Genomic DNA, 288,358 nt, shown 5'->3' with positions numbered 1-288,358 from the left:
TTTCCAGAAAATTTGAAGTTTATTATACTTATCAGCAGGTAAAATGTCTTTCGCTGCAATTTTCATTTCTTCTTGTGATTTTCGATGTTTCATTGTTTCAAAAATATGTTATCTTCCTAATCCGGTTTCTATGGCTGAAAGAGGACATTTAAATACATGTAAAACACCATGAATTGACAACTTACTTGACATTGAATTAGGTGGTGTTGCTGAAGTTGAAGGTTCCATAATTAAATTCAACGAATTTATGAATTTGAAAACCAAGACACTGGAATGACACAACGTTCTAAATGAATACGAAAAGATGCGGAGGGCGACGACTGTTCTTTTTTTTTCTCATAAAGCAAAATGTGTGCTTTACTTTTGTATGCAAACGAGTACGAAGCAAAAGCAATCTTCAAACGGACTATTGTTAGCCGAAGTTTGATGGTATGAATTTGCTGTGAGTATTTGACACTTCAATCAGTTAAGCGAATTCCATGGTCATAAATTGAAAAGGGCTGAATGTTTTTAATATTGTTTTGCATTTGCAGAAAGTGATAAAGTTTAACATAATTAAAATTACTTGAAGATTTGTTTACTGTTTTCTTGTTTAACACTTATTTAATAACTTTTTATTGATAAATTATGTGATTTTTGCCCAAATTTATTTTTTATCCTTACGGATTGAGTACGATATCATAAATGTTCATTAAGGGGTATCATGGTTATGATTAAAATAAATCCTGGATGAAATTTCAACTTCAAAAATAAAAACTAAAAAAATCTGTTATCGCTTTTTTCACTAAAGTGACAATTTGCGCCGTTTTGCGCTACAGCGGACAGTATGCATTTGAAAGCTTACGTTTTTTCCTAAATTTTGAATGTAGTCACAACCGTGGCAAACTGCGGCAACTAAACTTTTTTTTTCTACAAAAAACACGTTTTTTTTAATTTTTTTAGTGTCCCGCCTACTATAACCAAATTTTACAATATCTTATGAAAAGGGTTTGTTTTGCACAAAATTTACAACAACTTTTCCTTTGACGTCAAAAAAATCCAAGCTATCATTAAGGCTACAGAGCGTTTCAAAGTAATGTCCTTTTTAAAAAAAAAAGACAAAAAATGTCAGTTCGCCAAGTTTTTAAAAGTCGTAAAAAATTCAGATTTCATGATATTACGCCCAAATTTTGGATTTAGACACTTGAATGTTATAGCAATAAAGGCTAACGAAAAAAAAAATTTTTTGGCTGATGGCCAGCGATTCCCCACTGTGGGACGAGGGGGTTTGTCAAAAGACCACGAAAGACCACACACAGGGGTGGGGGGGTTAATGAAATGACCACGTGGTCTTTTTTCCTGACTTATAATTTATTGTTGCCACTATGTCAAGAATGAAGCTTTTGCATTTTAGAAATATAGAATGTACTGAAAGTTTAATGATAAAAATGGAAAAAAATTAAGCATATTTTTGGCACTTGACAAATGAAAAGACCTCCTTGACAAATGAAAAGGGGGGGGAGGGGGGGTGTATAAAAAGTGATCAAAAGATGACCACGAGGTTTAGGAACGGCCCCTTATGGGATTTTCTTTGAGGCTCGATCAAGCCGAGAAAATGAAAATTCATTTTGTTCATCATTTGTCGAGCAGTTGGACAGGACGAGGTACGGAGTACTATGGGGCAACATGTACCCAGAAAAAACGCCAGTGTTACGTATGTCTTATGTATGTGCTATTAATGTTTTATGCTCGATGTCCTCACCGTATCTGAGCTCATCAAAGCAACGATTCCACGAAGACAACAGAAATATTACTAAATTTAATATATAACTAACTCGTTAGTTAATCAGTTGAATATCTCTCGGCTGCAATTTTTCTTCAACACTTTCAATTATACTTCCTCCCAAAACTCTGTATCAGTTGATTAAAACCAGTCAAATTGTATCGCAATTGTCTGAACTAACCGAAAAAAGGGAGACGAACCATAGCAGCCCAACTCCTCGTGTTTCATCGTAATAAAATCTCTCCCTGCGTAAAATCAACGCTGATTTTCAGATCGTATCGGTTCAAATCAGAACACTCTGCAGGCGTACGCGTGTATCAAATTAAATTATGCTTATTGCTGCACATGGTCATGAACGAGCTGCATAGTATGAAGCTAGAATCTGCTGGTCTGATGCGAACAACCACCACCACCATCAGTATCGTATTCTGTTTCTAGATTGCGACGTGATGTTGGAGAGACTGACAATGAATGGAACCCATTCAGCGTACTTCTACGATCATTAGTAATTGCGGTCGCCGCCGTACCTCCCATACCCTACTACTTTCAACAACTTTACGATCCGTATATTTTTTTTTCTTTTTCATTTCTAAATGAACGCGTGAACAATGTTATATAACGATGAATTAATTGAAAATGAGACCAAAAGTGATTGCATGATTCTTTCAAACCAGACGAGGGTGTGTGTGTGAATTATCCAAATTAACAATTATTCTTCATTAAAACGATTCAAATCACGATCAAAGCTTGTTAACTCTGTATGAAACCTTTGGGCTGCTTGCTTGTCTCTTACATTTGTTTTTATATGCCGTACCGTGCTGGATCGAAATCCGTACACCTAAGCACATGATAATCTTCGACGGTCAATATAAAATCAAGAAATCACATATTGCTTTAAACTGACATGTTTAGTTATAGGTCTACTTATATTTTATCACTATTTTCCAGCTAAATGATTAAAATCACTCCGAAACTCGAAAAAATCATGTTTAAATAGAACATGTTTTGAATCGAATTCCGTACACAGTTTTTTGTCTGAATCAAAACCCGTACACTTTTGAATCGAAATCCGCACACACGCGATATAGACTGGATCAAAGTCCATATAACAATAAATCAAACTCCGTATAGGTGAAGAAGTACAAAAATGAACATTTTTTATTTATAATTTATCTTTAAATTACCGAATAAGTATATTTTGAGGATCAACTGGCTTCTAAAGTTTCACACTGTTTTCTAATTTTTGATATCAGCTGAAATAGTGCAATTTTCGTAGCGTTTCGTAGTAACCGGAACGCCGGAACCTCTCGAAGCTTCCCGGTGCGACTTTCCCTTGCGCACCTTAGTCACAGCTCTTTTAAAATTGTTTGCCGTATATTTATACTTGTTTTCTTCCATTATATGCTTAAAACAAGAAGAAAGTTCAACAATATATGCATGATGCACACGCTGTACGGATTTCGATTTAAGCAAATAAAAAGAATCAAAATCCGTACGGCACAGTTTTTGTTGAATAAATACAACTTACACTATTTATTAGACAATATACAGCTCGAAAATGACAAAGACTTACCTTTTTCATCAATTTTAAAAAGATTCACAGAGTAAAACACTTATATCCCACTTGAAAATCGTTTTTATCTGAAGAACGTTTCCTTAGTAAATTCTCTAACGATACAACGAAATGACAACTAAAACCGATACACGATTGATTTTTAATTTTTGATATTTTTATTTCATGGCCTACTCGCGCATAGTTTAATTTAACAGAAGGCTAACAACTCAACGGATATGTACATGTAACTATCATATGAATTTTCACTTTTATAATGCTTAAAACTGAAGAAAAACATCAAGGTGTACGGATTTCGATACTGTACGGGTTTCGATCCAGCACGGTAGTATTGGGCGAGTCTAATCGATTTTTCTCTATAGAATCGTTTTTTTTACTAAATTGAAACCTTACGGCCGATCCTGGTGGATCGATTTTCCCTACTGATTTTGCCCAATATAAATATGCAAAGCTTGCAGCCGGCTGCCGTCAAACAATGTTGAGCTGCAACGTGCATTATGATTGCCAAATCGGATGGCTCGAGGTAGACTGTTCCATGTGACAAAGCAAAACTGGACGAATGTGTCAGAAAACTGATTTATGGGTTTTGCCGGATCTAGTCGTTGTACCTTTCGCAAGATGTTATTTATGATGACGATTACGGACAAGGAATAAAACTGATCTGAGCATTACACTGATGCTTGGGTGGAATTGTCGAACCAGCAATTTTATGCTCATAATGTTATGCTTATAAAAAAAGACGATGCGTGAAAAACGTATGATGCTCTCTACTGTAGTAACGGTTTATGATGATTTTTCCATTCTCTTGCGTTATCATTTTGAATTAGTAAATAATTGTTGAATAAAATCTTATTATTTATTAGACAAGAAAATTAAAAAGTCAAATTATTTTTTTTTTTTTGGCAAAAAAACCCCAATAACGGCTATTATTTGCAAAAGTTTTATCAATTGAACTAATATTTGTGTGTGGATATGTTGCTCACGGATTGACAAAAACTTTCTGTGCTTCCTTTTCAACGAATAAAATCGACAGCATTTAGAATACTCTAAGTAAGCTGCACTTAAATGGAACTTGAATGATACTGACGATGCAATTCATTGACTATTTGTTCAGTTTTATACTGAGAAGCAGGAGTTGACGTCATCCCTTGACCGGTCGAGGAATGCTCGTATATAAGCAATGTGAATCAGCTACGAACCCTGTTCTTAGCAAGGTATTAAAGGTCGAGTCAATAATATATCTTGAAGCGGCCTATGTACAGCGTATCCAACACGACTTCTGCAGATTTAAATTTGGCCCAACCCGCTCAGTGTTGCTGCCGTCGAGATGAAAAAACCAGTTTCACGCGCCCTTGAATGAACAACAGCCGCAGCCTCCGAAGATGTGAAACCAAAACACGTATTCCATCGATCATTATTCCATATTTATATGCATTTCATCTGTGTGCACTTATGTGTCACTCGCCTCACGAGTACACTTGTTGACCCATAGCGATCATCTTCGAGTATATTTGTTTGTCTTATTTCATGAGCTAACTTCTGGTGCCAACCACCTTTAAAGAATTGATCGTTTGCGTTGATATAACTAGGTTGAAGATGAAAAATGTCGTTTCGATTTGAATGTCTTATTTAACCGTTTCTATAGATGCTATGCAAATCTGCAATGAAACGATAAACGGCGCCGTGAAACGTCGGCGGTAAGACCCTACGACGACCAATACTTCCCACACGTTCGTGGTTTGTTGTACATACTTGAGCTTCTGAGTGGTTCTGAGAAGGCGAAATTCATTACTCACCGTTCGAGTTATGAAGCGATGTCTAAAGAGAATAGGTCAATCATTCGAAAGCTACACACGTACACATAGATTCGTGACGGGTGATTCACAGTTCAGTTCAATAATGGCTATATCACGTGTTTGCTATGTGCTAAGGCTACTGTCATACTGAGGCGTCAAATGAAGCGAAGCGTTGAGCGTTTGAGAAGCGGAATAAACAGAAGCGTTGGGTGAAGCTTCCTATGACATACTGGAGCGAGCGTCGCAAATGCATTGTGTTGTCATATTCCTAGATTCCAGTAGCGGTTTTGTTTGAAGGAAATATGAATTCGTCCAATGAAGATTTTTTTGCTTCTTCAAGCACGGAAAATTACGTTTTAGTAAACATAGAGATTTTTTCATGAAATAAAATAATATTACTGAAGTGAGTTGCGCTACAGACGTAGTAAAAAATATAAGAAATTATTCTGAATTTTAAACCCGTTGACCCCGAGCAACGTTCAACTAGTTTATAATATCTGTTAGGATTTCAATAACCCATGTGAGCACAGCTAGTTACTCAGCGGCTTGCATTTTCGCGACCAAAGAAGTTCAGCATGCTAAATTTCTGGCCATTCGAATCAAAACTCAACAATATCAATCAATAATATCAGTGCTATTTTCCCGACGACCTGAAAATTTTTCCCGATAGTATTCTCTATCCTACTTTTTTTCTTTTTTAAGATTTAAGACCAAAATAAAGCAAATATTAAGTACCTGGCGATATCAGGTTTAGTCTGAACATGGATTTACTGCACAACCCTCTTCTAAACATTTTAACATTTTCTAAACGAAAATGTATTTAATTTGCTTTTTTAAATTACCAAACCAAAACAAAGCAAATATAAAGCACCTGGCGATAAAAGATTTAGTCTGAATATGGTATTACCGCGTACATATACGCGCGTCAAAACACTACTCGTTCTGTTTCGCCGCCTCTATCGACGCGTCTTTGCCGCTCCAGTATGACCGGTTTAAGCGTTTCATATAGACGTTTGAAGAAGTAGCTCGGACGTTTTTGCGACGCTTCTTGCTTCGCTTCATTTGACGCCTCAGTATGTCAGTAGCCTAAGACTGTCAACAGCGTTTGCAGCATATAATCTATTGGTAAAAGAGAGAGACTCCCTCGAACCATTCGATGAGTTCCACTTTTCTGCTATCTACTATCTATCTATAAGCACCACAACGAAAAAATGCATCTGTGAGAGCGTCAACCGGCGAAAGTGTAATTCAACGTGTAAAATATTCGTGCAGGTTCAGCATTTTCCATCCATTAATGCGCAAACTTGACGGTCTGGGAAAATCTTCCTATGCACGTTGACGAGCTAAGAAACATTACACTTTTCGCCAGTCATTTAGTATTATAATTTCACTTTCTATCAAACTTAGCTCGCCTATGGTGTCTGAGTAACTTAGTAGCATCTCGTTAATACAAGATGCAATCAGGGTAAGAAACGGCTTAAGCAGTGATGCGCCTATTTTAATCATTCGAAGAAAACGGCTCTCAAATTCCTGAGTTTTCATCAATATCGACAATTCCAATGACTAGAACGAACAATCTGGTTCGTTCTAGTCATTGGAATTACGAATACATTAAATATTGTTAAATACAGAAAATCTTTGGATAAACATTTGTCGAGAAAAATCAACCATCAAGAGAAAAAGCAGCCATTTAGGCGCCATTCGGGTGCTGAAGAAAATTCCCTGCAAAAAAGATGCGCACCGCTCCGAGTGATTGGAATAGTGTCCCTCGATTGAGCTTGAGCTTGACGACCGCACATTTCGTAGTGGCTCCTCCGTGATGGATCTAAGCTAGTGAAGTTGCACAGAGTACCAGGTATCCCAAGTAACAATTTAAGTCGTATTGCATTCTTCTAGCGGTTTTCATGACCAATTTCCCAAATTTGCTGTTAAAACTAGAAATACTACCAGAACCTCCTGATAACCGCTTTAAGTTTGCTTTACAGTCAGGTGGCCCACCCTTGCCAAGCTTATTGAAGCAATTATAAGAATCGCAATAAAACTGCTTTAAAACCACATGGGAATAGTACCGCATACTATAAGCAGCAGGCATTACCTCTTTAAGAGCGCAATAAGTTTGGTTGCATTATTGCGCTCTGCTACTTGCCACAATAAGTCAAATTCAACTTCTCATTGCTTGACAGCAACCGTAATAAATTGATTTGTTGTGCCGTTCCTGCACAAACACCAGAACATCACGCTACTTCTTTTAATAAGGAAATCTCTCGTCGCGGGAGGAATGTTTCATCTGTGCTGGTTATCATCGTGCAATCGATTTTATTTGATGGTGATATTGTAGAAAGATAAGGAATAAAGAGGGGTTTTTGGTAGGTTTTGTAGCTCTCAAGCATATGCGCATGAAATTTTGTCGTGCATTTTGGGTACATAAGCGCTTAAAATTTATGCCTCATCAAAATAGTACGGGTTTACAAAAATGATTTCATTGTTAGCAAAAATGAATTTTATTGTTTCAGCTCAGTTTTTCAAAAAAAAAATCCAGCCGTGTTCTTTAACACAGAGATAGATCAAAATTAGCTTTGGATGTTCAATACATTTGTTAGTCAGACGACGATTCGATTTTCGTTTCAAGATCATAAAAAGTTTCAAAAATATCAATATGGCGCGGTTGGTAATTAGTTGGTATCAATCGTAGCCGCAATAAGCCTAGTTCAATGATATATATGTTGCAAGGTGCGGCAAAGGTTGGATGCCTGTATTATTAGAGAAAAATTAGAGAAAAATATAGTAAATCCCTGGGCCCTAGACAACTTTAGTAACTTATTTTTATGGAAAATCTGACATCACACCGACAATAATGAGAAATCAACGAGCTTTGATATAAATAGAGAGGTGCACGAAAAAAGCAACGATACATACTTAGTTTATTTGAATATTGAATATATTTCGAAATATATCAATAGTGTTTTGCCTCTACCTTATTTTTAAGGACGCATAATTTAACGACATAGGAAATTATTTTCAACCGAAACAAGACAAAACTGGCGATAAAGTTTAAAAAAAAACTACTACCGAACAGTACTAAGTACTAATACTGAGTTTGCCGTGTTACTTTATTAGATTTTTGGAGTTCTACGTCATCAATGTTCACAAATGCGCTGCAAGATGCTCTAGAGCATTGAACACACATCCTACGGAGACTGCGACAGAATTCTGCATCACACTAAACGAACTGAGCCGCTTTTGTCTCACCAGTATGTATATCATTGCCTGCACATACAGTTTGACAGGTTAAAACTGGGCACTTATTACAATTTTATGAGATATTTTTCATAGCCAACTAGTAGTTTTTTAGATTTCGAATGACCGCAATAAAACTGGTTTCTATGTTTAATGACAGCAAGCTGGAGTGGTATTATGGGGCAATAAATAGTAATAATAAAACCAATAATAAGGCAAAATCGCATTGACTCTTGCCGGTTTTATTGTAAGTTTTATTAGAGTTTTATTGACAGCTATCAGTGTACATTACGACTTGCTATTTTTGGCAACGGGTTAAACCGCCATAAAACCGTTGGTAATATTCGTTGCTGTGATAAAACCGTTAGAAAACCAAGTAACTATAGAGTTGTTACTTGGGATATAACAACTTGAGATTAGTTCACCATCTTCAATGTACAACAATTCAGTAGCTTTCGCTTTGTATAGTTCGATGACAGCGCCAGCCACGTCCTTACGGTCGTTAGGGTGAGGAAAAAGATTGGAAGGAAAGAGTTCATTCTTGTCAAACATCAGGAATCAGGAGGATCAAGAAAGAAGAAGTACTGACAGAGAAAAGGATAGTGAAAAAATTGACTTAACTATGTTTGTATTTTACTTACACATTTCGAGTATTTCGTCTCAATACACGGCCGGCTTCATAAGCTGCTTAAAATATGTTTCCTACCCTCGATAACTCTGGTAAATAAAGGATTTGCCCTAGAGCTCAAACTGGAAAAAATGAACGATTATAACTTTTTAACCATTCCTGTGAAAACTGTTACAATAGTAAACCATACAAATTTAAAATATTCCGTTTTGTGTTGTTTTAATTTTATCATTTCTCAATTCCACCGGCTTTTGTTTTCGATTTTGTTAGCATCTTTTTTTTTAATAACTAACTTTTCTACGGGGCTTGAAATATGCATAGTTACTAGTTTAAAAATAAAAACAAGTTACTTAAAAAAAATTACACAAATTTAGAGAAAAGCGAGTTTGAATTCACTAAAGTACGAGTTCTTAATTTTCTCTAAATCTGTGCATGTTTGAATAAATCTTTCCTCATCTTTGGATTCAGAATACGTTACTCTAAAAATGTAGAGCACGAAAATCGGAGAGCTAAGTTGAAACCTACCGGGGCAAACTGAGAAAATTAGGTTTCCATAAAAATATGTCCTTTGGTGAATTTAAACTCGTTTTTCTCAAAATCTTTGCATGCTAAAATAAATATTCAATCGCGTATGGATTCAAGAGACCTTATTTGAAAAATGAAGAGCTAAAAACTTGAAGGACGCTTATGTTATTTGAATTTTAATGATAATACGTCGTTTTGTGATTTTGTAACGAAATATTTTGGATTCTTAAAAATTCACTCTTACATACCACTTACTACCTGACATGATTTGATACATGGAGCAATTGATACGTATGAAAATTCGCAGCGTTTTCTCAACCTGTTTGAAAACCATACAGGCATATTTGCGTCTTACGAAACCGGGGAGGGGTCCTGAAGAATAGCACCTTAACCATAAGAGCAATTATTACCCTCAAATAATATTTCATGTTTTCCCAAATCGGCCATGGCAGTGCTGAGAACGACCATTTTCATAAAAAAAATCTGTCCCTGGTCTTTACGGGTTAATTGTCCTGTACACTATAACAGTTTACCGCTAAGTCTATGTATAATAAACGGACGATCTAATTCCCATAGCGAAATGTAGCATCAAGGCTTCACTTTGCTAGGTTTGGCATTGTATATTTTCAAAAAAGAAATATTGTTAATGAAAAGTTATGAATTACCGACCAATTTCTCACTAAAATGTCGGTAAAAACTTACAATTACAAAAAAAACTTCATTCCGCGTCGAACACTCGACAGAAACGGACGTGCAAAGTGGTCGTTCTATTACAATCCGGTCCGTGTGTACGAATAGCCAAACAAAAGAGTATATTATTCGCGCTAAAGGCCAACTAGATTGTGAGTTGTGTCGCTACGTTCTGTACCCGGCTCGCAACTTCTGCTGTATTGGTGCAAAATACCAGCTGCAGTTTTGATCTGTGCACAGTGAATAGATCTTTCTAATTCAAGGCCATCAGTTGACAGTCGAGTGGTGTCGCTGCGCTGAGTGATCTCACACCCGGCTCACTGCTGGTGGCTGTATTGGTGCTGCTGTACTGGTGCTGCTGGCTGCTTTGGGTGCAGCTTCGAACGATCGGACAACCACTGCTGGAAGGAAGAAGTAAATAGGTACGTGTTCTTGTCGGCGCTAGTGCGCTAGTGCGCTAAATTTAGCGCGATGGATATAGATCCCTCGCCTCCCGTGCCACCATCCCCGAACCCACCTGACCCTGACCCTTCTGTTACCCCCTCCCCTGTTCATTCTCCAGTCCCCCCTCGCCCCAGGCTTTACCCGGACGGATCTCAACAGGGCAGCTATACTGTTTGTTTTCGTCCAAAGGCAGGAGTGAATTCAAAGCGATTAAACATACTGCAAATTTTAAAGACCTGACGAAGGGGTACAAGGCCGTGACCGAAATTTCCAAGGTCCGACCTAACAAGCTCCGTGTCGTGGTCAGTGATCTGGCACAGGCCAATGCTATCGCTTGCTCTGAGCTCTTCACACGCGAGTATCGCGTTTACATACCCGCACGAGACGTGGAGATCGACGGTGTCATAACCGATTCGAGTCTGTCTGTCGAGTGTATCCTAAAAAGCGCAACCGGTTGCTTCAAAAATACCGAAACACAGGCGAAGATTTTGGATTGTGAGCAATTGCGGTCCATGTCTCTCGTCGGCGGTAAAAAAGTTTACACTCCGTCAGACTCGTTTCGCGTTACGTTTGCCGGATCTGCACTCCCTAGCCACGTCTCGATCGACCGGGTTCGTCTGCCTGTGCGATTGTATGTACCCCGTGTTATGAATTGCACCAATTGCAAGCAGTTAGGCCACACAGCCGCCTACTGCTGCAATAAGGCACGATGTAGCAAGTGTGGGGAGACTCATGCGGAAGATTCTTGCAGTGTTAATGCTGAAAAATGTATTCATTGTGGGGAAAACCAGCATGAGCTCTCCACATGCCCGGTGTACATGCAGCGCAGAGATAAAATCAAGCGGTCTGAGATGCTGAAGAAGACCGTGACCACTTCTACCATAACATCGAACCCCTTTGATCTGTTGTCCTCTGATGAAACCGATTCTGACGATTCATCAGCGGGAACATCTTATGCCAATCCTGGGGAGTCTAGGAAGAGGAAAAATGTTTCTTCTCCTAAACTTCCCCGTAAAGGTCCTAAGATTTCCCAAAGTGTAATGAAAAGTACGAACAAACCAAACAGTGCTGCGGAAAAACCGAAGCAAACTCCTCCTGGGCTTGCAAATTCAAAGTCCCAGAAGGAGTTCCCAGCACTGCCAGGAACATCTAAAACCCCAGTTGTTCCTTTTGCACATCCAGTTGATGAAACAAACTCTGGATTAGTGAAATTTTCTGACATTGTGGACTGGATTTTTGAAAATTTCAATGTACCCGATCCAATTAAAATTTTTCTTGCAGCATTCCTCCCAACAGTTAGATCATTTTTGAAGCAGTTGACTGCCCAATGGCCCCTCCTTGCAGCGATTGTATCCTTCGATGCCTAATTCAACTGCGTATATGAAGGATTCTATCTCTGTCTTACAGTGGAATTGTAGAAGTATTTTACCAAAAATTGATTCGTTTAAAATTTTGATAAATAAAAACAAATGCGATGCATTTTCCCTTTGTGAAACTTGGCTTACTTCAAATATTGATCTCAACTTCCATGATTTTAATATTATTCGCCTTGATCGAGACACCCCATATGGAGGAGTACTTTTAGGGATTAAAAAGTGCTATTCTTTCTATCGTATTACCCTCCCCTCGATTCCAGGCATCGAAGTTGTCGCATGTCAAATGACAATACAAGGAAAAGAGCTTTGTATTGCCTCAATATATATTCCTCCCAGAGCACAGGTTGGGCAACGGCTGCTCTTTGATTTAATAGAACTTCTTCCCTCGCCACGTTTGATTTTGGGAGACTTCAACTCTCATGGTGTGGCTTGGGGTTCCCCTTACAATGATAACCGCTCCTCTTTAATCTATAACCTTTGCGATGACTTCGACATGACTATTTTAAACAACGGTGAAATGACACGTATCCCGAAACCTGCAGCGCGCCCAAGCGCTTTGGATCTATCCTTATGTTCGACGTCGCTACGGTTGGATTGCACATGGAAGGTAATCCTCGATCCTCACGGTAGCGACCATCTGCCTATTCTTATTCCACTTACAAACGGGTCAACTCGCATGCGACCAATTGACATTCCATATGACCTCACACGGAATGTCGATTGGAAGTTATACGAGGAAATGATTTCTAAAGCGGTCGAGTCGATTCAACATCATCCGCCACTTGAAGAATACAACCTCCTCGCGGGCTTGATTCTCGACGCCGCGTTGCAAGCCCAAACGAAGAAATATCCCGGCGTAACGATCAAAGAACGGCCTCCCACTCCGTGGTGGGACCAAGAGTGCTCCGATGTCTACACGCAAAGATCCGACGCGTTTTTGGCCTTCCAGAAGGGAGGTATACCTGGCGACTATTTACGGTATTCGGAGCTTGATACCAAGCTTAAAAGTTTGGCTAAAGCAAAGAAACGCGGATATTGGCGTCGGTTCGTGAACGAGACGTCGAGGGAGACATCGATGAGCACTCTTTGGAACACAGCCCGAAGAATGCGGAATCGCGTAACGGTCAACGAAAGCGAGGAGTCTTCAAGTCGGTGGATATTTGATTTTGCCAGGAAAGTATGTCCGGACTCTGTTCCTGAGTAAAACATAGTTCGCGATGCGTCTCCGGGCCACGACGCGATAGAATCACCTTTTACGATGGCAGAATTTTCAGTTGCCCTCCTGTCCTGTAACAATAACGCGCCTGGGTTAGATAGAATCAAATTCAACTTGTTGAAGAATCTACCCGGCAATGCCAAGAGGCGCTTGTTGAACTTGTCCAATAAGTTCCTGGAGCAAAACATTGTACCGCAGGATTGGAGGCAAGTGAAGGTGATCGCCATCCAAAAACCAGGGAAACCAGCTTCTGATCACAACTCTTATAGGCCGATTGCAATGCTATCCTGTATCCGGAAATTGATGGAAAAAATGGTACTCCGTCGTTTAGACCATTGGGTCGAATCAAATGGTCTACTATCAGATACTCAATTTGGCTTCCGCCGTGCCAAAGGGACGAATGATTGTCTTGCGTTGCTTTCAACAGATATTCAGCTGGCGTATGCTCGCAAAGAACAAATGGCGTCTGCGTTCTTGGACATTAAGGGGGCTTTTGATTCCGTTTCTATTGACATTCTTTCGGGTAAACTTCACCGACAAGGATTTTCTCCAATTTGGAACAATTTTTTGCACAATTTGTTGTCCGAAAAGCACATGCATTTTACGCACGGCAATTTGGCAACTTTTCGCATTAGCTACATGGGTCTTCCCCAGGGCTCATGTTTAAGCCCCCTTCTTTACAACTTTTATGTAAATGACATCGACGAATGTCTGGCAAATTCATGCACGATAAGACAACTTACAGACGACAGTGTAATCTCTGTTACAGGAGCCAAAGCTGCCGATTTGCAAGGACCATTGCAAGATACCTTGGACAATTTGTCTGCTTGGGCTTTACAGCTAGGTATCGAATTCTTTCGGAGAAGACTGAGATAGTAGTTTTTTCTAGGAAGCATGAACCTGCACTGCTTCAAACAGAATTAATGGGTAAAACGATTTCTCAGGTTTTGGTACACAAATATCTTGGTGTCTGGTTCGACTCTAAAAGCGCCTGGGGTTGTCACGTGAGGTATCTGATGAAAAAATGTCAACAAAGAGTGAATTTTCTTCGTACAATAACCGGACAATGGAGGGGAGCCCACCCAGGAGACCTTATAAGGCTTTACCAAACAACGATACTGTCTGTTATTGAGTACGGGTGTTTCTGCTTCCGCTCCGCAGCAAACACACATTTGATCAAACTGGAGCGAATACAATATCGGTGTTTGCGTATCGCCTTGGGTTGCATGCAATCGACCCATACGATGAGTTTGGAGATCTTAGCTGGAGTACTACCATTGAAAAACCGCTTCTGGAGCCTGTCTTCTCGTATTCTAATCAAATGTGAGGTCTTGAACAGTCCCGTGATTGAAAATTTTGAAAGGTTAATCGAACTTAATTTCCAAACCCGTTTTATGACATTGTATTTCAATCACATGTCCCAAAATATTAACCCTTCTTCGAATATTCCAAATCATGTCGACTTATCAAATAATTCTGATTCTACTGTGTTTTTCGATACATCCATGATAGAAGAAACTCGTGGAATCCCGGATCATTTACGCGTGCAGCAGACCCCTAAAATTTTTTCCAATAAATATCGAAACATCAACTGCGACAATATGTACTACACTGACGGATCACTTCTTGATGGGTCCACTGGCTTCGGTATCTTCAATAACAATTTAACCGTCTCCCATAAGCTCGATAATCCTGCTTCTGTTTACGTCGCAGAATTAGCTGCAATTCAGTACACCCTAGGGATTATCGAAAAATGCCCACGGACCATTATTTCATCTTTACGGACAGTCTCAGTTCCATTGAGGCTCTCGATCGATGAAAGATGTTAAGCACTCTCCGTATTTCCTGGGGAAAATACGGGAACATCTGAGTGCTTTATCCGAAAAATCTACTCAGATTACCTTAGCGTGGGTCCCTTCTCACTGCTCGATACCGGGTAATGAGAAAGCGGACTCTTTGGCTAAGGTGGGCGCAACAAACGGTGATATTTATGAAAGACCAATTGCCTTTAATGAATTTTTCGCATTTGTACGTCAGAATACGATCATCAGTTGGCAAAATTCTTGGACCAAGGGGGAACTGGGAAGGTGGTTACATTCCATAATCCCCAAGGTATCGACGAACCCGTGGTTCAAGGGGTTGGATGTAGGTCGGGATTTCATTTGCGTGATGTCCCGGCTTATGTCCAATCACTATAGATTTGACGCGCATCTCCGTCGTGTTGGGCTCGGGGAGAGTGGTATCTGTGCCTGTGGTGAAGGTTATCACGACATAGAGCACGTTGTTTGCCCTATGCCCTGTACACCGTGACGCCAGTTCTAGATTAATAGCTTCCCTGCAGGCCGAAGGTAGGCAGCCGGCTGTTCCTGTTCGTGATGTCTTGGCGAGCCGTGACCTATCCTACATGTCCCTTATATACGTTTTCCTGAAATCCATCCACGCCCCAGTTTAGTCCTATCCCCTTCCGCCTACATCCAACCAAACGACAAGAACACGTTAAGACCCCGGATCCGGAAACAGCAATCAGACCCGCACGATACTCTCAAGGCCCGATGGAAACAACCCAATATGCCAGTCCGTAATATCTTGGCCCAGCAGCGGAACAAATTTAATATGCTGCTTACCTATGGCAATGAAAACCATCAAACAGCAAACCTGTGCTTTTAATGCAAAATATTCTAGCTTTAAGTTAGATTTAGTTTCAGCTCGTAGTCGGCAGCGAGGATAAAAAATTTGCTTTTAGTTATTAAGATACTTTAGAAAGTAAGCTACCAGATATAATTGGCGCCGTTAAACATTGAATTGTATTTGTGCCGTGTCAAATAACCTATAAATGAAAAAAAAAAAACTTAACGGTTGGGTTTTTTTATTATTTCAATAATGAATAAAAATTTTCATATGACCAAACGTTTTTAAATCACAATTTTCAAATACAGTTTATGCCAAAACACAACATAATTTCAGAGTTGTTATAGAAATCCTGATTTTGAAACCGCAAAATTCGCGCCACGGGGTTTGAAGATCCGCGCCGTGAAAACTACATCCGAGCCGAAAAAAACAATTAAAAATTATTGATTCAAGCAGGGGTTCTACAATCATCGTAGCGTGGGACTGTAAGCCTCAGAAGAGTTTCTCCTGCAAATATCATGTATCGATATATTTGTAAGAGCAAACTGGACATTTTTAGAGAATAAGTTTAAAAAAGTGGATTTTTCCATAAAAATCGTATGGAAACTGAACTTTGAAGATGACTTCAATTTTTTGTCCCACGCTAATGTATAGCTTATTTGTGTTGAGTCTGAAACGCAGGACATTTGAATTTTGTTTCGTCAACAACTTTTGAACATGAACTTCAGAAACTAAAGTTCATCGTAAGTCAAAACGCTTACTGCGCCAATGTTTATGAATAAAATTCTGAAAAATGTTACCAGAGATGCCAATGTTCCAATTCAAACTAGATTCTTCCAGTTTTTTTCGAGTAATCCAGTTAAACAGTTGAATCACAAAATCATCCAGTTTTTGTATATTTTGCCAGTTTTATCCAGATTTTTTGTCAGCTCAAGTTGCCATTATTTTCGTCTATTTCGAAAATAATTTTTTAAGTAAAAATTGTATCTTGATTCATCTTTAAAATTTCTTTAAGAGAGAGTAAATAAGGTTTTCACTCATTTTTTTCTTTCTATCCTATGCTCGCACGAACTCAGCCAAATTAATAGCAACATTATATGACATACAATTAAAAAAAAATAATAAAAACAATGTAGAAACAAAAGGGTCAATAATGGATAAAGCAAGTTTTTTAAAAATTTGTAAAATCTGTATTCGAATTGGGCTGACTTAGGGGTGAGATTATTAAATATTTTTGATTGTGACCTGGAGTGAGAATACTACATATTAAGTGCTTGGCACCTTGTCATATCTGTGTTATATAATCCCCATTTACGAAATTGACACCCGATTTAATAAAATTTAGAGAAAACCCATCTAAAGCAAAAACTTAAGTGAATAAATAAGCTTTGCCTAATCGAATTCTCACATGTTAGTTTTGTTTTTCTAATATTAGGGTTCCAGTTTTTTCCACTTTCATTTTCAACAGTATTCCAGTTTATTCCAAAATGAATAATTAACAATAACCCTGTCAGTGACACCACCGCTGCGTATGGCCATATTTCGCGTAACTGAAACTCATTTGAATTGACTGTTATTGAAATCCATGAAAAGAAATTGCGTAGCACGTCTGTTTGTCTGCGGTGATACCTTTGTTCGTGTTTGTACAAAAAAAAACCATTCGAGCACTGGTAAAATGAACACATTGACAAAATAATTGAAAATTGAACAAAATTGGGTATTTGCATTTTAAACAAATTTGAGATTTTTAAATAGAGAAGTTTTTGTTTTCGCCTCTCCTCTTTTTTAAATGTTCCGAAGAGTTTTAGACAGTGTAATTGTCTATCTAAGAACCTATTTTTTTTTAATCAGAGATGACCTTTTTTTAAATCACTTTTTGTTTCTAAAGTATTTTTTTTTTTCAATAATTTTACATGAAAACTCTGACAATTTCCCAGAAATAATCCCTTTAAAACTTGAGAAAAAAAATAGTCTTTTTCAAATGCTACTCCAACTGATATTTTGAAAAAATGAAGGAAGTATGCGAAATTGCCTTGCACCCACAAAGCTTTGAATTCTGAGAGGGTACTGCCAACTACTCAGTCGAATTGGTGCGAAATCCTTCAATATTTAATTCTAGGTTGCTGAAAGCAAGGTGGCAAAGCTTTCCGAAAAATCCGCGCCATGGAATAGTAAAAACGCGCCAAATCCATGAGAACGCAAAATTCGCAAAAAACGCAAAATCTGCGCCGACTGTAACAACCCTATAATTTTTATGTCTTTATCTAGATTAATGGACTCATTGGAGCGGTCCTCCATCAGTCTTTTGATGTCAGTGTTGTAGTGCTTACTGTTTTGTAGTCATTTGTTTCTAACTCTGCCTTTTTATTCAGAAGAAACAAGAAATAGTCGCTTGGAGCTAAGTCTGACAAATACCGGAGCATCGAAGCGAATTTCCTTCAATTTATCGATCGTATTGCGAGTTGAATGAGATAAAGCGTTGTCTTGGTGAAAGAGCACATTCCCTTAGTAGTTGTTCCGATTTCAGCTTCCATGTTTAACTGATCCATGTTTAAAGCAAAAAGGTGACACCGAACTGAGTGATGAAGAATGAAAGTTTACGTGTTTTCGCGACAGGAAAAACGAGGAGCTATTTTACAGCGGAATCCTCCACAGTTCTCATCTAACTAAATCGCATGCTACCATGAAGTTGAAAAAAAAAACTTTCTAAAATTCGTGCCTAGCACTTGGGTAACATATAAAACTATACTTAGTGGTAAATAATTCAAATTTAATATTTTTGAATAAAACTATTGCAAAATCAAATTCTTTTCATCATTGCAAAAAAAAATCTTACACAAATTTTAAGCGAGAAAATAAAACGTTTTCCAATGAAATGACGAAAATGTAAATGAAAAAATCTATTTTAACGGTGGTTTCACCTGTGGTTGCATTTACTCTTGGATTTTTCTTAGAAAACCTATGAATTCAGATTAACAAACTTTTTCCAGGAGTAACGCTTTGACAGAGTTTGGGACATTATTTTAGCTATCTTCAATAAGAAACAGACATTTGAAAATTTAATCTGAAATTAAATTTTTTGAGCGAGGTTACATTGTATGATTTCTATAATAATCTTTCTAAGTTACTATTTCAGCTTATTTTTTTCTAACAGCAGATTATATTTATTATTTGCTTAGATATCATTTTGATAGGATAAACAATTTTAAAGTTGTGTTTTTTTTTCTTCACCTATAAATTTGTGTTTTTTTCGAAAGCAAAAATCTCATTACGGAATACGCTAAAATAAATTATAATTTCGACATAAATTTATCTTTAACGGCAAGTTGAAGCTCGAATTTCGAACCAGCAATTGCCTAAGTATAACATATCAACATGTTATATAATTAAAAAAAAACATCAGCTCAGAAACGACCCATAGCATTATTGTAGTAAAAATAGAGAGAGATTTTATATGCCATAGCGTTTTCGTATGCAATCTATGACTTTCCATTCTGCCAGACTACGGGATCGATAATGATGGTGACGACATCGTTTCGTCTATTTTGCATAATTTTCGTCCGGTGTATTGTTTATGTCCAGAAATATGCTATCGTATTGCAACGAGAACTGACACCCACCGCAAAATACCGAGAATAGAACCACCTCGAGGCACGTTCGCTTCTAGGGTTTATATACAACCTCCAAACTGCAGAACAAAGCAAAATTGGCAAGATTTCGAAACTTGACCCCCTCATCGCCAGCAGCCACGGACGAATGGAAAAAATAGTTTCAGAACCAACCGAGTAACCACTCCTTGTTGTTTATGTTTAGCATACTTTTTTCTTCATTTTACTATACTCGTCGAGGTCGGTTTAACCATTACAACGCTTGGAAATGGTCAACACTGTGCTTTTCGCCGCAACGGCTTATGAAAGCCGGTTTATGAAAATGATTTTGAATGAAACCACAAAGGAAAACTCGTGAGCCATTCCATAAAACACTGCACGAGAGAGTTTAGCAAATTTAACAGACAACAGTATTGTCCCAGAGGCTCAACAGGGTTCCCCTGCTTACTGACTGTTTGTCATGTAGAGACTGTCAGTAGGTGCGATTTCAAATAAAAAAAAATATGAACTTAGACCAAAAAGACATGTAAAAGTCAAGCCATTCAATAAGTGTAAGTGTTTTGTAAAAACAACAGCTCGTCTTAGAGAGCGTTTTCGAATGTATGTTATCAAGCCATGTGCATACGCGCACAACTTTACGGTGACGAAAGCTTTAACCAACCATCACCGTAGAAAGCGTTACCACTCACCAGACGGGCCCTGCAAAAAAAATAGCGGTTTTGCTGTTTCCGATGTATTTACTATAAACAACCATCAGCTTGTGCAGAGTACACACAGCTTGCTAGTCTGGTATAGATCTACACTACAGCTCGAAGCCGACGGAAAATACACGACAAATGATATGCGCATATGGTAGCAACTTTTATTTATACGCCAACCCATAAGCGACCACTATCAGCGACCAGAAGTAGGATCACATAACATCCTATATCTCTGTGGGCGAGGTTTATTGGGCTGTCGGCGGGTTATTTGCAAACTGGAAAATGCGAACTGCATGCTTCAATGAATTTTTATTAAAGCGATTCTATTACCTACGCTATCGACAAACAAACTGGCTAAATTATTCGATTTGATATTGTTACTACGAATGACTTGTCAAATGTTCAAATATATGCAAAGAATGTAAATAATCAATATTCTCATGTATTTTCAAAAGGTCGTTAAAGTAACACTCAATCGTGATCGTTAACAGGTGATTAAACGCATTGCTTAAAAGATTAACGCGTTTAATCGACTTTCACAACAGTTATTATAATAATAGTATAAAGTTTTCACTCTCATGCAAGGTTTAGGTATCAACATCATTTCCTCAATTTAGTTTACAGCCTACTAATAACGATTCTGTCATCTCATATTTCGTTGAAATTGTGCATTTGTATTGTAAAACTTGCCGCCACATATATAAATTTTCTCCGCGAAATTATATTGAACTACCCTGAAAGCTAATTAGGGTTTGTAGCCAATAATAAGACTGAGGAAATTATTTTCGATTTTTTTTCTACAATAGAAAGCTTCAAAATTGAAAATATCAAAATGATAAATGATGTTCCTATATATGGATTAAAAATGACTTAATTATAATTGTTTTTACTACAAGGGAAACAAGCAATGAATAATCAGATGATAACAATGTGATTTTTCATCTAGCTAAAATAAAATAGTATTTTTTTGAGTTTTATTTCATACAAACTATGGCACTCTTGTATCAACGTGGTTGAATGGTACTATTGAACCGAAAATTTTAATGCTTACCCGCATTAGGCGTAGTTCTGGTTCAACTCAAGCCAAACCTTCCAATTCATAAGTACCCGTTAAGTCCATAGGCAGTTGGCAAAAGGACTAAAAAAGATTTCCTTTGTTTAGAATCATGTTACGCCGTTCATACATAGCGCACAAGAACAACGTGCATGGGAAAATGCTTCTGCTTGGAAAGCCGAAACCACTAGCTTAGCTCTTCCACGACGTAAAGAAAATACGACGCTGTGTGTTTCACGATCGTCAGATTGCAAACGGTTCAACTGTAAACACTTGAAGTATGCTACGACGCTAACATGATTTTTCCATCACTCAACAAGTGTTGAGATGATGCACAGAAAGAACTGCTTCTTCTGTTAGTTGATACCGAAAATGTTATGAAAACAAACTGGCAACTACTTGCCATAGTCGAGTTTTTATTTCTAAAGATAAAAAAGAAAGCTATTGATGCTTCATACCAAATGTTAATACTAAGAGTTGAATGCACCAGCTACACATTTATTAGTAACTAACTAACCCGGCAAACTTCGTTCCGCCCAATACTTTTAAACATTCTGAATTGATTCCACAGTTACATAAAAATCAGCTAATGCATGACGAATCTGATTTTGGATACTTTCAAACATTAAATGATTGGTTTTTTATTCATTCAAGCTCCGATGGGTTTTTCATAACATTATGATAAATCATTATAACAATAAGATCAATTGATTGCGCAATTTTAAATTTTGCTGTTGTCAAGTCCATAGTTACTTTAAAATTTTAACAAAATGTAAGCCCGAAACAGAACGGTTCTGATTAAAATAAGTGATTTTTTACGAGGTGATATCTCTTTAGTTACTGAATTTAAAACTGACACTGGATTCAGCAACCATCAGAGAAAAGCTCAGTTTTTTCTTTAGCACTCTTTCAGTTCATTCAAAAAAATTATTGGCAACTCTGCTTGCATCATTCACTTATAGTTCACGATCCCTTTTTTGCTTGAGATGAAAAAAGACTTTTTTTTCGTTTAAAAACCATTACTTTGTGAGTACTATTTTACCGTGCATGTTTGTCTATGAACGACAACACAATTTCATTTTGTATTGTGCCGTGTCGAATAACGCGAATTGATTGAAGAAGAGGAACTAAATATGGATGGTCTTTCAGAAATCAGCAATGATGCTGCATTTACTGCCTCGGCTATCTATGTCATTAATGTCGTCGATATGCGACTCCATCAGTTCAAGGATACGATTAATGATTAAGGGCGTTTTCTAGTTATCTTTTATAATCTACTGCTCCTCCTTCACAAATTTCTCAATTTTTAGTCGATGATAACCAATGAAACGTGATGTAATTGAAGGGAAGGGGGTCAAGGAAGTTGTGACAGTTTGTGACAGTTTTTGATAAGGAGGAGGGGGGAGTTATTTTTTTCCAAATTTTCGTGACATCATCAATGGATGGTCCCAAATACATATTTTGGGTGGTATTCAATCATTTTGGGCAGTTTTCCAAAAAACCAAAAGTCGTTATATTAGAATTAAAAATGGTGTCTGAAGTCGATTTTTGGCTTCTGTGCATCATAACGATTACGAAAATACATATATTGGATGGTATTCGGTCACTTTCGGCTGTTTTCCAGATGCCAGAAGTCGCCATCTTAAATTCCAAAATGGCACGTTGAGTTTATTTCTGGCCTCTGAGCGGCATTTTGGTTCGCCGCCTTCTTTCCAGAAACCAGAAGTCATCATGGATTTCAAAATGTGATGTGGAGTAAATTTCTGGCGTCTGGGCATTATTTTGGTTCCGGAAATATCGATATTGGGTGGTATTCGGCCATTTTTGGCTGTTTTCCAGAAACCAGAAGTTTCCATCTTAAATTAAAAAATGACGTCTGGAGTCGAATTTTGTCCCGAAAACCTTCACATGCCAAATTTGGTTCCATTTACTTGATTACTTCTTGAGTTGTGTTTCATTTGTATGGAATCCTTCCCTTTCAGAAGAGGGAGGGGTCTAGAACTATCCTAATTGCCTTTCTTGGCCACAAACACCCCTGCATAAAAATATACAAGCTGATTGGTTTAGTAGTTCTCAAGTCTATGTGTATCAGACAGACAGACAAAACTACATTTTTAAATTTTTAGATTATTATTATTGATGGTTTTGTTTGAATGGCCAAGGTCAATCTTATTACTTCTTACTTCTCTTACAAAAAATCAAAGGATGCTTGTACTATAACACCTTCAGAGCAACTCGACTACCATCGCAAACGCTAATGATTAACGTGATTTAAAAAGTTGAAAAAAAAACTTTTAGTTTTAATATTAATTGTAGCTCGTAGTCGGCCGCGAGAATGAAAAATGGTCGTTAGATATTAAGTTAGTTAGTAAGACACAGATGTGTACACTAAGGTCGCTTTTTCCGCGTTTTTTTTTCACGCGGGGTTTTTTTACGCGGCTTTTTTTACGCGGATTCCGGAATTTACGCGGTTTTTTTTTTACGCGGATTCCGGAATTTACGCGGCTTTTTTACGCGGATTCCGGAATTTACGCGGTTTTTTTACGCGGATTCCGGAATTTACGCGGTTTTTTTACGCGGCACGTATCCCCCGCGTAAAAAGCGACTTTAGTGTATTTGGTTCCGTAAACATTAGATTGTATTGTGCCGTATCAAATAAATATCTTGGAAAAAAATCGAAGGATGTTAAGTTCGAATTAATTTACATTTTATATTTTATTCTAAAAGCACAGTTTACAATATGCAAGTGAAGTAAAAATGCAAGTTTAACTTTTCGCGGAACATGTTGTAATTTCGTTCCCGCGCGAAACACAAAATAAAAAATAAGCTGTTCGACTATTAACACACAGATACGTCGTCTTTTCGCTGGCTGTTGTAATGTATGTAATCCCAAGTAAAAAGAGCGTTCCACTACCGTTCATTTCGATAAACCGAATCTTCCTAGTTCCAAGCGATGTGAAATTTTAGTAAGGCCGTTACAAAGTTTATTTTCATTTTATGTCCCCCCCCCCCCTTCAAAAATCTTGAATATTGGAAGGGGAAGAAAAAAAAGCTCAAACCGTTTTGTTCATTTCATTGGTCCGGCAGCATAAATGCTTAATTTAGCAACAAACAAGTCAGGTGACAGCGAGAGTGTCGTAGAAAGGCAAGCGAAATAAATAATAATAATAATAAAGTGTTATTCTTCAACAATTATTTGAGTGCAAGTTACAAACGTCATTACTTGCACACAAACTTTGAACAAAGATTTTTCTTTTTTTTTCGTCTCGGTGTTATTTATTTTTTGCCACCCCTTTTGCTAACTTTGATAACCCTGGACATAAAAAGAATTCGAAATTTGTATCAGCCTAATTTACATTTTTACAGCCCTGAATATATATTTTCTTAAAGCTCTGTTTTTTCTAAATGTTCAACATTTTTCAGATGTGAAATAGGTATAAGGGTAAAAAATGTATTATTTTTTTTATCTTTATTCAAAATAAATAAATTAAACCTTTTCAACTCATAATAACATTCTTTAATCCGATGGTGATAATAACTGACATTACTGTTTGAGAAATCAATATTTATCTTAACGGTCAGAAAATTCACACCACTGTAGTACAGTTAGAGAAACTGCATACTGAGTAATCCAGTCTACAAAATCTTTTGTAGCGGTCTGGATAACTAAAAACCATAGATCAGGTCCCTGTATAAACAAACAGCAAAGATCATTTAACGCCTACCTATATTTGAATTAATACAACGGCTTCACTTTCGTGATCACAGAAATTTTTCAAAAACTGCATATAAGCAAAAAACAAAAAATAAACAAACATCGATTTTTATTTACTTAAACTTTATTAACCAATCATCTTGATTTAAAATCCTTATTAAAAAATTCAGTTACATGTACAGTTTTGTTCGCTCACTTTTTGTTGGTTCGCAACAATGATCAATTTCGCATCCGATATTTTTTATCACGGACTCTGCTCGTACGAATTAAATAAATTAAAATTAAGTCTATCCGATTTACTTGTCTAAAATTATAGATCACTTTTTGCTGCTTTTTGTCATTTATGTTTCGGTATATTGTTTTGCCGTTACTGATTTTTTTTGTGTTTATATAGCATTTTTAAGACGCTGCCAATCAATCAACAGTCATTTATTATTATTTATAACTGCTGCCTGTTTTCTGGTAGATTCTTTAATAATATAATTTGATAGATGACCTACAATAGTTTCCTGTAAAAACCTGGCTCCCGGTCAAGTCGAGAATCTACCTACAATTTTATTCGCATGTTTACGAATACTTTGAAGGCTCCGTTTAAACTGTGCTTTATTGTTCAACAATTTATTTGAGGAGCACAATTTAGCAAACGAAACAGCACTAGTCAATCAAAATTACTTACTATTATTTTTGTTTAAAATCGTGAACTAAAAATATTAGCGTTCCTCACTGTTCGCTCTTAAGCATTGCTTTTATTCTGTCTTCTTATTTTAAAATAAATGTTTGATTTGCGTTTCCTTATATAAAAGACTTAATCGTTCTTATACAATCTTTTCCTAAATTGGAATAAGGCATCTAGTTTCCATCTTTCATACTGGTATCCAACTTCCTGTTGCTCTACACACGATTTTTGTTTCTACTTTCATGCTTGACAATGACTTCTTTTAATATATAACCTCCGGCACAGACAACTAAGTTGACGAATTTCTTTGTCGGGTTTTGTTCCGGTACGCATAATCGTACCCATTTCGAGAAGCCGGTTTTTTGTTGTTGTTGCGATTGAATTGTTTGACGACAATGACGACCTTAGAGGGCCTACGAAGAGGAGAGAGACCTACCAGGCACTTTAGTACGGCAACGCGCTGTTCATTGGAAGAGAGATTGGTGCGACAAGCCGACCGGTTTTCCAGATTTTATATTTTCCCATTCCATTATAATACATACACACATATCAGTCTAGACAGTTCGTGGCGTTTCGAAAATGCATCATCAATACTTTGTGGTACCGTTTACAGGCTTTTGTTTATCGAGAAAGAAGTTTTAAGGCAGTGATCTCGATATTTATGTACACAACATTTGCTCTTCTGGTTTGGTCGAAAAACGCTTTGGCCGAATGCTACAAATGCTGTACATATATGACAGAGAATGGTGCAATGGCTAAAGATATCGCAGTGTGCAGACCGAAAAATACTGCAAAGAATTGACAGTTGGAAGACTTCGTCTATTCGATTTTTTACCATTTAGCCATGTTCCGAATCTTGTATGGCCAAAGCGAAATTCGAGCTGCTGACTTACCCTACACCGCTTATAAAAATATACATATAAATCCGACAGTCATGTTTCTAAAATGAAAATGACCCGCGGGAATCGCCTAACAACTATAAAAAAGGAATGTCTAATGGGGGAATCGCTAGCCTATGGCTTTCTTTTGATAACTAACCGTTAAGCTTGCACGTACCAATATCTCCCCAACCAGTCACGTGTAACCGCTTTTTCTTATATTCATCGTCGATAACACGATGACTCATCCTATACTGTCTGAAAGCTACCAAACGTTCTTGCTATAAGTTTTGTCCGTCGTTATTTGGCTGTTCATAAATATCAAGATATATTCCAAAGTTTATTGTTACTTGTTTCGTTTCATAGACTTTACAGTAAACAAAGTTTTAAAGTTTATCAATACGGTACCTAATATTTGAAAAACTAGCCTTTGGCTCTCCATAACAGCTAAGCGAATACGTCTTAGGATGAGAACATTTTGAAACCGTAAACAACGCAAAAATTACTTCAGATTCTCCAGCCCTCGTCATCGTCTACATTCGAGTCTGTATCCGATGGCTCTTCGCCGTACATATCAGCCAACTTCCTAAACCGTGGTCCAAAATTAGACAGATAGTTAAACTTCAAATCACCTTCATCAGTACAGGAAGCTAAACTTGATAAAGAGCCAGAACTATTTCCATCTCCTTCATACGCATAATGGCGCACGTCGTCAATTGGATATGCATCTGCATCTTTATCACAAGCATCTTTTTTGTCCGCCAGAAAAGCACCAATATCGGGCACCTCGTTTGCCTCTTTCTGTCGCAGATCGTTTCCGTATGGTTTGTCCATATAGATAGGTGGCGCTCGTAGCACAGTCAAGTCATACTCTGCGTCACGTTCACCACCTCCTTCCTCCTCGTAATTTATGATTGTCTCTCGTATATCGTCCATATCCTTCTCGTGCCAACCATCCTGGTGCTTTTTGTGCACCACAACGGCCAGAAGTAAAATTAAAAGTACCGCTATACACACAATTATCGCGATCAGGAAGTTCGAATCGATACCAAAGGAAACTGCCACAGCCACCGACCGATGGCATCCAGGATCGTGGTTTTTGGCTAAACTTGGTGCCCCTAGGTTGTACGTTCGATCGTTTATCGTCAGATTTCGTATACAGCCGGTGAATCCTTTACTCTGTGGAACGTAGGTCCAGTTGAACATTGATCCTAGTGATTCGATGTTGACTGCAGCCCCTCCCAGCTGTAGTGGGGCGTTCACATTCAAGGATTCATTTGGACCCTTCGGAGCATCCAGGCTCATACATGTCGACAATTTGCAGTTGTCGACGATCATTTCTATTGTCTGTGGCTGCAATACTATTTCTACAGTAAAAGGCCTACCTTGGGGATAACGGTGCTTATGTGCAATCCTAATGGTACCCGTTCCGTAATCTAATAGCAATACAGGTAAACCTTTCACCAGCTCCAATGCCAAAAAGTCTTGAATTGGCAATAGCGGATTAAAATTCAATGGACCAATATACATCACTAAGCCATCTTCACGTTGTGGAGTTAGCTCTAGGCTAATTCTAGTCATGTTACATGGACTTACTGGTGGATACATTGCATATCCATGACCATAGAAACCAATAGCTATTTCTTCGCATCGTGGACCTTCATAACCCTCATGGCACTCACACTTGTCGTGGTACGGTGTTCCTCCATTCAAACATTCAATCGTTGCTGGTGGAGCATCACATACGCATTCCGCCTGTACAAATGCATTCACCCCAACAAATGAACTAGTGTTTGTGTACACCGCAATCGGTACGTTAGATTTATGCAGTACATTTTTGCAGGACAACTCACAACGGACCTTTTCCTCAATACACTCATCGATGCTCACCATCATCATCTTCATTCCCAGTTCTTCCTCCAGCATTCTCTGATGATATCCAATCAATCCGTTTAATCGCTCAGGCTCATAGTATGGGCTTCCATGCGCTGAAAATCTGACATCCAGCAGTGTTGCATTGTTGTCATGCTGTAGCACGGTGAATACGTCCACGTTATCCTTGCTTATATTCAACCTTTCTGCAATACTGGCTTGCAAACGATCTTTTGGAGTCAGCGACAAAGACGGACTGCGTGACACAAACTCTTCGGCAGTGATTCCGTAGAACCGAATTGATCCACTTTTATCAACTGCTTCTTCGGGAATTTCCTTCACCGTAACCGTCACCCTAGCTGATACCTGGTGACGTGGAAAGAAACTTGACTGCTCAGTTACCGTGAAGTGCAACTCGTACTCTCCGCCACGAGTGTTCTGAAGCATCGTAATCATTCCTGTATCCATGTTCAACTGAAAATGGTCCGGATTATAACCATCCTTCCACATAAACGTTTTATCGGGCAAATCCCAATCGTCCAAGTCATCCACGTATACTCGTCCAATATCCGCATTGGGAGATTCACCTTTATAGTTGTATACGAATATCCGACTTTCACCTTCCCTCATTTCGTTATCGTTAACATCACCAATCACCAGATGCAAAATGCTTATTTTACTTAGAGGGCGTGGCTCTCCACTGTCTGTTATTTGAATCGGAATGAAATATTCCTTCTGCTCTTCACGATCGAATCTTACCATTGCATACAGAACATCCATATCGATTCTGAACATTGAACGAATGCTCACATCGGCACTATCTGGGATCTCATATCTAAATGGTGGCCCATTCTGCGGTTCATCATAGTCATCCGCTGTTAATGTAACGATCCTTCCTGGTTCCTGATTTTCGTACCAAACCACTGGCATTTTGTTGGTCAGAAACGGTGGATTATCGTTGGTATCATTCAGTTTAATGTTTACCGTTGTTGTCGACTGACGACCACTACCGTCCTCATCCGTCGCTGAAATGATAACCTGCCAGGCCTTGTGTCCATTTGGAGGATCGCGATCTAGAGGAGCTTTCTGCCGAAGGCAGCCAGTATCATCGATTTCTAACAGTGGGCGCTGTTCAACCTTAACAATCGCAAACTTAATATGTTGTGGTGCAGATCGGTCCTTAATATCTGGATCCCACGCTTCAATCCTCTCGATACAACCGTCCATAATCTTCTCCTCTTCAATTTCTAGTACATAATCATTTTTGGCAAATTTTGGTAGATTGTCGTTTACATCTTCGACCTTGATGGAAACAGTAGCATTGTCGTCGTATGTTCCATCGAATGCTCGTACCTGAAGCGTATACTCAGTGATGTTTTCATAATCCAATTCATTATTAACCGAAATTGCTCCGGTCGTTTCGTCGATTTTGAACGCATTTCCAATGTTTCCAGAAACTATAGAATAGGTGATAAGTGAAGCCGTGTCTACATCTTGCGCTGTAACCACAATAACTACCGTATTCTTGTTGGCGTCTTCTGCTACATTTTCCGAGACGTAGTAATCTTTGGTGAACTTGGGCGGATGATCGTTTTTGTCCGATATCTTGATGATAAAAGTTTGCGATATACTGTTTGGCTTACCGTTATTATAGAGGGCCGAAGGAGAATTATCTTCCGCAATAATTTTCACATGGTAAGTGTCGGTTGCTTCACGATCGAACATTTGCAACGCAGTGATATTTCCCGTATGATGATCTATGTTGAAGTACTCTTCGTTGTCTGCTAGCCTAAATGAAACAATATTGTGTGCGGATGTCCCGTCCATGTCGAAAGCACGCACCTGCATGACGGGAGTACCGATAGGTTCGTTTTCCGGAATCCAGCCGGAGTTTACCTCGGTAAAATAGGGTATATTGTCGTTAACGTCGAGAACCTTTATCTTAACGATACTTTGCGCAATCAGATCGTGCGTGTTCTTTACACTCACTGTTAGTGTATACTCAGTAATTGTTTCGTAATCCAATGCCTTTCCCAGGAGGATAATGGCAGTGTCCTCTTTCTGCTCCAGCAGGAACGTATTCCGGCTATTTGTCTGCTCGGTTCTGCCAGTGATCAATTCGAAAATCACTTCTGGCTTGCCGTTAATATGGGAGTTTGCTCTCAACGTGGCGAGTGCAGCGCTATAGTTGCTGAAATTTTCTTCCAGCGAAATGGGCTGTTGCTGAGCTTCTGTAAAGTATGGTGGCAGTTTGTTGGATTCGATAACTGGGACCTTTACTTCAACTTCGGCGTCCTGAGGCATTTCTGGAACGTTGTTGTACGCACGCACGTAGATCTGATAGTATTGTCCTGGGCTTTTATCTACCGATTTGGCTAGTGAAACAATACCATTATTTTCATTAATTCTAAAGTAGCTGTAATCATTGTACTTTTTCAAAATTTCATATTTAATAATACTGTTATCCCCATCGTCCAAATCGGTCGCAGAAATTGTTGCCACTTTAGTACCAACCCTAGCATCTTTGGTGATTGGTTCATCGTATCTAGTTTTGTCGAAAACCGGTGGATTATCATTAATATCCTCAATCGTCACCTTGAACGTACAAACATCATCAAGGTTTGGTAAACCATCGTCTGTAGCACGGACAGTAATGTACACTTCCTTTTCGCGAATCGGTTCGTCTCGATCAAAGCGATGAATCGTCGTAATCTGGCCTGTATTCTTGTCAATTCTAAATTTTGATCGTTCACCAGGTGCCGTCACAAAACTGTACGAAATCGTCTGATGTTCGTCAGGATCGGTAGCGTTGACCTGAATTACATATGTTCCAGGATCGCGTTCCTCTTTCACCGACGGAGCGTAACCTTCACAGTTGACAAATAGAGGCTTTCGGTTGTCAACCGCTTTGAATGACCGAGATGAACCTTCCTGCGAACTAAACCCATATTCATTCAACCCATTGGAATCAGTTTCGTACGTATCGTCATATATACTTCGTCGGTCACGCCCTAACCGATTCAGACTGAACACTTCTCGATAATCGAATCGACTAAAACCGTTTTCAGAGTTACTCCTGTTTGCCTTATCAGCCCTTCTGAAGAAATTATTATCCGAGTGTGTCGAAAGCACAGACATCGCTAAATATACTAGTATCGTTATTCCTAACCTATTCATTTTGCGTTTAGTTACGTACTAAATCAGAACTATCACGTACTGTTATCAGTAGAAGTTATATCGGTGCTATCTGATGTTGCACGAATTAGAAGGAAAATGCCTACTCTCTTCAATTATGAAAACAGAGAATCACTAAAAATAGTCGACGATTCATCCATTCACTCGATGGTCTGTAGAAGTTTCATTCGTTGCTGCAACCATCGTTACAGGGGTAGCTGCCTTTATATATCATCGAAAGAGTTGTTGTTGAAAGGAACTTGGGTCTTATATGGTTTTTTCGATAAGAAACAAATTCATACTGTCACACAAGGTCCTAGAAAGCCTGCACACACGAATTCCGTATGTACACGACGTGTAGAAAGAGAAAAGAAAGAGGACACAATAAGTACATTGCGTAAGGCTTATCAGTTGTGTTTGTCAGTAGTGAGAGAGAAGGTAGGAATGTGATGTGTTTGTATATTTGCAATTGAAGGTGATAATAACGAGCATACAAATAAATGGCTGTGTACATACCTTCGTGTCCCAGATAACGACTGCCTTATCCGCAGCCGATTTGTCGCTTGGTATAAGTTAGTTGCCTTCTGCTGGAACTGGACGATAGTTTCGATGGTTGATATTATTGAATCACCTCAATAAATCAATACCTGCGGTATTAACAAGAGAGATAACTGTTACGGATGATCGATGGTATTGCGAGAGAAACGAGTTTAGTTTTCTTAGAACTATTTTTGCATATTTAAAAAAAGCTTTTTACATAACATTTTTGTATTTGTGTTTTTTGAGACAGCACTGGTTTTACCGTGTTATGAGTTTTATACTGTTTCATAAACGAATAGGTACTTGAATTTAAATATTAAAATTATTGTAACAAAAAATCGCATCTCAGTTGAAATTTTTTCCCTGACTGTTTTTCAGTTTTCCTGATATTCGTTGATTTAACTGACTACAAAATAAATTCTGATTTCTTCCCGATCGGACAATTTTTAATGTTTATGTAATCTTTTTTAGTTTTCATAAAAAAAAAAAGATTTAAAAAAATGACCTTTTTTAGATAGTAAATTTTTTATTTTTCTTTTAACCTTCTTCAAAATAAATATTATTTTTGGAGTGTTAACTTTTTCGAAAAGACAAAATTACTATCTTAAACTTTGCCGAAGACGTCACACCGAACAAATAAACCGTTTGGGCTCTAAAAATATTTTTCAATATCAAGTTATGTTTCAAAAATTAAACCAATGGCACAAAATGACATCTTTTGCTCATAAAAACGTCTTTACAAAGTTTCAGCCAAATCAAAAATGACAATGACAAATATTAAAACTGGAACATTTTTTGTGGAACTGCGCTGTTTGTTATACAAAATACGTTTTTGCGTTCGAGAGTGATCGCAAGTGAAAAGTTCGTGACAAACTTTCCTTTTCAATAATTCTTTAAATTATAGACATTTTGTATCAATATGTTCATTAAAGTGGGGCAAAGTGATTGATTTTCCAGAACCAACCTTTTTTGTTTCATTTTGGGCCCCAAACAATCCTAAACTTTCCGGAAGTTGATTGGTTTTGTCTCCTCTTGGCGCATTGCATTCAAATTTGTATGAAAATTTAATGCTTCACTAATGCACTGCACTGCGTTAAAGTAAAGTAATTTAGATGCTTGACAACTTTGCCGGAGACACTCAAGAACTAGGATGTCCCTCAAAATTTTATGACTGTTCAAAGTTGAGTATGACAAATTTAATGCCAAAAATCATGTTTTGCCAACACCTGCATCAGTAGGATTACCAATTAAAATATCCTGTCGTATCGAGTTTATACAATCAGCTGGATCAAGCCAACAAATGTAGGCCAATATTCTAGACGCAGATAGGATCTAAAACATTTTGCAGAGGTAACTTCAGATAAAAATCTGAATGGCGCTGGTACACTAATAGCACATCTGTTCAACTAAAAAACCAAAAACGAGACAAAATCTCTTTATTTTTTTAAGTATCGAAATCTAGCGGTGGAGAGAACGCATTTTACTACAGTGTGGAAAATTTTATTCTTCCGATAATTTGACGAACAATAATAAAACTAAGACATTAGAATAAGTTAGCTAACACAAATCATAGTTAATTGCAGTACTGATTTTAATTTCAAATTAACATTCGGCACTGTTAGAGACAAAAACAGGTTTCAAGGGGGGGAAATTCGTTTAAACGCACACCATTAAGAATCATCAACAGGCTCACCTGCAATATCGAAAACCTTGATGATCTGTCAGCTTAGTATTGTAGTAGTGTTAGTACGCGGAGCTCAAGTTGATGCTGGCTTTTTTGTTGATCTGAGGCTACGAAATGGCGAAAAAACCTTACTTGAGTGAGTCAGAGCAAAAAGTTGCTATGAAACTTAAAAAACTGGCATGAGTAACCGTGAAATTGCGAGGAGAGTAAATAGATCCGAAACAGTGATTCGAAATTTGCTCAAAAAAGGTGATAAATACGGTGTTAAGAAAAAAACTAAGGGGAATACCAAAATAAGTAATCGTGATAGAAACCGCATTTTGGAGCTGGCTGGCACTGGAAAGTTCAACTCGTCGGATATTAAGAAGGAACTTGGACTCCCGATTACCAATAAACTAATTGCACAGATACTGCGGGGATCTGGACATTTTAGGTATACAAAAAAGGTCAAGAAACCGAATCTAACGCAACGTCATATTCAGATGAGACTGGATTTTGCCAAAAGGTATATGACATGGCGAAATGAATGGGATACTGTGATATTTTCAGATGGAAAGAAATTCAATCTAGATGGCCCTGACTGTTGCGCGTACTATTGGCATGATTTGAGAAAGGAAACCGAGGTTAAACTGTGCCGAAACTTTGGAGGCGGAACACTCATGGTTTGGGGTGGTTTTTCGCTTCACGGAAAGACTCCGATTTGCACCATTTCTACCAGGATGAACTCGGAAATGTATGTGGAACTGCTGGATGACGTTCTGATTCCATTTATCGAGGATTATATGCCAGATATAGATTATATGCAAGATAATGCGGCAATTCATGTCAGCAAAAGAAGTATGGAATGGTTTGCGGAGCGGGAAATCAGAGTTTTGGACTGGCCAGCACGTAGCCCGGACTTAAACCCGATAGAGAACCTCTGGGGAATCCTCGCTCGACGTGTATACCGAGGTGGAAAGCAGTACGGAACAGTTAAGGAATTAGAAACCGCTGTGAGAGACGCCTGGGAGTCAATTTCTGTTGAAACGCTTAAAAATCTCGTAAATTCGATGCCGAACCGAATTTTCGAAACTATTCGTATGAACGGAAAGCAAACTAAATATTGAGTATTGGTTAATGTTTTAATGTAAATAAATTCTTTGTTATCATTGAAAAATAATGCGTGCGTTTAAACGAATTTCCCTGATTACAACTTATTTTTTTCTCTTACCCAGTCATATTAGAACTTATGATTAAAATCAATAGTGCAAGAAACTATGCTTTGGATAAGCCAACATATGCAACAGTGATAAATTTTAATAATGTACACTAACTCACCAGAACGGTAAAATATAAGACTGCGTTTAAACGAATTTTCCTCACTGTATATACCATTCATACTTGCTCGTGGTGAAGAATTATTTCTGTCTCTCTTGTTCTCATACAAAACCAAAAAGCGAAAAGACTGTGCGAACTCTCGCCGCGCTTTCGTCGAGAGAATTCTTTGTTCTCGGTACTGGTATGACGAGAGTGCTTTCTCATGATAATGGTACAGTAGCACTCGCACGTGCATCGTTTTTATGAACATTTCTTCAAAATGAATTGCATTGTTGCCCGAGTTGAAAACCGAATATCTTGACTAACGACAATCGTTTTTTTACATAGTACCTAATGTCGCAAGCAGTGCTGTGTATAGCGCGTCTGATATGCATTGCTCGCAATGTTAGGTTTAATAAACGGTACGAGAAAAAAAATTTGCCGTTAGTCGAGAAATTCGAATTCCAACTCCAACGAAAATATTTAAATAATTCAACTAACTGGTTAAAATGGTTTCAACAGTCGCGGGGTGTACGCTCTATGACAATTTGTTAATCAATGTCCCGTCGGGATCCGGTATATTTTTCCAAATCTGTATCATATTTCCAGTTCGCTTATTTTTCGCTTTCCCTACTGCACACATTGTCTGCTTAATGAACTTAAATGTTTGAATTGTTGAGAGATTCTCAGTTTAATTTTTTCTATTCATGTTGAGTGTGAATGGTTACTGAATTTCTGCTTAAAAAATCTCTTGTATGTGGTCCTGTCTTAGCTTGATTTTGATAGATTCAAGATCACATTTTTGTCTGGTCATTAAGGCAAATAAATAATAGATGTTTGTTGCATGCTCAAACTACCGGAGCGAACTGTTTCAACGATGCACTGTAAAATCAATGTAGGATGGAATAGCGAAAAACGAATGCGATAGCGTGGGCTAGGATTTGCAGCAGAGTTTTGTTCGAAGTTGCATATCTGTTCTGTGCTAATAGTATTGGCTGAAAAAACGATTTTCAGCATACTCAAGTTTGAACTGCTTTAACATTTTTCAGGGACATCCTACCTCTTTAGTGTCTTGGGTAAAGTTGTTGAGTATTGAAAAACCTACCTTTTAAAGTCATAAACCGTATGCCGTTATAAGGTCTCTAGATTGCCGTTCCAAACATTGTTGTCTCATTTTCTACACAAACCTTGTGCACGCTGGGACAATTATGCTTGGAACGGTAGTAGAATGGAAAATGCAAAAAAGGAGGTTAAGGTGACAGAACCCATACAAATTTTCATACAATGCGCCAAGAGGAGACAAAACCAATCAACTTCCAGTTAGTTATATTATATAAAGTGGGCAGAGTCTCTGCTTCGTTCACTGTGAATTCTGGAGCGCCTCAAGGAGGACACATTTTTTTCCTGTGTGGACTCATCACTGCGACCAGAGCTTAGATCTATTGTGATATTGCCCAGGTGTTTTCTGTACTCCGCATTTCATGTTATTGGCAGTATCACTATTGAAGTAAGTGATACGCTTATCATTCATATCCGTGCTTGTGTGTAAGTTTTACCTTTCCGTTTCTAGCTTACTACTCTACTATACCGAGCCCCTGTCCTTCCTAACAATATCGCCTGATTACAAATTCCTGGAGAGAACTTTCATACGTTACTCACACCAGTTTTATTATAACAGGGACTTAATTTTGTTAGAAGGAGAGTCAACAGAGGTACTGTAGAATTCAGATTGAAGGAAAGGTACTTGGTGGAAAACCTGAGAATAAGCCCATGCTAAAGTCTTTTGGCAACCAAATGGCCTGATTCTACTAAGATTCGAACCCACGGCCACCCGCTTACCAAGACGGACTCTGTACCCTTGTGGCTACGGAGCTCTAAGGAGGACACTTAGGACCACTGTTATTCGTACTCGTGATGAACAAGCTTTCATGCAAATTGACTAATGCCATGATTCTGATTTATGCTGATGATGTGAAAATTGAATTGAAAAACGATTGTCTTAAATTATAAATGGACATGCAAAATTTTGGACAATGCTGGTCAGTTATGACATTTTCTCGTGAAATATCTCCTATCGAGTTTAAATATCATTCTAATGGAACTAAGTTACCACGTAAAGAAAAACATCGGGACCTAGGCGATACATTTGACCCACACCTTCCGTTTACTAACCATATTGACAATGTAGTAACAGACAGCTTAAGATTGTTTTTTCTTGTGAGATGCTACGGACGTGATAGACCCTTATTCTTTATTAGCCATTTACAAAGCGTTAATGCGGAGCAAGCTGCCGCTTCATGAGATCATTTAATGAACTACAGCATATTGTTAACATCGACATGACGCCGGTCCAAAGCCTATATTTTCCAGAAGAAATAAATAAACTCTGATTCAGGATCGATTGGGGCCCCAAATGGAACAAAAATACTTAGTTCTGGGTTTGTGCTAACAAGTTTATTTTTTATTATGTAACGACGCCTCACTCTAATGTTTATGTCAGTGGAACCGGAAGCCGCCACTTTGAATTCAAACATGAGAGGAATATCATAGAAACATTTCTTGTGCTCTAAATTTCTCACATTCCAATTTTGGTTCGATGTACTCTAATAGTTCTCGAATTATGCAGAAATTGGTGTTGTGTTTGTACCGCCTAACTTTTCAGAGAAGGGAGGTATGCCAACCAATGTACCCAAAAACCTTTAAATGCCAAATTTGGCTCCATTAGCTTGAATAATTCCTAAGTTTTGCAGAAATTTGTGTTTTATTAGTATGGGAGCCCTCCCTTCTAGAACGACATATTTATTCTGCGCTTGTTGGGCTACCTGAAATAGCATGTGTGTTGGCTAAGTTCCCCGATATTCAGCATATTCCCAACACGCACGCCCAGTATAGCAGTGACAAACGACATAAAACTATGTGGACAGTAAAACACAAATTTTTATACAAACACTAGTAATTATGACTTTAAAAATTACATTTTCGTGAACTACAAATTAAGAGCTTTCGATTGATGTATATATCATCATTGTCCAAGTCATTTAAAGAAAAATCATGTTCAAAGATGGCTTGACTCAGTTTTTTTTTAAATTCCTCGAACCACTCAACCACAAATTACCACAAATTGGATTTCGAATTCACAAATTAACCACTTAATATTGGTGATAAAAGAATTAAAAAAAATTACTTTGTCAAGCCATCTTGATATATGCATTCAATATTTGCGAAAGTTCTGGGTGCATTATCAGGGTAGCGAAAAAGTTTTCAAAATTAAACTTCCCGATTTTCCCTGAAATATAACAATAATTTTCCTGATTTTTCAGCATTGAGCACAAAAAACTGCAACGCATACCAACGTAACATTAAAATTCTAATGAAAAAAGTTTTATCGGATATGAAAACAAACAGTAGAGGTCCCGCATTAACCTTTTATGATGGAAAAAATCAGTTTAAGTGCTGAAGTGTCATGTAATAAAAATCTCGCCTCGGTTGAAAATTGTTCCTTGATTTTTTATATGGCTTTCCCTGACATTTCCAGATCGAAAACTGGATTCCCTGACATTCCCTGATTTTGAAGGTTTTTCCAGGTTTTCGCCCCCCATGGACGATGAAACGTATGTGAAATTGGACTATAAAAACCGTCCCGGGCCCCAATATTTCACTGTACGCAATGGCAAGGATATCCCCGAAACGGAGAAAGCCGTTTTCACCGAAAAATTTGGCAAGAAGGTGTTGGTGTGGCAGGAAATTTGCGAGTGCGGCAAAATATCTAGCCCATACGTTCCATCGGAAGCAATAAAGAAGTACTTCAAGGAATGCCTCCAGAAGCGTTTAATGCCAATGATCAAGCAGCATGATGAACCCGTCATGTTTTGGCCTGATTTGGCATCATGTCTTTATACCAAAGACAAACTACCCGAAAAAATAACGTTAAAAAAAACCTTAAAAGTTTCTGTAATTGTATATAGTTATACCATAATTTAACTATGTTTTTCATTGTAAATACATCAATTTAACATTAAATATCATTGTCCAGAACAATAAAAAACATCGTTTTTGCCATTTTTACCATGAAAAGGGGGGTCGTTATGTATCTCAACAGCATTTTTTCAGGCATTTTTCCCATACATTTAGAAGTCACTGACAATGTTTTTCATGGTAAAATTGTCGGTGGTAGATTCAACAACAAAAAACGTTGTTAAAACATGGTAATGACAACAATCGTTTGCAAGCTTACCGTAAAAATACCGTGTTTTTATGGTTATAATAAAAAACATTGTCCGTTTACTGTTCTCACCGCAAAATACATCGTAAACTTTTTTTCGGGTAGGTTGGTACAGAAGAAAAAACATCTGTTACGTGCCGAAAAACATGAATCCGCCAAATTGCTCGGATGCACTGTCAATCGAGACTTTATGGGCTTTGAGCAAAGCAAAACTACGAAAATATAGAAAGAAAATACATAAAAGTGACAAGTCTCGCTTATGCTTAAATATTCTCAATATATTAAAGGTCAATGATGTGTAAGTCACGAACAATGATACAGCGTGCCAAATAAAACAATTATAATTCAATGAAACAATACTTTTTTATTATTTCAAAGGTGTGCCTATATCTGGAACAGTTTATACTTCTCCATTGCCAATCGTGAAAATTTTTTTGAGAACAATCTGTAGTTATTACATAACTTTTGTCAATTCTTCTACGGAAATGCTTAGAATCAATTTGGTTCTCGAAGGACTTCAACATGGCTTTATTCTTATGCTCTCCATTATATACCCTTTCTCTAAGCTGAATTCTACAGTACCTTCGTTGACTTTCTGCCTAACAAAAATAAGTCCCTCTTATAGTAAGCTGCGAATGCAAACTGCCCTAAACATTGTTTCCTCGTGGTGCGATAGGGAAGGTCTAAATGTAAATCCTTCAAAAACTACTATCGTTCCATTTACACGAAGGAAAAAAGTTATGTTAAATAATATAAGATTAAAAGGTGAGCTCTTGAAACTCTCAGACAACGTCAAATATCTCGGGGTACTCCTTGACAAAGAACTTAACTGGAATACACATCTAGAGCAAGTAATAGGCAAAGCCACAAATACTCTATGGATATGTAATAAAACTTTTGGTAAACAACGGGGGCTAAAACCGAAAATGATTCATTGGATTTATTTGGCTATTGTGAGACCCAGAATTACCTACGCTTCACTGGTCTGGTGGCCAAAAACAAAAGAAAGAGGTGCTCAAGATAAGTTGGAAAAACTTCAACGGCTAGCTACTCTCTCAATAACGGGTGCAATGAGAAGTACACCAACCAAGGCATTGGAAGCTTTACTCTTTATGCTTCCACTGTATCAGTTTATACAATTAGAAGAAGAGAAGAGTGCTTTAAGGATTAGAAGACTTTTAAAACTCTTTGAAGGTGACCTAACAGGTCATCTAAATATTCTAAAAACTATTCGTATCAATCCCCTAGTAACCAACAATGAAGACTGAATGGAAAAAAGATACAACTTTGAAAGAAGATATCAAATAGTTAAACCTGAGCGCGATGTTTGGGAACGCGGGGGTCCCGATCTTCGTCCGGGATCAATTGTTTTTTACACAGATGGTTCAAAAATGAACGATCGAGTGGGAGCAGGAGTAACAGGCCCAGGAGTAGATCTATCAATTCCGATGGGTCGATGGCCAACCGTTTTCCAAGCCGAAGTCCTAGCTATACTAGAATGTTCTGTTATATGCCTACGCAGGAAATACAGACACTCAAACATTTGCATCATATCCGACAGTTAAGCAGCTTTAAATGCTCTGAAGTCGGCAACATGCACATCAAAACTTGTTTGGGAGTGTTTTCAATCACTTCAAACACTGGGTTGCAATAATCAAGTAAATTTATATTGGGTTCCTGGTCACTGTGGAATCGATGGAAACGAAAAAGCCGATGAACTTGCAAGACTTGGATCGTCTCATCAGTTCATAGGACCAGAACCTTTCTGTGGTTTATCCGCTTCTTCACTTAAAATGGAGCTGAAAGCATGGGAAATTTCGAAGGTGGAGTCCAACTGGACGAATACTTCCATTAGTAGGCAGTCAAAGAGGTTTATCACACCGAACGGTCCTATGACTCGCAAAATACTGGAGCTTTCAAAGAAAGATCTAAGCACATATACTGGTCTAATAACAGGGCATTGTCCGAGCCGTTATCACTTGAAGCTTATGAAAAAACTTCAAGATGATACGTGTCGCTTATGTGGCATGGAAAAAGAAGACTCTGAACACCTGTTATGCCGATGTCCGGCAAATATTAATAAAAGACATAAGTTCTTCAATAGGGGGCTGTTAGAACCCTCTGAAATCTGGAGAACAACTCCCAGTACGGTTATTCGCATCATGCGAAGTGTAATATCAGACTGGACTAATGCTATTGGTCATATCAAGACGGCCACTTCCAATAGTGGTACGTTATACTGACTTTCAAATTAAAAAGCGCATATGTCACAAAAGATCAAAAAATTGGTCGCAGTGATAAAATACCCAACACGAAAAAAAAAATAATAAAGCTGGTCGGAGTAACGTATGATGGTTCTCTTCAAGGAATTGTAATTATGGCGATATTTGCAGGATAGAAAGAGGCTCGGTTTAGCAGAGCAGTAAGCTTGAAATGGAAGGATAGAACCTCGAACACAAACACGGATATAAATGGAAACATATCATTTACTTCAATAGTGATACTGCTAAAAAATATGGAGTGCAGTTTACAGGAAATACTCAGCAAAATCATAATAGACCAAATGTCTCTGGTCGCAGTGAAAACACAGAGAAAAAAAGTCATACGAAGATGAAATTTCAATATCAAGATGATGAATTAAAAAAAAAACGGAAATATTTCATGCACTACAAGGATTAGATGAGGAACACAGTCAGCATAGCATTTGGTTTACGACAAGTTAGTTCATTTTCTTAAACATTAAATGAATGGAAAATATATATTTTGATGTCTTTTTAGCATCCCAAGTATACTCTTTCCCATTTTTTTAGATATATTTGAAATATACTAACTTTGATTTACTAAAATGTACAGTAATGCCTTAGCCTATTTGTTTGAGTATAGCCGGGAAAATTGGCTCAAAGATTTTTTGTTTCCATTCTGCATTTCATCAATGCAAATATTGACTTCCTTAACCCTCTAGTGCCCATGTCAGCAAAATTGGTTTCTGTAAGTCAAAATCACGAAGCAAAAAATATTTACACTTATCATTTAGTTTTTAACCGTGTAAAATAGTTCACGTTCGAAGTATTAGCAGACAGATTACCACAAATGATCAAAACAATGGTCGCAGTTCGCAGCAGTTTGAATCTTACAAAAAATAGCAGATAGATCGATTTATATCACGATATCCAGGTACGCAACGCGCGTTTTTGAATAGATTAGGATATCTATCCAATTAAATCGTATCGTTATTTTTATAACAAACGAAAAAAAAAACACTTGCAAAGATGCAGGCGATTAGTCTTCTCTTGGTAGTAGCAAATATTTCTTCCTGTTCCGGAACTGAAAACTGAAAATTTTGAATGCAATTTTCATAATTTTCTGGTCAAGAACTGTGACGCAACACGTTCCGTCTAGAAGGGGTGTATTCACACATTTTTTAGTTCTCGTTCATTTTCGTATTCCAAAAATTACATACGCTGCCTGCTTTGCAAGAATTTCAAATATAGTCGTAAGACGAAAAAATGGAATTAGTGCGTGAAATAAAAAAATGTTTTTAAGACATAAAATGATTTTGGAAAAATCGACCATCTTAGATTTTTTCAAAGTAAGTTGTGTGGACAGACCATTTAGTTGCCTGAAAAATTTTCCGATTCTTTTTTTCATTTTCCCTAATCGAAAAATGAATTTCCTGACATTCTCTAATTTTCTAAAGCTTCGAGCTGGAAAATCAGGGAATAGATTGTGGAAACAATAAATCAAGCTCCACTAAAACCATAACGTTTTCAACACAATAAAAATTGAAAGAGCTTCAAATATATTATTATATAATCGGGACTTTTAAACGATTGATTTAAACGAAAATTAACAATTCGAAATGATCCTGACGTATTTAAAGCATTTTTAAAATGCAGGTAATGAATAATTAACTTACCTGAATGTTTTCCACAACATAAATCTTCTACAATAGAGGATCAAATCGAAGTATACACCAAAAATCGATGACCAAAACACATTGAATTAGATAATTACTGAAACTCGTTCTGCGCTCTGCGACACACCTTCCTTTGGTCGACCGGAAAGTAATTTCAGTTACCCACTTCCGGTTGGGTTCCAATTCAGGAACTATTATTTTTGTCGTTTTCTTATTACTTTTTTCTCTTCACTAAAGGCACTTGATTTCCACAGCCGATATAAAAGCATTATTTAGAGACCGTTATCACATTCTTCTCCGCTTGTCTTCACTAAACTGGCAAAGCACATTAGATTTTTTCCGATTTTTGCTGTATTGGATACACTACTGGGCTAAAAAAAACTATTCAGCTGTATTGGCGACCGTGGCACTTGCCCAATTATTATAGCATCAAGAACAAAAATGAATTATTCTGCCTTGGAACCACACTTATATAAACAAATTTAATGTTGCCGTACCATAACTATTGAACACGTGATTCATTCAGATAATTCATAAAAGGATATAAAAAGTGGCAGCACTCAGACGTTCTCAGCTCAAAAATTACACTGGTGTCGTATGTAACGGTTTCGGTCTTAAATGATGCTCACTTGATTTAGCAGCTAATCCTGATGAAGATAGATGAAAACAAAGACAAAATATTAATAATTAATTTTGTATAAATTGCGGCGCTATGATTGCTCTAAATGCATTTCATCTATTATTTTTAAAGTCCTCTTATAGTTTTCCTTGTTCTGCTAATTTAAAACAATCATAGCGCCGACACCTTAGGTTGTATTAAGCAATGAATTGTAACTATGTTACTTCATTTGACAAGTAAAACGCGTCTGGTCAAACAGCAAATGTAAAACTAAAACTAGACAAAACTTCCACATAAATCACATTGCTGACCATGAGTCTAAAAAACGTGAACATTTGTATATTTTTTGGACATCTTGTAAAACATCTTCAACGCTCTTTACTAACAAGATATCGGTATCAGCAGACACAAAGAAAGCAAACGCCAACCGATCTGTTGAAGTAATTGGTGTTGAAACTTTTTTCCTTGTTATACAATGAAATTACAGTAGCGACCAGCTTCTACATTTCGGCTAGTGCGCCTTTTCTTCTAAAAATGCAAAATCGAAAAAATATAGATGTCACATGTGTTAAATACAGGGTGTTAGGAAGCTCACTTAACCCTTTATAAGGCAGTGGCAACTATATTGCCACCAACAACATTTGTTTTTTGTTTTTTAAAGAGTTAAAAAGAGCGATAGAGGATTCAACTTGATAAAAAAAAACCTTCTACGCATATGGCCAACATTTAGCTACTGTATGGTTATTCACTTTTCAGTTTTCGGTTATGTTTGCCTTCAACGAGGTCTAGCACAAGAAGTGTGATAGCTAGTTCAATTCTGTTGGTTTCGTTGGAAAGCTGAGAAAACTTCATAATAGTGTCTTGAAAACGTAGATTTGGAGAGAAAAAGAAGCACTTAGAAAGGAACAAATGTGAAATCAAATGTTTTTTGAGAACTAAACTGCAATTTTCTTTCTAAATTGAGTAACAAACATTGGTTCTGTTGTTAACCAAATTAAACATTGAAGCCTACTCTACAAGTTGTTCTTTCATATCAAGCATCTAACTCTTTTAGTTTAGCTGCTATTTCACTTTGAAAGCAATAAGCTGCGCTTTCATTCAGTGTTGTGAGATTCACAATTTGCTGCTCCTGTTTACTTGGACGCGTCGTTGAATGAAAGGATTTTAAGTCAGCTCCCTAACACCCTGTATATCCAATAAGCGTTAAACACGCTTGAAATTCGTTCAATAGCAGGACAATTCATTCGAATACAATGTTTCACCATCATGTTCTTCATGTTCATTAGAAGCTCCACGTTTATTTTCAACTTAACATTCAGTTACTACCCATTCAACGCATTTTAAAAGTGAAGACGGAGTAACTACTTTTGCTGGGCCAGGAAAAAAGCATCGTCCTTAAGGATTGATAAATCGTTTGCTCGAAACCTGTCGACGCGTAGGGTGAATTCTATTTTGCTTTTAAAATTATTAGAACAATAAATTCTAGTGTCTGGTCATATAAATGAAGTTATAATCGCTCTTACGGTAGCACAAAATAAAAAAAGCACATAAAAATGTAGAATGTAAAAAATGTAACCAAAAAAAATATTTTTTTTTGGGATAAATACACAAAACTTTTTAAAAATTGAAAAATATGAGATAGAGAAAAAAAAGTAATTGACGAACGCCAGCCAGCGACCTCATTGAAAGTTTGTTGCTATCTTGGTTCAAGTCAGGAAGTTTACACCTCATACAACGAATGACCAAACCGCTTACATTATTCAGCGTATATTCCAAGTAAAACTGCAACCATCTGAACTCACTTTTATTGTTATTTGTTGCCTCGCATACGGGTGCTGAAGCAAGAAACCTCGCGTGAGTCACCACGCGAAGAATCGCCAAAGCTACCTTGTTTCTGCTTTCGTCTGTGTCTCGTTCCTGTTCTCTCTTTACGCCTCTGATGGGCCAGTTTTGCTGCATCCGCACTACGAATATGAGCCTTCGCAGCCTATGAATAGAGGCATGCACCGTCGTCACTGGTTGTCAGCGGTGGTACCAACTCAACAGTCGTCTGATTGGGTAGGAATGTCGCAAATCCACCACGTAGACTTCTCTCCAATACTAGCGCACGGGCGTTACCCAAAGTGGTACTCACTAGCACTTCACTCTACTCCAACTTCAAATGCCTTCATATCTCATGAACTTCAGCAGCGATCGAAGAAGCACAAAGAAAATTTTCATTTCAGAATTTCTTCTTTACACCTTCTTGTATAATAACTGCTTACTATTACCACAATGAATTTTTATTGTCATTCTTTTTGCTCTCTCTCCCTCTACCATTACCATTCACTTCCCATATAACGTTATCGGTCTGCCTTTTCAGACACCTTTATTACTCCTTGGTACATAACACTGATATTCCTCATACGATTCCTGATCTCTACGACTATTATGTTCTAATCTTCTTTCGACGCCGGAAAGGTTCAGGATTCTTTGTACAGATAAAATAAATTTTAGAAATATACCGAAAAACTTCCGAAAGCTGCATAGACCCGGTGTTTCACATTTACGTCTACTGTGTACGCGTGAGATCTATCTTCGAAAGCGGAAAAACATGTAACAGCAAAAACTCGCGTGTGTCTTCAACAGCGCGTTACCGACTCAACTGAAACTACCAATGTAAGTTCTCGTTGTCGACTCCTGTCGAGCAGAGTCAATGGAATGGAGTAATATTGAATGGTTGTTCTCAGTGTTGCCAAGTTGAAAGCTGAACTCTAAACTGAATATCGCTGCGCCCAGGCAACTTACAGTTTATTAAAATGATTATTTTTATAACAAAAATTTATACATATTAGACACTGGTTAATGAACTGGTTAAAACAAAAATTTATACATATTAGACACTGGTTAATGTTTTAACGTATCTTGTTGTGATGAAAACTTATGTATTCAAACTAAACGGCAATTTTTTTCAAGCAGTGTATCTGTTCCAATTTAGAATACATATGTGTTAAAAAAATGTAACAATATAAGAGAAGTATAAAGGTGGATTTAACTAAGATTTTTCAACTGTTTAAAAACTTATCTGCAAATGAAGTCTGCAAAGTATTTCACGTACAATTATATTTTTTTTCCTTGGCAAAACGAACGATTTCACTGTACACTGAATAATCGGCTGCGAAGTCTGTGTAAAATAAACAGAAGGTCGAGTTCCGAATGAGAATGTAACACCAAGGCTTTGATTTGCTTTACCATAATATTCATTTTATTATTTCACACAACTGTTAAAAGCATATTTTGCAGTGTCATAGAAGCGTATTGTACAAAAATGGTATTCAATAAAAGTTCTCTATTTCGTACCGCCTCTTTTCAACCGTAAATATGTTTCATCTGACTTTCAGACCATAGCCCACAATTGAAATATTTCATTGTTGTAATAGCTTGAAAATAAGTTACTTCTTTCAGTTTCATTAGCGAACATATATACTGACCGACAATTGTACACCGCAAAATGTAACAATACAGGTCGGACTCGATTATCCGGAGACTCGACTATCCAGGATTCGATTATACGGAATTTTAGACTCGATTATCCGGATTATTTTTTTGCTGTTTGTTTTAAATATTTATTTTGAAATTTTATCTTTACTATCGCTTTCAGCACATTTGTAACCATTTCTGTCCTTTTTGGCATATTTAATTCCTGGTTACGCAACTGCATCATTTAAGTAACATAACGAAAGAAAATAATTATTTTAAAAAATAATTAAAAATATTTATATTAAAATGATTTAAATTGGCAAATGTCACTAACAATAATAGCCTTGCTCGGAGCATTAAACGAAGTGACCCATAATTATAATACAGGCCGGACTCGATTATCAGGTTTCTCGAAAAATTTTTCACTCCAGATAATCGAATCACCAATTTTTTCTTACAAACGAACGTAAAATAATTATTTTCTTTCGTTATATCAGGGGCCATCCACACACCACGTGGACAGATTTTTAACGATTTTGACCACCCCCCCCCCTCCCCCTTCGTGGACAACTGCCCATATAAATTCTAAAAAAATTGTATGGACCGTGGACATTACCCAACCCGATACACCCCCCCCAAAGCTGTCCAAGTGGTATGTGGATGGCCCCTTACTTGAATGATGCAGTGGCGTAGCCAAAAATAATTTCTGTGCAAAATAGGGGTAAATTCTCGAGAAGCAAAGAAAAATAATTTGACACTGATTGGTTTCACTTAAGTCGGACTTGTCCCAAACACGCTAGAAAGGACAGAAATGGTTACACATGTGCTAAAAGGGATAGTAAAGGAAAAATTTCAAAATAAATTTTTAAAACAACAACAAAAGTTACTCCGGATAATCAAGTATAAAATCCCGGATAATCGAATCCTGGATAGGCGAGTCACCGAATAATAGAGTCCGACCTGTGCTAAAATCGGTAATTCGAAAAATCTAATGAAAATTGTATATTCAGAATAGCTTTAATATAAGGGTATTCCGATTTTGAAGTTGTACATTGTATTAAATTCAATGATATAAAGGAGCATGAATAACCCATTCAGAAATTATATTTAAATATAATACATACTCTATTTGCATTTTATTTCGAAAATATAATTAAACTAGAAGCGCAAAACAACTTTTATTACAAGCAACATAAAGTAAATCAACAATGAAACATTTTTATTCTACACAGGAAATGGTTTTGAAAAATAATATTGAAAATGCTGAGAAATGGTATTCAGCAGAGCATATTTACTTAGCCGCTTCGTATTACCTGTGATTGCACAATACTATTTATGTTATTTTTATAGCACATATTTATTATAAAGTACAGAAATGACTAATTAATTAAAATTGGCTTCACTGGCAATCCGGCTTTTTATTTTAAAAACAACAAATGCAAATGTATACTCACACTTATATGCAACTGGTGACTAAACTGGTAGCTGTATATTCTACTGCTGCGAGTAGCATTTGATTTAAATGCTTTCACACTAGTGTAGATTACCAAAACAAAACCACTTTTGCCCGACTATGCTCTCCAAGCATTGCTACACTCAACGGAACCTACGATATGCACCTTACTCACAACTCACGAGTTCCCAGTGGCACTCATAAAATCGCTGTCGTCTCTTTCTTGACAAACCGAAACTGAGCTGGGCTAAGCCGATTCCGAGTCACGCATAAAAAGAAGAATCACAACTAAAAGAAAATAAATTCCACACCTTGTTTTCACTGAAAAATCATTGTTTTCTTTTGATATTCGTTTAGAAAACACTTCAATAAGCTTAAAAACTACACTATGTTGAATATGTAGCAACTTTAAGGTGAATTTAGGGCACTTTTCACTTAAAAATTATGTTTTAAATCAGCGGTGCAAGGGCAGCGTACGACAAAAAGAGAACGGTTTTCCGAAATACAACCAAAGAATGAATCGATCTGGGTTCGTCGACAATCTCGCATTCATTCGTGTGTTCGGTTTGATGCTATCTAAACTTGTTGCAGGTAAAACAAATACCTTGCTACATGGAACGCACACAATTTCAAATACGAAGGCGCTGCTTTCGAATGTCCGACACACCTTTGCGTTCAATTTGATTAAACTTGTATGAAAGAATTTGCATAATAGTAGCAGTACTCGCAAAACACGTTCTGCATGATTTATACCAGATTAACTTTTTACCTCTGACTGAAAAAAAAGGTTGTAGCAAGTTTAACTATAAATGGGGTTCAAATTAACTACAGACCACCGACGATTTTGAACCGAACGCGTAGAACTTTCATTTTAACTATGCCTGTAGTATTTCTCACGAAAACAGTAACCGAGGGCTACGCAGTCGTTTTGACTGTTCTACTGTCAAAATAACTATTATTCAAAGCCCTATTTGTTGTTATTTTGACAGCGTTGGTTTAGTTATTTTAACAATGAGTTTGTTAAAACAAAAACCGCGTTATGGTGTTGTTTAATACGTTTAACATTCAGAAAAAAGAAGTGATTATGCAAAGGCTAATCGCTCCAACTTCGCTCAAACATTAAACAAGCCCAAATATTTGTAACCATTGTTTAATGCATCAGCGAAATCAGAAAACCAGTGGTATGTGGATGGCCCCTTATGTATGAAAACAACGAACAATAACATTTATTTCTTCACTTTAATCAAATTACTTAAATACTTAACCTTATTAGGCCAGCATCATACTTCGAGACGAGTTCAGCTGAAAGAATTGTGTAGTCGTACATAAATCAAATACATTTCATACCGATTAGTATAGCGTATATTGCAGGATTCAATCCCCAAGAATCGACGTATGTCTAATATATGTGCTACAAATCACACAATTTCAAATCAAAGTAGTTTATTTACAATTTAATCGTTATATGAAAATACTTAGACTGTTACAAATTGTATGTTCACTTTATGCAACTACCCCACGTAAATTCGTAAATTCAAGCCGTTTTCTTCAAAATTAGTCATCAAGTTGTAATAACGTAATAATAATATTTAATATTCATTTGCATGCAAGTTACAAACGCTTCTTTTTTTCTTCTAAGTGTTATTTATTTTTAGCTTCAACCAACCAGGGAAGTATAAACGCCAAATATCCATCGACCAAATTCTGACTATCTTTAATAACCTTGAACATAAAAACAATTCAAAATTTATATTGGCCTTTGTTTAAAATTCATGGGCAATGAAAGGACATTCAGTAGTTTTAGCCTATATGTATATGTCATATTTAAATATTTCTGATTACTTCGATCAAAATTACGATTAATCGGACAAGTCTAGAAGTTTTCGGATTCTACATCCTGGTTCTATAATCTTTTGCGACATGTATGACACAAAATTATGGGCAACAAGGGTTACGCGCATACAGTGTGTGTCACTCATTTTCAATCGTCGTACTAGATTACAAAGTGCACTGTACACTAGGGTATAGTCTCTGAAGGCAGACGTGGTGAGCTAGCTCGTCAGTCACCACTCTAGTAAGCAAAACTTGCACGACAGAAGCATTAAAAGTACGGAAACAGTGAATTCGTGGTTTCCTTGCTCGGTTGCTGTTCCTTTGATAAATCAGTCTGATTTCTGTGCTGAGTGCGTATGTGTTTTTCGATTCGTTCAAGTGCGTGCAGTTGAAAATATTTAAGTTTTTCCGGTTTCGTATTACTGTTGACTATTGAATAGCTTAATAATACGTTTCCAAAAATAAGTCTCTATCTTCGACTCTGATAGCAGACGTTTAACATAGAGCTGACATGCCAATTTTGGTCAATCCAAAATTGATACTCGAAGAAGATTGAATAAATAGAAAATTCAGGGCGGTGGAAAGATAGCAAAATTACTCATCGCTATCAAGTAAGTAAACGAAGTACTAGAGCGGGTGAGGAGACGTCGCTAAAAATTCATTTAATCCGTGAGTTACCACCATATACCTAGCAGTGTTGCCAGTGCCACGTTATTCACACGCATTTGAGTTTAATAATTTCTAACAGTTGAACCTCAGCATTTCTCACATTTCCATTTCGGCAACAGATCCCGCATAATCAATAACCATAAAACGTGCCTAACAACTAGCTCGAGATATAGTACCAATTGTATTGGGTATTGTTAAACCGTATGGATTATCATCCGTTTATGCTTATGCGGGACGGTGCTAGTGTTACGTCAATGACTGTTGTTATAATTTTATTGGAAATTTGTTCATAGTGTTATGTCTATCCGTCTGTAATAAATTTCCGTATTGGAACTCGAACTGTTTATTATACACGCAGACTTCGCAGCCAACTGTTAGTGTACAGTACAATTGCGGGGCTAGTGCTACGATCCTACTGACACTAACAGTCTCTTCCGAGCCGAGATTCGAACATTCGACGACTGGGTTGTTTGGCCAGCATCGTACCTCGAGGCCAATTAGGAGGCTCATAACAATAAAAAATTGAAGTTGTAACTAAAATTATGGAACTTCGAAAAACTCGGCAACTTGTGTTAATGCACCACAGTTAGTACCCACAAATATTATTTAATTAGGATTTGATTTATCATCGCGATGATCCATTTGTGATCTATTTAATTTATTTCTTGGTACTGAGGTGTTTTTGCTAGTTAAGCTGGATTTTCCAATAGTATGCACATTTGAGGTCGATATTGATTTGTTAGTTTGCCTACCGTCTTAAAAGTGACTTCAAACTTTCGGCATTTGATAGAGCTTTCCGACGATTTTTTGTTTCTCAAGTTGGCTTGTTTTTGAATAATGAAGTTTTGAACTTATTTTTATCTCATCTTACTTTTTTCGGGCTAACACAAATTATCTCAGTTTACTGTGTAACTAACCGTACCCACCATTCTAAATATAACCGATCTACTGTTTCAATAAAACATGCGATGAGTTGAATAGCAGAAATAAAAATGTACCGCTGTTCCAGCTTATTTACTGTGTTTCAAACTAGACGCATTTCTTTTTATTTTAAGATAAAATTGTACCATTTTCATAAAACGGTTTATTTTTTCTTTTCTAGTATACTGGGAGCGCTGATTCGTTTCGAGTGAACACATCATCAAACTTCAAGTTCGTTGTTAAGAAAAGAATCCAACGAAGAAATTCGTATGTACAAGTGTCAAAACGAAAAGAAAAAAGTGCTGGTCTGGTAGTTACACAGTGAGTGTTGTGAGATAACATAAAAGGAAATAGTTGTAGAAAATTTCCTGAAAGAAGTGCATTTTTAGTTTTTGCCATAGTTAATTCATTTATTGTGTACGACAAGTTATACAGCAAACCATAAAAACGAACACACCACAGCAGCAATCGACACAAATCGGAGCACAACACATCACAAGAAAATGGCAGATGTGGATGATGTGATAAGTGACCAGGAGAAGATTCGTATAGTAAATGATTTCATCCTGCATGCGCCTCCGGGTGAGTTCAACGAAGTGTTCAACGACGTTCGCGAGCTGCTGAATGATGACCGGCTTTTAAAAGACGGTGCTAGTGCAGCATGTGCCCAGTACAACAAAGACCAGCTTACTCCTATAATTCTGGAGGGCTCGGAGCTTGCCGTGTTAGTCACAGAGTTCAACGATCTGGGTGAGTGCTAGTTTAGTATACTTCACCCCATAAGCCAGCAGCAAGTGTTAGAAGACAAAATGTAGCGGAGCATGAAAACAATGCTTGATTCGTCTCGAATCACGGAGATAGTACCTACTTTATTTATAGAATCCTTTCTGTTCTGTTTCCACTACTATCTATTGTCGAATACCTACCAGTTGTTTTTGAAAAGCAAAAAAGAGGAACGTGTTTATTTTAGTAAAACTTACCTTGAACGCGCTCTAAAATACATAGAACAATAAGTTGGTCATTGATTTACTTGAATTATGTATAAGTTACCAGTACTGTGTAAGCAATCATGCTCTGATGTTTCATATTTACCAATGTCGTACGATATGGAGTAGACTTTTCTGGTTGATTTTGTGAGTCATAGAAGGTTGAGAGGGTAATGTGAGTTTATAAGTAGCCAGGGTAATAACAAGGCTGCTAGAGTTGTGGTGTTTGAAGGATTACTATACTTATATTTTTTACTTTTTATGTACCTAATAACTAAAATACTTGTTGAACTCAAAGTGTATGTCTATTATCTAAAGACAATTGCAATTCACCAGCGATATGTTTGCAAAAAAGAAATCCAAATACCACCTGCGGCATTCAAACGTTATTGTGCAATCAAAATATTTTATTGCCATTTGTTAAACTATAGGGAAAATGTTGGTTGACTATCCAGTTTAAATACCTAGTAAAGTTACTGCAAAGAATAAACAAAAAAGAACTACTTATTCAGCATAATGATTGGAAATGCACCTTCATCATTTCGGATAGCAGCATGCCGTCCAATCAAAAGGTGCCTGGTACAGTAACATTTATTCGTACAAACAGGGTTATCGCCTTATATGGTATGGTATCGCGCAGAAGCGTCTCCTCTATTCCTCTGTTGTGAAAACACAAGATGCATTTCAGTCATGTGTATGCAATAAATTGATAAATTTAAAGAAACAGAGACAGACAGGAAATAAATATCAGCTGCTACGTCGAACGCGACGCAGTGTATGGTTTTTGAGCGGTATCTGGAACCAAGCGAGCTTCGCAACTGATAACAAAACAAAGCGATCACGTTGTAATGCGGGTTTCTGAACTGCTTCGAATTCGGAAACACCTTAATCAGTGCAAAGTTTGTCATCGCGCTGGACTAAAAAGGTATATTTTGATACTGTAGAAATTGTGTCCCAGGCTGTCATATATGCAAACCATTACCAACTGGAAATCTAAATATATAGCTGCTGTATACATCCACCCTATGATGGATTAGAGATGGTTTTTGCACTTGATTAGATTGCAGAATGATTCCATAAATTTGTTCGAAATACATACACAGCTAATGCACCTGTAAATATGTTAAAAAGTCTGCATGATCAAACCTTTTATTTGATTTACAGAAAATATCAACCTATATTTGAATCATAATTATTTATATTTGAATCATTAATTTATTTCCACTCCATTTTTTACAAGTAAAAAGCAAGATGTGAAAAATCGAAGTCGTTTTTTTTTTTCTTTGTGCGTATTTCAGAATTTGAGTGCTTTTTCAGACAGATTCTGAAATTTACCAGTCTCTGCTTTTTTGTTGATTTGTTCAACTGGGATCGTTCATATTTTAATTTCGATTTTTGAGTTTTTCATGTAATTTTTACACCACATAAAGTGAAGCCTGTCTGATACAGCTATGAGAACAATTATTTATTTCTCAGCTATACTGCCGCTCCAAGCATAACTGCCCCAGCGTCCATAAGGTTTGCACAGAATATGGGACAGTTATGCTTGGAGCGGCAGTATAGGCATATTTAAAGCTTACCGTTACTATCAAAATCGAAATACTTTTGGTGGTTTATCATTGCTGCAAATGCGCTGAATGTGAAAACAACGAAGTAAATGTCTTCTGGTTGCTTTGTAAGTAGGTAACTGCTTGCTAACTGAATGCTCTTTAACTGAGCTGCTTATTAACTGGGCATTCGCTAGGTGTAGTCCAGTTAAGCAAATAAACTTAAAAAAGTCAGCGTTTTGAATTTTGTTGTCAAAACTCAGACTTCCAACTTGAATGTAATGATCATATCCTGTTTAAGTAATAAGAAATTTAAAAAGAAATAGCTGTAGAAATATACCCGTAGGAGCTTTTTAAATCGACAATGCATCGAAACCCCACTCGGTGTTTATTTACATTTGAAATATCAGCTCTGTTAGCGAGCGCGTTATTTAACTTAGCACACTTAGCGAATTGTTACTGTATTGTGTAAGCACGTTATTGACATAACGGAAAATGTGTTTGAGCGCACATTCCGAGAACTAATTTGAATGACTTTAAAAATCAAAAGAACAGTTTCGGATTCAATGTGTTTTTTTTTTCAATCACAGCTTATTGAAGTAAGCAAGCATTAGAAACTGGGTATGCTGCCACATACCGAGTTCACAGAGTGTGACTCATCATTCGCTAACCACAATGCCGCGAAATGAAATGGCACAATGCTCACAATTATCATTTTCTGCTATCAGCTTTCGTTTTTCATGATAAAAAATGAGTGATAAACACAAACGATTATTATATGTCTATCGCTCTTTTCAGGTGGTGGCCGGTTCTTCGACCCACGGACGAAACAAAGCTTCAAGTTTGATCATCTTCGCAAGGAAGCGTCGGATCTACAGAACCATGACGGTGATCACATTTCGGAGCAGTGGCGCGCGATGCTCGATATCGAATCGCTAACGTACAGTGCAAACCATTATCGTAACGGATCATGTTCGACCTTCGGCCGCACCAGTAATGGACAGATCACATTGAACGTGTGCATTGAAGACCATCAATTCCAACCGAAAAACTTCTGGAACGGGCGGTGGCGTTCCGTGTGGTCCATTAGCTTCCCAGTAACCGGAGGCGGAACAGCTGAACTAAAAGGGATGCTCAAACTGCAAGTGCACTACTACGAGGACGGCAACGTGCAGTTGGTTTCCTCGAAGGACTGCCGTGAAGCGGTTGTCATTACGAACGAAGCTGCCACCGCCAAGGAGATCATACGACTGATTGAGGAAAACGAGCACGATTACCAAACGGCAATTTCGGAAAACTATCAAACGATGTCGGACACAACATTTAAGGCGCTGCGGAGACAGCTCCCCGTTACTAGAACAAAAATCGATTGGAGCAAAATAGTATCGTACAGTATCGGGAAGGAACTGAAAACACAGTAATCGATCCGTTTCGATTTATTATGCGAAAGCGCTTAATATGAAACATGGATGCGCTTAACATGAAATAAAATAAAAACAAAACATACGCAACACACAGGGCTTAGGCGATCGTGTTCCGCGCTAAAGGTCTAGCAAAACTAGTGAGCACACAAGTGTCGCTGCGCGGCGCAAAATCAACCTGCAGAAAATTGTAACAAATTCAACAATTATTTCCAAACAGTTATTCGAACCAGCAGCATCGTTTTTTTTACAATAAACGTACGCAAGCAAGAACAACAAAATCAAACAATGTCACTCACTTAAAATTATACGGAAACTTGCACTTAGTTAGGCCCGGTTGGCATAAGTGTTCGTTTGATTAGAGTATATGATCAACTATTGAAACTTCGTTTTTAAAATTTTACGTTTGCATTTGTCCTACCTCGATTCTAGGTGACGGAAGAGATTATGTTTCCGGGCAGTCTCATTTTATTGTTCACTTAAAACCGCTCTTATGCCTCCTATCGAAGAAAAATCAATTCCTCGATTGTCCTACACGAAACGCATTCTTGATAGAATCGACTTTGATTTGAATTGCTGGAAATTTTCTTATGCCAAACGGGAATGCCCCAAACACACCTATATGACAACTAAAGCCAATTTATCTCCGAAATGCAAGACAACGGGGAAGAATATTGCTGTAAATGCATCGCTATAGGGATAGAAAAGAAAGTTAATCTAGTGAACAGATAAAAAAAATTCCGAAATCAATTATAGAACGAACAAGAAATTTAACACTAACATATTACTACAGACACCTAGGACGAGAAAAACTCGATTAATCGGCGTTTTACCCGATGCAAAGACCTTTTTTTATTAGATACAAAGTTTCACGTTCACGCGGCTCATCGGCGCGCAAGTGTATACAATTGAGTATATGAATCGATTAGGAGCTGCAGGAATGCTGCTGCAGAGTAACATAGTTTATAAAAATAGCAACGGCATAAAAAATCGCCAGAGGTGGTAGTCAGCATGCAATTTGATTAGGCGACAGTTAATGCGCTCAATAGTTTAATGTTGTAGTTTACAACCCTCTACAGTGACAACGCACCCGTCCTTTGAAAACCCATAGTTTGGTTTTATTTCTTCTCTCCTGTCGAGGTAATACTGCTTCTCTTAGTACATCCGAACAGCATCGGTGCTGAATTTAAAAGATGCTCGACTAGTAACCCGGTTAGCGACAGACAACATAAATTTAACTCAAAGTATATGTTGTAAATGGGATTGTATTCAAATGTACAAGTTTTAAAGTCATTAAAGGTTGCAACATTATGAATTAAAAGATTTTCTTTCATACAGTCGAAATTCATCGTATTGAATATAATTATATTTGTCAAAATGTGTTGCGTTTGTTTCAAATCATGGTAAATTTTCAAATACTTACGGTTCTTGAATTCCTCTCTAATTTGTTCGTATTTGTTAAAACATCAGACAAAAACATAATTTCTTAAACGAACTGAACAGCGATCGAATGTTATGAAATTTTACCGATTGTTATGGCAATTTCGTGTATTCATGGACAACAAATAATGTTTAACGTCAATCATATTTTTCATTCATAGTATGTTCCTGTAGAATCCCTCTGGGTGTGGTAAAAAAGTGGTGCATTGAAGCATGCAGCAATCGTCACTCCCGAAGTCAGACGTAATTCAGAACAAAAAAGGTGGTTAGAGATAGTGCCACCCACTGCGCAACAAAAAGTAGCTATGTTAACCAGAAACGAGAACATTTCATTCTAACTAAAGAATAAAATATAAGCTAGAATTCCAACCCCTTCTGAAAGCTAATCGCGTACAACACAGACATAGTCTTATAATTGGCAAACAAAGCGAACAAAAAACACGAATCGATAAATCACCGCTAAAATAAGAGCAAAAAATTTCAGACAAACATTTACACTGACAAACGCTGCTGTAAGGACAATGTTAAGGTGAAGCAGATGAATAGTGAACAGTAGAATGAAAAAAGTAACACAATACATGCATGAACCGTTGAGTAATTATGAGGTAATAAAAACTTGAAAACAAGGTAAGAAGAAACAAAATAACTATATTAAATTGAAAAAAAAATAAAAGTAATGTATATTTAATTATTATTACATATATATGAAAATTAAATAAAAATTCATATAAAAACGTGCAACGGCCAGAGGAATGGCAATTTCGTAGTATCCGAACGCGACTTATTCATTGATCATATTGTTCTCGCTCTCTCAATTCTCATTCAACTAAACTTACATTGATTTTTTTTTTTAAATCAGTCAAACGGTTGAATAGCCAGCACTAATTTCTTCGTGTCCCGATTGAAATATATGTTCTTTTTATTAATTGTCGTTTATATTTGGTTTTTCTGAATGAAAGGACAAATTGATGATTTGGTATCTTATCGTATCATATACAAAACTAAACCTAACTAATTCGTAATAATGGGGTTTTGTTCAAAAAAGGTATCCACAGTGTGGTGATCTGAAACCGCAGTTTTAGATGAAATGAGGACAACTTGTTCCAGCATTTTCCTCACAAACATGTTTCTCAAACGAAAGTTTTAGCGAAAACTTTGTGGAACAGAAAGAGTTAGACCTGTTGGTTGCTCGAACGACATGCAAATGTTTGTGAGAAGTAAAATTGCGCTGTTCTCATCCGTTCCCATTTTCAGACAACAAGTAGATGATGAATTGTTCAGCGATTTTGGTTGGAGTCACTTTGCTTCCTTGTGAATCCGTTTGACCGCTGATTTCTACCACTATGATAGTGTACTTCAACATTATCGCCGTGTATCAAATATTCCATGAACAGTTTGATTCAAGTAAACCTGACAGTGCTATTCTCATTTTCGAATGAGATAAATAAAAGAACATTCCAACGTTCGAATTGATCCGAACGAAAATATTGATGTAGATTTTCTAGGCTTTAAAATGAAAACAAATGGTTGCAGGGTGTCCTTAGGACTGTACTTTGAAGAGCTCACTCCAGGATACAGTAATTCGCATTAAAGTAAGTATACTCTAACAGTAATCGACGATTGTTTCGTTTTTCGTCATACAATATACAGAAGGCACATTAGTATGTAGATAATTGAAAAAAAGGGTGGTTCGACGTTGTGGTGCTAACAAACAATTCCTGTAAAATGGTCGAAATCAACTCTATTTCTATTTGAGGCATCCAGCTAAATACATATGTAAAATTATTTAAATATTTTCACTTGGCTATGTGATCTATTCTGATTTCCGAATCACCAATCGTCGACCTGGTTCCTTGTCTAGTTCCAGCTCAGCTCTCGTTATACTCCATTCATTATCCTTATGTTCTGCCCAAAAATAGTATTTTCCGCGCTTCTTGGTTCCTTTTACCGGAACAGCAAACCCATCAATCTTACCATTGCCGTACTTTTTGCTCTCCTCGCCAAAATCAAATCCCAAATCTTTGATTGGTTCGCCTAGCAATTGAATTGCTCCTGAAACAGTTATTTATTCTTAGTACGTTGTATGTTAAATCATTTAAGTACTTACCAGGATGTCCTCGTAGTAGTTTCAGAGACTCTCTGTAGTAGACCTGAGTCCGGACTCGATCTTCCATTTTTGTTTTCATAAACAATGCAGCTGTAATTCCACCTACGCCAATGTAGGCGGCAGTTTTAACTAGAGTTCTCATTGAAACCATTATGTTTTTTTTTTATTCCATGCAAAATACTATTGAATAAACCTACAAGAAATAATTGTGCATGCTTTGTTTACTAAATGGCTTGGTTATCAATGAGTTCATTTCGCAAGAATGAACACCCGATGATGCTTCAAGTATATAGAGAGAGCTATTGAGAGTGTTACAACAGAAAAGAGAACATAAAATTGACAGCTCCAAATGTTCGAGCATGTGATTTTCGTATAGATTTCGAGAGACTTCAATCAAAAAAACTAGTAAACAAATAAGAATTCGTTAGATTATATTTGTATTAAAATTAAGTATCAAACTTTTGTTCAAACTATGAACTCACTATTGCAATCTAGTTTAACCACTTTACTGCGAAGATGCTGCTTCATACAAACTTCCGCAGTTAGAAATTATGCAACCCCGAAACCGGGAGGAGGTAAATTGTTCAACAAGGCAAACAAAATAAATAGAAGCTAAATCATGCCATTTTGCCTTACAGCGCTCGGATCGAAGAAAAAGAAACTAGGAAAGCTCGGACCGGTGGTAGAGAAAAAAGTTATACCTGTGGAAACGGATGCTGCTAAACTTGTGAATTATGTATGTGGAAGCAATTGGCTGAAAACAGGTGAGGACGTGAAGCTTAAACCAGATTCAGAGTATCCCGATTGGCTGTGGAACCTGCATGTTGGTAAACCACTGACTCTTGAAGAGTTAGATCCGGACACTAAAGCGTACTGGAGAAAGCTGCGTCGAATGGCCATACAAAGGAACAATAAACTGTCCAAGCTGAAAAAGTTTTAGTGCTGCTTTATAGATAAATAAACTAACTTCATGTTTTTTTTTTGAAGAAATGGAGACAGATTATGTACAGTATGCTTTCAGTTTGCAGGTATGTTCCATTAGCAGCTATTTTGTAGACCTATGAACGAGTACATAGGTTTCGAACAATTTAACAGTGGTTTACTACCAAAAGCTGAAATACGGAAGACTGAAATCACGAAAGGTTGTAAACTACGTAAGGCTGAAAAACACGAAGGCTGAATCGCGAAAAGCGGCTCGATTGTCTGAGATGTACACCCTTATTCTTGTTTACGGCCGTATCGCTTTCGTACGAAAGCAGCAGCGGCGTACGAATGCGATACGAACACATACGAATCCGATTCGTTCTAACCAATTCGAGCTTTCGAACATCGTTGCTTTCGTACGAACGTGCCATTCTTGTTTACGTACGTATGCGTATCCGTATTCTTTTTGCTCTCGTTCGCAAACGTCAGTCAAAAGTTGCGAATCGCTGTACGAATCGCCGGCGCCGGTAGTTTTTTCTCGTTTTTCTGCTGTTTTGTGCAAGTTTTATTTTTTGAAAAATCGAATAAGCCGAAGAAAATTTGTTTTGTGAAGTGTGTGCAACATTTGCGGTAATCGATTTCTAAAAATTTTCCAGTTTTGGGAACGGAATACCGCCAGTCGAAAGTTGCGGATGGCTGTACGAATCGCCGTCGCCACGGGTTTTTCTCGTTTTGTGTTTTTGAAAAATCATTTGGCTGAAGAAAATTTCTAGCTATGCGAAATGTGTGCAACATTTTCAAGAAAAACATATGTGACATGGATTTTTAAAACAGTTTCCAGTTTTGCAAACGGAGCAGCAACGTTAGTCAAAAATTGTGGATCGCTATACGAATCTTTTTACAAATCGCCGGCGCCGGTAGGTTTTTCTCTTTTTTTTTTTGCTGTTTTGTGTTAGTTAACTGGAAAAATCGAATGAGCCGAAGAAAATTTATTTAGTGGATTGTTTAATAAATAAACGTTATCGATTTTCTAAAATTCATTTTGGTAACGGAACGGAACATCAAAGTCAGTCGAAAGTTGCGAATCGCTGCGAGAATCGCCAGCGCCGGTAGTTTTTCCTCGTTGTTTCGCTGCTTGGTGTTGGTTCTTTGAAAAAAATTGAATAAGTTGAAGAAAATTTGTTGTTTCGTGAAGTGTGTGCAACATCCAGAAAAACATCCAGGATTTGTGACAATCGATTTTTGAAATCTTCAGTTTCAGAAACGGAGCACCGTTAGTCGAAAGTTGCGGAAACGAATGTACGAATCGCCGTCGTCGCGGGTTTGTTTCTCGTTTTCCTGCTGTTTTGTGTAAGGTTTTTTTTTTTGAAAAATGGCCGAAGAAAATTTCTAGTTTAGCGAAGTTTGTGTAACATTTTCAAGAAAAACATTTGTGACAATGGATTTTTTAAAATCTAAATGAATCGCTATACGTATCTCTCTACAAATCGACGGCGCCGGTACTTTTTTCTTGTTTTTTGCAAGTTGCAAATGTTTGTACAAATCGCTGTCGCCGCGGGATGCTTTGGTGGTTTTGTGTGAAAAAATCGAATAAGTTGGACATTATTGTTCTAGTGAAATGTTCAGTGCTAAGAAACAATGCGGTAATTAATTTAAAAAATGTTGGAAATTGAGCACAGCCGATAGAAATTGATTGAGGTTTGCCGTTAGTTCTGGGAGAATGGCGATAAAAAATTTATAAGTCGCTACCATAAATGTACTAATTATCAATAATCTGCCGAAAATTTGGATCGTCGGGAACAGCAAAAAGTCAACCACCAAGTAGATTCTGATTGGCGCAGATAGTTGACTGGGTAACGGGATATAGGATAATCAATTTAACATTACTTAAGTGATATAGATGCCGATGTGTATACTAGGTAATTAGTTCGATTAAAAGTGTTGGAAACTAATAATGTTTAATTTTATTGATATGCAGGAATAATCGATCAGGAGCTACTGGAAATTACTTAAAGTCAAATCGAATCACGATTCTCCTTCCGACAAATATTTATACTTGCTATGAGAGATAACTTTGCTGGGTAAGCTGTTTTTAACGGTTTTAAATTAAGGTTTTTTTTGTTTATTACATTATTAGCATAACTGTTTCATGTTCTTGTTTTCGTAGGAGACTAAGAATACAACAAAGGAACCAATTCCCTCGGATGCTTCACAAAACCGCGTGCTACAATTCAGAGAGCTGGTTCCGTTTAGTGTTGATCAAAATACAAATGCCGTATAATTTAATTTAATTTTATCAATAATAATAATGAATTAATTTTAATTATTTTCATAATCGATTGTCATATATATCTAGTTATGGTTCTGACGTGAAGCACTTTGGTTTATCTTCCGGGAGCGTAAATTATTTAATAAAGGTGATTGACATTAGATCGCAATCGCAAGTTCGAGTTTTTTCCCAGCAATAATTTTTTTTTAACAACAAGTTTAACGAAAGTATTCATATTTGTGATCGAAAAACTAGAAAAAAAGCCTATTTAGATCTATAAAGATAAAAAATCAATCAACTGGTTCCAGAGGCGTCGCGTGGTTGATTTCGTCACATGTGCACCGAACATTTATTTAAGTTCTTTTTCCTTAAATGAAAGAAGCAAATCAAACCTAAGTGATTGATGCTTTGAATTAAAGGGTGTCGCTAGTATGCTTACTTGTTTTTATAGGTTATTATATTTCGATAATTGCATATGCTCGGATATTAGGGAATAGTGTAGCTGTGCAGTGCACAGGTGGACCCGACGCCATTAATTGGTTAAAAAATTATGGATGTTTGAAAATAAAATACTGCGAATAAAGCCGTTTTTATTGGGCACCCTATTATTAGGTTTAATTAAATATTCACGATGTCAGCATTGCAAATTGTTTCTCTCAAAAAGCCCTAGAAGTCGTTCAAAGATAGTTTTAATGTAACAATTTAAATAAAAGCAGTAAGAGCGAAAAATTAGTTTTTTGAATTTAAATCAGTTATTTTCAAAGATAGAGAAACCCTTTCTTTTAAGTTGTTAATAATTAAAGCAGCTATAAAATCGTAGAACAACTTGTTCTACTAACCATAAAGATAAAAAAGCTAGATAGGATATCCGTTCTTTTATCGACAGGTTTTATCTATTAGCGTCAGGGGGGGTAAATGATGTCCTAGAGCGTCAGTTTCTTGCATGATGGCTCATCAAAATGCAGAACGTCTTTCTGCAAAAGGTAAGTTCTCTATGACTTCGTTAACCCCCCCGTTAACCTGACGACAATAGAGCCGATACCCTACTTATCATTATTTTTGATCATTTTTCAATAAGCGCTTTATCATAAGTACCGTGGAATGGGGTGAAATTGATCAGTGGGATGAAATTGATCAGTGGGGTGAAATTGATCACCTGAAAATTCGGAATAAAAATTCTAATCACACGTTACTAATCTTACAACACTAGGCAATGTTTACGTGTCATAAAATGTAACTTTTGAAAAATCCACATACCTGTCAAAGTTAACTCTTGCATGCCCAGTGCAGTTTCACAAATTTTCGAAAAATTCTTCTAACTCAGTCAAAACTCAATAAAATTTAATCAAACAAGTTTCCAAATATCAAAAATAGTATTGAATTTACTTTAAGTAATCTAAATTAAGGGTTAATTACGTTAAATTTGGAGAAGTGAGTAAAGTTTGATAAAAGTTCAAAATATATTTTTCAACAATGATTATTTCATACCATCAAAGTAATATCACAGATAACAGACATCCAAGCTAGAACAAAAAACTCCAGAAATCGTGTGTAAGATTTCAAATTCTTACTCGTTTGGAATGCTAACGACATCTTCCTGCAACTTGCGACTTTAACCACTTTAGTGATGGCTGCGCTGGTTTACGGTCAAAGCTGCCAGACGCATGAAAATTCTTACAGATTATACAGTCGCTGTTTATGCAACGATATAACATAGATTTTGTGAGGTTTATGTATTTATTTTTTCAAACCAACACTAAAACAAACAAATTTATCGCAAATATACAGAGGGATTGAATAAATAAGTCGATAATGTACACATTACGACTGCTCAAAATTTCTACATTTAAAAACGGCAACCATTCTCATTGCGATAATATCGATAAAAGCTGGAAAACTATCGATTTTATCGAATCATTGACTACTAAGTGTTCTTAGCGCCACCATACTGCGTATTGCGACATGCCAAAAAACCGTTACGTCTTTTTACACATGAAGCAAAGTTAGCTTGGATATCTGTTATCTGTGGTAATATGGATGAATTCGCAGAAAATTATAAAGATTTTCATTTCAGAGCTAGTTTTTGAACTTTTGCAACAAACCAAATTGAAATCGATCTAACGGTGATCAAATGAGCGCAAGTTTAGCAAACTGCAGCTTAGGAACCACAATGAATAATTTTTAACCTGAAATATCGTTATTTTCGTTTCCAAACTAACTGTGGTTGATATTTTCCAGTTCAGGAATCATCATATATCATGAACATATAGAAAAAAAGCACATTTCCAATAGAATGTATGGATTTTGCGGGTGAATTTCACCCCGATTTATCTCATAGTACCTCATAGAATTCTCGAATTTATTTCATGAAGTAGACGATGGAAATTTCACCAATAGCCATAGAGGATTTCGGGAGCACATAACAGTACTTGTTTTAAATATATACTACTAGCTGACCCGGCAAACTTCGTCTCACCCTTTTTTGTGTTCAATTTAATGGTGCTTATTACGGGAGTCACTTCACGGTGAAACCAGAGTGAAGTGAACAAAATCCTATTACGGGACTCACGTAAGTGCGAAAAACGTCGCAAAGTGACATCTGCCGCGGAATCCGGGTTATTATGAGTGTCATAGCACCAATAATTCTAAACATTTCAAAGCCATTGATTCCTTGCGATTTGTTTATGGGGCCGCAAATAGGAGGGGAGGGGGTGTGTGCAATTTTCTTACGTTATCTTACAAGGGAGGGAGGGGGGTAAATTGATTATCTTACGTAAGAAAAATATTGTTAATGCTGCTGTTCAAATAACCATATTCATGAAGGTGTGGACAGTGAAATTCCTAAAAAGGACTATTAACTCGAATAAGGACCGAAGGGGAAACGAAGTATTGTACTTGCTTCAGGATGATAAAACTAAAGTTAAAATCTAAATCTGCTGGCAGTAATATCTTACTAGGGGGGAGGGGAGTATCAAAAAATCTTACAATGTCTTACGAGGGAGGGAGGGGGGTTGAGAAAGTGAAAAAAAATGCTTACGTAATTATTGAACGGCCCCTATAGTCCTCTCACAATAGATCTACGATTCTGGTCGCAGTGAGGAAGTCCATACAGGAAATAATAATAGTCTGCAGATGCACGACGAATCAGCCATAGGATATGATCAAAGTCGAACGACAAATCGTTTGAATTGGTTGGTTTCATCGGAATGACAACGTCCTAGACTTTTGGCTTTTGTACATCACCTTTATTTTGATTAGGGTAAGGAACGGCTTAAGCAGTAGCGCCTATTTTAATCAGTCGAAGAAAACTGGCCTCAAACTCCTGCATTTTGATCAATATCGACAATTTCAATAATGGAAACGAAAACTTTGATTGTCTAGCTGCCTTACGAATATAAGTAATACCGTTAATCACAAAGTAATCTGTGAACGATTGCAATTGAAACAAATCAACCTATATTGCAGCCATTCAGGAGCCACTTCAGGTGCTGAAAAAAAACACCTGCAAAACAGATGGAAACTGCTTAAAATAGGTTCGGGGTGATTGGAATAGTGACCCTTGATTCGTAACTTTGATTCACGATTGTCAAAGTTTGCTAACTTAGTTGCACAATCTGAAAACAAGTTCTGATAGAGAAAACGATAGCGAACAGATTGATTTACTACTGTTTGAGTTTCACCCAACACATTTCGAGTATTTCGTCTGAATACACAGGCGGTTCCTAAAGCTGCTCAAAATATGTTCCCTACCCTATATCCATATTGGTCATTTTCTTTTTTTTTTGGTCGTCGGTCATTTTTATCTGTTCTTGCATCAACCTGATTCCGGAAATACCCATATTGCGTGGTATTCAGTTATTTTCGTTGTTTTCCAGAAACTGCGAGTGGTCATCTTCGAATTCAAAATGGTGTTCAGGGTCAATGCTTGGCTTCTATGCATCATCTCAATTACGTAAATATCCATATTGAGAAGTGTTCGTTCATTTTTGGCAGTTTCCCAGTAGTTGCCATCTTACAATTCTAAATGGTGTCTGAGGTCAATTTTTAGCTCCCTGCATCATTCTGGTTCCGGAGATACTCATATTGGATGGAAATCGACCATTTTTGGCTGTTTTCCAGAAACCGGAAGTTGCCATCTTACAATTCAAACTGTGTCTGAGATCGATTTGTGGCTTCAGTGCATCATCACGATTCCGAAAATACCCATATTGGGTGGTATTAGGTCATTTTCCGCTGTTTTCCAGACACCGGAAGTCGCCATCTTAGAATTTAAAATGTCTGAGGTCGATTTGTGGCTTCAGTGCATCATCACGATTCCGAAAATACCCATATTGGGTGGTATTAGGGCATTTTCCGCTGTTTTCCAGACACCGGAAGTCTCCATCTTAGAATTCAAAATGTCTGAGGTCGATTTTTGGCTTCAGTTCATCATTACGATTCCGTAAATACCACTGCTCTAGCCAATGAAATTTCTAACTCTTCAAGTTTCAAAGATCTACGAGTTTTTATAAAATTTGTCTGAATTTCACGTTTTATTGTGATAATTTTATGAGTTCACGCGAAATAATTTCTTACAATTTTTTTCTCGATAGAAATTGAATTATTACGTAGTTTTCTTCCGAGTACAAAAGTTTTTGAAGCACTTAAGTGAAAATATTACACAAAATTTGTTAGCAGGTATTAGCAAACCATGATTTTTTTTAAAAATTGTCCATCAAAAAATCTTTATTTTTTCAAATTTTGATAAATGTGTTTTTTTTTTGTGTTTTTGTGATACTTCAGTCTGAATATATTCATGGGTTTCATGTAAAAATACAATTGCTATGTATTTATTACATGGAATACACGGACCAGTATTCTGAAACTCTATCCAACGTATTTGCAGTCTTCAGCAAAGTTTCTCAGTGTAATAAGAACACACGCTAGAGCTTTTCAGTTTTCGACAGTTTTAGATCAGAAAATTTTATGTAACTTCGCAGAAGAATATATATATATATATATATATATATATATATATATATATATATATATATTCTTCTGCGAAGTTACATAAAATTTTCTGATCTAAAACTGTCGAAAACTGAAAAGCTCTAGCGTGTGTTCTTATTACACTGAGAAACTTTGCTGAAGACTGCAAATACGTTGGATAGAGTTTCAGAATACTGGTCCGTGTATTCCATGTAATAAATACATAGCAATTGTATTTTTACATGAAACCTATGAATATATTCAGACTGAAGTATCACAAAAACACAAAAAAAAACACATTTATCAAAATTTGAAAAAATAAAGATTTTTTGATGGACAATTTTTAAAAAAAATTATGGTTTGCTAATACCTGCTAACAAATTTTGTGTAATATTTTCACTTTTGTACTCGGAAGAAAACTACGTAATAATTCAATTTCTACCGAGAAAAAAATTGTAAGAAATTATTTCGCGTGAACTCATAAAATTATCACAATAAAACGTGAAATTCAGACAAATTTTATAAAAACTCGTAGATCTTTGAAACTTGAAGAGTTAGAAATTTCATTGGCTAGAGCAGTGGTATTTACGGAATCGTAATGATGAACTGAAGCCAAAAATCGACCTCAGACATTTTGAATTCTAAGATGGAGACTTCCGGTGTCTGGAAAACAGCGGAAAATGCCCTAATACCACCCAATATGGGTATTTTCGGAATCGTGATGATGCACTGAAGCCACAAATCGACCTCAGACATTTTAAATTCTAAGATGGCGACTTCCGGTGTCTGGAAAACAGCGGAAAATGACCTAATACCACCCAATATGGGTATTTTCGGAATCGTGATGATGCACTGAAGCCACAAATCGATCTCAGACACAGTTTGAATTGTAAGATGGCAACTTCCGGTTTCTGGAAAACAGCCAAAAATGGTCGATTTCCATCCAATATGAGTATCTCCGGAACCAGAATGATGCAGGGAGCTAAAAATTGACCTCAGACACCATTTAGAATTGTAAGATGGCAACTACTGGGAAACTGCCAAAAATGAACGAACACTTCTCAATATGGATATTTACGTAATTGAGATGATGCATAGAAGCCAAGCATTGACCCTGAACACCATTTTGAATTCGAAGATGACCACTCGCAGTTTCTGGAAAACAACGAAAATAACTGAATACCACGCAATATGGGTATTTCCGGAATCAGGTTGATGCAAGAACAGATAAAAATGACCGACGACCAAAAAAAAAAAAGAAAATGACCAATATGGATATAGGGTAGGGAACATATTTTAAGCAGCTTTAGGAACCGCCTGTGTATTCAGACGAAATACTCGAAATGTGTTGGGTGAAACTCAAACAGTAGTAAATCAATCTGTTCGCTATCGTTTTCTCTATCAGAACTTGTTTTCAGATTGTGAAACTAAGTTAGCAAACTTTGACAATCGTGAATCAAAGTTACGAATCAAGGGTCACTATTCCAATCACCCCGAACCTATTTTAAGCAGTTTCCATCTGTTTTGCAGGTGTTTTTTTTCAGCACCTGAAGTGGCTCCTGAATGGCTGCAATATAGGTTGATTTGTTTCAATTGCAATCGTTCACAGATTACTTTGTGATTAACGGTATTACTTATATTCGTAAGGCAGCTAGACAATCAAAGTTTTCGTTTCCATCATTGAAATTGTCGATATTGATCAAAATGCAGGAGTTTGAGGCCAGTTTTCTTCGACTGATTAAAATAGGCGCTACTGCTTAAGCCGTTCCTTACCCTAATCAAAATAAAGGTGATGTACAAAAGCCAAAAGTCTAGGACGTTGTCATTCCGATGAAACCAACCAATTCAAACGATTTGTCGTTCGACTTTGATCATATCCTATGGCTGATTCGTCGTGCATCTGCAGACTATTATTATTTCCTGTATGGACTTCCTCACTGCGACCAGAATCGTAGATCTATTGTGAGAGGACTATAGGGGCCGTTCAATAATTACGTAAGCATTTTTTTTCACTTTCTCAACCCCCCTCCCTCCCTCGTAAGACATTGTAAGATTTTTTGATACTCCCCTCCCCCCTAGTAAGATATTACTGCCAGCAGATTTAGATTTTAACTTTAGTTTTATCATCCTGAAGCAAGTACAATACTTCGTTTCCCCTTCGGTCCTTATTCGAGTTAATAGTCCTTTTAAGGAATTTCACTGTCCACACCTTCATGAATATGGTTATTTGAACAGCAGCATTAACAATATTTTTCTTACGTAAGATAATCAATTTACCCCCCTCCCTCCCTTGTAAGATAACGTAAGAAAATTGCACACACCCCCTCCCCTCCTATTTGCGGCCCCATAAACAAATCGCAAGGAATCAATGGCTTTGAAATGTTTAGAATTATTGGTGCTATGACACTCATAATAACCCGGATTCCGCGGCAGATGTCACTTTGCGACGTTCTTCGCACTTACGTGAGTCCCGTAATAGGATTTTGTTCACTTCACTCTGGTTTCACCGTGAAGTGACTCCCGTAATAAGCACCATTAAATTGAACACAAAAAAGGGCGAGACGAAGTTTGCCGGGTCAGCTAGTAGTATATATTTAAAACAAGTACTGTTATGTGCTCCCGAAATCCTCTATGGCTATTGGTGAAATTTCCATCGTCTACTTCATGAAATAAATTCGAGAATTCTATGAGGTACTATGAGATAAATCGGGGTGAAATTCACCCGCAAAATCCATACATTCTATTGGAAATGTGCTTTTTTTCTATATGTTCATGATATATGATGATTCCTGAACTGGAAAATATATGTTTTTCAAAAAAAAATCAAAGAGAGTATTTTAAGGTGTTTCTTTGCATGCAGAAAATCATCTTCAAAAATGCTTCGAACATATGTAATTTTTTGAGTAATATGTCAAATTTAGCAATAAGATACGTGTTATTTTTTCTCAAATGTCTTTCATGAACATTAACAAACATTTTAATGAAAAAAGGATCTCATGTCATCGCTTTGAATTTTGGTTTAGAGGTAAATTTAGCACAAAAAGTCACAATTTTGCATGTTTTACGTAGTTTTGTGAATAATATCTCAAATTTTAGTAATAAGCTATTAATTATTTTTCCTCAAATGTCTTTACTGAACATTAACAAACATTTTAATGAAAAAAGAATCTCATGTCATCGCTTCGATTTCGAATTTTGATTTTGAGGTAAATTCGGTAATTTTGCATGTGTAGTTTTGTGAATAATATCTCAAGTTTTAGTAATCAGATACTAATTATTTTTCCTCGAATGTCTTTCCTGAACGTAACAAACATTTTAATGAAAAAAGAATCACATGTCATCGCTTTAAATTTCGATTTAGAGGCAAATTCAGCTTGAAAAGTCATATTTTTGCATGTTTCACGTAGTTTTGTGAATAATATCTTAAATTGTAGTAATCAGATATTAATTATTTTTCTCCAAATGTCTTTCCTGAACATCAGCGAACATTTTCCGGTTAAAAAATCCTTACGTCACCGCTTCTTTTTCTGATATCGAACGATTTTAAATGATGATGATTACTGTACACCACAGATACGGAGGGAATAATATCAATAAGATCAAGCGTTACGGAATTCCATTTTTATATAGTAGATATATATATATATATATATATATATATATATATATATATATATATATATATATATATATATATATATATATATATATATATATATATATATATATATATATATATATATATATATATATATATATATATATATATATATATATATATATATATATATATATATATATATATATATATATATATATATATATATATATATATATATATATATATATATATATATATATATATATATATCTGGCAGAGCTGTATGCCACCACGGGTCGGTATTTTGCGATTACCGTAGGCCACGGAAGTGCTAACTGCAAGAACGCAGTCCCGGACCATCAGCGAGAGCTAGCCTAGGTTGTGGTGAGACTCAGGCATTGGGCCGCCGAATTCTCACAAAAGCCACATTATCCGGAAGCAGCTCTGACGGAGCTAATAGTGCCGCTCCCACCACCCAAATGCACTAATTCGCCCATTGGGATTGATGCCAGTAAGTTCCCAATTACGGTAACTGGTCGCAACGCCATATGATAAGAGTCGGATTTCGTTTTCGTACCACGATTCTGGGCTGGCACCTGCGCCGAGCTCCCTTAGTAAGGTCGTGTGACAACGGCTTGAAACGGCGAGACAACAACCGGTGCAGGGGTCTCCGTCCCGTAAAACCTGGCAGGCCTTCCAGTACGTTCCAAATTCATTGTCCGGTGGGAACCGGGCAGGAGTGGGATCAGATGTCCTTTCCTGACTTGCGCCGGTCGGGGGTGTCATAGTTGCTCATAAGGCGCTATGGCAGCCGCCCCTAGCCATGGCCTCACTGCTTCGGCATAGACTACCATGGGACCAGATAGGCGACCACTCCAGTATGGATAAGGATAGCGGCTGGAAGGGGGACCCACTTAACAAAAATGAACAATGAAAATAATGAAGATCAACAATTGGGCGCAGATGGGTTGAAAAACCCGTTTGCACGAGGAGGCATCCAGAGGTCTCCGCCGAGAAAGGCGGAGATGGATGCAGTAAAGGACGCCTGCGAAGACGGCAAAGGCAGTACGCCTACCGGATCGACGCAAGACATCGCAGTGGCTGGTCCACTGTTGATAAAGGCGGTCGGAAGACAGCGAGACACGCTACCGAAGGTAGTAGCGATGTCGGAGCAGCTCGATGCCATAATCGAGTTTGCGAAAAGTCGCACCAACACGACGAAGTACCTGAAGCAGGCTCTCTACATGCTTCGGTCCTCCGTCGATGCTGCGAAGAAGGAGCACGCCGAGCTCAAGGCAAGAGCGGTGGCGGCAGAGAAGAATGCAACGGAGGTGACCGGAAGGGCGACGAAGTCGGTCCAAACGGACACCTGCATGTTTGCAGCGGTTTGCGCCTCCGGGTCAGCCGCAAAAAGAGCAAGGCAGTCTCCGGGGGAAGCCCCCGAGAACAGCAAGAAACGGTTGGTTGTGCTAAGCCCGCGAGATAGCACACCAACGGCCTCCAAGTCCGCCGAAAAGTCTGCCGAAGTGGCAGCTACGGGAAACCCTTGGGTTACCGTGGGAGGAAGGAAGCGCCAAAAAGACAGCAAGCGCAACGACGAGAAGACGACAAATCGTCCAAAAATGGGAAAGAAGGCGCGAAGCAGGGGCGACGCCCTCATACTCAAGACGGAGGGGTCCAAGTACTCCGAAGTCTTGAAGAAAATGAGAGGCGAAACCCAGCTCAAGGATCTGGGAGCGGATGTGCGGACCATCCGTCGTTCTCGCACCGGCGAGATGATCCTTGAGCTCCGTAAGGATGCTAAAAACAAGGGCGCTGCCTACAAGACGGTAGCCGAGCAGGTCCTCGGGAAAGATGTGCAAATTCGGGCACTCACCTCAGAGGTGACTCTCCAGCTCAAAAACCTGGATGAAATCACCGAGAGGTGCGATATTGCACAGGCCCTCAAGGAGAAGTGCGGAGTGGAAGTAGCCACTGAGGTAATTCGCCTCTGAAAGGGTCCAGCGGGGACCCAGGTGGCCACTTTCCGGCTTGCATCGGCCGATGCAACTCTGGCCCTGAAGACAGCCAAACTTAAGGTTGGCTGGTCAGTATGTCCCCTGAGCATACTCCAGCAGCCGGACGTTTGCTTCAGGTGTTTCGAGGGAGGACACAAGTCCTGGACCTGCAAGGGGCCCGATAGGAGCCAGTTATGTAGGCGTTGTGGTGGTGCTGGCCATAAAGCTAAAGACTGCGGGGAGCCTCCCAAGTGCTTGGTATGTATTGGAAAACGGGACGCCAAGCACTTTATGGGAGGCCCACGGTGCCCAGCCGGCAAGGCGGCCACGAAACCACGGGCGTGAGGGTGACACAATTGAACCTGAACCATTGCTGTGCGGCACAGCAGCTGCTATACCAAGCAGCGTCTGAGTCGCGGTCGGACATCGCAATCGTATCGGACCCCTACTGCATTCCTCCCGGAAACGGTAATTGGGTTGCAGATAAGTCCAGTACGGCGGCCATATGCACGACCAGCAAGTTCCCGGTTCAGGAGGTTGTGTCAACCTCAAATGAAGGATACGCGGTTGCCAAGGTGGACGGAGTGTTCTACTGCAGTTGTTATGCTCCGCCGCGTTGGTCTATCGAAAGGTTCACCCAGATGGTCGATTTGTTATCTATGGAGCTGACGGGACTAACACCCTTAGTAGTGGCGGGCGACTTCAACGCTTGGGCTGTTGAGTGGGGAAGCCGCCGCACGAACCGGAGGGGTCAGATCTTGTTGGAAGCTTTGGCAAAGCTCAACCTAGATCTGGCCAACGTTGGAACCAAGTGTACATTCAGCAGAAATGGTGCGGAGTCGATCATCGACGTGACGTTCTCCAGCCCAGGACTGATCGTGAACTGGAGGGTAGACGATGGCTACACCTATAGTGACCACCAGTCGGTCTGCTATAGCGTAGTCCAGAACGTGAGGCGGCAGGCGACGGGTAGAGCCAGTACTCCGACCGTCCGCGGGTGGAAGACATCGCATTTCGATGCCGAGGTATTTGCAGAAGCAATGAGAAGAGAGCGCGAGGGGGGCAGTTGGCTCCGCCCGAGTGCTGACCAATTAGTTGCCACATTATCGCGGGCGTGCGACGCCACCATGCCTAGGACCCGCCAACCTAGGAATGGTAAGTCACCGGTATACTGGTGGACCGACGCGATAGCGGACCTCCGTAGCGCGTGCCTCCGTGCAAGACGGATGTTGCAACGTGCACGTACCGATGCACAGAGGGTAGAGCGCCGTGTAGTATTCGGATCTGCAAGATCGGCGCTTAAAAGTGCGATAAAGGCGAGTAAAAGGGCCTGCTTCGATAGGCTATGCGCGAGTGCCAATACGAATCCGTGGGGCAACGCCTACAGAGTCGTAATGGCGAAGACCAAAGGCGTGTTGGCGCCTGCAGAGCGATCACCAGCGATGCTGGAGCGTATCATCGAGGGACTCTTTCCACGACACGAGCCAAATCCTTGGCCTCCGGTTGCTGAGTCTCACGTCCGACGTTCCAGTATCTCAGACACAGACCAGGGATGGTCGGCCAACCTGCCGGGCATCCAATCCGTGAGAGACGGCAGCCGTGCAGAGGTTGTGGAGGAGGTAAGGGTTACGAATGAGGAACTCATCGTGATCGCCAACTCCCTAAAGGTGAGCAAGGCACCGGGACCGGATGGAATCCCGAACTTGGCCATCAGGACGGCCATGAAAGTGGCCCCCGATCTATTTCGAGCAGTCATGCAGAAGTGCCTGGATAACTGCCTCTTTCCGGACAGGTGGAAGCGACAGAGATTGGTGCTGTTGCCGAAGGCTGGGAAACCGCCAGGGGACCCATCGGCATACAGACCTATCTGTCTACTGGACACTACGGGCAAGGTGCTTGAGAGGATTATCCTCAACAGACTGGTGAAGTACACAGAGGGTGTAAACGGTCTGGCAAGTAACCAGTTCGGCTTCCGGAAAGGTAGATCCACGCTGGATGCTATTCTCTCTGTCACCAAGACGGCAGAGGTAGCACTCCAGCGTAAGAGTTGGGGCATTCGCTATTGCGCAATCGTCACGCTTGACGTGAAGAATGCATTCAATAGCGCCAGTTGGGACTCCATAGCGCTCGCGCTTAGGAGCATCCACGTACCGGTGTCGTTGTACAAGATTTTGGAAAATTATTTCCAGAATCGGGTACTAGTTTACAACACGGAGGAGGGTCAGAAGTGCGTCCCAATCACCGCAGGGATACCGCAAGGTTCCATCCTGGGCCCGGTGTTGTGGAATGTCATGTATGACGGGGTGTTGAAACTAAAGTTCCCTGTAGGGGTTGTGATCGTCGGTGTCGAAGACGACATCACGCTAGAGGTCTACGGCGAGTCGATCGAAGAGGTCGAGTTGACGGCCGCGCACTGCATACGCAAGGTCGAAGACTGGATGCACTCTAGGAAACTGGAGTTAGCGCACCATAAAACGGAGGTTACGGTTGTGAACAACAGCAAATTAGAGCAACAGGCGGTGGTCAGAGTCGGTGACTGCACCATTACCTCAAGGCGTTCCTTGAAGCTCTTGGGGGTTATGGTTGACGATAAGCTCACATTTAAGAGTCACGTCGACTATGCCTGTAAGAGGGCTTCAACGGCCGCTGCAGGACTATCTCGAATGATGTCTAATAGCTCAGCGGTATATGGCAGCAAGCGTAAACTTCTTGCCAGCGTGGTTTCGTCCATACTTAGGTATGGTGGGCCAGCGTGGTCCAAAGCGTTAGGTACCAACAGTCATCGTTGAAAACTGGAAAGTACCTACAGGCTCATGTGCCTGAGGGTTGTGAGCGCGTACCGTACAGTGTCATACGACGCAATCTGCGTTCTGTCCGGCATGATGCCTATCAGCATAGCCATTAAGGCGGACGTAGAATGCTTCGATCAACGTGACACAAGGGGTATACGAGGCACCAGAATCGACTTATTCCGGACGTATCCGGATGGGTCGGGAGGCGCCATGGAGAAGTTAACTTCCACTTGGCACAGATTCTGTCAGGTCATGGTTGCTTCAGGCAGTATCTACACAGATTCGGGCATGCGGGGTCCCCCATGTGTCCCGAGTGCGCGGATGTGGAAGAAACTGCTGAGCATGTCTTCTTCGTGTGCCCTCGTTTTGTGCATGCGCGGAGCGACATGATGGTAGTGAGCGGGCCAGACACCACTCCGGACAACCTAGTTCGGAGGATGTGTAAAGACCCAAACATTTGGAGGGCGGTTTGTACAGCCGCCTCTCAAATAGTTTTAGAATTGCAAAACAGGCGACAGGTTGACCACCGACACGCCAGTGTTAGCTAACGGCCAGTCTCCAGGTTAGTTAGCTAAGTTAGCAAAGAGATCTATAGAACCAAGAGGGTGCACAGAGCACAAAAGCCGCTCCCCGAAGCAATACCTAGCGGTGGTCCCGGGGAGTATTATGGGCTGGAGACTGGAGGGGTTTTAGTGGGTCCGATCACTGATTCAAACCAACCCCACACTCCCTGAGGTTGGTCACCTCAGGGGTTTGGATGCAAATTTCCCCTCCACCTGAAAAAAAAAAAAAAAAAAAAAATATATATATATATATATATATATATATATATATATATATATATATATATATATATATATATATATATATATATATATATATATATATATATATATATATATATATATATATATATATATATATATATATATATATATATATATATATATATATATATATATATATATATGTATATATATGTGATTATTGAGCTAAACTAAGTTCGAAACATACCACAAAAGATCAATACAATGGTCGCAAATCCTACGAAAAAAAAGGTCGAAACGCTCAAAACTACATGCACACTAGCGCTGCGTTGCAGCTAAATTTCGCACTATACTGTCCGCCAATTACAAGCCTCTGACCTTCTGAGCAACTTTGCTGAAGACCACAACTCTCTGGGTTTCCGGAATCAAGAGATAGCGTTACATTAATCTTCCCATATCAAGTGATGCTAAACTTTTCGGGGTGTTGCAATATTCAAACTGGATGTTGCAATACGCAGTAAAGCGATTCTAAACTTATGACGGGTAGTGTATATAAGGTACAAGCTAGAGTAATTTTTCTAACCTTACGAAAGCATGCATGCATGTTTAGCTCAAGATGGTTTAGTGCTACCTTCAAAACTCAAACCTTTTTAATATTTATATTTTTGTATACAAAAATCGGCATCAAATAGTTTTGAAAGGCTGCTTACATACTATTACATACGAAAGTTTGTGCCTTCAATTGAAAGTCCTAAGATATTTATTTCATCGTATGGAACTGCCACTTGCGTAAAAGTGCGTAATTTGGAGAGGGCTCACGTGAAGGTATCACCAAAAATATCGAAATATGTCAAATAACTTTTTTATTTTAGGTGATTAAAAATAACAATGCTTAGCATAGACATGCATTTTTGGATGGCTTAAAACTTTGTAGAAGGTTTAAAAAATAAAAGAGAAATCTAAGAAAAAAGTTATAACGGCAAAGTGTCTAGTTTTGATATCAACTAAAAGTTTGTCGAAGACACCACTCGTCTATCTCAATCTGATGAAAAAGTAAATTCTCTATCTCACTTTTGAGTGGATTGATCACTCATCTTTCTAGAACGAAATATGCATTTTTGAATACATTGAAACTTATCCGAACATACATTATGGCTATAATCAACATTTATATTGCTATTCAATTAATCGCATGAAAACGGCAAAATAAAACACTGTGCGATGTGACGAGAGAAATGTTAAAATCATTAAGCATCCTGTGTTTCAACAAAATGTCCCGTCTAGAAATACATCCAACGAAACGTGTCCCACGCCTTTGAAATGCCCCGCGGTTTCAACAGAATTGAACCACCTATGTCATATTTTTTCACTGCGACACTGTGATTCTTAGACTATCATTCTACAATCATTCTACTCATTTATCTGCCTCTTCACATCTATAACAGTTAAATCAAAGAAACGTAGGTACTAATATTACGCTGTCGAAACTTGATCTTTCTGTTTGTTGGACACAGACTTTGCGGCCAATTATTAGTATACAGAACAATTGCGGAACTAACGCTCCGATTTTATTATAACTATAATAAATACTGTTCCTTAATCAAATCAATCAGCCGCACTAAAATACGACTATTCCTCGGTCACATAGTCGATCAGGTTGTTCATTTTTCGACAACAAAAATTGTCGATGTGTACAACAAAAATTTAATCCACCTCCGGACAGGTAGCAGGAATTTAATTCAAAAATAAGATCTCAGAATAGTAGGCGAAGCATTATTTATTTTTCATTATCTGTCACTCACAGAGGGTCTGACAAAAATTCCTGCATGGTATTAACAATTCACCTTTATAGGGAAGTGCCCTACTTAGTCCTGGCCGATCGCTAGGATTTAACAATAGTACTAAACTGGCACGACACAGGGCGGCCTAACGCAAGTCCCGTCGCTGCTGTTTGCCATTGATGATGTTCTTCAAGATACGTTGCTCAGTGTCGGCTGGTTCTGAAATTTAACACACAAAAAACTCTTAGAAAAAGTGGTCCACAAATTCGCGAGAAAAAGACACAACGTTCACACACACACGCGTTTTGGCTAGTGGGTGTAGTTAATTAAATATCAGTTGTTAATTTTCTTTAGAATCAAACTTACCTGATGCTTAGGCCGCTTGTAGGCCAGGCTAATTTTCTTATCGGCGAGCGTCTTTTTGTGGACCAATTTATAACAATGGAACGAGCGCAAGTTGGTCGTGCTGTGTGACTCCTATAAAAAGTAGTTTTTTTGAGAATGAAGAAAAACTATTCTGCAACAAAAGAACACTTACTGTGAAATTACTCTGTCGTAGCACTATCCATATCTGTCGGCTCACACCTGTTCGCCCTTTCACTTATTACAATATTCACCAAAATTTAGCAAAATAAACTGCTCAAGTATGCTGTCCAAGTCGTTCAAAAAACGTAAACAGTCAAGTTTTAATGCATTATGCAGGCCCATGACCCGCTTATTGTTTTTGCATCGGAGTTTGTAAATTTGGTTCCAATTGCATATTTCGCCAAACAAATTCTATTTATAAAAGGAAAATTTTAAGTAACCGCGATAGTCTTGTGTTGTAGGCATACGTTAACTATAAATGTTTCTCAAAAAAGACCATTTTATTATGCAAATTATAATAAAAACATATTTCATTTTCATTCATAAAAAAAACTGTTTGCCGTCAGGAGCCTCGCTCAATCGGCTTGACACACTTGACATTTCTCTCCTGACATTTAAACTTTTTTAACCCTTAAGTCTAGACATCAACCGTTTTTGCATAGACATCCACCTTTTTCGTATACGTATCGCATTCGTATGCGATACGAATGGATTCGTATGGTCTTTGTACGTAAACAAGAATGGCATTTTCGAACTCATTCGAATCCAAACTTTCGTACGAATGTTGGATACGAACGTAAACAAGAATGAAGGTGGTATACTGCCGCTCCAAGCAAAACTGTCCTAGCGTCCATAAGGTTTGCATAGAATATGGGACAGTTATGCTTGGAGCAGGCAGTATAATACTGTAAACTAGCGGATCACCCCTACGAGTCAGCAGACCTGGAAAAACGAACGAACCTATACAGAGGTGATTTCTGCGGGGAAGTTACGTGCGTATAGATTCAGGTGTTGCCGAAAATTATTTTTCCATTCAAACCACAGACTAAAAAAACAACACGTCGAACAAATTTTCAATAAAAACATCGTTTGGATGGTTCCAGTACTTTACGTTAGTAACACTAGCACCATCTGCTGTCGTGCTCACGCTGCGTCATGTATTTCGACATCAGCGCCAGCGTTACAGCATGTGTCAAATGAGGAACTACAAAATATGTGAGATTGCATGACAGCGCCCCAGACGACTTTTTCGCGCGATGACTGTTATTCGATTGAAAATTTAAAATGAACGTATTTTGTGGCGATGGAGCTAGGTTCTAGTGTTACGTCTGTTAGTCTGTGCTCAAACCTTATGAAGATTCATGTGTCCGAAGTTTTCAACGATTTTGATTCAAATCACAAGTTTCAGCCTTTTGTAGTTTTAGCCTTTTGAGCATTCAGCCTTTCGTATATGATACTTTTCAGCCTTTCGTTACTAACCTATCTACCAGTTACAGACACATTTACTTATGTCGATTTTCTTCAATCTGAGTATCTGTGTGTGGAGAGAAACACATGGTAGTTTATTTTAACTATGGAATCATGGGAAGCATTACAGTGACTAGTTCAATAATTCGGTGTAAATGAAGATCAGTTGCTATTGATTTAGCAGCAACTTAGCAAGGAAGTTCCTTTCAAAGTTTTTAGTTATTATTTATAACAAATAATCAACAATACATTGTAATGATGCTTTGTATGTCTTTAGAAGAAAATCCGTTACGCTGACCAATCTTTCCAGCAAATTTTACCTGTAAAGCAAGGAAAGTAATATGATGTTAAAATATAACTAAGTAAATAAATTGAACATAATAAAATCACTCACTACCTTTGGCACAATCGTTGGATTCCCATTCCAGCTAAACGCCGTCGATGAGTAATGCATAACGCTGCCCAAGTCGTACGGTATACCATGAGTTGTGGTTCTGTCCTGAAGCTCTTTTCGGAAATTACCCACCGAATCAGGTTTTATGTTTTTCACATTAACCGCCACATAATTGTCCCTATCGTGGCGAGTGTGTTCGTGGAAGAATCCCAAAACGTGCATCAATTCGTGCAGAATTGTGCCCGTTCGACGAATACAGACATTACGTTGAAGGTTGAGAATTTGTTTGCCGCCCGCCCGCCCAACGGTGGACCAGCAGCCACTTGTGGAACCTTCTATTGCAATGTAATCTTGTTGTGTGGATCTTGGAGCGAATCGTATGCAGGTCTTTTTATGAAAGATTTGGAAAGCATTGCGAATTCTCTGCAGCTCAGAGAGACCTGTAAACAGTGGAAATAAATCAGTGAGAGATTATTTTTTATTCAACTTCAACTTGATGAAAAAAAACTAGTGTAGGCTGGTTTGATCCCGCATTGCAATAATTAAACTATTTTCATAAAAAAAAATAAAACGTATACAATGAAAATTTCTAAATTAAAGTTTTGACCTTGAGTTTAAAAGCATTGACGATCGCACGTTTCGTAGTTCCCTACAAACAGTTTTGTTGTATAACAACTTGTTGAGTTTTAGTTCAGCCGGAATCTGCGTAATAGCAGCTTAACAAGCTATAAATCAACAAAACTGTTTGATGGGTTGACTCTGTAATCTTGTGGTCCCCCAAGAATATGATTCGAAGTTTTGAGTATTAGTAGGAAACGACAAAATAGTAGGAGCACACACTAACAGACATAACACGTCGAACAAATTTTCAATAAAATCATCGTTTGGATGATTCCAGTACTTTACGTTAGTAACACTAGCACCATCTGCTGTCGTGTTTGTACTGCGTCATGTATTTCGACATCAGCGCCAGCGTTACTGCATGTGTCAAATGAGGAACTACAAAATATGTATGGGATTGCATGACAGCGCCCCAGACGATGTTTTCGCGCGATGGCTGTTATTCGATTGAAAATTTGAAATGAACGTTTTTTGTGGCGATGGAGCTAGGTTCCAGTGTTACTTCTGTTAGTCTGTGGTAGGAGGTTGTATCAAGACACGACCGCATAAATGACGCAGAACTACGTAAACTATTAACAAATGCATTGAGTGTTTCATTACCCTAGTAATACAACTGGTTTTATCAAAGTTTTATAGCGCTTTTTTGGCTGTATTGACCGCTATAAAACTTTGATAAAACCAATATTTTTACTTGGGGAATGAGTTATAATGTCTACTAATGAAGGGTTGTGAATTTCGTGAACCGGATTCAGCAGTTAGCAGAACGTGCCGAGTTAAAAACCATACACAGCACACACGCACAAATCATACCATATCATAGAAACACACATCATACCATATCATACAGATACACACACATCATACCATACCATATCATACAGACACACACATATCATACCATATCATACACACACACATCATACCATACACACATCATACCATATCATATACACACAGCAAGCAAGCGACCAATCAGAGCCAGCAAGCGACCAATCAGAGGACGTTATTTTTATTTTAACAAGGCTTGGCAATTTTCAATAGTGCAATAGTTCGTAGATTCAAACAAGATTTTTCTGCATTTGGTCAGATGCGTGTACAATTTTCCAATCGATTGCTGCGAGAATGAAGAAAATCGGTTGAAAACCAACCGACCTATAAGCATTTGAAAAGGGACAAATTTCGTCCCAGTTTTTCAGTTTGCATCCCTGTGTGGTAGGCTAAAGTAAAACGTAGTTCTACGTCAAAAAAATCCCGTGCTATTTTTCCCCTCTCCCCTAATTGTCTACTAGCATTATTACAAGTAATATTACGATTGAGAGCACTCACTCGACGCTCTCCTCTATTAGGACGTTGCCGGCGCTGTTATTGGTGTACAAAAGTCGGGTCATTGAGTGATGCACAATGAGAAGGAACGACCACTCCCAGTCATTCTTTCATGTGATTCATTGTGCATTCATTCTTAAGTGGCTCGAACCCGTCACGAAGTAGCAACAATTTGTATGTACAGTCAGAACTAAGCTAAATTACGCTTTGTTACTACATTCTCATTTATACCGATCTCCTTCCTCCTATCAGTATCGCTGATTAGTAATAAGAATTTACCTCTTTATTATACTTATTTGGTCAACAGAAAAGGTACATTGTACTGTTTTTTCGGGTGCTGTCCGGGACAGAAAAATGATTGGATAGCTATTATTTTTATTTTAAATATCCAAGAAAACTTTAAATTTTAAAATTTCCAATTCTCATTCAACGTTTTTGAGTCTATGCACACATTATGAGTACGTTGCACATACTAAAACCTCATTTTGACTACTTTTATTAAGAAATTCCGAGTTGTGCAGCAAAGGCACTTCTACTCATATTACTCTGCAATTTTTGAAACGGGATTTCGGGGATGAAACATAGGTATCAGTATTTAGCATGGTTTGCCATCAAAAATTCAAAAATACAAAATTTAAATTGTGCCAGTGTTGCACGAAACCGATGATATCAGGTTTGGAACAGCAAACTACCCAGTTAGAAAACCTTAACAAAGGCGGTTAATTCGACTTTACAGGAAAAAATTGAAGCCGATTCAATCAATCAGCATGAACAGATTTTTGTAATCTCCAACTTGATGCAACACACAACAGCGAGCAAAGAAAATCGCTTGATGTTCCAAGCCGCAACACGATACGGGTAATAACACTGCGTGTGTGAGAACAACATTGGCGTTTTCCCGCAGGAAAACTCCAAAATTAGACGCGAAATGTGAAATCTTTCGTCTAAAGAATATGAGAGAATGTGGTGAAATTTAGCAAAAAGGCGAACCCTATTTCATAGCACTATTCGGCTATAACAGAGTATTTCTGGCAAAATTAGTTACATTCTTTAGGCGGAAAGTTAACCGGACGGACAATCCAACATTGACAGTGACGTAGCGGGTTGTGGCAGTAGCCGCAGCGGAATGCGTCAGTATCAGCTGGTTTTCTGAATTTGCTTTCGGTTTAAGGGGTTATATACCTTTTTGGTCGAGAAAAATGAAGGAAGTTTGAATTTATTTTTAAGTGCATAACACCATTTTTATTGCCTCAAAGTGGTATGTTTCTGAATGTACAGTTTATCATCAACAAAAAAATACGTTTAATTTTGAGATATACAAATTATTACTAAAGTAATGGCCGTTTCCCGGAAGCGCTTTTTTCGCAGAGGCTTGCGGTGATCCTGATAGAGACTCAGCGGGTCAACTGAATTCAAAAAACTCATATTATTTCATTAGTTTAGAGGTGTGCCGTGTCCTTGAACGATCACTTTTATGAGTATTTTGTTTTCAGTGCAAACAGGAACGTTTTTCTCAAATGCACGTTTTGAGCGTTAAAAATTGAATTAAAATTTTTTTTTTTTGCGGCAAAATGTAACTGTATGTTTCAAAAAGCGATCGTTCAAGGACCGGCGAATTTAATAACGAACATTTAAAAAAAGATGAAGGAAATCGGTTCAGTTGTTTTCCCGCAATCAGGATCACGGCAAAGTCATTTTTCGAAAAACACTATTCAGACATAATCGCGTTTAAAATTTCAAGTTTAGCTTATGCGGCCGTAGCGAGGCGTGTTGCAAATCGCTCTAACTTTTTCCCTATTGCTCAAATCTTTATGAAAATTTGTAAAAATGTTCTCAAGATGTTGTAGTTCAAGATAATGTAATAAAAATACACTAATGTAATGAAAATACACTTGCTTTTCACTTCACAGCACAAAATCAAGTGTCTTACACTTCGGTTTGCCATGTAATGCATACCAAAATCAATCTTTTTACACACAGTTTAATGGTAGAACGCGTCAAAAGCCAAAACACGTCAAAATACCGTGGATTCCATTAAAAATCGATATGGATCGACCTGTTAAAACGATTGGGTTGGTTTATTGGTATTCATGTGTAAAGAGCATTTGGTATGAGCGTGTGATTTTTTTTTCAGTGTATAGCCATAGAGACATTACACTGGTCGACAAAAGCGAAAAAAAGTTGCCCCAAAGCTCAAACTGGAAAAATGATAGATTATAGCTTATCAACCATTCCTGTAAATGCAGAAGTGTGTCAAAAGACCGCAGAGTAATTGCTCGCCGAATTCGTCGCTTAAACGTTTGCTAACGGGAAAACCCAAGACTTTGAAAAGGTTATCTATGGGATACCAAAATTCACAGGAATGGTCAAAAGCAATAATCTTTTATTTTTTCCAGTTTGAGCTCTAGGGAAAAACCTCTGTTCTCTTATGTATTCCATCATTATGTGATAGATAGTTTTACGTCTAATACCAAAAAATAATATTAAAGATGGTATTCTTTAAATCACCGAAAATTTTGAAAACAATCACTTTCTATGTATAAGTACTCACTGAAATCATTACTAATCTCGTAGGGAATCGTCGCCTTCAACCACTTTTTACTTTTGAATTTCACTGCATTCTTCGGAACAAACGGTTGATAAATGTCGCCTTCCACGAAGCTGCCCATTTCCTCGGGATTGGAATCTTCTCGCTCGAAGCCGTCTGGCTGCTGATTAACAGATTTCATGCTACTACCATTTCTAAATGTGTAAATCCCTTCACCAAGTGATGACAAATCGAACACCATTGACTCTTCCTCAACTGTGTTTATGGAAGCTCCTAAACAAACGACTATCAATAGTCCGAATTGTATCGGGAGCTGCACTCGTACCACTGCTAAGCGTAACATCTTTTTCATAGAAACTTTGGCCCAGGTTTGATGTCATCGTAGGGAATTGATCAAATAAAGTACATCTAGTTTCACCCACTTCCTGCAGAAACCATACATTGCGGTAGGTATTTGGGGCTGAAGCGATAAAAAAAGGTTCAATTAATTAAGTTTGATTACATAGCGGCCTGTTCAGGTGGAAGATGTAGGCCAATGTTAAGGTGATGCAATATTGATAGCGTGTTTTTTTCGGCTGCGTACCTTCACTCAGCACCTTCAAATATGTGTGTACGAGATAAACATGAACATATTGTGTTTTATGCTCTAACTATAAATTACATTTAGTCGGGTTTCTTGGGTGCTCTGGAATATATCTTATGCCTACATGCCCTTATTCAATCTTACGGGAGTTCTTAGATTACATTAATGCAATTTGTGCAAAAAAATTTGGTATTGAAAAAGCTCAGTCATTTTTGTAAAAAGCAAACATTATAATGATGGTTGATGCAATAAATTATATAGTGTATCGGTTCTATTATCGTCAGGTTTTACCTTTTATCGTCCGGGGGGTGAATGATGTCCTAGAGCAATAATTTCTTGCATGATGGTTCTTCACAATGCAGAGCATTTTCCTGCAAAATATTAGTTACATTAACCCCCCGGAAGGTAATTGGACAAACCTGACGTTAATAGAGCTGATACCCTATGTACGTTAGGTTTAAAGAAATTTCCAGAAACTGAAAGCGGTTCAGTTGAAAAGTAGGACCTTCACCGTTTTTTCGGCAGAGCGACGAGGGGCAAAAGTTCACGAATCCAGCCTACTAGGAGAATAGAATTTGTTTTCTTCACCAAAACTAGATTTTTCAAAAACATTATTCTTTTCCAAAGGACAAGCATTGAATTTCACTTGTCGTAGTTATATAAAGCATATTCATCAACAAGGGTCCTTTACTTTTATATAAAAATGCTTTAAATGTAATCCTCTCTGTAGACAGAACGAACTTCATGAACTTTTTGTTTTATTCAATAGAGATGCTGCGAAAACAGTTAGGTGTGAATCTTTACCCCACATTACTCTGTAGAGAGTGTAGGTTATTGTTCTCGCATATTCAGCACGTCGTTCGAATGATAAATATTTTACCGGGAGGATAACTTTGCTTGTTCTCGTCGCGGTTAGTATTCCCTCGGCTCCAAAAATGACAAGACAGCTTCAGTTTCTGAACGCATTCAACTACTTGCTGGTATGTAACGTTCGTTTCGATGGGATTCGGAACGAGGTTGTTTTGGTCGGAAAACAAGGCAATTCAATTGTAGTCCTCATATTATTATGTGCTATAGTATACTTTGTGATAAAGTTGGAACAAATCACCAGCATGGGCGTCGAAAGTGTTACCTCGATCACACGCTATACCATCACGTTCATTACAATTTTTATCATCAAAATTGAAGATCTGTTTCGTCGAAAGTCTCAGCTAAACCTGTGCCAACTCATGAAAGTCTACACTATACATGTAGATAAAGGTTTTTCGCAAAATAAAAAGGTCGGAGAACAAACTACGCTGTTGCTGATCAAGTTGCAGATCGTTTTGATCCTAGTACTAGACTGGATGCTCAACGGTTACTATATTTATGAATACTGGAATGATCCATCGATGACATATATAATTGTCCTGTTATTCGAAGAATACGTCCAAGCAAATTTGGTTTTTACCCAGTTTTTTGCATACTTTTTGAGCACAGAATTCCAACGACTGAAGTTACAAATCGGAAATCAAGAGATACAGAAACTACTGGGAAGCGCAGAAAAATTGGAGCAGATTAAACGAGTCCTCTCAGATGTCTTCGGAAGTAGACTGCTGTTGTTTCTATTTCAACTGCTGGTTAACGTATCCTGCTGCTGCTACGAGCTTATGGCTGTATTCAAGCAGCAACACCTGTCGGGTGCATTAATAGGCGAGTTGAGTTACGTGATGTTCAAAATCTTGACCTGTAATGCCCTGGTGCTGTTCGGGACAGCGTACAGTTTTGATCGTGTAGATGTAGAGGTACGCATTAAATATGTTTATGTAGTTTTTTTGCACATTTTTCTAACAAAACGTTTATTTGACTCGGCACAGTACATATAATGTTTAACGGAGCCAACTGAAACTTATTTCTAGGGTATCTTATAAACTAAAGGCAATTTATCCTCGCTGCCGACTATGAGCTAAATTTAAACCTAGATCTAAAACTAGTAAGTTTTTTTTATCGATGGTTTAATTTGTTAGCATTGTTAGATGGGCACTTTGGTGCTTTTCAAGCTATAAATCAGCATCGTGTATGTCATGTTCCGCTGAGCCAGGATATCATGAACCGGGACACAGGGTTGTATTTCTTGGAAAGTCCAAAGGAAGGGATCACGGAATTCAGCACACACCGAAACTACGTGTATACCCCAATCCACCAACGGACTACTGTCCGTGAGCCTTTATGTGCCACGACCTGGGAAGAAATCTTCTGACGAGCGAGTGTGAGGTTATAGAAATGTGGAAACATCTCAATTGCGATGTTATAGCAAACGGCAATAAATCTATCAGAAGACGACAGGTTTTCAGCACCAAGTCTCCACAAGACTGAGGAAGAAATCGGCAGGTTGAAAAACAACAAAGCCGCTGGCAGTGACCAATTGCCAAGCAAGTTCCTAAAACAAAGTGGTGAAGCATTGGCTAGAGCGCTGCACTGGGTGTCAGGATCTGATAGGGTGAGACGTTACCGGAGGAATGGATGGAAGGAATTGTGTGTCTTATTTACAAAAAAGGTGACAAGCTGGATTGTAGCAACTATTGCGCAACAACACTGCTAAGCGCTGCCTACAAGGTACTCTCCCGGCTTCTATGCCGCCGTCTATCACCTATCACAGAGGAATTCGTGAGCAATACCAGGCGGGATTCATGGGGACCCACGCCACCACAGACCAGATCTTTGCAATGCGGCAAGTACTACAGAAATGCCGCGAGTACAACGTAACCACGCACCATCCATTCATCGATTTCAGAGCGGCATATGACACAATCGAACGAGATCAGCTATGGCAAATTATGCACGAACACGGTTTCCCGGACAAAATACGCGATTGGTCAGAGCGACGATGGATAGTGATGTGTACAGTGCGAGTTTCGGGGACGCTTTCGAGTGTTTTCGCATCTCGAAGAAGGTTGTGGCAGGGTGATGGGTTTTCATGTCTGCTTTTTACCATTGCCATGTCCGGCAGGTCACTTGGGTTTGCCGACAACATTGACATTATGGCACGCAACTTTGAGACGTCAACGGAAACGTGCAGTAATCTTAAGGCAGAGGCCAAGCGGGTCGGAGCTGCAGCAGTATTGCTAGTAAAATTCAATGGTGAGCCGTTCGTCAGATATTCAATCAGTCTGGGAATATTTTTTTATCTGGGAATATTTTTTTTTCTCAAGCGAGGTAGCGCCTTGCGGTCTTCAGAAGAGTTTTTCCCAGGAAAATTTTCTACAAATATCATGTGTCGATATATTTTTAGGAGCCAACTGGGAATTTCTAGAGAACAAGTTTTGAAAATGTGGATTTTCCCATATAAAATCGTATGGAAACTTTAAAAATCGGGCGCAAATCGAGTGTTTCACCGATCGATCTGAAAAGTTACACAGTTGTTATAGGACCCATAAGGAACACGAAAAGTGCATGGGAGCAAAAAAAACACACCATCGCTTTTTTCCCATATAACCGTGTCCCAGTCTAGTGGGCATGTCGTAAGGATGTCGGACGGAGCCCATTCAAGTAGTTCTGAATAACGACCCAATAGGAATGCGGCATCGTGGCGCGCAACGTGCACGGTGAATCGACCAAGTGGAAGGACATCTCCGAAGTCTACGCAGTCTGCAAGAGTGGCGACGAGCAGCCATGGATCAAGTACAATGGCGTCGTCTCTTAGATGCAGCAAAGGCCTTCGTCTGATTGGTAAGGTAAGGTAAATATAACCGTTTGTTGCGAATCATGCTACTCCACAACCATCGACTCCTATGTCGGGGTTGGGATTCGAACCCAGGCTACCAGATAGCGTGGTTGGTGGAGATGTTACCAACTAGAACTACGCTAGGCACCCTGTATATCAAACGCATTGTTGCAGCTGATGTTTTCTGCACGTACGCACTGGTGTACTTGAAAGAATCCTGGAAAACGATATCCTTTATTTTTTATATTGAAAATTATCTTCATACATTTTTATATCAATGGATACTGACGCAAACTACTTTCCTGGTGAAACATCCCTCAGAATTTCACCACAATGTTACGCCAACAAGCTCAATCCATTGCAGCTTGTCTCCAGTTTCTTGAGCGACAGATACGCCCAAGACGGCAGACTCATCGCGAGATTGGGTATAATAAGCTTGCCGAAATTAACCTCAGTAAAAGTAAATACGAGTTAAACCACTTGATACAGACCTAGGCGAACAAGAAGGCAAAATGATCTTGGTTCGGGGACAACGTGAAATAATGTCGAAGATCTCTCCTCCGGGAAGAACGGTGGACGAAGGTAGATGGACGAGAGTTCCGATCGGTAGATTTTGTCTTACGAACGGTGACGATGGTGGTGAAGGTAGCGTATAAGGAAGGACCGTTTGTAGTTCCTCCACAAAATGAATTAAAGATGTCCAAAGCACAATATAGAAATGGTTATCGGAAACGAAAACATTCGCGTTGAATGATATTTTGTGGCAAAAACAGAGAAATGAAGGCAGTTTAAAACAAAAATGTCAGCGAATAATTTCAATTAACCGACCTTATTATTGATACATAAGACTTGATAAACTAAAAGAACATTTCTTGTTGAAAATATTCATTGTTTCTGTATTTATAATGCGTTAATGTACAACACATATTCCCCGCCGATTTCCGGAAACGCAAATAGCAAAACCTTAACGGCGAAGTCAACTCTCACAATAATCAGGTATATTATGGTCATCGATATGTCCATATCATTGATTCGGATCACCATTTTGTAATAGGAATGATTGAAATCCACCCAACAGCTCTTTTTAATACACTTCTCATAACACGTCATGTAACTAAAGTAAGACGTAGTTCAACGTTAAAAAAGCGACAGAAGTCTGCACAGATCCCAGTACCACAAGGATAGTTACATGCGTCATACTTAATTGAATGCAGTATATCCTTTGTACTGCATGTCTATGTTGTCAATCAAGTGTACATACTTTGTTGTTACCGCTGGATAATACTGTCTCACAATGTATAACAATTATTGCCGTAAAAACGACAAAACATCTACACAACTCTTATGAGAAAGCTTGGGTAGTTTGAGTCTTCTAGAATCTAGTTTGTGAAGTTTGTTCCTACAAGTAATGCCAGATCTAAGTTTAGTTAATTTATTCAATTCACTGTTAATAACATGTGTTTGCGTCGAAACGATACAAAACTGCCCTCGCGTATATTACAAAAAACAGCTAGTGAACTTTTTATTGCCGTTAAGTGTAGCCCTCGTTACAAGCGGAGCAGGAATTTTATTAACTGCTAACAATCCACAATACTTCGTACAGAACGTTATCAACTTGAGTAGTGTCCTTCGGTACGGCACTGTAACGTTAATACATTTCGTCAGCAGCTGTCTATACTTATTAAACCGTACTAATGTTCACGCCTTGGTAGAAACAATTATTAATTTTGACGTGGATTATACCTCCCAGCTGGACACGTGGCACGCCGTGGAAAAAGTGCAATTGGTGCGGCCGTTGCTTGTTTTCGTCTTCTTAATTCGTCTGCTAATTTTATTTAATTATGCAACAATGTTTTGTTTGTTTTCTTATGGAATCCACGCCATGGTGATGTTAATTGGATCAGAGCTCATTGAGTTATATTTTGATCTACATAAATTATTCGTACTCTTTTTCGTTGAGCTCATCACTGTTCGATATAGGATGTTACAGAATCAAACTCTGGGGATGCTTAATTACCAAAGATTGTTAGTATTACTTAAGCTGAACGATAAATTAACTGTGTCAAAAGAAGTGCTTTCCGAAACTTTCGGAGTTTTTGTTCTACTTTCAACTCTAAGTGTGTTTGTAAGTAGTGTTGTTATATCCTATAGTACCCTATGGATGATCCAGGAGGGGATCTCCACAATACTTATTCTACTAGCTTCCATCGCTTTACCCTTGAACGCGGTATTGTTTTTCGGGTTGACCTACTCGTTTGATAGGTTGATTTTACAGGTCAGTCGATAATTGTCAGGTTGTATTACCTTGTAAATGAAAAGATTGTATCAGGCATATATGTTTAAATTATAATTTAATTCATTTTTAGGAAGAGGAGTTGCGGAATAAACTAAAAACACTCCAGTATAACGCGTGTGAAGATCAATCGGAAAAATATTCGGTATTCTTGAATTAAACTAACTACTAAATTTACTATATGACTAACTATATTCCAGAACTTTCTGGATATTGTCAACTTAAAGCTGATAACAGACTCGCCTAAAATAACTGCTTGTGGATTATTTACGATAAACTTGAAAGTCTTTTGTAATGTACAGGTTTCAGACATTTTGAAATATTCTTACAGTTAACTTAATGACTTTTTCAGATTTTTACAGCCATTGTAACCTACATCATGATCCTCTTCCAATTTCGGGATTTGGAAAAGCACTAATTGAGTTTTCGCTGTGAAACTATTCTTACATTGACAAATGGAATTTTAAATAATGTTTCAACAATCGAAAATAAGTATTCGTTTTCTCGGAGACCAAACATTGATCTCACACTACTTCAGGCTGACAAGATACCTTAAATGTAATGTGACGCATCATCAACGGTGAAAAAAGACGAGCTATAATAAAAAATAGAAATGTATTGAACACTTACCGCTATAGAAACATAGAAATATCTCATGTTTCCCACTTGACTTACAGCGTATTATTAATTACTGAATAATGATTTTCTTTCGGATTTCGCTCCAAAACCTGCGCAGTTTTTCGATATCACATACTTAACGGAACGAATGAGTTTTATCATTCGAAAGTGAATTTGACCATAATATGCGATGCGATGCGATCATTGGCGCGTGAACCATACGTCGGAAGTGGCAAAAAATACTTCGCCATCTCGAGTGTCTGTTCATCAAGATGGTGCGGCTCAGAACAGCGTCTGATTTCCATGTTAGGAGCGGCTGATCAACGCCGATGGTCCCCCAGCGATACAGATGGTGGGGAAGGCCCAACAAGCCGCTCCGGGAAACAAGATGTTACAAATAACGCAAGCGATAACACGAATCGGAACAATCCGCATGGACCTAGGCAATGAAATAAGAACTACGATTGGAAACTCGGGACATTGAACTGAAAATCGCTTCACTATCTGAGGTGTGACAGAATAATCTACGATTAGCTATATTCACGCAACTTGGAACTCGTAAAGGTGCTGGAAGATAATTGGACATGACAAAAGGTATGTAAAAGCGGGCACCGTGCGGCTTCTTTTTACCAGAGTTGTAGCACCGCCAGCGAGCTGGGAACCAGCCTCAGAGTACTGGGCAAGATGCACCAACGCGTGATGGGCTGGCAGCCGATCAATGCAAGAATGTGCAAGTCGAGGATAAAGGGCCGGTTTTTCAACTACAGCATTATCAACGAATCACAAACCACATTAAGAGAGACGCGAAGGTGAGAAACCCGTTCAGCTGAAGCAGGTAATCGGGCTAGACAGCCTGCACGCCGTGTCTCATGATAATGGCCATCGATGCGTAAATTCTGCAGCTTAACGTGGTATGGTAGTCCGAAATGGGGACGGGACACGAGGCATATGGACGCTAGGCATATGAATGTTAGGCATAGTATGCTAGGCATACAGACACGAGGCATAATGGATGTGAGGCATAATGGATACGAGGCATACTGCCAAAAGGCAGAACGGACGCGAGACCGAATGGACGTGAGGCCGAATGGACGCGAGGCCGAATGGACGCGAGGCCGAATGGACGCGAGGCCGAATGGACGCGAGGCCGAATGGTCGCAAGGCCGAACGGACGCAAGGCCGAATGGACGCGAGGGCGAATACGATGTTGTATGATCGCATGAGATCCAATTATGTAGTTCAGGTGTTATTGAGCAAGATCGCGCCAAATCACCGAAGATCGAATATTGACCATTTTTGATTTAAATGAAACTTTGCACACGTATTTGGCTTAGCAAACTGAGCATTTTCCTCAGATGGAGCGATTTTTTACAGCCATGAGTTACATTCTAAAAATGCGTATGCCTTTTGGCATAGGTTTTATTCGAAGCATTGTAGCCCAGAAACCGTTGGTTGTATAGAAAAACTCTCTGAGAATGAGTTGTAGGGAATTGAAAATGCACCATAAAAAAATATACACTGTACAAAAAAATTTTTTTGACCAAACCATACGTTCATTGGAATGCTTCATCAATAATATACAATTCATTCTTTGACAACAAAACGATTGGGCGAACGGTTCTCAAGAAAAGCGTTAAATGTTCTAAGTGATATAAATATATATAAGAATCAAATATTTGTTTACGAGTTTTATTATCTTAGGAACATATTTTTTTATGACATAGATACTTTACAGAACTAGTTTCACCTTATATTTTATATACATCATAAGTTTGTTCGAATGTTTTATAAAAATGTTTTATAAAATAATATGTTTGTCGTGCAACACTACCTACTTGTTTTTTTTTTTTAAAGCCCAAAAACTAAAAACACCCTCTAGCACTCCCCCCTATACACCTACAGACAATCCCCACCCCACTCCCAACCACTCCAATAATAATAAAAATGGATAATTTACCGCATTTATCACCATCATTATCAGAATCGATTCCGGATGTCCAAAATAGGCCTTCGGAGAGATGCCTCGCGTTGCAGTGGAACCTCCGTGGTCTACGCGCTAACAAGTGTGAGTTAAAGCAACTCATTGCGGACTATCAACCTACTGTAATAGCCATCCAAGAAACTATGGTCAACGCCGAAACTATACCCGCAGATTTCATTGGGAAGGATTACACACTACTGGTTGAAAGCGGCCCCAGCCATACGTGGACCAATGGGGTTGGCCTGGCAATCCGCGAAGGGATCCCTTACGAAAGACTCCAGATCCAGACCACCTTGCAGGCGATAGCGATTCACATGCAGATACCCACAGCTGTTACGGTGGTTTCAATCTATCTTCCGCCTAACTCAGGACACATCGGTGACCAACTGGCAGAGCTCCTCGAGCAGCTGCCTGAACCAGCTCTGGTACTAGGGGACTTCAACGCACATCACCCTGCATGGGGATCCTGTCGTGCAGACACCCTCGGTCGGTTTATTGCCGAAAAAGCTCTAATGAGAAAACTCGTGATCTTAAACGATGGTTCTCCTACTCGCTTGAACCTTGCTAATGGCTCCATGTCATCGATCGATCTGTCACTCTGTTCGGACTTACTCGCCCCGAAACTAGTCTGGAAAGTCCTACCCGACACGCACAACAGTGATCACTTCCCTATCGGAATATTTTTCCCCGGGTGGTCACAGTCTGCAAAGGCTAGGCAAAAATGGCTCTACGATCGTGCAGACTGGAGCCAGTTCGAACGGCTAACCTCAGCTTCAATCCGACCCGGCGCTTTGCTCGATTTGGACACCTTCGTAGAGCGGATACTGTCGGCAGCAAAAGCAAGCATTTCACAGACAAGCGGAAAGACGGGTCCCAAGGCGGTACCATGGTGGTGCCCGGAGGTTAAAATCGCTATCAAACTTCGAAGGAAAACTCTGCGAGCCCTACGGCGGCTTACTGACGACGAACCGAAAAAACTTGAGGCCCTGCATGCGTTCCAGCAAGCTCGAGCAACCGCAAAAAAGGCTGTCCGGGACGCCAAAAGACAATCATGGGAAACCTTCGTGGCCAAGATCTCTCCTACAAGTTCGACGACGGAATTGTGGCAGTGCATCAATACACTGGGTGGCAAACGCCGCCATAACACTAAAGCTATTCGAGGCCCATCAGGTCCAACTGACGATCCTGCAGAAGTTGCTGAAATACTGGCTCACCACTACAACGAAAGGTCAGCAACCTTCAGCTACCCAAAAACATTTCAAATAGCAAAGGCAAAAGCTGAGCGCAGTTTCTCCAACCCTGCGACCGGTGTTTATAAGGAATACAACGCGGATTTTACCCTCAGTGAACTCATCTGGGCGCTCGATAAAGGGAGAAGTCTCTCCACAGGCCCCGACTCAGTCGGGTACCCAATGCTAAGACGGCTTCCTTTGTCAGTAAAAACTGCACTTTTGGAGCTGTTCAACCGGATCTGGCACAACGGTGTTTTCCCGAGCAGTTGGCGGACTGGTATCGTCATCCCAATACCCAAGCCAAACTCAACCGAAACTGGACCGGTGGCCTTTCGACCCATTACACTCATAAGCTGCATATCCAAGGTCTTCGAAAGGATGATTAATAGGAGACTAACTACGGAACTGGAAGCCAATGGACGACTCGACAGACGACAACATGCCTTTCGATCCGGCCACGGGACTGACACGCATTTCGCGAACCTAGAAAGGTACCTACCAGACAAAGACGAACACTGTTTGATCGCGTCGCTGGATATTTCCAAGGCGTACGACACTACCTGGAGGCATGGCATTCTGAGGACTTTGAAGAAATGGCGTGTATTAGGACGGCTATTCAACATACTGGCCAGCTTCTTATCGAATCGTACGTTTCAAGTAGCGGTAGCAGGGCAACTATCACAGATACATACACAAGAGAACGGAGTCCCGCAAGGCTCTGTTTTATCCGTCACTCTATTCCTCGTGGCAATGCAACCGGTTTTTCAAGCTGTTTCTAATGGAGTCCAGATTCTTCTCTACGCTGATGACATCTTGCTGGTTGTGACTGGCTCTAAAAAACAAAGGCTAGGTCGGAAACTACAAACTGCAGTCAACGCGGTCGTCAAATGGGCAAAAAGCATCGGCTTCGCAATATCGCCGATCAAATCAACCATCTTTTATGGGAGCCCCAATCTTCGCCGACAACCAAAGAAAGACATAACTATTGACCGCATCCCTGTTCCAAAAACAAACCAGCTCAAAATCTTGGGAGTTATATTAGATCGAACTTTCAGCTTTATAGCCCACTGCAGGCTGACCGTTAAAAATTGCGCCACCAGACTACGAATTTTGACCATCGTTGGAGCAAGACTACCTCGAGGTGCCCGTCGCTCACTTCTGCAAGTAGGATCGGCGATTATCACATCACGCTTACTCTATGGAATGGGAATAACTAGCAGAGGAGACTCGACCGTGAAACTATTAACACCAACATACAACCGGATGATCAGACTCGCTTCCGGAGCCTTCGTCACTAGCCCTACACTCGCTATAATGGCCGAAGCCGGAGTACTGCCTTTCGACCTGCTTGTTTTACAACTTTTAGCACGACTAACAATCCGGCTGCAAGAAAAAAACTGCGACGCTTCTAACCTCCCAGTGGTCCGCAGAACTCGAGATCTTTTCACTAGAAAGACCAATTCGACCATTCCCAACACCTGCCGACGGCCAAGATCAACAGACCGTGAATGGAATGCACCGAAACCGCTTATAATATGGGACGTGAAGCAACAAATCAGAGCTGGTGACCCTCCAGATAAGGTTCGCCCCGTAGTACATGAAGTAATTGAGCGACGCTTACACGGGTACACCCTGCTCTATACCGACGGGTCCAAAGGCGACGAAACAGTTGGGTCAGGCTTGTTCGGGATAGGCATTTCAAAATCGGAAGCACTACCACAACACTGTAGCGTTTTCTCTGCGGAGGCTCACGCTATTAACATGGCACTTAAGTTCCGGCACTCAACCCCAATAGCCATCCTAACAGATTCTGCTAGCTGCCTATCTGCTCTCGAATCCGGTAAATCTAGTCATCCCTGGATCCAAAACATCGAGAAGGCCATACGGAACAGAAACGTCCAATTCTGCTGGATTCCTGGCCACACCGGTATCCAAGAAAATGACATGGCTGACCATCTGGCGAAACAAGCCAGAAATAACAACCCACAGGAAGCCCCCATACCAGCCATGGATGCAGTAAGGGAAATCAAACACACCATACGACAGCAATGGGACCTCATTTGGCACGCATCACGGGACATAAAACTACGCGAGATTAAACACACCACCAACCCATGGAACGACAGCAAAAATGCAGCAGACCAACGGGTGCTAACACGACTCACAATCGGACACACTAGGCTTACTCATGGGTTCCTGATCCAAAAAGCTGATCCACCTGAATGCGAATGTTGTGGAACCACTGGACGTTCGGCACATCTTGCTGGACTGCAGAAAATATCAAGACGCACGGATAAATGCCAACATCGATGCATCGAGTCTTCAAACAGTTCTCAAGAACAACACAGATGATGAAAACAAAGTTATAACGTATCTCAAAGAATCCAATCTGTACAACCAGTTATAATATTATATCTTCAGACACGAATGCACACAATATGTGTAAAGTGTCTTTAATAAAATTTAAAAAAAAAAATACCTACTTGTTTACTAATAATAACTGTTTGTAAAGTACGCAACCAATAACTACTGGGTCACCTATAATATCTGTTTTCGTATATAAATACGATTGAACTACTCCAGATGTGTTAGTAACAGTTTGCATTTTGTGAAGATGAATAAAGTGAAAATGGAATACACCAAGCCCAAATGCTGTAAACCCTTTCCTGATCATCGGTGCTCATCAAGCTCACGCAAATTAAACGAAAACGTTATTGCAAAATTAAAAATATTGAACAGTCAAGCTCATTTTGATACGTCTTTATCAATTTGTGATTCGTGTAGTTATTGGAATGATAGTCAAGTCACCATTCATCCCTTCGTTGTTTACTATCCAGAATCTGGAACACTTAAGAATATCAGCTTCATCATAATATCGGAAGTACTCCATCATGATACTGTTGCGGTTCAGGTGTTCATTTCCAAATTAATGAGTTTTTTGAAAACAACAATAGAGTTGAAAAAAGCGATATTAATGTCTGATGGAGCTGCCTCACAATATAAAAATAGAAAAAACTTTGCAAAAAAATATAACGTCGATGCAGAGTGGCATTTTTTGCAACTTCTCATGGTAAAGGCCCATGCGATGCAATTGGTGGCATATTAAAACGAATGGCAGGAAATGCAAGTTCAGCTAAAGAACATGAACATCCCATTACAAGCGCAAAAGAATTGTATGATTGTAATAAAAATTCATCAAAAATGTCATTTAGTTTGGTATCATATGAAGAATATGAACAAGGAGTAACAGAATGGAGCAATATTTTCAAAAAATCTATAATAATAGCTGCCACACAAAAGTATTACTCTTTTGTTCCGACTTCAGAAAATAAGATACAAACGAAGCTGTTTTCAAAAGATGACGAATCATTTACTTATGATGTATATAAAATATAAGGTGAAACTAGTTCTGTAAAGTATCTATGTCATAAAAAAATATGTTCCTAAGATAATAAAACTCGAAAATAAATATTTGATTCTTATATATATATTTATATCACTTAGAACATTTAACTCTTTTCTTGAGAACCGTTCGCCCAATCGTTTTGTTGTCAAAGAATGAATTGTATATTTTTGATGAAGCACTCCAATGAATGTATGGTTTTTGCTGGAGAACCATGGACAAATTAAGAGAAACGTGTATTTTCCTAAATAATTATAATTTTTCGAGCTTAAATTAGAAATAACTCGAAAACCAATGCCTTTAGAATGTTTACTACCAAGAGCTTTTTGATTCAAAATGACTCTCTGCATCTTTTAAAATCGTCAGAATACAAATATTTTGAAAAATGTTTGAATTAGAATTTTTATAAAAAAATTAATCTACCATAAAAAAAATATTTTTCATTTCTCCATCCTGGACTTTTTTTTAAAAGTTGCATATTAACGTCAAGTTTCTTTAAAAAAAATTAAACAAAAAATTCAACTCTTTTTTTTTAAATTGAAATTTAATATTTATTTTTAATTTTTTTTGGTCAAAAAAATTTTTTTTTGTACATTGTATATTTTTTTATGATACATTTTTAATTCCCTGCAACTCATTCTCAGACAGTTTTTTCTATACAACCAACGGTTTCTGGGCTACAATGCTTCGAATAAAACCTATGCCAAAAGGCATACGCCCTTTTAGAATGTAACTCATGGGTGTAAAAAATCTCTCCCCCTTTGAAAAATGCTCAGTTTGCTAAGCCAAATACGTGTGCAAAGTTTCATTCAAATCAAAAATGGTCGATTAAATTTTCGCGTATTTCCAGGCGATTTGAAATGATTTTGCTCTATTATATTCCTAAAATGTTTAAGCTGGGTATAATACTTTTCTTGAAATCATGCGGCGAAGACGCACAATCGAGGGCAAGGAAACCACGGCGGCACTAAGCCGCCGTGGTTTCCGCATTCCGAGCCGGCCGCCGACCCGCCGTCGGAAGCGGCGGCCTCTCGCACCCAAACGACTGATCTACTGGTTTTCTAGGTCTACTCAAACAGAGTTGTCTTCCCTTAGTTAAGTCCGAACGAGCGGTAGCGAGTAAGGACAGCATTCGCTCGAACAGCGAGTCGGCCGAAGGCCGCGAGTGTATTGCTTTCAAATGACACTTTGAAGTGAAATACATGTTATTGAATGCTGTGATGATGATGACGATAATAACATCACTTCCCCTTGGTCTTGTGTCCTTTCGGCCTTGTATCCATTCGGCCTCGCGTCCATTCGGCCTCGCGTCCGTTCGGCCTTGCGTCCATTCGGCCTCGCGTCCATTCGGCCTCGCGTCCATTCGGCCTCGCGTCCATTCGGCCTCGCGTCCATTCGGCCTCGCGTCCATTCGGCCTCGCGTCCATTCGGCCTCGCGTCCATCCGGCCTCGCGTCCATATGCCTCGTATCCATATGCCTGCCGTCCATTATGCCTAGCGTACTATGCCTCGCGTCCGTATGCCTCGCGTCTGTATGCTTAACGGGGTGTCATCGTCCGAAATACCTTCTTACCCCGCGAAGATATTCACAAAGCCACCCGACCAACAGACAGAGAATCAAATCGACCACGTTCTAATTGACGGCAGGTTCTTTTGAGACGTCATCAACGTTCTCACCTACCGAAGATTCGGTACACTACCTAGTAGCTGTGATGCGCCCAAAACTCTCGACGGTGTATAATACCCACCGAAATCGAACGCTGAGACCAAATATTGGGCAACTGCAGGACGCCGGGGGTGCACAGGAATACGCGCAGCGGCTAAAGGCAGCGCTACCCACAGAATTCGCATTCGATCCGCCATAGGTAGCATTACTGTATCGCTACTAGATACAAGGACTACGGATTATAAAAACGACTGGTATGATGGCGAATGCAAAGAGTTAGTCGACGAAAAGAACGCAGCACGGGCGAGAATGCTGCAACATCGTACGACTGCGAGAGCGAACCGACGAGCACAGAACAGCCAAAACTCAGTTCTCCAAAGGAAAAAGCGCTAACAAGAGGACCGACATTGTGTAGCGATGGAAAAGCTGTACAAAGCTAACGACACTCGTAAGTTTTATGGGATGCTGAATAGCTCCCGCAAAGACTCTGTGCCGCCAGCCGATATGCGCAGGAGCTTAGATAGCAACTTCCTCAAGGACGAGTGTGAGGTGATCAAAGGAGGGAAGCAGCACTAATGCATTTTGCCTATATACTTACAATGTGCTCTTTGAAATAATTTTTTATCACCTTTTTGCTAGATTCTGCGTTTCCACTGGTATACACCATATGCACTACGTAAAAATAGACCTGCGAAGCAATTTTTTTACAGCATGCGTTTCATTTAGCGTATAATTTGAAAATGGGCTATACTGGTAAACTTGTTAAAATTGTATAAACATCCACCATTTATTTCGACGAAAATTTTACACTTCGGTCGAAATACAGCGTTTGGTCGTAAAAAAAAAACATAAGAAATAACTACAATCTTAGACAAACACAAGTAAAGAAACAGAAAAGTAAATTAGGACATTTTTCACAATTGATTATGAAAAGAACGAAGCGTTCCTTCATTGATATACATAACTTGTTTATTTTCAATATAATATAATCTGCCATTCAGTTACGCACTGATTTTTTCTTAATTGTTTTTCAGTTGACGGAGCTGGTTTTTACGCCATCTACCTAGACTGTGTTGAATCATTTGTATTTGTCCATGGGAACAAAACATACACCCTTCATTTCCTTTGATACCTTCTTTGTTTTCTTGTCAATAATTTTTCACTTAAAACTTTCGCGGTCCTGACTACCTCTTGCTCTAATTAACACAGGTTTTTTTTTTTCATTACAAAATTGCTCAACAAAATAGTTGAAGGAAACGCAAAAAACTATAAATAATAATTTTGTGTTTTTCGGCCCGAACCGGTTCGAAAATCTAGTTACCGGAGGACATTGCTGTTCGACTTAAATAAGACAGAAACATGCAATAACTGCCAACTGGTTAGGAATAGATGCATGGGCGCGCATTTTTTTATCCTACATTTGCATTTCCAAATCATGTACATGATCAACTTAACTAGGATTATACTCCACCTCTGAATGAGACCACAACATTGGATGCATATATTAATTTGTATGAAAAAAAATGGAGTTTCTCTCGAAGATTGCTTAGTATTTTTTTCCTAAACTGTGTTGGTGCTTCAGTTCTCGCCAGCGATGTTCAAATTTTGTTAGTTTAGTTCTATATACATAATATTGCTCAAATAATTTTAGGTTAATCAAGATTATTCTTTTTTTATTAGTAAATGTATGTAAGGTTAGTATCGTTTCAAACTAGATTTTGGCTATAAGTAGAACAATCAAAATTTGAACATCGCTTGTACATCTCTTTGCTCTGTGATTGGAATCAATTTCCCAACTATAATTTTTTGAAGATGGTTGCATTTACGTAAACTGTGTTATATGTAAAAAAAGAGGTGATTTATTTCGATTGTTGTTGTTGGTGATCTGATTTTTTAGCTAGACATCCACTTCGCCGGACATGGTGTAGAAAAAAACAACACCCACTTTTGCTTTGAGCAAAGCGAACACTAGATATGAGAACGAAATTAAACGCAACTAATAATGGAAAACACTACGAAAAGACCTCTTAACCATGACGATAAACGACATGATAGTAAATATTGAAGCCTCAGTGCATATTATTTAGTAGCTGATCTTACTACTTACGGACAAGGTGCTTTAGAGGTTCATTCCATGAGAGGTTCTTCGAGTTGTTTTTGTTGTTGTTTAGATTCACGTGGAGCCGCTTCTGGTCTTACTGCCGCAATTGGACTCTGCTCTGGCGTAGGAAGAGCATCCACTGGATTCGAGATAATTTCTTCTACAGGAGCTACTGCTGCTGGAGGATTGCTGGTGCTGGTTGTATTGTTGGCATTAAAACTCAAATCATTTGCATCGAACAAAGATGATGTCTCCTCATCTGTTGTATGCGAGATGGATGCCGCCCCATCTCCAGCTTCCCGATGCAAATGTTGCTGTGTCTGAGGCAGTGTTTCTTCCTCCGTGGTATCCGTGACGGGTAACTCATTCGTTTTTAACGCAGACCTACTATCGTCACCATTTGCAGATGCATCATCGATGCGCTGTCGAACGGCTGGCTTTGGGCGCATATCTAGAAATATTATCAACGGGTTTGACATTATTAAACACACATTTGCTTGTAGGCTATTATACAAATATTAGATAAAGGCATTTTGCTCACCAGATTGCGAACTGTCTTCGGTAAATAATCCCATTATAGGATTGTTTTCATCAGTATTTTTCTCACCATTGCTGCTGAAATCTTCGCTCAGTGGCTCTTTATGTATAACGGGCCCCTGGCCGACTAAATGATGCGGTATGTGTGGATTCGTAGCGTTTGCTTGTGGTTGAAGTTGACCACTTGCGCCGATCTGGGTTCCGGGCTGATCTTGAGCAGCAGCGATTGCAGCCGTTTGCGATGGTGTAAGCGATTTACGTGTTTTATCTGCTTTGCGCCATAGCGTAATTTCCTGCTGTTTGAAGTATCGTCGATCTTCGGTGTCAATCAGTACCAAGTTGAGGAAGTAACGCACTGAAAACTTTTTGTTTATTTCACGCATCGTAAGTGTCAGATCATATCCGGCTAGGAATACACGGATCGGTATACTTTCGCCTTTCACCGGAGAACCATCCATGATTTCGTACTTCGCTATGATTTCGTTCTCGGTGAAAATGTTCGGACCTGTAAAAATGTTAATTAGGTAAAATTAAACTGATTTTGATGTTTAAACGAAATCGCACAGCTAATCAGTAAAGAGTTTTTGTTTGCTTGAAAGAAATACATTATAACGATATTCGATCCCACAAGAACAAAAAAATTTAGAATAAACATATCAATAATTTACGCTCACCTGATCCTGTTTGTTCTCTTTTTATGATAGCGATCTCCATATGCTTTATCTTAATGCGAACTAACAGAAAATATATTTTACCGACTATAACATCACGTAGATGATATCTAGCACAAGAAAAGAAAAGCATTTAGTATCAGCGTTATCAGTTCCTTCTTGTATACACCACTTACTTGCTTTTGTTATATTCGAACTCTATGTGGAGACAATCTTCGATGCCTACTTCCATTTTTATCGGACTGTTAGTATCCGGGTAGCTAGACAGTGTATGCACTGCAATGTCAACCTCTCGAATTATATCAGTCAATCGACGAACAATCGTCACTCGAAGGAAATACCTACACCGTAAAAATAAATGGTGAATTTATTTTCTACTTTTTATTCGAGAAAGATTACCTTAGACGAACATTGGTGCCAACATATACTTCATAAGGTTTCTCCACATTGGCAAATTCAAATGGATATGAGGTGTTCTGAATGAGATCCCCCGGTCGAGCTAGCTCACGAACCAGACTGAGAAAATCATGATGATTTCCGCGGTCGTAGTACAGCTCTATTTGACCTGTAAATTTAAAAATTGAAGGTACATTATTGCCCAACATGAGAGTAATAGCATGTAAAAATCACTCTCCACTAACAAAATCTTCTCCAAATACTCACCGATCAATTCCACCTTGATACCCTGATGTTCCAATTTACCACCCGGCTTCTTTAGTGTTATGTTCACCTTACCGCTGACTGTTTCTCCATCGTAGTACAACAAATATTTCTCCTTCTTACCATCCTCAGTTTTGATGTCGGCATACTGTCTGTTCTCCGCTCCGTCGAAAACAATATCAATGTCTGCCGATTGACCGAAACGCAGGAAATTCTAGTAAATGAAAAAAAGTGTTGTGAGTTAGAGCACTTCTCACTAAAATATGAATTGATTTTTATTGTTGGATTACGGGTCACGTTTGATTGGAACAAAAAAAAATCTATATAAAGTTTATCAGCGAATATATCAAGAATCGAAAACTGAACTTTCCCTCACACATTCACCTCACCACATTGTTTTTAGGATATGCAGTTTTTGAAAAAAAATACTGCTTTGATTGAGTTTATGAACGCCGAATGAAATCAAATAAATCATAAAACTTAACGTCTGGTCGACGCAATACCGTATGTGTAAACCTTTACATTATTAAAAACATTCTTATTCACAAAATGCAGCCTTTATTTTTTTTTATTTAAATAATTCAAACACTCCAGTAAATTCTCATAATGTTCTTTGATAAATGTTTTTTCTTCTAAAGGCAATGAAAATTATCACACGCGCATTCTAGAAAACCGATACCTTGACCTTGGCAGCGGATGAAACTAATAAAAAAGAGTAACTAATCACAAGTGATAACTTTGCACTTTCACTTTAAAAAAGATTGAAACATTCAAAAACCGTTTTGGACTATGAATAAATTAGAATGTAAACGATTTTTCCCATTCCTGGTATAAAAGTATTCATTCGAAATTTTCACAGTGACCAGCTCCGGGCATAACAATAATTTAACAAAAAAGCTTTTTTGCAAGTCACGGACTGCAGTTTTCCTACAAAACTTTTATAACTAGTTAAAACCCTCGGTTATGTTTCAACATCTAGTTTCGAATATCATCGACGAAGGTATGATTTCCTTTCCGTGTTTCCAGAAGCCAATGACGATTGTTAGGTTAATATCTATATCGATCTGGGATATACGATATAATATTATTTGGAAATTCACATGAATTAAATTTCTACCAAAATCGAAATTGGCAATTACAAATTGGCAATTATTTTGAAAAATAATATATTTGCTAGCGTCTCAATTCTTAAACCAATAACATTTGGTTTTGAATAAAAACAAACCTTACTATAAGTATCCACATAATTTACTTTGAAGATTTAACTAGCAAATGCAGTTTACTGACATTTGATACTCTGTGTTGATTTGTATATGTGTTGCATTCTAATGTTTTCTCAGCAGGTTAGGTACTTTTCTTGAATTTAGAAATCATTAAACATGTTGATTACAATAAATTTGATATATGACAACTAAAAACTAAACTAGTTTCAATGCAACTTACCATTTTCGCTACTACTGCGGATGCACTGCAATTAGGTTAACAAAACTGTGACGTTCCAATCCACTCCGACCTATTATGTTTACTTCGAGGCGTTTGTAGTAGTTGTACGTGTTATCAGAAACCAAATCAGCTTCAATCTCGAGAATTTTTGATTCACAATCTCAATAAAACAGTGATTGTGTAATTTCACGCAATCCACTAAATACCCGTTCACCAGTTTATGTTCGCCTGCCTGAAGTTGCAAATCGATCTCAGGCTAAAACCGAGAAGGGTGTTAGTGGATGAGGACAGCAAGCGGAAGAAGCACTATTTTATCGCATGCATATGGGTGGAAATTTTTATGTAATTTATACGGCGAAATTACAAGCATCGAATGGGTTTATCGACAATCACTAAGCTTGGATAACGAGAAGTTCGCTTAAAAATGTAACCTTCGCTCTCTAGTCATCACCAATAAACGATACACAATGTCAACGAAACATCAACCACTTTGCAGTTTTAGCTTATTATTCCACTCTGACGATTATCGGAATACCTAATTCACTTGCGGAACGAACTCAGATTGGGTCCAATGAACAGCAGCATTAGTGAAACCACGTCATTATGACCATTACAGGAGTAATAATGTTATATAAGAAAACCAACTGCAACCTGAATTTACCGCGTCGTTGGTGCAATGATTTTTGAGTAAAAATAATTACTGAAACTCCGACGCGAAACTATTTTATTGATAAGCGAAAATTAAATCACGAACGTCCCTTGCACTTTTTGATTAACTTGATGAGCAGACGTCAGTTTCGTTCAAATTGGCTCTTATGACACTTCTACATTCCAGTGTAACACTAGCTGAACCACACTGAACGAAGAGAACTGGTATAGCCGAAACATGTGGTATAATGTTTTGCGTCGGTATCCCTACAAAAATTCCCCATGATTTTGAGTTATTTTAATGAAAAATAAAGATACATACCAGATTTCTAGGAAATCTGCGCAAATATGTATATAGGGTAAGGAACGGCTTAAGCAGTGGCGCCTATTTTAATCAGTCGAAGAAAACAGGCCTCAAACTCCTGAATTTTGATCAGTATCGACAATTTCAATGATGGAAACGAAAACTTCGATTGTCTAGCTGTCTTACGAATATAAGAAATACCGTGAATCACAAAGAAATCTGTGCACAAACAATATTCGAAACAAATCGACCTATATTGCAGCCATTCAGAAGCCACTCCGGGCGCCGAAAAAAAAACGCCTGCAAAACAGATGGGAACTGCTTCAAATAGGTTCGGGGTGATTGGAATAGTGTCCCTTGATTGGAAATTTTAATTGATTTTTGTTGAAGTGTGCTAACTTAGTTTCACGATCTGAAAACAAGTTCTGACAGATAAAAAGATAGACAACAGATTGATATACTTTTGTTTGAATTTCACCCAACACATTTCGAGTATTTCGTCTCAATACACAGACGGTTCCTAAAGCTGCTTAGAATATGTTCCCTACCCTATGTATACTCGAGTAATAATCTCCCAGATTTTCGATAAATTCAGCTTTCAACTAGTAGCAGATATTTTTCAGAAACATTTGGCACCTCTGATGCGAAATTAAAATTTCGTTGAGCCCATGTCTTCATGCGCCATAATGATAATGGCTAGGGGCTAGACAACTATATTTTCAAGAGAAATATTTCGGTAATATTATACGATATTGGTGGATATATTTTGATATTTATCGTTTATCTGTCACATTCATATCACTCCGACAGACTCCGACAGTGATATTCTGTCAGGGAGTTGTGATATTGGTAGAGGGTTGCCTGAAAATGCAACGATAAATACTTTGTAATACCGAATATTGGAAATATTTCGCAATATATCAATAGTGCCTTGCCATTAGGGTAATGGCTTTTAGTGGCAGTCTTCCGAATTGTTTTGAAAGAGAATATACCGTTTCAGCATATCTGGAATACTTCGTGATAAGGGCGAATCTGTAAACAAATAGAGATTATATCGGAAACGTATGAAGTGAGCTACTACCTACCTTCAAATTTCGCGAAAATAATGTATCTCTTTTCTAACTATTAAAAAGTTCGATGTTTGTTAAGGACGAAATCTACTTTGGAACCATTCAAATATTACATAACGCGGAATTCGGCAATTTTCAATACCCACCCACCCCCATGTAACGCAATTTTACATGTTTGCCACATGCAATATAACGCTCCGCTGAATACCCCCCCACCCCCTAGAGCGTTATGTATTTTTTGAATGATCCCTTTATATCAAAACGAAATAGAATGAGGAATACGCCCTTTTTGTTGTTTGCGTTAGTGAAAGGGGAAACTTGACTTCATCGTGATGAACGGGCGGAATCAAAATTGGCAACAAAATAAACAAGAGCGTATTCCGATACAATAACGTAAACACGGCGTATAGTAAAGGACGATACTGTCGAGCAGATGAAAACAAGACGCAAAGTTAAGGGCGATACTGTCGAACAGATTTAAAAAGGTGCATAGTAAATGGCGAAACAACAAATTTTCGAAAATGCAATGTTAAGCGACTGAAATTCACGTTTTATGTGTAACATGAACGAAGTTAGAGCAATTTTATTTCTATCAGCATATTTGGATGACAAATATATTGTTGAATCGTTAATTAGGATTTAAATTTGTAAGTGAAAATTTTGTTTGCCTTTTTTGAGTTTTGTTGTCACTGTAAGTTTCGCCCTAATAACGAAGTAGTCCGGAATATTAAGAACGCTTAGTAAAATGCATGAGTTAGTACAATCGCTTACTAATATTAGCAGTGATAGAAAGGTTCATATAGATATTCGCAACTACGAAGTTGAAAAAGATCTTAAAAGCTGATGTGTGTGATGACAAAAACAAAAATATTTCCTTCTTTCTTTTTTGTATGCAAAAACCAAACAAATATCAGCACCTTAGTAGTCCCAAATAGTGCAACTTTTATTCATCGTGTCAAGACTATCCAACATTTAACGCGTCATGCATTTTATCAGAACAAACATAAGAAACTTTCGAAACAAAAAATCTGGTTTGAAACTAATATCATAGATGTACATTAGCAATATTACAGATATCTGCATCCGCATGAAAATTGACATCCGCATCCGCATCATGTATCACGAGATATCATGCGGATGATGAAACGAATTGTTTTATAAAACTTTGTTGCAAAACTTTTCCTTAGTGTATTTGCTGCCCTTTGCACTGGGATGCGATTTGTCATGTGGCCTAAGCGAAATAAAACACCTGAGATGTTACGGATATCCGCATGATGGCTAAAAAATCACATCCGTAACATCTTTGATGTACGGGTTCTCAATATAACAACAGTGCAAATAGAATATGCTACCTACTATAGGCTGACCAGATTTTCTCTGGATAAAAACGGGACAAATGGGTTCAAAAAAACGGGACACATGATAAAATAGATTTTTGAAAATTCTTACCAACCAAAGCATGCAAACAATTAAACATTGCTTTGATGCACTTACCCGATCCTGAATTTGTCCTGAATTTGTGTGATTTTTTGCAAAGAGTTCCTGAAATTTGTCACATGATGATCGAGATTTCGACTATAGTAAAAAGGGCCCATGTGCCATATGTAAACAAGCCGAATTTTCTCGCTTTCTGATTTCTACAAGCGTAATCTATCCTTATAAATAGGATATGTTGACTGAAGATTTTTTTTTAATCGAACAATCATATTTGTATGGGTAAACTAGGCAAAAAAACGTGAAATTGTGGCTTTTTTACATATGGCTCATGAGCTTTTTTCACATATTTGGCGAGAAATCTCATTCTAAAGCCTGTATTACACTCTTTGTCTAATGGTCAAATATTTGACCTTCTGACATAATGGCCAAGTTCATTTGACATCATGGTTGTTGATTGTCCGTGTTTGCCCCATGTGAAAATTGGAGAGTGACAAACAATTATATTTGACCAAATTTTTATCTGTCAAAAAGTGACAAATATTTGACGCTTGGTCAAAAAGTGTATTAGAGCCTTAAGATAGAAAGAATAGAATAATATAAATTTGCAACTAATATACAACTAATGGGTTCTAGTTTGGATGATTGTTCTTTATGCTTACATACAAATTTGAATAACATACAATGTAGTGAATCGTAAATTGTATCCAATAAATTTGAGTGTAAACATAATGCTCTTACATTAGATGGTGTTGTGATTTTATACGCGTTGCGAAGAATGAATTGGGTTGTTTAGCTATTCACGGATTTCCGATTTTTATATATCATCTGAAAGAGTGTAATTTTCTGAGCAACACGTGATTTATTAAAACTTTATATCATTATCCTTCTATTTTTAAATGAAGAATAAAAATTCGCTCAAAATCGCTACAATGACAGTTGGTATATGGGCGAACTGTCATTGTAGCGATTCGGGCAGATTTCGAGCACTTTTAAATCGTGATTTAAAAAGCGAAGGACAACAATAGGATTTTTTTTAATCACGTTTCACTTAGAAAATGCAGCGCTTTCAGATGATACAAAAAGCTGATATAGCTAAAAAACCCTTTTAACGAAATATAGTGTTTTTCTTTTGACCTTTCCCCTTTTGTTAGTTAACGCTAGCTTTATGCTTTTCATCTGGCTGCCCTGTTATTGGATGTTTGGCTTTGACGTTTGTTCTTTAACGAAGTTTCGCTGATGTTGTTTTTCTGGCGTTTCTCTTTTTACTTTCCTGTTTAAATTTTTCTCTCCGCAATTCAGCATTTAGCAATCTAAGCCCCCGGCTGTAATCGAGATAGAGCAACGAAGCAGTATTCGTTTATCATTTCAACGAAAGTCCGTGTATCGTTGCTCAACCAGCTCCGTTTGTAAAGCACGGGACAGCTAAAGTATGTATCGCATTAGTAATTATTAACTTTAAGGCTTGCAGTGTACCAGTATTCCGGTTAAGTTTGGCAAAGTGAAGATAAAATGATATTAAATTGTGCATCTGTATAAAATCTTGGATTTTATATAGTTTTTTTCTCTGAAGAATCTCCTGTGCATCTCAATTTGTGAATAAAAAGCAAACAGCGGATGTAAGCCAAAAAGGCGTCAATAAAATAGATAAGTGCTTTCAAAAAAAGGTATTGTGATTTTTCTTTTCGATTATGTTATACGATAGACGACGCCCGAATTTTGTTATACAGTTGTGAATGAAGAGCGAATTGATGCTGATAAATAGATTTAATATTGTTAACTACCTGTTAATTACCTGTTCTTATCTCAAACAACTCCCTAAATTGCTTTTGGTTAGTCCAGCTATTTGAAATTTTTGTAGTTTTTTTACAAAGCAAGTGTTATATTATTTGATGGAATCGAAGGATGTTAGTAAGCAAGTATTATGCCAAGTAATATCCTTTGGTTTCATGAATTGATAATTTTTGGCAAATATACGTAGGTGGAAAGGCATCATGTAATGATTTTGGCAATTGGAAAGTAGAAGAGAAAGTTGGAATCGCAGTTAGATGCGTCATCAAATATGTCCCGCAGGCTAGGGAGACACAAACGAACATTTAATCGTGGTCACAATGTTCCATATAAACCATGACAAGTTCGGGTAGTCATACCATGTTTCGATTATTTTGAGATAAACTATGGACATCTACCATACATCTATCCTTTTCCCACTCTCTTCTTCACACAAATGCATACACGCACGCGTGTCACACACATGCACGCACGTACACACTAACACATACACACATGCTCGCACGTACACACTAACACACACACATGCACGCACGTACCCACCCACTCGCTCACTCACAAAGACCCAAATGGACGAATTAAGTTAAATGGTATATTCGACAAGGTCGTCCGAATCTTGGGCCGATTGAACTCAGACTTTCCCATTTCAGGGAATAAAGACAAGCATAGCTTGAACAAAATGCCATGGGAAGATTATAGTTTTTTGACCATTTCTGAAAATTTTTGGTGCCTTAAGTAAATGCAAAAGTTTGTCAAAAGGCCGCAAAGTTCTCGCCGGGATCGTTTGCTTACGGAAAAACTCAGTAAAATCTCTAAAAAAGTTCATTCACATGAAAAAAATATAATCTCTCTTTTTTCCAGTTTGGGCTCTATGGCAAAACCTGTGTTTACCAGTGTAATAGTTGCATATAAATAATCTCCCATTGGAAAAAAAACAGTAAGAAATACTACAAGGTATACAGCCCTAGGGTTGTATGAAATGGTGACGTGGGACTAAACACTGTAATTAGGGATTTTTTTGTTCCAAAATGTACAGAATCCGCAGACAGAATCAATGTGTTTGCTCGGTGACTTACGTACTTTTATTTTCAGCCTTAGAAAATATATTCAACAACACTCGAAAAAATATCGTTTATACATATTTGGCGATATGCCTGTAGAATTTTTTGTGCATTTGACAAAGGTGTTCTTGTTGAAGAAGCACCAAGAATTTGTCGTAATGCGATAATGATTATCGAACATAAAATATAATAAATATAACTTATAACCGTTGCAAAAATGTACAACTCTTGTTAAGTAATTTATGGTAATCATATTAATGAGATAATCTGTCAATCACCATCAGCAGCATCATTGCAGTTTTTCCTCGATTGCACACGAATAGAAATGTACAAACAGAAGTGTACCGCTGCAATACGAATAGTACCGCGCGTTGTAGTACGTATGGAAGTGACCTGCTGCTTTCTGCTCCATTGGTACTGTTGCTTATACCAGCATGTTTTCTTTCAAGACATCAGTTTTTATTACGTTCTGACAGCAGGTTTAGGAATTGTTCAAGTACGGGGATTGTTTCAAACTTTTCGGAAAACTTTTACCTTCGAGACATCACATTAGTCTAAGCTCATGGAAGCAAAAATAAATTGACCTATTGGGACGGGGAGACTGTCAATTTTTTTTTCGATAATGCAGAGAATATCACAGGGAACGGTTGGTGTCCATTCACGTCGTCTGTGCTAGGAATGCTTGCATGTAACCAATCATTGTTCGCGTAAATTTGTTGTTGAAACTTTCTATCAATTTTACCGCTTAGCAATGAAATTAGAGTGATAACTAGCATATTACAAAATTGTTATACATTTTATTTATCCAACAACATATTGGTTATTGTTATCCATCATGTGGTTATACTGTTATTATCGTTTGAAATTTGACGCAACATTAGCCAGTTTCATTTCCAGTTTTACAGAATGCATCTCAGTATAGTAAACAAAGGCGTAGTCCCACGTCAAAAAACGAAATTGCAAAAGAGAGGTTTTTTAGTTACCTTAGTTACCTTAATCCGTGAGACAAGCATTTAAACAATCAATTGATATAGATATCGTTCGACGATCAAAGCTTGAATTATGATAGTAGCATTAATTCTCAATGTCCGGAACTTATCAGTTCCTAAGGATCGAGTGAAAGTTCACACCAATGAACTTCAAATTCAACCTATTTCAGTCCCCAGAGATGGCGATCGCATTTTTTTAACGAGTACACAAAAAGCTCAATAACTTAATCAGCAGTTTGAGGGTGTTCATAATTTCAAACTGAACTTAGTGAGCCCTTTTCAGAGTACGATCTGATCGTCACTCAAGAATTTTTTTCTAAAGAGATACTAGAGACAAACTTGAATCAAGTACATTTTTTTACACAGTGCAACAATTTTTTTGCCTTGGCTTCTATGTATGATTTTGATGTGAAAATAAATTCCCCTGAGTTTGAACATATTCCAACTTAAGGTGTAACAATGGCGCCATTTTGATTTTTTTAGAAATAAGAAATTTTCGATGTTTTTGATGCCATTTTGTTTTGAGACCAAATATCAAAATTCTAAGAGTTTGTCCACATATTAGCAGCTTCTTACTATCTTTAAAAAACAGATCTTAAATCAGACAAAAACTGAGCCCAAAACGGATATTACATTAAACCGGTTCCAGAAAAGGTAATTTAACGTCGAGAAGAACCTATTTTAGTATTGTAGGGGAATTGGGGCAAAATCGACATGTTACTGACATTTTACGTGGATCAGACACCTACCAATCGATTCCTGAGACTTTGTTTACTCATTATAAGACATAATTTGACTACCAACTTTTGATATTACGCGCATTACTATTAATGCTCAGACATACTCGATATTATTTTGCTTTGTGAAATATACTGAAACAATGCCAAAACCGGTTTCGTAGAATCACCGTTCTGAGCTCAGTTTTTGTCCGCTTTAAGATCTGTTTTTTTTTTAAAAGATGGGTAAGAAGATGCTAATATGTGGACAAACTCTTAGAATTTTGATATTTGGTCTTAAAACAAAATGGCGTCGAAAAATCACCGAAAATTTCCGAATTTTAAAAAAATCAAAATGGCGCCATTGTTGCACCTTAGGTTGGAATATGTTCAAACTCGGGGAAATTTGGTTTTGCATCAAAATACACAAAAAAATTATATATTGAAACCAAGGCAGAAAAAATAGTCAATTTTTGTTGCACTCTGTTATCAAGAACATGGAGAATATGGAAGCACCAGGGATGGAGTTTTTTATATTTTCGTCGAAAGATTTCTCGAAAACTCTTTGAATTTCATAGTGAGAATTTTAACCAGATGCTTTGAGTTGGCATATATTTGTACAAAATAAAAATCGCCAAAGTCACTCCAATTTCAGTTTGTGCGAGTGTTGCGCCATCAATACCCAAATTTCGGATTTAGATAGGGATACCGTCCTGATTTAGCAGGACATGTCTTGATTTCAAGACCTTTTTTGAGCGTTCTGATTTATTTTTCATATTTTAAGATTTGTGGTGATTTTTTTAAGACATTCAGTTTCGAAGTGTAACAAAATGCAGAATCTATGACAAATGCTACTTATTCGATTCCGGTATACAACGCTCACTGTGAACAATTTTTGTTTTTGGTTGAATTTTATTGGAGTGACGAGAGAAAACGGTTAATTGCCATGCATAATAAGTCCGTCCCATTTGCATTTTTACCAAAACATAATTTTTTAAGGAAAAATGAAAGCTAATGAAATATATAGTTTCGTAACAATAGATGAACTCGACTCGACAACTTTGTACTGGAGAACTTTAAAAATAAAAATTCAAACTTACTGCATTCCACAAGAAGCAATGGTACAAAATTATTGAAGCACATTTTTCTGGGCTTGCTAATTCATATAATGGGACGTACTTGCATAACGGCAGTCTAGACGTTGACACCGTTAAAGATCTGGCAACTGTTAAGTTTGACTTGAAACTGTTTACTTGTACTACATTTTCAAAATATCTACTACCCAAAAACAATTATTAGTTCAACTGACATTCGCTCAATAGTAGCTTCATAAGCTTTACATCAACAAAATTGTTTGTTCGGTAATACTTAATAGTTCATAATTATTTGTCAAAAATCGTTCGAGAAATAAAAAAGTCAAATAAATTAATGAGTATTTTAGTGCATACGCAAATGTGTATATGGAAACATTATTTTTAAGTGCATGTCACATATAACGTATTTGTTTTAACCTCGTAGCTGAGAAATGGGGTGGGTCAAATTTGCGTCGAAAAAAGTGTCCTGATTCGCAACTCCGAACAGATGGTATCCCTAGATTTAGATCAATGGTTGCCCAGTACTTGGAAGCCTAGAGATCGTTATGTTCCCGCTTTATGCGCCTTTTTATGGTATTTGATGTTTTCTGTGCAATTTTAGTTGATTTTGATTAACTTATAGGCAACAATCGGGTTTTTAAAATATTCTATAAGCTGTGCTTTCCTCAGAAAGCAAATCAACAATCTTGTTATTCTAAACTTTTTATTGGAACTTTGATTAATATGTTCGTAGCATACATGGAAACCTGCGATTTTCTTTCCATCTGCACTACATATACTGGATTACTGGCTAAACATCAGATTCAAAGGTTACAAAAACGTGTTCGTGAGGCATATGATTTAAGAATAATACCAGGCTTTTTACATAGAAGAAGGGCATGTACCAAAACGTACGATAATACCTATTTTCACCCATTTGAGAGACTTGGTATGAATAACACTGAAACACTAACAGCAGAAAGTAGCCCAGACAGGTGCTACCATATAGCGAAAATTCGCGAAAACCTTGAACTAATTTATATCATTACCAGTAGATGTTTTTATGTATGGAAAAACTGCTTCTCTTGATAATAACTAGATGCCTGTCATACAAGGAAACACACGATGGAAAATGCTCGCTTCTTTGATGGCCTTGAGTTTTTTTTTGTTTCTATTCTGATCTAGGATGTCCGAGGCATTGTGTACTAAATAATTGCGGATGGCGCCTGCTGTGTGCTACAGGTTTCTCGTGCCATTTCTTAGTATATAACCATTTCAAATATATCTAGCATTAAGCAAATGTATGACTAATACGTTTACATGTACAGCACAAAACAAACTTCCACAGTCTTGATAGAATTCAAACATACTTTTGAACTGATTGATTTTTTTACATCTTCTGTTGCAATCAAATATATATAGACGAGACATAAAATGCAACGGTGAAACTTACACGGTAGTTCATATTTATAAACCATATGGGAAAAGAATAAAATATGTAGATGCTTTCAATTGTGCTCTTTATTTAATACTAAATAAACGAACACCTGTTCGATTGTTTCCATCTTTCCAATGAAGAAAAATGCGAAAGTGCAAGTAACACGTTTTGATATTCTGGTATCGTGAAAAGGTACTGCACTGCATTGAATTGTTAATAGACTTTTTTTTTCGATGGCAACTGAAGAAAAGCTCCTCTCAGTATCGTCATACCTGATACTATTAGTAGGTGCAGGTAACAAAGCAATATGGTGTTTGTGAAGAATGTTTTGTTTATTTCCAGTAGAACTGAGAATTCATTGTGACGAAGAAAGGTTTAGTAGGGTTTACATGACCAAGTACATAATTGTTACCAGTACGATTGGTTAATATCAGCGAGATCACTTTTTTAGTTAGATTCCCGTGTGTGTCAAGGTGATTTGATACTCTATTCGTATTTTTCCACTTTATTAGAACATTTTGAGTGCATAATTGTATCATCTCACAGAAATAAAATCAATGTGCTATATCGTTTTGCTACGATGGCAAATAATGCAATATTATTGCATAGTTTTTAAAATCTCCTTCTCTAATTGATCTGTATCAAGCCTAACTACCTTATTAAAAAATATTGCGTGGTTTTAAACAATAATTACGGAGTTGCGGTACTATGTTTTCAAAAATAAAAAGTAATATTTGTTGTTGAACTTGTTATTGTATATGAGTCCCGAATTGTGTAATAGCGATATATAACTATTTATAACTTTCAACTCTACCTTATTTCTAGATATCAATAACCAAATTGTTGCATAATCATCCTTCCGAAGTTTCTGTAACGTGATGCCGATACATGGGTGATATATGTAAACAGGCTGTCGAATCGAATCTCTGAGTGTCGAATATCATTCTTGTGAACCACGAATGAATGGTTTCGCCGGTTGACGGATGGAAAAGCGAAACCCATGCGGTCTACGCAGTGTATTATTAAAGTGAAATAAAGTTAAGCTTTAAGTAATAATAAGTGTACACAGAGCAGAGTAATGTCAACCGTAAAGTAAAATAGTGAAAAATACCCCGTCTACGTCTAACATCACACCTGAAGGCAAGACGGCGTTTGAAGGAAATGATCTTCCATTGCATCCCACAGCAAATTATCTTCAACAGTTGTATTCGAAACCTACAGTATCATTCGTAGAAAACAGCACTGTATGTAAATTGCGCTTTTTCAGGTAAGTGTCGTTTTCGTTGTTATATTGTGTAATAGCAGCTTCCACTCTAATAATTTTTTTGCTCACGTCAAATTCAGATTTTAAAATTGACAAAATGATAATATGTTACCAAAGCATTAGCAGTAGTGACTTTACCATAAACGTTTATGTCTATGTAAGAGTGCTGCTCGGTAATAAAAACGGCATTTCTTTTAATAGCTTTTGAGCTATGCTTACACCTGTTACAGGTACTTCGCCACAGCGCCATTAAGCATACGCAACAACGTTTTAGCAACTAACTTAGCATTTTAGCTGAAAGTTTCACTAAACCTAGATGGTGTCCTTGACTGTGCCGACCAAACAAACGTGAACGTCAATCAGATTCGCGTCGCAATCGTCGGCCATAATTAGGAAAGCAGAATGGCAGCGGTGGAACGATAAGGGAACCCCATTCGAGTATAGTGCTAATTGATTGCTAGTACAATTCGCTGCTAACCACGTCAACCGTGACGGTGTTACGGTGGTTTGTTTGTAATTTTTATCAACCACACGTGGTCGTGGAACTGCGTGCCTAGCGTCCACTTAGCAGACAGTTAGTCATGAATTATCGTCTGTTAAGCGATTATTCGTCTTCGCTCGAGATATGAGCACAATTTGTCCTGCAATGATTCTGTATTTGATTGGTACCGTTTATCGTTTGAAACGTGCTGTCGTGAAGGAAAACAATCGAAACCTGGTTTGGCACCTACCACAAACAGATGGACAAATCTGTACAGAAGCAATATTCAGCCTAGGTTTCGTCACTTGTTTTTAAAGATGACACTGAAGTATGAAGAAGTTCAAAAATCAAAAAGAAGGCATTGGAAAACATTACGTTGCGGTGGATGATTATTTGAATTTTTGGCTTAAATGATGGCGCAGTACGCCAAGTTAATATTTTAATGGTTCAACAACTTTTCACTTTCATGGTAAGAATATTTTCAGAGGTGTTAATGTTTTTTTATTGCAAAGTACATCGAAACTAATTAATTTATTTTGATTTGTACTGTTACTTGTTAAATTATTAATAAATAACAGAGTGTATATACAGTATATTGTATATCTATAACACAGGAATGTTCATCCAAATTGCCAGATTCATTTGTTGGTTTAATTGTCAATAAAAAAAGCTAATCAAATTACAGGTAGTCAATAAATCATTTTTATCGATTCGCTCAAGCTTTGATAATTTTTCGCTAGGTAAAAATTCAGGATATTTCATCAACTTTTGTAAGTCTAAACCTCCTTCTAATTCCAATTTCGGGCGCTAATTTTTAACATTTTCAGTCTTTATTTCATTAAGAAAAACTACATATGTCGAATCTGAGTGAATTAAAAAGAGATTTAGATAACTTGTTAAATTTTACGTGTTACATCCAGTTCCCAATTGATGTGAACAAAAAAAATCCAGTTCCTATTAACTATTATCAAAATAAATTGTAAGATCCTTACCTGTGTTGTGTTGGTAATAATGTTGTGGAACTTTAAGTTCAAGCCTCTTTCTGTTTGTAGTGTGCTTGTAGTGTCTGCCTTACTAACAACATTAAGCACTTCTCTGCAGCATGGAAAATCTAAATTAATGAGATATATACATTGCTTGGGAGAGACTGTTAGTGTCAATAGGACGTACCGCTAGCCCTGCTTTGGTTCTGAATACTAATAACTGGCTACGAAGTCTGTATCTAATAAATAGAAGGGTTAAGTTCCGACAGTGGAATGTTGGTACATAAAGGCTTTGCTATAATATAACATTTTTATTGACACATCTCCAAGTTTTGAGTGCAAAAATAAATCATTTTGTTCCAAATTTTTAATAGGGTCTATTTACAAAAAAAAAACAATTACCGGAATCTGGAAATACGGAAATGTACACTAAAACAGAATATTTTCGATGAAAATTCAAAAATCGTTAATGTTCCAATTTCTTAGGTATATCTTTTAAGTGTTTTATTCTTTCATTATCAAATTTTCTCATGTTAGCTTAAATTTTCTATGATTTTGATTTTTAATGTTTGTTTTAGAATTTCGTATTTACGAAAAAATGACTCTGCCAGAACCGCAATTTTAGTACCTTCATTCCAATGAAACGCACCAGTTTTCCCAGAAAATCTCGACTACTTTGTGATAAGGTCGTATGTCTAAACGTAAACAAAACGAGTGAGAATTATATCCCTAGTACTTCACAAGCACAAATCATCTGTCACTCGTTTTTTATTTACGTTTAAACATACGACCTTACTTTGTGATAAGAAATTAATTTTTTTTTCCGAAACTGAAAAAAGTTTTTTTCAGAACGTACTTGGCCATTTGTGGTTTGGTTGTTCGTTAATCGATTATTCTAAGGTAATTTGTATTTCTGATAGATCAAACTATCGAGCAAAAATCTTTTTTCAGTTTTTCTGTGTTTCAGATAATTATTTCATAAAATTCTGGCGAAATAAAATGCGCTGAACCCGTAAATTAACACATTCCGAATTTACGCGAGTTGTGATTTATTTCTCACTAGTTGAACGTTCCCGGCGATGCTCGGGATCAAAAGTTTCAAATTTAGGATTAATTTTTTTTAATTCATTGCATTATTAGCACAACTCACTTCAAAAATATTTTACATCTTATACGTCCAACATCACTTTAAGTACTTTAACATTCTGAGAACAGAACGTAAATACCCATATTGGATTGCATTTTGTGATTTGGGGATGTTTTACAGAAACTGGAAGTCGCATTTCGGATTTCAAAATGACGTATGGAGTTCGAAAGTTTCGGAAGTATTGAAATGGTTGGTCAAATACCACTGTAGATTATTTTCCTGAAACCAGAAGTCGTTATGTTGGAAAATGTTATGTGAGGTCATCCCAGTTCCGAATATATCACACTCGGGTGATAACCGGATATTCGGCAATCGAATCGAGAAAGAAATCAAAGTAAGAAGAATTTAGCGTGACCATTCATGCTTAGTTCTCCTCTATAATCATATCTAAAGAGATAACATGTGAATTTTTATAACGAAAATGTTTGTTGGTGTCCAAGGAACACGTCTGAGAAGAAGTTAGAAGAAGTTTTGATCCACATAACTACGTAGAAATTAAAAAAAAAAGATTAAACCAATGAAATGCGGCCTTTCCTCCAGCCAAATGTCCCAAGATCTAGTTTTGGTAAAAGTAAAAAAGTACACTAAAGTCGCTTCTTACGCGGGGGATACGTGCCGCGTAAATTCCGGAATCCGCGTAAAAAAAGCCGCGTAAAAAAAACGCGTAAAAAGCGACCTTAGTGTATTTCGAATACCCTAATGTGTTACTATTCACAAAACTACGAAAACATCAGAAATGTAATTTTTTTCTGCTCGACTCGCACCGAATTTAAACATAAATTCTTCTGCAGGAAAATATTTGCAGATGTTGAAGGCACAACGAACATTTGATTGAAAAAAAAAATTACAGGCGAATTGAGCTCATGCTCAAAAAGTCACGTATTATATGTATAATATATATAAATTTTAAAAAGAGTATTTTAATGTGTTTTTCTGTATGCTGAAAATCATCTACAAACATACGTAGTTTTCAAAGTAATATCTCAACTTTAGCAATAAAATACCTATTATTATTCCTCAAATGTCTTTCCCGAACATTAACAAACATTTCAATGAAGAACAATTACATATCATAGCTTTGAATTTCGATTCAGAGGAAAATTGAGTTCAGATATTAATGATTTTGCTTGTTTAACGTAGTGTTGTGAATAATATCTCAATTTTCAGTACTCAAAAATCTGTTATTTTTCCTCAAAAGTCTTTCCTGAACATAAACAAACATTTTAATGGAAAAAAATCATATATCATAGCTTTGAATTAAGATTTAGAGACAAATTGAGCCAAAATATTCATGATATTGCATGTTTTACTTAGTTTTGTGAATAATATCTCTTTTTTCAGTTATCAGATAACTATTTTTTATCTCGAATGTCATTCCTGAATATCAACGAACATTGTATTGAAAAAAAAAAACACGTGTCATCGCTTTTAATTCTGATTTAGAGACAAATTGAACCTAAAAAAATATGGTTTTGCATTTTTCATGTGGTTTTGTGGAAAACATTTAAATTTTAAATAATCAGATAGGGTATCGGACGTCTTCGTCAGTGGTTTTCTTCGGCCCCCTTTTGCATAAGATTGCTGCAGAAAAACTGCCGAAGAAAAACACTGACGAAGACGTTCGATACCCTATGTTTCCTAAACACAACGAACATTTTATTATAGTAAAAATCACAGATCACTGCTTCGAGTTTTGATTTAGAGGCAAATTCAGCATAAAAGTCATGATTTTGCATGTTTCACGTAGTTTTGTGAATGATATCTCGAGTTTTAGTAATCAGATACCTGTTATTTTTTCTCAAATGTCGTTCTTAAACATCAACGAACATTTTAATGAAAAACCGAATCACATGTCATCGCTTTGAATTTTGATTTGGAGACGAATTAAGTATAGAAAGTCATAATTTTGCATGTTTTACTTAGTTTTGTGAATAATATCTCCAATTTTAGTGATCAGATACTAATTATTTTTCCTCAAATGTCTTTACTGAACATTAACAAACATTTTAGTGGAAAAAGAATCATTTGTCACCGCTTTGAATTTTGATTAAGAGGCAAATTTAGCACAGAAAGTCATAATTTTGCATGTTTTACGCAATTTCGTGAATAATATCTCAAGTTTTAGTAATTAGATACCTATTATTTTTTCTCAAATGTCTTTCTTAAACATCAACAAACATTTTAATGAAAAAAGAATCACCTGTCATCGCTTTGAGTTTTGATTTGGAGACGAATTAAGTACAAAAAGTCACAATTTTGCATGTTTTACTTAGTTTTGTGAATAATATCTCAAGTTTTAGTGATCAGATACTAATTATTTTTTCTCAAATGTCTTTACTGAACATTAACAAACATTTTAGTGAAAAAAAAAACCATATGTCATCGCTTTGAATTTTGATTTAGAGGCAAATTTAGCACAGAAAGTCATAGTTTTGCATGTTTTACGTAGTTTTGTGAATAATATCTCAAGTTTTAGTAAATAGATACCTATTATTTTTTCTCAAATGTCTTTCCTGAACATCAGCGAACATTTCCATGTTAAAAAACCTACATGTCACCGCTTATTATTTTTATATTAGAACGATTCAAAATGATGATGATTACTGTACACCTCAGAGACTGAGGGAATAATATCAATAAGATCAAGCGTTACGGAATTCCATTTTTATATAGTAGAAGATATATTTTATTATATGAAGCATGGGCACTAGGGTGGGGAATCGTTATATGAAAAAAACGAAACATGACAGCAGAAAGCCAGAACCAAGTTTTTTTTTGTTCTATTTGGAGCCCCAAACAATCCTAAATTTATCGGAAGTCGATTGGTTTAGTCTCCGCTTGGCGCATTGCATTTCAAATTTATATGGAGATTTGTATGGAAAAACCAACGTTTTTGCATTTTCCATTCTAAAGAGCTCAAAGTGGCTCAAACCATAGGTTTCATGACTTCAAATGGTAGGGTTTTTGGTGCCTAACAACTTGGCCGAAGACATCAAAGAGCTAGGGTGTCCCAAAAAAATACTGGAGCTGTTCAAAGTTGAGTATGTCGAAATTTATGTTGCCAATCATTTTTTCTGCCAACACTGCCAGTGTACCGACGTTAGTCAGATTCCCATCAGAAGTAACCTCTGAAACACGTTGTAGATTCTACCTACGCCTAGAATATTGACCTGAATTTCTTTGTTTGATCCAGATGAGTGTATAAATTCATTACGACAGGTTATTTCTGATGGGAATCCTACTGGCGCCGGTTTTTTTGATAATGTTGGCAGAAAACAAGATTTTCTGCTTTTAAGTCGACATACTCAATTTTGAACAATTTTAGCTCTTCTTAGGGACATCCTAGCTCTTCAGTGCCTTCTGCAAAGTTGTTAGGCATTTAAAATACTATACTATGTAATAACGAGTGCATTATTAGATCATTATTTAGCTCTCTAGAAAGGTAAATGCAAAAAAGTAGGTTTTCCCATATAAATTCTCATACAAATTTGAAATGCAATGCGCCAAGCGGAGACAAAACCAATCGACTTCCGGTGAGTTTAGGGTTGTTTCCCCACCCTAATGGTCACACACATCGCAAAACACACTTCAGTTATTTTTTGCCATAGTTGCTTGTTCCTATAGAAATCTCATAGATTCCTATGTCATGGTCGCTGGCATGCTGATAAAAAAATTCTTTCGCGAGAACGCAGAAATAGCAAATTAGCGACTCATGAAACACGAAAAAATAAAATTCTTCTGCATTAATGAAAAATATGGTTTATCGTCTCAGTCAGGAAATAAATTGGATGCATGATCTTCAATATAGTCAATTAGATTGATTAGAGCATAAATAATAGCGATAAATGCAACAAACTCTATTGTTTGATTGAAACAGCCACACCCCCAATTGTGCAGTCGTTTGAGTGTGTACTACGTCAGTCAGTACAATTGTTTTTCTTCCTCCTTTCTATTTCGAAGAATCATTGTTGCAGTTAGATTGTTTCTCGTTCTAACACTTTATTGCACTGGTTGTGACAACTGACAAGTAGCTTGATTTGAAATATGACAGATGGTTTCCTGTCGTACGCCAGACAGTGGATACACGGGCGCAAGCAGCAAAGAAAGAAGCAAAAATATAGGGGAACAGCGGGCGTATATTGAACTTTAAACATTTTGGTTTTAGCGAACAACCTCACTATACTTATTTTTTGTGAATTTGTAGGGAATTTAACATCATCAAAAAAATGAAACCACAACTGAGTGAGAGATTTAAATCGACATGAAGTAAATCGCATCAATATTTTGTTCAAAGCAGAATTTAGAACTTTCGAAGAGTGGTTTGTTAAATTATTAAAAGCTTTATGGTAATAATTATAGTTTGTTCGTCTTACCCCCTTTTCCATACGAGTTTATTTCGCGTATGGTTGCGCTTTTCTATAAATATCCAATTAAAAAAGCGAGCTGTAATTGGTTCACATATGAGAATCTTTATTCACAACTGTGTCTACCGGAAAGGGGAGTGAAAAGGATGGGTATGTGAGATACATTTGTTTGTTCGTGTTCTTTAACACGTCCGAATCAATTTACGCGACAACCTAAATAAGTAGTGAGACATGTCGTTAATTGACCCGCGAGTTCAAGTTGGAAATCACTGCAGAATAGCAATTTACTTTAAGAGGACAAGCTATCGCAGAGCAATATTAAACTAACTGAATTTGTAACTCAATGATAACGAAAAACTTCTCATAGCCTTTTGCGATAGTTATTTCAGGTATATTATAATTAGTTGTTGTAACTAATAATATGTTACACTTTTTTAAATTGATTAGCAATTAGGGTACAATTCCCTAATTGCTAATCAATTTGATCGCGATTTTCAAAAATGTAGCTATACTTGCAATTTTAATCACTCATTCATGAACTTTGCTAACCACTATATGTTCGAGTTATTTCTGCAGGACATCACAATTTTTTGTTTTTGTGAATAACATCGTTGCACAAGCTTTGCAATTGTTCGGCGTCTCAACAAGTTTGCTCAGCTTTACTAGTAGGGGAAGGGGTGATAAAATGGACACCCTAAGCCATTTCCCAATTTCCTCCACAGTTTAACACTACAACTATGAGTCGATAGCGCACATTGAATGAGTCACTAATAGTTGATTTAAAAAATAAGAAGAAATACTAAAATATAGTATTTTTCGTAGTTTTCATGAGCATTTTCGATAGTTGTTTTTTAGGGGTGAAATGGACACGTGTGGGTAAAATGAACATAGGGAGGGGGCGTGAACATTAATTATCCCTTTGCGGATAGTAAAATGTTGTTCCATAGCACGTGACACACTTATGCATTCATCAACAGTTCAATTTTCACTGTTTGTCGTAGAATCAATAACAATATATGACTGAGAAATGGCGGAAGCTTTTTTACGGACATTCCGCATTCAACGGTACGTTTAGCCGCGGTCATCTGTTCATCGGTCCGAGTTTACCTTTGCGTTCCTCTGATATAAACACGAAGCATCTAGATTTTTCAATGGAAATTAACACAATTTTTTCACCATCACCATGGGCTGTCCATTTTACCCGCACATACATATTATTGAAAATACCTAAATATTTCGAAAAAATCATTTAAACAATTACGAACCTTTGATGATTTCTGCTGGTTAGTAGTCTGAGTACAGAAATTTGCAGAAAAACCTTTATAAAATACTGTTTTACACTAGAAAACCCTTATTTTCTGTAGGCCAAAAAAGACATCACCACCATGAATGTACACGTGTTTTTTGTTTATTATTTTGACTGTTTCATGTCGCATACTTTGTCTCAAATAGCTTCTGGTGCCTCTAAGATAAGGTGCCAAAGAAGTTTGTAATATTTTTCAACGTAATAGTCAAGATTTAAACGGGTGTCCATTCTACCACTCCTGTTCATTTTACCCACAATTCCCCTAAAGATTCACTACATCAAGACAAATTAAACGGAAGTATCGAATATGTTCATTACTGCTTTAGTTATAGCTGAATATTGTAGCGATTAGAACAACTGTTATTTTGATGAAATGTATGGTTAAAACACTATTATAGTGAGCAAATGAGTTACTAAGACTCTCTCAAAAAGAAATAACACATTTCAAATGGGAGAAAATCGATACAAGTAATTCGTGAATTTTTCAACTCTGAAAGGCAATTATTATAATAGAAAGCCTGATAACATATTATAATAGTTTTTCAAAATTAAGTATACTGTTTCTGGAATTTTGACATAACTCCATATTACTGGAGAACATTGTGGGTAAAACTTTTGAGCCCATGGTTTCACGCTGGTAGCTTGCCTTGGGGTTCTCTTTGGTTGCTTCTTATACATCAATACAATTGATAATGGCATTTTTGTCAACTTTTTCAATGATAAACTCGGAACAGAGCATCAGTTGTGTGCACTCCACGTACGGATAACGATGCCACTGGTGGCAAGAAGCAACGAAAGTTCTGCCGAAGAATCTCCCGCTAATTGCAAAGCATGCCGTGGGCATGATGACTCCCAGATGGTCCAGTGCGACGCGTGTGACGATTGGTACCATTTTGAATGCCAGGACGTCGAAACCATGATTGGCTCTGCCCAGCCTGCCGAGCCAAGAACAAGCAATCGACAAAAGTTATTTACACAACCGTACCGCCCGTAAGTACAGGTGTCACCCCAACCACCAGTCAGGGGCGCACTACAACCGCGTTACCGGTGAGTAGTTCTTCCGAGCTAGTAACGAGTTCTTTCGTCATGACAACAACGATGTTACCGCAAAATACAACCTGCCCTACACTTGGGCAAAATATGCCAATGCCTTCTCACTCTCAAATGCCATCCCACTCTTCCATGCATTTCCCGTCGTTCATGTCACCCTATCAACCACTGCATGTTAATTGCGTAATGCCGCCGTTACAGTCGAATTGTCTGTCAAATCCGCTAGTTTCATTATCAGGGATAAATAAGTATGGTATGTGCTGCACAGTGCCGTCAAGTGCCGCAAAGCAGATTCCATTCGTACCCAGTACTGTTCCATTCGTTCCGCCGAAGTCCGTATCATTTGTATCAACCACTGCCTACAGCGGAGGACCGCAAACACAGCTGCCAGAGTCGGTGCAATCAAACCATCTTCCAAATAACCAGCAACGAGTTTTGGAGGATAACTTGAGCCAGCATTCCGGAGCTAGTTCCAGGAGGTCCGTTGAGCAGAGACAGTTGAAGTTGGAGCTGCAGATCTTGGACGAAGAGCGGAAACTTAAGGAAGCGGAAGAAGCAACTCAACGGTAAAACTTACGACACGACACGAGCTGATGAAGGAAATAGTTAATGATTTTTCGGAGATAGACGGGGAGGAGGATCGCTCGGATTCCAGAATTGCCGACTGGTTGACCGGAGCGGCCATTACAGATTCGCGAGGCGCACCTGTACACAGTACACCTGATGTTCATCGGGAACCAAACTCGTCTAGAAATCATATTCGGGATCCTCAAGCAGCAACTCACCAACCAGTTCCTCTTTCACACATGGTGTCAGAAAGCAGGCAACCGCATTTAAGCCAGCAACGAGGCAACTAAGGGCCTGGACTCCATCCGACACACACAAATTTCAGAGGTAAATGAAGATGTGAACAACTTGACGCGAAATCAGGTCGCCGCTCGCCAGGCTGTTTCACGGGAACTTCCGTTATTCAGCGGTACTCCGGAAGAATGGCCGTTATTCTTCTCAACGTTCACAACGACGACCAACCTGTGTGGCTACACACCGGAGGAAAACCTGATTCGGCTGCAGAAATGCCTGAAAGGGAAGGCGTACGAGACAGTTAAGTGCAGACTTATGCATCCATCGAACGTCCCAGGAATTATTTCTACCTTGAAGATGCTGTTTGGAAATCCTGAAGTTATTGTCCAGAATTTGATAACCAAGATCCACTCGACGCCGGCTCCGAAGGCTGATCAGTTGGATACGATCATCGAATTCTCTCTCGCCGTGCAGAACCTGTGTGCGGTAATCGAAGCTTGCCAGCTGGAAGAATATTCCTACAACGTTGCACTGTTACACGAATTGGTGAATAAACTTCCTGCGACATTCAAGGTAGAATGGGCAAGACACCGTCGCAGTTTGCCACGAATACACCTCGCAGCCTTTTCGGAATGGTTATACGATCTAGCGGAAAAAGTCTGCTCGATTGCCAGTCTGCAATTCAGCGAAACCAAACTGGCACGAAGCAGCAAAAAGAACTCTGCTTTCCTTAATGCTCACAGCCAAGAAACATCCAACGATCCAGTAGGCAAACCACGCCAACATGTGACTGGACAATTTGTCGTTGCAGCCAAACGTGTGTTGCAGCCAAACGCTCCAGGAAAGAATTCTGCCACAGTTGCTCAAAACACGTCGGTTCGCGAGTGCAACACTCATCACAAGTCGGCCAGCAAAGGGTTATTTCGGGTTGCTCCAGTCGTCATCCATGGTCCGAGTAAGTCTATCAAGACCTTCGCTTTCCTCGACGATGGATCATCACTGACCCTAGTGGACTACTCGCTGGTGCAGGAATTAAAGGGAAAACCCGAACCTTTGTGCCTCAAGTGGACCGCTAACAAGCGACGGATGGAGAATGATTCTCTGAAGTTGGATCTCGAGATTTCCGGAACAGGAGAAATCCAGAAGAAGTATCGCCTTGCAGGAGCCCATACCGTCGCCAGTCTCGATCTTTTCCACCAGACGGTTGACATGCAAAAGTTGAATGAGCAGTATCCTCACCTGCAGGGTATCCCGATCGAGTCCTACAAGAAGGTACAGCCCCGACTCTTAATCGGAAACGATAACGCAAATCTCACACCCCCACTCAAGGGAAAGGAAGGGAAAATGCACGAGCCAATAGCAACGAAGACACGTCTAGGTTGGATTGTTCATGGAGGTGGGAAAACTGTAGATGCTGTTGTGAGTCACCACCGCCATAGTGTTCAACCGTGCCCATGCAGCGAGCGGTCCGATGAGATGTTGCAGCAAGCCGTTCGTGACTACTTTTCATTGGACAGTTTAGGGATCTACAAGCCGGAAAAGCTTCTAGTGTCATTTGAAAAGAAGCGCGCGCAAGAAATTCTGCAGTCAGTTGTCCAGACAATCAGTGGTCGGTACGAGGTTAGTCTCTTGTGGAAATTCAACGAAGTTCGCTTCCCAAACAGCAAACCTACACTGCCGTGAGATGACATTGTGACGTAGATCCAAGTGATCAGTTTTTCAGTACGGCCCAAAAACGAAAGAATTCTTCGTCACTTTTGTATGGAAATGTGTGCCAACGTCACTTTGTTTTTTTGATTTTTTGCAACGTACGAATAAGTAACAACGAAAAGGAAGATACCAAAAGATAGGTCTTCGAATAATGAACAAATTGGCATGAAAAACTCATATTCGAGAAAGTGGCACTTACGTCACTTTGTCATCTCACGGCAGTACAGCATTGCGTCGTTTCCACTGCTTGGAGGCGAGAATGAAGAAGCAGCCAAAGCTAGCAGAAGTTTTGCGGGCAAAAATTGAAGACTATCGGCGAAAAGGGTACATCAGGAAGCTTTCCCAAGAAGAGCTGCGCACTTCCAATGAGCGGGTATGGTATCTTCCGCTATTCCCAGTGTTCAACCCGAATAAACAAGGGAAAGTGAGAATCGTGTGGGACGCGGCAGCTAAAACCAACGGTATATCCCTTAACTCGATGCTCATGACAGGACCAGACTTACTTACTCCTCTCGATTACGTACTCTATCGGTTCCGGGAATTCCGGGTGGGGCTCAGTGGTGACGTGAAGGAGATGTACTTGCAGGTACTAATGACCAAGAAAGATCAGCATTGCCTTAGAGTACTGTGGAGCGACGGATCTTCAAATGAACCAGACGTTTACGTGACGCAAGTGATGCCGTTCGGTACTAGTTGTTCACCAAGCTGTGCGCAGTTTGTGAAAAACATGAATACGCGCAAATTCGAAGCCAAATTTCCTGCAGCCGCCCAAGCCATCATCAAACAGCATTATGTGGATGATATGCTGGTAAGCGTCGAGACAGAACAGGAAGCTATCCAGCTTGCCAAAGATGTGGAATTCGTGCATGGGCAAGCTGGATTTGACATGCGAAACTGGATTTCCAATTCGCCGAGCGTAGTGGAGGCGATGAAGGAAGAGAAAACCGTCGAGAAGAGCTTGAACCTCGCAGTAGAGCTGGGAACAGAGAAGGTTCTGGGCATGTGGTGGTGCACGCTTACCGATACGTTCACCTACAAGCTCTCGTCAAAGCACGATCGGCAGTCATTGGAGGCAGATAGAATCATGCATCGTTCGCTGTCGTTCAAGGTTCATCAGCGGTTCTTCTGGACTGACTCTCGCGACGTGTTGTGTTGGATTCGGTCAGATCATCGGCGGTATTCGCAATTCGTTGCATTCCGCATCAGCGAAATTCTGGAAACAACAGAGGCAGCAGATTGGGGACACAAGCGGTCGAAAGAAAATGTCGCGGATGACGCTACGAAATGGCAGAGAGTGCCAGACCTAACCGAGAACAGTAGATGGTTCAAGGGACCCAGCTTCTTATAGGAACTACACAGCAGCTGGTCATCCAACCCGTATCTAGAGGAAACTACCGACGAAGAACTAGGAGCGAATCTCTTCTTCCACCAGGCAGAACCTGCTCCAGTGATAAACGTTCAAGGTTATTCATCATGGAAGCGCTTGTTGCGCGCAACCGCTACGGCATTGAGGGCCGCAAACAACATTCAGCGTAATGCGGATAGCAAGGAACACATTACTGGACCATTGTCCGCTGAGGAACTTCAAGAAGCCACTGTCTACCTGTATCGACTGGCTCAAGCGGAGACCTTTCCGGATGAGATAGGAGTGCTCAGCGCAGGACCCAGAAAGAAGGCATTGCCAAAATCAAGTACAATCTACACATTCAACCCGTTCCTGGATGAGCAGAAGGTACTACGGATGCATGGCAGAATCAGTGCTTGCGAATACGCTTCGATGGATGCAAAAAATCCTATTATCCTTCCAAAAGATCACCACGTTACGTGGCTGATTGTTCAGGATCGTCACGAACGCTATCACCATCAAAATCACTCAACTGTCGTAAACGAGTTGCGGCAAACCTTCCGTATTCCAAAAACTAGGCGACTGTTCCAGCGGGTCAGAACGAATTGTCAGGAGTGCAAAATCAAAAGAGCTGCTCCACGTCCGCCTCCGATGGGCGATCTTCCTGCGGCAAGGCTGGCGGCTTTCACTAGACCATTCTCGTTCATTGGCATCGATTATTTCGGGCCTATGTTAGTGGTGATAGGCCGTCGAACTGAAAAGCGGTGGGGGGTGCTAATAACATGCTTGACTATACGGGTGGTACATATAGAAATCGCACATTCGCTCGACGCGAATTCGTGCATTATGGCATCGAGAAATTTCATGGCACGGCGGGGCGTACCAATACAAATCTTTTCCGATCGTGGTACCAACTTCACAGCGGCGAGCAAAGAGGTAAAGGCGGCACAGAATGAACTCGAGGCGGCACTCAAGGCGATGGATCAAGCGAAGGTCATTCGAGAAATCACCAGTCCAGAGACGGAATGGACATTCCTTTCTTCGGCGTCCCCTCATATGGGAGGAGCCTGAGAAAGGCTGATACAATCGGTGAAGAAAAATTTGGCGGCGATGAAGCCAGGGCGGAATCCAACGGATGAAACTCTGCGCAACATGTTGATCGAGCTGGAAAATGTCATCAACTCCCGTCCATTAACCTATGTGCCCGTAGACGATCCAGAGGCTCCAGTACTCACACCCAACCACTTCTTGTTGGGCCCTTCAAGTGGTCTCAAGCCGGCCACGATCCTGGACGACAGCGCTTTGGTGCTTCGACGGTCCTGGTGTGCATCACAGGTCGAAGCGAACATCTTTTGGCGACGTTGGCTGCGTGACTACCTGCCAGACATCACCAAGAGAACGAAATGGTTCGGCGACGTCAAACCAATTGAGGTTAACGATATTGTGGTGGTTGTAGATCCAGGACTGCAAAGGAATTGTTGGCCCAAGGGACGGATTATCTCCGTCAACAAAAGTAAGGATGGACAGATAAGGTCGGCAGCGGTACAGACCCAGGCGAGTATTTACGAGTGGCCAGTGACGAAGCTTGCTGTTTTGGAGGTTCGACGCAATGAGGAGGTAAGCCAGGGACCTGGCGTACCTGGGGGGGGGGGAGTGTTACGACCCCTCGGTCGGCGCATCTCACCTTGCATCTTAGTTGCTTTGGATTCAGCAGCGGTGGGGAGAACTGTCATCGCGCCTTGCTCTCGGCGGTTTACGTTTGTCATCCTTCATTTTGGCAGTGTCATGCAGATTGGAACATTCTAGAATTGTACGGTGGCTATTGAACAAATTGCTCGGAATATTAAATATATTATATATTGAATCATTAGTCTTAAATAAATTTTTTGCTCAAATTATTAGTGCTAAACTTAGATTAACGCTAAAGCTGAAGTGTTAAACGATACGTGGTAACGAGTGTTGCTTAAACCCTAGGAAATCAACTTTTATAAATTTATTAAAGGTAACCTAAAAGCTGGAGGATAAAGGAGAGAAAATCAGGGACCTCGTGCTAGGACAGGAACAATTAAGAAGGATATTTCAAAGGATAGAGGGAAAAGGAAAACTAAACGTAAGTTACGAGCCTGTAGTGTATAAATTAAGCACACTTTAACTCTAAATTATACCTTTGTAGGAATTATTTAATTTCTGTTAAAAATACAGTTTTGGGTAGTCGGAAACCGTTCCTTTTTCTTCGCCTGCTCGTTGGCCTATCGCCAACAATTTATGATAACTATATATTGTTATTGTCGTTTAAACCCACTTGTGCTACTTAATTTAATTTCTTACTGCTACATACATGGACAGAATTATTTGTAGATCTATTTCTAAAGAACGAGTTTGGTACTAGAGTAGACTTGCAACTTGCCGAAATTATCGAACAGGAACCGGCGTCTCAAATGACAGGGAAACCAGTAGCTATTAGTAATACATAAAAGCATATGTATACCTCGTGTCTTCTAACAGTAACCACATTCAGCACACATTTCCATAATTGAGTTCTACTGACCTCAGCTAAGCTTCAATTGTTTTGCTGTGATGATCCCACACCATCATACTCTCATTTATTTCCATTTTTAATCGTTGGCTAACCCGCACCTGGTGACCGTTTGGTTTCATCTGTCTCTGACAGTGCTATAAGTGTCATTTTTCACAATAACTATGCACCTGGTATAGCTCATCAAATATGCAGTTTGGATACAGCAATGGTGTTTAGTGTACCTACAAAACGGAGTCGGGAGTGGTTATTGTTTGTCATCCAATTTAGTAAATGGGAACGAATCGAACGTTCGGACACTGTTGGTTTGCTGTTAATTTAATTTATTATTATCTTGATGCAATATAATACAACCGCTTGTAGCCTAACTAGCATGAGCAAAAAAAAAACTAAAATAAGAAAACGTCCGTTGAGGCATTTTTGTTAAGGTTATTTGACATATCATACAATATTTTGAAAATCTTCATAATTGAAAGTGCTCTTACAAACAGAGTTCGAAAATTTCGCTTTCCTTTTTCGGAATACGCCTGAACTAACAGTAAATGTTCATTCCTTTCTCTTTTTTTCAGTGCAACTGAACTGAATCCACTTGCCCTCACCCGAATTTAACGTTTTACGGAGTTTTACGTTAGTTACAAACAAACCCCCAAACGGTCTACTGGCTTGTGTCAAACGGTCTACTGGCTTGTGTCATTTTTCGTCGTGCTTAGCCGCTCATGACGGATTTCATCCCAAATCGTCTCAAGGATTGGCAGCACCTTCTCCGAATTGGTTGAACCTTTTTGGGTGTGAAGACATCACCTAATTAAGCATCTCTGCATACTTACTTTTTCCAAAATTAGTCTAGACTGTCTTCTGAAAAGGGCGAAACTTTTTTTGCCGATTTTTTGTAAATCAATATAATTCAAAAACGGTAAATTCTACAAAAAGTGTTCTATAAGTAACTTTTAGGAAATTGTCTGAATTATCATAGAAAAATATGGAAAAAATTATATATCAAGTCCTACACTAAAAAACCAATTTAATGACAAAACATCGATTTAAAAAAATGGTCATCTCCGAATTGGCTAAAAAAATTTTTGGTGAAAGACAACATTGTTGGCTACATTTCGATCATACATTGCAACTTGAGCATTTTTAAGGAAAAAAAGTTATTCTCTAAAATAAAAAATTAAAACGCAAACTAAAACTAAGGTATATTATTTTTCAATTTTAAACAACCTGATAGAATGAAATACTTGTTATGTTTTTATTATTTTAGTTTTAAACAATTTAAAACAAGTAAAACTCAATGCCTAATTTCAATATATTATGTGTATGCATGTACCTAAAGTTCATAGTATTACAGATGTGAATGCTTCTCACACCTTATGAACCTACCTGATAAATTTACCTATGAAAATGGTGTTAATGTGAAAGAAAAAATCGATTTTTTTACTTTATAATTCAAATGTTTTATTTTCAAACATAATCACTCAGCATCTATTTCTTACCACTACTAAATACAGTAAATATTTTTGGGTCATCTTCTGAACTAGAATATCCTTTAACTGCTATTTGATTTTTACTTAAAAGTACAAAACTATGAAATTTCTGTGGTTTTACTTGACTGAATAGTTCTTCTAGTTCCTCTGACATTTTTGTGTACTGTTCTTTGCATATGTAGCAGAATTTTCATTTAGTTATACATTTGTCTGTTTGTTGAACTGCCCAGTCGTAAAGTTCTCTTGGAGATTTAATAGTATTTCCGTAATCTCGGGCAAGACTTTGGCTCTCTTTGCCATTCGTTTCAGAGTACCTCCGATTGCGTCACAGGGACCTTTCCCATGTGATGTTGCGAAAAAGTGCCACTCTACTTCTAATTTATGCCTTAATATGAAATCACAACAGATACAATAGGTAAAAAATACGTACGTAGAATAAACATATATTCTGCAGGTAGAATAAACATGTATTGTAGCAGGCATAACATCAGCAGCAGCTGTCTCGGGAGAAAATTACCTACCGCGTTTGGGTTACCTATGTTCTACAGCGGCCACGTGCTTCACGCAGGATTTTGCTTCCAGAGTCAAAAACAACACTAAAACACTGGTTCTACTATTACCTAATTTATTGACATTACACATTTACACAACATAACAAGTATTTCACTCTATCAAGGTGTTTTACACTAAAAAAATAATATACCTTGGTTTTAGTTTGCATTTTCATTTTTTATTTTAGAGAATAACTTTTTTTCCTTAAATATGCTCAAGTTGTGATGTATGAACGAAATGTAGCCAACAATGTTGTCTTTCACCATAAAAATTTTTAGCCAATTCGGAGATGACCATTTTTTTTAAATCGATGTTTTGTGTTTAAATTGCATTTTTTTTCAGTGTAGGACTTGATATATAATTTTTTTCATATTTTTTATGAAAATTCAGACAATTTCCTAAAAGTTACTTATAGAACACTTTTCTGTAGAATTTACCGTTTTTGAATTATATTGATTTACAAAAAATCGGCAAAAAAAGTTTCGCCCTTTTCAGAAGACAGTCTAGACAAATTTTGGAAAAAGTAAGTATGCAGAGATGCTTAATTAGGTGATGTCTTCACACCCAAAAAGTTTCAACCAATTCGGAGAGGGTGCTGCCAACCGCGGGTTCATTTGGCGCGAAATCCGTCTACGTAACGTAACAAAACACCTAGCACTTTTGTTTTGCGGGCTATAGCAACCACGGTAACGTGGCTAATTTGGGATTGATTTACCGTCCCTCTGACACCGAACGGGCTGATTCTACTAAGATTCGAACTAATAACCAATGGCTGACTGTAATCTTGAGGCTACGAGTTTCCTTTCTGAGAGGCAGTTGCTCTATGAGTCCGAAATCAAAACATGTGCGATACGTGCAAATTTTTAGATGCAGTACACAAGTAGTTAGTATATTCAAACTGGATTGCATATTTCAAATTTCAAACAAACTTACTGATTAAACTATTGTAAAACACTTTATTTATTTTAATTCTATTTACGTGTACATTTTTCCGTATTTAGAATACGAACTAGTGTTTTTTTGGTAAAAATAAGTAATTATTTTTTGGTAAAAAAATAGTAATTACTCTCGTTCACTGGAATACTGATATAGTAATGAAGCTAGATATCTGGTACTCCTTTGATCGTGAATTGTATGACTGTTTTTTTTTTTTTTTTTTTTTGAAGACGTAATAGTGTAGTTGATCACGATCAAAAAACGTTATAATTACTTATCTAATTCAGAAATTGCGAGTGTAAATTAAGGATATTAGTAGTAAATAAATAGTGCTGCCGGGGACAAATAACCCTGTAGTTCGAAAATTATGCTTAACTGTAATCAATATGAACGAAAAGTTATCGTTTTTATTCTCTCGGAAATGGTCTAATATATTACAGAACTACTCTCTCTTGAAATTTTTAGTTCTTCAGTGGGATTTTTTTACGAGGAGAAAAAGAAACCTTTTCTATTGATAAAATGAGACGTTCTTATAATTAAATTTGCCAGAGTAACATCTTTGAGGGCGCTCTAGGAAATTGTAATTGGCGATGATATTGTCAGGTGAAAAGGAGGCTTTGTATAGAAGCGCAGTGAGCTTGACATAGAAGTAGAAACTAGTAACAATAGTCTACTAATTTCTTGAAAAGGCTCTCTTAAAGTACACCTCTTTGAGAACATCTTCCTGGCCGCGTGAACTAATCTTTGAAAATGACTATTTCGATGTGGTATAACCTGAGTGATTTCCTTCATCTTCATCAATGTTGAAAAAAAATGTAAGCGCTCAATGATTTTTTGGAAAAAAGAAAAGTTTTGGGTTTTATGATTTCGGTTGTTCTGTTGATATCCGGATATCCGGATTCCGGATCACGGGTAGATAAACAAATACCTTTTGGATATCTGGATACGGATAATTGAAAAGTCAGATATCCGGATATTCAAAATTTTGTGTTGTCTTTTGAATAATACGCAACGTGAGAAATGTTCTTTTTTTACAACCTCCACCTTCTAGTGCCCAAATTAATTTCTAAATGGACTTCGTTTCTAGAACTACGACTTTAACGTTCTGCGGTGGTGTAACGGGAACACATCTAACCGGAGATTGGAAGTTGTGGGTTCGAGTCCCACCTGCTGAACTATATTTTTCGTTGTTTCTACAATCATATTTTCAGTTAGTTTAATTTTCTATCTTCATTACTACATTTACTTCTTAAATTAAAATTAAATGGACTTCGATAAAATCATTATAAACCATTATAAACACTTTTTAAGTATTTATTAAAGCTTTTCGGAACTTCGACTGAAGCCCGCCAAATGGCGGCATTGGGCACTAGAGGGTTAAGTTTGATTAAACTATCTGAACATACAGAATCCGGATTTTGGATATTTGTCGAATATTCAATCAAAGAATAATCAAAGACTTTTGTCTTTGAAAACTGTGCTATCAGATGATCACAACTTTAAAATAACAAAAAAGGACATTGTATCTAAAAAAATCTTTGTTTTTTTCTAACTGCAGTTGAATTGTTTCTGCATAGTAACTAGTTGCTGGATTTGTTAATCATTATTGATTTATAAATATATTTTGGTTGCGATCGAAAGTTCTACATAAAGTAGGTATAAAATAAATGTCAACGGGAGGAATGTTGAAATACTTATACAGTAAGTTATAAACATTCACAACTTTTTGTTCTTCTATTTTTTGTCACATGCAACCATCATCATTTTAGTTCAACGGCTTAGTTGCAGGTAGTTGTTCATCCTGATGGCCCTCCTAGATATTCACAGGCTGCAAACTAGTTCTCATTATCACACTTGCAATCTTGCGGGTGCTGTCAATGATTCCTATCGCGCCGGCAAGCTGTCTAGACAGCTGCAATTTTCTGGTCTCATCCATTCAATCCAGTTTAGTTCAGACAGTAATTGCAGAACTATTGTTGAACGGCAAATAATACACATGCAGTGTATGCATACTATCACGAGATACTAAGGAAACCCGCACGGAGGTCTTCGTTACGTCATCATTCGATACTTTGAACGAACATTGCGTATTTAGATGTCTGTGCAAAAGCTAACAATTTCAATAAAAGGAGAGATATAATACCATAGTCTTTACGACGTTAGTAATAAACGGAAGGCCTTATGTTATGTTTTCTACTTATTCACTATTTACTTTTATCAAGATAAAAGCACTTGAATTTTTGTCGACTTTATTGATCAGCTAAATTAAATAATGAAAACGGAAAAGTTTTCCATTAAATTCTTTCACGCATATTACCTGGCCTCAAATGCACTGAGGATGATTATAGGTAGACATTAATCGTATCAGCTGTTAACGTTTGTGTGTAACGGTTAAAAAAGTATCGAATTTACTCACATACCCAGTAGATCCAGTAGGAAAGATCAAACTGTGAGTCAACATGAACAAATTCTAAAAAATTAAAGCAGAAAATTGCCACTGACTCAGAGTGGGTTGGAAAATGAAAAGAAATCAAGCAACCATAATAGTGCTCGTATAAAACCTTCCCAGTAATCTCATGCTGTTCTCGCAGTTCCTGATGACGCACGAATGCACGGCAGGGAATCTTTCTAAGCTCCGGGTGGTCTTCCCTGTAGTTCATTGACGCATAATAAGGGGCCATCCACATACCACGTGGACAGCTTTGGGGGGGGGGGGGGGGGGGTTGGCTAATGTCCACGGTCCATACAATTTTTTCAGAATTTATATGGACAGTTGTCCACGGAGGGGGAGGGGGGGGTCAAAATCGTTAAAAATCTGTCCACGTGGTATGTGGATGGCCCCTAATATATGAACGCAAGGAGACTTCCTGTCTTTTTTCATTTTGACTTCAGCCGGGGTGACTGAGCCTTTTCTACTAAATATAATGTATTTGGTATAGAATAATATGTACTCGACTGATTTTTTTTAATTTGATTGTATTGAAAAATATATTTTCGGTTGAAGGTTGAAGTAGGTTAAAAATAAAACAATAGAGTTTCAGATTAGCCAAACAGCCTTGAAGCTACTGGAACAAAGCCAGGCCGTTGTTCAGACAAAAATATTACTTTGAGCAACCACAGCTTAGTTCAAACAGAGGCCAGACATGCTCTGCATTGTAAGTAGCTATTTTCAACAGTAAACACAACATAAACTCTAGATAAACAAGCCCTGGTAGGAGAGCAGACGAAATGTGTTGTACTTCTCAATTGTACATAACGTTATGTGTCATATCGTATGCATGTTTACTGTACGATGTTACCCCTTGGCTTAGTGTACATTTACTAGATTGTGAAGTGAGTAACACTACAAAAAATGGGCCCTTGAGCTCGACAATCTCGTCAACTTATTCACTGTTCTGAAATTAGTATGACAAATGCAGATAGCTGATAACAAACTACTTTTAGTAGTGCAAATAGTAACTACTAGAAGTTAGGCCTATTTTCGCGAACGAGTTTTTTTTTACCAATGAATACCCTATTTCCGTCCCTTTACGTTTCTTCGTTAAGAAAGTAAGTTGAAATATTCTACTAGTAACTCATCAAATCCTATTAATTTTTTAGAATAATTTATATCTTTTTTGTCAACGAATTTGCAATGTGTGGTTCAATTCACTACGGTTTTTTACGCGGGGATGCGTTCCGTATTTGTATGGGACCGCGTAAAAAAGGACTTTTTGAGTTGAAACTAAAACGAAAAAACCGTCCTTAGATGTTTGAACCTTGTTTTATGATTATAGTGGTTAAACTTAAGACCAAAATTCAATATTTTAAAATGTGATTGAAATAAGGTCGATATATTGATGTTTAAAAAATATTGGGAAGCATGGTTGAAACGAGGTTGTAAAAATCAGATGACGTAATCAAACCGGAAATGATATGAAGAAAAGCTACAAAACGATCGTCGTGTAAAATTGCATGAGATATTATAGACTAGGGTGGCAGCGAAAAGGTTCATGTCAAATTTCGAAAACCGAACATGTACATTTTGTTCATTGGCCCAAAAAAATCATCTGTGCAAAATTTCAGCTCAATCGGACATAATTCGGGGGTGCCTCAAAGCGCTCAAAGTTGTGATTTTTCGACCATCGAAAATCTACCAAGGGGAAGCGTACCAGTTATGGCGATATCTCATATTATGGCATAGACTAGTTATGGCCTATAAAGTTTAAATGAAGTGGTGCCATAACTAGTACCATTGCGCTAATGGCTCACCTACCCTACATGAAATTGGGAAAATCGAAACTTTTTTTTTCGATGCCAAATGACTTAAAACTGCCGAAAATCGACCTTCTGGGACTTACCCGTTTTCTGGGCAACCGAAGGCCTAATATGGAATATTTTAGAACTGGCTTCTGAATTGATTCACAGCTCGATGAAATTGTTTTAATGTTCACTAGGTATTTTGAATTTGATTTTCATTAGGGTGGTTCATTTATTTCTTACAAGGGTGGTGTCCGATTAAGCTGAAATTTTGCACAGGGTGTTTTTCGGGTTGGTGAACGTTTTGTATAGGTTTTTTTTTTATTTTCTGGTCACTTTTCTTCATACGATGATTGGCACCCTAGCAATCATAGTATATAGGAAATTTATGTCATTAATTATTATTTATTCAATGTAATGTCTAGTCTGTAATTTGCCTGTTTTCAATTTTGTGGAACTCATGTACAAACCTTCAAGATTCGTATTTTCTGTTTATTCAGATTTGTTATACGATTTTTGTTTTCAATAAAAAAAATTTGATCTAGGAAAAGTCATTTATCGTTTCTATGATTTTTCTAGGCGGCATACAGTTGACACCACCCTTACATTGGTTTTATTCTGAGCATTCTGAATGAGCTGACCTTATAACAATGAATCACCAACAATTATACTTTTAATGTCCTTAAGTGCAATACAAGTGAACCTACTTATTAAAAGCGTCCAATCGCCGAAGGCAATTTAATAAGGGTACCTTACAGATTATCATTTCAAGGATTTATATGGATCATCAATGCAACTTACTCAGGGTGATCCTAGCAGATGTACTTATAATACCAAATGGCTGGATGAGCCTGCACTAGTGTTTCTATTCAAACTAGCTGTTATATGCCAACACCCAGGGTATGTAAATGAACATGTAATTACAGATTATGACTCGTTATAGTGCTTTCTACTTGAAACGTGTGACATATTGCTGTTTTGTTTACGTATAGCAATATACAAAGCAATATAATGAAGTCCGCAAAGCATCGAACTAGGACGAAAAAATTATTTACTACCTATGACTTTATGAGTGCTGAACTAATGAAAATGCACCTTGGAGGCAAAATTTGCATTTCTCAATTCCCAAAATGTTAGATCCTTGTTGTCAAACTCTCACATAAGGGCACACAGAATACTAATTGCGTCTAGCTCCAACCGGTTTTGAAAAGTCGCCTGGATGGACGCTGAAGTGTACTTTAAAGTATTGCTAGCCTCGCAAACCTTTTGTTCGTTTACGAACCTTTCATGAATTTTCAATCCGGTGTGAGCCACCCTTCTCCAACAAGTGCGCTTATCTTGAATTGAGCGGAAACAACCCATGTAAAACGGAAAGTCTAGGAGCAATTTGTTGTGTTGTAAGTTAAAATTGTTTAAAAAAAAGTTGACAATCTAGCGATTTTGAACCTTTTGAACATACAATTCGGCAGGCTGGCTCTTATCATTTTTTCGTCTATACAATTATGCAAAAAAATATAATATGCAAACAAACTGAGAGTTTCAATCCACATCGATTCATACTCCCATCGGATTTTTTGCCGAATAATTCGAATATTGTCGATTTATATACTAGAATATCTCAAAACAGATGTTCTAGTAACATGCCCTAAAAAACGTGAAGCAAGTTTGTCAATAAACGATTAAACTTTAATAATATGTAAACGATGTACAAAAAATCCTTTTATTGATCGTTTTATTGTTTTCTCTTCATTTCGCTATTCCGCGCTATACCCTTCATATATTTTGCACTGATATATTTTTAAACACATTAGGAGTAAGTTTGCCTTGTAGGGCCGGTCGGTCTACATCAATCCTGCTCCTCGCAGCGTATTCCAATGTATATTGTCTCGTGCACTTCCTTCTGGTGCATTCCGATGACGTCGGTCTCGATATAGCCCGCAGATAGGTGGTTTTGAATGAACTACCTCATAGCTATATATCGTATACTTCTTTTCGCACAGGAGATACTGGGGTCGGGGTGTAATTAAAACGATTTTTTGGTATGAGGCGTCGTCTGACGATTCATTAGAGCATTTGTCATATGGATATAGATTTTGTATTACTATTAGATAAATATGTGGAAATATTTTGAAATTTTACAATAAAAGTGATATAATAATAATAATAATAATAATAATAATAATAAGTAGACAAGACCGCTACCAGTGTTTGATTGGATTTATTTTCCCAGGAAAGTTTCAAAATTATGTCAAAAATACTTGTGATTGTTTTAAAATTTTGTGCCCCAGAACATCGTTTTTCAACATTTTGTGTTAAATAGTTATTACTGAAAAAATAAATTCTTCTTCATAAAAATATTTGCATAAACTAGAACTGAGGATGCACCAGCTGTGAAAGTATCATCAAATTCGATGCATTATTTCTAGAGATATGCATATTTTTTAAAATTATTGACTCAAATTTGAAATGTCAATAACAACTTGAAAACTTACTCAAATTGAAAAAAAAGGGTAGGTAATCAAGCTCTCGGGTAAAACTTTTGATGTTTTTGATTATTATTTCAAAAAATAGATATCGCGATTTTTGGTGATCCGTTTCACAAATACTATATCAGTTAAAATTGGGAAAAAAAGTTACAATTTTCATAATTTTTTTTTTATCTGAGCCAAAATTATTTATTTAATTTATGGATGTCTTCAGCAAAGTTGTAGATAGTATTTTTGTTTTCCCAGAAAAAAAATTTTCTTCTTGAAAAAAGTTAAAAAAAAAAAAAAAATAAATATATATATATATATATATATATATATATATATATATATATATATATATATATATATATATATATATATATATATATATATATATATATATATATATATATATATATATATATTAACTAAAGAACTCACTTTTAAAGATCTGATTTTTGTTGAACTTGGTAAGATAAAAAGTAAAATAATTAATAGCTATTAGCTATAATATTTTCAAAGAGAAAACTATTTTTTCCAATTTTTTTACAGTGTATTTTTTTTATAGAAAGACAAAATTTTTGTTTATATTATTAGCCGAAGATACTATACCAGGAGTTCTGCGAAGCTTGATTGATTGATGATTATGATCGTCTCCAATCGCCCCAAAACACCCGTCGGTCGGGTTTCCACAACACATCTAACTACGGGGTCTACCACGGAGTCACCGATCCTACCCTCGAAGACTTCAAGTGTTCGCCGTCCGGCCTCCTCCATTGAACAACACTTATGGCCGTTACCACCGTGAGAATCAGCGTCCTGTAGAGCGCAAATTTCGTGCGGGCATGCATGCTGCTGAATCTCAGTAGGTTACGTGACCCTAAAAGATCCTGATTGCGGCTGCTATCAGTCGCTTCACTTTGCGGATAACATCGTTGTCACATGTCACAGCAGTACCAAGGTACACAAGTTCATCGACTGCTATATAGATACGCCCATCTATCATAATCTTAGTACCAAAACTCGAAGAACTTACACACTCTCTACTAGTCAACATGTACTCTCTTTTGAGCGGGGGCATAGCGTGGTTGGTAACGTCTCCGCCAACCACGCTCGACGCCTGGGTTCGAATCCCACCGCCGACATAGGTGTCGATGGTTGTGAGGTGGCGTGATCCACTCACAACCAACCCAACTGGTCTAGATTCAATCCTAGCCGACACCGGGAGATTTTCTGAGGCGAAAAATCTCTGGGATCACGCCTTCCATCGCATGAGGAAGTAAAGCCGTTGGCGCCGGTCCGTTAATCAACGGGTCGTGAGTTAGGGTCCTGGGTGGAGTCGCCTCCCCGGGCGTCGGTGATTGGCACAACAACAGTGGCGGAAATAGACCGACGGTAAATAAGCCAGAATAAAAAAAATGTACTCTATTTTAAAATAGATCATGGTAATTTCAAATTCGCTGCTCGCCCCTTAAAAGGCACGAATGCCTTTTCCACTGCTCTGTAATGGAAACCTAGAAAAATGTCCAATGGCAAGAGGTTTTCTAGTGGTATTAAAATCGAATTTCGTATTTTGCTCATTGACCAACAAAGCAGCTATCAAACGCCTTCTATACATTCTATACATTCTTATTCTAACTTTCTAGTACCTACTTTCACTAAATGCAATCTATTTTTTTAAAACATAACTCCATCGTGCCTTACTACTATTCGTCCATGAGCCCGGGATGTTAATTTCGACAACAGCTCAAAACCAGGACGAGAGTCGTGTGGTCAAAAGCCGATGCGCACAATACTCATTAGAGTGGATCAAGGTTACAAAAGTAGGATTTCTCATACTAATCTTCAACGTGTGTTTTACACTTGCTTTACGCGGGGATCAAAGGACTCCGCGCGCGCGATTCATTTACGCTACACCTGACAAGCAACTGCTCACTCCTATTCATTCTGCACGGGGAAAACGAATCGTTTACACTTCAGCAAAAGAGAAAGCCGAAGTTTTACACCTAAAACCGAAGTTTTACTCCGCAAAGCCGAACGATGGCACGATTGACATTACACATTTACACAACATAACAAGTATTTCACTCTATCAAGGTGTTTTACACTAAAAAAATAATGTACCTTGGTTTTAGTTTGCATTTTCATTTTTTATTTTAGAGAATAACTTTTTTTCCTTAAATATGCTCAAGTTGTGATGTATGAACGAAATGTAGCCAACAATGTTGTCTTTCACCATAAAAATTTTTAGCCAATTCGGAGATGACCATTTTTTTTAAATCGATGTTTTGTGTTTAAATTGCATTTTTTTTTTCAGTGTAGGACTTGATATATAATTTTTTTCATATTTTTTATGAAAATTCAGACAATTTCCTAAAAGTTACTCATAGAACACTTTTCTGTAGAATTTACCGTTTTTGAATTATATTGATTTACAAAAAATCGGCAAAAAAAGTTTCGCCCTTTTCAGAAGACAGTCTAGACAAATTTTGGAAAAAGTAAGTATGCAGAGATGCTTAATTAGGTGATGTCTTCACACCCAAAAAGTTTCAACCAATTCGGAGAGGGTGCTGCCAACCGCGGGTTCATTTGGCGCGAAATCCGTCTACGTAACGTAACAAAACACCTAGCACTTTTGTTTTGCGGGCTATAGCAACCACGGTAACGTGGCTAATTTGGGATTGATTTACCGTCCCTCTGACACCGAACGGGCTGATTCTACTAAGATTCGAACTAATAACCAATGGCTGACTGTAATCTTGAGGCTACGAGTTTCCTTTCTGAGAGGCAGTTGCTCTATGAGTCCGAAATCAAAACATGTGCGATACGTGCAAATTTTTAGATGCAGTACACAAGTAGTTAGTATATTCAAACTGGATTGCATATTTCAAATTTCAAACAAACTTACTGATTAAACTATTGTAAAACACTTTATTTATTTTAATTCTATTTACGTGTACATTTTTCCGTATTTAGAATACGAACTAGTGTTTTTTTGGTAAAAATAAGTAATTATTTTTTGGTAAAAAAATAGTAATTACTCTCGTTCACTGGAATACTGATATAGTAATGAAGCTAGATATCTGGTACTCCTTTGATCGTAAATTGTATGACTGTTTTTTTTTTTTTTTTTTTGAAGACGTAATAGTGTAGTTGATCACGATCAAAAAACGTTATAATTACTTATCTAATTCAGAAATTGCGAGTGTAAATTAAGGATATTAGTAGTACATAAATAGTGCTGCCGGGGACAAATAACCCTGTAGTTCGAAAATTATGCTTAACTGTAATCAATATGAACGAAAAGTTATCGTTTTTATTCTCTCGGAAATGGTCTAATATATTACAGAACTACTCTCTCTTGAAATTTTTAGTTCTTCAGTGGGATTTTTTTACGAGGAGAAAAAGAAACCTTTTCTATTGATAAAATGAGACGTTCTTATAATTAAATTTGCCAGAGTAACATCTTTGAGGGCGCTCTAGGAAATTGTAATTGGCGATGATATTGTCAGGTGAAAAGGAGGCTTTGTATAGAAGCGCAGTGAGCTTGACATAGAAGTAGGAACTAGTAACAATAGTCTACTAATTTCTTGAAAAGGCTCTCTTAAAGTACACCTCTTTGAGAACATCTTCCTGGCCGCGTGAACTAATCTTTGAAAATGACTATTTCGATGTGGTATAACCTGAGTGATTTCCTTCATCTTCATCAATGTTGAAAAAAAAATGTAAGCGCTCAATGATTTTTTGGAAAAAAGAAAAGTTTTGGGTTTTATGATTTCGGTTGTTCTGTTGATATCCGGATATCCGGATTCCGGATCACGGGTAGATAAACAAATACCTTTTGGATATCTGGATACGGATAATTGAAAAGTCAGATATCCGGATATTCAAAATTTTGTGTTGTCTTTTGAATAATACGCAACGTGAGAAATGTTCTTTTTTTACAACCTCCACCTTCTAGTGCCCAAATTAATTTCTAAATGGACTTCGATTCTAGAACTACGACTTTAACGTTCTGCAGTGGTGTAACGGGAACACATCTGACCGGAGATTGGAAGTTGTGGGTTCGAGTCCCACCTGCTGAACTATATTTTTCGTTGTTTCTACAATCATATTTTCAGTTAGTTTAATTTTCTATCTTCATTACTACATTTACTCCTTAAATTAAAATTAAATGGACTTCGATAAAATCATTATAAACCATTATAAACACTTTTTAAGTATTTATTAAAGCTCGGAACTTCGACTGAAGCCCGCCAAATGGCGGCATTGGGCACTAGAGGGTTAAGTTTGATTAAACTATCTGAACATACAGAATCCGGATTTTGGATATTTGTCGAATATTCAATCAAAGAATAATCAAAGACTTTTGTCTTTGAAAACTGTGCTATCAGATGATCACAACTTTAAAATAACAAAAAAGGACATTGTATCTAAAAAAATCTTTGTTTTTTTCTAACTGCAGTTGAATTGTTTCTGCATAGTAACTAGTTGCTGGTTTTGTTAATCATTATTGATTTATAAATATATTTTGGTTGCGATCGAAAGTTCTACATAAAGTAGGTATATAATAAATGTCAACGGGAGGAATGTTAAAATACTTATACAGTAAGTTATAAACATTCACAACTTTTTGTTCTTCTATTTTTTGTCACATGCAACCATCATCATTTTAGTTCAACGGCTTAGTTGCAGGTAGTTGTTCATCCTGATGGCCCTCCTAGATATTCACAGGCTGCAAACTAGTTCTCATTATCACACTTGCAATCTTGCGGGTGCTGTCAATGATTCCTATCGCGCCGGCAAGCTGTCTAGACAGCTGCAATTTTCTGGTCTCATCCATTCAATCCAGTTTAGTTCAGACAGTAATTGCAGAACTATTGTTGAACGGCAAATAATACACATGCAGTGTATGCATACTATCACGAGATACTAAGGAAACCCGCACGGAGGTCTTCGTTACGTCATCATTCGATACTTTGAACGAACATTGCGTATTTAGATGTCTGTGCAAAAGCTAACAATTTCAATAAAAGGAGAGATATAATACCACAGTCTTTACGACGTTAGTAATAAACGGAAGGCCTTATGTTATGTTTTCTACTTATTCACTATTTACTTTTATCAAGATAAAAGCACTTGAATTTTTGTCGACTTTATTGATCAGCTAAATTAAATAATGAAAACGGAAAAGTTTTCCATTAAATTCTTTCACGCATATTACCTGGCCTCAAATGCACTGAGGATGATTATAGGTAGACATTAATCGTATCAGCTGTTAACGTTTGTGTGTAACGGTTAAAAAAGTATCGAATTTACTCACATACCCAGTAGATCCAGTAGGAAAGATCAAACTGTGAGTCAACATGAACAAATTCTAAAAAATTAAAGCTGAAAATTGCCACTGACTCAGAGTGGGTTGGAAAATGAAAAGAAATCAAGCAACCATAATAGTGCTCGTATAAAACCTTCCCAGTAATCTCATGCTGTTCTCGCAGTTCCTGATGACGCACGAATGCACGGCAGGGAATCTTTCTAAGCTCCGGGTGGTCTTCCCTGTAGTTCATTGACGCATAATAAGGGGCCATCCACATACCACGTGGACAGCTTTGGGGGGGGGGGGTTGGCTAATGTCCACGGTCCATACAATTTTTTCAGAATTTATATGGACAGTTGTCCACGGAGGGGGAGGGGGGGGGTCAAAATCGTTAAAAATCTGTCCACGTGGTATGTGGATGGCCCCTAATATATGAACGCAAGGAGACTTCCTGTCTTTTTTCATTTTGACTTCAGCCGGGGTGACTGAGCCTTTTCTACTAAATATAATGAATTTGATATAGAATAATATGTACTCGACTGATTTTTTTTAATTTGATTGTATTGAAAAATATATTTTCGGTTGAAGGTTGAAGTAGGTTAAAAATAAAACAATAGAGTTTCAGATTAGCCAAACAGCCTTGAAGCTACTGGAACAAAGCCAGGCCGTTGTTCAGACAAAAATATTACTTTGAGCAACCACAGCTTAGTTCAAACAGAGGCCAGACATGCTCTGCATTGTAAGTAGCTATTTTCAACAGTAAACACAACATAAACTCTAGATAAACAAGCCCTGGTAGGAGAGCAGACGAAATGTGTTGTACTTCTCAATTGTACATAACGTTATGTGTCATATCGTATGCATGTTTACTGTACGATGTTACCCCTTGGCTTAGTGTACAATTACTAGATTGTGAAGTGAGTAACACTACAAAAAATGGGCCCTTGAGCTCGACAATCTCGTCAACTTATTCACTGTTCTGAAATTAGTATGACAAATGCAGATAGCTGATAACAAACTACTTTTAGTAGTGCAAATAGTAACTACTAGAAGTTAGGCCTATTTTCGCGAACGAGTTTTTTTTACCAATGAATACCCTATTTCCGTCCCTTTACGTTTCTTCGTTAAGAAAGTAAGTTGAAATATTCTACTAATTTTACGCGGGGATGCGTTCCGTATTTGTATGGGACCGCGTAAAAAAGGACTTTTTGAGTTGAAACTAAAACGAAAAAACCGTCCTTAGATGTTTGAACCTTGTTTTATGATTATAGTGGTTAAACTTAAGACCAAAATTCAATATTTTAAAATGTGATTGAAATAAGGTCGATATATTGATGTTTAAAAAATATTGGGAAGCATGGTTGAAACGAGGTTGTAAAAATCAGATGACGTAATCAAACCGGAAATGATATGAAGAAAAGCTACAAAACGATCGTCGTGTAAAATTGCATGAGATATTATAGACTAGGGTGGCAGCGAAAAGGTTCATGTCAAATTTCGAAAACCGAACATGTACATTTTGTTCATTGGCCCAAAAAAATCATCTGTGCAAAATTTCAGCTCAATCGGACATAATTCGGGGGTGCCTCAAAGCGCTCAAAGTTGTGATTTTTCGACCATCGAAAATCTACCAAGGGGAAGCATACCAGTTATGGCGATATCTCATATTATGGCATAGACTAGTTATGGCCTATAAAGTTTAAATGAAGTGGTGCCATAACTAGTACCATTGCGCTAATGGCTCACCTACCCTACATGAAATTGGGAAAATCGAAACTTTTTTTTCGATGCCAAATGACTTAAAACTGCCGAAAATCGACCTTCTGGGACTTACCCGTTTTCTGGGCAACCGAAGGCCTAATATGGAATATTTTAGAACTGGCTTCTGAATTGATTCACAGCTCGATGAAATTGTTTTAATGTTCACTAGGTATTTTGAATTTGATTTTCATTAGGGTAGTTCATTTATTTCTTACAAGGGTGGTGTCCGATTAAGCTGAAATTTTGCACAGGGTGTTTTTCGGGTTGGTGAACGTTTTGTATAGGTTTTTTTTTATTTTCTGGTCACTTTTCTTCATACGATGATTGGCACCCTAGCAATCATAGTATATAGGAAATTTATGTCATTAATTATTATTTATTCAATGTAATGTCTAGTCTGTAATTTGCCTGTTTTCAATTTTGTGGAACTCATGTACAAACCTTCAAGATTCGTATTTTCTGTTTATTCAGATTTGTTATACGATTTTTGTTTTCAATAAAAAAAATTTGATCTAGGAAAAGTCATTTATCGTTTCTATGATTTTTCTAGGCGGCATACAGTTGACACCACCCTTATATTGGTTTTATTCTGAGCATTCTGAATGAGCTGACCTTATAACAATGAATCACCAACAATTATACTTTTAATGTCCTTAAGTGCAATACAAGTGAACCTACTTATTAAAAGCGTCCAATCGCCGAAGGCAATTTAATAAGGGTACCTTACAGATTATCATTTCAAGGATTTATATGGATCATCAATGCAACTTACTCAGGGTGATCCTAGCAGATGTACTTATAATACCAAATGGCTGGATGAGCCTGCACTAGTGTTTTTATTCAAACTAGCTGTTATATGCCAACACCCAGGGGATGTAAATGAACATGTAATTACAGATTATGACTCGTTATAGTGCTTTCTACTTGAAACGTGTGACATATTGCTGTTTTGTTTACGTATAGCAATATACAAAGCAATATAATGAAGTCCGCAAAGCATCGAACTAGGACGAAAAAATTATTTACTACCTATGACTTTATGAGTGCTGAACTAATGAAAATGCACCTTGGAGGCAAAATTTGCATTTCTCAATTCCCAAAATGTTAGATCCTTGTTGTCAAACTCTCACATAAGGGCACACAGAATACTAATTGCGTCTAGCTCCAACCGGTTTTGAAAAGTCGCCTGGATGGACGCTGAAGTGTACTTTAAAGTATTGCTAGCCTCGCAAACCTTTTGTTCGTTTACGAACCTTTCATGAATTTTCAATCCGGTGTGAGCCACCCTTCTCCAACAAGTGCGCTTATCTTGAATTGAGCGGAAACAACCCATGTAAAACGGAAAGTCTAGGAGTAATTTGTTGTGCTGTAAGTTAAAATTGTTTAAAAAAAAGTTGACAATCTAGCGATTTTGAACCTTTTGAACATACAATTCGGCAGGCTGGCTCTTATCATTTTTTCGTCTATACAATTATGCAAAAAAATATAATATGCAAACAAACTGAGAGTTTCAATCCACATCGATTCATACTCCCATCGGATTTTTTGCCGAATAATTCGAATATTGTCGATTTATATACTAGAATATCTCAAAACAGATGTTCTAGTAACATGCCCTAAAAAACGTGAAGCAAGTTTGTCAATAAACGATTAAACTTTAATAATATGTAAACGATGTACAAAAAATCCTTTTATTGATCGTTTTATTGTTTTCTCTTCATTTCGCTATTCCGCGCTATACCCTTCATATATTTTGCACTGATATATTTTTAAACACATTAGGAGTAAGTTTGCCTTGTAGGGCCGGTCGGTCTACATCAATCCTGCTCCTCGCAGCGTATTCCAATGTATATTGTCTCGTGCACTTCCTTCTGGTGCATTCCGATGACGTCGGTCTCGATATAGCCCGCAGATAGGTGGTTTTGAATGAACTACCTCATAGCTATATATCGTATACTTCTTTTCGCACAGGAGATACTGGGGTCGGGGTGTAATTAAAACGATTTTTTGGTATGAGGCGTCGTCTGACGATTCATTAGAGCATTTGTCATATGGATATAGATTTTGTATTACTATTAGATAAATATGTGGAAATATTTTGAAATTTTACAATAAAAGTGATATAATAATAATAATAATAATAATAATAATAATAATAATAATAATAATAATAAGTAGACAAGACCGCTACCAGTGTTTGATTGGATTTATTTTCCCAGGAAAGTTTCAAAATTATGTCAAAAATACTTGTGATTGTTTTAAAATTTTTAAGTGCCCCAGAACATCGTTTTTCAACATTTTGTGTTAAATAGTTATTACTGAAAAAATAAATTCTTCTTCATAAAAATATTTGCATAAACTGGAACTGCGGATGCACCAGCTGTGAAAGTATCATCAAATTCGATGCATTATTTCTAGAGATATGCATATTTTTTAAAATTATTGACTCAAATTTGAAATGTCAATAACAACTTGAAAACTTACTCAAATTAAAAAAAAAGGGTAGGTAATCAAGCTCTCAGGTAAAACTTTTGATGTTTTTGATTATTATTTCAAAAAATAGATATCGCGATTTTTGGTGATCCGTTTCACAAATACTATATCAGTTAAAATTGGGAAAAAAAGTTACAATTTTCATAATTTTTTTTTTATCTGAGCCAAAATTATTTATTTAATTTATGGATGTCTTCAGCAAAGTTGTAGATAGTATTTTTGTTTTCCCAGAAAAAAAATTTTCTTCTTGAAAAAAGTTAAAAATATATATATATATATATATATATATATATATATATATATATATATATATATTAACTAAAGAACTCACTTTTAAAGATCTGATTTTTGTTGAACTTGGTAAGATAAAAAGTAAAATAATTAATAGCTATTAGCTATAATATTTTCAAAGAGAAAACTATTTTTTTCAATTCAATTTTTTTACAGTGTATTTTTTTTATAGAAAGACAAAATTTTTGTTTATATTATTAGCCGAAGATACTATACCAGGAGTTCTGCGAAGCTTGATTGATTGATGATTATGATCGTCTCCAATCGCCCCAAAACACCCGTCGGTCGGGTTTCCACAACACATCTAACTACGGGGTCTACCACGGAGTCACCGATCCTACCCTCGAAGACTTCAAGTGTTCGCCGTCCGGCCTCCTCCATTGAACAACACTTATGGCCGTTTCCACCGTGAGAATCAGCGTCCTGTAGAGCGCAAATTTCGTGCGGGCATGCATGCTGCTGAATCTCAGTAGGTTACGTGACCGTAAAAGATCCTGATTGCGGCTGCTATCAGTCGCTTCACTTTGCGGATAACATCGTTGTCACATGTCACAGCAGTACCAAGGTACACAAGTTCATCGACTGCTATATAGATACGCCCATCTATCATAATCTTAGTACCAAAACTCGAAGAACTTACACACTCTCTACTAGTCAACATGTACTCTCTTTTGAGCGGGGGCATAGCGTGGTTGGTAACGTCTCCGCCAACCACGCTCGACGCCTGGGTTCGAATCCCACCGCCGACATAGGTGTCGATGGTTGTGAGGTGGCGTGATCCACTCACAACCAACCCAACTGGTCTAGATTCAATCCTAGCCGACACCGGGAGATTTTCTGAGGCGAAAAATCTCTGGGATCACGCCTTCCATCGCATGAGGAAGTAAAGCCGTTGGCGCCGGTCCGTTAATCAACGGGTCGTGAGTTAGGGTCCTGGGTGGAGTCGCCTCCCCGGGCGTCGGTGATTGGCACAACAACAGTGGCGGAAATAGACCGACGGTAAATAAGCCAGAATAAAAAAAATGTACTCTATTTTAAAATAGATCATGGTAATTTCAAATTCGCTGCTCGCCCCTTAAAAGGCACGAATGCCTTTTCCACTGCTCTGTAATGGAAACCTAGAAAAATGTCCAATGGCAAGAGGTTTTCTAGTGGTATTAAAATCGAATTTCGTATTTTGCTCATTGACCAACAAAGCAGCTATCAAACGCCTTCTATACATTCTATACATTCTTATTCTAACTTTCTAGTACCTACTTTCACTAAATGCAATCTATTTTTTTAAAACATAACTCCATCGTGCCTTACTACTATTCGTCCATGAGCCCGGGATGTTAATTTCGACAACAGCTCAAAACCAGGACGAGAGTCGTGTGGTCAAAAGCCGATGCGCACAATACTCATTAGAGTGGATCAAGGTTACAAAAGTAGGATTTCTCATACTAATCTTCAACGTGTGTTTTACACTTGCTTTACGCGGGGATCAAAGGACTCCGCGCGCGCGATTCATTTACGCTACACCTGACAAGCAACTGCTCACTCCTATTCATTCTGCACGGGGAAAACGAATCGTTTACACTTCAGCAAAAGAGAAAGCCGAAGTTTTACACCTAAAACCGAAGTTTTACTCCGCAAAGCCGAACGATGGCACGCGGCGTCCGTCATATCATTGCCATGGCTAGTGTGATTGATTTTCAAAGCCAAGGTAATTTTTCCCAGCATTCCAATGAATATTTCAAGTATTTTACTGGGGACGGGACACGAGGCATATGGTCGCTAGGCATATGGATGTTAGGCATAGTATGCCAGGCATACAGACGCGAGGCATAATGGATGTGAGGCATAATGGATACGAGGCATACTGCCAAAAGGCATAACGGACGCGAGGCCGAATGGACACAAGGCCGAATGAACGCGAGGCCGAATGGACGCGAGGCCGAATGGACGCAAGGCCGAATGGACGCAAGGCCGAATGGACGCGAGGCCGAATGGACGCAAGGCCGAATGCGATGTTGTACGAACGCATGAGATCCAATTATGTAGTTCAGGTGTTATTATATTCCTAAAAGATATAAGTTGAATGTAATACTTTTCTTGAAATCATGCGGCGAAGACGCATAATCGAGGGCAAGGAAACGAGACGGCACTAATAATAACATATTCCGCATCACTTCTCCTTGGTCTTGTGTCCTTTCGGCCTTGTATGCATTCGGCCTCGCGACCATTCGGCCTCGCGTCCATTCGGCCTCGCGTCCATTCGGCCTTGCGTCCATTCGGCCTCGCGTCCATTCGGCCTCGCGTCCATTCGGCCTCGCGTCCATTCGGCCTCGGAATCGTTTTAACCTGGTTGCCCGGCGTCCTTGCGTCCTGTCCGGCCCATCTGTAAACTTCAACCAGCTGCAGCCCGTGGTTCATGCATCTACGCCATTCTCCATCTTCAGTCTGTATTCCACCGTAGATGGTTCGCAGCACCTTCCGTTCGAAAATTCCCAGGGCGCTAAGGTTCTCTGAGAGCAGTGTTGTCGTCTCTAGCCCGTATAGGACCACCGGTGTAAGTAGTGTTTTGTACAGCTTCAGCTTCGTACGACGGCCCACTCGAGTGGATCTTAGCGTCTTACGAAGTGCAAAGTGACTGATAGACAGTCGACAGTTTTAAGCGCATACAAACCGCTACTAACTAGTGGTCCGAGTCAATGTCCGCACTTCGATGAGCACACGGTAAATTTGGTTTGTTGTTCGTTGATCAGGTGATTTCCAAGTGGCTTTGTGGATGTTCTTGCGGGGGAAGAATGTACTTTGAAATACCAATCCTCGGGAAGCTGCAAAGTTTACTTTGGCCGTGGTTCGTCTCGGTGTGCGACCTTGAGCGTTCATATCCCCGATGACGATCTTGATGTCCTGCTGCAAGCAGCTGTCGTAGAAGTCCATCAGCTGTGCGTAGAAAGCTTCCTTTTCAACATTGGGTCAACCTTCATGCGGGCAGTGCACATTGATGATGGAGTAGTTGTAGAACCGGCCTTTAATTTCGCCTGCCACTAGAACACACGACTTTGTAGCCTGCCGAACACAATAAAGCCGGTATTCCGCTCATTTGTTGTGTTGCCGCTCTGGAAATAATGGGTTCTGCGGCCACACATCCTCCGTACATTTTCTCCTTTCTTGCATAGTTCCTGCAGCACTACGATGCCGAAGTAAAGGGGTTCCGAAGCGATCTACAGTTCCATGTTCCAAACTTCCAATCGTTATCCTCCTATTGTCGCCTAGGCCGTTGCCGATTGTTCCGATCCGTTTCTTCTTCTTGACTTCTATTCGTAGTGAAGTGTTTTTTGCTATGACGCCTTACAAGGGTGGCGATGGCTAGTCTCGTGACGGGGCTGCCGTCTTGTGTGTAGCTGACGAGACACCGCATTTCTTACTTCAGCCGCTCCTCTGGAGTGCAGACGCTGTTTGGGCTCCTGGTTTTACTTCAGGACCGGGTTTTTGGGCTAAGACGCTTATGGCGGCGTCGACTCACCTCTTTTTTCTGGAGGTTGTTTCGCTATCCACAACCTGCAACCAGTGTTGCTGATTATCGCTTCAATACATTCAAATACGTTGTCTGCAATCAGCAGTACTCAGTACAGGTGCCATGGTGAGTGACTTATGTATCAGCAGTTTTTTTTCTCTTCGCACCATCTTCGATCCAGACTCGATCAAATCAATAGGAGTGGAAGACAGAGGGTTTTTTTCGTGGTAATATCATCAGTCAGAATATTCAGATGATTCGCATCATTCACTTCTTTTGCATCGTTCGCACCAGTCGTACGATTCGCATCAGTCATATTCTTCGGGTCTTTTTTTCTGGGTGAACCGAAGCGATTAGCTTTCTTTAGCCAACACTGCTATGTAGTTCTAGTTTTTAAAAATAAAGAGTCTAGCAGTGATGAGCCGCGGCGCGAAAAAAAAAAGTTGGAGGATACTGTGGAGGAAAAGGTTGAAGCCACAGAGGCAATAAAATATCGGTGCCTTGCCGATGTTTTCAGTTTTGTTAAATTCATTTTAAATTTCAGAAAACTATAATCAGTTGACTCCAAGAAACAAAAATATAAAAACTTACAATGAAAGAATGTAATTTTTTTCTTTCTCTAACATCTCAAACAAAACGTGCGAACATCTAAGCTAACTCCTAAAACTATACCCCGCAAAATTTAATCTGTCAAGAATACATTTCTTCTCAGATGTATCGAACACCCTATCCGATTAACAGAGAATTCGCTTGCCCACCCTATGCGGCGACGTGTCTTGTACGCATCTATTCTCACTAGCGAACCTATACATTAGAGAAATGACAAGACACTCACCGTTAAGGCAACTGTCAACATCAAAACGGATAACGGCAATGCAAAATGATACAACTCGCCCGTTTTGATGTTGACAGTTGCCTTAACGGTGAGTGTCTCGGCGTCTCTCTGGTGTATAGGCTGACTAATTCTCACCAAAACCAACGGTTTTTTTTTTCAATATGCTTTGTAAACGTCATTGGTCTTTCCCGACGCTTCGTTTGCTTTGTCAGATTCGTTCGCTTCGTTCTGCTGTAAGTCGAATTGCTGATGAGTAACTTTTTTCGGGTGGTCGAATATGGTAACTCAGTGTGGTACAATAGCAGGAGAAGAACAGCACATTGAGCACTGTTATTCGCACTTGATGATGTGAGAAGCGTCTTGAGCTCTGTGATCATTACGACACTCACATTGAACCCTGTGAGCATCACTACGACCCGCGGATTCTGTCAGCCTTCCCGATCTATTTCTGGGCGAAGCTCTCTTTTAAACTAAAATTATTGCCGTAGCACCAAAATTTTCGAATCGACGAGAAAAACTTCCTCAATTTTCTCATCGAATGAAAAATGCCGATGCTCTGCCAAATATTTTGGCTTGGAAAAGTCCTCATGCTCAGGAGTTAATCTCATAGTGTGATTACAGACAAACAGACGTGCCTCTTCGTACAGAAATCCTAAAAAATCTTCGTCCTTATTCGAAACGTTACACTAATGCGCCACCATTTTGGCTTATTGCAAAAACATCATATCCAGAAGACTGGCATCTCTGGATTGATCCCATACAAATGGCAAGCGTCAAATCAAACAGCGCACTCCTTTCATTAAAGGTGGAAATTTGCTATCAAAATGCTGGTAATTATATCGCTGCGAAGACAGAGTGTGCGTAGGTGGGTAACCCAGCCTGTGCGTTCGGTTTGCATTCGCATCGCCAGCACACACACTAGCATGCGTTAGTTCTACTTTTACTCAAAAGACTGCGCTGCCAAAAGTGTCGCTCACTCTCAGGCAAAGTTCCCAGTCTTCTTGATATGATGTATTTGCTTATTGCCTACTAACTTATTTTCGTAAAACGGTTTTTGTCTTTGCTAATGGGTGTGCAGTGCACGCTTGCTTGAATCAACACAAGCGGCATTACTGATGGTTTTTGTCTTTGATAATGAATGTGCACGCTTCCTTATAGCGACACTAGCGGCATTATTGCCCACTAAGCTAAATTTCAAAGTTATCGTTATTTTTCTGGTCGATGAAATCGTCATCGTGTGGCACGTCTGTATGTCTGTGGTTTGATTATCCCAATAATGTCCTGCGCCGAGTGTCTAATAATGATACAAATATTTCAAGTCTCTAAAATTAAAAAAAATGTTTTTTTTTTCAAAAAATTATAACTTCTTTAGTTTTTATTCCAGCAAGCTCGAACAAACATCAATATTTAGCAAAAAACGTGCAGTTTTTTTTTAAAACTTTTCTGTTTTTCTGAGACATTTAATTCATAATTATTTTTTGACTATTTTTCAAGAAGAATTCCTAATTCTTACGGTGTATATTTCCTAAATGATCGAACAACCATCAGTCTTTAGGTAACCTTCTAAAGTTTTCATAGAAATATTTGTAATCATCGATACCTGTTTTTAAAAGTCCTTTTCAATAATGAATAATAATCAGAGCGGGGGCCTAGTGTGGTTGGTAACGTCTCCGCCAACCACGCTCGACGCCTGGGTTCGAATCCCACCGCCGACATAGGTGTCGATGGTTGTGAGGTGGCGTGATCCACTCACAACCAACCCAACTGGTCTAGATTCAATCCTAGCCGACACCGGGAGATTTTCTGAGGCGAAAAATCTCTGGGATCACGCCTTCCATCGCATGAGGAAGTAAAGCCGTTGGCGCCGGTCCGTTAATAAACGGGTCGTGACTTAGGGTCCTGGGTGTGGAGACGCCTCCCTGGGCGTCGGTGATTGGCCACAACAGTGGCGGAACTAGACCGACGGAAACTAAGCGAGAATAAAAAAAAAAATGAATAACAATCAAAAAAAAAAACTGATAACAAAGAATGACATCTGCAGCCCATTGAAACATCTGTGCAAAGTTTCAGTCAGATCAAAAATAATCGAATAAAATCGTTGCTCTCTGTTTCTTGGAATTGGTATGTTATGTTGCATTTTGAATGTTATTTATGTACATATTCATGATGTGATTATCAGAACATGTTGCCATCCATTGACAATCGATTTCATTCTACCTAGTTAAATCGATATCTTGCAGTGGAAAACAAACTTGCATTCTGACTAGACGATATTCTGTGTACCACGTGTATCTACATGCCCCTACATCCTTTATTCAGCTGTACAAGGCCAGAATGAAACTTTTGCTGCAAACAGTGTTGTACACATGTGAGCATATAGACGTAGTGCCAAACTGCTGCCAAAACAAGTCAACTGAAATCATATTGGGGTTGACATCAAACATCGTACAGAGGAAAGTCCTGAAAAACATTGCTTCTCCAGCAGGTACGAGCAGCAGGACTAGTTGGCGCCAACCGATACTGTAATTATTCCAACAGTTTGCCTTTTATTATGTAAAATTGCTGAAGGTTCAAAGGCACCTTGTATCCTGAAATGTTGTTATCGAACCCCTTATATTTTATTATTGGACTTTGTTCACTACTATTGTTGTCAAGTATTAATAATTTTTAACTTAATATAATTTTCAGCCGTCGTTCGTCTGGGTGAAGCAAATTGTCGTTTCACACTTTAAAATTCATCCAATCAATATTTGCATTTTCGACAAAACTCGTAGTGGTTAAATCGCGTTAATATTTCCTTGGAAAAATCTAAAATGCAGAGTTTTGCAATCGAGACATAATGTTTGATTGAGTTATGGCATATATGGCAAAAATCACACATGGTTTGTATTACACAGATGCAATCGACAATCGCGCCAACCCATTAGATACTGCTAGTAACAGTTTTGCATTTCGCAAGCCTTCAAAGCCCCCACCTTCCAGCCATCATTCGTGCGAATCTAAAAATGTGTTCGGTTGGCAAGCTGTTCGCAAATCGTTTGAAGGTGCTTGATTATAAATATGTAGTACATATGTAACACGTGCTGAAAACAAAACCTATGGAACCAGTACACGTTAGAGTTTTTTCTTGCGTGAGAAGGATAGAAAACTGTTATGAATTTTCATCCAAGTTAAGAAAGGAGTTGGAAAATGAACTTTAATAGCCTCCTGTTTTCTTTCATACTTTGACACTTTGCTACGTAACAGGCTGAACGAAATTATTTTCAATAGGTACTTGTTGAATTGGTTAATAACAAAAAATAAAAAAAAACATTACCAATAAAAAATATAACCAAAAATGTTAAAGTGTAACAATGTCTAGGATTTAATTTTTCCGTGTGAGCAAAGTACGTCGAATGACTTATGCTCGAGTATCGGGCATTTTTGATTTGAATGAAACTTTGCACACGTGTTTGGCTTAGCAAACTGGATATTTTTTAAAGTGCTATGTTTTAATGTAGAAAGTTGATTTTTTATTTTATTCAAAGAGACTTGAAGTTAAATCGGAACATTTGATAAAAAGTCCAGGATGGAGAAATGAAATACATTTTTCAATGAAAACTCAAGTTTGTGTTTCAAAAACTTAAGTTTCTATAAAAGAAAAATGTTTTTAATTTCCACCGTCCATACAAAGTTTTTAGAATTTTAGAGGCGGTTATCCACAGAGGAGGGATCACCTCGTCAGAAATCTGTTTCGTGGAATGTAATTGGCCCCTTTGAAAAGTTTTCGTTCTGCATGAAAACACGCTTTTTTGGTGAGCTATCTGTCTTTCTCCAGCAACAAACATAGATTTATTGAAATATACTATCGATATACCCCAATTCATTCTTTGACATCAAAAAGATTCGATGAATGATTCAGAAGTTATGGTTATCGGATAATTATTTTCGTGGATTGAATAGTTCAAAGGACTATAACGTAGTCGTCTTCATCCCTCGAATTCCCTTCTTTCTACATTCCTCAAATCAGTTGAGCACGAGTTTTTTCTAAACGTACATACTCAACCGCATCTGCGAATACTTTTATGTAGGCAATTCTGGCTCAACAAAACATTTGGATCGAGTTTTCGCAATTCATCTGCACAACTTTTTGTAATATCGATACCGAAGCAATTAATAATTGTTTTACTTAGTCATCACTGTTGATTATAAAATTTTTCAAAATATAAACAAAAGAACTAATGAGCTAACTTGTTTTTGTTATTTAAAACAACAACAACTTAATAGCATAGGCATTTTAAGACGCCATAATTTGAGGTGCACGCTACCACCCGCTTGCACGAAACTATTATCACCTGCAATGCTTACCTAGAAGCCCTGCATACATATAGCCTCCTGAAACGACGAAGTGCCATTTTCTAATTTTGTTCTCTGGATTGTATCACATAAATCCAACATTAACAAATAAATTGGTCGATAATGTGTTGTTTTACCCTAGTAGTTGCAGTGAACGACGTAGTTCGGATTTGCATACTATAGCATTCTTTTTTTATCGAACACGTCAAATGCGAATTCTTTTATGCTAATCGACACAGGCTCGCCGTTGTCTTCATCATTGTGGTGCAATGCTGAGTCAGATTAAAATTTATCGTTTTCAGACTAATAGAAAAAGTCTCCTTCTGTAGTGCTGTGATAATATTTGATACGAAACCTACTGACTATTATTCGAATGTTCAGTCCATCACTAGAGAGATGAACGTGTAGCATGTTATTAATAATGACGAACTAAGAGATATCAAGCATTCCCACGATTGTATTTTAATCGGAGTTTTTTTTTCTCCCGCTTGCAGATTTCAGCACCATGCGAGAGCAACGCTATCTCTAGAACCAGGTACTTTTCCCTTCCGTGATAACGCATGTCCGGTGTGCTGCTGGTCATGTTCGAGCGTCGCCCACTTTTCGGAGCTCTGATTGGGCTGACGCTGATTGTGACAGTATGGCATATGTCGTTCCAAGAAGCTACCAGTGGGACCAGCAGCAGCAGCAGTTTCGGGTCATCGTACCGAGAATCGACGAACATAATGCCACCGTACATGCCAGCATCTTCACTGGCATTGTCTACACCAACTCATTTCTCACCGGCTCTGCAACAGCCGAGCCTAGATGGAGGTGTGTCGGCTGGGATGGACGAGGCGGACGGTGGCGTACTTGCAGGAGGTAGTTCGATGGTAAATCAGAGTTTTTTCCCTTTGTTGCTCTCATCGATATTAGTCAATCCATTAGAAATGTTGCCAAAAGATGATTATAACAATTTGATAGATATAAAGGATTTTAAATTCATCATCAACTTTAACAACTGTAGCGCAGAGAGCGGCCGAATCCACCATGAAAGCGTGGGAACTGATAGAATTAAGATGGTTGATGAACGACGATCACCATTAGTATTAGTTTTAGTTCATTCAGCACCAACCAATTGGTATAAGCGCAATACAATTCGTGATACTTGGGGACAGCATGATCCACGAGCGAAGCTCATATTCTTGATTGGAGCGGTAAATTCAAGCGTGCTCCAGCGACGTATAAAACAGGAAAACCGTTTGTACGACGACATTGTACAAGGCAATTTTATCGATGCCTATCGAAATATGACATATAAACACGTGATGGCTCTAAAATGGTTCACATATCACTGCCCGGAAGCTAAATATGTTTTGAAAGCTGATGATGATGTCTTTGTTAACACCCCTGTATTATACGACGTGCTGGAGTCAGCGTCTCAACGACGGAGGCTGTTGTTCTGTCAGGAAATAAGTAAGGCACCGGTTAAACGCACCCATCGCTCCAAGTGGTATGTCAGTGTACCAGAGTATCGATACAAATATTACCCGAACCATTGCCCTGGTTACTCGATTATCTACACACCAGACGTGGCTTTTGAGCTGTACCGAGAAGCACAGCAGCAGCCTTATTTCTGGATCGATGACGTTCATCTCACTGGAACCATTGCGAGACGAATTAATGTTACCATCACACCAACTGGCAGAATGCTACTAAACCAAAACCAGAAAGATGCAATTCTGGACAAAAGGCTGAATGCAACGGATCAGTTGTTTTTCTTCACCACACCGGACTTGCGTGAAGATGAGATCCGAAGGTTATGGAAGGCGGTAACGTTCTCAAAAAACGGTAGATAGTAGAAACCGTCACGAGTCACTATGAACCAAAATGGAACGAAAGAGAAAAGTATGTGAGGTCAATTTCATTTGCAATCTCCAGAGTTACACTTTATTACTTCAAACCTCAAACCGTAGCTTGGAATTTCATCAATTAGATACGTTGAACACACACTCAAAATGAAACATTGACCACGTTAGAGTAGAAGCAACTATGATTTCTAAATCTCTTTAGGTGTTGCTGTTTTTTTGTTGATCTATTCTTGAAAAAATAAAATCCAAATCATCTGGGCTTATTCCGTTCCAACTGATTTGTGAGCGGCAGCATCAGTAGACTACCCAAACGTTGAGTATAATTGCTTGCTTTTTTGTTGGTACTGGTAATGTGTGCTTACTAACTAATAAAATCGAGCAAATCCAATACTTTCTAACTCATTTGATGCATTTAACAACGGAGAATGAACGTCGGTCGTAGTTTTGTAAACCAAAAAAATTCTGCAAATATCCTTAAATTCCGAGCAAATTTGTATTTATTATCCACCGCGGTTTATTTTGAAAACAAATCGTCGCAAATGATACAATTGTAATGGTAAAAAATCAGACCCTCCATTTGACATTTCTATCAGAAGCAATCTGATCAAAATTGCTATTGTGATCTGGGTAAAACTGTATCGTAACGTTTGCGGTAAAAAAATTGACTTTTTTCAGATGGTGATGAAAAAAAAACTAAGACAGATAATTGAGTTGGATAAATTTCTCATTAATGGTAATTATATTATCTTATTTGCAAAAAAAAATCTACGCCCTTGCGAGCGGCCTTCCGGCAATTAACCGGAACATTCGCCATGGTGGACGAAAACATCTTTCTTCGTTTTTTTTATTAATTCCTCCTCTGTTTTCCCGACAAAATTGTTGGAATAAATCTTGCGCTTCAAGTTTGCTCAGAAATTCTCGATGGGACGCAGGTGGGGGACGTTGGGCGGATTCGCCGACTTCGGTACCACATCGATATTTAGCCGCTCCATATCCTCCAACGATCGCTTCGAGTAGTGGGCCCGTGGGCCGACGCCAAATCTGGCCAGAACACTGTGTCTTCGCCCTTATGGTATTTCTTGATGAACGACGCAACTTCTGGAAGGCACTTCGTACTATAAATTTACCCGTTCACGGCCAGCCCGGAAAGAAGAGCGGTTTTGACATCCCCTTCTCGCTGATTGTCAGCCACAGCAGCACCTTCTTGGGGAACTTGGTCTGTGAAATAAATTTCACCTCGGAGCTTACTTCCAGTCGTTGCCATCCAGGGTGATAGGTCTCGTCGTCCATCACCACTGCCACATCGCGATTCGCCGGGAAAATCGACTTGACCATCTTATTCAACCGCTGTCGCTGCGTCATTGCCTGCAGCTCCGAGACCGGTGAACGGGACTGCCGCTTCCTGACATGTATGTCCATGGTATCCAGATACTTTTTCACTGTTTTACCGCATGCACCAACCTCCCGGCCAAGTGCACGCAGCGATTTAGCCACATTTCCATCGATCTCCCTCTCCAGTATCCTTTGAAGCTTCTTGTCGCTCAGGGTCGTTGGCCGTCCGGAACCGGGCTTGCTTTCGATGCTCTGATCGTTGTCCAATAGTGTCCAGATGTTTGTAGATGCCGGAACGGGCATACCCGGCGTCCACAAAGTGCCGCACTTCTGAACAGAGTAGCTTCACTTTTTTCGCCATCACAGTTAGAGTTTGACTGATAGAGCTGTCAATTTTTTTTTTGCTAACTCATGGGTTACTATGATTGATGATGCATGAGTAGTTTCGTCAGTGCGATTAAAGGTAAACCCATGAAAAATCGACAATTTTCATCCATTGTGTACCGCAAACGTTATGACAACATATAGAATTCAAAATATAAATCCTCGAAGTGCGGGATAGAGGTCCCTAATTCTACTTGCCAAGCTTTTTATTCTCCAGAAACATGAACCAAAAACCGAAATACTTGTTAATGCAATAACTCACGAAATATTGTTCGATGGTTACCATTGAACTCGTTCGACTCTTTTTACATGGAATTCAATTTACGTGACTTCTAACATTTGCTTTGTGTTTCATTCAACGTTGCTTACTCCACGTGAACTCAATATTAATAAACTGAATTGAGTTATTCCATATTGAAATTGTAAAATTTTTTGATAGCTCAGACACCTATTCAATACGATCAAATATACAATATAGCAAGCTAACAAAGTCCAGTTTGCCCGTATGATATATGGGCACAAGTGAATCAGTTTAGGCCCGTCTTAATTGAACCAACGATATTTATAGTCCGTTTGCTAATTAACGCACAAGTATACAAGCACCCTATCGAATCTTTGTTTATATTATTTTTGCATTGAGAGAGTTAAATATTTATATGTAAAACCAATATCGTATATTGCCTTTCCAACACCTTCGACTGATGATGATGCTGCTACCATGTTAAAAATGTGAATCTCATTGTGCTGATGTAAATATTTGTTTGCTCAAATGGTTAAGGTTTACGTTTGATTCCTGTTAGGCACGTATCTTTCCCGAATCAGTGTAATAGGTACAACATTAAATGTTGAGCGATCATTTTTAAATAATAGATGAGGCGCTACTTGTGATGAGTTCGTTTATAACAGTCGCGAATCGATTACATTAAGAAGAAAGCAGACATCACAGACAATATATTTTCGTACTCAACGATAATTCAATACATTCAAACATCATTTAATTCAATCGCAAATACGTAAAGAATGACTCCCAAAAACACAATCTCAACTCAAATAAAAATTGTATAAAAACATTCCCGCTGATGTGTTGGTTTATCTATTATATACAACTTGATGCCAAACTTCACAAAAATGTATATAACATGACATTGAACATGACACATGTTACAACTTTACTGCCGTTCCAAGCATAATTGTCCCATGTTCTACACAAACCTAATGCACGCTGGGACAACTATGCTTGGAACGGCAGTTTACTACTTTGTTAAATATATCTCATCGCGCTGTTTCTGAATATATATAAGTAATTCAAAATTTTGGTTAGCTTTTTACATTTCTTTCACATTGGCTTTTTATGAATTTTATAAAATCGAATCAATTTCGCTACAAAATCGGTACAATCATAATTGAAAAATCAAAAATAAATTTCAAACATTTAATCGTGGTGTTCAATTATTTTACTTTAGTTGACTAACGAAACAGAAGCAAAAGTTGCCTTAAGGTGATTCAAAAAAAGTTTCAATCCTAAAAAAAAAAACATTTTCTTTCAAGACATCATCTTTAGATAATTTTTTACAGCAAAACAGTCAACTGATTGAAATGGTTAAAGCCTCATTAATAGAAATAAATAATTAAATAATAACTGATTGAGACAGAAGATGGACACAAACTTTCCAAACTAAGTTCGTCTTCATGACATCAAACTCGCCTAAGCTCGTAAAAGCAAACATTAACCCTGTTGGGACGAGAATGTTCTATCGATGTTTATGTTTTGTTTCATCTAGGAGGTTTGGGTCTACTCGAGGCGTGTGTGCATAGCGTGCTTGCTCATTCATGATTGGTTGATAATATGCGAACATAAGAGCTTGAAATAAAAAAAAAAACTCTGCAGTGTTATCTCATACAGAGAAAAATCGTATTAAGTTAAAAAATAAATTACAATCGTTGCCATCTATGTAAGAGTTAATGGAGCGCGTGGTAGAAATGCATGAAATGTCAAAAAGTTTTTTTAAGCATATTAAAAAATGGGTTGAAAGACATTCAAAAGGTTATTTGCATTAGTTACAACCGCAAAATTTGTGAACAATTAATAAAATGTTTATCATACCGAACCGAACTACTTTTGCTTGCTGTTTCGTTATCTTGGCGACTAGCCTTTGATTTAGCGTATCAACATTTTCCCGAATTATTATACAAACTCGACCATCATGACTATCATTTTTGTCTGTAGCATTTCTCTTCGTAAAGTAATCGATTGCCTGTTTGAAAGAACTTTTATGTAGTACTCGTATATCAGCTACTAGCTGCTGAAGCTGTATCAATCAGTTCCATTTTGTTCAAGCAAACAACAAAAATGGCCATAAAACAACAATTGTTTTTAATGTGCCAATACTTTGATACGAAAAACATCACAATTTAGATATCAATTGTTTATGAAAAATACGATCTAATGTTATTAATATCTGATTGAAGTATTAGATAAAACAAACTACTTCTAGTACCTACCTATTATTTATCTGAAGAAATGGAAAACATAGTTATAACAGATATATATTATTGGCAGATTTGTGAACTTCCAATAAAACCGCATAAGAAAATCAATATCTAACCGGTACACTCGTCAATCATTCACCTTCTCTTTTTCACAAAACCCTAATGAATAAAAGAAATCATTCTCAACACATTAAACGCAAGTCATGTTAAAACTTTTTTTTGTGTGTGAAAAACAGGTTCAGCGCAAAAATGTCGATACCTTTCATTCTTAAAAGTCAAATAGAAGTAAATCCAAAAGGTGATATTTTCAAATCCGATATTACACATCACACAAATGAATTAATTTTATTAGCGTTTGCATTGAATCTACTTAAAATAAAATTTCAAACAATTACAAACCAAGAATCTCACAGTCAGTCTAGCACAAATAGAGAATCAAAAGTTTTAAATATACTAAACTCGAAGAAACCCACAACAAATGGTAAACCGATATAACGACGTAAAAGAAGAATCTGAGGGAATTAACAAAAATATTTATTAGAAACACAGAATTGAGAACAACAAATGAGATTTATTACCTAGTTACAACAAGCAGAGCAACTCAACTGTATATTTATAATAGTTAAGAAAGAAACAAAACAAATAGAAACAAAAAACGAGATGTTCGTTTAAACCAACTTTCGTCGGTAACTTAAATAGTGTATCAGCTCCTAGAAGTCAATAGGTATTTAGAACGCGCACGTGTGAGTGCACGAGAGCGTCAAAGGAATTGACATTCTAACGAAAAGTTGATCTGAAAATTGTTGCAGGCTGTATGTAGTTCATACGGATAAAATAACCTTAGACAAAATTGTACCTACCAACTACCACAAATAAAAAATGAGAATCTCATAATCAAAAAAAAAAAAATGAACCTACAAAATGTCCACAGTGAAGAATTGATATAGCAAATAGGCTAGTAGGACTGTTCAATTTTCAACGATATCCGATAAATGATGCAATATATCCATGAAGTACAGGAAGTAAAACCCACACTGAGAAGCATGTTGAGGTTTCTAACCCGATCTAAACCGATCTGAGTGATGCGTGAGTTACAACAAAGAAGAGAAATATAGCAGAAGTTGTATGGAATGTTCTATTGTACTTATTTTTATTTATCATCCGAAAGAAAAAAAACAACAAATATCAATAACAAGTTTGCTTGACCTAAAAGAATGGATGAGGGTTTCGTCAGTTTACAAAATATATATTTTCTATATTATACGTCTGAACGAGACCCTGCACTATATGTAATCGAATCATATATAATCGAGTCAATATATAATCGAGTCTGTATATAATCGAGTCCGACCTGTATATATATATATATTTTTTTTTCGCAGTAGAACTCATTGTTTCCTACCATGTACGAGGCTTTGAAGTTTGTGATAAAAACTTACTGAAACTGTCATATACCCTGAAACTGTCATCTGCCTTATTTTTAGTTTACCGATTATCGACGGCAATCAGTTCTGGTAATAAAAATAACTTCATTGTAAAATCACTCGCTTCTAAGAAGCTATAACAGTGTATCAAACATAGTGCTTATTTGTTGTTGGTGTACCACAAGTGGAGCTCCTGACACAGCTTCACGAATTTATCTGTATCTTGAGCAGTGACGGTTTCCGCAATGTTTTTGGAAAGGTTCAGCATATCCTGTACGCACATTGGTGTAGTAGCGTTGAACCGCTGTGATGTAACCATTTGGTCACTGGCGCCTGGCAGCTTCTTATTCAGGAACTGTCTATAACGCTCGAACGGCAGTCGCCACTCGTTGTTAGGGGTGAAGTCAACTCGTTTCACCGGAGTTCCTACGTGAGGTGAAACAACCGATTCGCTGAATGAAAATTTGTTTCCATAGTAATTGAAGAAACCGGCGACGCATTTGCGCAGATCCGATTCGCATTCTGTTAGTTTTAGTTCGGGCGGTTTTTTCGGGTTGAAGCTGATATTCCAGTCTGTAAGAGGTAAAGTGTTTTGTATTTTTTTTTATCGGGGATGGGATGTTGGCAATGGTTTGATTATTTACTAATATTTAATCAAAATTTATAGTGTGACATCAACACGAGGTGTATTGTATTTGATTCAAACTTTATCAAGGAATAACTTGCTTTCGCTTATGTTGTTTAGTATAGAATAAAATTGACAGCTATTTTAATTTTGCTGGACATGACCATCCTTAAGCCTAAATTGAAAAGAACCTAAAAATATCATTATGATTTTTGTTTATTATTCCTATCAAATAGCCTTATATAAAATAGGATCGAAACTAGATTCACCCATTATTTCCAACAAATTTCCAAAATTACCTTTTCAATATTTTGATATACTTAACATTGTCTCATCAAATGAACGTTTTCCAATCCATTTGTTCTAATTTTTGTCCAGAGTACTTTAAATTTATGCAATTTTTCTATGGCATTTATCTACTATTTTTGACCATGTTTAGAGATTCACATTCTGACAGCACTGTTATTTACATTTTTTTCAACTGTCGGCCTTCCGTGAAAGACCAGCATCGTTTTCACTGTTTTACAACTAGATTTATTAATTACCAATATATCGTTACCAATATCATACCAATATATTCTGCAAAGTTTTCTAAAGATTAAATGCTTTCCAAGCAATTAGGCCGATACAAATTTTATTTTAATTTTATGTCACCCCCTTCTCTCAGCCTTATTGTTAAAAAAATTAATTGCAATGAGTAACTCGTCTCATTTGAAATACATACGCGGCCGAGTCGAACCGACACAGGTATACAGGGCCCTAAAAATTCTATCAATCATCGACGTTCATTTTTAGGGTTGTGGATAGAGGATGCTCATTGTTTTGTTTGCTAACAAGCTGCTAAGCTTTCAGAAAATGTCGAAATGTGGCTCATCAAACTTCAACTAATGAGCCATAAAGGGTTACTTCAAAACTGTTTAAGGATGATTGCAATCCGAAGTTATTATTAAATATAGACCAATAAGTAATCGATCCTAATGTAACTAGCTACATACCACGTAGAGTTTATAGAAGAAAAGTAAATTCCAACTCCGAAATTGTGACGTAAATTCAACCCCGTTTATATAGCAGCAGTTGTCCGCAAATTATCAACAATTATGACAGAGTTTACTTACCTTCATCTATCTGCTCCTCTGGCAGCTGTAGTTGGGTGACCGTTGGAAGAAAGTTTTCGGTCTGTAGATAAAACACAACTAGCAAGACTACCAAATGTTGATGGAAAGACAGTTTTAACATCCTGGATAGTTCGTTCAGAAAATAGCACATTTTCTGGAAGATTGGAAACGTCCGCACATAATAACGAATGATCTGTGTGTTGCAACAATAAATTCCGCTTGTGAATGAAATTTGACAGCAGACACTTTCGCAATGATTCTTCACGTAAATGCACGAATGGATACCGTCGTTTGTTGTGTTCACAATCGACCATTCTTCGGGATTGTCGACGAAAAACTCCTTTAATTTGTTCAATAGCGATTCAACCCTGCTAAGAGTTTTTATTTTGTTTCCTGGAATAAAATAGAAATAAATTATAAATCTCAAATTTTTGTTTCGAACCCCAACCTCTAAGAACTACGTGCAGTCAATGGGCGAACTATTTTTTTTATATATTCACCATATCAAAATTCCCCTGCCAACGACTGAACGAGACCTTAGACGAGAAAACAATAAAAATTGCATACCGTCGTCTACACATATATTTAGCGGATCCTCCTCATAGCCAACGCCACTCACTTTGGAGCCAAACAAACTTACTGTAACATTAGAACTTGTTTCTTTAAGTGCTGATTTGATGTCCGAGAGTATAAGGGTAGTTTTTTCGAATTCGCTGAGGATATTGCCGATTTTGATCAATGAACCTAGGCTGGGGTCTTGTAGAAACTGTTTTAAATGTTCAGAACGAACTAGGTCTTCGTTATTTTGTTCATGCAATGGTGGAAGCAACGGGGAAGTCTCCGTTCGATTCCGTTGAGTTGGCGGCTGTTTCTGATGGTTTTGAGGAGGAATAATTGGAGGGGGTTTACTGGGATCATATAATAGTTGCTGTATTCCGGACTGGTTTCGGTAAACAGTATTATTAGGCGGAACCGAAATAGTCGGTAAATGGGTTGGACATATTGGAACCCCTTGCTGAAGAGGATTTGTTTGGAAGTTTTGCTGATTGTTCAAATTCATCGATGGAAACGCATTAGACGGTAGCGAAAACACATTCCTGGGGGGCACGTCAGGCAGGGGATTACTAAGATCCTGAAACGCTTGCACCGGTTTTGTCTGAAAAACAGAAAATGGGATTCAAATACATCCAATATTGATACAGATTTAAGAAAAGTTGCAACATAAAATGTAGTAACAAAAACTTTCGAAAGCTGACGCTTGTTGTTTTTAAAAACCTAAAATTATTTTGTCGCGTTTAGCACTTACATAAACTTTTTCCCTGTACTTGTAGCCAATATCCCAGATATTGTACGTCATCAGTAAACTTTTAGAGGATTGAATTGATTCAACACATTTAGCCGACGATATAAAACAATCAATTTGCGACAAAAGCTCGTTGACTCCATGTGCAATCATGAAAGTTGGTTTTAAACCAAGCGCCTGAAGCGCTCGTAGATATTTATCGGTTATGTGCCAGAATGATTTAGTCAAAAAATGAAAACCGATTACATCTCCCAAAGTTGATTCAGGCAGGCGATTGTTGGTAATTCTGGTTTTTGCGTGCCCTATATATTCACGGTAGCCGGCACTGGCTTTCGTTTGAAAACGGCTTAGTCTCGAATTTTTTTTATGATACGAATTCATTATGTGCAATAATAATTGCTCGCCGTTGATCGTATACCAAGGACAAAAAGTACATTTAATTATTAAGCTAATGTCATTTATATTGTTATCCGTTTCATTGGACTCTTGAAATGCCTTGAAATTGCTAATTTCTTCCAATTGATTTATTAAGTCTTCCAGTTGCTCAATCATGGTCCGATCTAGAACGGCGGTGGTGCTTAACCGGCGAATGAAATTTGCGTATGCCGATAGTTGAAAATTGTATTCACTGATGTAAAGACTCCACTGTTGTGAAGATGGTTTGATTATTTTTTAAGATATAATGCGTATATTTGTATTACCTTCTTAACTCGTTTCTCATTAGTAACCATGTTGAAATGATTAGGTATTTGGTTGCTCTACAAAAAAGCTAAAAAACAAATTTTAATAAATTTTAAACATGTACCTAGTTATTGTCTGCGCGAAATCGACAAAACCTGCAAATCTAAACCAAAGTGAATTCACACACACTCAATTCTCACCAACAAAATAAAATATTTCAGTGAAATGAAATGTTTCGTTATATAATTCAACACTGTGCAGCGCACTCAAATTAGCGGCCGGAATTGGAAACATAAAAAAGAATATACACAAAACCATCCCTGTGACATCGCACCATGTTGCAAGGGCTAACATATCAACGTACGTGTAAAGGAGATCGCATATAACTGCCACTTTTCATACACATTTATCTGACAGTTGAAAGCGGGCACAAATGAGTTTGAACCCAGGACATGAGTTCATTGTCATTCGCTGTTATTCGGTATAGGGATGTCAATAGCTCGCACAAAACTAGGATTTTTGCGGGTTTTACGTGTTTTTCAACGAGGCATTTACGCTTATATAGGAATTTGCGCAGTTTCTACGCGGATTTCACGCTTTCAATTTTCAAATCGTTTATTCAGAATGTCAATTGTAAATCCGATTTCTAATTTCCAATCCTATTCCCGAATATTCAATAATTTTAATTCACTCTAATCTTATAATTTTTCGTAAATTTCATTTCGATCTACAGGTGGAATTAACACTGCTTTCAATTTTTTTTCGAGAGTTTTTAACACACATCATAAAAACGTTTTAGAAGGGATTTTTTTCCATTATGAGCTACAACAAGGTCAACTAAGTGTTATAGGCGAGCTATTGGAGCTATTGACATCCCTATACCTACACTGTAAAAAAAATCACGTCGAAGTGAAGTGATTTGCTGTTGAATTCGCACTACTTGCCGAACATTTCAAAGTGAAATAAAAATCCTTCGAAACTTGTTGATGCAAATCACTTGGTTTTCTGTTGTTATGTTCATCTTTTTTGATGTGCTTATGTTTGAGAAACGGAATGTTGGTCATTTGGATATTCTCAGTTAATCACAATAAATTCAAAAGGTTCCTGTTTATTTTAGATTTTTCCATTTTTTTTATTGTAGGTTTTCAATTTGATTTACAAATTGACCTATGTCGCGGTGTCGCTGCATTCGATTTGAAAAGAGTTGTTTTATTATTATTTCAATATCAAAGATTCGATAAAACTTACTTCCAAACAAATTTTCAATCCCTGGGGAAAATGTGCTGCTTGAGCCTTTCGCTACAGTCACTATTTTTGTTTCGTTTTATTTTTTTGACGTTCGTCAATTGGAGTTGCAGCTGTAATACAATTGATTTGAACACTGGTGCAAATACAAGAGATATTCATTATAAAATGATAATGATTTCCATTGAACAGTTTTCAACGCAAGATCATTTCATTGGAAAGTGTTAATCATTGTGAAATCAACACTAACTTACTTCAATTTGCAGTGTGACATGACGAATCGAGTCAAGTGCAAAAACACTCGAAGTAATCGTGGCATTTAATTAACAGAGATACAGAGAGAGAGAGAGAGAGAGAGAGAGAGAGATGAGCGATGAAAAAAACGCTAATTTGGCAACTAGGTTTCACATGTAAGGGTGCTGTTGGATCATAGGAGTCAATATATTACAAATTAATCACAGCAACAATTGCTTTGGAATATACATAGACTAACTGTTACTTTCGATTCATTCTAAGCTTGACTTTCAATAAAAAATCACATATTTTGTTATATCTGAAAGTTAAAGACACAACAGAAATTTGGCGACGAGGATTCTAGAACCAGAACCAATGGCAGAACTACAGCAAGCAATTCTTCAAATGGCCGAGCTCCTTCAGAAGCTAGCAACACGAAACAAACGCTTGAGTCCTGGCTACCAACAACAGCGAATTTTCGTTCGAAGCAGAAAATGGGATCACATCCGACATCCGATTTCACGCTTTCAATTTTCAAATCGTTTATTCAGAATGTCAATTGTAAATCCGATTTCTAATTTCCAATCCTATTCCCGAATATTCAATAATTTTAATTCACTCTAATCTTATAATTTTTCGTAAATTTCATTTCGATCTACAGGTGGAATTAACACTGCTTTCAATTTTTTTTCGAGAGTATTTAACACACATCATAAAAACGTTTTAGAAGGGATTTTTTTCCATTATGAGCTACAACAAGGTCAACTAAGTGTTATAGGCGAGCTATTGGAGCTATTGACATCCCTATACCTACACTGTAAAAAAAATCACGTCGAAGTGAAGTGATTTGCTGTTGAATTCGCACTACTTGCCGAACATTTCAAAGTGAAATAAAAATCCTTAGAAACTTGTTGATGCAAATCACTTGGTTTTCTGTTGTTATGTTCATCTTTTTTGATGTGCTTATGTTTGAGAAACGGAATGTTGGTCATTTGGATATTCTCAGTTAATCACAATAAATTCAAAAGGTTCCTGTTTATTTTAGATTTTTCCATTTTTTTTTATTCTAGGTTTTCAATTTGATTTACAAATTGACCTATGTCGCGGTGTCGCTGCATTCGATTTGAAAAGAGTTGTTTTATTATTATTTCAATATCAAAGATTCGATAAAACTTACTTCCAAACAAATTTTCAATCCCTGGGGAAAATGTGCTGCTTGAGCCTTTCGCTACCGTCACTATTTTTGTTTCGTTTTATTTTTTTGACGTTCGTCAATTGGAGTTGCAGCTGTAATACAATTGATTTGAACACTGGTGCAAATACAAGAGATATTCATTATAAAATGATAATGATTTCCATTGAACAGTTTTCAACGCAAGATCATTTCATTGGAAAGTGTTAATCATTGTGAAATCAACACTAACTTACTTCAATTTGCAGTGTGACATGACGAATCGAGTCAAGTGCAAAAACACTCGAAGTAATCGTGGCATTTAATTAACAGAGATACAGAGAGAGAGAGAGAGAGAGAGAGAGAGAGAGAGATGAGCGATGAAAAAAACGCTAATTTGGCAACTAGGTTTCAAATGTAAGGGTGCTGTTGGATCATAGGAGTCAATATATTACAAATTAATCACAGCAACAATTGCTTTGGAATATACATAGACTAACTGTTACTTTCGATTCATTCTAAGCTTGACTTTCAATAAAAAATCACATATTTTGTTATATCTGAAAGTTAAAGACACAACAGAAATATGGCGACGAGGATTCTAGAACCAGAACCAATGGCAGAACTACAGCAAGCAATTCTTCAAATGGCCGAGCTCCTTCAGAAGCTAGCAACACGAAACAAACGCTTGAGTCCTGGCTACCAACAACAGCGAATTTTCGTTCGAAGCAGAAAATGGGATCACATCCGACATCCGATTTCACGCTTTCAATTTTCAAATCGTTTATTCAGAATGTCAATTGTAAATCCGATTTCTAATTTCCAATCCTATTCCCGAATATTCAATAATTTTAATTCACTCTAATCTTATAATTTTTCGTAAATTTCATTTCGATCTACAGGTGGAATTAACACTGCTTTCAATTTTTTTTCGAGAGTATTTAACACACATCATAAAAACGTTTTAGAAGGGATTTTTTTCCATTATGAGCTACAACAAGGTCAACTAAGTGTTATAGGCGAGCTATTGGAGCTATTGACATCCCTATACCTACACTGTAAAAAAAATCACGTCGAAGTGAAGTGATTTGCTGTTGAATTCGCACTACTTGCCGAACATTTCAAAGTGAAATAAAAATCCTTCGAAACTTGTTGATGCAAATCACTTGATTTTCTGTTGTTATGTTCATCTTTTTTGATGTGCTTATGTTTGAGATACGGAATGTTGGTCATTTGGATATTCTCAGTTAATCACAATAAATTCAAAAGGTTCCTGTTTATTTTAGATTTTTCCATTTTTTTTTATTCTAGGTTTTCAATTTGATTTACAAATTGACCTATGTCGCGGTGTCGCTGCATTCGATTTGAAAAGAGTTGTTTTATTATTATTTCAATATCAAAGATTCGATAAAACTTACTTCCAAACAAATTTTCAATCCCTGGGGAAAATGTGCTGCTTGAGCCTTTCGCTACCGTCACTATTTTTGTTTCGTTTTATTTTTTTTGACGTTCGTCAATTGGAGTTGCAGCTGTAATACAATTGATTTGAACACTGGTGCAAATACAAGAGATATTCATTATAAAATGATAATGATTTCCATTGAACAGTTTTCAACGCAAGATCATTTCATTGGAAAGTGTTAATCATTGTGAAATCAACACTAACTTACTTCAATTTGCATTGTGACATGACGAATCGAGTCAAGTGCAAAAACACTCGAAGTAATCGTGGCATTTAATTAACAGAGATACAGAGAGAGAGAGAGAGATGAGCGATGAAAAAAACGCCAATTTGGCAACTAGGTTTCACATGTAAGGGTGCTGTTGGATCATAGGAGTCAATATATTACAAATTAATCACAGCAACAATTGCTTTGGAATATACATAGACTAACTGTTACTTCCGATTCATTCTAAGCTTGACTTTCAATAAAAAATCACATATTTTGTTATATCTGAAAGTTAAAGACACAACAGAAATTTGGCGACGAGGATTCTAGAACCAGAACCAATGGCAGAACGACAGCAAGCAATTCTTCAAATGGCCGAGCTCCTTCAGAAGCTAGCAACACGAAACAAACGCTTGAGTCCTGGCTACCAACAACAGCGAATTTTCGTTCGAAGCAGAAAATGGGATCACATCCGACAAGTGGAATGGCCGATATGCGGATCTCTTCAATTCAGACGCCAAGAACCTAGAAGATACTGCCAAAGTTCGTTTGCTGTTGAGAAAGTTGGATACCCCATCACACAGTCGGTATGTCAACTATATCCTGCCGAGGCTACCCAAAGATGTTAATTTTGCCGATACCGTTGAAACACTCAAGAAAATTTTCGGAGAACAATCCTCTATTTTCAACAAGCGATATCAGTGTCTGCAGCTGGTGAAATCAGAAGCAGAAGACATCATTAGCTACGGAGGAAAAGTTAACCGTGCTTGCGAAGATTTCGATTTCAAGAACGTCAAAATCGATCAATTCAAATGTCTGGTATTTGTTTGCGGACTGAAGGCTCATTGCTACGCGGACATTCGGGCCAGACTGCTCCCCGGATTGAAGGTGAAACTGCAGAAGCTCCCGTGTCCCTTCAAAATCTGATAGATGATTATCAACGACTCGTCAATTTCAAGGCCGACACTTTTTTGATTGGGCGCTAGCCAAGCTCAAAACCAACGGTACATGCAGTACAAGAAAAACAGGGAAAATTCCGTCAGCAACAGTCTTCGAAATCGGATAATAAACTACCTCACACCTTGTTGGCAATGCGGCCAGATGCACTACGTTCGGGATTGCACATTTTCAAATCATTTATGCAAACAGTGTAATCGTATTGGGCATAAGGAATGATACTGTGGCTGTTTTTCCAAACCGAAACCAACTCAAGTTTAAGGGGAAAAGAAAAGGAAATCATACAAATCAAGCAAAGCAGAATCCCGAGGTATATATATCGTGTATCACATCGCTCAGCACTCCAGCAAGCGGAAGTTCGTGCCAACATTCATCAACGGTATAGCGACTAAACTGCAATTGGATACCGCAAGTGATATCACGGTAATTTCGGAGCGAACCTGGAATATTTTGGGTAAACTTGAAATCAAAAATACAACGGTTGAAGCGATCAATGCAGCAGGCAAGCTACTCAAATTGCTTGGTGAATTCCAGTGTGAAGTCAGCATCAACGCTAAAACTTGTCAAGGAAGATGCTTTGTTACTACAGCTCCGAACCTCAACTTAATGGGCATTGACTGGATCGAACATTTTGGTTTATGGTCAATTCCTATCGATTCCATATGCAATCAGTTACAAACCAAAACGGTCGACAAACAAATATCTGATTTTCGAGCAGACATTTTCAACGATACACGAGGACACTGTAAGAAAATGAAGGTGAAGGTTATTTGTTCAAAAAGACCAGTTCCTTTCAACACAATACCATTGGTAAATGCTGAACTTACATGGTTGCAATCATTAGGCATCATTGAACCAATCGATTTTTCGGAATGGGCTGCGCCAATCGTTGCTGCACGCAAGCCTAATGGGAAAGTTCGCATCTGTGCATATTATTCCACGGGACTCAATGATACATTAGAACCAAATCATTATCCGCTTAATAGCAGCACCATCTTCAGCGTCATTGATCTCGAAGTTGATGATGGATCGAAACAACTGCTTACTATCAATACGCATCGTGGTTTGTTTCGATTCAATCGCCTTGCTCCTGGGGTAAAACCAGCGCCAGGTGCATTCCAGCGCCTAGTGGATGGAATGATTGCAAACATACCCGGTGTCAGATCTTTCATTGACGATGTCATCGTGTTTGGAAGAGATACGAATTCGCATGCAGCATCACTCAATCAACTTTTTCTTCGACTAAAGGAGTATGGATTCCATGTTGAAGCTGAAAAATGCCATTTTTTAAAATCACAACTATGTTACCTGGGACACATCGTGGACAATCAAGGTATTCGTCCAGATCCAGAGAAAGTATAGAACATCGCAGCAATTCCACCTGCTGCTCCACATGCTTCAAGGACGCTTACACCCGCAGAATGTAACTATGGACAACCTGAAAAGGAGGCACTCGCGCTAGTCTATGCTGTGACGAAATTTCATAAATATTTATTGGGACGTCATTTTACGCTGTTGACTGACCACAAGCCATTACTCTCTATTTTCGGATCCAAGAAAGGCATTCCAATACACACTGCAAACCGATTACATCGCTGGGCATTGACAATGTTAAATTACGATTTTGACATCCAGTACATACCAACAAACGAATTCGGTTGTGCAGATCTGTTGTCCCGACTGATTGATCGAACCAAACAACCGGAGGAAGAATTTGTGATAGCAGCACTGAATCTAGAAGAAGATCTAACAAGTATTCTTTCTGACGTGGCAGAGAAGGTTCCGGTGTCATTCGCAGCATTGCGCAAGGCTACATTAACAAACTCAACTCTACAAACTATTGCTAAACACATCCGTGATGGCTGGCCAGCTTGTTCTAAGGATCTTTCCACTGCGATTCAACCTTACTACAACAGACGTGAAACGCTTAGTCTAATCGATGGGTGTGTAATGTTCGGCGACAGAGTTATCGTTCCAGAAGTTTTTCGACAAAGAATCTTGCAACAATTTCATCGAGGTCATCCAGGAATGGTCCGAATGAAGGCTATAGCACGAAGCTTTGTATATTGGCCGGGCATCGATTGATCAAATTGAAGATTATGTCAAACATTGCGCAGCATGTTCAACTGCAGGTAAAACTCCTACCAAGGTGCCACTGGAATCATGGCCAATTCCCGATAAACCCTGGTCTAGGATTCATATCGATGACGCTGGACCGGTGGATGGAGTCTACTTTTTAGTAATAGTCGACCTCTACTCTAAATGGCCTGAGGTGCACGTAACCAAATCAACAACGACAAAAGCCACACTCAAGCTGCTCAATCATTCATTTGCAACATTCGGCGTGCCGGAAACAATCGTGTCAAAAAACGGCACCCAGTATGCAAACCAAGAATTTCGAATCTTCTGCTCCAGCCAGGGTATTTGTCATATTCGTATCGCTCCTTATCATCCACAATCCAACGGCTTAGCGGAGAGATTTGTGGATACGTTGAAGAGAAGTCTACGAAAAATTCGTTCGGGAGGAAAAGGACCCGAGAACCAACCTTGTACTCTACTATGAAATTTGTATCTTTGAATAAGGTCTGACACAACCCTTTCAAAGCGCTCTCTAAGTTTTTTAGAAATACCAGCATAAGAAACTAATTTAAGATCTTCTGATGAAGGATACAGAAGCTTAAGTTCTTCATATACAGCAGGCGTCAGTAATGCCATTAACTTGGAACAAATAGTCAAGCCACAGACAAACAGACATGCTACTTGAAGACGGTTTCATCGACTAGAAAAATAACGATAATTTTAAATTTTGCTTAGTGGGCAATAATGCCGCTAGTGTCGCTATAAGCAATCGTGCCTTTTCATGATCAAAGACGAAAACCATCAGTAATGCCGCTTGTGTTGATTTAAGCAAGCGTGCACACCCATTAGCAAAGACAAAAACCGTTTTACGAAGGTGCTTATTACGGGAGTCACTTCACGGTGAAATCAGAGTGAAGTGAACAAAATCCTATTACGGGACTCACGTAAGTGAAAAAACGTCGCGAAGTGACATCTGCCGTGGAATCTGGGTTATTATGAGTGTCATATCAGTGAAGTAAGAACGGAAAAAGCGACGTTTCGCGTGGAATTATTTCACGACCATTTTGAACGGTGAAATGATTCCACGAAGTTGCCATAAGTCTTAAAGTTGATTGATTTGTGATCTAATGGTAAATATTGGATTTATTCTTCAGTAACGAAGCGAATCAGAGTTTGATCCGTGCCTTAAAGCGGTCATTTTCGATACCGAAAAAAACATTATTTTGATGCCGAATGTCTTAGAAATGCAGAACACGTCAAGATCTGGTGTTATCTAAAAAAACGGGAAAAAACGACTTTCTGGGACTTAGACATTTTTGAGCTGGGAAACAATTTCATTTCACTTGTTCTATTCCCATTTTCACTTCACTGTCAATCTCACTCCACGGAGGTGATTTTTGTCACCTCACTTGAGGTGGAATCGGGAATAGGTCTAAAAAAGTGAAGTGAGCGTGAGAGTGAAATATATTTCACCGTGAAGTGACTCCCGTAATAAGCACCGAAAACAAGTTAGTAGGCAATAAGCTCACATGGTGGCGCATGAGTAAGGACGAAGATTTTTCAGCATTTTTCTTCGAAGAGGCACGTCTGTTTGTCTGTGGTCAAGCCTTTCAGCATAATTTAAAAAAGATGTACCAACTACATAAGGCTTTATTGTTCCGATTAAAACGGTGCCATTATGGCGGGAATTTTCGCCACTATAAGCCATTATCTAATAAAACCAGAATGCAATTTGGAGTATAATAAAAAGAATGAAAAGCTTACCAGATAAATCCGTTCCTCACCAACACCGCCTAACGGTGTGAAACAAAATATCTTCATCGCACAATCCGTCAGATTCGACCGGACACGCTGACTCGATGCTCAATCCTGCTGTTTTTAATTCAATTTTAATAAATCGTCTCAAGGAGCACTTCCGCTCGACTTGCAAAACTTGGCAAATAAAATGCCCGATATTTCCAACAATCTAGATATCTCACGTCAACGCCAACTAGTACACCTTTTTTTCCAACCGTGTAAATTGATGCTAAAGGAAAAATGTATATAAAAGAAAAATTAGCAAAACATAAAAAATGTCAGAATAATTTGTTTGAAATAAAACAAATGAATTTCTTTTATTTTAATCAAAATCTTTTATTCTTTTCACGCATACAATATTTCCACGATGGCATCCTCAGACCCAAGCCACAAGCAAATGTAAGAAAAATGGCTTCACACAAAGCATCCAAAATGCACAATTCAATGGACGCAACAGTAGGGATACCATCTGGTCGAAGCTAGAAATCAGGACACCTTTTTTCGGTACAAATTTGAGCTAAGCTGTTCTTCGAAGTTTAAATTAATTTACCACGTTAAATGTGATTTGCACCTCAGAAACACCAAAATACTTCTTTACTTGTTCAACATACTTCTCAAACGATCCAATATTATTACGCAGCTTCAAATTTATAGGCAGATGTTCAGCACATGTAAACTGTTTCAAATTAACCTAACCGTTTAGAGAGGACTAACTGGAAAGTCTTAAAAAAAAATTTAGGGTAAGGTGAAGTGTTCGTGTATTTTGGCTATTGACTAAGGTATGTTTGAAGATGTATTTTGTGTGTCATGGGTGTATTATTAGTGAGTATTACGCTTTTGGCAGCGTTATTCGCGAAACCATGGTTTTTTTAACTTGTGGTAAGTTTTTCTCAGCATCTACTGAGCCGATCTGGCTGAATTTTTTTCCAGCATGTAAAAATGGATTATCTTACTTGCTACATAGCCGTTTTTTAATATCTAATTTTTTCAATGTTTTATGATTTTTTAAAGTGCTTTTTTTATGAAAAAAGGTAATTTTTACTAACATGGCCATTTGTCAATTTTTTGAAATTTCAAAAACGGCTATGTAATAAGTTAGATAATCCATTCTTACATGCTAAAAAAATCAGCCAAATCGGTTCAGTACATGCTGGGGAAAACTTACCACCGATTTAGTGAGGGCATTCACGTTCCCAGCTGCCAACAATGTAATACACTATATGTGCAACCAAAACATGCAAAATAAATCTTCAAACGAATTTGGATCAATGGCCGAACACCTTACTTTTCTCTAAACATTGGAAAACAATAATTTTCGACCTTCCAAAGTGAAGCCAAATGTTAAACGGTTACAATACCTAAAAGATTTCTCTCGTCACTTAACTAAGATCCAACCAAAAACAAAATCGTTCATAGTGACCGTTGTGTTCTGGAATCAAAAAATTAATTGATTTTGAAAAATTCTGCATATTTTTATCACACTACAAAATTGAAAATCAGGACAAATGCCAGAAAGTGAAAAATAAATCAGGACGTCAAAAAAGGGTCTCAAAATCAGGACATGTCCTGCTAAATCAGGCCGGATGGTATCCCTACGAAACAGCAGCTTTAAAACTACTTACGCAGACCCCAGCTTTAAATTGATGAAAACTCGTCAACCATCCGGTCGCAAAGGCGATGAAAAACCACCGGAGTACTGCCACCAAATTCACCGCACGAAAAACTTTTTAATGAAGACGCTGTTTAGTTTTACAACAGCAATCAGTAACCACCTTTCTTAGCACTTATCACCGGCACTTAATTTTTCCTCGTCGCCACTAAAACGAGTTATCCGAGATGTCTTTAACAGGACGTTTCTTTTTCGTTCGCGGACACTAGACTTTATAAGTTTGATCTAAAAGTGAGCTTGCTAAATCGATCGTCAGCAATCTTCACTGTAAAAAATCGACACGCTACAGCCAAGTGGATTCCACTAACTTCTGTGCTAATAAATGAAACATTTCATATCTACGTAGAATACACTTGCGTTTCAGTTCACAACACAAAATCAAGTGTCTTACACTTTGGTTTACCATGTCATGCATACCAGAATCAATCATTTTACACTCAGATTCTAACGCTTATCCACGTCAAGTGCCAAAACACGTTAAAATACCGTGGATTCCAATAAAAATCGATATGGATCGAAATAATAGAATGATTAGGTTTCTTGATTGGCATTCATATGTAAAGAGCATAAGGGATTAGCGTGCGATTTATTTTGAGTGTTTATTTACTTTTCGGTAGCATACCGTGCTGCCAGTATTGTGAATGATATAGACCTTTTTACGTACGAATGTGTTAGTGCCACTAGTTGAGGAAAATATTTACAAATGGCTGTTTTGTTTGCAATACTATGTTTTTAGCAGCTGGACAAATATTCAGTTGAACACTCATTATATGTTTTAAATTTGTTTCCGAATGATTTTTTTCATTCGTGATCAGAAATAGGAAGAAGCTGCTGAACATAATCGACCAAAAGTGTTAAAAAGTGATAAAAGTCGAAGCAACGCGATGCGATGATTTACAGTTTGGGGAGGAAACAAAAGCAACTTTACACGGGTTTACACGTTTCCTAGTGTGCGTAGGTGAAAAGTCACTTATCTCTATTTACAATTAACAAGAAAGTATACTTAGAGGTGTTTACTTTTACTGGGTCATTACAGGATTTTGACAGCTTCGTTTGGCTCACAACATTCTCTTCGCATATCTCTCCTTCTGAGTATTGCTACCTATACCGAATAACAGTGAAAAACAGTGAACTCATGTCCTGGGCTCAATCTCATTTGTGCCCGCTGTCAGCTGTCAAATAAAGATGTATGAGAAGTGGCTTTGATATGCTATCTCGATCACACATACGTTGAGATGTTAGCCCTTGAACCTGGCACGATGCTATACACTCAAAATAATTTTCACATTATTGTTACGTGAAATTTCCTGTACGTATTTATTTTCTGTCATTTTGCATGATTTATGTGACAAACATAACATCTACGTGAAAATCACATGCTTACTATGTTTTATCACGTAGTATCTACGTCAACTGGGCAACGTCAAACAGAATAAAGTATCGCGTGCGAAAATAAATACACAGAAATCAAAATGGCGAAGCTGTTGTCTGAATCAGTCTTTGAACATAAAAAGGAATTTCTCGATGGCCTGCCAATAAGTGAGCTCTAGAAAAAACATAAGAATCCGACACCGAGTCTCGAGCTTATATGTATGTTTAGTTAATGTATTTTTTTTTTTGTTAATCTTATTCAGGTTTCATTTGTTTCCTTTATTTACGTAAGAGATTTTTTTTTTTATTTTTGTTGCCCATCGGGCGGACCGACTTTGATTCATCTCGTCAGAGAATAACTATTTAAACCTCGTAGTTTGGCTTGACATACATTGAGTAATTAATAATTTTACTTTTTTTCGAATTCTTTTTGAACCTATTTATTTGCCTACATTTGGAGAACAGTTTAATAAACGAGTTGACTAATAACAAAAACATGTTCATGTTTATTTAGACCTTTCCTCCTCCGGTCCCAATGAACTTGGTGTGCTGTCCACGGGCAATGATGGAGTTATCACGTTTGTGCCTCAGTTCACACTCCAGAAAAGCCAAATTTTTTCCGGCTCGAATCGTGTTGGCATCGATCACTATTTCGTCACCTTCTCGAGCTCCTTTCAAGTAGCTCAAATGGATGTCTACCGACACGCCCGGCAGACAGTTATCCTTGGTCATTAATGCATACGTTGTTACGACGTCAACTATAGTAGCTGTATAACCACCGTGCAGTCCACCAGCTCGGTTCAAGTGTTCCTCGGCGACCTTGAATTCGGCTGTGCACTTTCCATCGCCACCGCTTATCATTGTCAACTGTGGCAGAAACGCAAAGAAAAATCTTAATCTTGTCAAAATAACTGACTGAAGTTTCATATACACTAAGGTCGTTTTTTACGCGGGGGATGCGTTCCAAATTTGTATGGGCCCGCGTAAAAAAAAGACTTTTGAGTTGCAAATATAACAAAGAACCGTCCTAAAACGTATAGACCTCGTTTGAATATGATAGAGGCCACTCTAGAGACTAAAATGCAATATTTTAAATTTTGAGTATTTACACCAAAAATTGTGAATTTTTTTGAAAACTGATATATAATCACTCGCGGCCTAAAACGGAAAACGTGATTGCAAATGAGGTCGATATCTTGTACCGTTTTGAGTAATGGAGAAAAGCAACCCGCGTAAAAAACGACTACTGTAGTTATCTTCAATATCATATAAGAATGAATCAATTAGTACATATCGTATTAACCGTCTCTCTACCATGGTTACTCTAGAGCACCACAGGTTTGGATGCAAAAAGCCTTTCGAAATAGTTTTTTAAAAATGCATAAATATATGCATGAACAATCAGTATATTGTTCAAAAATATATTTATGCATTTTGAGTAGCATTGGTAAATATTTCGAAAGACATTATGCAGCCAAACCTGTGCCAAATTTAAACGGACAATGTTTTTATTGTAACCATAAAAATCATGATATTTTTACTGTAAACTTGCAAACGATTTTTGTCATTACCATGTTTTAACAACGTTTTTCGTTGTTGCATCTACCACCGACAATATTTTTACCATGAAAAACATTGTCAGTGACTTCTAAATGTATGGGAAAAATGCCTGATAAAATGCTTTTAAGATACATAACAACCCCTTTTTTCACGGTTAAAATGACAAAAACATTGTTTTTCACTGTTCTTGACAATGAAATTTAATGTAAAATTGATGTATTTACAATGAAAAACGTAGTTAAATTATGGTATAACTATGTACAATTACAGCATCTTTTGAGGTTCTTTTGTTGTTATTTTTTTTCGGGCGGCGATTATTTCTTGGTCGCAGGAATATGAACTGCCGTATACTGCCGTATCTTCTCAAACAAACTTTTTTCCTAGGGTAAACACCGTTCGAGCAGTTTATTCTGAACCATATTTTTTGGAAGATTCCTTCACCAGTGTTACGCATGTCTTTTATTTACGCGGTTGATGGTACCGCGTTCAAAAGATTAGATACCGTGTACAAATAATCTTCCGAATCGCGTAGAAATAAGCCCCGTTATTGCAAAAAAAAACGTATAAAAATATCCCGCGTGAAAAAAGACCCCAGTGTGTGATTTTTTGAACAAACATTAAAACGAAGTTAATTTCATCAGCGCTCATCATTTCTTAGCAATAACTGCTTTGAACTCATTTTATCTTTCGGAAATATCTCAAACTTTATTCATGAGACCGAACATGGTTGTAAATTACAGTATTTGGTTGAAAAGGGGGTTGGGAAAATAAAGCAATATCATACTATCCAGAGTGGATCAGAATAAAGTGCAAAGAACAAAAAGCAATAAAATAATATGACAGAGCAGATCTAACATATATTTAGTTAGCACTCTGTAACTAGATATGTGTGAACCAGGGATGTTACGGATGTGATTTTTCAGACATCTGCACATGCGGATGCGGATATGTGATTACGGATGCAGATGTTGATGCGGATGTCAATTTTCATGCGGATGTTCCGCATTTGCGGATGCAGATATCCGTTACATCCCTAGTGTGAACTGTTGATCTGATCACCCTACTGGTACTGGTACTTTCACCACAGAGAACAGACATTCACGTTCATATAAATAAATTTGAAAATCGTGTGTAAAAATCTGAATCCAAATACATTAATACACTAACGACATCTGTCTTGTGGTGCCCCAGTTGCACTGCATAAATATCGCTGTATAGATATTTTATCGATATCTGTGCTTGGTTTTTAAGTGACATGAGCGCCACATAGCGGGGGCATTACCACTTACTGTTAAATGACGGTTGCAAGTTTTTACACATCTTTTGAAAATAAGATGAACGTCTGTTCTCTGTGCTTTCACTGTCAAATCTTGAATATGTGCTGTGTACAGTATACGATGACCTGCCATTTCTCCTTATAGAATCACCATTGGTTGGAAAATATTTTTCACTGCGAGAATAACTTCTCTCGCACTGCTAGCTTACAAAAAAAAACAAGGTGGAATTTTAAATATCTCTCCAGAGAGATAACGCACAACAACTACACAACTCTATATATGAAAAGAGGAGAGCATTTAGGTAGAAAAATAGTTTGCGTTGTTTGCTTTACATCTCGAAACTGAAAAAAAAATTCAGCCACCCGTGACGCATGTTTGCTTTTTGAATGCTATCGAATTTATCTCAGCAGTGCGCACCGCGGCGTACTTATGTGTATTCCCACTAGAGTTGGTTTGTTTGTTTTGTTTACTCAGATGGGGTGTAAGCAGTAAATGTATCAATTCTCCTGCGAGCAGTAAAAACACAGCACAAGGCAGAATAAAGAAGTTTGGTGGAATAAATTGTTGCACGCAGCGCTTATGCTGGGCAGGAAGATAATGAGGAGAATAACAAGCCTGTCCACATATTCATAGTTCCTAGTCCGCCGGCCCAGCGGAAATTCCTTTCAGCTATAAGTAGTCATCAGAAAGAACTCACTCCCTCATAAAAAAGTTGAGGCCATAAAAGCCACAATTGTTAGACAAAATTTTGATCTTGAAGTAATCCTTTGTATAGAATGAGGCTAGCTCACTAATGCAATGATTAAGCCCCTAGTGCCCAATGCCGCCTTTTGGCGGGCTTCAGTCAAACCTCTACAAAGCTTCAGTTTAAGTATTAAAAAGTGTTGGTTCATTGTGATTTTACCGAAGCCCGTCTAGAAATTAACTTGGGCACAGAGGGTTAATTGTTTGTACACGCGTAATTTATCTCGGGAAACTTCCCAACAGCTAATCGAACTTCTCAACTGTTTTTTTTGCAGCAACCTAGGGGCTAGACACCTTTATTTTCATGAAAAATATTTCGGTAATATTACACGATGTTGGTTGATATATTTTGACACTTATCGTTTATTTGTCACATTGACATTCCTCTAACGATAATGTAACGTCAAGGAGCTGTGATATAGATAAAGAGGTGCCCAAAAATGCAACGATAAATACTATAATAAATATAAAATAAGTTAATATTGAATACTGTGAATATATAAATCGATATTGTCTTGCCCCTAGTCAGCAACATATTTAAAAAAATACTCAGTACACCCAACAAACAATTTTGTTGTATAACAGCTTGTTAAGCTTTAGTTCAGCCGGAATCAACCAAATTGTTTGTTGGGAATATATCGAACTACCGTAAACCAGCAAGTATTGAAGTTTCTTTTGCCGAGGCTGAATTCTGCCAAGAACTAATAAAATACTTCGCTGAGTTTATCAGCTGTTTGATTTCTCGGCAATTATATTTGTGTATGTATGATTTACTTTGATTAATGAAAGTTGTCAAAAATCAATCTTTTTTTTTCAATCAATTTGTCTCGTTGGCTTTTATTACGCGGTTGTGAGCCCTAGCAAGGAAATGTTTCTTCGGTTTCGCTCCTCTAAATCGATACCGGTCGGCCTGAGCACAGCCCTGGTACAAGGGGCAAAAGTCAAACAACTTCCATTCGTAAATTTTTTTCGACTGCATTAAATATGAGTGCAAACGATGAATTTTTAATTGATACTTTGTATAAAAATATCTTAGTAAATAATATTCAAAGATATTTCAGACATACTTTCGTTTTACAAAAGACAGTCTAGAAGCTGAATGTATACGCTTACCTGCTGCAAACATCGGTCGTATCCATTGGTCTTCGTCATATAACTTGACACAGCACGTAAAAATTCCAAACCCTTTTTGGTGCTCATTCTGTTTAGACTTTATTATTACGCAAACGTGTTACTTGCAGCAATTCTCAAAACTAATGCGATAAAAAATGTAGTGGAGCAACCAATCACGCACGGCAGAGCCGATTCCCAGTTTTTGTTTTGGCCTGCTTTTTCGTAGTACGAAAGGTTTCATAAAGCGAACAAACACATGTTGAATTGAAATACAGCCGTGCAGGTGAAATATTTCAATGTAATAAAAAATGTGTTTATCCCAGGGGGCTCTTGTGGCTGTCAAAATCTATACATTTTCCATCTACCACTCATTGATTCTGGTACCAGCGTTTCTGGTACCCACTTTTTGGTTGGTTTGCCCTAAAACAAGTAAAATAGAGTAAACGTCCCTCTTTTTTCGGTAGACTTATTCTCGAGTAAATGTCGTTTTAGATGGAAAAAACAAGAGCTCAACATTTGTTTTCAGTACAATGTGCACTTTCAATGAATAAGATAAGTTTTGTAAGTATTTGAAATGAAATATCACCGCCGTGATGAATATATGATTGGTAGGCAAAATGTTGACGTTTACAGGCCCCTGGTTTATCCTGAACACGTAAATCAGCTTCGTACAGGAAGGAACTTTCGAACAAAAGTAATTTACTTTTGAGAACATGCACTAAAGTCATCATTAGATAAAATGGGATGCCTTGAATTACCAATATCAATATCTAGAATTCCATACAATTATTGCCAGTTACGTTGCTTTTTTACCAATTTTCATGCGTATTATTTTTTACCTGGGATTATTTACCTATGCCAATGAAAACATCCTGGTTTACGTGAATTTATGTTGTTTTTGCGTGTTTGGTAATATTTTTTTAGAGTGTAGACATAGACATACAGACGTGCCTCTTCGAAGAAAAACTCTGAAAAATCTTCGTCCTTGTTCGAAACGTTACACTTAAACATTATGCCACCATGTGAGCTTACTGCCTACTAACTAAAAGCAAAACAAAGCCTTGGTGCTACAATCCGATTAGGAACTTGACCTTCTCATTTTATAATCATCTTTCTCATTTTTCTTTAAATATATAAAATGTATAAAATTTTCAATCGACTAGGGAAGTTTTGGATTAAAGCAAAGTCTTGGTGATACATTCCGGTTCGGAACTTAACCTTCTGTTACACATACATTACAGTCGACTGCTTAGTGTAGAGGACAATTGCGGGATTCTACTGACACTGGCTTTAATAGCGAATTTCTTTATTCCACTGTTTTCGGGCAAATCTGCCGAGGAATAAATAAACGACATCGCAATTTACGACGCAAATGAGAAAGAGATGCCAGATAATTGTTTACGAACTAAGCACGTGCGGTGGCGGGTTGAAGCTGACAAATTTTGCACCGCGCTTCGGGCAGCACGCCTGGTCAATACTGGGTCAAAATTGAGCGAATAAAAAAGGATTTTGACAGCAGCTAGGTTGCTACCAGGTCAAAACGAGGTGAGCTGGTGGAATAAAGAAATTCGCTATAACAGTCTTTCCAGAGCCGCGACTCGAACCTACGACTGTTAAGCCAGAATCCTACTTCTTAGAGTACCTGTAAATATATATAGAGTGACGACACTGTCAAAATTTTTGTATTTGTATTTGTGAGGTATAGAAGGGGGCCAAGGGCCGGGTCACTGGTGTTATGAGGCACCATTCATGCTATACCAGTGATAAGAGGATTGGCATCACAGCCTCAGTAACCAGCTGGTCAATTAAATTCTGTGTAAATAACTAGAATAACCCTGGGCAAGTTGCAAAAATACTGGCTTGTTAGGGTAGCATCTTGGCAAGACCCTTGAGTTATTACTAGTCAGTTAACTGCCGAAGGATAAGGAAAGGCAAGGATCTCTGAAGGTTAATAAGTGTGTGTAAATGTATGTGCATCTGTTTGTTTGTTGAGTTCACTATGCTGAAAAACAATGATGATAATAATAAAAATAATGATAATAACAATAATAATCGTAACAATTATAATAATAATAAAAAAAAACGGAACATAATAATAACAACATATGCTAATCAATAAACAAAAACAGACATGTTAAAATAATACTTAGCTTTGAAAACGAAGAACTGTGGTTCCTTGATCAAATTTCGCTGTGTTGGTGAATTCAATACATATCTAACCATCGAAACTCGAAATTTTATTATGAAACTCGGAATATAAAAAAAAAAATTAAAATATTAAAAAAAAAACGAAAAGGGAAAATGAAACAGAATGTATATATGAACGATGTAGTCGATAAAGAAACCACGTACACGTTTACTAAATAATACTACATACAACAATACAACTTTGCACATGGAACTAATAATGAAAAGTGGAGAATTTAATTTCACGCTCAACTACAGTCCATCCATAAATGCATAAAAGTCACACTGCCAGAAAAAAGTAAAAGCATTAATTCATTTTATCTAATAGGTAACGAAGTATCATGTGGGACTGTAATGCATTCATGGATATAGATAAGAAAAGAGCTTGCACTATGTAGTCTGGTCCACGTGTGAGAAAAATTCTTTAGTGTTAATTAATATTGTTAAGAAACTTTCTCACATAGGAGATTGCCGAAGTCAGAGTAGGAAAGACTACAACATAGGTATCTGACTCTCATCATCTCCCTTAGCTCCCATCCGCCACCCGGGAGCACGCGCCCTTAGGCTGTCAAAACTCTCTTACAATAGTATCTTAGGATTCCGGACACTGTCAAAATTGGAATAAAAATTATCTGTCAGTGTCATTCCAATTGAGCAAACAACCATTTGATCCATTCTCGCATCAGCCATCGGCCCAGTAACATCGGTTTCTTCAAGCTAAGTCTTGTATACGTTCGCGTCCGCGTGTTAGATGTTAGAAGTTTTCGAAAATTCTAGACGTTTCGGTTTATGGAGTGGTGAAGTATACGGGTGCAAGTTAATTTTTTTTCCGCGTTATAATCAGTGAATAAATAGTATATAGTTGTTTTTTTTCTCTTTGATTTTTGGATAGGTTTAGTTATTTTATATATATATATATATATATATATATATATATATATATATATATATATATATATATATATATATATATATATATATATATATATATATATATATATATATATATATATATATATATATATATATATATATATATATATATATATATATATATATATATATATATATATATATATATATATATATATATGTTTCATTATTAGTATAGAGTGTGAATAATAATTGAAGTTTATGGTAGAGGACGAAATAGACTTTCGGGGATTTGAGGAAGCTCCGTTATTAGGAGCGGAATCGCAATCTCAAATTGATATAACGAATAAACTAACTAACAGTGATAATGATGAATACGGCTTTTCAGACACAAAATATTGGGAAAAATTACACCAGAGAGTAGGTAGAAGTAAGAGGATGACGCAACAATCAGGTGAGTTGAGTGATTGTTAGGGGAAAGTAGGTAAAGACGGACACCCTAAGGTTAATTCTAAATAATTACTTAGGTATTGCTATTTAGATCGCAGTAGTCATACAAATCGAAACTTAAGGTCATTTGTTTTCATAATCATTACTGGTATTAGTGAACTTCCTCCAAGTTTTATGTGTTTTGGGTCTTCAAAAATAAGACTACAAATTGCTGTCTTTTGACATGGTTGGGAAAGACGGACACTTGGGGTGGTTAAGATGGACACTACGAAGGTAAAGGTGGACACTCACAAAAAAGATGAAGTACGTTAAGTATTCTTTTGATTTATGTGTTAAGTGATGGCCATACATTACTCTACGTTATTAGAGACCATCTATACATCACGTGAACAGTTTGAGAGGATGGGTTTCGATGAAGGCGAAAATTCTCCGCCTATATGGTCTGTTCTAACTGCTAAGTGATTAATATTTGCTGGTTGCACTCGCGGGTGTACTTTGTGAACATCTGTAGTACACAACAGATGCTACATGTGAAAATTCTTGGAAAATCCGTGAGTCCATCTTTCCCTACCTTAGTGTGTCCGTCTTGCCCTACCTGGTTGTAAATTTTTCAAACTATCGTAGCTCTTCATCGGAACATCGAAAATCTGCTGGATTTTCACTAGAAAACCGAGGAAAGACTAATTAATCACTTTACTATTGTAAACAAATGAAAACACGTAAGTTTCACGAGTTTTCCACTATTTTCCGTGGAATAAAAATTACATCAAATTGCGCGTTCAAGAAAATATTCTTTGTTTTACTCTCAAATTTGACAGTTTGCTTGCTGAAACCCAATAATGCAACTCAAAAGCATTAACACACTATAAAGAAGATATTCGCATCACTCAACTATCATGATACATTCTAGTTTGTGAAATATTAAAAGTGTCCATCTTACCCGCAGTGTCCGTCTTTACCTACTTTCCCCTACATGGAGGACGCCATTACAGAAAAAAATATGACGCAATACTCGAACACATTGAGTGATACGACTAACAAACAGACAAGTAGAGACAAACGAAAACAGGTACAGACAAGTACAGACAGGAATAAACCTTCATCTACCAACAACAAGAATACACAATCACCGAAAACCAAGAGACCAAAGACCGATGAATGGACTAAAAACACAACACATTCTGTTTTTTTCATTGAAAGACAAAACAATGAACAAGAAATTCTACATCCAATGGAATTGGCTAAAATCCTCATGAAAATTGGCATCAAAGACTACAAAGATTTAAAACCAGCAGGTCAAGGAAGATATCGAATTACTTTCAATCGTCCAAAAGATGCGGAATTATTGATTAACTCTAAACTATTAACAGAAGAATTCAAACACAAAGTTTATGTACCCAACATGCTCAAAGAATCAATCGGAGTTGTCCACAGAGTGCCAACCTCTCTAACAGAAAATTAAATTTTACAAAATATTAAAACCGACAACAACAGCAAAGTTACAAAAATAGAACGAATTAATAGGATGCTCAATAACATACTTACACCCACAAATACAATAAAAAATTTTATAGACGGGCAGAGATTACCGTAATTCATTTCTATATATGGAGTTTATGCTAAAGTCGATAATTATATTTTCCCGCTCAAAATCTGCACGAAATGTTGGAGATACGGTCACAAAATAAAAACATGCAAGAGTGCTACCAACCGCTGTGAAAACTGCTCATCAGAACACGACAATAAAGATTGTACGAACCCTACAAAATGTATCCATTGCCATGGTCCACATAAAATCACTGACAGACAATGCCCAGAACGTGTTAGACAAGACAAAATACGCTACTTAATGGCAGAAGAAAAACTGACATTACTAGAAGCCGCTACCCGCTTTCCAAGAAATAACTCTGTTCAGTACCGAATTAATTCAGCCAGAGACTTTCCGAGCCTACCAGTAGTAAATGAAAACAACACAGTTTCCGAAACTTATAAACCAGAAACTACCGATAACAATATAAACATTAAAACACAAACAACATACAATAAAAGTCTACTTACTCAACCGCCCAATCTGAAACAGTTCGAAATTGATAAAATTATTCAAACAGTTAAAAACGAACTTATTCAACAACTCAACCTGGACACGCTAATAAACAAAATCAAAGGAATACAAAACAGTATAATCAAACACGCAAATCAACATAAAAACAAAAAAAAATTCAATAGACTCGGATATACTCTTGATTAATATTAGCGATCAAATTAAAGCTATCATAGAACCGGAAGTCCAAATAATCCCGACCACCTCCAAAAACACTAAACTAATATGAACAAGTACAGGACACTAAAATTCATACAACAAAACATAACCAGCCTCAGACCATCTGATACACGAAAAATGCTCAATCACTTCCTTAATACCAACCAAATAGACATTGCACTCTTACAGGAAATATGGATTAAATCCAACGAACACTATAGCTTCCCTGGATACAAATTTCAAAAATCTCTTCGACCAACTGGATACGGTGGAGTCGGAATACTAGTAAAAAATGGAATTAAATTTGACGATTCCGTGCTCCCAAAATTAAGCCCATTAGAAACAATAGCAATCAAGACCCTAAATACGGAGAAAGAACTATTGATTATATCTATTTACATACCACCTTCCCCTATTAGAAATCAAGACATCAAAGAACCATTAATTAAATTATTAGAGATTATAGAAAAATCCAACTTACCAACCGTTTTGGCCGGAGACTTCAATGCACACAATTTAATCTGGAACCCATCTCATTCTAATTGTCCCAGAGGATAACTGATTGAAAAACTTATAGAGAACACAGAATTTGTAATCATGAATGACGGTTGTCCAACACTTATCAAAGCGCCTAACACAATTCCGTCAGCAATTGATCTTACTCTCATATCAAAAGATATATCTCACAAAGTAGACTGGAAAGTAATCAACGAGGAAATATGTAGCAACCATAAACTAATATAATTTGAAACACGTACTATATGTTTAAATAAAACAAAAGCAATAGAAAAAATAAATGAAATCCCACCACACATAATAAGAACACAACATGACATACTACCACTCTTAACAAATACCTCACTGCTTACTTTAGAAACCAAACAGTTGAAAACTACCTGCAATTCAGAAAATCTAGAGCAAAGCTTAAACAAATGATCCGTAAACAATCTAGAATCAGCTGGAATAAACTTGTTGACACAATAAATCCGGAAATGGATCAGAAACAACTTTGGAATACCGTTGAAAGAATCAGCGGAGGCTTTCCGTCAAAAAACAATTTATTATTACTGAACGATGACCAGATGGCTAACGAGTTCATTGACAATAACTTCCCTCAAAATATTAACCTAATTCAATTTAGACCGACTGAAACAACACAAACAATTGAAATTACATTTGAAGAAATCCATAAACTAATACATTCAAAGAAAGATCACTCTTCACCAGGAATAGACGGTATATCCTTTTATATTCTCAAAAATATAAATACTAATCTAACTATAAAAATTGTTGAAATTATTAACACTGTAGTAAACAATGGATCAATTCCAGACTATTGGAGAAACATCAAACTTATACCTACATTAAAACCAGCAAAAACCCCAACCTAACAACATTTTACCGACCATTATCCATGCTTTGTGTCATACTGAAACTAATAAACTTTGCAGTAAAATGTAGATTATCAGACTATTTAGAAAGAACAAAGCTCATTCCTATATACTCATTTGGTTTTAGAAAGAAGATCTCCTCCATTAATTGTGTCAATACACTTATTTCACATGTTCATCACTCCAAAAGAGAAGGCGAAGTAATTGTTGCAACATTTCTTGACTTATCGAAGGCCTTTGACAATGTTGATTTAAACATACTGTTACAAAATCTAAAAGAAAACAATATACCATCTGTAATAGTCAACTGGATATACTATTACCTAAAACAACGAAACATAATTCTCGAAATGAATAACGGAACAACAATCACTAGATCAACCAACAAAGGTTTACCTCAAGGCTGTCCACTCTCCCCCATCTTATTCAATTTGTATACTAAAAACATTCATTCATTAACCAACGGTAAAAGAATACTCATACAGTTTGCAGACGATTTAACAGTTTTAATTAAGAGTACAAATTTACAACTAGCCTATCAAGAAATGAATTGCTTTTTGTCACAAATAGACAGTTATTTTCAATTATTAAAAATGGCAATTAATTCAGATAAATGTGCAACAATGGTCTTCACTAATAAATTTCAACCCACTACCAACATCTCAATTAAAAACCACCTAATCGAAAATAAGCCATACCATAAATTTCTTGGAGTAAACATAGACTATAAATTAAACTACAACAAACATATTGAAACAAGTTGGTAAATGCAAAAGTAAAATTAACATACTTAAAATGCTAGGCAAAAAGAAGAATGGAGTACATCCAAAAACTATGATGAAAATATCAAAATCTATTATACAACCCCACTTAGATTATGGACTGACGGTTATTACAGCTACCTCTAAATCGACCTTTGCTAAACTAGAAACGGTACAACACTTATATATAAGGATCGCAATGAGGTACTTGAAATCAACCCCAAACCACGTTATACTAGCTGAATCAGGTGAACTACCTCTAAAAGATAGAGCTGAATATCTGGCTTTCAAAGAAATTGTGAAAGCCTTCTTTCACCAGAATACGCCCATAATTGACATACTACACGAAATTCTACTTTGCGAAGAAATACCAAAGCACACCTCTTTTGTTGAAAGAATCACTAACTTGAATATATAAATATTAAATATATATATTAAATTAAATATTAAATTAATAGGCAATGACAGGGCTGATTATGCAGCCAAAAAAGGAACAACCAGACAAACAATAGACAAATTTCCAGTAACTAAAGACGACACAACACTGACTTTAAAAAATGAATTATATTGCATATGGAACCAAAGATACAAAAATATCTCTGAGGAAAAGGGAATTTACCACTATACAATAATGAAAGACATTAAACGGAAACCATGGTTCTACCAAATTAACTTACCCACAAATTACATAATCACGTTATCAAGGTTACGAACAGGACATACAGCCACTAAAGACCGACTTTTTAAATGGAAACTGACACCAAATGACCAATGCGATCTCTGTAATGTAACGGAAAACGTTATTCACATTCTATACCACTGCCGTAAATGCAATATTGTTAGGAAAAAATATCCAATAATTGATAAAAATAAAGACCTAATTACAGTACTATCCAATAACCAAGAAGACGAGATCAAACAACTAGCCGAATTCATCAACGAGATTAAAGTTTGCATATAAATAAAGAATAGATTTGACACTCCAACTACTTCGCCACCCGCTACTGAAATAAAAGAATTTTCATCACCTGTCGAATCTGTCGAATATATACAGTGACTCAAAGTTGTCACAACAAGACTTGGCTGATATGGACTGAACGGTCTGCGCCACACAGCGAGAAAGAAAAAGAAAAAAAAACCATTTGATCATTGCTAATCAAATTAAAATTAAATAAAATGAGGCTTTGCTACGTTATATTGCACGTATATTTTACAATATCTGTTTAAATTTGTGATTACAGTAATGAATTCAAAATTCACCTCATATTGTAATAGAATAAATGTTCGTCCAAATATTTTTACCTTTTGTTACTTTTGATAAAGTAGTGCGTATCAATTTTCTGTTAGTCTCTTCGACGATGTTTCGGGCAAATAACCTCATCCTCAATGGTTGAGACAACTTGTGCCGGCTCTAGTAATAGTTCCTCGTATTGGCCATCCCTCGAAAGTTGTTCTGGACCTTTCAGAGCATACTGTCTGATAAAAGCTTCCACTATTTCGCGCTGTAAAACTGAAAATTCCAGCAATGTGTTCCACGTTACAATGGCAAAGGGACGATCTTTGGAGGGAAGATCCGAGGGTGTAATAATATGCCGGTAAAGGCAACCCTTTACGATTTGCTTCAATTCTTCTATCTGATGTTTGTTGGCACAAGGGTGGAACAGAGCTATTGCAGCTCCATGCTCACTGTTATGCAGCCATCGCTGTGGCGGCACATATTTGTATTCGCCATACCGTGCCCACAACGGACGGTGAGTTCCACTGAAAAAAGCTAGTTTTAATTTATTCATTTTTTTTTACAGTAGCATGTCAACTCACTAAGTAGGAATACCATTGTCATATTCAATGCTTTCATTCATACATCTGTGAATAGCCACGTAAGCTTTAGGAACGTCGAAAAGTGTAATCAGCGGTTCCATATTGTAATCCCCGCGGTAATCCCGTTTGTTATCCAAACATAGGTATACTGTGGAGTGACTTATGTTGTACGGATCAAAGTCAATCTTTAAATTGGTTTTGGCATCATCGCATTCCGCATTCTGAACACCCATAGCAATTCGACCAAAATGATCATTTCGGACTGACTCTATCTTGTTGGAAAATCCCGTGGTAACGACAGTCGTGGCTCTTGTGATATCTGCAGGAGGCTCTGGAAACCAGTTGTTTTTCCATTCTGTAACAAAGACACGCCTTGTACTAAGGATTATGTTAGGATGTGTACATCAATGAAACCTTTATCTGTGAAGTTTGCTGTTACAACAGCTAACAAGTAACAGTACAAAAAGGAGCATAGCATTATTTAGTTTTAAACTCGAAAGTATACTATTTCAACTAATGTTTTGCGCGTTCAGTGTAGTAAGGAATTTTTGGTTGTTTACATATTCTAGGGTTGTACACGTTTTATATTTCGCTGCTTGAAAATATCGATATTTAGCCAATACGATTTTTACATTTTCTCATCCGACTTGTCGTTATCGAATCCTGATCGATACTTGTGTTGGCAACACGCCTATAGACCTTACTATCTGCGCTAGTATTAGTGGTCGATTTCACTAATCAAGTTTAATTTTGGTTGCAAATAATCAACACGCTGGTAGTTACAAAAAATTTCCTCCTGCCCTGAGCTTTTATTCAAGTTGTAAGCCGATTTTTAGTTTTATTTCATTTGGTTTTCCACTAAAACAAAGTTTGTTAAAACAGATAACACTAATGAACTAGGATTCATAAGTGCAATATTTTTCGAAATTGAATATCAGCTGATTTTTTGGTTGGAAAAAAATCGATTTTATTAGGATACAGACTAAGCCTGTATTGGTGAGATCTGGCGTAGAAAGCTCTAATAATAAAACTGGTGTGAGTAACATATGAAAGTTCTCTCCAGGGTAATTGTAATTAGGCGATATTGTTAGGATGGACAGAGGCTCGTTCTAGTAGAGCAGTAAGCTTGAAACGGAAATGTAAAAAAACTTACACATAAGCACTGATATGAATGATAAGCGTATCACTTACTTCAATAGTGTTACTGCTAATAATATGAAGTGCGGAGTACAGAAAACACCTGGGCAATATCACAATACACTTAAGTCGCTTTTTACGCGTTTTTTCTACGCGTTTTTTTTACGCGGATTCCGGAATTTACGCGTTTTTTTTACGCGGATTCCGAAATTTACGCGGCATGTATCCCCCGCGTAAAAAGCGACTTAAGTGTAGATCTAAGCTAGGGTTCTAGGGTTAAATAAAAGCACATGCAAATCGAGCTGGATTTGAGTGAAACAAACCAGGACGAGAGCAACTATTACAGCATAGTGCAACGATCAATGCAACGAAAAATTCATGTTTTTTTCAATGGTAACAATACCCTTTCTAACAAGTGTAGCGAACAGTAAAGCTTATTGACTTTACCCCGTTGGTTCAGCGTTTGAGGCGTTTTTCATGCTTCAGACTCTGCACCACTTTATGCACTCTGGTAAGCATGAAATAGCATGTTGAATTTCCAGCGCTGAGCAATTTCACCGTTCATATAAGTTTTTGTTACGGGAGTCACTTCACGGTGAAATATATTTTTCACTCACGCTCACTTCACTTTTTGAACCTATTTCCGATTCCACCTAAAGTGGGGTGACAAAAATTAGCACCGTGAAGTGAGATTTACAGTGATATGAAAATAATTATAGGGCATGTGATATAAGTTTCCCTGCTCAAAAATTTTTAAGTCCCAGAAAGTTATTTTTTTCCGATTTTTTTGTTTTCGAGACAACACCAGATCTCGACGTTCGGTAAGATGAGTTAATATTACACAATTTTTAGGGTTTTTTTCCTGTGTAGCATTATGAAAGATTTCATTGCATCCCTGCGCGTTTCACTTGATACTTGAAGCCGTCACTTGTCAAAAATGCCATCAGAAATGTGAAAAAATAAATTTCGTGTGTTTAGAATCTGCGACGTTCCGTCAATTTTAGCTAATAAATCGGAATATATTGCATCGTTTTCAGCCGAAATTAAGTGAAAAGTGTGCTTGATAGGTCATGGAACCGTTTGCATGTTTTATGGTGAGTGATCGAATGCGACTTGGTACAGAAAAACGTGTTTTTCTACTTCGCGATTTGCAGTATTCTGCTTCATACAGCCTGGTCGGCAGGAAAATTGTCAATCTCATTCACACATACACGTTTCGAATGAGAGTTTTGATTCACTCGATATTGACACATGCATACATACATGTGGTATATAACAAGTACGCATTGATGCATTCCGGCTTTTTCGTTGCGGTGTTTTGCCTCTCTCTATCACATACATATGAATGCGGGTGCATGAGCGAAAAACAGTTATTCGGAGACAGGCGGTGTCTGCTCTGAAGCCGGTGTTTTTTGTTTGGTCACGTATCACAGTCAAAGCTGTTGAACTCCGCGAAGTCATGTCTATTGTAACCTACATTATTGCGTAATATTTTCAATAGCTAATACTTCTTTTTTGTCTTTTATCAAAGGATGTGGAGAACTCTCGGTCTTATATTGATGAGTTATACTCCGACGATACATACAAGTGCCAGGAAGCCATAGTTTGCCTGAAGAATGCTGTAATAGGGTCGAATAAGAAAAAAGGCTCTGTAATTTCGCAGGGCATCGTTCCCAGATTGATAGCGTTACTTCGGGAGGAAACGAAAGCACCTAGTCTACGCTTGGATGCGGCAATCGTAATCGGTTCGCTAGCAAAAGGAACAGAATCGCAAGTGCATTCTTTAATTTACTATGAGACCGTGCAAGTGTTGCTAGGAATTGTGGTGAACCCAAACACGGAACGACGATTGATGGAGACCTGTTTAGGGGCATTAAAAACTATCTTGCAATACCCGTTTGCACCAATCGAACTTTTGCACTCCAACATTGGTAATCTGGTGCGATTAATTCGTAAGTAGGTTTTGGAAACTGATTATTTGTATTGCAAGCATTTAGTGCTATAATTTTTAAGGGTTGCGTAATGTTTCATAACACCGCGTAATATTTTGATACAAATTCGAAACCAACTAAAAATTTGTAAATAAAAATCACATGCTTAAATTAGCATGTGATATATTTAAGATGACGAAAACATCATTTTAAAAAAGCACATAAGGTTATCTTAATTACCTATATAATTTCAAGCTACCAGTTCGGGTATTTTACTGTGTTTTGCTAATGTTGAATCGTGACGCTATTAGTTACGTTTGTTGTATTGTAAGCAATGAGTATCATGTTGCGAAATACTAATGACATACTAAAGCGCAACGTGTCGCGAAGCGGAAAGCGCCACTAACGCGTCTGATCTACTGCTTTGTCCGTCTATGTAGAACGCTCAAACCAGCCATAGTGGAAGCGCAACGACGCGTAGGAGCGGTGAAACAGAACGAAAAGTGTTTTGACGCGCGTATATGCAGGTCCGTGAAAAAACGTAGATTGAAACAGTTCCGGTTGAATGGGTGTACAGCAAAATGTCTTTGTTTATTAAAAACGTAAATTACCGTACTAGAAGGTTTACTAAAGCTCCAGTATGTCATAAAAAGCCTTTCCCGAAGCTTCTGCTTATTCCACTTCCCAAACGCGCAACGCGTCAGTATGTCATTAGTCTTAACCAACAACAACTAACGAACATGTTCATAAAGGTTCATGGTATCATCGGCCCACGAAAAAGTCTAAAAATCAAATTAAGCTCCTGCTAAAAAATAAAATTGAACTGAAAAGTTTATCTATTAAAGTTATTTCTCAAATTCCCAGATCTTGCGTCTCCGGATAGTTCGATACAATGTCAGGTGTATGTGGCGAACATTTTCGTACCACTTTGTCACTCGTCGCATCAGCAGAAGAACCTTTGCCAGGCCAACGTGATTCCGTTTCTTGCGCGACTAATGATAAGCCAGTTGACCATCCTACAAGTACCTGCTCTCAAGTGTCTCGCTGCAATGTGCTTCACCAACAAGTACGTGTCCGATATTGTATGTCTGACCTTTCATGAGAATCGATCAATATTGGATATCCTGACGGAATTATTATCGCGAACGAGGGACGTTCAAATTCAGTTATCAGCAAGTCGTTGCCTAACCTATCTGCACCGTTCCGGATCATTACGAGCCGATGACTATAGAATTGTATATAAAACATTACCAAGTTTGGCACGACTATGTTCGGAAGATTTTGACGAGGATACCAGAGCAACAGCTGCTGAAACATTGGCATATTTAGCAGAAGTAAGAATTCACATGTTATGACGTACGCTGTTACAGTTTGAAACTATTGTTTACAGATTGATTCAGAATTGCAAAGGTTAGCAGCTATAAGCAATCATTTGATTTGTTCACTGGCTAGTCTAATCCGATGTCCATCGCCATTATCGCGACAGGGTGCTTTCCGTTGCTTTGCATCACTTGCCGCCAATGACGAAGATATTCGCAAAAGGATTATTGAAATGGACGGTTTAATGGAGGAAGTGTTGAATGGTCTGAAAGACACATGTCCAGAGGTAACTTTGCATGTTGATTCAAACTTTTCCTCGTTTCTAAATAATTTTTCCATGTTGAAGGTGCGACTTTCGGCAGTCCGTTGTTTACATTCATTGTCACGGTCAGTGCAATTGCTGAGAACGACTTTCCAAGTGAGTTTCTTTTGTTTATTATTTCCTTGACTTATTTATTCAAACAACATATTCTTTTTAGGATCACTCAGTGTGGCGTCCGTTAATGGATTTATTGGTTGGCGAGCCTTCGCTGGAGCTTTTAACTGTAGTTACGTCAACTATCTGTAATTTGTTATTGGAATTCTCACCTGCAAAGGAGCCAATGCTTGAATCGGGTGCTGTGGAGATGCTTTGCGAGTTGACGAAGCATAGCGACCCGGCACTACGTTTGAACGGCAGTTGGGCACTTATGAATATGGCCTTCCAGGTAGACTGGAAATTGCTGGTACATCTGGCACAAGTTATAATGTATTTTCCCCTTTTAATTTAAAGGCTGAACAGCACGTCAAATCAAAAATAATCAATACATTAGGTACTGATAGGATATTCCAGTTACTAGGAGATTCTGATGAACGAGTGATAATGAAAACTTTAGGACTGCTGAGGAATCTGCTGAGCAATACCTTGCACATCGAAATTATTATGTCAGAACATGCATCTGAGGTTTTACGAGCGGTAAACGAGTTTTGAAGTTATGCTGATGAAATTATTATTACATACTTTTTGGCTACAGGTTAATCTCGTGCTCGATGGACCGCATCCACCCGAAGTAAAAGAGCAAGCTTTAATAATAATAAGCAATATTACAGCTGGAGCTCGAGAAAAAGATTATGTACTGGAAGACGAGAATATCCTCAAGAAAATAAGAGAGTTTCTAGTCAGTTCATGTTTTCGATTGTCGGTTGAAATGTTTTGCAATAGTATTTTTTTTGTTCTGTTTTTTAAGGTCGTGTCTGACAATAAACTTCAGATGGGCGCTGTGTTTGTAGTACGTAATCTTATGGATAAAAGCGATAGGCAGAAGACATTGCGAGAATCGGGTATTTTGGAAAACCTGGAACAGCTTCTTCACATGACACCTCGAGATTCTCAGTTTTATGAAGAGTAAGTATAAATATCCCGATTTGTCATGATAGCTTGTCTGCACAACCTGGACAAGCAACCAAAAGTCGACAAACAACCGACTATCATTCGGTAATATTAACTCTTCATTTGGAGAGTAACAAATTGTACTAGATTTTGTCCCAAAGGAAACTAAACAGGAAGATGTCCTCGGTCCTATACGTGCTAAATTTGGTGTCAATGCTTTAAAAAGTAATACTGATGTTTACATCTAGCAGCGTGCGCTACATTGCAAAAATATCACTAAGACTTCATCGATTCCGCATCGATAATTTATTCATTTGTAACAAAGACTAAATTCATAGGATAGAAAACTACACGAAACTGAATAAAATATGGCTGAAAGATAGAAAAGATTGAAAAAAGAATGAAAAGCTGGCAATTGAAAAATAAAAGCACACATAATTAGTACTGTCCCATTTTCTAACGTGTTTGCCCGAATAAAATGCAGACGAAAAGACGTTTTGTGTGAAACTATTTTTGTAAGAAGATTGAGGACTTTTATTGATTTATAGTTTTCTTGTTTTTGCTTCCTATAAACCATTTTCCATTGACTTGATTTAAAAAACCTTGTCCGTACTTGCAAGAGGAGTTAAAAGAAAAGTGTTTTAGGTAAAGTTTTTTGTGTCAAAATTATCTACAACTTTGCTGAAGACACCATTTCTTTAAAGCGCAATGCTGAAAAGTTGCATTTTGCAGGCAGCGGAATTCCGAACACTTATTGTCACTTTTTTAAATACTAAATATTTTGTGAAGATAGTACGTAAAGAAAATAAGTAATTAGAGAATAAATGAAAAAAGTTCTGGATTTTGAACTCTCGTACCGCTTGGTCGGACTGAACTAAACTGAAGCTAATGGAAAATGTATGATTAACCTAGGGAAACTGGTAGATAACTTTTTACTTGTAAAAGACCACCACCTTCTTAGAAGTTTTCTGTCCTTAATTGAGATCTCTTTTGCTAATTACTTGCGTTATGCTCTAAAAAGTTTTGAAACAGGAGGGTCGTATAGGGTGATTTCGATGAATGTAATGAATCAGGGAAAAGGGATAATATAAGGGATTTCAAGCAGCGCTAGTATTTAAATATCCTACTGGTAAAATACTTAGCTCTATTGACGTGCAATGGGAGATACCTGATATTTGTTGTTGTGCGATTGGAGATCCCAAAATAAAGTTGGCTGGCCTTATTTGATCATTTTAGTTTTGTTGGTCAAAATATGACATGTTGACATGAAACCAAAATTCGAAATTTTGTTACCTAGTATACGAAACTTTAATTGTATTTTTTTCGTATCACTTAAAACGATACTGTATAAAAAATATCCTTGTTAGACTAAATAGTGTTCAAGAATATTATGAGTTGTAGAAACGATGGCGAATTTATAGTATCATCACAGGTATCATGGTTATTCGATTTATTAATTTTAAATAAACACCCGTAACATTGGATATGAAAGTTGCATCTTGAGAAATTTCCCAAAGCAACAATTAAAAATTAAAATCCTTAACAAATTTAATTTATTATTGCTTATTTACTAATCAACCATGAAAACTTTTCATTCTAACCTACACCCCAATTTTTATTCAGTGAGCAATTTAACAAAGCGACGTACATATTTCCAAAGTTCCACAAAAAATAAAGTTACAATATATATCGTCGGTTGCTACCGTGAGGCGCCCTAATTCCGTGCGGCTCCTTATCCCGTGCACTCCGTATCAAAATGTAAAAAAAATATCAAATATAAGAAGATTTTCCAAAAAATATGTTTGAAGTTGGTTTAATATATACAGAAAAACACTTTAAAACTTTTTAAAATTTATACATATTTTTTTCACATTTTAATACGAAGTGCACAGGATAAGGAGCCGAATGGAATTAGGGCACCTCACGGTAACATACATTGTTACTTTTTGAGACACAGTAATATGTTTCATCCTGAGTGAACTGAAACATCAATCGATGGTAACTGAAATAAATAAATTCCGTTTGTTTCTGCTTTTTCTCCCAATGGATTGCTACACTACACAGCATACGGCAGGAGATTTTAAGGTTTGACTTCTCGGACGAACACTGAACTTCTTCTATTGTGTTAGGTCACACACACAGCTACCACCCCACCATTACCAGCGTCGTATGGATCCCTTGTTAATCATTAAACGTGTGGTTAAATGTATCTTCCTATATAGCTGCCATTCCAGTCACGTGGTATCTGTCACGACACTTGGTGTATACCTTACGATATGACGGCTTCATTTAGTGAAAAAATAAGCCTAGGAAAAAAATCGGAGGAAAATGCTGTATCTCTTCGAAATGACCAGGGTTAGTCGATTAGGTACCGATTGGCAGCAACATTTGTTAAGTTTATTCTAATTTTATTATTTATTTAGTATTTGAGAGTAATGACCAAATGCAACTGGACGAGAGCGATATCAGATAAAATGCTGTTGAAAGTTTTTGTTTTTTTTTGATAAAATATCGTAAATAAATTTGGTCACTGAGTTCTAATCAAATCGTACTCTCTCGTTGTCAGTGCGAGTGCGTGTGCGAAAACCATTCTATGTGTACATAAAACATTCACCAATTGTATATATTTCATAAAATCGATGTATTTTATAAACCCAGACTGGCCAAGCAAATATAAGAGTTTTTGATACAAAAACAAAGTACTGAATTAAGTGTGAATGAGAAGTGCATGGTCATTTCTGAGAGTTTCGCATACAGAAATAAGAAATTATTCACTTGATATGCAAACTCTTCCAATACTATTAAAAGTATGGCGTTGAAAGGCATTTAATAGGAGAAGTGTTCTTTTTTCAGCGGAGCAGACTGTGAGAATGCCAAAATCGTTTAGGTTAACGAAACGATAACTATTTCAATGTGCTCTGGCTTGAGGGGATTCCAAAATCACTAGATCACCCTTAACCTGTAGAAAAGGCTAGGACCGAATTGTGTATATATTTAAAATTGTTAATTTTTTAGTTGACAAAGCTAAGTAAACATTTCTCGCGCAAAATTCTTGAGATACTGCTTCACAGCAATGCAAACTACTTTATAACCAGGGAGATCTGAAATAAACCCAGTGATCGAATTATTGTAGAAATCGCTTTTTTGATGACGGCCGATTGTTACCCAATACACATTATTAATACAGATCAGTGGTGCACATTCGCATTTATTAATCTTTCCATAGCACATAACATACATATTCAAAGAGCGTAGAAGCAGTTGACTAGATATAATGGAAAAGTCTTGGAATGCAAAAAAACATCGGTTAGTGATCGATTTCTTGCCCTCAAGAAATGTTCCCGTTTAGCGGTTAAACTTAGGCTTGTGAACTATTGGTTGGTGCGTCAGTTTTGGATGGAATAGCGTCCGGGTTTGAAAGCGGATCAAGTTCGGCGAAAAGCTGATACCATCCCGAGAGATCCTTGCCAGGTTTGGCATCTTTTTGCAAGCGCTTGTCATTATCAGCTCTGTTACCCGGCGAGGATGTAGATGATTGCGAATTCTTCGATAAACTTTGTAAAAAGCTTCCAAAAATGTCATTTGATCCTTTCTCGGTTTGTTTTTCGCTCGGGGGTGAACTGGATAATTCGTTCAAGGCTAGTTGCATCGACTCCGAACAAGCAAGCAATGTTGATGGCATAAAAGGAGCTGGTGCAGAAAGGAAGTCCGAGAACTCTTCCCCCATGGTTAAGTCCAACAAATCCGTGGTGTTAGGAACAACTTCCGGCTTCGCATGAAGATTTAGTTCAGAGACTCCAGCTAATAAATCTAGCTCGGAAGGAATCTTAGTGTAGTCGTCTCCTGTTTTGGGGTTTGTCTCTTGTACGGCCGGCTGTTTCGCAGTTGTGGTATCATCTTTGTAATCGTCCTGGAATGAAGAAAATATTGAATAAACAGTACAAAAGGTTAAGAATCGCGATCAACCTGAAAAAACAACATCTGGTCGTTGTCCGCTGGTTTATCGGCCTTATCTTCATCTTCCTGGTCTTTGACGTTCGGATTAGCTTGCGTCAGTTCCCTCAGAATAGAAAAATTATAGTGAGGATCCTTCGAGAGACTTTTTAAAGTTGTTTTGTATGTTTCATTACTCTTTTTCGCGAACAGTAACAATGCATTTTGATAACCAACCAGTGAATGCGAAAACATATTGCAGCGAGCTGCTGCCAACAAGTCAATCTGTAAATGATGAATTTGCGTATGGTGACAAAGTAAATAAGCTTATTAGTTTCCACTAACCTTCTCCAAACAATCCAACGTATACTTATCGAACTTTGTTTTGGCTGTTTTTACATGCCGCTGGGCCTTCCGAAATTTATCCAATCCTCGACCGGTATCGGGGTCCAGCTGAATGCTAACTGACTTCATCCAGCTGAGAGCCGCCCTGTACTCTGTTCGCTCTTTTTCCATCAATTGAATTGTGTTCTGAGTGTCCGCGATAGCCCTACCTTTGAACGTATGCACATCATGATGAAGTCGCAATAAAGGCACCCGAACCGTAATACGCTGCTGTCCGCAATAGGAAATAGCTTTTCCCGTATTCGACAATAATTTTCCAGTTGTCGGATTCTCTTTGCTAACTTCACGCAAGAACTTTCCAAAAGAATTTTCCTCCTGAGCCAGAATACATACACGTTCCTGATACTGGTCAATTATTCGATACAATTGTCGGCTCGTCTCCGTTACAGACTGGAAGAGTTCGATTTTCGAATCCAATTCACCGTCAGATGCAACAATGTTCTCATCTTCTTTTGTTCCTAAATTGATGATGCATATTGCGGAATCGTTCAACGCTTTTCGCTAGCTGAATTGATACATACCTAACTTTCTTTGAACTGCTTTCTTGGTTACCCAAAATTGGTGCTGGAATTCCGACTTTAACATTCTCAAAAATGTGTTTCAGGTAAGTATTTAAAAACAATTCAAAACAAAAGGGAAATACTATTCACGACCAGCAATAGTTGGCTGATTTTGACAAGTGTGTTCGTAGGTTCCTGCTTCACGGTTTCATAGGGGAAAATTATTGATTTTCCAACCCCCTCGGCAGGGGATGTATTGGATAGATAAGAAAATGATATGGCAATCATGGTGCCTGTATGAAATGCACCAACTCGACGCGCAGAAGCAGAGCGTAAAAAACGGTTAATATTTGAATTTAATAATAAGGTTATATTTTGAAAACTAGTCATAAACTAAATTCTTTTATAGACATCTTTTATATGCGCAGCAATAAAGTCGTTCAATCTGTTTATTTAAATTTTTATGTTCATACAAACAAATCAATTCTATTTAGAATTTGAGACGTTGCGGAACAGAGTGGTCTAAAGACCATGTTTTTCAAAAATGAGTTTTTTACATAATCCGCATCTACTCAAGAAACTGAAGTTAGGAGACTATAAAAATTTCGAAAAATCGAACTTTAAAGCTGATTTATACCATGTTAAAATTTCGTCCGAAACAGAATGGCCATTCTGTTTCGGAGCAGAGTGGTCTATGTATATAAATCGAGGTATTACCATCATGTAACATGTGACATGTAACATATTACATGTGACCTGTCGCGTAACTTGTCGCTTGTCCTGTAACATGTTACACGTGGTTTGTAACATGTTACACGTATTGTAACACGAAAAATGTAACATGTCAAATATCATGTAATATGTAACATTTTGTGTATCATGTAATGTTACACGTCACATGTTACATGCCATGTACATCATTTAACATGTGACACTTTGTACAGCCATTTTGTACGAGTTAACGTCATTTTTATTTATGTTTATTATGTACATAGACCACTCTGTTCCGAAACGATACGAGGATTCCAGTAAAATATATATGAAGTCAGAGTGGTCTATGTACATTGGTATGGTAAATTCACTTATTTAGCCAAAAAAAATGGTAATTTTATGTATTCACAGGTTAAACCACTTCCTAACCTTTATATAAGAACATTTTGTTTGAAAGAATCCGTTGAACAGAATTTTATTCAGATTTCTCGGAAATTGCTTCTCCTGACAAATTTGCTCGATGGCACATAGACCACTCTGTTCCGCAACGGCTCATTTCATAGGCTTAATGTATGAACATTTCATACATTAAGCCGTATGAATGAACGGAAGAAGCAGAGTAACTTCTTTTATTCATACGGCCTATTATTAACTAATAAGCCGTATCAATAAAAGAAGTTAATTTTATGCTTTTAAATATGTTTAACGGAAGCAAATTAGCTTTCTTTACATATTCCCGATCAACCACACACCCTATGCCTTGTGGAAGTTATTTTTGTAACTGAGCAAATGTCGCTCTCACACTTGTATAGCGACCTACCATATCTGAGGGTGTCTAAAGCCTGGAGACAATCTAACAAGGTGTTTAGCACCTGTTATCAGGGAATTTGATTTTGTTTAGAAAAACCTGGAAAAGTCACGGAAATCTTAGAACAATCAGGGAATTTGGGGTTTTAAACAGAATTTTGTCCGAACGATCTAATTTTATTTCGTGTGCATATTAACACAATTTTCGACATTCATTATCCTTAAATTTTGCCTTGCTTTCAATCCAATGCCAATATTTTATATATGCACAAACAGTACCAAACCGTGGTGTGATCTTTGCTGCACTTAAGAGTCGTCTCCACTCCGCTCGGTCCAAAGCTGCTCTTCGCCAGCTCTGCAGTTTGCGTAGGGTCCGTCCAGCTTGCCCGTTGTGCACCTCTTCGTCTCATACCTAATGGATTGGTTTCAACCATCTTAACAGGGCTATCGTCGACATCCTTACGACATACCCAGCCCACTGCACTGCTGCCAATCTTAGCGGTGTGAACTATCGGTTTGATCAGTGTTCTGTAGATGGTCAACTTGGTACGGTGGCGAATTCTACTCGATCAGAGCGTCCTCCGGAGATCAAAGTATGCGCGATTTCCTGCCATAACGCACCTATGAATTTCCAAGCTGGTGTCGTTGTCGTCAGTTACCAGTGAACCCAGGTACATGAACTCGTCGACAACCTCCATTTCATCTACACCAACTTAAACCTTAGGTTGTAGGTTAGCATTACCTTCTCTGGAACTTCTTGCTTTCATGTACTTCGTCTTCAATGCATTTATGACCAGTCCAATCCGTTTTGGCCCTCAGTCCGATGTACGTATCCGCCATCTTAACAAGTCCAAGCCACAATGTCGATATCGTTGGCGAAGCCAAACAGTTGAATCGACTTGTGGAATATCGTGCCACTCGTGTTAATCCCTGCTCTTCTAATCTGTTGTACTCTGCTCCTGCACCAAGATCAATTGCCATCGTTCTCCGAGACCAGTTGGGCCTATCCAACTTTCCACGACCGGTGATAACGGATAGATTTGACATAAATATAACGGAGGTTCAAACTAATAGGTCAATGGGTATATTCATTGAACTAGTTGTTTAACGACCTCCATTATATGACGAATCTATCCGCCATTATCGCTCGTGGAAAGTTGGATAATCATGTCAACATATAAAATATAAAGTATTCAAAACTGAATTGAACCGTTTCAAGAGAGTTTTAAACGGTTAGTTATGCCATATATGTCGCAAGTTAACAATAAGCGGACCAAAACGTATAGTTAAAAAATTTAATTAACACAGGTCGATTTAATTTGTTTTTGCAGAATGCGTGCGATGCGTGCATTATTGATAAACTTTTCAAAATATTAAATAAATAGCTGTATCATATTTTTCACATTACTGGCGTCACTGCCGCTTAAAAATATCATACCGTTTCCCATCCACTTAGGGGTGGCAAGGTTTTCGATATCTATATGTTGAGCTGGAGTGACATAAAATTCTGAACATTTATGGCTTAATAATATATGGCTTATTTGGCTTGGCTTAATTAATAAAATGTATTTTACCTATCAGACATTGTTATTGGACTTATTTATTTTGACGATAATCAATTTTGTAGGTAGGAAATATTTTGTGAAATAGATTTTGCGGTTTGGAAAAAGCTGCAAGTTTATATGGCAACACTGCATTTATGTGGCAGCAGCAGAAACACGAAGTTCAGAGTGAAATTGGATTGCAATCGTGAAGCAAAGCTCTGTCGGTGGTAGACGCGCTTAGGTAAAGGGGAGTACGTTTGCAGTTGTTTCCCGTTCTGCAGAGTAGACTTTAAGAAATTATTCGCTGAGAAGTTAATTTTTAGTTTGCTGCTAAAGTTGTTTATAACTATTATTTTGATCGAAAAGTTTATACTGAAAGTGATAATTTTCTAACTTGAAGGAAATATACGCACACCAGCGCTTGAGCTGCAGAAGAGCTTTACAGGGAAACAGTGTATGTGCGACCAAGTGTATCGTAACAGCAATAGTGTGCGTGTTATAATGCGTGAAGTAGAACAACGATTGTGATTGGACAGTCGTTTGACAGGCGCTGAGGAACTTGAGTAGTTTCCTCAAATAGAGATTATATTTTAGTGAAAAATCAACAATCATTAAAAAATAATAGTTTTAAGTCGACATTTTTGTCATTTTTAACGAAAAACTTTAGTTTTGAATCGGAAAGATTTATAGTGAAAAGACGTACAAACGCAGCGTAGTAGTACAAGATGGCGTCCAACGCGACAGCCAATCAGCGTCGAGCTTTCATCGCTTTGGTACAGCATGATGAATTTTCATACGTTTTCGCGTCACTGTTCAGTAGCAGTAGCAGCAAAATCTAGTGCGTCCTCTTCGTAAAAGGTGCAGAACAAAACCTGAAATCAGAAAGAGGAAGAGTGTGTGCAAAATTTTCGACTGGCGCGGAAAAATCATCCAGATTTGCGACCAATAATACCTTACGGTTATGTGTCATGTAAAGTACGGCGGAAAAAGTAACGAATTAGACGAATTAGCCGGATGCACCCTAGAAAAGATTTGGTAAGTCGAAATTGCTGCAAACCTTTAGTCCAAAATGGTTGCCAGTAGCGAATGAATTTTCTCGCATGCTAAGGGAATTTTTTCCTTTACCGAACTACGTTTACACGATGACAAGTGTGTGTCCGAACCGAAGGAAAATCCAAACGAAACCTTCGGAGACGTTGATCGCGGCCAGAAGCACAACATATGATTGCACAAAAACAAAAACAAGCCATTTATTGGCAGGAATAAAACATAACCTTTTCTATTGTTAGCGAAGAAAGTGTTGAAGTTACGATACAGAATCACAATTGAAATAAAAAAAACGTAGACTTTCTAGGCTGTTGGCTTTACATTTGGACGATTAGTTGAGCAAAATACATATGGGTCTGCTATGCGAATCAAACAATCAAGTTTGATGTTTTACTGGTTGTTCAATTCAAATTTCGCTCAATAAGCAGCTTTGACTCTGGAACAAAAGCATGCATTAGCTTGTGCTTGAGTTTATATTTCAATAGTTTATTTAAAGTTTGAACTAGTTTAGGTTACTTTTTGTTTTTTTCGATAAAATGTTCAGAAAAGAGAAAGAAGTATAAAGGTGACAGGTCAAACCTCTAATTATGAATTTTGTAAACATACGCGTTATATTCGAACTGATAATGCATATATGTTGCAACAATTCCAACAAATATTTGTCTATTCATTATTTTGTGTAATTCCAATTTTATTTTTAAGAAAACAAACAACAGTCTCGCACTAACCAAGAAAAATGCAAAGAAGAATGGCGATGTAATATGATTTTATAACAACTTTTTACCGATCATTCACGCATCACAAAAAGGTAAACAAACAAATAGTTAACAGGATAATGCGATACAAGTGCTACGATGCTTCTGACTCTATAGAGTATCAAGTTCGCGGGTAGTAGAATTATTAGGAATGGCTATTTGATTTATTCGTTCAATTGTACAATTTTCTTTCGAAAAATTATTTCTCGAGTTTTCTGTTTTCAAGTAATCTAATTCTAATTCGTTGTCAATCTTTTGGAAGGCCCTGTTTAATTGTAATAGTAGTACAGCCGAAATTCGTTGGTTGGAACACAACTGCCACCCAACTAGCGAATCGTGTTCGTTAGGCTAATGACATACTGAGGCGTCAAACGAAGCGAAGCAAAAAGCGTCGTAAAGGCGTCTGAGCTACTTCTTCGAACGTCTATATGAAACGCTCAAACCGGTCATACTGGAGCGGCAAAGACGCGTCGGTAGAGGCGGCGAAACAGAACGAGTAGTGTTTTGACGCGCGTATAGGTACGCGGTACTACCATATTCAGACTAAATTTTTCATCGCCAGGTGCTTTATATTTGCTTTGTTTTGGTTTGGTAATTGAAAAAAAGCAAATAAAATACATTTTCGTTTAGAAAATGTCAAAATGTTTAGAAAATGTTAGTGTAGTTATACCATGTTCAGACTAAACCTGATATCGCCAGGTGCTTTATATTTGCTTTATTTTGGTATTAAATCTTAAAAAAGAAAAAAAGTAGGATAGAAAGTACTATCGGGAAAAGTTTTCAGGCCGTCGGAAAAACAACACTGGTATTTTTGATTGATGTTGAGTATTGATTCGAATGGTCAGGAATCTAGCATGCTGAACTTCTTTGGTCGCGAAAGTGCAAGCCGCTGAGTAACTAGCTGTGCTCACATGGGTTTTTTAAATCCTAATAGATATTGTAAACTAGTTGAATGTTGCTTGGGGTCAACGGGTTTAAAATTCAGAATAATATCTTATATTTTTTACTACGCCTGTAGCGCAACTCACTTCAGTAATATTATTTTATTTCATAAAAAAATCTCTATGTTTACTAAAAACGTAATTTACCGTGCTTGAAGAAGCAAAAAAATCTCCATTGGACGAATTCCTATTTCTTTCAAACAAAACCGCTACTGAAATCTAGGAATATGACAATACAACGCATTGGCGACGCTCGCTCCAGTATGTCATAGGAAGCTTCACCCAACGCTTCTGTTTATTCCGCTTCTCAAACGCTCAACGCTTCGCTTCCTTTGACGCCTCAGTATGTCATTAGCCTTAGTTGGATGAACTGACAACTGGGTAAATTTTTCAAAGGGAGCGCCGATTGTTTATTTTCTTCCTGCTTTGCAAAATTTCCTAATTTCATTGCGGTAAAACTATGTCAAAGAAAATGGACTTTGCTCATCTGTCGTGCTGCTGTAGTAAATATTTTATGTATTTGGTCGATACAACCAACCGTAAACCGAACAGTAAACCTCTAAATTACACAAAAAATGTTGTAAATGTATAACATGTATTTTTCAAATTACGCGATTGATTATGCCAGAGATGATCTGCATGAAGTGTCCAGTTAATAGCGCTGAGAAATAAACTCACTAGTGCTGATAATCCAACGAGCGAATCATCATTGTATTCAAATTTTTCGATTCGAATCAATTTGAAAAGTTATTATTTACCATATGAAAAGTCCATACTTCACTGTATCACTCAGTACTCACACAGTACCTACTGCACCGAAGGTTTTTAAATGGATAGTTGTCTGATGGGCTGTTGGTATTAGTTTTGCGGGAATACCTAGTACACTAAAGTCGCTTTTTACGCGGGGGATACGTGCCGCGTAAAAAAAAAACCGCGTAAATTCCGGAATCCGCGTAAAAAAAACCGCGTAAATTCCGGAATCCGCGTAAAAAAAAACGCGTAAATTCCGGAATCCGCGTAAAAAAAAACCGCGTAAATTTCGGAATGTGCGTAAAAAAAGCCGCGTAAAAAGACCGCGTAAAAAGCGACCTTAGTGTACATATATATAATGTAATATTTTATAATTCAGTATTTCATTTCATATCAACAGTCAGTATTATTCAAATAAATCTTAAGAGTAACTAAATAAATCAACAGTTTAACGGGTCTAAGTTTTAGCATCTATCTTTTGTAGGATTGGTAATGAGCTCTAAAATTGAACTTTGAATGAAATAGGGTATCGGCTCTATTAACGTCAGGTTTGTCCTGATCAAAGAAGACAATTTTCTGCGGGAATATATTAACAACCATCATGCAAGCAATCAACGCTTTAGGACATCATTTATTTTGATATGAAAACATGTAACAAGTGAAATTATTAATGCGGATTTGAAGAAATTTTTGTAGATTACAGAATTGATGTTATTTTTAACGAGGCACGCATCCCCTTGTTGAAAGCGATTTAAGTGTATATAATTGGATTACAAATTTTCATATAGATGATTAGCACTTGTATCCTATTTAAATAATTAGCGATGCGGCGGGGTACAGCAGACACCCTAGCATATCTCACAATAGATCAACGATTCTGAGCGCAGTGAGGAAGTCCATACAGAAAAAAAGATTAGTGAGATATGTCAAAACTATTCGTTTATTCAGTGCAGAGTGTAGCACAAAACGGTGTAGTCTATTTTGCAAAGTCGAAATAACATGTTTTTAAACTGAATATTTAATTTTTGGGCTGAAAAGAATTATAATGAACTAGGTGATTCATTAAAAAATAAACTTACTTCAAGGTAAGTTTATTTTTAAAGGAAAAAAAAAACAAATAAATCAATGTTTCCGATTTTACAGAAATTTGATTGTAGGTAAACTGTTTTATCGATCACAACATCCCAGTGATTTCTCGTGGAAGTGCAGAGGTGTTCTCGGCTTCCAATAAGCGAGTATCACGTCAACATTTTCCTATACAAATTCCTTCTTTGACCTGCATTCGGATGCGGCCGGCGCTGGTATTGCCTAATATAAAGATTAAGGTCACCGGTTTTTACACATTGAGGATGCATGTTGGTCCCAAGCATCATCTGTTGGTTCTCTGTGTAATTACAGCTGATCTGGCAATAACGGAGTAGCAACCGCGGGCGGTCAATCATGCTCATGCTCATGCTCATGCTCATGTAGGTAAACTGTTTTATCGATCAATACAAGTGTTGAACAAGGCTTCATCGAAAATATCGTCTCACAGTTTCTCCACACAATATGCATATATTTATTTAGCTTCATGCATATGTAGTTATCAGATTTCTGGTAGACCCTCGAGATAGTTCTTTTTTTTATGTCTCTAAATTTAATCCTTGCGTGTTTTCTGTGTCTGTTTTTACAGAATATCAAGTCCCAGATCTTCAGGATAATTTAGATCTAAAACGAAAAGTTAGAACTGCGTTGTGTAGCGGTCAAAATGAGCAGTCGCAAGTCGAACGCTGGAGCAGGGGAGGGTCCATCCACGGGCAAACGCCGTGGTCGACCGCCTAAGTCACAGTCGATGGAACGGCCAAAGGCCAAGTTCCAGTACCACTTGCTTAAGAAGCCCAAATACTTGTGCAAAGAAGGAAGCGATTCACGGTTTAGCACGCCATCAGCGTCTCGGGCATCTTCGCCACAGGGCAGCGAGGAGAGCCGACCATCTACGTCGCGCCGGTCGATTCCGGTTAAAACAGCCCGTGCAACAAAAGCAACGTCAAAAGGCAGAGGTTCTGCCAGTGGAAGTCGTGGACGAGGTGGCAATAATCGAAAGAGTACGTATTGTTTTGACAGTATCTACTTGAGTTTTTTTTAAATAACCAACGTATCAATAAATTCTACTCTTAGGTTACACGTACCATGAATCAGAATACCACTATGGGTCGGATTTTGGAGATGATAGTGATAAGAGCGATTATGACGATTCGATGCGTTCTGCTAGTGACTCCGACGACAGTCTGGTTAATGAGTCAGATTCTGATTTTTCGATACACAGTTTTAGCACATCTACCCTGGGCGGATGTACAAAAGAACCCTCGCCTGACCCGGTTTGGCTTCAGGAGCGTGAGTTTCCTCCATTGGAATTACCGGCCTCTTCGAAAGATTTGCTGGCACCGAATAAGATAGTGCTCAAGTGTACCTCAATTTATGAAATTATTCGAAGGTTTCGGCACTTGGTGCGACTGTCACCGTTCCGATTGGAAGATTTCTGTGCAGCAATTATGTGCGACGATCAAAGCCCGCTGCTTACTGAATTACATATTATGCTACTGAAGGCTATCCTGCGGGAGGAGGATTCGCAGCAGACACATTTTGCACCACTTGATCAGAAAGATAGTGTTAACATTGCGCTTTATTTGATAGACTCTTTAACGTGGCCAGAAGTGTTACGAAGTTACATTGAAAGTGATTCCGGATTAGATCAGGACGTACTGTCTGTACTTAGTAATAATGAGTACCCGTTTGTGACACCAGAAGAAAGATTGAAAGTGTTGCAGTTTCTAACCGATCAGTTTTTAATCACGACTACCGTTCGGGATGATATGTTGCAGGAAGGCCCAATCCATTACGACGACCACTGTCGTATCTGTCATAGATTGGGCGATCTCCTGTGCTGTGAAACATGTCCGGCTGTATTTCATCTGGAATGTGTCGATCCTCCACTGGTTGACGTACCAAGTGAGGACTGGCAGTGCAACTTATGTAAGTTGCATAAGGTTTCCGGGGTTATTGATTGCATATCAACGCAAGAGAAGCAAGGTATGCTTTGTCGACAAGAGTTGTTGGGTTATGATCGACATGGGCGAAAGTATTGGTTTATCGGGCGACGAATTTTCATCGAAAATGAAGACTCTTCTGAAGTTTGGTACTTTAGTACCGAAAAACAGTTCACACTCCTGTTGTCAAAGTTGGATGCTGTAGAATATGAAACTGATTTGTGTAAAGAGTTGGAAGATCGACGAGATGAAGTCATCCGTCAAATGACGATCACGGAAAGTATCACAAATCAGCATAAAGGTGGAAAGAAGTCTTACTTTGAAGTAGATAACCAGCGTCTAACAAAATTATTACATGAGCAAAACGGCGACCGAATGGATGTTGACGAATTGGTTGACGCTGATGAGAATGGTGATATGGATGAAAAGTCAAAAGATGAAAGCGATTCAAATTCTTCTGGCAGTAAAGATGATGAGGATAGGAATTCTGATGAAAAGCATGTGACCCGTTCTAAAACAGGTTCGTTGACACCTCGTGCCTTCGGTACTGAAGACAGCAAGAAGAAACATTCATTAATCAAAGATGAAGATGAATCACGTTTAACGCGTAATCGTTTGAGTCAGATATCAAATGGAACGATGTACTTTAAACTTGGCATGGAAAATGGGTTTAAAATGTACGTGAATCAGTACAGCATCAATCCAATTGCTTTGAACAAACCTCAGCGAAACGAGGAACGCGACAAAAAGCGTCATCTATCGCATAAGTTTTCTTTAACACAAGCGTCAGAGTTCAAGTGGTTAGGGGGTGGAATGTACAGTACACAGGCGCAAATAATTTCTACCCTTAAGCAGACTATGATTGCCCTAGAACAAGCAATTGCTTCGCCATTTTTGCATCAAAACTGGTCAAAACTGCGCAAAACATGGATCAGCGCTATTAGCTCGTGTACTAAAGCGAAGGATTTTGCTAAGATCTTGTGTATTTTGCAAGCATGTATGCGAGGAGTAGTGTTTGCTAGTGTTTGGCATGAACAATTAGGGCATACCAGAATGTATCGTATAACATCGGCAGAACGAGAGGAGAAAAAAAAGTTGGAGAAACGAGAAAAGCGAGAGCGCGATGATGAGGAAGAGCGAAATAGGATGACGTTCAACTTTGTCAAGTATTCGCTCGGGTTGAAACATCAAGTCTGGAAACAAAAAGGTGAGGAATATCGTATTCATGGCCAGTGGGATTGGGTGTGGATGGCACTTGGCAGGCGGAAGTCTTCGAAAGTCGGCCAGGAAAGAATAGCAGCCTCTCATATTTTGGTTCCCATAGTAGCAGAAGTTCATAAAAAACTTCTGAAGTTAGACGAGAAAACGTATATTGCATATCGAGCATGTGTGGATGGTAAAACAGATCTAGACTTTCTAACGGACAATGATAGTTTAAATAATCAGCTTATGGAAAGCTTTAATCAGTTGGAAACATTCCCTGTACCAGAAAAATTCGGAGAGATCGATGTTTCGAAAGCGCTATCCACTCCTGGTGGTAGAATTTTGTACCCAAAAATTGCAAAAAAATGCACAGTCTTAGACTGTTTGCTAGAAAAGCGTGTTGCGCTTCAGGAAGAGGAGGAGCGAAAAATTGCAAAAGTTAAATTGGAAGAGGATGATATCGGTGTGAATGTTATACATAAAGCGGATGTTAATAATATGCGACCTGGTGAGTGTGCTGAAAAGCAACTGCAAGCTATTATTAATTGTAAGAACGGATCGGCCAATAAAGCACAATTGGTGCAATCCAATCAGCAGCAAAGTAACCAGAATGTTGAACAATGGAACTCATTGTGTCAAAAAATAATTCCATTGCGTGCGAAATACCAACAGGTGGATCGTAGTTCAAAACTATATAAATGCTATTCTCTAGGCTGTCAAATGGGTATGTGCTATTCACCGGTTTGTGCACAAAAACAGAAGATTGTTGATGAATTGGGTCTCTTGTTGAAAAAATTTCAAATTCTTGATAATCGTCAAACCACGACTACTGCAATTGGAGGAACAGCAAAATCTATACTGGAGCAAAAACTTACCGAGAGTAAATCGGAAGATTTTCAGGGAATGTTGGGTCGATTTGCTATGAGTCGCTACCGCGCTGTGCTCGACGATTGGGAGCGTGCCCATCGTAATCTTATCGAGTACGATGAGGAATTGATTGACTCGATGGTTCCGCTTAAATTAGAGCAAGAGCATAATAACAACCTAACGGATGAGGTGGAAATCAAGAATGAAGAAACTCTCGCTCCTGATATGGTAGTGAAAGAAGAAATTGTTAGTACAGAAAATGAAGTCGAGTTAGATGGGTCTAGGGAACGAGCGGATGATAGTTTAAAAATGAACGAAAATTCAAATTCAATTTCGGAAAATTCTTGTGACGAACCTCGCACTACTCGGCGTGGTCGACCGCGTAATAATAAAAATAGTTCGGTAGGAGTGGTGGAAGAAACAGATAATAAAATCAAAGAGGAACATCTGGTTGTGCCGAAGAAAGAACATAAACCCAATCGTAGGTTTACTGCCCCTTCTCGCAGTATTAAAAAAGAAGAGTCTGAAGAGAAAGAATTGGCCCCCGATGGAAGTGTACGAATTTATTCAGCTACGTCTACTAAGGGTAAAATTTATCTTCGCTCGCCAACTTCGCCATCGATCGACATGGACGTCAAGGTGAAAGCTGGAAAGAAACTAATAAAACCAAAGTATCCGGTGGTTAATTACTTTCATACTCGCAAAATGACAACCTCGATAATGGTATTGCCACGACACGAACTGCTAAAATTAAGTCGAACAGGGGGTCGATTACCTGTAACAGGTTTTCATCATATGGCGAAAAACAATTCAGTGTGGCCTTATCCATGTGCAAGGCCGATGTTTAAAACATGTTGGCTGTATCGAACATTAAATTTATCGACATTGTCGGCTGTAGCATTACAATTGCGGATACTTTGGACCTGCTTGCGATGGGATGATATGGCAATGAAACCTGCGACCAGTGATGGGAAACATCAGGTATGTGTAGTTTCTCGTGATAACTATGATCAATATAACCTTTTTGTTTTCTAACAGGTCACAACCGAGTCCGAAATAATGTCCCTGGAGATTCTCAAACATCGTTATGCTGGAGTCTTCAATGAACGTATGCAATACCTCAGGCGGAAAGTTGTCATTCCGCTAGAGCTACCAAAAACTGTCAGAGGTAACTATTTGTGATTGCATGTGTATTTTATCACTGAACGAGTTTTTTTGCAGAGGTACAATCTATTCGATCTGGGTTACGTAAAAGGAAACGTGCAGAATCTCCACAGCAAACTGAACCGCAAGTTTCGGAAGAATGGATAGACGAAGACAAACTTGAACTTTGGGAGATAAAGTTATACGGTGAGAAACAAGAGAAACTTGCTGCTACTCAGGTTCAACCAGTGACCCGAACTAGTACCGGCAAACTTCCACTAAATCGTCACGCTGGTTCAACTTCATCAGCTGATTCCTCAAACTCATCAACCCCTACCAGCAATGGCAACAGTGCCTCTGGTTCGAATTCCAGTGCGGTAAACAAATCTGCCATGATTTCTAGTAAAGCGTCACGTGAGGAGATTACCGAGAAGATGGAACAGCAGCTGCGGATACAGCGTGCTGCTCATAACCAGAAGCGAGCAATGGAACTGAAACAGCAACAAGGTGAAAAGCTAAGCAGTATGAAAGCCTAGAATATGGCATATCTTATTTTTATTTACAGATGGTTCCACGCCAGCTAAGCAAACGGTTGTTCAACGTCGTATTATTGTGAAAAATCCGGACGGAACAACTAAAATAATTCAGCAAAACATAACACAATCTGCTGCGAGGTCTTCGTCTTCAGTGACATCCACACAGCAAAAGGCACAACAGTCTACCAATTCAGCGAAATCCGATGGTCCCCAAAAAGTGCAAATAATTCGTGGACCAGATGGTAAAGTCAGCGTTCGCGGCCTCAATCCAGGGCAGCAGTTGATACAGACAGCTGATGGAAAATTGCACGTTCTAAGTGCAGCACCCGGTATGTTAATGAAAATTCTCACTATGGCAAATAAAGAACGAAGCACACCGGTTTCGGCAATTGCCTGATCGGTTGTGTTGTCAAATTATCTTACTTGTAATATTTTTTTAAGGATCAAGTCCGGCTGCTAGTAAGCAAGCAATTGCGGCTAAAGTTGGTCAAAAGATTATCACCAAGGTAGCTGCTGGCCACGTCAATAGTCCAGTAACGGTAGCAGCTACCTCGGCGACTACCACCAGTACAGTCCAAACCCAACCATCGCAGCAGCAGCAGGTAGTGCAACAACAGCAACCAACTACCACGGTAGTTAATTCCCCAGCTGCTCCGCAACAAATTTTGAACAAATCCGCAGGAATTGTCGTTAGAAGTCAAGTTGGTCAACCGATAAAGCAAATCATCCAAAAGCAAGTTGTGCAGAAGGTATGTCATGTTGATATTACTCTGTTAGTGAATTTAGTTAGATTTAGGAGAAACATCATTTACAAATCGATTCGACAGAAGTATCTCTAAAAATATTCAAAGCATTTTTAACAACTACCACAAAAGATCAAAATAATGGTCGCAGTGGTCCAAATCTTACAAAAAAAAAAAAACCGCGTACCTTGCACATGATTATTATACATCGGAAATTCATCCGAAAAAAAATTAACAAACGAAAACATTCAAGTATTCCGCTTATTTTTTAAGTACATTTGATACTTCATATAACCAAAAGGTATTGTTCATTTGGATAATGTATTTTAAATTATAGCGAATTTCTTTATTCTACCAGCTCACCTCGTTTTGACCTGGAAGCGCACGAACTACTGTCAAAACTCTTCTTTATTCGCTTGATTTTGACCCAGTTTTGACCTGGCGTGCTGCCCGAAGCGCACTGTAAACTTTGTCAGCTTCAACCCACCACCGTACGTGCTTATAGCGAATTTCTTTATTCCACCAGCTCACCTCGTTTTGACCTGGAAGCGCACTAACTGCTGTCAAAACCCTTCTTTATTCGCTCGATCTTGACTCAGTTTTGACCTGCCGTGCTGCCCGAAGCGCACTGTAAAATTTGTCAGTTTCAACCCATCACCGCACGTGCTAAGTTCGTAAACAATTATCTGGCATCTCTTTTTTACTTGCTTCGTAAATGGCGATGCCGTTTTTTTATTGCTCGGCAGAGTTGCCCTCACGCAGTTGAATAAAGAAATTCACTATTAGTTGCAGCATGTTTTTGAAATTTTCAGTTGAAAATATTTAAAACTAAGCCGTCAATACAACAAGCATATAGTTCGAACTCACTTTACACAAAAAAATGTTTTAGCTCTAAATATTTCGGGTTCACTGCCCGAAGAGTTCCGAGGTATCTGTACTGCCGTTTCAATTGTATAGTTGTCGCACCACGCATAAGGTTTGTGTATGGGATAATTATGCTTGGAACAGCAATGTACTCATTGATGGAGGGTTGGTTGGCAGTAATGCTGTGCCCCAATTTGGAATCGTGTAGTCAAACAATCTTTTAGAATTCAATACTTGACACGGATTTGAAAGGTAGCGTCCGAAGAAGTGATATCTAGCATACGCAAGGGCTGACCAAGCAGGTGAGCGAGAGATGACGTCTAATTGCAAGGTTGCAGAAGCGGCAGTTATCACATAGGACAATACCGATGTCCTTTAGGTGGTAAGGATCTGGGAGGGAGAAACGGATACGAAGCTGTGGGAGTGTCAAAATGAACCAAAATGAGCTGTCATTGACTGTCAATTTGAACCAAGGGAAACAGAGCATTCTTCATCGCAAACAGTTTTTATATTCATTGTCGTTTTACAAAATATTTTGGTTTATTTTTACGTAAAATAATCATGTACTTCGATTACTAAACTTGCGCTTTTTTTTTATTTAGACTGGTTACAATTTCGAACACACTTCACACACGGTCGAAGTCGAATCTTTCACGAAATGGTGAGATGTAGGACTGTAAAATGTTTGCAACTGCATGAAACCCCGAAAAATCTGCCTCACATGATACGCTCTCGTACACATTTTCAGAAAGTCTGCGCAAATATATTAAAACTCAAACTCAAAACTCTGAAGAAATTTTTATACAACGGCAAATTGAAAAAACTCAGACTCAAAAAATGTGTGTTTTACAAACAAATTTGCACATTCAGTTTTTCTGATGTTACTAAAAACTTCATTTGAGTCATGCACGCGCTACAGCAAGAAGATAGTTACACGCTATCAAAAAACGACGCATGTGCGTGTTCTCTGTTTTAAGTGTAGTATTCGTTTCTCCCTCCCAGGTAAGGACTAGCTCACGTGCAGAGACGTAGTTCACCACGCTTGAGACCGAGAAGCCTATTGGTTATAGCAGAGTTTAGAGAAATAATCTGTTAAACAAAGTTTGAAAACTACAGATTAACAAACATGAAAGATTGAATTACGAAAAGCTAAAAAATATCAGACTATTATGATTCATTAACTTCTGATCGAGCGTCTTGATAGAATATTTACACTACACATTACACTTTTTATCCACTTTCAATATTTAATTCTATCAAAAGTGATAGAATTAAATAGTGAAAGTGAATAAAAAGTGTAATGTGTAGACTATTATGAATCCAGATATAACCATATGTTATGTGGGAAAAGCAGTTTTGATTGGACTATTTATGATCTAAAATTTGTTAAAGTAAAGTAGGGAATCATTTTAAGTCTCGTGCATTAAGTCGAGATACCCGAAATGTGTAAGGTGAAATATAAACTTAAGTATATTAATTTGTTCACTTTTTTTTCTGTCAGTATATTCAGATTACAAAATTGATTTGACAAGATTATAAAATTGATTTGACAAAAATGCAGATAGAGGATTGGTGTCAAAGAACAAACTGTTAGAGTGGTTTACAACGTTCAATTTGAGCTAAAAAATGAATATAAGAAAACATCAAAATTCGTTTAAAACTGAGCTACTTTTAAACATTTTTGTTTCCAAAATGTTTTTTTTTTACATTTATTTAGACATGTAAACTGCCGGTAACCGCAAGTCAGTCCCATCTGTAAAAATGTTAAACGGAGAAAACAGCTTCGAAAGATATTTCATTCACGCTCAGTTATCACTTATTTAAGATGAATTATTTTGACAATATTCATGCTAAAATATAGTTTGCATACTAGCCTGCACTAATTACGTTGTAAAAACCATTGATATAATTGATTTTATGATAAAAACCTTGAGTGTGACTGACTTGCCGTTACATTCTACACCGAAAAGAAAAGTAACCGCAAATCAGTCACATTGCCATGTTGAAACTATAGTGCGTGTTGACGTGTTGTTATTCGTTGCCGTGGAAAACTGTCAATCCTTCGCTGTTAGGAAGTGTATGTCCATGAGAACCTTTTAAGAATTGTCGACGTTGGAACATCTCATGATGTACGGAACCGATGAAAGCTTATCCGGTGAGGACTCGGATAAAGAAACTGAAGCCGGGACTGCAGTTGGTTCATCTGACAACAAATGTCAAGATGATCCAAATCATTTGAGGTTCGAGCATCATCTTTGGAGATTTCTTGGAACGGTTCCCTGGATTCTGATGGAAGTTTTTTCGATACTCAAGATTTTGCGGATAGATCTACGAAGAAGCGAACCAAAAAAAAATTGACTTGAATTCGTATTAGCAGGAAATTGCTCCACATAAATTAATCACCAATTCGAACTAAAAAATAATCCCAATAATTGATATTTATTACTAGATAACTTATTTTCATCTAAACGGACGTATCGAATTCTTTTATACTCCCCATTCATTTTACTGTTGTATTATGCATGTTTTTTTTTGTAAATCGGGACTGACTTTCGGTTAATTTTTTTCTGAGACTGACTTGCGGTTACTTTGCCTAATGTGACAATTCGACTTGGTATTGATTTCTACTTTTGTTGAACAAACCACTATTTTTTATCGGTACATCTGAAAATATACTCAAAGCTAGGCCAAAATACGATGCTTACTCAAAATTGACAAAATTACAGATGGGACTGACTTGCGGTTACCGGCAGTAAAGGCTGTATCTAGCAGGAAGTTTTCGCATCTTTCAAATGACAATAGAATTCTCGACTACTTTGTAATAAGGTCGTATGTCTAAATGTAAACAAAACGAGTGAGAGTTATATCCCTTGTACTTCACAAGTACAAATCATCTCTCACTCGTTTTGTTTACGTTTAGACATACGACCTTATCACAAAGTACTCCAGAATTGTTCTAAGCGATATACATTTCTAGTTCAATAGCCACTTCAACTAAGAGTGCCTATTCAAGAAAGTTGAAAGTTGAATAGCTCTGAGTAGATTAACATTAATGTATATACGTAGAGGGGTTTTTTTTTCATCAAATCTCTATCAGATTCTTAAATACTCCCAACAAGGAGTCTAACATCCTATATATTGGCACCTTTTACAAAATTCGAAATGCTTATAAATAACAATGAAAATGACCAAGCGATTGTGTTTTCAATATTCCAGGTACAAGCAACTAGTACAACTCCACAACAAGCCGCATCACCACAAAAAATTATTATTAATAACCAGCAGGGCACTGTTCAGAAGATAATAACTTCAAGTGGACAATTGATTACTACTGGCGAAGGTCAAGTGCAGAAAGTTATGTCCCAGTCGAATCTCCAGCAGTTGTTGCAAGGCACCGGTCAAAAAGTGGTTGTCGAACAAAATGCGACTCAAAGCCCGGTGCAGACGCAAAAGGTATTGGTAGCCACCACACCGACTGGTCAAACTGTCCAGAAGCAAATTCTCATTCAAAATAGTAGCCCGGGAACACCACAACAAATAATTATCAATCAAGCAGGAGGCCAGAAAGTAGTACAACAGATTGTTGCTTCTCCTGGCCAGCAAATTATGATTGGTGGACAGAGAATAATTCTGAATGCTGCTAGTGGACAGAAAATTATTAGTAATCAACCAATTCAAATACAGCAGAATCAGCAAATTCAACAGATACAACAACAGGTGCAACAAGTCCAAAAAGTGCACCAGATAGTTGCGACACCACAGCAGCAAGTCCAACAACCACAGCAAATTCAAATACAAATTCAGCCACAACCGCAATCACAAACGATTCAAGCGCAGCCTACTGCACTCACTCAGGGTCAGAGTCTAACACAACAACTGTCCAGTGGTAAACTTCAACTAGCCAATCTGAATGGTCAACAGGTTCTCATACGTCCCCTGGGTAACAATCAAGCACAAGTGGTAGCCCACATCAAAACACAGCCAAATGGAACGGCTCAAATCATTCCTCTGGCAAACGCGGTTGACCCACCGCCCCAGCCGACACCTCAACCAGTGCAACAAATTCAAGTTCAAGCAGCGCCGGTTCAACAAACCACCATCCAACAAGTCGTCCAGCAACAACCACAACAAATGCAACAGACGTTGAACACATCGGGAAGTTCACATACAACTACTTTCCAACAATTCGCTCAACAGCAACACCATCAGCAGCAACAGCAACAACAACAGCAACAACAAATATTAGATCCTGTGGAGCAAACTTTATTGCAAGGTCAACCGCCCGGAACGGTTATTAAGTGTGTGACAGCACAAGTCATTCAAACACAGCAAGGACCAAGAATAGTACTGCAAGGGCTTCATGGATCCGAGTTTACACCACAACAATCAGCTTTGGTGCAACAACAGGTTAAACAGCAATTGTTAAAAGGTTGGTTACGACCATTGTTACTAGTTTGTTAGAGATTTTTATTTACGTTTCTTGTCCATCGGTTTCAAACTTTAGCACAAGAATCTAATGGAAAACAGGGAGTGCTTGGACCGACTAAGATATACTTAGCAATTCAACCGTCCCAACAGGCGGCTACACAACCTCCTCCGCTGGCACCAGTACAAATCAAGCATGAAGGAGGTACCACTCAAATACAACTCCATCAGCAAGTAAGTCGTTTTTAGATTTGTGTATCGTTTTGTACTGCCTTTTTGAACCAAATCCGTTCGTGACTGTTTCGTGTGGTTTTACATAATACTACTGGTAGTGTGGTGAACATGGTTGCTTTTTACCAACTGGATAGGAATGTATCTTTGTGAATGGGACTATTTTTTGTAAATAGTGTCCTTACCAGTATTGTATATATTAGGAATTAACTTCATAAATTCTAAACAATGAAGTTGGCAAAAAGCAGTCGTACTACCAAGTATTACAGTGAGCATAGGAGATTTCCATGGTTTTTTATTGGGTTTATGAATCAGGGTTATATTTTTCATTGTATCGTGTAGGATAAAAGTTTTAGTTTGTTTTAGTTTTATACGATTTTGACAGACCATAACAATTATGACATAAAAGTGTTGACCTAAATTAAAAATTTTCGAATAGTGAATAGCAAACAGGTGAAGCAGAAAAGTATCAATTATTATTTATGTAAACAGGTCTTTTAATTTAATCCGTGAAGTATGCTAGTGCTGCCCCATGTTTCCATGGTCAGTTCGTTTTTCCCTGTGATTATTTTCCTTAATCTTGCTTTTAAATAGAAGATCCACAACTTACCAAATGTGTGCTACCAAACGTAAATTGAGACGGCTGTGTGAAACGAAGGTCTTAAATTGAACAAAATTTCTCAATGAGATTTGCTAACATCACCTAATGTGTACCTTATCATTTAAGTTCCTTGAGTATAACACGGTATATATATTAAACAGCTAGAAAGACGCCAGATTGTATCTACCATTTGAAACTTAAAACAACGGTTATGAGTGAAAATTGTTTTTGAGCTGGTATTTTTATGCTTGAAACATTCCATGGTTTTAAACTTAAACTTACAATTAGGTTATTTGAACAATTGAACGTGAAAGACGCAAAAACCAGGACTATTTCAAATAAATCGAGTTTTCTGATCATCCAACGTTACGTTACACTACCTACTTCAAGTTTTCACATTTTATCACCTATCGATATTCGTCAAATATGAGCATTACATTCGTGTGACAACAACGGATCAGAATATTTATTGAATGATTAGGAATAAAGTTTCATTCCAATTAGTTTCTCGATGATGTGATCTAGAGATGCATGTGTAAGTTGTTCGTTTGGTTTTGACCAATGTCTACATAATGGTTTCCCGACTGTAAAAGCTTTTCAAGTTTAAATTTATTCAACTTTGCGTTCCACAATAATGTTTGCCGCTTGTGTTATTTGTCAATACAAAATCTGTCATCTCTTTATTGCATCGATTACATCCTCCAGCTTCTTCACGTTAACACTGGTATCGTTACATTCTTCCAAAAAGGTTTTTAAATATAACTGATAGATTCAATTCCATGACGATACATGCTTGAAGCATCTAAGACTGAATTAAACGAACAGCATTTACTTTTTTCAAATATTTTTTGTTGTTCATTCCCCCACTGTACCACGTTTTTCTCTAAATGTCTACAAAAGACTTACTTGGGTCCTTTAAGTTCCGACAAATAACAGATAATGCGTTATAGACTTACTACTAGAATTGTTGTACACATTCAGAGAGGCATTACAATTAAATTGATCGTAAACACATACATCTAGTAGTATTGATAAAGTCAATATCCATCTCCTAACTACTATAGGATAACAAAATAACAATCGATTAGTGTTTAACTATTTTCACCTACCTAGTGATAGAGTGTAAGCAGATCAAGTAAAACAACAGCAAATGTAACTTTAATAGAGTTTATAAAATTTAGTAGACTCATATAAACAAGCAAAACACAATTTTATAAAACGTGTATAGTATATCAGCAAGTTGTTTGGAAGAAAAAGAAAAAATAAGTTAAATTATCAATGATTGAATAAAAACGTGCGATTCAGCTAGCATGAAATGGCTAAATATTGAAAATATACCTATTCATTGTGCATTAAAACATCCTGAAGAACAAAAAGTAAGCGTACACTCGATGTAGGGGAGTTGAATTTGCAAGACTCTCCATTGATTTGAATGAATCTTTTATAAATGATTCTATTTTCGTTCGTGTTATTACTTATTATTTAAACGAATAATTGCCTACTTCACTCAAAGTAAATTTCGAACAAATGAGCAACTGTTTCAAACTAGGCTTAATCACAGTTTTTAGTTTGATTTTCCTATCTGCAATTAAAAACTCAATCAGCAATTGTAACTTGACTAAGCTTAAATCACATGTATATTGAAGAGAAAGGAAGGAAAGTAAAAATAAAATCCGACGCTTTTCATATTAAACGAAAAAAACTTCTCGCTTCACTTTTTCTTTTGATTACAATTGCCCTTCGATCGAGCCGAAAATCAAGAATCTTAGCAAGAGAAAAGAAGCCACACTCTACAATGTAAAACAGTAATTTAAATCAAAGCGAACACAGTTGATTGTTTCACGATTTTAATTCGACTGTAATCCTGATTCGCTGCTAAGGTTAATTGAGAGCAAAAGACGAACTCTGATGAACAATGAAAGACGAAAGCTGCAAGCAAATTGAAAGTGAAAACGTAATAATAGATGCACGTATTGTCAATGTCAATAATGATAATGCCTTTGGTTTATTCAATTTCCATACCTACAGATTCGTGTGAATAATCATCGGAAAACGGACCGCTTTTTCACGGAAAACGGTCGCGTATGACTAACAGTAGTGCAATTACCCTAACAGTAGCTTCCAAGGCCGCGTTGCCTAATTGAACTGAATTTTCAGACTCAAAAGCGAAAACACTTACGGAAAAGCACGATGAAATGGTGTATTTTTGATTGATCAGACATAATTTAATTTATTTTTTCCCATTTTCTTCTTGTAAAACGCAAGTAGCAATACGTTTAAGTTTTTTTGTAAAATCGTTTCATTCCAAAGCCAACCATCGCAAGCAAAATTTTTATCTACCTCTAGAAAAAAAGAAGCAGAGTTGAGCTATCGAGAACCGACAATCCTGAAAGCGATTATTCTATACATTTCGTGTATCGCCGCTGTTGGTTATATAATTTCGGATAAGTTGCAACAAGCTGTATTCCCTTTTCCATACTAGAGCTACACAAATTGAACTTAAGCTAAAGGCAGAATTATTTGTTAACCAAATATGAGATGTATTTTTAAAACATACGAAAACTGTGCTGAGGTAAAAAGCGGATTTCATTAAAGAGACGAATTTTGTAGCAAAGGAAAGTTCACGTGCTATGCAGAATTGCCGGGAGCAAGATGAGTTAACTCTTTTGTTCTTTATCAAGCGGAGCAGGGTTAGTGTGGCTGCTTTACTACTTGTGCTAGGTGTGTTCCCTCTTGTGTGTCTCTATCTCATGCGTGTATTAAGGTTCATCTTGCCAAACGTCTGAATAACAGCAATAGGGTAAGTATAGCGGTGTTCGATATTACTACGAAACTACGATTCTTTTCATCTAGAACAAATGGGATCGCAAAATAAAAAAAAAAGAAAGCCACAGTACATAGGGTAAGAAAGGCTATTCTCAGTAGTGATTAAAACAGAATTTCAGAAATTAGGAACGTCCTGCGAAACTATTTTTTGGAGTATGGTACATTGAAATGAGAAGAAGCATCATGCAAAAAATTAGCTTTAAATGTTGTTCCTAACCTCTGAGATTCTATTTTAATCTCTGTCGAAAATACCCTCCCTCACCCTAGTTCAAAATAAAACCAAAAAAATCACAGTTTTGGTGTGAATACTATCATATTCTCAACTAAAAATAGTCTTTTTTATGCGGTCTCATACAAATTTGGAATGCATCCCACGCAATAAATAAGACCTTAGTGTATTATAAAAAAAATTCCACTAATTTGGTTTAATAGGGAGAACACTTTTGAGATAAGGCTGAAAAGTAATTCACGGTTTCTAAGAACAGGTGGTGAGTGCCCGGAAAAGTCCTTGCAACTGAAATCAACCTTTACTGGATTGGTATCGTTTTAAAAATGATTGAAAAAAAAAAAAAACTGGAGCAATATTCTTGTCGATGATGTGCTTTCTATAGTTAAGAGTTTTCCATATATTCACTCACCATTCACGAACCCGTTCAAAAAGGTTAAAAACTTTCTAGACGCGCCAGTCAACAAATTCCAGAGGGGTCTATTTTTTGAAATAGTAGAATGCCTTTAATTGTATAAAAACTGTTGAAAATAGCAAAATGCAACATTCTTTTAAATTGACAAATGTTTCCTTTCCATTGTTGAAAATTGAATAGCATTTCTGATTTCTAGAATATTACTGTGATCTGCTATCCGGTATTTTAACTCAAATACAAGAAAACTCACATCGTTATCGAGCTAAGAAACTTTCTCGCACCATCAAAATAGGTACTTCAGGGGCCATCCACATACCACGTGGACAGATTTTTAACGATTTTTACTCCACCCCCCTCCCCCTCCGTAGACAACTGTCCATATAAATTAAAAAAAAAATTGTATGGACCGTGGACATTATCAACCCCCCCTCCCCCCAAAGCTGTGCATGTGGTATTTGGATGGCCCCTTAGTCATCTCCGATGTCCGGAATTGCAAAAAAAAAAAAACGTTTCTATAGGCAAAAGATGCCATTTTATGCCTTTTAATTTTTTGAAACATGACCCATTTTTAGGAAGCTATTAAAAATGCTATGTTGTAAAGGTTTTGATGGGGACAAATATTTTTAGAGCCAAAACGGTTTGATCCGTGTGATGTCTTCGGCAAAGTTGTAGATAATAATTTTGTCTTTCCGAAGAAATATACTCTGAAAAATATTTTTTTGAAAAAAACTTGCGAAAAACGAAAAATTAGTTATTTAAGAAAGTTCATCAGTTAAAGATTCCGATAATGGAGAAATCAACAAAAAAAGTTATGGTTTTTTGTAAAAAAAAAAATCTTTTTACAGGTAATATCTCTTTTCGAAGAGCAAAATTGTTATCTAAAATAGAAGTAAAAAAATATCAAAACTTGAAAATTTTTGGGGAACTGCTCTGCTGAATTTATAATTGTTCTTAGTGTACTGGCACCTCACACACAACGTTGAGAAGGCATTTTGGTCACATCTACTATCTGTTAAAATCAAGAACAAAACTGCATCGTTCAACGGTAAATAAAGGTACCAGTACTTGTCAAATTCATGTCGTTTTCGTTTTCGCGGTGTAGCTACACTCAAACGACACTTTTGACACCGTAAATGTTTTATTTGACTTTTCGGACTATCCTTTTTCTCTGTCTCTGACAACACTTTTTCTGTCCCTGACGACCAGAGATGCCAGATGTTTTTGAAAAATGTCTGCAACTGCTCGGAAAACCGGAAAAATGTACTCGAAATCTGAAAAAAATCTATCTGTGATCCAAAAAACATTGGGCTCGCGCAGGCCAAAGTCTGTAAAAATCTGCAAACATTTTGACAAACTCTGCGCAAATATATGGAGCCTCTGATAAAAATCTGCAGAAACCGTGGAAAAACTGCAAATATCTGCAAATCAATAAATATCTGCACACGGACTCCAAAAATCTGCGTTTTGCAGACAAATCTGCACATTTGGTATCCCTGCTGACGACACCCGAAAAAAGCAGAGTGTACTGTAGGAAGTTACCAACACATTCACACGTATGTGTCAAAACTGGTTTGTTTTGGTTCTCGTTCCACGTGGTAAAGTGTCAGGTAAATTTTTTTTAGCACATTTGCGAGATGGACATATGGAATGGAAACGAGACAAAATGACGAATGCGATAATGACCAAAACAAAACGATTTGACAGCTATTAATACGCATGCCAATGCAACGACACTGAAAATGTTTTATTTGAAGCTGCAAAGTATATTCCGGAAAAATTGTAGCTACACCGCGAAAACGAAAACGACATCAGATGCGTGGCGTTACAGAGCGATGGTTTGTTCAATATGTATTTTGAAAATTTTCAAATATTTTTTTAGTCATTTCGAATCGGAAAGATTATTTAGTCATTTCGAATCGAAAAGCAACAATTGCAACAAACTTCGTGAATTATGCATGCGTGAATTATGCGTTTTCAAGTTATTTTAAATTTAATATGAGAATATTAAAAATTGGTACTAAATTCTAAAATAAATTAAAAAAAAAAGAATGAATTTTTCCCTCAGGTTATATTTTTGGTAAAAATTGACATTAATCCCAAACCTATGATAAAAAGTTCTGGATAGAGAAATGTAAGACAATTTTTTACTTAACTTTTAAGTTTCAAAGATTTTTTTCAATTTTAACATTTTTAGTTTAATCTAATTCCAATGAATCATCGAAACCCGGAAACCTAGAAAATCAGGGAATGTCATGGAACTCATTTTCCGATCTGGGAATATCAGGGAAAACTGAAAAATAATCAGGGAAAATTTTTTAACCGAGACGCGATTCTTTTTCAAACAGCTCATTAGCATCAAAACGGATTTTTTCTAGCGTGAAAGGCTAAATGCGATACCTTGACTCTTTGGTTTCATATCCGATCGAACACTTTTTTCATTTGGATTTCAGAGTTGCGTTCATCTGGTTAAGTTGCACTATTTTGTGCTGAATGCTGAAAAATATCATGGAAATTAATGTATATTTTAGGGAATAGCATGGTTCCGCTGAAGGAAAAGTACGCAAAACTACGAAAATGTTTAAGGCTCTTTCTCAAAATTGTGACGAGTCGGACGAGTAACTCTTCCACTATTTTGTAGTACTAACCTAAAGCTTCAAAATGGCGGTGAGTGTGTACTTCCGGGCGTCCCCCTTTTTCTCTAATCCACAGTTGAAAATAGGGTAAATTATTGTTAATATTGCTTTTATCTTTTGAACCAAAAGGAATTTTAACATAGTGTCTTCATGAAATTTTTAAAACATGATAAGGCCTAGAATTCTTTAGAACGGTGTGTTTATAAAAAAAATCAAACCAAAAAGTAAGAAGCAAAAAACAGATTTTACGGACATAGTCATACGAAACATAAGTTCTTTCAAAATCTACAGTATATAGAGCAAAAGTCTTGTTAGCAAAGTTGTTTGTAATGAAATTATCTACAACTTTGCCGAAGACAACTATTAGTTTCATGCAGAAACAAAAAAGTTAGAAATTTTATTTTTTGCATAGTAGGCTATGGCTATTGTTGCATAGCACCATCATGTGGACTATTTCAATACAAACAATTTCTTCGAAGACACTATAGTCCTAAAGTAAAGCACTTAGGCACTATAGAATTAAGTTCACGACATTGCTATTTTAAACCACTCTGCAGCGTACAGAGGGTAGACAAAATGATTGAGACAGGCAAAACTTTGTCAATGTTTATATAGTTAGAACTTCACGAGAAATGAATCAATTTTGATGACACCGGTTTCATTTTACTAAAAAAAGTTTCTAGTTTCCAAAAATTACTAGGGAGTTCGACGGGACCAACGGACACTGGAAATGTTCCGGATGTTTTTTTTTTGCAGTTTTCTTGCTGTTGGGTACATAGTACACGAAAACGTTTTTGTTACAAAAACTTTTTTCTTTAAGAGTTTCTACTGTGTTTTTTTCTGAAGACTTTCAGGCAACTAAATTGTCTGTCTAAAACCTTCATTTGAAAAAAATCTGTAATAATCGATATTTCCAAAATCACCTTTTGTTTTTTTTTAATTATATTTTTTGAGTGTAGGATCTGGAATTCAATTTTATTTCCAAATAAAAGTTAAGATTATTTTTAAGAATTCCATTGACAACCATTCTCTATCTCTCGTCATTATTTAGATATGTTGATTTATGAGGAAGAGGTTTAAATACTTCGAACCTTTTCAAATGTTAGTCCAGATAAATTTTCAAATAAGTTTGCAAAGTTGCTTGGTTTAATAAAGCCTACACACCCACATCGCGTTCTGCTAGGATGCTCAAGGAAATTGTACCCAACAAGAGAAAAAACCGCCAAAAACAACATCCATACTTAATTAATTCATATCACGATGATTCTTCGACAGATTTTTAACCTTGGGATACCAATGAACTCGGACTGAATTTTAGTTTATTGGAAACATATAAACCTTAAAGAAACAAGATGCCAGAAAAAGTTCTACGTGTTGCATAAATATATTTCCGGTGTCCATTGGTCACGTCAAGTTCTCAACTAAGAATAGGAAACCAGGATAGTTTTCCAGTAAAATAGTAAAATTTTGCCTGTCTCAATCATTTTGTCTACCCCTTGTATATACTCAATTTAGCAACAAGCAGTGACAGAGACAGAGAGAGAGAGAAGAGAGAGAGAGAAGAGAGAGAGAGAAGAAAGAGAGAGAGAAGAGAGAGAGATGAGAGAGAGAATGAAGACACAGAGAGAGAGAAGAGAGAGAGAGAGAGAAGAGAGAGAGAGAGAAGAGAGAGAGAGAGAAGAGAGAGAGAAAAGAGAGAAAGAAAAGAGAGAGAGAAAAGAGAGAGAGAAGAGAGAGAGAAAAGAGAGAAAGAAAAGAGAGAGAGAGAGAGAAAAGAGAGAGAGAGAAGAGATAGAGAGAAGAGAGAGAAAAGAGAAAGAGAAGAGAGAGAGATTTAGAGGAGAGAGAGAGGAGAGAGAGAGGAGAGAGAGAAGAGAGAGAAAGAGAAAAGAGAGAGAGAGAAAAAAGAAAGGAGAGAGAGAAAAGAGAGAGAGAGAGAGCAGAGAGATTTTTTTTTGTTAGGGAATTAGGATTACGTTGTCCATTGATGTGAACTTTTGTAATAAGAGAGATAGAGGAGAGAGATAGAGGAGAGAGATAGAGAGGAGAGATAGAGAGGAGAGATAGAGAGGAGAGAGATAGAGGAGAGAGATAGAGAGGAGAGAGAGAGAGAGGAGAGAGAGAGAGTCGTCAAAAGGCAAGGCGAATAAGTAATAACAATGATAAAGTAATATTTTTCAACATGTATTTGAATGCAAGTTACAAATATCGAAACTTGCATACAAATTTTCATAAAAGATGTTCCCCATGGTCCATGGAGTGGTCCATTTCAAATTGTAGGTGAACCTCACGAACTTTTCAATATTACTGGCAAATTAGTGTAGCGTATTCTAAAGAAAAATGCGGTGACTTCAAATGACGTTTATAATTTACTAATCTTCAGCACTATTAGTAGGTTGGTGCATGATTTTGAAAACAGCGAGCTTATGCTACTCTAGTCTTAATTGAATTTACTGTTGTTCTGATATTATGAACTGTGACAATCGGGATTCGTTCGCTTTTTAGACTTTAAACTTTTGAAAATATATTTGAAATGTTGCTAAAAAGGATACGTTTTTCTCTAACTCAAATGAACAGGACGACTCTACGGTAACGACCACAACACCAACGGCCGAAGACTCGCAACTGCCATTGACGGGTTCGCTGATAAGCACTACAACAACCATAAAAACAGCTGCAAGCACCAGCAGCAACGATAGCAAACCGCAGATTCTGTCGAATATTGTAATAAATGGTGGAGGTACTACGGCTATCAACCCGATCGTCAAGAAAGAACTGCAAAAAGTATTGGCCAGTAATTTATCCAAGCCAACAATGGTGAATCTGCAATCACCGAGTTTACAGCTCTCACCCATGGGAGATCAAATTCCCCTAACAGAGGAAGCTTCAAATTCACCAAACATAAAAAAAGAATCATCTTGCAACAGCGAAACCAGACGGTTAGATGAGAAAAACGATTCGTTTGTGGTTACGCCCGATTACATTCAACAAAGTAAGTTCTTCTTGGCATTTCTCGGAATTTCCGTTTTTTTTTTAAAGATTTTTCAACACTTTTAGCAATTAAAAACGCATTGAAACAGGAAAATCTCAATCCAGAGATTGAGGAGAAGTTACTAAACTTGCAGCGTTATCAGGAGAATCAGATGAAAACCGATGACCGCGGAAATGCAGCCATTGCTCTTCAGCATAACTATAGCAACATGAGCGCTACAAGAGAGCATAGCACACCAGTAAAGGCCAAAAAGCGAACATATCGAGGTGAAGATGACGACGATGACTGGATGATGGACACTCCGAAACGTCGTCCGACAAAATCGGTTGGAAATCCGCTGGGCTCCGTGGAACGAAAGATTATACCCGTTGCGACGCCCGATCCAGGACTAGGTTGTAGTAGAAAACGGGTCATTTCCCAAAGCGATTCTGCTGCATCGGCGGCCGCGGCGGCAGCTGCAGCAGCAATTGTAGCATCCGTCAATGCAACGAAAGAAGCACCGGATCCGTTACCAAGTTCAACGCCGGTCTCCATTTCTCGATCGGAGGCAGCTAAAAAGAGCAACGAAAAACGGAAACAGCAACAGACGCTCATACAACAACAACAAAGGCAGAATAAGTTGCAGGTGAGTTTTTATTCAGTGAAAAAATTCATATGTCCTTTACATTCGGGTTTGCTTCTTTAGGCTCAACTAAATCGCCACAAAGAGCAACTGAAGAAAGACATTCTCAAGAAGCGATCTCATCTCGAACGGGAATTACAGGTACAAATTCAGAAAGAACTGTCTGTCGAGCTGGCAGCGCGTTGTAAGCAAGAGCAACAGCAGATTAAACAGGACAATAATGCCAAGCATGGAGCAACGATGACTAAATCTACTGTTGCAGAGAAAAGTGCTTCAACGAAGAAAAAGTAGGTTTTTACTTCAATTGGTCGAGCTCATTTACTGACATTTGTTAATTATAGAACATCTACAACAATTACATCCAAAGAACCCACTTCCAAAGCACAAAAGCATGGAAACAGTACAAACAAATTGGAAAGATCATCCAAATCAAACAAGAAAAGGATGTCGAACAGAAAGGAAAAAATTTATTGTGTTTGCCGGACGCCTTACGATGACACGAAGTAAAACCATACTACTTTACCATGCCTAAGTTCAACATGATTTAACTTTGTCTCTTTTAAAGATTCTATGTTGGTTGTGATTTGTGCAATAACTGGTTTCATGGGGATTGCGTTGGTATATCAGAGGAGCAGTCGAAAGAAATCAACGAATTTGTGTGTAGCGAGTGCAAACACGCGCGGGAAACACAAGAACTATATTGCCTGTGCAAACAACCGTACGATGAGTCACAGTAAGTTTTCTATATCTGTACCTATTTACTTAAGAAACATATTAAATTTGTTTTGACTCTTGTAGATTTTACATTTGCTGTGATAAATGCCAGGACTGGTTCCATGGACGATGCGTGGGTATTTTGCAGAGTGAGGCCGAATTCATTGACGAATATATTTGCCCGAATTGTCAAATAAACAATTCAGTCAACTTTGCCAACATGAAAACACTCAGTGCGAAAGAATTTGAGAATCTGAAGAAACTGATCAAGCAGTTGCAGGTAAGTTAATGGTAGAAAAATAAATTTTATTTTTATTGTAATGAGAAAAAACTAAATTTTCTCTTCTGTTTGTCTTCTGCTCCTAATTATACCATTTTTTGTCTTGGTTTCTAGCATCACAAAAGTGCATGGCCATTCATGGAACCAGTTGATCCAGATGAAGCCCCAGATTACTATCGTGTGATAAAAGAACCAATGGGTAAAGTATTTTTTATATTCATATATGTAGGTTCATATTTTATTATTTAATGTATGTTCTAAGTTAAGTGAAGTGAGCTTTTTACTGTAACATTATTTTGCGAGAATGCTTAAGTTATATATATATTATCGTATCGTTATTGTAGATCTCCAAAAAGTGGAAAGCAAGGTAGACAACCAGAATTACAATACACTATCGGAGTTCATCGGCGATATGACTAAAATCTTCGACAACTGCCGCTATTACAACCCAAAGGAGTCCCAGTTCTACCGATGTGCTGAAAGTTTGGAATCGTTTTTTGTACAAAAAATAAAATATTTCCGGGAAAACTTAGTTGATAAAAAGCCTGGTTCATCATCGTAAAGGCAAGTGATCAAATTTTTCAACCTTTTGTTTTATTTCCTTCGTTTTGCAATTCATTTGACACTCCGTCTCGAGCACAATGGGGCAAAATGGATTTTTAACTTTGTGTAGACGGTGCCTAAAAATACAATAGTTGCAATCTAGGTTTGAAATATGTTTAGTATTTATGGTAACATTGTTTTTTTTTACATTCACTAAAGAGTGGAACTTATATTTCCACGTTAGTTGAATTATTTTTAGTAGTAAAAGTAAATTTAGTATACCACGAAAAAATTGATATTTAATTAATAATTTATTTTAGAGCAATAGGCTAATGAAAATTTTCAGCGGATGGCGATGAATTTCTAGAGTATTGTAAATATTGTACAATAAAGCGTTGTATAACATCCCAAAAATTGTGAAAAAAAAGTTTTGCGGTGGAACGTCCCGTGTGAAAACTGGATGCTTTCTCAAATAAGTATATATTTACAAAGGCCTTCTCAGCTACAACAACCATTTATATTCAGGATTAGTGAAGTGAAAACTACATATGTACAATTGTACAGTTAAATTTTTGTGTCATTTCGCTCTTGTCACGAACCATTAGATACGTTAAGTACTTGTTGATGAAGAATATGTTTGTTCTCTTTTATATTTCCAATCGGCGCGTTTATAATATTTTGCACAGATAAATAATTTACACTTTTTAACGCTGCGGTGTTACCGCTAATTTACACTATAAATGTAAGAAAAGTTCCCATACAAAAGGTTTGTTATTCTTAGAATACGCATATACTTTTCATGTAAAAAAATTCTACAACTGTTGAGTAATAGGGGATAGCAAACTATGTCGTAGTCTAGACATTCTATTAAAAATAGAATGTCTCTGTAATAAATGCTAGCAGTACTAAGACTATTGTACACAATACATTTATTGTACACTATTTGAAGAAAGATTTATTTTCTGAAAAATAATTCAGATTTCTTATTATTTTGTCCGAAAACGATCCGAATTCAAAAATGATAGTGATGATCAGGGGCGGACGAAGACTGATTTGAGCTGCAGGCGAAAACTTATTTTGCTGCCCCCCTTCTTTTTTTCGTTTACAGTCAGGTTTATTTTTTACGCGGGATACGTACCTTGTAAAAAAACCGCCCTAATTCGAAAATCCGCATAAAAAACCGCGTTAGCTAGAAAATTCCCGTAAAAAACCGCGTTAATTTAAAAATCCGCGGAAAAAACCGCGGTAATTCAAAAATTCGCGTAAAGGAAACCACCAAGAAAGGTTTTAGAAAAAACCCGAGACGCTCTACCATCAGTATTCAAAATTGTCCTCTTTGACGGTTATTTTTGACCTTTCGGAAAGCGGAGGTTTTTTTTTTGACTAAGTCTTTCACTGCCGCTCCAAGCATAACTGTCCCAGCGTCCATAAGGTTTGCACAGAATATGGGACAGTTATGCTTAGAGCGGCAGTTTATTCAATAAACACTCAAAAGTTTTTGGTTCCCAACCTGCGTTAACTCGAAACCCCGTGAAAATTTTTTTTAATTAGCGCAGAAGACTTTCAGGTTTCTTCATTTGTATTTCTATGAATGTGCGTAATTTCAATCCAAGTAACATATTTTAAAGCAAATGGGTATATGTTAGGGAGGCAATGACTGTATGCAAAAAATTTCATCGTCGAATTTCAAACACCGTATGTATATTGTTTATTGGCCCAATAAAACATCTATACAAAATTTCAGCTCAATCGGACATGATTTAGGAGTGCCACAAAGCGCTCAAAGTTGTAATTTTTTGACCATCAAAAATCTACCAAGGGAGGAGGAGTACATGAAATTGGAAAAATCGAAACTATAGATTTTCTAAAAAAAAAAACGAAACTTTTTTTTCGATGCCAAATGTCTTAAAAATACTTAAAATTTCGATATCTAGTGTTATCTCGGAAAAATATTTTTGGTCAAAAATCGACCTTCTAGTACTTGGCCGTTTTTTGGGCAACCGAGGGCTTAATATGAAATATACTCAAACTGGGCATATGCAAAACTCGTTCCAAACCAGATGTAAATTATTTTAATGTTCATTAGGTATTTTAAACTTGTTTTTCATTAGGGTGGTTTGTATTGTGCATGCAGAGAAAAATCGGAAGCGACGAGTCGCTCTTCTGACAAGGATTTTCCAGCGAATTTAGTAGCATTTTAATATAATGTAGTCTTTGATTCAACATAAAATGTCCCGAAATATGCGACTGTAATATTTTCTAATAGTTTTGATTGTTTTCTAGTCGCAAAACCATGTCAATTTAATCAAAGAACATTAAAACTGTTCATTCTGAAAAGGAACATGTTTGGCAAATTTACAACGATTTTTGCGAGTTTTCATTTCTACAAAGTGCACTGATTTTAGTAAATGCACTCTATAAAATATTCAATGAATAAATATATTTATTTTTCGCAGCTAAGTAAAGGTAGGCCCCGGTTATCCGGAGACTTGATTATCCGGTATTTTATTTTATTGGCGTTCGTTTTTGAAATTTTTCATGTGAAATAAAGTCACCGAAACTGTCGAAATAAAAAGAAACAAATCGTTTTTGCGGACTGATTAAGCCGATAAACCCGTTAAATTTATTTCGAAATCTTACCTTTACCATCCCTTTTGGAATATTTGTTACCAATTATGTCACTTCTGGCATGTTTGGGACATGTTCGAATTAAGTGAAAATAATCAATGTTCGATTTTTTTTGCTCCTCAAGATTTTACCCCTTTTCGCCTTAGAAATAATTTCCAGTTACGTCACTGCATCATTCAAGTAAAAAAGATAATATTTATTTATGTTCGTTAATCGCAAATTCGATTTTTTTTTCTGTGATTCGATTATCCGGAATGATTTTTTTTAATATTCCGGATAATCGAGTCCGACCTGTATTATACAAAAAAAAACGAATTTTCAATCAATGTTTCAAAAAAAAATCAAAAGTACATATTCAGTGGTTGAGAAACAACGTGTCACTCTAAATTTGACAAAACCACTTTGGGAAGTCAAGTAAAATTTGACAACCAAACTCGTTTTGAATGATTTTAATTCGATCAAACTGTTTCTAACATGCATAATACACCTGATGATTTATTTTCAATCAAATAACGCTTGCTCGAAAAAATTGACAATTTTCGTTCTTAGACTTTGTGTGGGTCGGAACAAAGCCAATCGCACCGGATTTAAAATAGACCGGAACGAGCTTGTTCCGATTCTCGACCGAACTGGACCGAAATCCGGACGCAACTTTTTTCCGTTTCAATTTCGCATATACTGAACAATTGAAAGCGTTTTTTATTGACTCGATAAACAAGTTCATTAAGTAAACAGTATGTGCAGTAGGGAGAGCGAAAAATAAGCGGACTGGAGATATGATACAGATTTGGAAAAATAAACCGCATCCCGACGGGATGATTTGTCTCGCCTCGCTTCTAGCAACTCTAAATTGATAAGTTTGCATAGGTCGGCATACCCAGGTAAGTTGAGTGGGTCTCGCCATCGAAGCCTACGCAGGGCAAAGCGAACAAACTTCCGCTGAACGGCTTCAATCCTCTGTCTGTCATTTTGATAAAAAGGACACCAAACTATTGCAGCATACTCCAGTATTGGGCGTACCAGAGCACAGAATAGAGCCTTTAGGCAATAAATGTCGCAGAATTTCTTTGAAAATCTTAAGATAAACCCTTACTGGGAAGAAGCCTTCGCAACGATGAATGAAACGTGTTCTTTAAAGCTTAGCTTCGAATCAAGTTGCAATCCTAGATCTTTTACTGTCGTTTCACGCTTCACCTCAGTTCCAAAAAGCGAGTAGTTGTGATGGTATAGAGCACGCTTACGGCCAAACGAGGTTGCTGAGCGTTTAGACACGTTCAGGGATATCCGGTTGATGCAGCATCAAGTTCCAAACAGCTCCAGTTGCTGATGGAGGAAGGAAGCGTCAGCGTGGTCCTTTATGACGAAGTATAGCTTAAGGTCGTCAGCGTACGATAGCTTGAAGCATTTGGTGGTGCTGTGAACATCGTTCATATATAGCAGGAAAAGGAAAGGACCGAGATGGCTGCCTTGAGGGACTCCAGACGAGACAGCAATTGGCGATGAGACAAAATCACCGATCTTCACCGACATATTCCGGCCGATGAGTTAAGATCGTAGCCAGGCCAGCAAGTTATTGTCAATGTCCATACGGTCAAACTTCGCCAGTGCAATTTCGTGGTTCATCTTATCAAATGCTGCAGAGAGATCAGTATAGATAGCGTCTACCTGATGTCCATTTTCTATCTCTCGTATGATAAACGACGTGGAGGTGGCTAAATTTGTCGTAGTTGACCTCTTAGGCATAAAGCCATGCTGTTCCGGCGAAATGCAATGCGAGTACCTTTGGAATAACGTTTCAAGAACAATAATTTCAAAAAGCTTAGAGGTAGCACTTAAAGCAGCTATACCGCGATAGTTCGAAACCGTTTGCTTGCATCCTTTTTTGTAAACGGGGAAAACAAAAGAATCTTTCCAAGAAGTAGGGAAAACACCAGATGATAGAGACAGATTGAACACAGTTGTTAGCGGTATTGCGAGCGGTTCAAGGCAACGTTTCAAGACTAACGAAGGAATTCCGTCTGGGCCGCACCCTGTAGAGGATTTGAGCTGTTTTCCTGCTTTAGTCACCATATCACTAGTGATTGACATTTGTATGTTGGGGGTAGAAGTTCTAGGTACATTGCTAGCGGCGGTCATGATTTCTTTGGTGCTAAGGATCTCACTAGTAAACACGCTGCTAAACTGAGAGTGGAAGAGGTTTGCGACACCAGGGATTGAATCCGCTTCGTCTGTACCATTGGTCTTGCACGAGGGCAATCCGGTTTCTTTCCTTTGCTCGTAAACATGATACCAGAAGTTTTTCGGGTTGGATTTAAGGCGTTGCTGAAGTCGGCTAAGATTTTAATTAGCACATACAACACTGAACAGGAATGAAACAAACACTATATAATGCAAACAAGTTTCAAAAGTGAAGTGCATGCAGATTAAAATAACATTTTATTTTTAATTCCAGCGTAAAACGAGAAAATATTAAATCTACAATAATTTGTTTGTTGTTCTTATAAGGACTGTTGTCATCACATCTGTGTGCTACCCCGACAGAGGAGAATAAGGCGTTTTTCTGATAACACAGTTGAAAGCTGTTTTTACACTGAAACATTGACGGCTCATTTACTTTGAAAATCAGCATTCGAAAACGTTTGTGTGTTGTCATAATACGGCAACTTTTTATTAGAGGAAGTGCCGGCTAATGTACCTACTACTGATGCTGCTCGCTAAAGGCAGCTTTTACTAGAGGAAGTGCCGCTGCAATGGCTAGCCCAAGTATCGCTGCTGATACCACTACTGCTGCTGATGCTATCCACTGTCACAGCTGCTGTTGTTAAGTAAGGATTGTTGAAGTCGCAGTCTAGAACTAATTAAGCAGTTTTGGCAGAAACAGGCTATTATATAGGCCAAATAGTACATTCTGAAATACTTGGTCTATGATTCTGTCGACCGTGTTCGGGAAAGCAATCATATAACGGCTAATCGAAATTTGCATTTCAACGAGGATTGACAATTTTCAATAATATCTGACGAATACGTTTTTACGGCAGGACTATATCGTCCCGGACTACACATTGCAGCTGAAAAAAAAAAAACACTTTCCGAGCAGTGACAATGGTGTGCGTAATACCAGAGGTAGCTGTCACTTTGTTTTCTTTTGGTCATTATCGCCATTGTCTTTTTGTCGCGTTTGTGCTACTGTACGAAAAATTTGCCAATTTACTGAAAAATGACGGAACTTAATATTAATTTGCAAGAATATGCATTGGCAGTGAACGATAATAGTACGGTGTTAAAATCAATAATAATTAATCAAAGCAAACAGATTTTGACACTTTTTTTTTTGATTTTGACACATACGTGTGAATGTGTTGGTGTCTTCAAAACTGCACTCTGTTTTTTTCGCGAACTGTCCGGGACAGAAAAAGGGTAGTCTGGGATAGTCTGAAAAATGAAAAAAAAAAAAGTTATAGGACAAAGTGTATTCCGCGGTGTAGCAACACCGCAAAAACGAGAACGACAATAGTAAGCCGCGAAATAACTTTGCTGGTTCCACCTCTTTCGTTGCTATATCATCATTAAGGTAAGACGCACATTTGGCGATCCTGCCAGGTTTCTTTTTTTTAATTTGCAAGTTCAGTTATTAATTGCTAAAAAAAAAGAAATAAATGTCAGGACAGTCAGATTGAATTGGGTTGTCCGTTAAAAGTGACATTTATGCATATTGTTGGTGCACATACTGATTTGTTTTTCTTGCTCAATGTGAACGAAATTTACCACGTGACACGTGATGCCGATCTCGCCATACTCAGGAAAAACATTTTGTGAAACTGATATGCGATTATTTTTAAGATGGAACAATTTTACCTCACATTTTCTTCTGACTTTTCCAAATAAAACATACTTTTTCATTTCTTTAATCGATAGTAAAACGTGAAATAGATAGAATCTGGTATTTAACTCAAAAACGATGAAAATCCATATGGGACTGGTATGCGATTATAGGCAGTGTACAATACTGGTACCAGATAAGATTTGCTTTTAGAAAATACAATAAATAGGGAGGTTGTCTGTAATACGTGAACACTTGTGTACGCAGCTACATGTACGCAAAATAAATGATAACAATGTTGACATTGACAATGCACTGTGGTACAGAACGACAATTTAGGCGGAAATGGAGTTTTCGATACATTTTTGTGATTTTAGAGCCATACATTATATGGCGAAGTTGCTTATTATAATTTGGTCTACATTTAAACTGAAGTGAAAATTAGGGTGGTCCTAGAACCAACGAAATAAACCAACTAAAATTTTTATTGGTAGAAAAATAAAATTTTATTTTCAGTAAAGTTGTAGATCACTTGATTTTAAGCAGCTTTGTTGAAAACTACTTTCTTGTAGCTCTTAAATTGACTGAATTAGAGCAATTTTGCCTAGGGTGGCTCTTAAAAAACGGTTTTTTCGCTCTACTTTATTTAATTCAATTTTCTCAGTAAAATTATGTTCAGACGAGCTTTAAAAGACGCAACTTTTGGTGGCTATACTTTAACGATATCTTTTATGGGTGATAAGCTTTTAATTTTTAAAATACGCCCTTTTCAACTGTTGATATCTCTGAATGGGACAGATGAAAAAAATATCTTCTGGTTTTATTTGAAAGAGCAACTTTTGTACTTTATCATAAAAAAAAATTGGAGATAAGTTATTTCTTAAAATCGAATAAAATAAGTTTGAATATGATCATTTTCAGTCGAAAAAGTAAGGTTTTTACAGCCTAGTTTTTTTATTTGATAAAACTTATGTACATATTCTTCGGTAAAATTGAAGATAAGCTAATTTTCGAAACTTTTTTCGTAGAATTACGTCTCATTTGATTTTCAATAAAATTTGCATACGTATCTTCAATTAAAAAAATTTCAAAATATTAAAATTTATATACGACACAATCTTTAAAATAACTTTCGGCAGTTACAAAACGATGAAATTGGCATCTAGGTTCTCAATAAAGATCAGAAAAATCGAATAGTATTTACCGTTTGGATAACTATCTTGTTTGGCCAATAAAACCTTGTTGTAGCTAGGATACAAATGAACGCCCCTATTCAAAGTAGTCATCCGAATGTCATGGTACTGCCTTTTGGAGAAATTGTTTCTGCAAATAAACGCTATGGCTTCTTCCGCGGTATATTCTTCAATCTGTGGCACGTTTTCGAAAGACTCTGTTGCTGATTCCGGAGATCGTACGAGACTTTCAATTCTCTTTCCAACCGAACGAAATCCACAACGGCTAACACATAGAGCAGAGGCCATACCTAGCTCCTCCGGTGAATGATTGTTAGTTAAATCATGCAAACGGGTTTGTTCCTAAATCAAGTGATCTACAACTTTACTGAAAATAAAATTTTATTTTTCCACAAATAAAAATTTTAGTTGGTTTATTTCGTTGGTTCTAGGACCACCCTAATTTTCACTCCAGTTTAAATGTAGACCAAATTATAATAAGCAACTTCGCCATATAGAGTATGGCTCTAAAATCACAAAAATGTATCGAAAACTCCATTTCCGCCTAAATTGTCGTTCTGTACCACTGTGCAATGTCACAACGATAATCATTTTAAGCGAGGGGGTAGCCCTTCAGAAAAAAACGGTTTGTCGATAATCGGACGTCTTTATTTTAATATAGAATTCATTCTAGGGGCTAGACAACTTTATTTCCATGAAAAAAATATTTCGTTAATATTACACGTTGTTGGCAGATATGTTGGACTAACAACATCTTTATTCAATTTTTCTGAAGTGAAGAAGAAAAAACTGCGTAAAACATTATTTAACCAATAACATACAATTTTTATCGAATAATACCGACTTGAATATGCCTTTTTATTTAATGCTAGCTTAAATTAACGAAAAGTTTCTTCGAAGTTCGACAGATAATTAAAACCTTCAAATTTTACAAATTAAACTATATTTTAATATATCGTCATATTTGACGTGTTATTTTCAACAAATTTTCTTATATAAATATTACTTTTCATACTACTATAGAAAATGAGTTTTATAAAAAAAAGCTTGAAAATTAGGTAATAACGTAAAATTTAAATTTGTTCAAATATCGCCATAATTAAAACTAGTTTCAAAACCTAAGAACTCTTTTTGAGTTACTTCATATCAGATTTTGATAAAACTTTTCTGAGTCTTTTTAAATTTTATGGGTTTTATCACGATTTTCTAACGAAAAAAAAATAGATTTCAATGGAAAATAATACGTTGTGCTATACCTAACAGAAAAGCAAAATTTTATTTCATTGAAAGATAGTTTACGCATCTTAAATACGCTAATACACCATTAGATTACATACAATATTAATTGGAATTACCTTTATATTATAAAAGTATTTGTATTAACTTTAATGTTTAGTACTCAACGTCTCTTATCTCAAAGTTTACGAGATGTGAGCTCTTTAGAAATAGAGAGAGAGTGAGAGAAAGTGTAGGAGATAAACTGACGGGTTTCTCGCGTTCTCATTGACCGTGTTTTGGGGTAAGAACGAGATTTTTGGTTTGCTCTACCATTTGTGCTCAGGCAGAACGGCGGACAGCAGCAGCAGCAGCAGCAGCAGCAGCAGCCGATTATTAGCGCATGGTTAGTGGTGAAGAGATATAAAACTTTGTCCGAAGAGTGACTGATAGAATTGTAACGTTTGGTGGATTTTAAAGAAAAACGCAGTAACTACTGATATATAATTACTTCAAAAAGCATGTGGTTGAAAACGCTGAGTGTAGTAGCAGCTCAGGCCGAAGCTCGCACTCACAATACCTTCCAGAAATGTAAGTTCAAATGTTGAGATTTCTTCTCGAATCGCATTGTGAAGGGATCGATATTAGATACATAATGCATTTCCTTTTCGAGCAGTATGTCGAACTTTTGCAACCCAGCTGAGTGAACCGCAAGGACCAACTGTCAAGACTGAAGTACCCGGCCCTAAATCGAAAGCCCTGTTGCAGAAATTGAATTCTCTGCAGGTAAGGATAACACAAAGTAATCCACACAAATCTCCAGTTTAAGCGAACGTCGCCACTCTTCTTGAACGAGTTCTGATTGCTTGTTACATCCTATCAAATTTCCTCAATTGATTCAAATTGTTCGCAATCATTTAATGTATAAACCCCCGACCGAGCACCAATCAGTGGGCGGTAGATATCATCACATTTTTTTCTGTTATGGCTGGGATGCGTGTTTTATGTATTGAATTATTTAAAAATAACATTTCCTATAGGCGTGTCTGGCGACAGCCCTCGCTTTCGCTTCCTGTTACTCCCACATCTACCAAATATCAGTCGTACGGGCAACACACACCTCGCTGACGCACTCACAGATAGCGAGTGCCGAATTCTTTTACCATCTTTCTCCTATCTACCCCGATAAAATAAAATAGAAATGGAATTAATTGTTTTGTTTTTCTCGTTGGTTTTGTCGTTTCTGTAGAATGCGGGTTCGGTGCAGCTGTTCGCCGATTATGATCGGTCCGTTGGTAACTACCTGCAGGATGTCGATGGGAACGTGCTGCTGGATATATACATGCAAATTTCCTCCGTACCATTAGGGTACAATCATCGGGAACTGTTGGAAGTTTTCAAAAATGATCATAACCTGAAGGGTGAGTAAGTGGTTTATGCTGAATTAACGCTATTGAAAGATAACTTATTCGAAGTGATGTGCATTAAGATGCAGTTGACATTTTTATACTAGTTGCAAATCTTGCCGTGATAGAATATCAATTTTAGAGAACTATTATTTTTTAACAGTCGTAATAAATTGGAGGATTATTTTTTTGTTTGAAAATATTCAATTAAATTCTGTTTTGACGTGGGACTACGTCTTTGTTTACTATACTGGGATGCATTCTGTAAAATTGGAAACAAAACTGGCAAATGTTGCGTCAGATTTAAAACGTTAATAACAGTATAACCACATGCTGGATAGATAAAATGTATAACAATTTTTAATATGCTAGTTATCAGTCTAATTTCATTGCTAAGCGGTAAAATTGATAAAAAGTTTCAATAACAAATTTACGCGAATAATGAACCAATTAAACGCAAGCATTCCTAGCACAGACGACGTGAATGGACACCATCTGTTCCCTGTGATATTCTCTGTATCAATATCGAAATAAAAATTGACAGAGTCTCCCCGTCCCAATAGGTCAATTTGTTTTTGCTTCCATGAGCTTAGACTAATATGATGTCTCGAAGGTAAAAGGTTCCCAAAAAGTTTGAAACAATCCCCATTCTTGAACAATTTCCAAACCTGCTTTTGCCGGTAAAAGCAACAGTGGAGTAAAGAACCGCAGGTCTCTCGTCGTCTATGATTGCAGCTGTACTCTTCTATTCGTACATTTCAGCGGTACACTTCTATTTGTCCGCGTACCCCTTGACACACTTCTTTTTGTCCGCGTACCCCTTGACGATATTTTCCAAATCAATTGTACCCCCTGGCTTGGAATGTTCTCGTAGAGTGGGAGAGAGTAGTGGTAGATCATGTTGTGGTAGTCTAGTTCAGGTTTCAAATTGAACTGTGATTTGTTTGATTGCTACAGCCATGTTTTAAAAGCATGTTTGAACAACAAATAAAATATTTTTCAAAAAATTGCTTTGTCCGCCATTACTGATTTTTCTTTTGCGTACCCCCTGAAGGCTTTCGCCTTCGAAGGGTCTATCGGGGAAGTTTCAATAGTAATCCATAATTTAACTCCCTTTCAACGTTGATCTCGAATTAGTAGGAAAAAGGCTTCAAAGGCGATTCATGAAAGCTCGATTGATGTTAATTTTCAGATTATCGGTAATTTTAGTACTAATATGAATAGTGAAATATTATTAAATTTCACAATTTTAGTGGCCATTTTTGCCTATTTAAATACAATTAAATCGTCTTTTCTTCTGTAAGGAGTATACAATCGATATAGAGCCTTTCAATTAATTAGAATATAATTAGAATATATATAAAACATACTTCTGCGACAAATGCTTTTTGCCTCTTGCATTTTGCATAGCTTTGTTACTTTGAAAATGCTGATAAGAAGAAACATACAACCAGTAGTCAGATATCAACCAACAAATACAGGACGCTGGTAATTAAAACTACCAACACTCAAACTCAGTGCGTTACCGATCAGACGTATTTTCGGTTTCTTGTGGACTGGTCTTTGACTGCTAAGACTTTCAGTTTGTGTTTTGTCAGTTCGTCTTTTAAAGACTACCTGAATGTTAGTTCACATCAGTCTTTATCAAGACTACCTACTTTTGAATTTAATATTTGGTTTTAACTTTTTTAGTATCACCTAAAATGACAGAGCGATAAAAAAACCGCGCATCACTGCGAGGAGAAAAAGAGAGTATTCTCTCTCGGACAATTCGAGTGTTTGCAGCGAAAATGTATTAGCCTGAAAATGTTCCACCTATTGTGGTAACTATTTCTTCTGAATTCATTATTTTCGAAAAGGAACTTTCAACGTTCGTTTCTGACGTTAAAGTTAGATATAAAATTGGCCGTAGAGGCGAATGCCGACTATTAGCCAAGTCAATAAAGGGTCGTAATCGTCTTGTTCAGTATTCAACTGACAAGATGTACAATTTTTTTTACCTACGACACCAAGAACGTTAAGCCGTTCACGGTTGTTCCGAAAGGTCTCACCAACGATCAAACCATTGAAAAGATCAAAATTATTTTGATACTAGCTGACCTGGCAAACTTCGTACCGCCGCCTTGAGTTTTATTGACTGTTGTATTGCAAAAACTGAAATATCTAACTGCTGCTCAAAAACATACCTACGATATGTTTCGGCTCTGATTTGATTTTAGTTTTTTTTTTAATCGTGCGCTCGTAAAATTCTACGTTTTTATTTCATTGAACATTATGAAGCACCTTTCAACCATAATCAAATCATTTCAATACATTTCTGAAAATAAACAGTCATTCTTCTAAATATTCTGAAGGAAATTATTACATTATTTTTTCAATTATTCAAAAGCTTGGCTTAATGCAAATAAAGTAATACCCTTCTGCCTGGCCAATCTCACTGGAACAGATTTCATAAAAAACTTTAGAATTCTAAATAATTCAAGCTTAAAATTCGGAATATACGAAACATGTGAAAGTGGTTAAGGCGGTCCTAGCCACTAAATTCTATATATTCCACAATGTCGGGGTCAGGGTCACTATGGAAAACTATGGAAACTAAGTGTGTAACTGACGATTTTGAGATATATGGGGTGTCGAACGTCGTGCATTTCGAGCTCGTCTTGTTCTTCACCGATCAACTTCTCTTCGGGACTCGTATATTTCCTGACTTTTTTATACTCTATCTTCAGTGTTGCGGAGCCTGACACTTTTATTGACTTGCTATTACTCGTGTCTTAACTCGCAAAACTGGAACAGAAACAACGAACTTACTTAACGGCATGTTAATATTTGAACATTCCATTTACAACAACTTCATCTGAAGAAAAAACACTTCGACCACAGCAGAAATTTGTCAAAGTCAACTGGAAGATATGCAAGAATCAGTTTGATCATGTAGATTAGGGAACATTCCTTTTATAAAATACCCTTAGCGGCACCTTCGTTAGGAAGCATTCCCACTACATGTGGAAGAAAATTAATCGAAACCAACTGAAACCAGTATGAATACTCCTCAGAATTTTTGCAAAAACACATTATTATTTTTAATCTGTTATGTTTATTACGTACCGACAGTGTCTTCTTCTTTCTTGAAAAACATTCACATCACAAATTAACAGAAACCGACGTTGAATTTAAGTGGCATCAACAGAAACCAATACAAAAATCGCATAGAACTATTCCATAAAATAATAAAAAATGAAGGCTATCGTTTAAGTACGCCCCGGTGATGAAAACTTGTTTCGAATTTTTCCGATCAAAGGCAACAAAAAATCGTTACTCACTAAAACTCACAGAAAACCTCTCAGAATCTCAGAAGGGCGGGAAATATCAAAGGTTGGTTTTTAACGTTTTAAAACTTTTCCAGTTGATTTTCGTTATTGCCATGGCATAGTGACAATATGGTTTTGTCCTGAACAAAAATTCTCGCAAAACCTAATGGCCAACCATTTTTCGGGTATCTTTTTTTTTTCAAACATACCAAATATGATACCAATTGTTTTTCACGTGACCATGTAACATAAAGCTGTTTATGCGAGAAGATGAGGCAGATCTGCTGCCTAAGCACAGTGCAATTGACACTTCGCAACATTATTGTTTTCAATTCAACATTCAACAATTAATTGTAAATCCAGAGATTTGTAGGAATGCAATAGTGCCTATTTACTACACGTTTCTTTTACCAGCTAACAGAATCATTGCAGCATGAGCAAATGTCAATGATCTAAGTCAGTGTGCATTTTAGAGAAAATTGAACAGATTGATTAGATCCGAGCAATGGTAAATTAAATCATCGCACATGCAGTGTTATTCTTGTTCTTTCTTTTTATTTATCAGATAAATGAAACGATTATATGCAACTTCGCTCAAATAAGCCAGAAATTTAATTTACATTATCAAGTATATGCCCTTGAATAAAATCAAAGCCACGTTGAGAGTATTCACATGCATGTCGAGTTTGCTGCTACCACGCTATAGCGCTTTTGCATAGAAAAGGTGTGTAGTAGGCAGCGAAAACGAATATCACTTTATATGTGAATCATTAACAGGTAAACAATTACTCAACAACGACGCCTCAATAACGACGCTACAACAGTTTGTCTACCGCTCATAGCCTGCAATCATAGTAATCTAATGACGTTGGTTTTGCAGTAAAAGGCGAAAATGTATTTCAATTTTTTTTAAACTTCATCAGTTGATTATTGTTATTTTTATGGCTTATTAACTTGTCGAAGATCAAGACAAAACAAACACAAAAAGAATCATTCAAATCCGTTGATTCTATTTGGAGTGAAACGCCGTTATACAAACACCAACTTATTTTTATTTAATAGATAATTACTTGGCATAGCTCCTACCCAAGTAATACTTATGAAACAAAAATCACGAGGCGAAAACAGTCAGAGAACTGGAATTCCCCTTGTTAATTATTTGATTCATTTTAACCGCACTGAGGTTAACAATTTTTTTTTTTTTTGAAAAAGCACATGCTTTATATAATGTGTGGGTAAAGTGGAAAATGTATAGGAAGTTTGGCGGAGCTTAAAGGCACCCAATGCGGTACTTGCCAACAATATGGCCATGGACCGAAAATGCTTTTATAGTGGAAACTCTTCTTATACAAAAGATACATGTCCTGTGAAAGAAAATAAACATTTTCGGTGTACCAACTGTAACGGCAACCATATGTCAATAGGGTTGCCACCTCTCCGGGTTTCACCCGAAGTCTCCAGGTTTGGGAGGTGAACTCTGCGTCTCCGGGTGAACGTGAGTTTTCTCCGGGTCTGGGAGGTAATTTCCGGGTGAAAGTGAAATTTCTCTGAGCCGGCGAAATTATTTTCAACTCGCTCTGGAAACTGCATAAGTCATAAATTTGGACAGTTTTTTTTAAGTCCTACCGATTGCCGGAAAACTCATAAATTTCGGCATGTTAAATTTACGGCGTATCTTCATAATTTATTTAATTTTATTTAAATATTTTAATATTGTCACCAGAATGATCGCACTCGATCGGCTGTTAAAAATTGTTAAGATAAATAAGGTAATTGCTAAGATTAATGAAGTAAGTAAAAAGTGTAGATCATCTGGTGGAAAAAAAACAGAACAAGCATGTCAATGCAACCCCTTACTACTTTGAAAATCTCCGGGCTAGCTATCCATATGAGGTGGCAACCCTATATGTCAAACTATTACCAATGCCCAGTCCGTTTAGCTATTGTTAAGGCAAGGAAAGGTAAACAAAATTCAATTCCCAAACCAAGAGTTATTGCTAGTCCTCCAATTGTACCACTTGTTCCGCCCAGTTTTTCCACTCCTTCACAAAATCGTCTATCATATGCACAATGACTTTGTGCATCCTAGAGGCAAATCAGGGAGATCCGAAATAAATATGTTGTAGATTAGATATTTTTTTAAAATTTTGATTGGAAAAATTGGAAAATTAAAAGTAAGCAATTTCGCAATCAAACCTTTATGCCGAACACTGTCGAATGCTTTCTTACTTACTTTCCTTTAAGGCTACAGACCCATTATCGATCCAGTGCCGAATCCAGAATACGTCGCCATGTCCCTCGGTCTTGGGCTGCTATCCTCCAATCGCCCCTAACACCTATTTCGCGTGCATCCTCGTCGACAGCACACATCCAACGAGGGCGGGGTCTACCTCAAAGTCGACGACCTCTATCGGGATTCCTGCTAAATATAGCCTTCGCTTGACGCTCATCCGGCATTCTCTCTACATGCCCAGCCCACTGAAGCCTGCCGTGTTTTATCCGCTTGACTATATCCGCCGATTTGTATGCCTGGTACACTTCATGGTTCATGCGTCTGCGCCAAACACTATTTTCTAACTTGCCGCCAAGGATTGAATGCAAAATCCTACGCTCAAAAACACCAAGAGCTCGCCGATCAGCCTCTTTCAGCGTCCATGATTCATGGCCGTAGAGAGCCACCGGAAGAATCAGTGTTTTATAGAGTGCAAGTTTAGTACGGATTGCAAGTTTAGTACGGATTTGCAGCCCTGCGCTGCCCTGAAGTCTATGAACAGATGGTGCGTCTGCAAGTTGAATTCTCGAAATTTATCGAGGATTTGTCGCAAGGTAAACATTTGGTCCGTCGTGGAGCGTCCCCCTCGAAAACCGCATTGGTAACCGCAGTCCGAGGGCAATTCTTCATCAAACCACACTCATAGCATGATCCGATGGATGGCACGATACAGCTGTTCGCTCCCGACTTTGAAGAGTTCGGCGGGAATGCCGTCCTTTCCGGCTGCCTTGCAGTTTCTCAGCTCTTTCACTGCTTTCTTCACCTCGTCCATGGATGGTGGATCCACAGCTTGACCATCATTCTCAATAGTCATCCTGCTCCTTTCGACTCCACTGTTTCCCTCACCGTTCAACAGCACACTGAAGTGTTCCTTCCAACGCCTGGCCACCTCTGTTTTATCGGTTATCAGGTTCACCTCCCTATCGTTGCACATGACAGGGGCTGACACGTTTCGATTCCTGATTCCGTTGACCTTCTTGTAGAAGCTCCTCGCATCGTGCCTGGAGAAGCAACCTTTCGCCTCCGCAAGAATACGTTTCGAATGCTGTCGTTTCTTCCAGCGATGGAGTCTCTTTTCAGCGGCTCTTGCATCTCGATATCTACCCATGCTCTGACGAGTCACAGCCGTGGCCAACATGTGACCCCTGGCGCGGTTCTTCTCTTCCGTCACTTGCTGGCACTCAGCGTCAAACCACTCATTGGGCGCAGCTGCCGCAGTTGTACCCAACACTTCTCGCGCTGTAGTGCTGATCGAACTGTGGATGTGCCTCCACTGTTCATTCAGGTTCCCTTCAAATCTTTCCTCAATCCGTTCATCAACTTTCTGCGAGTACTCTGCAGCCACTCCTTCAGTTGAAAGCCGCTGGATGTTCAACTGCATCCTCCTCGTTGCCTTGGATTTCAGCACGTTGGACAGCCGGGCGCGGATTTTGGCTACTACGAGATAGTGATCCGAGTCAACGTTCGGTCCTCTGAACGACCTCACGTCTGTAACGTCTATACCACAATATATCTAACTAATGGTAGCAGTGGTCATAGGCTCCTACAGAACGTCTGAAAAGTGCCGTCCATCAATCAGAACGTGGTCAATTTGAGAGCAAAGCTCTCCATTCGGGTGCATCCAGGTGTGCTTACGTATGTTCCGGCGTTCAAAATAAGTGCTACATATAGCCATCCCCCTAGCTGCAGCGAAATTAACAAGCCTCAGGCCATTGTCATTCGTAGTAGAGTGGAAGCTTTCCCTACCAGTTACGGGGCGGAAGAAGTCTTCCTGCCCGACCTGTGCATTTGCATCTCCGATGACAATCTTTATATCGTGTCCTGGGCACTCATTGTATGTCTTTTCCAGGAGCTCATAGAACTCCTCCTTTTCGTCATCGGGTTTCTCGTTGGTCGGTGCGTACACATTTATTAGGCTGTAGTTGAAGAATTTGCCCTTAATTCTCAACACGCATATACGGTCACTGATCGGCCTCCATCTAATGACACGCTTCATCTGTTTTCCAATTAGCTACGCAACGCAGGCTAACGCAGGAAATCCCGTTCTAGAATCATTTTCACGAAAAGTTACAGGAGAGTTTTGGATACACTTTTCACATGAATCTTCATTTTATTGGTTTATCACATTGTAGAAATTATCCTCTCTCAATTTAAAACCGTTTCCTAACAGGCGAATGGTCATGTTTTTTCCTGATTTAAGGTTTGCTATGATTTCACAATTGTAAACAATGTGTCTCACGGGTGCAGTCATTTCATTCTTGAAGATGGTGTGTTTAATTGGATTGTATTTAAAACAAATTTGTGTCGCTGGAAAACGGTATTGGTTATCACAGCAGCTTACGTGATGATTACTAGCTACTAAGGGAGCATGCATAAATGACGTAGTTTTTTTTCAATTTTTTTACCCCCTTCATGCTTGACCCCCTAGCCTCCCTCTCGTCAAATTTCGTCACAAAACTGCTAGTCGTTGCATATTCGAGTCCCCGCTCGGGAGAAGACTGTTATTATCAGTAGGAATCAGTGGCTGCAAAGCCTGTGTCAAATAAACAGAACAGAAAAATCCATCTCTGCTCTAATCCTGGGTAAGAAGAAGAAGAACATAGGCGGATAAATGTTATGATAGAGTTACTTACTCTATGACGTGCTATGATATGAGCAAATTAAGATATTCGGTTATGATAAAATTTTTGCCTTTCTCCTAGAAAGGTATAGCAATCACTTGCAAAACCGAAAGTATAAAAGTGCTCCAAAGGGCCGAATGGCATATATCACTCGACTCAGCTCGACGAGCTGAGCATTTTCTGTATGTGTGTGTGTGTGTGTGTATGTGTGTATGTGTTGGTGTGTGTGTATGTGCAGATTTTTATTCTCACTCACTTTTCTCAGAGATGGCTGGACCGATTTTCATGAAATTAATTGCAAATGAGAGGTCTCGTTGTCCCATAAGACCCTATTCAATTTTATTGTAATCGGATTTTTAGCTCAGATGTGATGTATCAAAATGTAAAAATCATGAAACATCATTATCTCAAAAACTACAGAACCGATTTGAACAAAATTGGTTTTAAAAGAACGGGCTACCTGAAATACCCTTAACTTTTGAGTTTTATAAAGATTGAATTTGTGGTTCAAAAGTTATGAAAAGAAACGTGTTCTGAAGACTGTTTAATCTCACTCATGTTTCTCAGAGATGGCTGGACCGATTTTCATAGAATTAGTGTCAAATGGAAGGACTAGTTGCCCCATAAGACCCTATTGATTTGTTTTGCAATCGGACTATTACTTTGCCTGTTATGTTTAAAAATGTGAAATCCAGCTATGAAAAGTAACATATTCCGAAGACTACTTGAACTCACTCACTTTTCTTAGAGATGGCTGACCCGATTTCCACAAAATTAGTGTCAATTATTGTTCTAGATGCTTCATAACACCCTAATGAATTTTACTGTAATCGGACTGTAACTTCGTCTGTGATGTACCGAAATGTGAAAATCACAAAACTTCATTATTTCAGAAACTACACAACCGATTTGATCAATATTATCAGATGAGCGGGCTAGTTAGGGGTTAACTGGTGAATTATGATTGAACACGTGGTTTCATAATTTGGCTGCTCTATACGTTCCCATTTCATTTGATTATAATAGAACATAAGCAACCGTTATGTATTAAATTATTAATAAAACAACGAAAGTCTATTATCTCAAATAGCGAATTTCTTTATTCCACCAGTTCACCTCGTTTTGACCTGGAAGCGCACTAACTGCTGTCAAAACCCTTCTTTATTCGCTCGATTTTGACCCAGTTTTGACCTGGCTTGTTGCCCGAAGCGCACTGTAAAATTTGTCAGTTTCAACCCACTACCGCACGTGCTTAGTTCGTAAACAATTATCTGGCATCTCTTCCTTACTTGCGTCGTAAATCGCGATGCCGTTTCTTTATTGCTCGGCAGATTTGCCGGGCGCAGTGGAATAAAGAATTTCGCTAAAAGATTACATGACTTATTTGAACATAACTAGTGTCATACGAACGAGTCATCTCTCAAACTTACAAATAACAAACTTCATAACAATTTGATATGTGGCTCAAAAGTTATGGAACGAAAAGAAATTCAAAGACTATTTGAAACTATACCTGCTTTGATCGATATATGTGGCCTCAACATAATTTAAATGTGGTATCGTACTATTTGAACGTTCCAAATTCATTGATTCCTTGCGATGTGTTTAAAGTCTGCAAATGCACGACGAATCGGCCATAGGATATGATCAAAGTTAAATAACAAATCGTTTGAAATGATTGGTTTCATCGAAATAACATTTGGTCGTTTGCCGCTGTTTTTCCGAAGCCGGAAGTCGCCATTTTGGATTTCATAATGGCATTTTGAGACAATTTCTGGATTTTGAACGTCATACTAATTAAATAAACACTTATATTGGGTGGTATTTGGTCATTTTCAGCTGTTTTTCTGAAACTGGAAGTCGCCATCTTAGAATTCAAAATGGCATCTGTGGTCGATTTTAGCTCCTGTGTATCATTATAGTTCCGGATATTATAATATTGGGTGGAAATCGGCCATTATTTGTTATTACTAAAAACATTCACCTGCCAAATTTAGTTGGTTAGCTCTCGAGCTGAGCAGAAATTCGTGTTTCATTTGTATGGAACCCCTCCCTTCCAGAAAAGTGAGGGGCGTCCAACTATTATGGACATATTTGTTACCCCTTAAAACATCCACATGTCAAATTTGGTTTCATTTGCTTTGTTTGTTCTTGAGTTGTGCAGAAATTTATGTTTCATTTGTATGGGACCCCTTCCTTCCAGAAGAGGGAGGGGTCTCAAACTATCATAGGAACCTTTATCGGTACCAAAAACCCCTACATACAAATTTCCACGTCGATCGGTTTGGTAGTTTTCGAGCCTATATGGATCAAACAGACAGACAGACAGACCGGACTGTATTTTTATATGTATAGATTACAACATCAATATTTTAGAACCTAAAGAGTGAATAAACATTTATTGGATTGAAGCGTTCATGGTCCCCGTGGTTCTGAGGTTAGCGATGTCGGTTTGCTGGCTCTCCCACACGGTTGTGATATCGGGTTCGATTCCCGATCGAGTCGAGGATCTTTTCGAGCTAGAAATTTTCTCGACTCAGCACTGGGGCACGGTGTATCGTTGTACTTATCCTACACATGCAAAATGTGCCAAAAACAATATCGATAACGAACTCTCTCAACTAATCTTGTTGATCGAGACCACTATTAGCCCCAAGGCTAAGCGTGCGATATTGTTATATTGCGTTCATAAAAATCTATTTTTACAACTAAAATTTTGAATGAGAAAGGTGGATTAATTGACCGCTAGGTGGATTAATTTAGGTTTTTTCTATGCGTTCGGAGATTTGTTCGAACATGTGGTCTTGAATGTAAATATGCAAAATTATGAAATGAAATCTGAAATCAGCATTTTATTCACGCTATTAACAATGTCACAAGTTGGTTTCAAAATTCGAATCATGGACAAAAGTCTACATTTAACAAAAAGCAGTTGAAATTTAAACACGAAAAGTGTAGCCAAAACTCTCCTGTAACCTTTCGTGAAAACGATTCTACAGCGGGATTTTTTGCGTTACATCATTAACGGATGCTCCTCTAAGGTACATCTCTTCGATTACACAAACGCCTGCTAGGATACCATTAAGATTGCAGCAATTTATGTAAAAGCGTTTTCGCGCGTAGACGATATCCAAAATCTTGCAATTTTGAAAATGCTGTATCTCTGGAACGCTACATATTGTTTTTTTTTGCGGATAAGTGATTCCTATGTAAAATCGTCTGCTAAACACATTGGCGTGGTCAAAATCAAAATCGAAAGAGGGGTATTTTGAGTAAATTGCAAATTAAGTTTTGAATCGAAAAAAATGCAATGCTGGCAACACTGCATAAAAAAATTAATCACGTTGTTCGATTCTACATCTAAAACCCTTCAAAATGATATGTCAATATCACCTGTAGCTCTTCAGGGTCCCGAGATATTCACAAAATAAAAAAAGTGTTTTGCTTAATTCGCAAAAAATGGAGGCAGTCCCATTGGCCGAGGGGTCCACTAATCGGTACAACACTTTGTACTTATGAGTTCCGGCTCGAAATACATCGACTCACAAATTTTGGTCGAAATCGGAGATGGTCGATGCATTCCTCGGACACTTGAACGAAATCGAAACTGTTCATCTGTGAAAATTGATATTAGAATATTCTCTCAATCAGTTTAGTAATCGAAGAAAGCAAACTGATTGGTCGATAACTTGAAACCTCATCTGGATTCTTATCCGGTTTTGAAATTGGAATATATTTTGTATTTTTCCATAATTTATGAAAATATGCAATTTTGAGATGTTTATATCCTTTCATTGACAGGAATTCTGATTTACAAACAATGCTTTATGCTGTACCGATCTGGTCAAGTTGTTGATAACTGGATTATTGTTAAAATGAAGGTTACCAAGCGTGTCATTCCATTCCGCGTCGAACACTCGACAGAAACGGACGTGCAAAGTGGTCGTTCTATTACAATCCGGTCCGTGTGTACGAATAGCCAAACAAAAGAGTGTATTATTCAAGGCCATCAGTTGACAGTCGAGTCCGTGTCGCTGTGCTGAGTGATCTCACACCCGGCTCACTGCTGGTGGCTGTATTGGTGCTGCTGTACTGGTGCTGCTGGCTGCTTTGGGTGCAGCTTCGAACGATCGGACAACCACTGCTGGAAGGAAGAAGTGAAGAGGTACGTGTTCTTGTCGGCGCTAGTTCGCTAGTGCGCTACATTTAGCGCGATGGATATAGATCCCTCGCCTCCCGTGCCACCATCCCCTGTTCATTCTCCAGTCCCCCCTCGCCCCAGGCTTTACCCGGACGGATCTCAACAGGGCAGCTATACTGTTTATTTTCGTCCAAAGGCAGGAGTAAATTCAAAGCGATTAAACATACTGCAAATTTCAAAAGACCTGACGAAGGGGTACAAGGCCGTGACCGAAATTTCCAAGGTCCGACCTAACAAGCTCCGTGTCGTGGTCAGTGATCTGGCACAGGCCAATGCTATCGCTTGCTCTGAGCTCTTCACACGCGAGTATCGCGTTTACATACCCGCACGAGACGTGGAGATCGACGGTGTCATAACCGATTCGAGTCTGTCTGTCGAGTGTATCCTAAAAAGCGCAACCGGTTGCTTCAAAAATACCGAAACACAGGCGAAGATTTTGGATTGTAAGCAATTGCGGTCCATGTCTCTCGTCGGCGGTAAAAAAGTTTACACTCCGTCAGACTCGTTTCGCGTTACGTTTGCCGGATCTGCACTCCTTAGCCACGTCTCGATCGACCGGGTTCGTCTGCCTGTGCGATTGTATGTACCCCGTGTTATGAATTGCACCAATTGCAAGCAGTTAGGCCACACAGCCGCCTACTGCTGCAATAAGGCACGATGTAGCAAGTGTGGGGAGACTCATGCGGAAGATTCTTGCAGTGTTAATGCTGAAAAATGTATTCACTGTGGGGAAAACCAGCATGAGCTCTCCACATGCCCGGTGTACATGCAGCGCAGAGATAAAATCAAGCGGTCACTTAAGGAGCGTTCAAAGCGTTCTTACGCTGAGATGCTGAAGAAGACCGTGACCACTTCTACCATAACATCGAACCCCTTTGATCTGTTGCCCTCCGATGAAACCGATTCTGACGATTCATCAGCGGGAACATCTTATGCCAATCCTGGGGAGTCTAGGAAGAGCAAAAATGTTTCTTCTCCTAAACTTCCCCGTAAAGGTCCTAAGATTTCCCAAAGTGTAATGAAAAGTACGAACAAACCAAACAGTGCTGCGGAAAAACCGAAGCAAACTCCTCCTGGGCTTGCAAATTTAAAGTCCCAGAAGGAGTTCCCAGCACTGCCAGGAACATCTAAAACCCCAGTTGTTCCTTTTGCACATCCAGTTGATGAAACAAACTCTGGATTAGTGAAATTTTCTGACATTGTGGACTGGATTTTTGAAAATTTCAATATACCCGATCCAATTAAAATTTTTCTTACAGCATTCCTCCCAACAGTTAGATCATTTTTGAAGCAGTTGACTGCCCAATGGCCCCTCCTTGCAGCGATTGTATCCTTCGATGCCTAATTCAACTGCGTATATGAAGGATTCTATCTCTGTCTTACAGTGGAATTGTAGAAGTATTTTACCAAAAATTGATTCGTTTAAAGTTTTGATAAATAAAAACAAATGCGATGCATTTTCCCTTTGTGAAACTTGGCTTACTTCAAATATAGATCTCAACTTCCATGATTTTAATATTATTCGCCTTGATCGAGACACCCCATATGGAGGAGTACTTTTAGGGATTAAAAAGTGCTATTCTTTCTATCGTATTAACCTACCCTCGATTCCAGGCATCGAAGTTGTCGCATGTCAAATGACAATACAAGGTAAAGAGCTTTGTATTGCCTCAATATATATTCCTCCCAGAGCACAGGTTGGGCAACGGCTGCTCTTTGATTTAATAGAACTTCTTCCCTCGCCACGTTTGATTTTGGGAGACTTCAACTCTCATGACGTGGCTTGGGGTTCCCCATACAATGATAACCGCTCCTCTTTAATCTATAACCTTTGCGATGACTTCGACATGACTATTTTAAACAACGGTGAAATGACACGTATCCCGAAACCTCCAGCGCGCCCAAGCGCTTTGGATATATCCTTATGTTCGACGTCGCTACGGTTGGATTGCACATGGAAGGTAATCCTTGATCCTCACGGTAGCGACCATTTGCCTATTCCTATTTCAATTAATAACGGGTCGACTCGCATGCGACCAATTGACATTCCGTATGACCTCACACGGAATGTCGATTGGAAGTTATACGAGGAAATGGTTTCTAAAGCGGTCGAGTCGATTCAACATCATCCACCACTTGAAGAATACAACCTCCTCGCGGGCTTGATTCTCGACGCCGCGTTGCAAGCCCAAACGAAGAAATATCCCGGCGTAACGATCAAAGAACGGCCTCCCTCTCCGTGGTGGGACCAAGAGTGCTCCGATGTCTACACGCAAAGATCCGACGCGTTTAAGGCCTACCAGAAGGGAGGTATACCTGGCGACTATTTACGGTATTCGGAGCTTAATACCAAGCTTAAAAGTTTGGCTAAAGCAAAGAAACGTGGATATTGGCGTCGGTTCGTGAACGAGACGTCGAGGGAGACATCGATGAGCACTCTTTGGAACACAGCCCGAAGAATGCGGAATCGCGTAACGGTCAACGAAAGCGAGGAGTCTTCAAGTCGGTGGATATTTGATTTTGGCAGGAAAGTATGTCCGGACTCTGTTCCTGAGCAAAACATTGTTCGCGATGCGTCTCCGGGCCACGACGCGATAGAATCACCTTTTACGATGGCAGAATTTTCAGTTGCCCTCCTGTCCTGTAACAATAACGCGCCTGGGTTAGATAGAATCAAATTCAACTTGTTGAAGAATCTACCCGGCAAGGCCAAGAGGCGCTTGTTGAACTTGTTTAATAAGTTCCTGGAGCAAAATATTGTACCGCAGGATTGGAGGCAAGTGAAGGTGATCGCCATCCAAAAACCAGGGAAACCAGCTTCCGATCACAACTCGTATAGGCCGATTGCAATGCTATCCTGTATCCGGAAATTGATGGAAAAAATGATACTCCGTCGTTTAGACCATTGGGTCGAATCAAATGGTCTACTATCAGATACTCAATTTGGCTTCCGCCGTGCCAAAGGGACGAATGATTGTCTTGCGTTGCTTTCAACAGATATTCAGCTGGCGTATGCTCGCAAAGAACAAATGGCGTCTGCGTTCTTGGACATTAAGGGGGCTTTTGATTCCGTTTCTATTGACATTCTTTCGGGTAAACTTCACCGACAAGGATTTTCTCCAATTTTGAACAATTTTTTGCACAATTTGTTGTCCGAAAAGCACATGCATTTTACGCACGGCGATTTGGCAACTTTTCGCATTAGCTACATGGGTCTTCCCCAGGGCTCATGTTTAAGCCCCCTTCTTTACAACTTTTATGTAAATGACATCGACGAATGTCTGGCAAATTCATGCACGATAAGACAACTTGCAGACGACAGTGTAATCTCTGTTACAGGAGCCAAAGCTGCCGATTTGCAAGGACCATTGCAAGATACCTTGGACAATTTGTCTGCTTGGGCTTTACAGCTAGGTATCGAATTCTCTCCGGAGAAGACTGAGATAGTAGTTTTTTCTAGGAAGCATGAACCTGCTCAGCTTCAAACACAATTAATGGGTAAAACGATTTCTCAGGTTTTGGTACACAAATATCTTGGTGTCTGGTTCGACTCTAAAGGCACCTGGGGTTGTCACGTGAGGTATCCGATGAAAAAATGTCAACAAAGAGTGAATTTTCTTCGTACAATAACCGGACAATGGTGGGGAGCCCACCCAGGAGACCTTATAAGGCTTTACCAAACAACGATATTGTCTGTCATTGAGTACGGGTGTTTCTGCTTCCGCTCCGCAGCAAACACACATTTGATCAAACTGGAGCTAATACAATATCGTTGTTTGCGTATCGCCTTGGGTTGCATGCAATCGACCCATACGATGAGTTTGGAGATCTTAGCTGGAGTACTACCATTGAAAACCCGCTTCTGGAGCCTGTCTTCTCGTATTCTAATCAAATGTGAGGTCTTGAACCGTCCCGTGATTGAAAATTTTGAAAGGTTAATCGAACTTAATTCTCAAACCCGTTTTATGACATTGTATTTCAATCACATGTCCCAAAATATTAACTCTTCTTCGAATATTCCAAATCGTGTCGACTTATCAAAAACTTCTGATTCTACTGTGTTTTTCGATACATCCATGGTAGAAGAAACTCGTGGAATCCCGGATCATTTACGCGTGCAGCAGATCCCTAAAATTTTTTCCAATAAATATCGAAACATCAACTGCGACAATATGTACTACACTGACGGATCACTTCTTGATGGGTCCACTGGCCTCGGTATCTTCAATAACAATTTAACCGTCTCCCATAAGCTCGATAATCCTGCTTCTGTTTACGTCGCAGAATTAGCTGCAATTCAGTACACCCTAGGGATTATCGAAAAATGCCCACGGACCATTATTTCATCTTTACGGACGGTCTCAGTTCCATTGAGGCTCTCCGATCGATGAAAGATGTTAAGCACTCCTGGGGAAAATACGGGAACATCTGAGTGCTTTATCCGAAAAATCCACTCAGATTACCTTAGCGTGGGTCCCTTCTCACTGCTCGATACCGGGTAATGAGAAAGCGGACTCTTTGGCTAAGGTGGGCGCAACAAACGGTGATATTTATGAAAGACCAATTGCCTTTAATGAATTTTTCGCATTTGTACGTCAGAATACGATCATCAGTTGGCAAAATTCTTGGACCAAGGGGGAACTGGGAAGGTGGTTACATTCCATAATCCCCAAGGTATCGACGAACCCGTGGTTCAAGGGGTTGGATGTAGGTCGGGATTTCATTTGCGTGATGTCCCGGCTTATGTCCAATCACTATAGATTTGACGCGCATCTCCGTCGTGTTGGGCTCGGGGAGAGTGGTATCTGTGCCTGTGGTGAAGGTTATCACGACATAGAGCACGTTGTTTGTCCTATGCCCTGTACACCGTGACGCCAGGTCTAGATTAATAGCTTCCCTGCAGGCCGAAGGTAGGCAGCCGGCTGTTCCTGTTCGTGATGTCTTGGCGAGCCGTGACCTATCCTACATGTCCCTTATATACGTTTTCCTGAAATCCATCCACGCCCCAGTTTAGTTCTATCCCCTTCCGCCTACATCCAACCAAACGACAAGAACACGTTAAGACCCCGGATCCGGAAACAGCAATCAGACCCGCACGATACTCTCAAGGCCCGATGGAAACAACCCAATATGCCAGTCCGTAATATCTTGGCCCAGCAGCGGAACAAATTTAATATGCTGCTTACCTATGGCAATGAAAACCATCAAACAGCAAATGCAGTAATGCAAAATATTCTAGCTTTAAGTTAGATTTAGTTTCAGCTCGTAGTCGGCAGCGAGGATAAAAAGTTTGCTTTTAGTTATTAAGATACTTTAGAAAGTAAGCTACCAGATATAATTGGCGCCGTTAAACATTGAATTGTATTTGTGCCGTGTCAAATAAACTATAGATGAAGAAAAAAAAAAAGCGTGTCATTCCACCAAGCGATATCACGGGAAATTGTCAATATCTGACCAGACAAATCGGTTACCGGGCGTAAATTGGCAAGTAACACGATTTGCCGATAAGTTATTAGAGAGAACTGTTGCTTTGGGGTTACATAGTACCTAAACAGACTTATTTACCAGTGCATTGGTATTGATAAAAAAATGCCTAATTGCATTTGATTAAAAATTCAAGGTTACGTGACACTTGTGGTACTGGCAAGCGGTTGCAGTCAGATAACAAACAACACTGTAAATCATAGGCAAGATTTTTGGTCAAATTGCATCGCAGTCTTTATCGCATTTGTAATGTGTTTTGTGATTGCATTAAAGATTTCGTTTCATTTGTCTAATCACTAGGGAATTCTTATTCATTCACCAATATATTTCTATAAACAATCTTTCATCAAGTTTTAAAATTATAAAACGAAGAAAAAACACGAATCCTATTAAAATTTTGAGACTTTAAAAACTGCATATTTGAAATTTCCACTTACTTGATAAATTTGTTTTTTTTTTAGCTCTGATCAACCGTCCTGCGTTGGGTGTTTTTCCGGCCGAAGATTGGCCAACCAAGTTGCAAAATGTTTTGATGTCAGTAGCTCCCACTGGTATGGATCATGTCACCACGATGATGTGCGGATCATGCTCGAATGAAAACGCTTTCAAGAATATTTTCATTTGGTAATTTTAAACACATACATAATTTTAAACTCATACTTGCCTAATTGTGGCTCTTTCCCCCTCTTCAACAGGTATCAAGGTAAGCAGCGTGGAGATGTTAAAACCTTCTCGGAAAAAGAAATCCAATCCTGTATGATCAATCAAGTTCCTGGTGCTCCTAAATTGAGTATTCTAAGCTTCCACGGAGCTTTCCACGGGCGTACGCTGGGCTGCTTGTCGACGACCCACTCGAAGTACATACATAAGATTGATATCCCTTCGTTTGATTGGCCGATAGCTCCGTTCCCTAAATATCGATATCCACTGGAGGAGAACGTACGAGAAAATGCCCAAGAAGACGCCCGTTGCTTGGCGGAAGTGGAACATTTGATTGAACAGTACGCAAAGAAGGGAATTCCTGTAGCTGGTATCATTGTTGAGCCGATTCAGAGTGAAGGAGGAGATAATGAGGCTTCACCCGAGTTCTTCCAGAATTTGCAGAAGATTGCCAAAAAGCATGGAAGCGCTCTGTTGATGGATGAGGTCCAAACCGGTGGCGGTCCGACAGGTAAACTGTGGTGTCATGAATATTTTAATCTGGAAAGTCCACCGGATGTAGTCACGTTCAGCAAAAAAATGCAACTGGGTGGTTATTACCACGGAGCACACATGAAACCAGCTCAACCGTATCGTGTGTTCAACACATGGATGGGCGATCCTGGCAAATTACTACTGTTGGAATCGGTTCTCAAGGTTATCAAGCAGGATGCACTATTGGATAATGTCAATAGAGCTGGTGCTAAACTGAAGAAAGGATTAGTTCAAGCACAAAATGACTTTCCACAGCTACTCAACTCAGCCAGAGGTAGAGGAACATTTTTAGCCATCAATTGCACCAGCACAAAACTACGAGACGATATTGTGGCTGCTTTGAAACAAAAAGGTATGTGTATCAGATCACCGTATCAGATCATCGCGAGTTCGGAGCCCTACACTGTGATGATATAATTCATTTTAGGTATCCTCTCGGGTGGTTGCGGAGAACTCGGAATTCGCTTCAGACCGGCGCTCGTGTTCCAGGAGAAGCATGCTGACATTTTCCTCGATAAATTTAACCAAGTGTTGAAGGAGCTTAAATAGAGTGTTTCGAAGAAAACGCAAGAAATTCAATGCCAGCGTTTTAAGCTACCGGTAGTTTAATTCAGAATGAAATAATTATGATTTAAAACAGCAATACAATTAGAAACAGTTCCATTCTAATATTGATATTAGGTATTAGATGGAATAGTGACAGTTTATATTCTGTTCTGAATATTGATGCGTAATGACATTGCCATTACGAAAAAAGTGAGAACATTTGTCTTCCGGAGAGTTGTGATTCCAAAATTCGATGTCTAACATGGGTGGAATATTACTGGGTAAAAAGTTGTAGATAAATGTTATCGCGAAATTAATTAGTGCGTTATTTGTGTTAATGAAGGTGAAAGAAATTCTTAATCAACGTAAAGCGAATATTTGGGGTTATAGTGTGATTTAATTATGTTGATTAGATTAAATTCAAGAATTTGTTGCTATATTGCCGGAACCCGATTTCGACCGCACCTGCATTATGTATGACAATTCGAATGGCGTTTTCGAGTTCGTTCTAAGATCTGAATACCAGCGCTTCTATCGTTTTTTCCTTTTACTTCAATTAAATATAAACTATAGATGTTGAATCTGCATCACTCGAACGTATCGGTTTGTTTCATGAGGTCGTACCTCATCTCAAGAAATAATTTTTTTACAATTTCTTGATATACCATAAGTATTACATCAATGGTATGGTAAATGGTACAATCAACGTGAAAATTATGTTTTTAGCTGTTTTTGAGCTTCACTCAGTTCTTTAAGCTTTACGTAATTTACCATAAACTCAGAATATTTTGAGTAAATTTAATAAACTTTTTGGTATTTCGAAACTTGTTCGATCAAATTTGATTGAGTTTTGGCGAAGTTAGAGCAGTTTTATGAAAATATACAATTACCTGCAGGTATTCAAGGGTTAACTTTGACAGGTATGGAATTCTCGTGAAAGTTGTATTTTAGGACACGTAAATCGATGTAGCATAGTATTATAAATAAATAGCGGCCTCGATCAATAAAGATTAGATAAGAGAATTAGTTATCGATATTGTTTTGGCACATTGATCATATGTAGGATAAGACCAACGATACACCGTGCCCCAGTGCGGAGTCGAGAAAATTTCCAGCTTGAAAAGATTCTCGACCTGATTGATTTGGGCACCGTTACTCATGGTTCGCAGGCAATACGATGAAAATTCGACTAAGGAACTATCCACATACCACGTGGACAGATTTTTAACGATTTTGACCCCCCCCCCTCTCCCCCTCCGTGGACAACTGCCCATATAAATTCTTAAAAAAATGCATGGATCGTGGACATTAGCCAACCCCCCCCAAAGCTGTTCACGGGGTATGTGGATGGCCCCTAAGTTAATAGCTATTGATCGTTCCGGATAGAAACGACCCGGTTCCATCTGAAGTGAGGTGACAAAATTTAGTCCCGTGAAGTGAGATTGACAGTGAAGTGAAATTGAGAATAGGACAAGGGGCCAACCACTTACCACGTGGACAGATTTTAAACGATTTTCGAATCATCTCACCATTCAAAATGGCGTGAAATATCTAATTTCTCGCGAAACGTCGCTGCGATATGACACTCATAATAACCTCACTTAGGTGAATCCCGTAATTCACTTCTCTTTTCTCACCGTGAAGTGACTCCCGTAATAAGCACCTCTATCTTGAGTGACACAAATTCGATACAACGAAATCCTATCTAAAGCTTATCGACAACACGGGTTTATGTTGTACAACTCGTGGATTACTAGAATTGAATCTGTGCAGCGGAAATTTGCGCGACCCCACACATCTGCCAGCCTACGCTGAACGCTGTCGGCTCTTAGGAATGCAAACCCTAGAACAAAGACGTTTTGAGGCTCAAGCTTTATTCATAGGTAAAGTGCTTCTAGGTGAACTCGATGCCCCAGAAATTCTCAATCACCTGGACGTATATGCCCCCGAACGATCTCGCAGACCCTTATCTCTGCCCAGAAGCCTGCCCAAACGCAGGCGATTGCAGATTCGTTTGACACCAATTTTACTAGAACGACTTTTGAAAACAGACTTCGTGTGTTAGATTTTGCGATCGTTTATTGACTTTGTGTTAGTATTAAGTTATTCATTAAGTCAAATACCTTGTCAGATGAAATTTTAATAAATTATACAAATTATAATGCACTGACCGCCTTGTTAATTGCATAGTCAAGATCTGCTTTATAATTCAGTTGGACGTCAAGGAGAACTCCTAGGTATTTAACCTGTTCACTAAGTGGAATACTCCTCCAAGCTTGAGAGTTTTCAGATTGCATTTCCTCTTTCCAGTGAAAGGTACGATTACAGTTTTTGTCGGACTAATGCTGAGACCCTCCTTAAAACACTAAAACTTGGTATACATTAGAGCTTGCATTCTTTCCAAAACTGTGTTGTCAATTTTTTTTTACCAAGATGATTATGTCAAAGCCCACAATCTCGAATCCTTTTGCTTCTCAGCTGATCGTCCATCACCAAATAAATGACTATGAAGCATGGACACTGCAACAGGTTGATCGGCGAGCTCTTGGTGTTTTTCAGCGTAGAATGTTGCGGTTAATTTTTGACAAACTGGAAAATGGTGTTTAGTGCAGACGTATGAATCAGAAGGTGTACCTTGTGTGCAGATTAGCGGATATATTGATATGGTAGGCTTCGGTGGGTTGGGCATTAGATAGAATGCCAGAGCGACTGGCAAAAACTATATTTCGTAGGAATCCCGGCCGTCGACTTCAGGGTAGACTCCGATCTCGTTGGACGTGTGATGTCGGCGTAATAGGTGTTAACGGCGACAGAAGGATAGCAGTCCAAGACCAAGTGACATGGTGAATTATTCTGGACTCGGCACTGGATCGATAATCGGTATGTCACCGCAAGAGTAAAGTAAAGTAAATAAGAAAGATGCCAATCGACTAGTCCAGCGCTTCTCAACCTTTCTTTCTCCGCGTACCCCTTGGCGATATTTTTCATATCGATTGTACCCCCTGGTTTGAAATGTTCTCGCAGAGTGGGAAAGAGTAGTGGTAAATCATGTTGTGGTAGTCTAGTTAAGGTTGCAAATTGAACTATGGTTTATTTGATTGCTACAGTCATGTTTTAAGAGCAAGATTGAACAACAAATTAAATATTATAAAGAAAAATTGCTTTGTCCGCCATTACTGATTTTTCTTCCGCGTACCCCCTGAAGGCTTTCGAGTACCTCCAGGGGTACGCGTACCCCAGGTTGAGAACCGCTGGACTAGTCATTAGAGTGCGGCGTCGTCATATCGAAAAAATGAAACTTGACAGCACAAAGCCAGAACCAAGGTTTTGTTGTTCTATTTGAGGCCCCAACCAATTTATCGGAGATCTACTGGTTTTGTCTGGTTTGGTGTCATGGCGCATTACATTTTTAATTTTTATGAAGAGTGTTATGGGAAAACTTATTTTGCATTTTCCATTTTAGAGAGGTCGAAACGGCCTCAACCATACGTTTCATGACTTCAAAAGGCCGAGGACAAAGAAAAGCTGAGATGTCCCTAAAAAAGCTATAGGTAGCTGTTCAAAGTTGAGTATGTCGATTTAAATGCTGAAAATCATTTTTTCTGCCAACACTACCAGTGTACCGGCGTCAGTCAGATTTCCATCAAAAGTAATGACTAAATGCTTGAGAATAGTAAACTAACAACTGTTAGAAGGAAATTTACAATGACTGATATTACTTATGGAATGTAACAAAATTTTGTACACCTATTCTATATAAGCTGATGACTTTAAAGCAAGGAAGGAGGGTTGTGGGTATGTTTCCAGCGGTATTGACATCTCCAATGGAATATACAGTGGTCAATGATACATAATAATTGAAACAAAAAGTCTTCTCAGGCTTTATGTCCTAACGTTTTCCCTCTCTAAGCTACCTGGAGACGCCACTATGTGTTTAGAGACTGTCCATGAGCCACGTTCTCATAACTGGTTACTCCAGATATTGATTTGATTCAGTCATACATTTTTCTATTATTCATATGAAACGTAGTTTCTGGTCAACCCCCTACAGCCCTTTAATAGTCCACGTTGTTTATGGTCGCACGGTGCTCCCACAGACCGTTATTATGAAAAAAATGCACCAAAGAATCTGAGTACACCATTCGATTCGTTATGACGTCCAAAATCTTTGGTCAAAATTTCAAAATCATCGTACGGTACATTTTTGAGTAATGCCCTTTCGAAGGTCGTAAAGTACAAAAAAGTGATATTAAAACGACGAAATACTCAATGTAAGCAACGTTTTTCAGCCACAATGTTATGAAACAACTTCCAAAATAGTTTCTACACATTCCAAGTATCATATTTCAAGACATTTACAATTAGTGGAAAGATTTATTTGAAAATCCTACAGTGCACAGTGGTCTAAATTCCAAAAATCGTGATCGTCTAGATTTAACTATGAAAAATTGATTTTATGTACTCAATGTCTTCAGCAAAATTGTTTCATAGAATAAGGCCTAACTTTTGGCGTTTTTGGTTTTTCGATCAATCCACCTGACAGTTAGATGAAAAAATATTTTTTCTAATTTTCAATATACCGGATTGCTTCCTTCAGCAAAGTTGTGAAAAATTTTAAAAGAAAAATAATTGCTGAATACTGCAATGTCCTATCTGTACGTTGAACACGACAAAATAGAGTTTTTTGTGGAACACCCCTCCTTAAAATCAGTTTTTTCTCTATAATTTTTTCTGTGACTATCAAAACAATAAATTTTACAAAGTCTTGAGAAAAGCTTAGTTGAATGCATAAATTCTTAGAACATTTTGCATTGTTTTTACCATTACAGACGAAATTATAGACAAAAACCTGATTTTAAGGAGCGGTGTTCCACAAAAAAACTCTATTTTGTCGTGTTCAACGCACAAATAGGACATCAAAGTATTCAGCAATTGTTTTTCTTTTAAAATTTTCCACAACTTTGCTAAAGAAAGCAATCCGGTATATTGGAAATTAGAAAAAATTTTTTTTTTATCTAACTGTTAGGTGGATTGATCGAAAAGCCAAAAACGCTAAAAGTGAGGCCTTTATCTAAGAAACAATTTTGCTGAAGTCATTGAGTACATAAAACCAATTTTTCATAGTCAAATCTAGAACGATCACGATTTTTCGAATTTAGACCACTGTGCACTGTGGGATTTTCAAATAAATCTTTCCACCAATTGTAAATGTCTTGAAATTTAATACATGGAATGTGAAGAAACTATTTCGGAAGTTGTTTCATAAAATTGTGGCTGAAAAACGTGCTTTACATTGAGTATTTCGTCGTTTTAATATCACTTTTTTGTACTTTACGACCTTCCAAAGGGCATCACTCAAAAATGTACCGTACGATGATTTTGAAATTTTGACCAGAGATTCTAGACGTCATAACGAATCGAATGATGTACTCAGATTTTTCGGTGCATTTTTTTTTATAATAACGGTCTGTGGGAGTACCGTGTGGTCGTCTCTATACTTACTGTTTCATCATGTTATTCATGTGAATTATTCGTAGATACACTACTGTTCATTCAACAGGTATTGAATTCAAAATTTTGTTTTTGGCACCATCTTACCCCACAGAAGGGGTGAGATTAGGCCAAAGTTCATTCAATTTTAGCAAAATTATAGTTTATTGTAACTTGGCCATATTTTCGGCAGTTGTTAACTAAACATTTAAGTGTGCATTGACATGATTTGGATCAAACTCATTGCCTAAATGTGTGCATTACAAGCTAAAGAATAAAAACGTGTCCTTTTTTGGCACAATCTCACCCCGGCAGACGGTAATTCAAATATTAACAAACAAAACATTTAAGGTTGTCGTCGACGGAGGAGTCGCATGAACGTTGTTTATCGACATGTTGAAGTCAAATAGTGCTGCTACGTCGTTGAAGCTGGCAGACATAGACAGGGATGCCACATATACAGATTTTTCTGTATTTTACAGATTGTTGAACTAGAAAAGCAATACAGAATCTGTATTACAGAATTACAGATTATTGTCAAAAATACAGATTTTACAGATTTTTTTTTGTTATACCGACGAACTGAAATCAATTTCATGGTTAGAATTCGATTACACGATTGTCAAAGTTTTGTAAAAAAACATCAGGATTATGTTGATATCTATGCAGAAGAAGTGGAATGAGACTTGGACGCAGCGCGAAAACTAACGTTTAGAAATATCTGTCGGGATTTCTATGCAAAGTTCGCGAAACAAATTGCAAAGAGGTGCGATTTCACCGATCCAGTTGTAAAAACGGCAGTAATAAGTAATCTTAAATCGTTCGTAAAATTGGTCAATTCCCCAAATTTGTATCAGCAACTGACCGACAAGGGCTGAATAACGAATATTGCACGTTTAAAACAAACTTTTTGATCGGAAGATTCATTGAAACAAATGACTTAACTAGGTCTGATATGTTGGACACCCTTAGGCGGGATGGTAAATTTATGTTTCCGTTACAGATCATTTGTTTGATTTTTCTAAATAAATCCACATTCTTCGACTTGGTTAGAACACATACGTTCAATAACAAGTCTAAAGTCAGAAATTGCATAACCCCTGAGCTAATGATCTCAATTTTAAATTTTAGCTCACAGCTAACGTTGCAGACGAAGGAGAAGGAAATTTTAAAAAATAAATTTAAAAACCTGTTTGTTTCTTAGTTTGCTCGATACAGATTTTTAATACAGATTTTTTGGCCCGATATACAGATGTACAGATATTTTTGAAGAAAAATACAGATATAAATGTGGCAACCCTGGATATAGAGCGTATGGGGTCGTGTTGCCCATATAATGCATTACGATGTGGCAGAGAGAGAAAGTTCCTTTGTCTTAGTGGCCTTTCCGGAGCATACACATTTAGCTGTTGCAAAATTCTCGGGGCATCAGTTTCACCAGTTAAAATTTTGAAAATAAATACAATCTGTGCTTCGAAACGTCTTTGCTGCAGTGTTTCCATACCTAGAAGTTGGCAGCGATCAGCATACGCCGGTAACTGTTGCGGATCTCGCCACAGGAGAAAACGTAAGGCATAGCGTACAAATTTCCGCTGCACGGATTCTATTCTTGCAATCCAGTTTGCGTTGTAAAGACACCACACTACACAATTAGTTTCCAGAACTGATCGTACCAGAGAGTGAAATAACGAACGAAGACATAGTGGGTCACGAAATTCCGATGCTATCTTGAAGATAAATCCAAGTTGCCGATTTGCCTTCAATATAATTTCACTAGCTGACCCGGCAAACTTCGTTCCGCCTATTTTTGTGTTTAATTTAATAGTTTTCAACATTCCAAATTCATTGGTTTCTTGCGATTTGTTTATATCGTTTGAAATTATTGGTTTTATCGGAATGACAACATCCTCGACTTTTGCCTTTAGTACATCACCTCTATTCCGGAAATACTCATATTGGGTGGTATTCAATTATTTTCGTTGTTTTCCAGAAACTGAAAGTGGTCATCTTCGAATTCAAGATGGTGTTCAGGGTCAATGCTTGGCCCCTATACATTATTTCGATTACGGAAATATTCGGAAATACTACATAGTTTTCGGCTGTTTCCCAGAAGTTGCCATCATACAATTCAAAATGGTGTCTGAGGTCAATTTTCAGCTCCATGCATCATTCTGGTTAAAGAAACACTCATATTGGGTGGTATTTTGTCACTTCAGGCTATTTTTCAGATATCGGAAGCCACCATCCTGGATTTTAAAATGGCATTTGGGGAAAATTTCTGGCCCCTGAGCGTCATTCTGGTTTAAGAAACATCCATAATAGGTGTTATCACAGACAGACGTCCAAGCAAGAACAACATTGATCAAAATTTACATGTAAATTTTCAAAGTGAATAGCGTTATAAATCACTTGTACACTAGCGCTGCCTGGTGACCTTATCGCTACAATACATTTTTTTTCACTGGTGTGCGAGGCTGGCGGTACTGGTTGCGCTATCTGGTTACGGATTGCTACTACAAAAAACTTTACACAAGTTTGGAACTCAGCTTGGACGTTTGTCTGCGGTGTTTTTTAGTCATTCTCGGCTGTTTTCCAGAAACCGCAAGTCACCATCTTAGAATTCAAAATGGTGTCTGTGGTCGATTTTAGCTCCTGTATACCATTCTGATATCGAAGCATCTAATATTGGATGGAAATCGGCCATTTTTGACTGTTTTTCAGAAAGCGGAAGTCGCCATCTTGGATTTCAAAATGGTATTTGGAGACAATTTCTGGCCTCTGAGCGTCATTGTGGTTAAAAAAACACCCATATTAGGTGGTATTTGGTCATTTTCGGCAGTTTTCCAGTCACCGGAAGTCGACATTTTTTTTTTTGGTTTCATGCATCATCACGATTTCGGAAATACCTATATTTGGTGGTATTTGGCCATATCCCGCTGTTTTTCAGAAACCGGAAGTCGCCATCTTGGATTTTAAAATGATATTTGGAGACATTTTCCGGATAGAAACTGGTAGTTTCCATCTTAAATTTAACAATGGCGTTAGGAGTCGAAAATTTTTCTTGCTCTCAAAAACCTCAACATATCAAATTTGGTTCCATTTGCTTGTTTATTTCTCGAGATGTGCAGAAATTTGTGTGGAACCCCTTTTTTCAGAAGAAGGAGGGGTGTCGAAACATTATAGACATCAATATTCACCTACCGAATTTGGTTCCATTTATTTGGTTAGTTCTCGAGATGTGCAGAAATTTGTGTTTCATTTGTTTGGAACCCCTCCCTCACATAAGAGGGAGGGGTGTTGAACCATTATTGACATATTTGTTACCTCTAAAAACATTTACATGCCAAATTTGGTTCCATTTGGTGGATTGGTTCTCGAGCTGTGCGAAATTTGTGTTACTTTTGTATGGGACCCCTGCCTTTTAAAAGAGAAAGGGGTGGCAAACTGTTATCGATATATTTGATACCCCTAAAAATATCCACCTGTTAAATTCGGTTCCATTTACTTGGTTAGTTTTCGAGATCTGCATGAATTTATGTTTCATTTGTATGGGACCCCTCTCTTCCAGAAGAGGGAGGGGTGTCAAACCATTATGGGTATTTTTGTTACCCCCAAAAACATCCACATTCCAAATTTGGTTATGTTTACTTGGTTAGTTTTGGAAATGTGCAGGAATTCGTGTTTCATTTGTATGGGACCCCTCCCTTCCAGAAGAGGGAGGGGTCTCAAACTATCTAAGTCACCTTTCTTGGCTCCTAAAACCCCTATATACAAAATTTCACGCCGATCGGTTCAGTAGTTTCCAAGCCTATATGGAACAGTCAGACAGACAGACAGAGCTGCATTTTTATATATATGTACATATAGATGGATTATAGTGCGGTTTAAACGATAGCGCTGCATCCAGTGTAACATCCAAATCTCGAACCTGATTAACTCTAGTCAAAGTTTGACCAGACATGCTATATCTGTACAGGGGTAATACATCGGGTAATTTTTTCTATTGAATGAGATCACACAACATTTCTGGATACTAACTGTTGGTAAGTTGTTAGAACACCAGTCGTGAAAAATATCGACTAGTCGCTGGAGCTCTTCACAGTCTGTGATATTCCGTATAATCTTTGACAGTTTAACATCATCCGCGAAAAACATGCGGCAATTTTCTGGTAGTACTAACGATGCGTCATTTATATATAACGAAAAAAGCAGTGGTCCCAAATTGCTGCCTTGCGGGACACCCGCAATTTATGTAAGATCTCTGTCTTCGGTTTATAGCAGTATATTTTGTTTTATTCATGAATGCTCATTTCTGTTCAAAAGGGTGTCAAAACAAAGAGCATTGCACAAGCGCCTTGCACAGTTTTATGAACCGTAGAAAAACCTCGGCAACAAGTTCACGGTACACCATTTTAAAGGCGAAAAGCTTCCTATTTCGACTGTGTATTCTGCAAACCTGAACAATAGATCACAAGGAAGGCAAAAGTAACTGAAGTGGAGAGCTTCGAACTGCAAACAGTCGGTTGGTAGATTTAATAGCGAATTTCTTTATTTCACTGTGTGCGGGCAAAACTGCAGAGGAATAATAAAACGTCATCGCCATTTAAGACGCAAGTAAGAAAGAGATGCCAGATAATTGTTTACGAACTTAGCACGTGCAGTGGTGGGTTGAAGCTGACAAATTTTACAGTGCGCTCCGGGCAGCACGGCAGGTCAAAACTGGGTCAAAATCGAGCGAATAAAGAAGGGTTTTGACAGCAGTTAGTGCGTTTCCAGGTCAAAACGAGGTGAGCTGGTGAAATAAAGAAATTCGCTATAAGAGATGAATTAGAAAAATTGACTTGAAGGCCGTACATCACTTTTTTGGGCATCATGAAGAAGCTTCGCCGGAAAGTCTATTCGAATGTTTTTAAATTTTGTTCGTTAATAATGAATTGTATCTAAATAAATCTAATGTTTTTCTTTAACTACATCTGCCTTTTTTGGCGGTAGTAGAAAAGAATTATGAGTTTTCAGTTATCATCCGCCTACATAGCATAGCATAGCATAGCATAGCATAGTATATTTGATCGCCCGTGTGTTGCCCGCGATTGACCAGAATCAGCTGGAATTGCACAAAGAACCACCAAAATGGTGCCTAGGAGTAGCAAGCCATTTTCAGTGTACAACTCCTGGTTTCACTGGTTTCACCGGTCAATAACGTAGCTGCCCACGCCCAATGCAGATCAATAGAGGAAGGGATATCGGGAGTGTTAGTTTAATAGTTGTTGCTACTAGAGACCGAGGAATCCTCTGCATCGTCCACAAGTATCAAAGGAAGGAATAAGTGTTAGTGGGAAGGAATTGATCTGGATCCATCGAGGTTAATGGTGCGATCTTTTCTACACAAATTCGCGCACGATATGGTTACTTCTCGGTCTCTGGGGAACCGGCCACCAGGAGACGATATAAATAAAACCGCGAGAATCGAAGTTCCTAATTGTCTTCGGCAACCTATCAATCGTTAACAGTCTGTATCATAGCAAACTTCGCGTTTCATCCCGTGAACTTTTTAAATTTACCTAGAAACCAATGGATTTTGTAAAACACAAGAACCACACGCTGAACGCTAACAACGCAAACTACTGGTACCAGTGGCAAATATCATTCCGCGTTGATTTATGACATGATGAAAAAATGGATAATGCGCTGAAAAAATGAAAAAAACCTTGGCAAGCGAAGTCTCTGACCAGAAAGCCATCACGAGGCACACCCGAGCATAGTACGATGTAATGGTCTTTGATGCGTAGTCATTGAACTTCGAAACTGTCGTATTAAGATAGTCACACTGAGTGCAGTCAAAATACCGCGTGCGAAACTGAACTGCCCTCTCCGAAACAAGAGCGTACCGACCACTGGTATGACGGAAAGCAAAAACACACGCTTTATTTAAAGAAAATAATAATAATAAATAATAAATTAAAAAGGGAACTGGCAAAATTCCATGCATCCAAAGCTCAAAGCATCAAAACTCAAAATATAAAACCTACCAAAATGGTCGCAGCCGTCCGAACAGGAATAATCATGGTGAGTGAAGCTATCTTTATGATGAAATCTATCTCTCGTGGCGAGTTTCCTGTTGAGTAGAAAAACTGGCAAAGTTCCATGCATTCAAAGCCATAAGAATTAGGAAGAGCAGATACACATGTTCGCCAAAACAATAAGCATAAATGTAGGTATTAAAACCGAACAGAATTCTAAGTTTATTTAAAAAATGCCAAACCAATCACAATGAGAAGAAATTTGAAAATTGTTTGGAAAACATATACAGAAGTATCTATCCAAAAGCTAGGAAAATCATGAAATGAAATCAAGTTTCACCCGTGGAATCAAACTGGCGCAAATTGAGTGAAAAATTTAGTGGAGCAGCGGCCGCTGTTCTGGCGAAGCTCACTCGAATACTTCAGGACAAACAATGTCGACTTATCGTGGCTAAAATAAACGTTGCTACTTCAACAGCAACAACAAATTGTGTTGCAGGGTCAATTAGAAGAGCAGTTTGAACGAATTCGCGGAATAAAACAATTATGCCCTCTGTCACCTTTTATTTTTAATTTTATCATTGAATTTATTCTGTAATCCGTTCAAGATGAAGTACCTACGTTACGTCTTAATCAGTAGGACCGCGCACTCTCCCCATGGTTTTGGCTTTTGCCGATGATCTAATTTTGATTGCAGAAAACATTGCAGATTTTGAATAAATTCTGACCAAGCTAACAGAATGTTTAGACTATGTATGATTAAAATTAAATGACAAAAAGTGCAAGGCACTGGTTCGAGAGCGAGAGGTGACACTGCAGGGAAAAAATATTAGCGGAACATTAGCATACTACTACCGACCTGTTGCGTTATCTAGGTGTTAATCTCAGTTTGAAATTGGATCGACCAATGAAAGTACGCACGCGGTGCAGACGGAATGGAGTACGGAGCGGTGATGCAATTTCTAAAAAATATAAACCATCCTGGGAAGTTGCCCGTGATATATATATATATATATATATATATATATATATATATATATATATATATATATATATATATATATATATATATATATAAGACAATAATTGCACCTGTCATGATATACGGAACTCAGGTGGCGGTATTGACTAAATAAAGCCGCCTCTCGATTCGCAACTATCAAAAGCAGTTGTTTGTAGGATGGCTAGCTTATGCCGTGCTCCAGATGCTGGACAAATGGCAAGATCCGTGAATACCCGTGAAATAAAGTACGACGACGCGCAAGATCACACCCATTTAAGGCTGCCGCTCGTCTGTAAGCTAAACATTTACGTCGATGTTGACATTCATTTGCTTGGAGGGATACTATAAGGCATAATATGGGGCTACACGGAGCGCTGACGTATCAGGACTGGTTAAATTAGCACAGCAAAAAAAAAACGATTTAATTCAAAGTAGTAAATTCAGTTTGGTATCATTGATAACTGGCTTTCAAAAAAGCTATTTTCAGAGACTGGGGAAAATACCTGAGATCAATTACTGCACTTTCTACAAGGCAGAGCGTTCCGCTAGATGTGAAGTATTTCAAACCCAAATCTTATACCAACAATTAACTTATTCATTGAAGTTCTTACTAGAGATCGACACAAAGAAGTTTTATTGTGAGCTAGACACTTTTCAAGAAATTGTATGTATATCTTGGCTATGAACATGCTAGATACTGGAGCCGCTAAAACTCGTTATACTCACAGCAAAATATTAATGAGCTGCTTTAGATAAATCCTATATTAGACTCCTATCCAAATTCACTTAAACTATCTCGTTCAACAGAAAAAAAAAGTAAACAGATAAACGTCGATGACTGCGACCTGCATCAATCGATATCTTTTCAGTTATCATCCGCCTACAGTACAAATACGAAAAACGATTATCGAATCACGAAAAACAAATTTTAAATGATCTCTAGTCACATGTTTAATGTTTGTTTTAGAAATAATAAAGATGTATACGAAAAATACTGTTTCGTTGAGCCCCATTCAGAAGCTGAGATATTTAATGTTCTTTTCTTTATCACGTGGTATCTCCAGTTCGGCTCCGAATAATATAAGTTTTCGAGTTGCCTAATGTTGAAGTGTCTGAACAAGGCTAGCTGTGGAATTAGAAGATTTGAAACGCCACATCTATCGACAGTCAGTTATTACATTTCTGTTCTGATTGAAAACTTTTTCCTAGTTCGGATATATCGAAAACCACGAACTTCTTCAAGAAAATGTTCCGCGTACACAGTTCGGTATATTATGTTTCCAGCAACTTCAAAAGCATGCTTCCGTACATATTTCACTGTCGAAAACAGGAAATTCCCTCCCTAAAATGTATTGGCTGGCAAAAAGGGGTAAAAGTTCTGTTCCGCGAAAGTCGAAGATGTCTCACCTATCACTTTACGCGTGGAAAGGGTGGAGAAATGGTTGAGTTGGGATATGTTTTGCTCTATGCTTACCTGTAACATCGCGAACTGAGAAAACAAGGAGGGAAAAGTTTGTCTTATTCACTGTGTCACATACAATTTGAAAGTTTGTGGTTTATGATTGTGCGCATCAGAAATAATTTTCAAATGAAGGAGGAAAACACTTTTGAGCGTCTTAGCAGCATAGACACATGCTGGGGTTGTAAAGATTACTACTTGTTTAAACTGTAGATCTGATACGAAATAAAACTTTTGTCCTAAATATAATAAAACATGGACACTACTAAATTGATCTAGAAAATTGTTTTGAACCCTTCGTTGAAGCAATATGGAAGTCCTGGCTCATCCGCATTCGATTACAGTGCAGCACAAAACGATGATTGAATGAAACCTGTCATATCCTTTTCAGTTACCAGCTATTAAAATATAAGTTAGAACTTGTTTATTGTTTGTTCCATTTAATATTGTGGCCGTTCCATATCTCGTTCCTTATGCAAATTTCGCTTTCCTGTGAACATGAAGGTGAAACCTTCTGCATAAGATTTATAGTCGTGTTCGTGTAATAAATCCAGTATCCTGCTATTCTGGGATGCATAACCGAGTTCTTCTGCGGAACAGATTGCAAGCACAGACAGTGGCGATCAGTTTCACAGCAAGCCAAGGGAGTGGAAGAGGGTGGTTTAATTAAAAGTTTAAATTAATTTTGATGAGTTGTTACGCTGTTAATTGAATAAATTTATAGTTACTAAACAGAAGGATGTTGGTCGATTACACTAGTGACATACAACTTCTGCTGCAACTGCCAGTCGGTTTCCTGCAATGTTGTGTGTGCGTTTATGCAAACTATGACGCTGATTTTGACTTAGTTTGATCAGGGATGACTAATTTAAAAATTAAACGGAAAAATTCAAAAACAAAACCAAACTTTGAATAGTAAAATAAGTATTTATATTTTTTTTTTCGTGTGGAAAGTTGAAATTATAAATAAATTTTGATGAAAGGTACAGAATGTCAGGCAATTATTGGGTTATGTTTCTTTTCCTTTGGGGCTAATAACTGCGACCAGAGACATTTGACCTGTTGTGATATTTCCCAATTGTTTTGTGTACTCCATATTCCATATTATTGGTAGTATCACTATTGTAGTAAGTGATACTCTTATCATTTATATCCGTGCTTGTGTGTGAGTTTTACCCTTTCGTTTCAAGCTTACTGTACTATACCAAGCCTCTTTCTATTCTACCAATATCGCCTAGTTCAAATTCCCTGAAGAGATCTTTCAAACGTTAGTCAAACCAGTTTTATTATAAGAGGAACTTATTTTTGTTAGGAGGAGAGTCAGTAAAATTCAACTTGAAGGAAGGGTGTGTGGTGGGAAGTCTGAGAATAAGCCCATGTTTAAATCCTTTCACAACCAAATGGCCAGATTCTACTATGATTCGAACCCACGACTACTCGTTTTTCAATACGGACTCTGTAACTTTGCGGCTACGGAGCTCCCCGGATACGCTAGGTTATGTTTAAGAGCTCATATGCTCGATCTAAAAGGAGGGATAGAGACTCGACTGTAACAGCTTTCGAGGTACAACCCTCATCCATTCCGCAAAGAGAATTTTCTCCAGCATCCTGTTCCATAGACTGCGGCGCTGTTCAACATAGCCTTAGAACAGTGGTCCCCAACCTTTTTGGCTCCGTGGCCCCTTTTGCTAAACACAAAGAGCTCCGCGGCCCTCTTTATGAAGTACAGTGAGCACCCCCCAAAAGAATTGCAGATACAGGTTTTGCAATACGAGACTAAGTTTTTCAGTTTCATGTCGTCCAAAGGACAAAGGGCCAGGGAACACCAGTTGGGAAGCACTGCCTTAGAGGATGCTGTACGAAGGGCAGGTGTGTAGAGGAGCGGCATCATAATCACGAAGTCTTACATGTTTTGCGGACAACATCGATATCATCGGTGTTATTCGTAAAGCTGTGGAGAAGGCCTTTACGGCTCTCAAAAGGGAAGCTGCGAGAATTGGACTCACCATGAACACTGCCAAAACGAAGCACATGGTGGCTGGTAGAGAGCGTGGTTGTCCTATGGGTGTTAATGTTGCAATGGTGATGCTTTCGAAGTAGTTGATAAATTTGTTTATCTTGGAATATTCGTAACGTGTGATAAAGAGGTGAGCCATGAGGTGAAGAGACGGCCTTTTGGTTCTGCTTCCTTCATACCCGCGCATTGCTTTAGTATAATGCTCAGAGGCCGGGAGTCAACTCCATACTTCATTTGGCATTTTCTGTCTCACCTACAAAAAGAGCGACACTCTGCTGAACTTCGCCTACAAGGTACTCTATCGTCGACTATTACCATTTGCGAAGGGTGCCCGCGCCACCACGGATCAGATATTCGCGGCTCGGCAGGTTGTGCAGAAATGCCGCGAATACAACGTGCCCACACATCATCTATTCATCGATTTAGAATCGGCATACGACACAATCGATCGAGACCAGCTATGGTAAATTATGCACAAACACGGATTTCTGGACAAACCAACGCA

The 288,358-nt window shown here is 37.9% G+C and overlaps 16 protein-coding genes and 2 long non-coding RNA genes across 24 annotated transcripts; 8 read left to right on the top strand and 10 right to left on the bottom strand.

Annotated features, from left to right (window-relative positions):
- Positions 1-25,074: 25,074 nt before the first annotated feature.
- LOC129721424 (DE-cadherin) lies at positions 25,075-49,288 on the bottom strand. 2 transcript variants are annotated; one of them, XM_055673971.1, is made up of 4 exons: positions 48,744-49,288; positions 43,212-43,858; positions 32,070-32,200; positions 25,075-31,878 (listed from the first exon to the last, which is right to left on the bottom strand). In XM_055673971.1, exon 4 carries the CDS (start codon positions 31,554-31,556, stop codon positions 27,015-27,017), a length of 4,542 nt encoding a protein of 1,513 aa, XP_055529946.1. In that variant the 5' UTR covers positions 31,557-31,878; positions 32,070-32,200; positions 43,212-43,858; positions 48,744-49,288; the 3' UTR covers positions 25,075-27,014. The 2 variants fall into 2 exon arrangements, with proteins under 2 accessions (XP_055529946.1, XP_055529947.1); XM_055673972.1 differs by lacking the exon at positions 48,744-49,288 and adding an exon at positions 45,633-46,483.
- A 1,477-nt stretch (positions 49,289-50,765) lies between these two features.
- Positions 50,766-58,306, top strand: LOC129721736 (F-actin-capping protein subunit alpha). Its single transcript, XM_055674649.1, has 3 exons — positions 50,766-51,186; positions 52,347-52,915; positions 55,497-58,306. The coding sequence occupies exons 2-3, from the start codon at positions 52,669-52,671 to the stop codon at positions 56,117-56,119; spliced, it is 870 nt and encodes a 289-aa protein (XP_055530624.1). The 5' UTR covers positions 50,766-51,186; positions 52,347-52,668; the 3' UTR covers positions 56,120-58,306.
- A 974-nt stretch (positions 58,307-59,280) lies between these two features.
- Positions 59,281-59,926, bottom strand: LOC129721738 (uncharacterized). Its single transcript, XM_055674651.1, has 2 exons — positions 59,667-59,926; positions 59,281-59,611 (listed from the first exon to the last, which is right to left on the bottom strand). Exons 1-2 carry the CDS (start codon positions 59,815-59,817, stop codon positions 59,373-59,375), a joined length of 390 nt encoding a protein of 129 aa, XP_055530626.1. The 5' UTR covers positions 59,818-59,926; the 3' UTR covers positions 59,281-59,372.
- Positions 59,927-59,994: 68 nt separating this feature from the next.
- LOC129721737 (39S ribosomal protein L54, mitochondrial) lies at positions 59,995-60,669 on the top strand. The gene is made up of 2 exons (XM_055674650.1): positions 59,995-60,241; positions 60,305-60,669. The coding sequence occupies exons 1-2, from the start codon at positions 60,139-60,141 to the stop codon at positions 60,604-60,606; spliced, it is 405 nt and encodes a 134-aa protein (XP_055530625.1). The 5' UTR covers positions 59,995-60,138; the 3' UTR covers positions 60,607-60,669.
- Positions 60,670-78,716: 18,047 nt separating this feature from the next.
- Positions 78,717-79,901, bottom strand: LOC129721735 (uncharacterized). The gene is made up of 3 exons (XR_008727456.1): positions 79,304-79,901; positions 79,132-79,242; positions 78,717-78,984 (listed from the first exon to the last, which is right to left on the bottom strand). It is a non-coding gene; the product is annotated as an uncharacterized LOC129721735 (long non-coding RNA).
- Positions 79,902-80,677: 776 nt separating this feature from the next.
- Positions 80,678-85,822, bottom strand: LOC129721734 (hatching enzyme 1.2-like). The gene is made up of 3 exons (XM_055674647.1): positions 85,488-85,822; positions 80,996-81,432; positions 80,678-80,918 (listed from the first exon to the last, which is right to left on the bottom strand). The coding sequence occupies exons 1-3, from the start codon at positions 85,723-85,725 to the stop codon at positions 80,838-80,840; spliced, it is 756 nt and encodes a 251-aa protein (XP_055530622.1). The 5' UTR covers positions 85,726-85,822; the 3' UTR covers positions 80,678-80,837.
- A 1,155-nt stretch (positions 85,823-86,977) lies between these two features.
- LOC129723841 (uncharacterized) lies at positions 86,978-92,968 on the top strand. The gene is made up of 4 exons (XM_055678301.1): positions 86,978-87,851; positions 92,137-92,208; positions 92,264-92,359; positions 92,416-92,968. Exons 1-4 carry the CDS (start codon positions 87,003-87,005, stop codon positions 92,479-92,481), a joined length of 1,083 nt encoding a protein of 360 aa, XP_055534276.1. The 5' UTR covers positions 86,978-87,002; the 3' UTR covers positions 92,482-92,968.
- Positions 92,969-101,910: 8,942 nt separating this feature from the next.
- Positions 101,911-107,167, bottom strand: LOC129724476 (vacuolar protein sorting-associated protein 26B-like). The gene is made up of 7 exons (XM_055679412.1): positions 106,376-107,167; positions 104,936-105,146; positions 104,672-104,837; positions 104,449-104,613; positions 104,276-104,382; positions 103,606-104,106; positions 101,911-103,515 (listed from the first exon to the last, which is right to left on the bottom strand). Exons 1-7 carry the CDS (start codon positions 106,376-106,378, stop codon positions 103,091-103,093), a joined length of 1,578 nt encoding a protein of 525 aa, XP_055535387.1. The 5' UTR covers positions 106,379-107,167; the 3' UTR covers positions 101,911-103,090.
- A 3,939-nt stretch (positions 107,168-111,106) lies between these two features.
- On the top strand, positions 111,107-169,289 carry LOC129725697 (beta-1,3-galactosyltransferase 5). Of its 4 annotated transcripts, none has more exons than XM_055681783.1 (3): positions 111,107-111,261; positions 117,725-118,166; positions 162,597-169,289. In XM_055681783.1, exon 3 carries the CDS (start codon positions 162,663-162,665, stop codon positions 163,938-163,940), a length of 1,278 nt encoding a protein of 425 aa, XP_055537758.1. In that variant the 5' UTR covers positions 111,107-111,261; positions 117,725-118,166; positions 162,597-162,662; the 3' UTR covers positions 163,941-169,289. The 4 variants fall into 4 exon arrangements, with proteins under 4 accessions (XP_055537758.1, XP_055537757.1, XP_055537759.1 ...); XM_055681782.1 differs by having other exon boundaries at positions 111,119-111,498; XM_055681784.1 differs by lacking the exons at positions 111,107-111,261; positions 117,725-118,166 and adding an exon at positions 146,031-146,423.
- On the bottom strand, positions 169,280-173,480 carry LOC129725696 (uncharacterized). Its single transcript, XM_055681781.1, has 6 exons — positions 173,462-173,480; positions 173,327-173,394; positions 172,629-173,270; positions 171,890-172,478; positions 171,323-171,715; positions 169,280-170,155 (listed from the first exon to the last, which is right to left on the bottom strand). The coding sequence occupies exons 2-6, from the start codon at positions 173,354-173,356 to the stop codon at positions 169,743-169,745; spliced, it is 2,067 nt and encodes a 688-aa protein (XP_055537756.1). The 5' UTR covers positions 173,357-173,394; positions 173,462-173,480; the 3' UTR covers positions 169,280-169,742.
- A 6,711-nt stretch (positions 173,481-180,191) lies between these two features.
- On the top strand, positions 180,192-181,146 carry LOC129719782 (uncharacterized). Its single transcript, XM_055671190.1, has 2 exons — positions 180,192-180,526; positions 180,777-181,146. The coding sequence occupies exons 1-2, from the start codon at positions 180,192-180,194 to the stop codon at positions 181,144-181,146; spliced, it is 705 nt and encodes a 234-aa protein (XP_055527165.1).
- Positions 181,147-185,923: 4,777 nt separating this feature from the next.
- On the bottom strand, positions 185,924-190,442 carry LOC129725699 (acyl-coenzyme A thioesterase 13-like). The gene is made up of 2 exons (XM_055681787.1): positions 190,194-190,442; positions 185,924-186,366 (listed from the first exon to the last, which is right to left on the bottom strand). Exons 1-2 carry the CDS (start codon positions 190,278-190,280, stop codon positions 186,010-186,012), a joined length of 444 nt encoding a protein of 147 aa, XP_055537762.1. The 5' UTR covers positions 190,281-190,442; the 3' UTR covers positions 185,924-186,009.
- Positions 190,443-195,365: 4,923 nt separating this feature from the next.
- Positions 195,366-199,113, bottom strand: LOC129725701 (uncharacterized). Of its 2 annotated transcripts, none has more exons than XR_008728148.1 (3): positions 198,993-199,113; positions 198,793-198,895; positions 195,366-195,774 (listed from the first exon to the last, which is right to left on the bottom strand). It is a non-coding gene; the product is annotated as an uncharacterized LOC129725701 (long non-coding RNA). The 2 variants fall into 2 exon arrangements; XR_008728149.1 differs by lacking the exon at positions 195,366-195,774 and adding an exon at positions 195,784-197,626.
- Positions 199,114-199,298: 185 nt separating this feature from the next.
- LOC129725698 (uncharacterized) lies at positions 199,299-200,501 on the bottom strand. The gene is made up of 3 exons (XM_055681786.1): positions 200,348-200,501; positions 199,934-200,288; positions 199,299-199,876 (listed from the first exon to the last, which is right to left on the bottom strand). Exons 1-3 carry the CDS (start codon positions 200,409-200,411, stop codon positions 199,459-199,461), a joined length of 837 nt encoding a protein of 278 aa, XP_055537761.1. The 5' UTR covers positions 200,412-200,501; the 3' UTR covers positions 199,299-199,458.
- Positions 200,502-202,027: 1,526 nt separating this feature from the next.
- Positions 202,028-208,814, top strand: LOC129724045 (armadillo repeat-containing protein 8-like). 2 transcript variants are annotated; one of them, XM_055678637.1, is made up of 10 exons: positions 202,028-202,164; positions 202,602-203,022; positions 203,866-204,335; positions 204,392-204,607; positions 204,668-204,739; positions 204,801-205,028; positions 205,094-205,276; positions 205,335-205,478; positions 205,548-205,705; positions 207,755-208,814. In XM_055678637.1, exons 1-10 carry the CDS (start codon positions 202,141-202,143, stop codon positions 207,798-207,800), a joined length of 1,962 nt encoding a protein of 653 aa, XP_055534612.1. In that variant the 5' UTR covers positions 202,028-202,140; the 3' UTR covers positions 207,801-208,814. The 2 variants fall into 2 exon arrangements, with proteins under 2 accessions (XP_055534612.1, XP_055534613.1); XM_055678638.1 differs by having other exon boundaries at positions 207,738-207,914.
- A 68-nt stretch (positions 208,815-208,882) lies between these two features.
- On the bottom strand, positions 208,883-210,763 carry LOC129722228 (islet cell autoantigen 1). The gene is made up of 4 exons (XM_055675524.1): positions 210,550-210,763; positions 209,969-210,486; positions 209,657-209,908; positions 208,883-209,600 (listed from the first exon to the last, which is right to left on the bottom strand). The coding sequence occupies exons 1-4, from the start codon at positions 210,611-210,613 to the stop codon at positions 209,049-209,051; spliced, it is 1,386 nt and encodes a 461-aa protein (XP_055531499.1). The 5' UTR covers positions 210,614-210,763; the 3' UTR covers positions 208,883-209,048.
- Positions 210,764-213,760: 2,997 nt separating this feature from the next.
- On the top strand, positions 213,761-242,946 carry LOC129726093 (nucleosome-remodeling factor subunit NURF301). The gene is made up of 17 exons (XM_055682712.1): positions 213,761-214,625; positions 218,756-219,167; positions 219,241-223,160; positions 223,218-223,347; positions 223,401-223,829; positions 223,888-224,187; positions 224,300-224,607; positions 228,682-229,894; positions 229,970-230,124; positions 239,400-239,814; positions 239,880-240,439; positions 240,500-240,723; positions 240,778-240,939; positions 241,002-241,169; positions 241,235-241,430; positions 241,545-241,629; positions 241,775-242,946. Exons 2-17 carry the CDS (start codon positions 218,831-218,833, stop codon positions 241,990-241,992), a joined length of 8,820 nt encoding a protein of 2,939 aa, XP_055538687.1. The 5' UTR covers positions 213,761-214,625; positions 218,756-218,830; the 3' UTR covers positions 241,993-242,946.
- An 8,207-nt stretch (positions 242,947-251,153) lies between these two features.
- LOC129723393 (4-aminobutyrate aminotransferase, mitochondrial) lies at positions 251,154-272,181 on the top strand. Its single transcript, XM_055677590.1, has 6 exons — positions 251,154-251,420; positions 251,506-251,615; positions 252,079-252,250; positions 270,586-270,748; positions 270,820-271,670; positions 271,746-272,181. Exons 1-6 carry the CDS (start codon positions 251,351-251,353, stop codon positions 271,865-271,867), a joined length of 1,488 nt encoding a protein of 495 aa, XP_055533565.1. The 5' UTR covers positions 251,154-251,350; the 3' UTR covers positions 271,868-272,181.
- The last annotated feature ends 16,177 nt before the right edge of the window (positions 272,182-288,358 follow it).

This window comes from Wyeomyia smithii, chromosome 2 (assembly GCF_029784165.1).
Source record: "Wyeomyia smithii strain HCP4-BCI-WySm-NY-G18 chromosome 2, ASM2978416v1, whole genome shotgun sequence".
Lineage (NCBI taxonomy): Eukaryota > Metazoa > Arthropoda > Insecta > Diptera > Culicidae > Wyeomyia > Wyeomyia smithii.
The sequence above is the reverse complement of the archived record's forward strand: the minus strand, read 5'-3'. Positions and strand labels throughout refer to the sequence as shown.

Excerpts from the sequence above, each read along its gene's own strand:
- LOC129721424 (XM_055673971.1), bottom strand. The coding sequence starts at position 31,556 with ATGAATAGGTTAGGAATAACGATACTAGTATATTTAGCGATGTCTGTG.
- LOC129721736 (XM_055674649.1), top strand. The coding sequence starts at position 52,669 with ATGGCAGATGTGGATGATGTGATAAGTGACCAGGAGAAGATTCGTATA. Across the intron at positions 52,916-55,496 it reads CACAGAGTTCAACGATCTGG|GTGGTGGCCGGTTCTTCGAC; the intron begins GTGAGTGCTAGT and ends CGCTCTTTTCAG.
- LOC129721738 (XM_055674651.1), bottom strand. The coding sequence starts at position 59,817 with ATGGTTTCAATGAGAACTCTAGTTAAAACTGCCGCCTACATTGGCGTA. Across the intron at positions 59,612-59,666 it reads ACTACTACGAGGACATCCTG|GAGCAATTCAATTGCTAGGC; the intron begins GTAAGTACTTAA and ends TAACTGTTTCAG.
- LOC129721737 (XM_055674650.1), top strand. The coding sequence starts at position 60,139 with ATGAACTCACTATTGCAATCTAGTTTAACCACTTTACTGCGAAGATGC. Across the intron at positions 60,242-60,304 it reads AACCCCGAAACCGGGAGGAG|CGCTCGGATCGAAGAAAAAG; the intron begins GTAAATTGTTCA and ends TTTGCCTTACAG.
- LOC129721734 (XM_055674647.1), bottom strand. The coding sequence starts at position 85,725 with ATGGTGTTCGATTTGTCATCACTTGGTGAAGGGATTTACACATTTAGA. Across the intron at positions 81,433-85,487 it reads CGAGATTAGTAATGATTTCA|GTCTCTCTGAGCTGCAGAGA; the intron begins GTGAGTACTTAT and ends CACTGTTTACAG. Across the intron at positions 80,919-80,995 it reads ATCCAACGATTGTGCCAAAG|GTAAAATTTGCTGGAAAGAT; the intron begins GTAGTGAGTGAT and ends CTTGCTTTACAG.
- LOC129723841 (XM_055678301.1), top strand. The coding sequence starts at position 87,003 with ATGACAAGACAGCTTCAGTTTCTGAACGCATTCAACTACTTGCTGGTA. Across the intron at positions 87,852-92,136 it reads TTGATCGTGTAGATGTAGAG|GAAGAGGAGTTGCGGAATAA; the intron begins GTACGCATTAAA and ends ATTCATTTTTAG. Across the intron at positions 92,360-92,415 it reads ACTTGAAAGTCTTTTGTAAT|ATTTTTACAGCCATTGTAAC; the intron begins GTACAGGTTTCA and ends TGACTTTTTCAG.
- LOC129724476 (XM_055679412.1), bottom strand. Across the intron at positions 104,838-104,935 it reads TATCAAGGTGGAATTGATCG|GTCAAATAGAGCTGTACTAC; the intron begins GTGAGTATTTGG and ends TTAAATTTACAG. Across the intron at positions 103,516-103,605 it reads CGAAGACAGTTCGCAATCTG|ATATGCGCCCAAAGCCAGCC; the intron begins GTGAGCAAAATG and ends TAATATTTCTAG.
- LOC129725697 (XM_055681783.1), top strand. The coding sequence starts at position 162,663 with ATGTCCGGTGTGCTGCTGGTCATGTTCGAGCGTCGCCCACTTTTCGGA.
- LOC129725696 (XM_055681781.1), bottom strand. The coding sequence starts at position 173,356 with ATGGTTACTAATGAGAAACGAGTTAAGAAG. Across the intron at positions 171,716-171,889 it reads AAATATATGTGTAGACGACG|GAAACAAAATAAAAACTCTT; the intron begins GTATGCAATTTT and ends ATTTTATTCCAG. Across the intron at positions 170,156-171,322 it reads AGAGGAGCAGATAGATGAAG|ACTGGAATATCAGCTTCAAC; the intron begins GTAAGTAAACTC and ends TACCTCTTACAG.
- LOC129719782 (XM_055671190.1), top strand. The coding sequence starts at position 180,192 with ATGTTAAATTACGATTTTGACATCCAGTACATACCAACAAACGAATTC. Across the intron at positions 180,527-180,776 it reads ACGCTTAGTCTAATCGATGG|GATTCATATCGATGACGCTG; the intron begins GTGTGTAATGTT and ends ACCCTGGTCTAG.
- LOC129725699 (XM_055681787.1), bottom strand. The coding sequence starts at position 190,280 with ATGAGCACCAAAAAGGGTTTGGAATTTTTACGTGCTGTGTCAAGTTAT. Across the intron at positions 186,367-190,193 it reads ACGACCGATGTTTGCAGCAG|TTGACAATGATAAGCGGTGG; the intron begins GTAAGCGTATAC and ends TTTCTGCCACAG.
- LOC129725698 (XM_055681786.1), bottom strand. The coding sequence starts at position 200,411 with ATGCTATGCTCCTTTTTGTACTGTTACTTGTTAGCTGTTGTAACAGCA. Across the intron at positions 200,289-200,347 it reads AGCAAACTTCACAGATAAAG|AATGGAAAAACAACTGGTTT; the intron begins GTTTCATTGATG and ends TCTTTGTTACAG. Across the intron at positions 199,877-199,933 it reads GACAATGGTATTCCTACTTA|TGGAACTCACCGTCCGTTGT; the intron begins GTGAGTTGACAT and ends AGCTTTTTTCAG.
- LOC129724045 (XM_055678637.1), top strand. The coding sequence starts at position 202,141 with ATGGAACCGTTTGCATGTTTTATG. Across the intron at positions 202,165-202,601 it reads AACCGTTTGCATGTTTTATG|GATGTGGAGAACTCTCGGTC; the intron begins GTGAGTGATCGA and ends CTTTTATCAAAG. Across the intron at positions 205,277-205,334 it reads CATCTGAGGTTTTACGAGCG|GTTAATCTCGTGCTCGATGG; the intron begins GTAAACGAGTTT and ends TTTTGGCTACAG.
- LOC129722228 (XM_055675524.1), bottom strand. The coding sequence starts at position 210,613 with ATGTTAAAGTCGGAATTCCAGCACCAATTTTGGGTAACCAAGAAAGCA. Across the intron at positions 210,487-210,549 it reads AGCAGTTCAAAGAAAGTTAG|GAACAAAAGAAGATGAGAAC; the intron begins GTATGTATCAAT and ends TCATCAATTTAG. Across the intron at positions 209,909-209,968 it reads CGTTGGATTGTTTGGAGAAG|ATTGACTTGTTGGCAGCAGC; the intron begins GTTAGTGGAAAC and ends CATCATTTACAG.
- LOC129726093 (XM_055682712.1), top strand. The coding sequence starts at position 218,831 with ATGAGCAGTCGCAAGTCGAACGCTGGAGCAGGGGAGGGTCCATCCACG. Across the intron at positions 241,431-241,544 it reads AACTGATCAAGCAGTTGCAG|CATCACAAAAGTGCATGGCC; the intron begins GTAAGTTAATGG and ends CTTGGTTTCTAG. Across the intron at positions 241,630-241,774 it reads TGTGATAAAAGAACCAATGG|ATCTCCAAAAAGTGGAAAGC; the intron begins GTAAAGTATTTT and ends TCGTTATTGTAG.
- LOC129723393 (XM_055677590.1), top strand. The coding sequence starts at position 251,351 with ATGTGGTTGAAAACGCTGAGTGTAGTAGCAGCTCAGGCCGAAGCTCGC. Across the intron at positions 252,251-270,585 it reads AAATGATCATAACCTGAAGG|CTCTGATCAACCGTCCTGCG; the intron begins GTGAGTAAGTGG and ends TTTTTTTTTTAG. Across the intron at positions 270,749-270,819 it reads TTCAAGAATATTTTCATTTG|GTATCAAGGTAAGCAGCGTG; the intron begins GTAATTTTAAAC and ends CCTCTTCAACAG.